This window comes from Chrysoperla carnea, chromosome 2 (genome assembly GCF_905475395.1).
Source record: "Chrysoperla carnea chromosome 2, inChrCarn1.1, whole genome shotgun sequence".
Taxonomy (NCBI): domain Eukaryota; kingdom Metazoa; phylum Arthropoda; class Insecta; order Neuroptera; family Chrysopidae; genus Chrysoperla; species Chrysoperla carnea.
In genome coordinates, this window is record NC_058338.1 from 92,642,287 (window position 1) to 92,930,644 (window position 288,358).

A 288,358-nucleotide genomic window follows, 5' to 3' on the forward strand; every position below is an offset into this window, starting at 1 on the left:
ACCTTCGTAAAAACAAAAAAAAAAAACAAATCTTCAACGATTAGAAATTATCGACCGGGATAAACTTATTGATCGTTAGAGAAAGACAAATATTTTAAACATAGTGCATTTCAATAAATCGTAAATAGTGTTCGTATAATGTAACAGTACCTAGATGATCGAGCTTTACTCGGCATTTTTTTAGTTAAAAAGGCACAAATTTCATCATACGAACCATTGAAAATGCCCTTCCACAAATACCAATTTGAATGCCTCGGTAATGTATTTTATTACGTCGCCCATAGATGACAGGGCGAGTCATATTTTGCAGTCAATGTTTCAGTTTTTCATGAAAACACGGATAAAACGACATTTTCTAATAATGAAACCTAACTAGATCGATTTTTCGCCGTAAAAACTCCCTGCATACTAATTTTCTTACATAAATAGATCTCCAAATACAGAACTATGTTCGTAAAACAATTTTTCCAAAAAGAAATGCTGAATAAATATTGCTGTCCTTATTTTATCTTTCCTTATTTGATATGGCCCTTAAAATAAAGAGAGCCTTAACGAACGATAATGATCTTAACTGTCGAAGGAATTTGATTTTTTTGTATAGATATGTGAAAAACATCTTTGATTTAAAATAATTTGCAAAATTTTTCGAAACAACAACCGGGAAAAACTTGTTGATCGTTAGAGTTGATGTAACATATCAACAAAAAGCTAAACTTTCTGAAGTACCGAATTATTGCGGTAAAATATCTTTCCCGAAAATACATGCAGAATGAATATTGCTCACCTTATTTTATCTTTTCCTTATTTTTGATATTTTGATATGGTCCTTAAGATGAAAAGACCTTTAACGAACGATAATGATCTAGATTGTCGAAGGAATTTGATTTTTTTGTGTCGATATGAAAACCATTGTTTTAAAGTGATTTGCAACATTTTTCGAAACTTTTATTTTATATTTAGAATAATACTTCTCTGCCGAGGAGGGGTCTTCTAAACTATTTTTTTGTTAGACAACAAATATTTTGTGAATTAAAAAAAGAAGACGATTTTTAATTAAAAACTGAAATTTTTCAACAGTTTATTGTAAACTTATTAAAAATAATTGCTAAATAGGGGCTTGGTGGTTGTTTTTTTTTTTTTTTGGTGGGGTGGCAATTAACTACAATAATTCAAAATATCAATATTTTATAAAACAGAATTATTATGCAAGTTTGTTTTTCTTTTTCTTGATGAGAATATAATAAGAAGTTTATTTAATCCAACTTAGATTATGGTTATATATCTAGGTTTGTTTTTTTTTTTTTTTGTTTCATCTAAATAATTAATTAATAATTATAATTAATATAGTCCAAAACTGCACTCGTTTAATAATAATATTTTTTGTTTTTTTTTATGTAGATTTAATATTTTTTGTATTTCATTAAATGTAAAGAAAAAAAAAGTAGTGAAATTAGAAACTGAAAAGTGCTGCTTAACTGAGCAGATTTTTGCATCAAAGAAAACTACTTTTTAAGGCAACATCTAATATGGTTAGCTCATAGATAGCTGACCAAGCGCTAATAACCTTTCCACAGCAGCATTTATATCACCAAATGTAGCAATTAATGCTGAAACAAAAAAATATTTATTAATTAAAGGATTTAGGCAAGAACATATATATTAAAGAAGTCCAATGGAGTAGATAGGGTAGCAGGCAAAAAGACGCCTATCTGGACGAGTCGGTCGTTGCGTAGTTTGTACTGTGCATCAGACTGTCTTTTATTTTCAATCAATTAAACAATTGTTTTGGATCTCTTAGGTAAGCCTGATGCGCAGTATAAAGTACACAACGTCCGATAAATAAATCCCGCCCATATAGGCGCCTTAAATTCAACCACGGATGCTTATAGCTCGGTACTTGACCAAGTACTCACTTGGCGACGAATTAGAAACTGGAGACATCGCAAGGACATTTTACTACAATTTTAGTTGGGTATAATTAATTTGGGGACTTACCTTGTAAATTAGCTTCTCGATTTACAAAACCCATCGCTGTGAGTTGTTCTAATTGTGCTCTATACCGTTCCTCAGGTGGTTGACTTGGATCAGCGTTTGTTGACATACTTCCAATCATTCTAGCCATAAACTGTGTAAATAAATCTTGTTGGTTAGCAGGTGTACTTGCTGTAGTTCCAGACGTTGGTGATGTTGTCGTATTAGTTGTAGATGTTGTTGTTCCTGTAGGAGTTGGAATTGTTGCAGGGACAGGACCAATACCTCCGAGATTCGGAACTAAACCTGGTGCTACTTGTCTTAACTGTTCCATACCTTGTTGAATTTGCAATAAAGCATTCAAAGCCTATAAAAAAAGCAAACAGAAAATAAACTGTCCAATTAGCATTCACCAGTCAGCAATAATACAAACCTGTGGATTTGTCATCATATTATGGACTTCCGGATTTTGTAGCTGCTGCAAAAATTGTGGCATCATATTCCGCATTTGTTCTTGCATCGTTGGATTTCCAGCGAGGAGTGGATTCTGGTTAATGATCTGGTTCGCCATGTTCGGGTCCGCTGATAAAGCCTGCAACATCTGCTGGGTATACGGAGCTGACATCATGTTCTGCATCAATTGGGGATTCTCTGACATCTATAAGTAAAAAATTGAAATTAAAAATAACGTTAAACAAAAGAAAAATTGAAATTTGTACCTGTTGCAGTAAACTCTGCATGGCTGGTGAATTGAGTACCCCAGTCCCTGGCCGCGGCTGTTGTCGAGCTGCTCCTCCGCTGCTACCACCTCCAGGAGCCCATGGATTCGGCAATGGATCACGATTTTCCGTTCCCTGTTGTGGATTACTACCATCAGTATTTTCAACTAGCCCAGAAAATGGATTACGAGAGAACTGCTCAGTGGCAGCACTTAGCATAGGTTCTTGTATATCACGGTACATGCGTTGTAATGCATTATAACCACCAGGAATACTTTCCAGATTAGATATAGCTCGATCATGACTGCGCATCAACTCTTGTAACATTGATGGATTCCGCGCCAACTCCATGGTCTGCCTCAGCAACTCTGGATTATTCAGCATATGACTGATCTCTGGATTCCGCTAAATAAAATGTTTAAAATGTTCATTATTTACAGTAATCATAATTCACTCCTATATTTCTATACCTCCATTAAATCACGCATTTGTGGATTCGATGTAATTAATGTACGCATATTCTCTGGATCATTCATTAAAGCGCGAACCAATGGATTCTCTAGTACTTGTCTCATTGTATCAGGATTACTTAATAGTTCTGTTTGTAAACGATTTTGTAACTCCATAAAATTTGGTGCACCCATTCCTAATCCTTCTAGACCGGCAAGACCGCCCAATGAGCCCAAACCGAATGGCGTAGCACTTATATCAGCTATAGGAATAAAATTAAACAAATAAAATCATTAGAATTTTTTGTAAATAAAACAATAAATTTAGAATTTGCTCTCCCTTAAAGTAAGTAATCTTTAATTTATGGTCAAAATTGATGACTCTAAAAAGAAAATCAATAAGGAAATGACGTGGAAAAGTAAAGAAGGATGTTAATGTATCGCCTCCTCCACGAGGCCGGAGTCCTACCTTACATAAAACATGAAACTTCTATGAAAATGACTCAAAGTTTTTTGTTTTCTTCTTTAAATTTACTTTTCCTTTGTTAAATTTACCTTTTCAAGTTTCAATATTTCTGGAGGCTAACTTTCTCCACCAAAAAAACCTTGAAAGTTTTCAGTGGAAAATTTTGTATTAACGCTTATTCGAATATATTAAAAAAGAACAAATTAAATAGTTAATAATAAACGAGTCGACCCTTTTATGTTAAAAATAAGCCATTACACTTTTTTCAAGCCAGTTTTTAACATCAATCATCTCCTGCGTTTTTATACCCTGTATATATGAAATATACCAGAGTATATTAAGTTTAGTCCCAAGTTTGTAATACAAGTGTTCATAAAACCACCTAATTAGTTGATTTTCGTACTCAGGACGTAAAGAGATTTTAAATTCGTAAATGGGCAACATAGGCCCATCGGGTCTTGGATCCGTGCGATTTATAAGAGAACTTGTTAGATCCATCTTATAAGTCGTAAAAGAGAACAAAATTTTGCAAAACTTAAGTTTCCTTTTTCTCAAAAACTGTAAAAGACAGAGAATTGAAAATTTGTAGGTAGCTTCAAATATTGAATCTATTTATTAAACCCATGCGATAATAGTAAGGGGGTTAAAAAATCAATTTTCAGACAAAAAATTGTTTATTTATAAATTCGTTTCAGAGCATGTATTTTTCAAAAAATGATGAATCTCTTTTTCTTTTTGGACTTTTTTTATTTATAAAAATTATACACGAACTGATATTTTAACAACTAACTCAGTCAATTGTTTATTTTCACTTAGTGTCTTAGTTACTGATTAAGAGAGCGGCATTTTTAAAAACGTAATTTTTTTAACATTTAACATACTTTTCACAGATATTTTTCTTTTTCGGTTTATTCCTATACAGCAAGATTTCTTCCATAAACAAACGATTATAATGATTACTCAGAAAAAAATGAAATGATAAAATAAAGTCTGCATTTTGAATAACCAAAATAGACAGTTTCTAATCCGTAATTCGAAATTTTATGTGGTCGTAGGTGTTACATAACAGTAGGTGTAGCATATGACGCGTAATTTTAAATACTTTCAATGACTAGGCGATTAGGCCATTAGCCGCGCTTGAATGTTGTGACTGTTAAATAGAACTGATATTTTTTGTCGTTTCATGCAACCATTAAACGTTTTACTTGCATCATCCTTTAATTCTGTGTTTGTACCAGAAATGTCTAGAATAAACTTAGATTGCGTGCTATTGTGTAATTTGTACGTATTTTGTAATTGACGCAAGCTTATGACGGATTTTTGAAAATGCAAAAGAAAATCGCAATGTGTAGTAATTCGAGCGTGTCAGGTTCGTATACTGGAGATCAACTTAATGCCCTGGTCATGCTGAGCCTTAATCGGACAGAAATCTTTCTGTGTTTTCCTAATCTGACGGTTTGATTTTCTTTTTACTCTTCCTACATTATTTTAGTGAAGTTCCGATTACTCGGTCATTTTCGTTTTCGAGTTTCTTAATTAGACAAACACGTTATTATTATTTGATTATAAACAGATCAAAAACACAAGCTGTGCTAGTCGAAATATAGCGTATTTACTTAACAACATGTCTGCTTCTATATTGTACATTCTGTGTCACAAAAATCGCACGAATTTACATAAAGTATATATACTTTTGTACGCTTTTTGTGACTTTGCATAGTGTCAAAGCCTGTAATTGAGTAGCCTGTTTCAAAGTCTATACCCTAGAAAAACGTATCCGTATCCGCGGATATACATTAAAGAAAAACTGTTAATTTTTCACCAGTTCCGACAACAAATACGTAATCTACGTAAAAAAAATGCGTTAATTTGGTTTTTTTACTGTTGTTCTAGGAGCATTTTTAAGAAGGGTCGTTAAAGTGCAAATTTAATCCCTAAACCCCCTCTTGGACTCGCCTACTAATTGAATATTGTATTGTTAAATAAGCATCTACAATCCCCTGGATTTCAGCAATAAATTATTTCCGAAAGTATGATTATATTTACTTTTTTAAAGCTACAGAAAACGCACCTAAAATAGTGCCGTGTAATTATAAACCCTTTATATGTTCATATATGTTTTTACATTTTTATTCAGTCAAAACCTTATTAATTCGTCGTAATAACCGATTAATCGTTTTAAGTGATATCGCTATAACCGATTTTAACTTACGAACTTTAAAAAATGATGCTTAGCAGCATTAATTCACAAATGTAATCAAAACAATAAAATTATTTAAATAAAATTTCGCAATATATCATATTTAAATTAAATACATAAACGTATATAGTTTAATTAACATGAATATTAAATAATTTGATCACAAAATAGAGTTAAATTAAACCATTATGATAAGCCGGTAAACAGAACCTCTATCTCAATTATTGTATCATCAAATATTGCAAATACAACAAAATTATAATATTAAAATATATTATTGAATTCCCATTCACCTGGTGGTCTTTGTGGTCCAGCATCGGCTGGTCGTGGCGCTGTTTTAATCACCAAGTGTACAGTTAAACCATCCTTAATGTTATGTGTTTGTAATGTATCACTATCTTTCATTATTTTCCCAGCAAAAATTAAACATAATTGGTCGGGTTCAGCACCAAATTTTTCAGCAATCACATCTTTAAACTACAAATAAACATACATTTTATTAAAATAACGCAATAATATGTAAAAAAAAACTTAAATAAATACGTCATTATAATTCTATGTACAAAGTTTAAGGTTAGAATATAATTATGTATGAAAATAGTTACATCTTTAATGGACGCATCATCTTCAACTTCGATGGTTTGCTTTTCTTTAGGTGTTTTCACCACTACGCTAATTTTTTTCGAGTTTTCCTGCCCTTCTGCCATTTTCACTATTAATATGACTCGTAATTTTGGATGCTTTCAATGACTAGGCGACTAGGCCACGAGTGCGCTTGTATTTTGTGACTGTTGAACAGAACTGATATTTTTTGACGTTTCATGCAACCATTAAACGTTTTACTTGCATCATTCTTTCATTTTGTACTGTGTTTGTGTTTGTATCAGAAATTTCTAGAACAAACTTAGATTGCTTACTATTGCATGTTATTGTGTAATTTGAATGCGATTTTTTATTCAGAGGATGTATACAATAAACAGAATTAAGAATTTATACAGAAGTTTTAATCACATTTCTCAATTTTATTTTACCTTTAACAATCTTCAAAAAAAATTTTTGGTTGGAACGCATGGACAAAACACCGTTTAGAAATTCTGGAATAGCGTAATTTTTTCTTAATGTTTTATATTAATAGGAAATTCGGGAGATGAGCGACAATACAATGTTTTTGTATTTAATTTCTGTCGAATGTATTAAGCTTATGGAAAAATGTTTCGAACGGAAGTTGTTTGTTCTCTATCTGTTACTAGCTACGAACATGAACTATTTTTAATATCTTTCAGAGCCTAAGTAGCCGGGCAGTCTAAAGCGATAGACTTGAACCGTTGGTCTATTTAGACGTAGGTTGTGGGTTTGAATCCAGGCAGCGGCAGTGTGAGCAAATATCATTTATGAGCAATTATCACCCACATCATCAATGTAATTGTATATATGAATGTAGTTTAATATATAAAGATTAACAATTAATGATGTGGATGGCCTCTGTTATAGGCGTATATGTCATTAATATCTTCCACTTAATAGCACGGGTGGGAATTAGAAATTAGTAACAATCATCACCTTTTAATATAACTAAATGCTCCCATCAATTTCATATATTAGTTTCTGAGATAATCTAAATCTTTTTAATTGCCGAATCATATTTATTATTAATTCAGAAGACGAGTACTTTCAATATCGATTCAGCAATCTAATTCGAAGACTAACGTTAATACATTGTATTTATAGTTTTAATCATAGGCAGTAGATAGCAGCACAATTTGAGCGTTCTTAAACAATTCGAAATGAACAATTTTCAAAAGAAAATTTTTTATCACTTTTAGTTTTGATATCAATAGACGATATTGAGGAAACAAGTAAAATTAAATAATAAAATATTAGAATAAATATTTTATAAAAAAACGATTTTTGATATATAGTACCCCCATCTTTTCAATCACATAAACATTATTCTTTACTTCTTCAGTATCTTAAATATTTTCATTCAATTTCATTTCTATTTGTTTCGTAAAAAAATAGTTTTTGTACTTAAATAACTTTTCCTACTTTTAAAATTATGTAGACTATTTTGAACAACGTAATACATTTTTCAAAAATAATTTTGACATTTCAAAAACTTATGTAATACTTTTGTACACTTACACTACAATGACAACAGTCTAATTTTATAAATAAAATATTCTTTGTATATAAATAATAAATTTATAAAATCGTATAATAATGTCTGCGAATAAAATTAAAAATTTTATTATAAATAATAGTGTTGCCATTGTAATGATTCCTACAGTAATTGGTTTACATTGGGGTTGGAATGAAATACAACATAATGATAAATTTGTTAAACCTAGCGAACGAAAAGAATTACCAATTATGATCGTAAGTGATGATCGTTCTTCAAGTATATTTTTTTATATATTCAACAAAGTATTTTGGGTTTTTAGATTCTGCAACGAACGAAGCAAAATATCAAAGATTATTTCGTTAAAGATGATCCGGTAGATAAATAGCCTTAGTAGTATTTATGTGGATGAATGTTGGCATCAAATAATTTCCGTTATTGAAGTATGTAAATAAATAAAGTGTTATGTATTTATTATTTTGTATTCGATGGATACCCCACGAACGCGTAGAGTCTTAATTATATCCTTTTCAAATTGTAAATGATTTAAGGAATGTGTGTAGGAATGTGTACAATTTTATTAATTAATAAAAAAATTTTAATTTGATTGTTTTAAAATTATTATCGATGCTTAAAATATCCTGTGTTACAAAATTTTCGGAAAGTTCTCAGTACTTTAGTAAGAACATAATAAATGAATCTAAACGATCGACCTCTCAGGAGCAGGCTTAACTCCCTTTTTTTTTAGGAGTAGTTGAGGGATTTAAAGAGTTTGGAGAATGGCGTATTGCCTTAATGAAGGGATTAACAAACTTACGTTTCTTTTACAAATATAATTATATCATGTGTATATAAAAAATTTATCAAGTTTGTAACGCTTAAAAATATTGATGCTAAAATTTTGGTATAGGTGTTCATAAAGTTCATTTTCGGATAACTCAAATTATTATATAGTATATGTATTATATACTGTCTATACATATTATGTTAACAATTAACTCAGTCAATTGTTTGTTTTTTGTTATACCATGTATATGAAATATACATGGTATATTAAGTTTAGTCCCAAGTTTGTAACGCCTAAAAATATTGATGCTACGAAAAAAATTTTGGTTTAGGTGTTTAAAACATCACCTAATTAGTCCATTTCCGCGTATGTCTGTCTGTCTGTCGTCTGTCCGTTTGTCATCACGATTACTCAAAAACGAAAAGAGATATCAAGCTGAAATTTGTATAGTGTGTAAAAAGTGAGGTCGAGTTCGTAAATGAGCAACATAGGGTCTTGGGTCCGTAGGACCCATCTTGTAAACCGTTAGAGATAGATCAAATGTTAAAAGTAAAAAATGTTCCTTATAAAAAAATAAACAACTTTTGTTTGAAACATTTTCTTGTAAACATCACTGTTTACCCACGAGGGCGCTAATTATAGGTGAATATTTTGTAGTATGTATTAATTTGGGAATATCAGTTATGTGTGTGTGGCTATTTAAGAGTGGAAATCTTTCTTTATTTAGGTGACGTCAAAACCCAACGATTGCGTCATCAAAACTGTCTATACATGGTATTTCAACAATTAACTCAGTCAATTGTTTGTTTTCACTTATTTTTTTCTTATATCTTCTTCTTTTTTAAGGATGTATAAGCACCAAGACAATTTTTAAAAAAAAGCTTGTGTTTTATACCATGCATATATGTAATATGCAAGGTATACTAAGTTTAGTCCCAAGTTTGTAACGCTTAAAAATATTATTGCTATGAACAAAATTTTGGTATAGGTGTTTAAAACATCACCTAATTAGTCCATTTTCGGTTGTCTGTCCGTCTGTCTGTCAACACGATAACTCAAAGACGAAAAAGGATATCAAGCTAAAATTTTTAAAGCGTACTCAGGGCGTAAAAAGTGAGGTCAAGTTCGTAAATGAGCAACATAGGTCAATGGGATCTTGTAAACCGTTAGAGATAGAAAAAAAATTTGAATGTAAAAAATCTTCCTTATCAAAAAATAATGACTTTTGTTTGAAACATTTTTTCGTAAACATCACTGTTTACCCGTGATGGCGCAAATTAGGCGTAAATTGTATAGTATGTATTATATGGGAATATTAGTTATATGTGTGTGACATGTTTGTATGTGTAATGTGATAGAGTAGTCAACATTGTCTATACATGGTATTTCAACAATTAACTCAGTCAATTGTTTGTTTTCACTTGTTTTTTTCTTATATCTTCTTCTTTTTTAAGGATGTATAAGCACCAAGACAATTTAAAAAAAAAGCTTGTGTTTTATACCATGCATATCTATATATATATAGGAGACTTTCTATAGATCTATATAGATAGTCACTCATCACGATATCTCTGGAACTATAAGACCTAGAGACTTGAAATTTGGCGGGAATATTCCTTTTGCCAAGTAGAGGTCAGCTAAGAACGGATTTTACGAAATTCCACCCACAAGGGGGGTTGCGGGGGTGTTCATGAATAAAAAATTCATATTTTTAAATTATGGCTTTTAATAGTTCAAAACTTGGTTAGAATGTTTTAAATTACATTTAGAAATTTTTTTAACCTTCGGAGGGTAGAAAGGTGTAGCGAGAAAGTGGGAAGGAAATATCGAATATTTACAAATATACCTAAGTGGGGTATCAAATAAAAGAGCATGACGTGTACATTACAAAAATGTTATCCAACGCGAGGAAATGTGGAGGGAGGGGTGCAAGTGGGGATGTTGCCCAGCAAAGCGGGTATATTTTACGCCACGCAAAGCGGGCGGATAACAGCTAGTATGTAATATGCAAGGTATACTAAGTATTTAGTTCCAAGTTTGTTACGCTTAAAAATATTGATGCTACGAACAAAATTTTAGTATAAGTGTTCATAAAATCACCTAATTAGTCCATTTCCGATTGTCCGTCCGTCTATGGGCACGATAACTCAAAAACGAAAAAAGATATCAAGCTGAAATTTTACAGCGTACTCAGGACGTAAAAAGTGAGGTCGAGTTCGAGCAAAAGGTCGTCTCAGGTCGTAAATGAGCAACATAGGTCAATTGGATCTTGACCTATGGGATCTTGATCCATCCTTTAAACCGTTAGAGATAGAATAAAAGTTTAAATGTATAAATGTTCCTTATCAAAAAATAAACAACTTTTGTTTGAAACATTTTTTTCGTAAACATCACTGTTTAACCGTGAGGGTGCAAATTAGGCGTAAATTATATGTCTTATACAAATTTTATGTTTGTGCAATGTGATAGAGTAATCAACACTATTTATGCATAATATTTCAACAATTAACTCAGTCAATTGTTTGTTTTCACTTGTTTTTTATATGAATTTGGACTAAGTGAATGTTAAATATGCTACTTTTGAATTCAAAAGTAGGCATATTTAATATTGGTCTTATGGGAAAACGGCAGATGCATGATATGTTTTCATAGACTTCTCAAAACTAGTCGATGGAAATTCAAAAAAAAAAAATATTTAACTAAATTTAAAATCTTAATAAATTATTGAAAAAAAAAACCGGTTGTGTTCGACTAATTAAGGGTGTATGAGCACGGTAGTGGGGACACAAATTTAAAAAATTATATTTTTTCAGTTTTGATGGTGATCGAATTAAGAATCGATATTTCGAAAACCAAGGCAGATATCGAAAAATTGTATTCTCAATTTTCGTCTACATTCATGAAGTTATAACAAAATTCATCATTAAAGTTGAAAACAAGGTACATCAAATAATTTCAACCCAAATCTAAAACTGCCTTGGTGCTCGTACTACCTTAATACAAAATAAATATCATAAAAACATTATAAAATTAGTTTATAGGTGAAGACAATTAATTAATATTTGCATTAAAAAATATAGATAAAGGAATAAAAATATGTAGTTGTAATTATCTACGCAGTAGCTGCATCACCCGCAGTGTACTTCGTTTCACCTAAAATTTATTTTATCATAGCTTTTGATCGGTGATTATTAATCTTAATTATCTTACATGCAGCTGTAATTTATTAATTTTTATATTACACTTGGCCCCATTGGCACCCGCACGCTAAACATGAACTTTACTTCCATCTTTTGTCAATTAAACGGTGTTTGGTCAATTAAAATTTTAGTAAATGTAATAATTGTAATAAAAAGGCAACAGCACACAGCGCGAGCGGTCATCCATCCAAATACTGAATGTGGCAAATTGTTGCTTAAGTATGAATGCATTTGGCCTATTTTTTTCACAGACTCATAATAATGTTTGTTCTGAGATCAGGAAGTTCCCGAATTTTTGGTCATTTAGATCGTGAAATAATCAGCTGCAAGGTTTGCGATTTACCGATTCAAAGCATGTAAAACTCACTGTCCTATCAGCTATTTTTTACGATATTAAAAAATTATCTCGACAGAATTGAAAAAAAAAGCAGGAGATAAGAATTAAGATATTTAGATATTAATTTTCGTTTTCGGGGCATTAATTTTGACATAAATTGGTCAAAATTTGGAACGTGGGCAAAATTAGCCCGTGTTTTAAACGGTCAAAATTTCTGAAATTTTGGTATTTAATAGTTAGCCCTAGGTTAGGTTAAGTTAGAGTGTCTGTCCTGGGGTGGGACACACTTAGAGAGAGTTATCCCTAGTAAGTTCTTAAATTTAATTTCTCGTTAAATTCTGTCGAAAGCAAATTTTACCATAGCTAGTTTAGCATAGGAACTGCAAATACCATGCTGGAAATATCTTAACTTCAATGGACGGACGTAAAGTTGATTATTTCGTTTTTTCAACTGTTCTTTTGAGTTTTTTTTAAATATTTTCTTTTATACAATCCTTCTCTTGACAATAATAAAACCATAACCAAAAAAGAATTATCGAATTTAGTACAGTCGTTCCAAAGTTATGTGCTTACATGCATATACAACGTGTTCTGTTATTGACTGCAGAAACCCAGCTTCGGAAAATAAGCTCATCAAAAGCAACAAAAATACTCTTTTCCAAATTTGGATCTGAGGCCTAATTGGGTAGATACGGATATGGCAAAAATTGATAAATTTGTTCATTCACTGACTATCATTCGATAACCAATAGCCAATAATAATCAGTAGTTATTAGTAAATTTCACTTAATAATGGAGGGGATTTAAAAAAAATATACAATTATTTAATTGGTTTTGGTCAAATCTCAACTTTTTATATTTTTATTATATTTTTGCAAGAAAACATTACATTATTAGTAAACAAACAAATTACGTCAGAATGAGCGTAGTTTGTTTGTTTACGTCTAATAATATAATTTTAATTGAGTTGTTATTGTTTTCTCACAAAAATATAATAAAAATATAAAAAGTGGGATATTTTGACCAGATCCGATTAAATAATTTTGTTCTTTTTAAAAAATCCCTTCCATTATTAAGTGAAATTTACTAATTTCTACTGATTATCATTGGCTATTGGTTATCGAATGATAGTCAGTGAATGAACAAATTCATCAATTTTTGCCATACCCGTATCCCCAAATTAGGACTCAAATCCAAATTTGGAAAAGAGTTTTTTTGTTGCTCTTGATGAGCTTATTTTGGTAAGCCGAGTTTCTGCAGACAATAACAGAACACGGTGTACTTTGCACTTTGTAGCAACTCATTTTTATTTAATGTAGATTAGAATATTAGGCAACAAAATGTCTGCCGAACACTATTATATTATTTATTGTAGTTGGTTTGTTTTTTAAAATATCTAATAAGTAATCAATATTTATAATACTAATTACTTATCATTAAATAGTAATTGTTTTCCTATACAAATAGATATTATAATAAATTATGAATATATGCTGAAAACTTACTCGAATAAAAAATATATAAACTGCGAATAAATACAGACAAATTATGGATTTAAAAAAAAATTAAATAAGACAAGCCGTGCAGGATAGGGTCTGGTGCGACCTTTGAGGTCCTCACAAAAACTTCCCACCATAATAAATAATTTAAAAAAATAAAAACTCCGACCGAATCGAAACAAATCGACCGAATATTATACAATTCGTTTCGGATCATATTTCTATTAATAAGCTTCGTTCAACACCTCAACGAATTCGATATCATTTTTGTTCGCGCGATATTGACGACGAAAAAAATGTCTACGGATGTAGGCACGTGTACGTACACGCATATATATGCACGTACGTACACACACACATACTTTTTCATAAAATTTGTGTTTAAGCCTTGTCCTAAACATGAAACGTAAAGATATGATATATTCCCTCCTAGCCCCTGGGTTGCGACAGGCCTGGTCAAAACTATAGCTTTCAACATTAATTACTTATTACTTCAATAGAAACGCGCTTAAATTATTTCTATCAGCTTTTGGAAGTATTTAGTTTAAAAACTTTATTTAGTATTTTATATATAATAAATAGTTTTACCAGAATAATAATTCTAACAAAACTTTACTTGACCTAGAATATAATTTTTTTTTTTAGAATAAATTCAGTGTCTGAATTTTAAATAAAAGTTTTTTGTTTATTATTTCTTTATTAATACCTTTCTCTAAATAATGAATTCTCTAAATATGGTGGGAAGAAATTGTCTGTCATGCTTGTTAAAGTAGTCCGGCCGTCATGTGACTAGTCAACCAGACAACAGGCATTTTGTATGACGTAAATGTAATAAAATGTATTTTTTATGTTTTCTTTTTGGAAAGCGCTGTAAGGCCAAGTTTTTTTTTTTGCATAAACAGAATGTGTGATAAATTTTCTTCATGATGAAAACTTTTTTGAAGCTCAATCACCGATTAATTTTTGTACAATTATCATTATTGTAATGTTCTTCCATAAGGTACTGTTTTAAAAAATCTCAATTTTAAAATGAAATAATTTAAAATTTTGCTCCGCAAGAAGCCCCAAAACTGTGTTTATTGTGATCAAAGGACTTTGAACTATCATCTACCGCAAAAAAAAAATGAACATACACCGTACTTGCACAAACAGCCGGACTACCTTAATATAGGTACTACCTATACACATAGAGACATTTTAATAATTAACTTTATAAAAAGAGGTAAAAGAAAAAAAAAAAAGTTTGTTAAAGGAGGTGGTATTTAATGTTGGAATAAATATAAAAAGTATGTAAATGATGATGATTATTATTATCATACATAGATTGTACAGATCGTTGAAATTAATTTCCTACATTCAGTATTTGTGAGACTTTCAATCAAAATAGAGTCTTTCACATCACTATTACATTTTGTTAATATTATTAGTAATCACAATAACTATGGCCTGTAAAATTAATATTGATCTTGGCAATGGAAAACAAATGCCGGCATTAGGCTTTGGTACATGGCAAGTGAGTTTACAATTTTATACCTCTTTTATTTCAAAGAAATCAAAATAAATACATAATAAAAAATATATATCAATAAACAATTTAATTATATTTTTATTGCATTAATATGAGATCGATATTTCGTGATATGAGGTATTTCGATACCAAAAAATGAAAATGATCTAAAAAATTTTGAAATTTTATTTATAAATTAATCATCCCTCTAGGCTCTATACGTCTTTTATGAAAAATTCATATCGATTCTCTGTACGAATTTAAGAGAAATTAACTATCAAAGTCAGTGTTTTTACCAAAAAAAATTTTTATGCACTTAGTTTTTAATTTTGGTATAATTTTAAAGCTAAAACTTGAGGAATAATGATACAAGTTTTTTATGTAAATGGTAAAACATTTTTAAAAGCACTTATTGACTAAAAAGTCCACATTTATTATGACTTCTTCAAATAACATGTAAAAAAGGCGGTTTTTTTATAATTAATTTATCGTAAACTGTACACAGAATCGGGTTGTTTATACAGAAGACGTATTATGTATATATTCATTAATTGGCACACTAGATTTCCCTGTTTTTTGGTTACACTTTCGTTTTGGTATCGAAATACCTTAAATTCTTCTACAATAAAATAAAAACAATGCAGTTGATTTTTTGTGAAAGTTTGTAGCGGCGAAAAGTTTATTACTGTTTATCTGAATGTTCTATTTATATCCATAATATTTAAACTAATTGTAAGTGTAAGTAGAAAAAGATAGCCTAATGTTATTCGCATCGTGCGCGAGTTTTATAGGAGGCGTTTCCATGGTAACGATACACAATCTTAATTATATAATTATATGGATGCATATATAATTGTATGGATTGCATTTATGACTTACATTGAAAATTTAATATTATTTTCCCGAAAATTTACTTAAATAATTATGATAATTTACATTTGAAAAATAATATTTGTGCAATTTTATTTCTTATTTTCACAATTTTTAATGCATTAAGTTTAATTAATTAATGTTTTTCAATAATTTTAATTTAACATTTTTTATAACATTAACATGTAAATAACTACAAACTAGTCATAACAGCCTCCTTTATAGCCAGCCAAAATTTTTCACTGGAAGCGCTGGCATCGTTTTTATTGTCCCTACCATGAGTACGCACTTAACGAATAGCGAACTGCTTTATAGCTGCTTCTTACATTTAGTGTACCACACTGGGACAAAAAGAACAATTGTAATTTGTATTTTTTTTTTTATTATCAACTTTTACTTTGATAATAAGCCGGATATCTTTTGGTTTGTTTTGAAAATGTCATTCATCTTTTTAAGTAGTGTCTCCGTTGTCGCGTCCAACCACTTTATTTGCAAAAAAAAATCAAAATCTCCTAAATATTATTGAGTCGATAAATAAATAAATTATTTTATTTTTTTGTCATATTATTTACACCAAACAAGTTAAAACAAACAATTGAGTTAATTGTTGAAATACTCTGTATATAGAAAGTGTTGAATGTCAGTACTTGTATTATTATACCATGTATATATGAAATATACATAGTATATTAAGTTTAGTCCAAAGTTTGTAACGCTTAAAAATAATGATGCTAGGAAAAAAGTTTTGTCATAGGTGTTCATAAAATCACCTAATTAGTCCATTTCAGGTTGTCCGTCTGTGGACACGATAACTCAAAAACGAAAAAAGATATCGAGCTGAAATTTTTACAGCGTACTCAGGACGTAAAAAGTGAGGTCAAGTTCGTAAATGAGCATCATATGTCAATTGGGTCTTGGGTCCGTAGGACCCATCTTGTAAACCGTTAGAGATAGAACAAAAGTTTAAATGTAAAAAATGTTCCTTATCAAAAGTTAAACAACTTTTGTTTGAAACATTTTTTTGTAAACATCACTGTTTACCCGTGAGGGCGCCAATTAGGCGGAAATTTTATAATGGGTACTATACTTGATTATCAGTTATGTATGTGTCACATGTTTGTATGTGTTATGTGATAAAGAAATCAACACTGACTATACATGGTATTTCAACAATTAACTCAGTCAATTGCTTGTTTTCACTTGTTTTTAATGAATTAGAAGAGTTTAAAATTCAACAAAATTATGGAGGCCATACATTTATTTGGTTTTGGAAAATTTTCGAAAGTATTTTCGATAATTTTTCACAATATTACTACTTGAAGCCACCTGCAAATTTTCAACTCCGTATCTATTACAGTTTTCGATAAAATGGACACCAAAGTTTTGTCCTAATTTGCGCCCTCACGGGTAAAAAATGATATGTATAAAAACGTTTCAAATTAAAAGTTATTTTTTTTTAAAATAATATTACGTAAATTTAAACTTTTGTTCTTTACGGTTTACAAAATGAGTCCTGCGGACCCAAGACCCAGTTGGTCTGTGTTGCTCATTTAAGGACTCAAACTCACTTTTTAAGTCCTGAGGAGGCTATAAAATTTCCAGCTTGATATCTCTTTCCTTCTTTTAAGTTACCGTATCGACGGGCAAACGGATAGACAAATAGAAATGGACTAATTAAGTGATTTTATGAACACCTATACCAAATTTTTTTTCGTATCATCAATATTTACGCGTTTATATATATTTATATATTTACTAAGCGTTACAAAATTGGGACTAAAATTAGTATACCTTGATATATATTTCATATATACAGAATATAAAAATAAGATTCTTTATTACAATCAAACTTTTTCAAACCGGTTAAAATTTGTGAAGAGTAATTTCAAAGATAAAATATTGATTTTTCCGGTATTATTTTAACCGCATAACTGCTTATTTTAACTGACATATGACCTTGTATTATTTACCCATTATTTTTTAATATTATATTAATTATAAATAATGTGCAGTCAACTATAAACATGAACAATTAGATTGTTTCACAACCATTGATTTTACATAACCCTGGATAACGTGCGTGATCGATTATTTCCTGGGACATTTTTTTTATTATGTCTACTATATTCATAAAATAATTCCTCTTCGATCCCCGCCTCGCCCTCTCTTCGATCGGGGTTTACCATTGATTTGATTAGCTATAAGTATGTGATTAGGGAGGGTTCATTCATTAATTACGTATCAGCATGATTTTGACGATTTTTTAACCCCCCCCCCACGTAAGCATACATAAGTTTTCGCAAACCGAAACCCCCTTCTTACGTAAGATTCAATCTCGTTTTCCGTAGTCGTCATCGGGACTGCACATTATTTCTAATATTAAATTTCTACTCATAAAATCCAAAACGCTTACGTTATTAATAAATAGCCCCTTACGCCTATATACTGTTGATTTTATTAAATTTTTTGTACACAAATTTTTAATATTTGTCCTTATCTAGACCAATATGCCTGTTTTGCCCCCGATTACCTCCGATTTTGCCAAAACTTTCTACCGGATTTTTCAACATGAAAACCAGCCCATTACAACTATTAATTAAATTAATTTTGTTGCGACGGCGAGAATCGTACCCGCTATCCTAAGCGTACCGCGGACGGAAGTGGTTACGCCTTAATCAACTGAGCTAATAGGGCGACATAATCGCTCTTAAAATAGTATATTACACATCTAAGGAGCAAAAGTATAGAATGTCTCAGATCTCAGAGGCATTCTTTACTTGCTCCCTTGCTGTGTTTACTAATTTTCTCCCCGACGGAAGCAGAAAGCACCAACTTCGTTTTGCACAGTGGGACGAAAGTTGACACTTTCAGCACGGAGATGAGAAAAATTATTTATTTTATTCCAGGCAACAGATGCAGAGTTAGAAAATGCGTTAGAGAGTGCACTTGAAGCTGGATATCGACATATTGATACAGCTTATGTCTATGAAAATGAAGCTGTTATTGGAAGAGTTTTAACTAAATGGATAAAGGACGGTCGTCTTAAGAGAGAAGATCTTTTTATTGTCACCAAGTTACCACCGACTGGAAACAAGTAATATGATTTTATTATCTCGAAATTTAGATTTATTTCTAAATTTATTAATTTTTAGACCATCAGGAGTTGAGAAATTTCTAACAAGATCATTAAAGAACTTAAATGTGGATTATCTCGATTTATATTTAGTTCACACACCATTTACATTTGCTGAAAGAGGTGAAGACATTCATCCATTTAATGAAAACGGGGAAATTTTAATTGATACTTCGACAGATCATGTTGCAGTTTGGAAGGTAAATAAAAACAGGTTTCATCATTTTTATGTAATATCACGACCTTGCTTTTGAAGTATATTTATTACCTATCAAAAATAAAATGTACGCTTTATTGAATTTTTTGTATGGCGTCAGTTATCTTAATATTTTTACTGTAAAACCAAACGTAAATTTGTAAAAATTTGAGTACTAATCTAATTTGCGCCCTCGCGAGCACAGTTGTTGATTTTTTATAAGGAACATTTTTTACATTTAAACTTTTGTTCTATCTCTAACGGTTTACAAGATGGCTCCTACAGACCTCACTTTTACGTCCTGGGCACGGTATAAAAATTTCAACTTGATAAATCTTTTCGTTTTTTAGTTATCGTGTTGCCAGACAGACAGCCGAAAATGGATTATTTAGGTGATTTTATGAACACCTATACCAAAATTTTGTTCGTAGCATCAATATTTTTAAGCGTTACAAACTTGGAACTAAACAATTAGTATACCTTGATATATTTCATATATACATGATATAAAAAAGTAGGAAAACTATCGCAATTATAAAAGACAAGGATAGTAAATATGGCACGGCACATTAAAATGTGTAATGAAGTAGCTATCTTTTGCCTTTTTATTCAATGACAAAATCAGCTGAGTCTAGTAGGTATGATTTACATTTCTTTACTTGTGGCGCTGACATCTTGGCGTTAAAATCCAATAAGAACGACACTACACTTTAATGAATTAACCATAGAGCTACCGTAACTCTATGTATTATATTATGACGTCGCTATGATACAGTAACTCAGCAGCATTCTCTTTCATACCTGCGAACACTTACTGTTCTTTCGTGCCCTCTAAATAGGTAATATCTCTACGGGATAAACGCACATTAAGTATTATCGTTTGAAGTTTAAACAAATAGAAATAACACTATGAAGTTGGAAATTGAACTGGAGTTCTCTAGAAATTTTTTCTAGGACGTTGCCTTTTGTGTTATTTTTCTTAATTTCCCTTGCTGGTCAAATTCCGAAACACTAATGTCCCATCAATTTGGATAAAAAATGAAATAACAAAATTTATTATAATAAACTATTTATTTATTTTATTGTACAATTTTAATGTCACATTTATTTAATTAAATGTTTATTATTTTAAACTTTTTTTTTAAATTTGAATTTAGGAAATGGAAAAACAATTAAAGGCGGGTAAAACAAAATCAATAGGAATATCAAATTTTAATAAAAAACAAATTGAACGAATTCTATCAAATTGTGAAATAAAACCATCAAATTTACAAATTGAATTGCATTTATATTTTCAACAAAATGAATTGGTCAATTACTGTAAAGGGAAAGGAATTACAATTACTGCGTATTCACCATTAGGGGCACCTGGTATTGGAGTTCTACTCAAGAAATTAAATGCTGCGTGAGTATTCATTTATTTAAAATTTTCTTCAGACATTCAAACGAAATAATTTGTTCAAATTTTTTCGTGTAATGAAAAGCAGGAGGAAAAGTGAAATAAAGATTTTACGGAACGAACGAACTAGAATTAGTCCAGTAAGATAATGTTTACGGACAAACTAAAGATTCATTTCATGTCTTAAGAAAAAGATAATTTATAAATGAAGAAGTCATAGGAAAATAGACATTAAAACAAATAGAATCAATCTTAAATCTTTCGTTGGTGGTTTCGTTCTTTTCTTTAATGGAACTCCTTTAGCAACTAAAAAATTTTTTTACAAAATTACAAACCTTAAGGTAATACGAGCACCAAGGCAATTTTAGATTTAGTGCTAAAATTATTTCTGCTTTATTTTCAACTTTGATGATGAATTTTCATATAGCTTGTAGACAAAATATAAATAAAATAAGAATAAAATTTTGCGGTATCTGCCTTGAATTTCGAAATATTGAAAGCTAAATAATTAAACAAAATTTTCAATTTTCGATATTTTGAAAATTACTCCAGATATCAAAAAATTTTATTCTCACTTTTCGTCTTATATTGCCAAGTTGTAACATAATTTACAATCAACATTGAAAAATATACATTTTTTTTAAATTTATGTCCCCCACTAACGTTCTTATACATCCTTAATTAGTCGGACACAACGGGTTTTTTATGTTTTCAATAATTTATTAAGGTTTTAACTTTAAATAGTTTTTCTTTTCTGATTTTCACCTACTAGTTTTGGAGAAATGTATGAAAACATATCATCCATTCATCGTTTTACCATAAGACTAATACTTTTGAAGTCATTTATTTACTTAAATAATCGGACAACCCCCTTACACTTTTTAGAATTCATATAAAAAAATCAAGCCTTTTATCCAAAATTTACCTGGCGCTCGTACATCCTTAATTATGAAAAAATGATCGTTTTTTATTAAATATATTTTTTGTAAAAAAAACTGAGACAAATATATTAATTAATATGGTTCGATTTTTTACCACCATTGGCGTAATAAAATATTATATGTTTTAAAATTTGATTTTTTCTTAAACAATTTTATAAATGTTTTGTGCAATTAAATTTTACGAAGAGTAAATATATTTATTTAAGTGGTTAAGGCAGATTCAGATGCTACGATTATAGCAAAGACAAATATTTAGAAATTTAAATGCGTTGATCCCTATTACATTACTGAATTAAATCAAAATATTTAGATCTAATTATTTCTCTAAAAATAGAATTTTATAAATTATCTTTATACATTCATAGATTTAACCATTTTCGAAAATATAAATCTCTTTTAAAATACAAACTTTCGTGTATTTTCGATTCGAAATCTCAAAAAAATTAAACCTATTTAAAAGAAAATATATTTTTAAAGGCTTCGATTATTAATTCGATGGCCCATACTCAAATTTAATAAAAATATCAATATTATCTATACAATCTCATAAGACAAAAGGCATGGTTATTTCCCAATAAATCGGTGCAATTTTTTTGATCAATACAAATCGTACAAATCGTGGTCGTTATATATTAATAATAAAATCCTTTTTTTATTTTTAATTACATTTATTATTTAGCAAAGAAATACCAGACGAACTGGCAAATGAAACTGTAAAGAAAATCGCTGAAAAATATAACGTTACTCCTGCTCAGGTAATGCTAACAATGTTTGGGTATCTACAGCATGAGACATTTTAATCTATACACCTAAATATCGCGTTTTGTAGCTAACCAATCAAAAAATAACAAACAAAATTTCAGAGTTTGGTAGGAGACATCATATTCTGGCATCAGATTGGACCTAGTTCTTCGGGTTTCTTTTATAGCCAATTTAGATCGGTAAGAGATAGAATGAAACTTTAAATTAGAAAGTTGATCCTAATAAATAAACTAACAATTTTTGTTTAAAACATTTTTCGTAAAACGTTAGCTTTCGGAGGAAATGCGACTTAAAAATATGTCCTTATTACATTTAATCGAAAGAAAATACGCTTAAAGTTTATCGATAATTGTAGGTTAAAGTCATTGACACAGGCGAATGTCCTCTATTGCTCTTGTCAACTTTTGGATAAAGCATTTTCCGCAGTTAATGTGTTTTCTTTCGATTAAATGCAATAATGACATATAAGTCGCATTTCCTCCGAAAGCTTATGTTTTTCGAAAAAATGTTTCAAATAAAAATTGTTAGTTTTTTTGAGGAACAACTTTCTAATTTAATGTGTTATTCTATCTCTTACCGTTTACAATCTAAGTTAGCTATTAAAGAAACCCGAAGAACTAGATACAATCTGATGTCAGAACCTAATGTCCCGCATCAAACTCTACAACTATTGTTTGAGTTATTTTTTGATTGGTTAACTACAAAACGAGATATTTAGGTGTATAGATTAAAATGGCCCACCATGTAGATGAATAACCAATTATGTAAAATGATTTTTAGATTCTTTTACGTTATACTGTTCAACGAGGCATTGCAGCAATTCCAAAAAGCATAAATCCAACTCGTATTAAAGCTAATATTAGCATTTTTCACTTTGAATTGGATAACGGAGATATTACCGAACTAAAAGCTTTAGATCAAGGATCATCTGGACGTGTTTGTGATTTTAAATTTTTCAAAGGGTAAATTTATTCATACAAAAAAAAAAAAAAAAAAAAACTAACTATTAAATGCATTTTTTTTTTTAATTTATAGGATTGATAAACATCCAGAATATCCATTTCCGGAATGCCTTTGATTTATTTGAAAAAATTTTTATTAGTTAATTAGATCGAGCATAAATGAGCACACAATTTTAAAATAAAATAATAGACTTAAAAATTAGAAGACATGTAATTGCTAAATATTCTAGCTAATATTTTGCTTTGGCAGAGGTTATTGGCAAGAGCAATATAAATTTAAAATAAGCGCGCTTTTTAATTCACATCAGTGGAATGTTAAAGGTGTGATTTCATGGTGACACTTGACGCTAGCTTCTAGCATCAAATTTGATCACATGGTATAATTTCGATCAAAGTGCCATCTAGATAAATAGCAGCGATAGCTGAAAATATTTGATCTTCAATTAATTAACACTGGTATCATTTACTTGACGCTAAAAATTTTATCTCGAACTGAATTACAATCGATATTAAGAAACATGTTTAAAAATACTTCAGACAGACAGTTGCGCTTCTTAGATATTATTTAATAATTAAAAGTAAAGAAAGTCTCATATCTCATGTCCATTGACGCCCGAGGGAAAATCGAGGGTGACAAACATTAGATCTAAGAATTTCTTTACTTGCTCCCGTGGTGTGTATATTATTTTTCTCCCCGATTGAGGCGGGAAGTGGCAACTTCGTTTTGCACAGCTGGCAGAAAGTTGACACTTTCTGCACGGAGGTGAGAAAACTTATTATTTTAAAATATATAACTATGTTTTGTTGTTGATACAAATAGGTTAGAGAATAACATAGATCGATAAGTCAATGTAACGCTTTCGCTACATTTTGACGCTCAGATTTAACGCTGCTTTTTATCTAGATGGCATCGAAATCATACTATGTGATCAAATTTGACGCTAGAATGATAGAAGCTAGCGTCACCATGAAATCACACCTTAATTGTAAAGGTTCCACCTACCTAGGTTTACTTCTAAAAGTGCTCATCACGCTTTAACATGATTCATTGAAAATAAAATTGAAATCGAATTAAGAAAAAACAAATTTCGAGAACTAGACAACGAAATTATGCATTTCTTCTTTCTCCATCACCAACGCGTCCTCACAGTTGTGATAAAAATAAATTTTCGGAATATAAATTAATAATTTGTAACATTAATTCATGTTTTTAATTTAAATTGTTAGAATATAATTTCTTTTAGATATTTCTACATTTATGTATTTTCTTTAAATTTAACTCTTTTTTTTTCTTTAAATTGTTATTTTTAACGTGCTTTTTAATTTTTATTAAATATGGATTCAATAAAGTATATATATTTTTATGTATAATATAATTTGTATAAATCGAAAAAAATATTTTTTTTAGATCACTCTATAATATATAATTGTTTTATTTTTAAAGCGTATTGTGGATTTTATTTGAAATTTAAATATTATTATTTCTTTTATGAATTTAGCTATCGTCAACTATTTACACGATAATTACCATTCTTACGAGAAGCATAAAACTAATATTTATAACGAGTGCAAGGGCTACATATCTCAGGGAGTGATTTCTTGACCGTTTCCCTTATTATCTGTTCAAAATGGTCTACATTCCTAAACGACCATTAACATTTCTATCGAACTTTTTCAATTTGTAGACACTCTGTACATTCAATGTCAAAAGTGAATAACTGAATGTTAATATTTTCGAAAGCAAAGATTTTTATAAAGAATAACTTTTTTTCGTAAACCTTATAATAAAAAAGTTTTTCATATGTAGCCAACTTAAATAGCACCCTGTATATTTGATTTACATTCCATCATTTTTATCCGAAAATATTTTTAAGGGAGAAAATTCTAAAAGTTAGAAGGTGCCCCTACAAAACAAATGAAAAAGGGAGGCTAAATTAGACCCTAAGGGCCATTGGCCATGGTTATTTAAATATTAGATTTATACTTTACGAAAGTACGGTAGTATATTTTTTGAATCTTGTTCTTAAAATTATTTTGAATTTATTTATTAAACTGGACAAAAGCTTATTTACAAAATAAAAATTTAGTATACAATATTTAAAATATATTGCGTCTACTCAACATACGCTGGTCTAGTTAAATAGTTAAAAGTTTATCTTTAGAATTATTTCTATATACGTAGAAAGATAAGATTTTTAAATAAAAAAATCTTATCTTTGTGTATTAACTTTAACTAAAATTAAGTTCAGTGAAGTGTTATAAGAACGGTTAAGAATTAAAGTACAAAAAAATTTTAAAATTCCAATTGGATTCGATTTATTGTTTTCCTATCTGGAACTACTTATTTTCCTATTCTTAATAAACTATTTACGTTAGTTACGGCTAGGAACTTTGAGTTTTATGATATAAATATTAAACAAATAGAAGAAAATTGATGAAGAAACCAGGGCTGGATTAACCATTAGGCAGAGTAGGCAATCGCCTAGGGGTCAAAAAATTAATTGAAAATGTTTCGTAGAGCGAAAATTTAATTGGAAAATCCGTGCTGTCAGTTGATGAAATACTTCATACTTACAGAACAGAGTCATCTATTATCGAGTAGTAGTATTAATAGACCTTTTTCACATTTTTTTTTAATCAAATTAAATGTCTTGATAAATGGGCTAATTTTTTTCTCCGATTTTTTTGAAGCCAAATGACCGAGAAAACAGGCAATGAAAATCATTAAAATTCAAATTGGCGAAAACGATTCGGAAACACACGAAGTTGAATGAAGGTTGGTTTGACGTCATTTAAAGTTGATAATAATGATATATTAACACGACTGTTGACACTGTTTTATTGTGATTGCTTGTCGGATTGACATCACAGATAACGTGTGCGGTGGAGCCAAAAAAATCGTTTTAAAATATTTCAAATATTGTGACTTTTAGACAATTTTTTTCATAGTGTTTTTATTGTTAAAAATGCGTAATTTTTGAGTTACAGGTTCTACTCGACCTATATTTTCATAAAAAATTATCAAAAAGCATTTCTGTTTTTCATGAAAAAAGTCTATTGGTAATATGGATGCTTTGCGCTACGTCTTCGTTCAAGACGTAACGTAACACTCATTCTAAAGTTCTTTTAAAAAGAATTCAGTGAGATTGATCATTGTTTTCATCGTTGGACTAAAAGTAGATGCCTTCTACGTGACGATTTAAAATGAAACAGGAAATGTAAAGAATTCACGATGTTCACCAAGTTTGAAATAAGTCTAAAGATTAATTTAAAAAAAAATTTTTGTATAAATTTTTTTAAATAATTTACACTCGACTTTCACGAATATTTTCATCGAATTGTATACGACTACTAGTTATAGTTGAGCGTTGTTCATCAGAATTATTCTGTTCTGATTCATTTGTTCTACTAGAATTACTATTTTCTACATTGATTGTAAAATGTGCGTTATTATTTATTTGTGCAGTCTCATTATTACTACTTGAATTGATCGTTTGTTGTTGTTGTTGAGACATCGAAATATCTCGAACAATAAACGGTTCTAAATTAACAATTGGATTCGATCTAAATACTATACGATTTGAAACGTCTTGATTATTACGATTTAATAATATATTCGTGCTATCGATAATATCACCTTCACTTTGCTGTTTGACATTTAATGTTGTTGAGATGATCGTTGATGTTCCATTATTTCGTTCGGTTTCATTATGATTTTCCAATAAATCAGCACTACGATAACGCCGTCCGTCGGTATTTTGTGCACGAGATAAATTCGTTTCACTTGTGTAAAAGGTTCGTTGACGTTGGCCGTTACTTAAACTACTAAATTCTCTACTAATTGCATTATTTAATTGTTGTAATTGAAAATTTATTTCACTGTATGATGGTGGAAGATCGTACAGAACTGATTCTAAAGCCTGGAACATAAAAACAAAAGATAGGGAGGGATATACAGGATGTCTTTTTTAAGTTCATATATGGTGGAAACTCGAAAAATAACTTTTATCGATAAAAATGCTTCAGAAAAATGTTAGTGTGTAGGCTGGCATCTTACGCATACATTAAACTTAACCTAGATTTCCAAGCTCAATGAAAAGCTCCACCCTACTCCATAAGTGATAATCGATCGATGAAAACTTTAAATTGGAAAGTTGTTATTGATTAAAAACGTAACATTTTTTGTTAACATTTTTCCGCAAACCGTATACATTAGGCAAAAACGCACTGAAAAATTTTACCCAAGATTGTTTTTTCGTATCAAAATTATTATTTCGTATACTTGTTTCTGCGATATCTAGGCACTCTTCGAACATTATTTTCCAATAAATCCAATCAAAGTGGTTTGTTTTTATATAAAGACCGTTTTTGGTCTGTCTAAACTATTCGGTTTACAAAAAAATGTTTCAAACAAAGAATGTTTACCAAGACTGTATTTATAAAGACCAAATTTCTAATTTAAAGCGTTCATCTAATAATGTTTGTTAGTTATGAATCAGAGGTTTTAATTGATCCTGAAGACTGAGATCGAATTCGATGCCGGTATAAAATGTGTGCCTTTGAAACTAACATTCTTTTGAAGCATTTTCCCCAATTAAATTTATTTTTCCAGTTTCACGTATATATGTCAAGTTAAAAAAGCACCCTGTATATTCTTTAAAAAAACTCTTACTGAGTAATATTTGTTAGCTTAGTGAAAGTTTCGTCATCGATTTTTGGTATAGAGACAACTGGCTAAATACTTTGGCGTTAAACTGCTTGTTTTGAGAAACCGAAAACAGGAGGGTTATTGTAGTTGTCTTGCCTGGAAAAATTGATGCTTTGGAAAAAGTGATCGCACAGGTCCAAAAGGACCTTTAAATTTAACTAAGCTCAAATTCACATTGAACAAGCTGAGGCTTCTTGTTTCTCGGTTACGAGAAATAAGATTTTCGGATAAAGCACACAACCGAAGAAGTAATTCCCCACGTAGTTCCTGTATTTCAAATTGGGGTGGTTACTTTTACACTACTTTTTTTAATAAAATGATACTTACCGCTTGATTTCCAAATAAACTCTCATACGACGGAGGTGAAAATCGTGTTAATGGTATAATTTGATTTAAACCATCCTTTGAATCAGTTGTTCCTGATGATAAAATACTTGGTGTACTTTGATGACGTTGCCATGCAATACTTTGACCTAATTCCATTAGATCAACACCTTGTGTGTCTGCACGAAATTGTGCAATAATTGATCCATCCACAACCAACATTCGACCTTGTGGTAATAGAATAATAGTTGGTGCGCCACGATATGCTCTTGAATTATTTACACCACCTGTACTGGAATATGTGCGTGGTGTGACAGAGCCAGATGATATTGTCATATCATCGGGGGCATAAAAACATGGGAATAATCGACGGCGACAAAAATATCTGTAGGATTAATTGGTATTAGCGATTGCAATTATAGTAAAATTCCAGATATAGTTGGATAAATCTACCGGATTTTGATAATAAATTCGAAAAATTTTTGCAAATGGCTAATTTTTCTTTTAATATGTTTTTTGTTGTTGTAAAAATTACAGAAAAAAAGTTTTCCGGTTCCGGAACGATCCGTACGACCTTATCTGCACTTGGTTTTTATCTCTACATTGTTTTCTTTGGTGACGTTTCCTTGAATATCTCTGCTTCTATTGATCGAATTGAAACGAATATAAAAAAATTTTTTTTGTACGAATTTTTGCATCAACTTTGCTTGCTATCGAACCCCAAACATAGCAAAATAACCTCAAAATTTGAAGAAAACCGTAGTAACCTAATATTTTCAACTTTCTCTGGTAAATTTTCGAAAAATGAATGCATTTTGAGTTGATTTCTTGAAAAAGATGTAACTTAAAATGATTGGATTTTAGCTTTTTTTTTTTTAAATTGCACTTGCAAATTCGATGATTCGCCTAAACTGTACAAGAAAAATCCGTTTTTCTCAAAATTAAAGTTATGTATCGGGCTAAAATATACCACCCTTTTTATACCATGTATATATGAAATATACATAGTATATTAAGTTTAGTCCCAAGTTTGTAACGCTTAAAAATAATGATGCTAGGAAAAAAATTTTGTCACAGGTGTTCATAAAATCACCTAATTAGTCCATTTCCGGTTGTCCGTCCGTCCGTCCGTCCATCCGTCTGTGGACACGATAACTCAAAAACGAAAAAAGACATCGAGCTGAAATTTTTACAGTGTACTCAGGACGTAAAAAGTGAGGTCAAGTTCGTAAATGAGCATCATAGGTCAATCTTGTAAACCGTTAGAGATGGAACAAAAGTTTAAGTGTAAAAAATGTTCCTTATCAAAAATTAAACAACTATTGTTTGAAACATTTTTTCGTAAACATCACTGTTTACCCGTGAGGGCGCCAATTAGGCGGAAATTTTATAATATGTACTATACTTGATTATTAGTTATGTATGTGTCACATGATTGTATGAGTAATGTGATAAAGAAATCAACACTGACTATACATGGTATTTCAACAATGAACTCAGTCAATTGTTTGTTTTCACTTGTTTATGATCATAAGTTACATCTTTTTCCAGAATTGCAACTCAATTCCTTCATTTTTCGAAAAGTTTATCAGGGAAAGTTCAAAATATGAAGTTACAGCGGTTTTCTTGAGACTTTAAGGTTATTTTGCTATGTTCAATGATGCAGAAATTCTTAACAAACATTTCTTTTTTTTATTCGTCTCAATCCATAAGAAAACTATGTATCACGCGGTTCGTTCTGGAACCGGAAAACTTCTTTTCTGTATTTTTTAGAACAAAAGAAACATATTTAAAAAAAAATTAAGGCATTTGCAAAAATTTTTCGAATTTATTATCAAAATCCGCTCAATTTATCCAAAGACAGTTTTTGAAACTTACCGACACCATGGTGTACCCCATAAACAGTATGTTAAAATAAATAAAAGAACTGCAATCATAATTAGTAGCACGATTAAACTTTGAGAAGTACTCTCCAGATAATCTTTTGTGGCTTTGCCAAATGATGCGGTCGCTTCATTTTCGTCTGAAGGCACTACATTAGAGGACGAAATCAGTCGACCTTAAATTAAAAATATTTCAATTTTATTCGTTTCATTATAATTAACGAAGCTAGCTCCAAATTTGTTCCTGGAAGGAGTGTTGTTTTTTCATATATAGTTAAATTTACGCAAAGCTAAGCTCAGATGAATAAAACTATATTTTGTACAAAATTAATAAAATCAGCACATTTATATATACAAATCCATAAAAAAAACTACTGTCATGAAGCGTTCTCAAGGCGATTTCGTGTTCGTCTTTCTTGCAGATGTGTCCGAGAAGATGCAACATCACAGTACGTTTATACAAAATGAAAATGTCAAGTTGTCTCACTAAAGCTAAGACTTCACTGCTCCGGTTAGTAGTAAACATCGACTCTATCGTTGAAGAAATTGCGTTGACTATACAATTTAACGACAAAATGTCATGCCTGGAATTAAGTTTTGAATAAGTATACAGGGTGGGCCATTTTAATCTATACACGTAAATATCATCTCGTTTTGTAGTTAACCAATCAAAACATAACTTAACATAACAGAAATTGTAGAGTTTGATGGAGGACATCATGTTCTGACATCAGATTGGATCTAATTCTTCGAGTTTCGTTAATACCCAATTTGAAACCTAAACGGTAAAAGATAGAGATACACTTTAAATTAGAAAGTTGATCCTCATAAAAGAAAAAACTAACAATTTTTGTTTGAAACAATTTTGTTTTGAGGAACTGCGAACTAAAAATATGTCATTATTTCATTTAATCGAAAAAAATGCAAAACTAAATTATATCGAAAATTGTAGATCAAAGTCTTGGACACAATGGAAAGTCCTATATTGCTCTTGATAACTTTTGGCTAAAGCATTTTTCGTAGTTAGCGTGTTTTTTTTTCGATTAAATGCAAGAATGACATTTTTTTTAAGTTGCCTTTCCTTCGAAAGCTAAAGTTTTTCGAATAAATGTTTTAAACAAAAATTGTTTGTTTTCTTTTGAGGATCATCTACAAAACGAAATATTTCGGTGTATATTATTAAAATGGCCCACCCTGTATATTAAAAAATTGTCTTTTACAAAAGCTACTGTAGCTAAAGCAGCACATAACCAGCTAAATTAAGCTCGTTATTCATCAACGCAAGCTTTAGCAGGCGTTCTTGGCAGCTTTCCGGAGCAATGGAGTCTTAAAAGACTGAGTCTCTAGTCGATGATTTTAGCATATAGTTAAATGATAATTTATTATTATACAATTTTTTTATTACATTAATTTAAGGTTAAGTTTTATACGGGCAAAAAAAAAATTAGCCCAGTCTAATTAGAGATGAACCTCGGGATGAACGATAATAAGCTGAATTTTCGAATATAGCTTCTTTTTGGCGTTCTAAAAGTTGTCTCAAACGTTTCTTAAAATCTCGTGTCTGCTTTGCAAGTTATTCAAATCAAGATCAAAGGTCAAAACAATCAGTTTTTCGTGATTATCTCGGTTTTTATTGCTCCAACGATGTTAACATCTGTTATAAAAATTGTAGAGCATAAAATTTGCGACTAATTTGAAACATTTTTTCATGCGCTCAACCGTTTTTGAGATTGAGGGCGATGAGAGCCACAACTGAAGCTTCGACTCACTGGCTGATCTACGACCCCCTCCAACCCCCACTCCTCTGGATAATCGAGGTTTTCCGATTTTTTGGAGGATCGCGATATCAGTAGAATTTGTATAGATCAGTCAGTGAGTCAGCTACAGTTATGGTGCTCATTGCCCTCTTAAGACGCACATACGAGATTTTATGAGACTTTTGAGACAACTTTTAGAATTCAGCTAATTATCTCTCACTCCGAGGTTAAACTCATTCTTATGCTAAAGTAACTGTATCAAATGGGGACTCCTGATAAGTATTGAATAAAGATTTTGACACAAAAATATAAATTAAAATTGAAATTAAATGCTTACATTGTAAACAAGAAGATTTTGTCATTTTGCATTTATTATTTTTTAACAAACGCAAAACAGTCGAATTTTTTAAATTTTAGAATTAAAATATTATTTTTTTGATATGTATTAAGCTAATTTTTGCAGTAATATTTGATATTAAAACTAGTATTTTTGGTATGTATCTTTTTCAACCGGCACCGATTTTTTCAATTTTCCGCTGCCATTTTTGGAAGGTTTTGATGGTTTCGGTGCATGGCATTCTTCCGAATTATTTTCCAATCATAGTGAAAAGTTGTCAGTCAGTCTGCAAGTGAAAAAAAAATTCAAAATAAATTAAGTTTTTTAATGTTAGTATTAAAAATGATGATGACATTACTACAGGTAAATTGTTACGATTTAGGGGTTAATTATTCAATTATTCCAAAACAGCTGAAGAAATTTGGATGGTATAGTAGATAGTTTTATTTTTTTTACTTTATTCGTTATAACAAATAAAGTATTTTTAGTCTTCATTTGAAATAGATCAAAAATTAAATATTAATGCCACTTTTTTATCCGTTAATTTAATGACGTTAACAAACCACTCTAATATAGTAGTTTGACTTCAAGATGGTAACTAAAGAAAAATTACTCAATTTTCAACAAATGTAATTCCTTTTTCTTTAAATAAATTTCCTTTTGGAAAAACTATAAAAAAAATTCATTTTTATTTTTTATTGTTGCTCATTGTTACAATTTATCTCTAGCACTTGTAAATAAAGTTACCGTCGAGCGTCATCATGATGCCTTATATGTTTAGGCTATGGAGGGTAGAGATAAGGAGAATAATCTCTGTAAATACAAATTTGTGGCGCTGCTGTAGCAAAAGAGTATTTTTTTAAAGAAAGTAATAAAAATAAGATAAAGATTTAATTAAATTGTTAGAGAAGGGTAGAGAAGTTCACATCAAACACAAAGTAAAAAGAGTAAGATAAATATCTAAACAGGTTATTAGAGAAGGACAGAGAAGTACACGTCAAACACCTTTTGCTATACAACCGCCATTCTGGTAAATTTTAGAACTGTTATTTGGACACTTTTTTACATTTGATTCTTATTTAAGATTGTTTTCCTTAGCTCTACCCTCCATAGTTTAGGTCTTAACTGCAGGTTAAATTTTTTTAATTAGTTACTTATTTTAAAATTTTAGAAGGTTTAACAAAAATTAAATTAATTTTTTATTCGCGAGTGGTTGGTTTATGGTCGTACGGATTGTAAATTTTTTTAATTTAATGAGGAATTCAATATCAAGACATATTTTATTCTTAATATTGAAAAAAAAAAAAATTTGTAAACTTGACGAATATAATTTTGTTTTTCGTATGTTTCGCATTACTCTGTTATAGATCGAAATAACTCGAGAACAACCAGTTTATACCGAATGAAAAATAGTAATAAATATTTATGACAAAGCGTATTTTGAATACTTTTAGTAAAATTTGAAAATAATGTTACATCACAAAAGGAATATAAAGAAGGCCAACTTGCCAAAACTTTTGAACTAATTTTACCATTTCCCCTTCTTCGAAAGTATTGTCCTGTCCATTGACATTATAGTACATAGACTAAGCATCGCCTATCTTTCCATGCAGCGAGAGGCGTGCCAACTTCTGAGGCAATTGCTTGGGTCAGCTAGAGACATTTATCACAAAAATACATTTATCAAAATAATATAGGGACATTTATCAACAAGTATACATTGAATGTCAAATTTTGATATCACAAAATGTACATCGTTATTTCAATGAACTTTTTCGATTTTTGACTTTAAAAAATACTTATCACGTACACAATTTCATAGAATCTACAATGGATTTAACCTAAGTAATTACCTCAGATGTTGGCACGCTTAAAGTGCCCCACACACATTCAACTTCGTTGACAACCATAGTTAACAACCAAGTTGAATTTGTTTGGCACACACGTACCAACCAAGTTGACAATTTTAATATCAAAATTATTTTTCCAAAGATTTCGTGATTATAACATAATGGAATGGAATCTCTCTATAGAGTTGAATATTTTAATTACTATATGTGGACTATTTTACTTGTTAAACTTCCATTTTCGAATGTTAAATGGAAGTTCATAGAATTATTATGAATCTTGTACAATGTTGAATATAATTTTTGATTTAAATCAACATAGTTGGCAACATGAAATTTCAACCATCAACATATCCACACACGTTCAACTTGATTGTCAATATTACGTATTGTCAACTAAGTTGAATGTGTGTGGAGCGCTTAAAATCATTTAACGCTCTGTTTATGTAACTATAATGTCAATGGTCCTGTCACAAGTATTTTTAAAGAAAAATTATACATTGTAAATCAAACATCCAAATTGGTCCAGCTTTTGTTATAAGGATCAACCAAAAAAAAAAACCACCACCAATAAAAATTTTATATTAAAATAAATAAATAATCGCTAATTTACTAAATCGAAATTAATTAATTAATTGATTATTAACTATAATTAAATTAATGTAAATATATTGATTTTAATTCGTTCCAAAAGAAAAAAAAACACAACAAAAAAAGGATAATTATTTATTTTATTAGTTTATATGTTGTTTGTTAGGTCAAGGACAAATAACAATAAGAATTTTCATGCATGCTAAAGAACAAAACATTAATAATTATTAAATATTAAAAATTATAATTAATTACCATTAGCATTTCTTTGATGAAGAGCTTCCATTATTAGCATTATCAGACACATGTATGTTTGTTCTTAAAAAAGCATTGCCTCCCTTAGTTATTTTAAACCAAAAATTTTCTTTTTTTTGTCATGGAAAATGACTCTCGATTATGTATCAAACATGTAATAGGGCATTGCGAAAACTGATTTGATTGAGAGACATCTCGTTATATTTTGTGTAAATATATGTTTAGAGAGGAGGCGAAGTGCAATTTTCCAACGTTTTCACATACTATATTAATCAATAATATTATTATTATTATACGGTTAAGGAGACTATATAGGATTTAACATATTCTGCAAGGAATTCTCAGGAAGCTAAGAAATCAATTTAAATAATAATAAAAATATTAATAAAAAAAAAATTTCTTACATTTGGAAAATGAAAAAGCTAGGGAATCATTTTTTATTTTCCTCTTTCTGAAAAATAAATATATATCATTATTCTAGAATGAAAATTCCCTTTTCAATTTTGTTTTTATATATCATGTATATATGAAATATATCAAGGTATACTAAGTTTAGTCCCAAGTTTATGACGCTTAAAAATATTGATGTTGGTGAACAAAATTTTGGTATAGGTGTTCATAAAATCCCATAGACATATATAACATATAGATAGAGGATCCCATGCATTGAATTTGAGATATATAGATATACACTAGAACTAAAAAATATATAGAGACCTCTATATGACGATTAAATTGATTGGTTTTATTTAGTTCCCAGGCACTCATTCTTAGGCGCTGTTTTACGCCATAAATTTTATTTTACGACATCTAGATCCTCTACACAGTTATATAGAGATCAGTATAAATCCATTTCCGGTTGTCTAAGCTTATTTTTAAAGCGCGTTCAGGACGTAAAAAATGAGGTTAGTTAGGTTGGTAAATGACCAACTTAGATTTTGACCCAACTTGTAAACCGTTAGAGATAGAACAAAAGTTTAAATATAAAAACTGTTTCTTATAAAAAATTAACAACTTTTGTTTGAAAAATTTTTTCGTAAACATCACTGATCCAATATGTTGGTATGTATTATATGGGAATATCAGTTACGAGTGACTATCTTTCTTTACTTACATGACTTAAAAAAAAACAAACAATTGCTATTAATAAAATTTCTTTTGAATTGAGTCTGCAGGGACATGTTAGAAACAAATTGATATAGTTTCATGCAGTAAGAGTGTTTCAAAAATTTGTTAATAATTTGATGAACGTAAAATGAGGGTAGATCACAAGCATTTCAGTGGGTATAATTTTAAATGATTGTGACTGTAATATTATGTAGTCTCCTTAAATGTTTCAAGTTTCAAGCATGTAAAAAAACGCTTAAAACATTTTTTACCTATTAGAATTACTTTTGAACGGAAGTTTGTTAACATGCAACCAGAAGTATATATGAAATATTTATGAAAGATCGATACAATTTGGATGTTTATGATGTCATACTGAAAGTCGATGACCGATTTTCTATAAATTTTTCATATCTCGCAATTTAATCACATTTCTGTGGGACCTTCGTTAATTATTAAGCTATAACCCTGTATTTATTTCTTCAAACTTGCATTTAAGTTGCAGATCATTTCAGATTCGTTTTAGAGAGAAAAAAAGAGTTTGTTGCATTTCCGATTTAACCGGAAATGGATAAAACATTGATTTTTTAAAAAGCACTTTTTTTTTTTTAAATTTTTATGGTGTTTTCTATCCATAGAGGTGAAGGGTGAAAATGTAGCCTTGGAAAATAGAATACAAGTCTTACAGTCATATCGTTATAAATTTTCGTGATGTACATAAATTTCCGTACGACCTAGGAGATTAAATTTTAAATAAAAACAAGTGAAAACAAACAATTGACTGAGTTAATTGTTGAAATACCATGTATAGGCAGTGTTGATAACTCTGTCACATTTCACATACATACATATCTGACATATTTAACTGATATTCTCATATAATGCGCAAGTGTTGATGCGCAATCGTTGGTTTTTTTTGACGTCATGTAAATAACAAAAGATATTCACTTTGATATTCCTATATTAATACATACTATAAAATTTGTACCTAATTAACGCCCTCGTGGGTAAACAGTGATGTTTACAAAAAAATGTTTCAAACAAAAGTTGTTTATTTTTTTGCAAGGAACATTTTTTACATTTAAACTTTTATTCTATCTCTAACGGTTTACAAGATGGGTACTACGGACCCATGACCCAATTGACCCATGTTGCTCATTTACGAACTTGACCTCACTTTTTACGTCCTTAGCACGCTGTAAAAATTTCAGCTTGATATCTCTTTTCGTTTTTGAGTAATCGTGACCACAGACGGACGGACGGACGGCCGGACGGACGGCCGGACGGCCGGACGGACGGACAACCGGAAATGGATTAATTAGGTGATTTTATGAACACCTATACCAATTTTTTTTTTGTAGCATCAATATTTTTAAGCGTTACAAACTTGGGACTAAACTTATAATACTATGTATATTTCATATATACATGGTATAAAAAGTAATAAATAGTGTGTATTAGAAAAAAATATTATACAAGTTAGATTCGAACCCACAACACCTTCTAAATCGATTCTCAAAAAATAGAAATACATTCATACACAATACAAAATGCTGAGAAAGATAAAAATATAATGGCCACGAAAATAGTAAAAACAAACTTTAAAAAGAGATCGATTACATGGTTATTGTATAATACTCTCTCTTTTTTACTCAAATAGTGCATTAATTGCAATTATTTGTTTTTCTTTTACATTTTAATTTAACATTAAACATGTGCGAAATGTAATCGAAAATAAATATAACCTTAAATATTTAATTTATAAAAAATAGTAATTAGTTTATTTTAAATTGTACGATTATTCTAAAATGAAAGTTAAAAACGAAGATATTGTAATACCGGGTGACATAATAAATGAAGATTGTTTAAAAATTGACAAAAAAATGAAAATAATCATCGGACCAGGTTTGAAGAAAGTTGGAAATGAAATATTCATAACAAATTCTGGTATACTTCGTAAAAAAAACCCAAATACATTTTGGGTAGATTTCTATCAAAGGCGTTATGTTCCTGCCAAAGGTGAATCCATACTTGGAGTCGTTACAAATAAATCATCAGAAGCATTAAAATTAGATATTGGTGCAAGTGAACAAGCAAGTTTATCCTTTCTAGCATTTGAAGGGGCTTCTAAAAAGTATAAACCTGAAGTTGCTGTTGGTGATGTAATTTATGGACGATTATTAGCCGCTGGTTCGGATGTAGAACCAGAATTAGTTTGTATTGATCATAATTTTAAATCGGATCGATTTGGTGTGTTGAAAGATGGATTTATATTTAATTGTAGTTTAAATGTTGTGTATAAGATTTTAAATTCAAGTTGTCCGTTGTTACAACTTTTGGGAAAGGAAATTAAACATGAAATTGTAGTTGGATTGAATGGAAAAGTTTGGGTGAAAGCGAATAATTGTGAGGATACGTTAGCAATTGCTAACGCTGTACTTAAATGTGAATTTCTGAGTAATTCTGAAATTCGGACGATGTGTAATGAAGTATTAAATTGTTTAAAAGGAATGTCATAAGTAAATTCTATTTGCTTTGAAATTTTAAGTGTATGGATTTTTTATTATTTAAAACTCAATAAAACTATTTCTGAAATTAAATCAATGAACATTTCTTTCTTTACCTCCTACTTTCAATTTGTTTCTAATTTTTTTGCCAAGAGTTTATTTTTTAAACCAAATATGTTTAATAGTTTCTGAGCTAACGAATATCTCTCTCAAAATTTGCTTAGCGAAATTCAACCAAAGGTAGTCAAAAATGTTGATTAACGTGAGAATCATTAAAATTGGCTCACGTGTTTGGCCGCTAGAGCTACTGCTGAAAATGAAAGTCAAGGCACTACGCATGGTAAATGGGGTATCATTGAATAGATATTTGAAAATAAAATAATAAATTTAAATAATCAAAAAACCCGATTGCGTTTAATAAAATCTGAAAAGAAAAAACAAATTTACGTAGCGAACAGTCGGGCCCATTAAAATCTAAACCGGCTTAACTCATATTTTCCCAATAATGGATCTTGACCACAGATTATAGTTTTTAATTTAAAAATTATAATCTCTGATCCCGACTGTTAAATTCGTTATGTAAACTGAACTTGTTTTTTTTTTCTTTTCAGTTTTTATTTAACGCAGTCGGGTTTTTTGATTTTTTAAATTTATTTTTTATTAGACATAGTAACAATTTTTTTACCTTTTAAGAATACCTCTTTCAACAAAAAAAATTAACAATTAAAAATTTTCAAGCTTATTATACCCTGTTTACAGTGGAACCTCGATAACTCGAACCTCGTTAAGTCGTAATTCTCCATAAGTCGAAAAAAAATGCCATTCGCTTCCGCTGAACCCCTAAATACTCGATATCTCGAATTATATTGTCTTTGAAACTCAAACAAAATGTTATTTCCCTGTGAGCTATTAATAGAACAAATTTGTACATACTCTGTAAAATATAATTACGTCTTTTAGCAATTAAATCCTCTGTATCTCGAACTATTTGTTTTAAGGCTCGAGTTATCGAAGTTCCACTGTATATGATATTTATGTCAAGATATACTAATTTCAGTCCAGGATTTGTAACACCTAGAATTATTGAATATACAATCAAAATTTTGGTATAGGAGTTCATAAAATCACCTAATTATTCCATAGCGTGCTTAAGACGTAAAAAATGAGTTCGTAAATGAGCAACATAGGTCAATTGGATCTTGTAAACCGTTAAATATAGAACAAAAGTTTAAAATTAAAAAATGTTCCTTATAAAAAAATTAAATAACATTTGTTTGTAACATGGCAAAAGTTTGTTGTCCATTTTCTGCAAAACTATAAACGATAGATAGTTGAAAATTTGCAGGTAAATTCAACTAGTGGTCTTGTGAAAGGTTTTCGATGACAGTCAGCACCTTTTATACAGGGTATTCAACAATTAACCTAGTCAATTGTTTTTTTACTTATTTTTCCAAGGAAATGTTTTTGAGAATATTTTTTCGAGTGATCTATAAGTATAAGCAGTAAGAGGAAAAGGTAAAATAGAAAAAAATAAAAACCAGAAATAAATTGCTTTATATTTTTATTAAAAGGAAATTGTATTACATTTTTTTGTATGTACTTTTATTAAAATTTTATATATTAATAGGTACGTAAGTTAAATTTAATGGCATCATATGAAATGAATTAATTCAAAATAGATAACAATTATTAATAATTAATTATTGTATGGTAAAAATTAAATTTACAATGAGATATTAATACCATATCTTTTTTTTTTTTTTTATTTACCAATAAAATAAAAACAATAATAATATTTAATATGATCCAATTATTTACTTTATTTGGTTAATTAATTGTTTTTATAATTTTTGTTAAATAAATTGAATGGATATTTATGTACATAATTACAATATCAATGAAAAAATGTCCATAATATCGCGTTGATCGTATAAATTTAATCGGTATCGAATATCCAATTAGTTTCTAGAAAAAAATTAGAAGATAGTCATAAAAAATTCGATACTTTCTATATAATTTATTCCAAATCCTGTTAGAAATACAATAAATAATCTAATTAGGAATGTACTCTCCTTACAATGGCTCTTTGTCCTAAAATTATTTTATTGCTTCTAAACACGTTCGTTATCGAACCAAAACATCGTATGAAATGAATTTTTGGATAACATCAATAACTACGAAAATATGAACGATTTAAATGTACAAATAAAAAGAAAGGAAAATAATACGCGGTGACGTCATAACTTGCAATTGTCATAGAGACTACAAATTAAAAGTTGTTTTGCAAGAATAAGATAGAAAAAAATAATATAATTGCTTATATATTTTATATTAATCAATCGATTTTAATTTTGATTTCAGATTTTGTCATATATTCTCGCACATTGAAATCGACATCAGGAAAAAGGCCTATTATGTCATCTGCACGAAATAACTTTTAAAATTACTTAATGATTTTCCGGTATTCCGATTTTTTTTAGAAATAGATAGAAATTAGAATAGATAGAAAGCCGCACGCACAAAAAGTTATCGTCATTAACGTAACTAATATCTCAAACAAAACTCTAATTAGATCTTGAATTGGATTACTATTCAGATTTGATCAAAATTGTATAGAATGTATCGTGAATCTTATTCTTTTTTTTTCTAACATTTTTCCTAAAAGCTAAAAATTATGCAATGTCGGTTGAATACATATGGTCAACACTTGGACTATAATAATTATAATCGGCGAATATTTACAATTCACAAAAGAAACAACATTGAGTTCAGAAAAATATTACAAATGAAAGTATATAATAGGGGATAAGAAAAGGATTAAATAATTACATCTCATTTATCGATCGATTCGAATTATTATAAATTATTTATAAAACATAGAAAAAAAAAGAAAAAATAAAATAAAAACGTCGTAAAAAAAGTGAAATTTGTTCAACTTTAATGTTATCAGATTCGAGTTCGCGAAATTTTCGAATGAAATGCAATATAAAAGTCGAAGAATTATTATAAGTTTGTGATTTTAGAATAATTTTTTGTTTCTAAATAATATTTACTAAGGCTAATTTTATACGCAATTTAGGCACAAATTTCTAAAGCAAAAAAATATAGACAAACGATATGTTTTTTTTTTCATCTAAATTTCTTTTTAAATCGAATACCCGTGAGCGGTTTGTTTTTGTTTTTTTTAATAAACAAGAATATATTTTTTATTATATAAATCTAAAATCACATACTTAATTTCGAGTTAGAAATAAAAATAGATAAATTTAAATCTTTGGTACTATACACAATTAGTGTACAATACTTATACACTATAGAATCAGCCTCATTCACAATATTAATTCGATATAAAATTCGCAGAACTTGTGCTTTCTATCCAAAATTGATTTCCTAGTTTGAAAGTCTAGGTTATTTTAAGTTAGTAGCTTGCTCTTTAATCCAGTTTACAGCATCGGTTGCAAAAAGGGATTCAAATTATGTTTTTAGAACGGAATATCATGTCAAATGTTGGAAAAGGGTTGAGGTGAATCAGTTTTATCGAAATTTCGGGCTTCTAGTCCAGTACCTTTATACATTAGAGATTGCGTCGTTATGATGGTGATCCAATGAATAATCCAAGTTTTTAAGCTCGAGCGCCGAACACAACTTTGTCAATAAAAAAAAACTCCGTAAAGAATTCGGCATTTTTCGAGATTTACGAGGAGTTAGGAAGAATCAGGGTCAAAATTTATTCAGAACCACAGAATATTGCAAAAAATGGTTAGAAAAAACGATAAACTTTGAAAAGGTTTATCTCGGAAATTTTTGGGTCTACAGAGACAATTCTAGTCTTATATTGTAGAAAATTTAGTCTACTAAAATTCTGAAAAAAATACTATCAAAAAATAAGTAAAATCTGGAAAAAAACTAAATTTCCCCGGTTTTCGAATTATTACTAAGTTACGCTCGGCGTAAATCTCGCTCGGCGAGGTCACAAATTACACAAAATAAACAAGTCTGCAAAAAATCAGAACTACCGAATTTAACGCAAGCTCTAATGTATAAAGTTAAGTTGATAAATTTTGAATGGTTTTATCTCGGAAATTATTAGGTCTACAGAGACAATTCTAGTCTCATATGGTAGCAAATTTAGTTTACTTTAAAAGCGTCCTAAAAAAAGTATTATCAAAAACTAGTTCCTTAAGATTATAATCGCCAAAATTTGACAAAAAAAGAGGAAATTTTTACGTTTTTTTTTTTTCATTTTATTGGATTATTTATTGGACCAACATCATATACAAGTCTGCCAAAAATCAAAACTGGATTTGAACAAAAAAAACCATTGTATGCATCAGATATCTCTAAACCTACTTTCTTTTGTTTCGGGAACCACAAAGCACATGACGTGGAAGATGGTACCCGTTTTTATAAATCAACCAACTCCATAAAACAAAATTTGTTTCAGATTCTAAAGGCTATACCGAGAAGCCTCTATACTTCGACGGGTGGGATAAAATCTGACGTAAGCACTTAAAATCCACCCTCTCCCATTTAATGCAAAAAACGAGTGTTTAATTTAATTCTCAGTATTTTCAACCAAGGTACTAAACAAATTTTCTGATATAAATTACTCCACTATTGTATTTATTTTTCCGTTTGTTGAAAATAAATATTGTATTCTAAGCTGACCTACAAATTTTATATCCAATTAAAAATGTGGAAGAGGCTAATTATTTTTAATAATACTGAATAAAAGTTAATTAATTGTATTAATTAATGTGACATCATTAATTTATTAAATTTGTAGATAGGTTTTTTGTTTTTGAACAACCTAAAATGCCATTTACAGAAAAAAATAATATCAAAATAGCCTAACTTTTAACCTGGAGTTTTAATAAGAGGTTGATGCTTCAGGCTACTATCATTTTTTTTCAGTTTAAACATAATATTAAATGTAAGTAGGAGTTAAAATACATGTTATAAACATAATATCTTGTTTAAAGTGAGTTAAGTTAGTCATATTTGACTTAAAAAATATTGGCGTAATTTGCTTTTAAATAATTATACAGTGCTTTTATTTAAAAAATAATTATACAATTAAAATTAATGATACCTACTTATAAAATAACAGAAAATCTACAAGATCTTGGTGGAAAAAATATTTGAAGAAAGAATGAGTCTTAAGAAGTATTAGAAACTCTGAAAAAGGCTTAGGACATTAGACAGTCAAAAAACGTTGAGAAATTCAGAGTTGTTCAGAGTTCCTAAGGCTTTTTCAGAATATTCTTTCCTAAATTCCTAAGACTTATTTTTTCTTCAAATATTTTTTCCATCAAGAGAGTTTAATATCCTTTTAGAAGTCTATGAATGATATTTTTTTTGAAACTATCTCTTTTTTTTTATTTGTGTTGTTTATCACAGACATACTTGAGGAATAAAAAAAAAATTATGAAACCAACGATTTTTTAAAAATAACAAAAAATACTTACAATTTTTATTTTAAAATTTCAAAAATTCTTCATAAATAAAAAAATTTCCCTCATTTTTATTACACTGTCTACAAAAAAATGTTTATTGTAAGCACAAATGTCTATATTCAATCCAAATTGCTAAAAATTCCCCTATTTCTTTTACGGTATTAAGGATCGCGTATATATTTTATTGGCGACAAAATAAGTTAACCTATTTTCATTGGGTTGTTGAAAAGAAGGATTCTCTCATTTTGATTTGAAGAAGGATTTATACAATTTTGATTGGCATGAAATCATTCTTTGATTGGCGTGAAATCCTTGTTATGAATGGCCTACAACTTCTCTACAGCCGATAACATCGAAAAATTATACTGAATATAGTAGCCACCTAGCATATCCATAAAATCTTATGAGACATATAATCTCGAAATAGTTAACAATCTAGCGTAAGTATAGACATCTGTGATTGTAAAAAAATCGCAATAATAAGTAAACTTACAATATATATTTAAGCTTGTTTTTGTTTAAGATTTTATAAGTGATTAAAAAGCGAACAGATATTTGTTTTTAAACTTAATTGTTTATTTATTTATAATTTATATGCGGGTAGGATAATATTAGAAATCTAAGCAACAATCAAATATACGATGATTAAATGGGGAAATATTAAAATTTAGTTATTGGCGGCCTCGAAAACTTTACTCATATAACGACACAAGCACCACACTGTGGTCAGAAATGAAAATTATGACGCCATTTTGATTTCATATAAAATGGATTCTCTTGGCCGTAAAATTATTAATTCCCCAAACAAAAGAATAGATTTATATCATCATGAATTTCAAATCAAAATAAATTTAAATTTCCTGAGATAGATACACATTTTTTTTTTAATTAAAAAAATTGAACCTCATTTTTTCTCTTATTGTCACTTTTGTACGATAGAAAAATACGTACACGAATAAATCAATTCCAATTATATATATTTTCGGATGATATAAATCTGAATGATTTTTTCCCAATAAAAGTTGACAAATTTAATGGATTAATGAGATATTTTGACTACGAAATATATTCACTTAAAAAGTAAAAATCACAACATTCAAAAATTTGTAGTTGTGAAGCGAAAACACAACACAAGACAGTAGCAATATTTTTTTTGTAATTAAGATTTGATTGAGACATTAGCCCGCTGCTCTAAGCCCTTTTTACAAGCTTTCTTTTTTTTGTACCTATACAATCGCATTGCTATTTATTAAACTGCTCTCCCCTTTATGATTTAAAAAAAATTGAATATTCATTTTGGCCAAAATTGTTTTTAATTCAAAAATTGATTTTATTTACAATATTTTTCAACTATGGCACAATTTTTTTAGTTATAATGGCTTTAGAATCATAGACAAAACTTATGTAGGTAAATCTTTTTATTTAAATTAAAGAAGGAATGTATTTTATTTAATAATAGGCTGCCCCAATTTTTAAATCTACATTATTTCTATCAAAATTAAAAAGTCGTTTAACAACTTACCAACTCAAAGGTATCACAGGACTGTCGTACATTAAATGAGCTAGCGGAACAAATGAATGTTAATATGGTATGTGTACCGGGACAAAGAGATATTCCAGGAAATTGTGAAGCCGACGAGTTTGCTAGAAATGGCACAATGCTGCTACTTAAAGAGGATATCTTAAAAAGGGCCAATCTTAAGTGGAGAGAGGAACGTACTTGTGATATTACAAGACATCTATGGTCTGAATAAAATCGTAAACGCTTCGAAGATATTATATCGCTTCCAAAGGCCTCTATTAGCAAAATTGTTGCGACTATTACAGGACACTGTCTAAGCGGCAGGCATGCTGAACGTCTGGGCTTGACAGTGTATCACGACTATTGCAGGAGCTGTCACAGTGGTGAGGAGGAAGAGATAATGTCCCATCTTCTGTGTCACTATCCAGCTCTTGCAATGAGAAGATGGACTTACCCTAGCCAGCCTCTCTTTGACGACCTCTCCGACCTAAAGTCCGTTGACGTCAAAGCACTCCGACTGTTCTTAAACAGCTCCAAATGAGTCATGGAATAGTGGCCAGGAATTGGCAAACCCTTTTTCGGTATCAATACGAACCCTATGGTCTAAGTGTGTCCCACTCCTCGGCCGCTATTCTAACCTAACCTAATCACGATATCGCATTTCCCTTCAAAAACTCTGTGATACAAAACATGGATTTATAAAATGGGGCAGCTTAATACTAAATATTAACATATAGATTTTATTATAGATTTGTCTACGACCTTGGTGATGTAAAAAGAAAATATATTCAAATCAGGGGACGAAACTCTTTCTTTCCAATTAGGGAAAATTAATTTCCAGAAAAAAAACTTAAATGAAAATCATTTCAGAAAAATTAATTTATAAACATATTAAAAGTCGTTTCATCAAAATATTCAATTCCTGTTCATATAAAGACTTTATTTTTCGATTTTAAATAAATAATATTTGGTATATGATAAAATAAAACAGATTTTTCTCGGAAATTGCACAGCATCAAAGTAACACAAATATTATGTTTTTCAAAATCATATAATTGCCATGACTAGATTATTTATATTTATTTTAATGACTGATATTTTCAGGTCCGATTCCACCAACTTTATTCAAGATGGTGAAACTGGGCCTTAAGTATTCTTTAAAGAAGATAGTTCTAAAATCTTTTACTCATATCAGATTCTAATATTAAAACAGCTGATCTAGGTACTAACCCTTTTTGTGTCCCACGACAACATAACAACCATTTATCATCAACTTCTAACATAACAGTCAATTTCTCCCCTTCATTAAATGAGAGATGTCCGTTGTCCGCTTGTAAACGATGTGTTAACGTTCTGACAACCCTATAAAAAATAACAGTTAACGTGTAGGGGAAGGCTTTTTTAGGGTAAAAATTCTCTACACATCCAATATAAAAACTACAAAGGTATTTGGGGAGGGGAAAGTAATCGAAATTCTTACTTTGGAGTAGCTTTGATAGGAGTTTTATTCACACGATGTAATGAACTTGAAACCGCTCTTCGTGGTGGAGTTAGTTTAGAGGATTTTGTCAGTTGTTGGTTATATGGCAAACTAGTGGGTCTTGTAGGATGTCTTAATGAATTTCCTGCTGTTTCATGTTGATCCATTCTGCTTGATCTGGAAATTATCAAAATAATTTTTTTACATATATTTAAATAAAATACGGGTAACTCGTAATGGTCTGAAAGACAGAGCCGAATTTTGCTATTTATCTGTAGTCCTTCGAATGTAGTTGTCATTATGTAAAGGGGTGTGGGGGAACCTTTTTCGATAATGACGGACAAAATCTCTGATGCGGGGGTGGAGGATGTGAGGATGAAAGTGAAAATCTGCTTGTGATATGTAACATTTCCGCTTCTTTTCCAATATAATTTACGTCATCTATGAAGTGAAAACTGAACTGGGCGAATGACTAGGTCTTGCTAAGAAATGAAAAAAAAATTATATTTATTGTTTTGACATTTCATAAAACAGGGTGAATGAGATACAATTTATGGACATCTGTTAATAAAAACTCCAAATTTAAAGAATATTACTTAGACTTGGTTTATTTTATTATGTTGGACCTTACAAACAAAGAGAGTAAATAATATTACGTATGTATATAATATTATTGATTCCCTTTGTTTTTAAGGTCCAACATAAAATAAACCAACTCTACATTATTATTACAGTAGAACCTCGATAAATTAAAGTCCAAGGGAAACACAAAATATTTTAAGTTATAGAGGTTTTAAGTTATCAAGGGTCTATGTTAGGTAAAGGTTAATATAGAGGTATGTACATGTTTCTATGTACCCTAGTTAATATAGAGGTATGTACATGTTTCTATGTAGTTACTGATATTTAAGTTATAGAGGTTGCGTATTTTAAGTTATAGAGGTTTTGGGCTCTGATGGGAAGGGAACATAGTATTTTTTGAAGTAACAGAGGTTTTTATGTTACCGAGGTTTAAGTTATCGAGGTTCTACTGTATTAGTTGGCCAAAAATTGTATCTCCTTCACCGTGTTTTATAGAATGTCAAAACAATAAATATAATTTAAAAAAAATTTTTTCCACTCCTTAGGCAAGATCTAGTTATACGCCCACTTTAATTTTCACTTCTTAGGAGACTTGAATTATGTTGGAAAAAGGGTGAACATATTACATATCACGAGCATATTTTTACTTTCACCAACGTACTTTCCACCCTCGCATCAGATATTTTGACCGCCATTTCCGAAGAAGGTTATCCTCACACCCTCTTTACGTGATGACAACTACATTAGAAAGACTACAGAATCACGAGCAAAACACACCCTCTTTACGTGATAACAACTACATTAGAAAGACTACAGAATCAAGAGCAAAACTCAGCTCTGTCTCTTCGTCTATAACACTCCTGAATCTTACTTACCTAGTTGGTGTAGTTTGTTGCTCAGCTTTTTTTGGACGTGTTCGAACAATATTTGATTCCGTATTCTGACGTTTTATAACTCCACTTCCAGGCAACGGAATACCAGACATTTTCTTAACTGGTATATTTGTTTTTTGTAACGATGCGTTTGTTAACGTTGAATTTGCACGCACCGGTGATGGAATTAAACGAGGTATTTTTGATTTTTTGGATGAAGGCGTATGTGCAGGTGATTCTGGTGTTTTTGATTCTTTTTGTGTTGGCGATTCCGGTGATTTTGATCGTCCACTGCTACTAATATTTGATGTACGACTTGATGAATCAGTTTGTGAACTGGGTCGATTTGTAATTTCATTTGATAACATTTCCCATTTCATTTGTAAACGACGGAATTTTGCACCTTGTGGAGGTTCCGCTACTTTCTTTGGTGATCCAGTTGCGTTTTTATTTGTTTTATTATTGATTTCAGGTTCTAAACTATCAGTATACTCTTCATCGGAATCTTCAGCGACTAGTCGATCGAATGCTTGATGTAATTTTGATCCAGGATGTACATCGGACCAACGTTTTTTCTCCGAATTTGTGACATCCGAGACAACATTATGATCGATAAATGAACGTGGTCTTGGTTTAACAGCTTTTTCTCTTAAAGTTTGTGCTATTTCTGGTGATAATAATTGTTCAATATGTTCGGTACAAATTTCTTCATTTGAATTTGATTGCGTAAGACTATTTTGTATTGACTGTACAATCTTAAACAATGCCCATTGTTTTGATGAAATTTGTGATTTTGTGGGTGAAATCTAATGGAAGTTAAATATCATGAAATTTATGTCGAATTTACATCATCCCTGGTGGAAAAATATTTGAAGAAAGAATAAGTCTTAATAAGTCTTGAAAATTCTGCCAGCCTTAGGAACTCTGAATTTTTCAACGTTTTTGGGCTCTCTAATTCAGAATTATCCAGACTTATTCAGTCTGAATTAGACAGCTCAAAAACGTTGAGAAATTCAGAGTTTCTAAGACATCTTCAGAGTTTCTCTTCTTAAGACTTATTAAAACTTATTATTTCTTCAAATATTTTTTCCACCAGAGATAGAAGAATAACTTACCTTTAAATGTATAGGACTAGAAGCTTGAAATGATCCCATCCGCTTCATACTTATTTGTAACTGTCGATACTCAAACATTAAATCAATTTGGAATGGAAGCATATTTAGAGGTTGAAGTGATGTAATTAATAAGTCAATTAACCGTCGGATATCACTGCCGCCAGTGTGTGCCATTAAGAGCAAGGAATCTGAGTGATAATGTTTTCTTAAAATTGATTCACGCATTCGTAAATAACTTAACCATACATCCAATGACTGAACACTATAATAAAAGGACATTTCATTATACTCTGAAAGTAAGGGTTGTTAAGGTAGTACGAGCACCTAAAGGCAATTTTAGATTTAGGGTTGAAATTATTTGTACCTTATTTTCAACTTTGATGATGAATTTTGTTATAACTTTTAGAATGTAGAGGAAAAATAAAATTTTTCGATATCTGCCTTGATTTTCGAAATATTGAAAGCTAAATAATTAAACAAAATTTTCAATTTTCGCTATTTTGAAAATTATTCCAGATATAGACTAGTTTTGGAGAAATCAATGAAAACACATCAATTGTTTTACCATAAATATGTTAAATATGCCTACTTTTGGAGTCATTTATTTATTTAAATAATCGGGCAACCCCTCTTCCCCTCCCAAAAATTTTAATTGAAATTTTACTTACTTTAAAAGTCCAAAAATAAACGCATTAAACTTAATTAATCCTTCCGTAATAACATCTTCTGTATTGATTCGCATTACAAGTTCATTTAAAGATTTCGTTAAGGGTCCATCATGAGAAGATCCTTCAATCACTTGCCAAACGGAATTACTGATAGCACCAAATGTTGTATCAATACTTGGTTTTAATCCATCACTAAGAATAGCATATAATGCTGGACATAAAGTGGCTAAGAGTAATTTTCCACATGCTGGTGTTTCCATAGTATTTCCAAGATTGTTCAATTCTTCATGATCTTTTGCTAAGGCGAAGTGATCTATTATTTGATCGACAGCATCTTTTACAGCGGTTATCAGTACTGTAAGAAAAACAAGTTATTTAAGAGAAGGTCGCAAGCAGTTCGAGATTGTTCGAAGTAAAAAAAGAAGATCATTAATCTTTTTTTTTTTGGGGGATGGATTTTCAAAATCCGGTAGATTAACAAATAATCTTGGAAACGGTTCCAACGATTTTCATGAAATTTAGTATGCAGGGGGTTTTTGGGTCCAAAAATCGATCTAGCTAGGTTTTATTTAAAAAAAAACGTCTTTTTATCCGTGTTTTCAGGAAATAGTAAAAGATAAACTGCAAAATATGACTCTTCCTGACATCTATTGGAGTATATCGTAGTTAACGAAATAACGTACATTACCGAGACATTCAAATTGGTATTGGTGTCTTTTTAATTCAAAAAATACCGAACAAAGCTCGGTCATCCAGCTACTATTAATTAAATATATAATTATTTTTTAATTACCTGCTTTATTTTCAACGAAATCATTTGTTGCTCTAGACGTAGTAATATTTCGTACAGGAGAATTTTTCGGACTACGTTCCTCCGAACTAGTTTCACCCTCTTCATGTATTGGTAATTCGACTAAACCTTTATTTGGACAATGTCGAACAGCAGGCACTGGTGTACATTTCGATAATACATCATTATTCTCATCGAAATTTAAGTGATGTGAAAACGTAACGTTTTTTCGACCATATCGGTTTTGATTGATTTTTAACGATAAGAATTTATTGACGCATGATCGTAATTTTAACACATCGTTGTCATCCCATTCATCGTTATCACTACACGAAAATCCACTTTGTTTAAGGAAATCTTCGAGTTGTTGTAATTCATCTTGGCTTGCCGACGAGACAGAAGATGTTTCAATTGTTTTTGGTAAGGGAGGTGTTGGTGGTCTTGCAATCGCACAATCGTTATTTTCTATACTGCTATCGTTACCCGCATCTACCCCTTCATCTGCATACGAATCGTCTGTATTATATTCGTAAAGTTTCTTCTCCAATTTACGATTCTTTTTATAATTTTCCACTGATTTGCGTAATATACCCTTTGGAAGCATTTTATTTTCACCGTTTGGTAATGAAGTTGAACGTTTTGGAAGTGGTGGAGCCCCGGGTAATTTTTTCTCATTCATAAGTACACTTGCTTCGGAACTTGTAACACTATCGTAACGATAGATAAACAATGGATTAAAGTTATTTCCTCCAGATGATGTAACAGGAGCTTGAGTTGCGTTTTGTACAGAATCTGTGAGTAACATCGTCGATGATCCTCTATACCCTGAAGATGGTTGGGTTGCAGTGCTAGAACTAGACGAGACATTTGTTCGATCGATAAATCCTGTTAAGTCACAGCTCTGTGGTCGTACTTTATGTCGCATTGGTGGCGTGACACAAAATAGTGGTCTTTCTTTCTGTCGCAACAATTCGTCTGGTTTTACGTTGATTTGTTCAATAACCTCGGGAACTTCAGCTAGAATTTGTCGATATTCCGTGGGTAATAAGAATGTTAATGAATCCCAATCTTTGACATGACCAAAACCACGCTTCTTAAGTGTTTCCACATCGTTACACGAAAATGGTCGCGTCTTATTTGTTTTCTCTTTGCTAGGTGCAACTGTGTCCGATTGACATGGCACAAATTTTTGTGGCATTAAAAATATTTTTGTCAAATCATTTGTATTATCTTTAAGGAAATCCAAACTAGGTAAGGTATATTCTGGGTACAAAACATAAACAGGCTTTTCTTTATTATCCGATTTCAATTTGTTCAAGAAAGAAGGCTCGATAACTTTCACGTAATCATCACATTTTTCTTTATCGTCAATATTTGATAACAACGATGTTTGTATACTTCGATCGATTACATCGAGAGGAGTTTGAATGATTCGTGGTAATCGGAATCGATTACTACGCGGAGAGTATCTTTGGAATTTTGTTGTTTCAGTTGCTTCCGAAGAACTGCACATTGAAATACTGGCACTTTCTGCGGATGATGCAATTTCTGCATCTTTCTTAATTTCTAATCGTTCTGAATCGCCACGATTTGATGATGTATCTGAATGATCAAAGCTATTATTGTTGTTTACGTTAAATAATTTCGGGAAATTTCGTATCCGTTTTGTATCTTTTTGATTATCCGTTTTCTCTGTATCCGATTCGATACGTAACCAATTATTAAACTGATTTTCTAATCGATTATAATGTCGATTATCACAATTATCGTTATCATTGACCGACGTTGACATTTTATCCTTTAATCGATTATCAAGTGATCCAGCACTAGTTGTACCCGAATGACAATTATATTCACTTGCCGATGATTTATCCATATCTAATGTCATTCCTTCAGCACTGATACTCTTTTGTTTGATGAAACGTTTCACTAAATTTAAATTTGGTGTTACAATTTTGCCAGTACTTTGTCGATTATTATCACTGCAACTACTGTCAAAACCATCCATTGAGCTGGCAATGTCCGAGAATAAGCTGCCGCTATTTGTTTGATGTTGTATATCGAATACTTTTATGCAACCAGATGGGAAACGTTGCATACCGGAATATGATTCGATCTGAAAGAGGTTAGAAATAGACATGAAATTAAAAATTTTCTTTTTTAACTATTGTTTTGATTTTATAAGCTTATGAGCACTACATTCGCAAAAAAGCAGGGTATGATTATGGACAGGGTATGATTATGGGGTAGGATTATTAAAGTTAAGTGTTTAAAATGAATGAGATTCGTATGCGATTCGCGAAGGCATATCTTCAGGACTGCTGGAAAACAGAAACTGATCCATACACCAGAGCAATATCAAAAATAGTTTACGGATACCCCGCTTTGATTTATTTACTACGGATCGATTTCTCTTTGCCACGAGACAATAAAATTTGTTGTAATTTCTACCGAACTAATTTTGAGGAAACAAAACAAAAGAGTTACTGTTCGTAAAGTAAAATAAAATAGACATTTTACCACAGACGATATTCTTTCATAACCGTTTTAGTCTGATGATTAAAAGTATGCGATCTTTACGACGTTTGTCGGTCGTTTAAGAAATAAATCTGACCATGAACTTCTTTAACTGTTAAATAATTCAGCAAATACAGTATGGGTGTGTTTAATGAAAGGTAAGGTTCATATTTGGAAAATATTGACAAAGAACAACGTTTGTGAAGACAGCTACTTGGGTTCCAATAGATCAAAAAGTTTGATTTATAAAAAGATATAATGCATATCGCTATACAAAATTTATACTTCCTATTTTAGGAAAAAAATTACCTTGGTAGGAAATTAATACATATGAAAATTTTTTCTGTTTTTCTCGGAAGAAATGACAGGCGAATAATATTATTTTAAGTTATAGTGGTTATATTGGCGACTCCAAGAAACTATAGGTGGCACTGTAATGGCGGTTGAAGAGGATATAAACCAGTATAAACATCTACCTTCATGGTATAAATCAGAGGCACCCAAACTTTTTTGTTTCGTGGACCATTCGATTTTGTATGGACCCGCTCCGCTGGTTAGCTAATATGTTACATTTTTGAAAATTCATTGACTTTTCATTTTTTATTCATTTTTAACTGTAGTGAGGTGTAAAATTTGTTTTTGTAAATCAAAATAAAATTAAGTACTTTTTTTTTTTTAAGTATGAGATCGACTATCGTGGATCCCTGTTTACATCTCAAAGACCCCAAATTCTGTTTTCATTCGCATGGGCCCCTTGTAAATCATCGTGGACCACTGATCACCGGAGAATCACTGGTATAAATACCATTCTCTCTCTACCTCGAAAATTAATTAGTAGAAATTCCCTTTTTATACCATTTAATTATATGTTCTAAGTTACCCTGGTGGAAAAAATATTTGAAGAAAGAATTAGAAGTTCTGAAAAAGTCTTAGGAACTTTGAATTTCTCAACGTTTTCGGACTAGTCTAATTCAGAGTTATTCAGAGTTCTTAATACTTTTTTAAAGTTTCTAAGACTTTTTCAGAGTTTCCTAAGACTTGTTAAGACTTATTATTTTTTCAAATATTTTTTCCACCAGGGTAATGTTTACACCACTCTCCATTTCATATTTAAATCAGTAGAGGCCAGCTTAGTATTTTGGAATCGCGAATAGTAATTATTTCATACTAGTCAATATCATAAATTAAATAAATAGTTCAATTATTTATCACAAGTGGCGTGCGTATCAAATAATTTAAAAAACATGCATTAAGGACATTCATGTGCCATTTCAGTTTCCTATGTGGGTTCATAGAGAGATAATATGTAAATTTAAAATAATTTTAAATTAGTAGAACTTTAGATAATAATTATTAAAAGTTTCAACAAGTATAGTTGTTGAAATTATTTTTGGGAAATATCGATTTATATTGTTCGTTTAGTATCATGTGTAATTTTGGTTTTTGTCACTTTTTATACTTAAAATTCAACGAAATTAATTCAATAACAGTATATTTTTTCTTTCTTAAATCATTCAAAATCATTTAAACCTTTGTATCATCATTTTTTTTTCTACTAATATAGTTGACGCATGTACACTCACTGTCAGAAAAAGTGCCACAGTTAAAACATTCTAAGCGTACGCATCATATGTTATGTTATAATAGTAACACTTAGAATGTTTTAAAACGAGCATTTTTTGTGACATTGAGTATACGTCCTTAAGAATACCAACAGTTAATTTCTTTTTGAAATTAATAGACTTTAATTTCAATGAAAATAAATAAATCTATATATAATTTCAGTTTTGCTTTATTTGCTTTTTGTGACATGTTTCGGATTAGGAATCCATTTTCAAACTCACAAAAAAAAAAATCTCAAACTTCACAGTTTGAAAATGGATCATAATCCGAAATTGGATTTCCACAAACTAAAGCTCTCTACAATAAATTACATCTACAACTATTTTTAATTTAATTGTTGCGTTATTTAGTAGAATAAAATCAAACTTATTTTTTGTCTACTTGGAAATGTTTCACTTTCCACGTTCCCCTGATAAAAATGTCCGATTCATGAGTTAGAAGCCGAAGCCGATTAATCGGCTATCGCCACAACCTTCGGCCGAAGCCGAGCCGAAGCCGAAGGTTTAAAAACATGATTTTAAAACTTTAATATTAAAGTTGATCTAGAGGTTATGATCTTTAGAAGTTGATCTAGAAGTCAATTTAAAGATGATTAAGAAAATTACCTTGAAATTTATTTCAAAATAATAACATTTAGAACAATTCGTTCAATTCCGACGTTTGCCAAGAACCTTCGACCAAAGCTTCGGCTTCGGCCTGAATTCAGGCCGAAGCCGAATGTTTGACCGAAGGTGGTTTTTTTGGCCGAGGTGGCCGAAGCCGAAGCTTCGGTCGGACACTAGAAATTTCCGACCAATCGGAATGAATAAGATTTAATTGGAAAAATTTTCGATTCAATCTAATTAAATGCAATAGAAACTAATCGAAAATTTCCAATTAGTTAAAATTCATGAATGAAATCGAAATGAAAATTTCATATTGGATTCAATTAGTTCCAATTCATGAATGGTATCGACTTAGAAATTTCATATTGGATTCTGTTGGATTGAATAGGAATTGAGTCAGGCTTTTTTATCAGGGTTAACCCCAATTTCAAAAAGAAACCAACTCTTGGCCCATTTTATACAAACACACACACACACTCAAATACATTAAAGTTTTGCAAAATAAAAAAGCTGTGATCTGGATTCAAATTCTACAATTTCATAGCATTTAAATATTATGGATAGCAAAAAAATAAATGGTACGGGTCAAATCATGATAATTTTGAACAAAGCGAAATATATTTTTTTGTTTTTGTAATAATTATACATACCGATGAACTGTTCATTGCATTTTTATTTTTATTATTCATTTCAATATTAAAATGTGATGATAGCAAACGATTCTTTTGTTTATATAAATTAGGCATACTTTGACTTTTCAATGGATTCGTCGAATGCATAATACTACCGCCATATTGTGTACTATCATTTGTTGTATGATTATTATTGTTGCCAGATGGATGACGGCGTAATTTTAATTCACATGAACGTTTTTTATTTAATTTACTCCATGTTGTTAAACCTAAATCTGATTTGATCATTGAATTATTATCAAGTGGTAATTTTTTATTATTTATGTCTTCGGTGTTATCTATTGAATTTGATTCTGATGTTTTATCTGAAACGGTTTAAAACAGAACAAAAAAACGTTTAAACAAAATTCAATTTTGTGTGAGTGAAAATTTTAAATTAGTAAAAATAATAAATTTTTCAAAACAGTGACATTTTTGAAATTAATGAAGATCGAGACCACGATTACTAGGAATCCGCACCAGTACCGGTTTCGATACCAAGCTAACACCATGACATTTAGTTACGCATCGTTATGCATTGTCAATTCGTTTTTTTTTTTTTTTTAACTACAATACGTTTCTTTTAACTTACAACTAATAAGCCGGGATGCATAGGAAAAGTTGGAAAACAGCATCGATTTTAATGAAAATTTTTGTAACGTGTTTATACTACCCCAAGGAACATTAAACCAGCTTAGCCTAGTCATAAGGGGGTATAGGGCTCCAACAGGGGTCATATTACATGAATTATATCAAATATTCCGAAAATCATGCCATTTTTTGCCAAGAATTTCACTTTTTTGGCACAAAAACTCCAAATTAAATATTTATCGTCTAAATTGTGCTGTCGGAGGTATTTTTGAATGCTGATTCCGAATCCGATGTCAGATTACATGGAATCTACCATGTCCATGTACAAATTTCCACAAAAACGGTAAACTAACTTTTTTTTTTATATTTTTTTTTTTTAAAACTGTTTTTCTAACAACTATGGTCATTTACATAGTGTAAGATGAGGCCATGACATCACGTGATGTGAAGTCTTGACCCCATGAACTAGTATTAATTGTAGTATGATAATATAATAAACTAACTATTTGTCGTTCAAACTTTGCCAAGGGTTATTTTTATTCGCTGAATAAAATCACTTAAAAAAGTGAAAATCTTGGCTAAAAAAATCACGATTTTCGGAATACGTGACAGAATCCGTAAATCTGAAATCGGGTTCGTAATCAGCAACCAAAAATACTTCCTAGATATTAGTTTGGACAAAAAGTACTCAGTTTTCCGTTTTTGTGCCATTTTTGGAACCCGTGACAGAATTTGTACAATTGTACCCGTGCCATCGGATTGTATTCACCGACCAAAATACCTACTGGATGACAATTTTAAGTCAAAAACTGCATATGCCCTCGCTGGGACCGTATGCCTCCTTATGACTATATTAAGTTAGTTGAATGTTCCTTGAGGTCCTATAAACACGTTACAAAAAGTTTCATTTAAATCGGTGCTGTTTCCTCACTTTTCCACTTTTGACACTTTTTTCCGGCTAATTCATTGTATTATAAACGCCTCTAATATTAAAAACAAAAATGTAAAAAGTGTACCAAAATAAAAATGTGTTATGTAACAGATATTTTTATAAAACGATTACCTATATCATGATCATCGCTTGCTTCAGAATACATAGTAACACTACCTTCAAATGCAATTGTATAATTATTTTTATTCGCTTGGCATGTGAGCATTATATCTTGTTCATTCGGCAATTCACAATCCAATGAATCCACACTGTAGTTATGACCAGGCATGGGGACTTCTCTCACAGGTGAAAATAATAATTCCGATTTACATATTGACATAGTGTCAATTAATCCCGTTGAATCTTCACCCTAATTTTGTTTTCAAACAAAAGACAACACAAATTTTTTTTTAGAAACATGAATATTTATTTTATGTGCAATGAACAGTATGAGAAATGGTTATACAGGTGTAAAAGGAACCTGTATTTTATTTGGACCCTCCTACTAAAATTAAATTTTAAAGAAATACGGACAGATATAAAACCGCGGAGATTATCTCCGATGGACAACTGAGAAAATGACTGATTTTCTCAGTAATTTGTATCAAAATAAGTGGGTTCATTTTTTAATTGAAAACAATTTTTAGATCTGTACTCATTTTGATACAAAGATCAAAAATATATATATAAGAAGTTAGTTAAACACAACTTTTGTTATACAAAACTAAACTAGATTTCCATATCAAAACCATAAAATAAAAAGAATTTGTACCTGTGAACTTGTATGTTGACTGAGAGATGATTCCATTTCAAATTTTTCCATTAATGAACCAGACATACTTGCATACATTTCCCCTTCCCGGTTATTCTAAAAAGAAAATATATTTATATTGAATAATTATTTTCATAATTTAAAAATAACCCTAATTAATGTTATTGTGAGATGCAAAAGTGACAATTTTTCGCTAACAGCTATGGTTGTTACGATGTAACCATTCATTAGTGTGAAGTTGTCTTCATATTCAACCTTCTTGCGGTTAGCACTAGCCTTCATTTTATCTATTGGTCTGTTAAACGTCAAAAATGTTAGGGTTTTTGTTTTTTTTTAATAATAAATGTAGTGGGGAGAAAATTCGTTAGATGGTTATAAAAATTAAATACGGCTTCCTCTTATGTGGTGGACCGTGATGGAAGACAGAACACTGACATTCGATGAGGATAACCAACATGGCTTACCAGATCACAATGTGGTTTAGTGGTTTTTAAAAAAATTAAAAAGAAGTAAAAAGTACGATAATTACGAATATACACGATGTCTCGAAGGTACTGTTAACTTTTGATTTTGTTTTGCTTGCATTTTTATCAATCAATCCACGCTATGTCGAGGTAAATTTTAATAATTTTAAATCGATACATACGTATCAATTGGTCCAAGGATGTTGCGTTATGGTTTTTTTTTTATATTCACGGCGTGAAAGGCGCTTAGGCTATTTATAATAGTTATATAAAACGTTTTCAAGAAAAATCTAACACGTGCCTTCTGAAGATGTTTTGTATGCTTATGTCGCGGTTTTTGCAACTACAAACGTTTTAATCGTTTCATGTCTACACATTCTAGATTTTGTTGATAAATTTTGGTCGGTATATACCGTTTTAAGTAAGTTTTAAAATTAATATATGGTTAAGATTGTTTTGTAAACTCGTGTTAGTAGCGCGGTTTATTATGGCGTTTTCATTTTAAGTATAGGTAAAAACGTATTAAAGTTTCATTATGGTACGCTCTGTTTTCGTTGGTAAAATTTAAGTCGATACATATATACATGTTTTAGTAGATTACTAGGTTTAATTTTAGTGAAGGTTGCGATTAATCTATAGTAGACGTAACGCGTCATGTCGAACGCACTTGTTAAGTTTTTCTTGATAGTTTCCGTAAATTAGTTTAATATTGTTGTTCATTATAACGTCGTTATTCTTATTTAAGTTGGTGTAAAACGTGTCGAACGTTTCACTATTATTCAAGTCTGATTTTGTGATAAAATTTATTTCGGTATGTATATGTATATGTATGAATATGTACTTTATTGCATTTTTGGTAATTTAAGTTCTTGCTAAAAATTGTCAAATACTATGTTTTTGATATTGTTAATTAAATAGTTATCTACCTTTAGGTTGTTTGAGTAATTCATTACATTTTTTTTTGGTAATTTAAGTCTTGTTTGAAAAATTGTAAATGCTATATTTTTGATATTGTTAAATAAATTCTTATCTACCATTAGGCTGTTTGTGTAATTGATTACATTTTTGGTAATTAAGTTCTTGTTAAAAAAATGTAAATGCTATATATTTGATATTGTTAAATAAATTGTTATTTGCCAAGATTTGTGGTGTTTTACACTAACTGTTTCAGACACTGGTGATATTAAGGTTGATCTATACTGATGCATATTGGGGTTCCTTGACAAGGAATTAGATCAGCGAATAAATCCTCTGGGAATGGTTTTGAGTTCTATTACTCGATACCCTGCTTTGGGCCCACTTTAACACCTGGTACTCGCTTACAGCGTAGCTCTCACTCCGATTAATTAATTAATTAATGATCATTTTCACCGTCTACGTAACTTCGTCAAATATGTTTGTATATCTTACAATATATCATACGTTAACGCACCCCATCTAAATATTTATTGTTACATTTGGTAGCAGAGCGTGGTTGCAACGTTTTCTCGTGTAGATTTTCCTTAATAATTTGCTATATATATGTATATGTATGTTTTGAGTTTATTTTGATTTTACTTAACGCTTTGTTTATTTTTTTTTATGAGAAAAAATTGCATGGATCGAGGATAGTACATAAAAAATTCGTTAGAAACAAATTGAATCGAGATGCCGGAATCAGCAAATGTTAGTATTGATGGAGAAACACGGAGATCTGTCACAGCTGCAACATTATTATTGGTTACTCAAAAGTTGGATACTCTAGTGGATTGCGTAAACCAGCTGACAGAAAATGTGTCACAACAAACCAGCAATGTTTCTAAGATGAGTATTAATCATAATTGTTCTTCTAACATTGAAAATTCGTTAATTCGTGACTTATCTACTCGCGTGCCGGTATTAAATATTCTTATTTCTACTTCCATAGTAGATTTCTGTATGGAAGTCGAAGATTTAATGACATTAAATGTTCTTAAACAAGATATGATTATAAAGTTTCTTACCTCAAAAATGTCGCCTGACTCTAGACAACTATGGGCTTCATTTATCATACAAGATTTGTCGTGGGTCGTTATTAAGCAGAGACTTTTGGCGTTGTTGTCATCATCTGAGCTTCACCAATTGGTGGACAAAAATATTCGTAGAAAACAGAATGTAAACGAAAAGTTTTTAACTTTCGCTTCCGATATTCGGAGGTATTCAAGGATTCTCTGTCCTAAGCTTAGTCCGGTTGAAGTTATTGAAATCATATTTTCTCATTTGAATCATTCAACCTTTGATCTCTTAAAGCTGTACCCTCAACCTAATAGCTATGATGAGTTAGAGAAACTCTGCGTTAAGGTTGAAGAAATTCAATCACGCGTCAGAGATTTGTCTCAATATTCTGAGCAGCCAAGTTTAAGTCCGTCCGTTTCTAATCCGTTAGGTCACACCCAGTTTGAATCGAATGGTGTGCCAAAGGTCGAAGCTTTATTACGATCGACTACAGATTCGTCTGCTTTACATGCCAAATAGGCTACGTGCAACCCTCATGGATGCACCCTTTTATAAATTTAAATTCATATACGTCGCATCAATTTTATATATACCTCAATTAATTTTAAGTTTGTCCGTCTCTAATCCGTTATGCCACGCTCAGTTTGATTTGAAGGGGTGCCAAGGGTGGAAAGCTAATATTACCGTCGATCTCAGTTTCGTCTGAGACCAAATCGACGACGGGCTGCCCACAGCGAGGCACCTCTACAAGTTTAAATTCGTATACCTCTCATAAATTTTATATATACGCCAATTAATTTTAAGTCAGTCCGTCTCTAATCCGTTGCGTGACGCCCAGTTTGATTTGAAGGGATGCCAAAGGTGGAAAGCTAATATTACCGTCGATCTCAGTTTCGTCTGAGACCAAATCGACGACGGGCGGCCCACAGAGAGGCACTTCTACAAGTTTAAATTCATATACGTCACCCAACAGGAATTCGTTTGATGACGGAAACGCCCCTCAGGCAATGTGTAGTTTTAAATGCTGCACTTTAAAGGGACATAATTGCCCAAATAGGGTTCCGAACATGGTTTCGGCCCATTCGTCGAACATAAATTCGTAACATTTTTACAATATTATGATGAATTAATCATCTATACTTCATCCTTGGACCAACATTTATTTCAAATCGTTAGTATTTTATTAAGATTTAAGGAATTAAACCGTTCGTTGAAAAGACAATTTTGTGAGTGACACTCTGTCACATTTATTTGATGTTAATGATAAGAATTATTTCAAATCGTTAGGATTTTATTAAAACATAAAGAATTAAACCGTTCGTCGAAAAGACAATGTTGTGAGTGACGCTCTGTCACGCTTGTTTGATGTTAATGATAAAAATGTTAAAGAGGAAAGTATTTCAGAATCTGACCCAGTGGCTTTATTAAATACATTAGTTCATTCTACTCCGCAAGGGTATTTATCTGTACGTGAAGCTCAAAGGCTTTCAGAATATTGTGGTTCCGTTTACGCTGACATAAAGTCAGGCAAAAATGTTAAAAACTTCTTTATTCGTGATGGTTTACTTTGTCGTTTCGTCGGAAAAAATCGTAACAAAAGGATCGTGTTACCGAATACCATGTTGAGTTTTGTTCTGGAATATTTTCACTCTACTATGCACCATGGTACGTTAAAAACCTACCGGGACATCGCTAAAAGATTTTGGTCCCCAGAATTGTTTAAAACTGTAAAAACTTTTGTGAGTGAGTGTAGGGTATGTGCGTCTTCGAAATCGTCGAACTTAAATAGTGCTCCAAATCTGGCCTTAATACCTCCAAACGAAGTGTGGTCTCATTTATATATAGACTATATTGGTCCCCTAATTACATCTACTGATTCTTCCCGTTTTATTTTAGTGGTTGTTGATGGATTTTCCAAGTATGTCGTAGCGAAAGCTACACGAAGATCAACTGCGGATGTTACTACCGCTGTCTTAAGAGAGATTTTCTTACAATATGGTTTTCCTAAATTACTTACATCGGACAACGGATCGGCTTTTAGAGCACAGAAGCTCGCAGATTTTTTAATGGCTCATGGTGTGAAAGCAATTTTTACATCTGGATATAACCCAAAAAGCAATATGAGTGAACGTAATAACCAAAATATTAAAACGAATTTAACAGCCATTATGAAGCAGTATGGTTTACAACATAAGATGTGGAGTAATATGCTTCCATATGTCGTATATAATTACAATAGATCGTTTCATCAAACGATTAAATGTACGCCGGCGGTTGTGTTTTTTGGCAGAGAATTGAACACTTCAATGGATCTCGCACTCAATATTGATTTATGTGACGAAAAGCCAGACTTAAGTTTTGTAAGGAAAAACCTTAAAGAGTATTTTGTTAAAAAATCTAAGCCAACTCTCGATTACGCATCCAAGTTTAAAATAAACCAATTAGTTATGTTGAAGAATCATGCCTTAATATCTACAACTGAACGGGATAAGAAATTCATGGATAAATACAGTGGTCCTTATAAAATCGTTAGATTCACAACACCAGTTTCTGTGGAACTTCAAGAAATCGGCTCGGAAAATGTTAAGAAGTCGCACATCCAATATATCAAGCCCTACGGAAGTGGTAGCTAACTAATTAAGTTATTTTACTAAGTAAGCTCCTTCAGAGACATTATCAGTTAATTTTCTTTACCTAATAAGTTTATATATAAATTTTCGTATTTTGATTCACAATGCAAGCAATAGCATATGCGTAAAGAGAAGTATACATATATGTATACAAAAAAAAAAATTTTTGTTCTCCCAAAAATTTTTTTTCCTTAGGCCGCTTGGGATGTTACGATGTAACCATTCATTAGTGTGAAGTTGTCTTCATATTCAACCTTCTTGCGGTTAGCACTAGCCTTCATTTTATCTATTGGTCTGTTAAACGTCAAAAATGTTAGGGTTTTTGTTTTTTTTTAATAATAAATGTAGTGGGGAGAAAATTCGTTAGATGGTTATAAAAATTAAATACGGCTTCCTCTTATGTGGTGGACCGTGATGGAAGACAGAACACTGACATTCGATGAGGATAACCAACATGGCTTACCAGATCACAATGTGGTTTAGTGGTTTTTAAAAAAATTAAAAAGAAGTAAAAAGTACGATAATTACGAATATACACGATGTCTCGAAGGTACTGTTAACTTTTGATTTTGTTTTGCTTGCATTTTTATCAATCAATCCACGCTATGTCGAGGTAAATTTTAATAATTTTAAATCGATACATACGTATCAATTGGTCCAAGGATGTTGCGTTATGGTTTTTTTTTTATATTCACGGCGTGAAAGGCGCTTAGGCTATTTATAATAGTTATATAAAACGTTTTCAAGAAAAATCTAACACGTGCCTTCTGAAGATGTTTTGTATGCTTATGTCGCGGTTTTTGCAACTACAAACGTTTTAATCGTTTCATGTCTACACATTCTAGATTTTGTTGATAAATTTTGGTCGGTATATACCGTTTTAAGTAAGTTTTAAAATTAATATATGGTTAAGATTGTTTTGTAAACTCGTGTTAGTAGCGCGGTTTATTATGGCGTTTTCATTTTAAGTATAGGTAAAAACGTATTAAAGTTTCATTATGGTACGCTCTGTTTTCGTTGGTAAAATTTAAGTCGATACATATATACATGTTTTAGTAGATTACTAGGTTTAATTTTAGTGAAGGTTGCGATTAATCTATAGTAGACGTAACGCGTCATGTCGAACGCACTTGTTAAGTTTTTCTTGATAGTTTCCGTAAATTAGTTTAATATTGTTGTTCATTATAACGTCGTTATTCTTATTTAAGTTGGTGTAAAACGTGTCGAACGTTTCACTATTATTCAAGTCTGATTTTGTGATAAAATTTATTTCGGTATGTATATGTATATGTATGAATATGTACTTTATTGCATTTTTGGTAATTTAAGTTCTTGCTAAAAATTGTCAAATACTATGTTTTTGATATTGTTAATTAAATAGTTATCTACCTTTAGGTTGTTTGAGTAATTCATTACATTTTTTTTTGGTAATTTAAGTCTTGTTTGAAAAATTGTAAATGCTATATTTTTGATATTGTTAAATAAATTCTTATCTACCATTAGGCTGTTTGTGTAATTGATTACATTTTTGGTAATTAAGTTCTTGTTAAAAAAATGTAAATGCTATATATTTGATATTGTTAAATAAATTGTTATTTGCCAAGATTTGTGGTGTTTTACACTAACTGTTTCAGACACTGGTGATATTAAGGTTGATCTATACTGATGCATATTGGGGTTCCTTGACAAGGAATTAGATCAGCGAATAAATCCTCTGGGAATGGTTTTGAGTTCTATTACTCGATACCCTGCTTTGGGCCCACTTTAACACCTGGTACTCGCTTACAGCGTAGCTCTCACTCCGATTAATTAATTAATTAATGATCATTTTCACCGTCTACGTAACTTCGTCAAATATGTTTGTATATCTTACAATATATCATACGTTAACGCACCCCATCTAAATATTTATTGTTACATGGTTTTTCCACTAGTTTCTCCACAATGGAATGGAGAATCCGAGGCAAGAAGAGGAACGAGCGAACTTTTGTATGACATCTCTGACTAGTAATATAGATTATTTTTCAAATTTCTTTTTCGGAATATTTTTTTTGAAGTATGATACTGAATGTAGTTAGCGGTAATGATGATTCGGTTCTTAAATTATTCGTAAAGGATTGTTTTACAAAATCAGGAATGATTTTGAAACAACATTTTTCTTCATATTTGTAAAAGTACCATACAATTAAAATTTGTACAATTATTGGCATTTTCGAAATCATTGAGATCAATTTAATATTTTTATTTGACGTTATAAAGTGGTAAAAAACATTTTTTCTAGACCGTTTCTTTAGAGAAATAGCTGATTTAAAAGAATACCTTTTTTCAAAAAAATCGCTATAAAAAAAACGTAATTTACAATTTTTTAAACATTTTGTGTTAATTACAAATGATTATAATAAAGATTGAACCGTTCACAGCGAAACCAAAAAGGGTGATTTTCGATGAATTTTCGCGAATTCCTCGGGGAATAACCAACAAAATCGTATCCAAGTTACTTATTTTTTGTAGATTCTTTTGTTTTTTTTTTTTTGTTTTTTTCTTAAAAGTTGGAAAAATGCAAAAATGCGCTCACTTTCTTCGAATTTTTTCTTCAACAAGACCAAAAGTTTTGCTTTTGAATAGCATGCTGTAGGGCTTAATTATTGGGTCATGCCTAGACTCCCTGGACTATTAATGTTTGGCTTTTGTCTAGTATTTCATAGCTAATTCAGATGAAATTTTACATAAAGCTAACTGTGCGTGCGATAGGTTTTTCCATCAGCGCAACATCTGAGAATTTCATCATTATCAAACAGTCATTTTTGAAGCTTTTTCTAGAAAAAGTTTGGTAATAAAGTTCTAAGAAATATTGCTATCCACAAATTTCGCAATGTTTATATTCTCATATAAATTTTCAGGTGCGTTCTTAGTACTCGCCTACTTTATATGAGGAGCTCATGTGCAAAGTTTTTTGATTGCAGATCAACCGATTTGGGCTGTGTGTTGTCTATCAGTGTGAATCAGTGTTTTATTAAGTAGAATATTTTGAACTTTATCAATTTATCAGTTCAAAATGGGTGCGGTGTTTCATGAATTCTTTTGAGCAATTTTTTCTCACTAGAGAAAATCATTAAAAAAAAATTTTTCCATTACCTCTTGTACAATCTGCATATCCGTACACATTGTTGGTAAGGTGGTTAATAATGAATGGATGTCTTCAGTACGAAAACTTTCCATATCGGCTTCAGCTAAATTTGCATCTAAATTTTTCGACATAGCATCATAGAATCCCAAATCATCACCCGTATACGATGTACACAATGATGATAACACACTAACATGTTGTAGATTACTGCTACTATCTCGATAACTGAAAAATAAAAAAATATATCAATGTTATTTCTTTATTTGTTAATCAATTGATCGATGCACAATTAAATTTAATCAATACACATACAAAATAAATTATCAATTATCCATAAAATAGTTTTATTGATATAAATAGAGTGATAGGCTAAAATAAATTATTTTGGAATTGAAATTAGTGTACTTATTTATCGTATTTATGACATCACACATTATTAAATAGAATTATTTTATATGTTATGTTACGTTCGTAATGTGACTCATTTAATTTAGTTTACAGAAATATTATATGGTTTTTATTATGTAGAATGTAGATAACAGATGGGATTTTTGTTGTTGATGTTGTAATGAGAGTATATAATTTTTCATGTAGGAATGTATGTTCTAATTACAACAGTCTTAGTCGTCTTAAAAATGCTGAAGTTTCATTCTCAGTTGAATAAATACCGTGTTGACATATCATATGAATATCTTGAAGATGTAGTAACTATGCAAAAATGAGTATCGTGACAGGAGAAATTCGAATCATTCGAGGTAGGTTAGGTTATGTTAGAGTGGCTGTCTTAGAGTGAGACACACTTAGACCAAAGGGTCCGTTGTGCTTCCGAAAAAGGTTTGGCCCATTCCCAACCAATACTCCATAAACTATTTGGAGTTGTTTAAGAACAGCAGGAGTGCATTGACACTAACGGACTTCTAAGATCAGAGAGGTCTTAATGAAAGGCTGGCTGAAGTAAGTCTATCTCTTCATGATAAGAGCTAGGCAGTGACAAAGAAGTTGATATATAGTTCTTCAGGGTGTCTATTGCCTAGCAGGTGTCCTGCAATAGCCGCAACAAATTTTCTTATAAAGGTTCTTCACAAGTGCGTTCCTTCATCTATCTAAGATTGGCCTTACCATTTGAGGTGAAAGGATGCGATTCTACTTGTGCATTTTCTCAAAATCTCTTGAATTTTCTATGTACATGAATAAGAATAAAGAAGAAAAATAAAGGAGGTGAATTCTCGTGCCATTAAAAGATAAAACGAGGGACATTATTAGTATTACTTCTCATAGATGGCCTGTTGTGAAAAGTATTTTTTAGAGGATCGGAAATTTTGATTAAGGATTAACTTTGATCATTTAAATACAAGCAACGTCTTAGGATAGGATTGGTTAGGAAGTTGTCAGAAATTAATGTTATTGACTCTGTAGACATAGTCAAAAAAGAGACTAACAAGATCTTGAAGGATTTAATAAACTCTGAAGGTAAATGAGATATTGCATAATTTCCTAAAATTCAAACAGTAGCGGATTTAACAAGTGGACAAAGGAGCAGTTGCCCACTGGTCTTTTTAAATAGAGCACCACAATGGGGCCCGAAGTGCATTTACGAAGATTAAAAAAAAAAGGGGAGACAAATTTGTATAAAAGGACACCAAGTTCATGAACGAGGACTAAAAAAAAATAAGAAGGGGGGCACCCTTTTTTGAATAGCGAAAAGTTAGTTAGTAGTTTTTCGCCATTTATTTTCTCTGCTTACATGACTCGCAGGAAATTCCTCGCCCGAGGCTTAAATTATAGCTTTTAAAAATAGGTGCTTAAAAACTGTGCGCGATCAGTAACAAAAAATCTTATGACAATAAAAAAAAAAAATTTTCTCCATTAAGATTTGGCCTAAGACCTCTGGATAATAATTAGTCTTGTAGATACATAATGAAACCGTGAAAGCGCAAAGAAAAACGGGAATTTAATTTGTTTAAATATCAAAATCATGTTGAGCACGCTGGAATAATCTTTGGAAAAGTTCAGTGACCTGACACACAAGAGAACAAGAAACGTTGTTGTTTCAGAGGTTTAAACTGTGCCCTACTCAGTAATTTCAATGAGCAAAGTACTAAGCGAGCGATTTGAGTTTAATTGTCTGATTTTTGAACATGATACATTACTTATTATTTTGAAAATAATAATTTTAATTTGAGCTCTATAAAAGATAACTTAATGCGTTTTTGAAATGTTTAATGACAGTCATATTAATTAACAATTATTTTTGTTCACAGATAAAATTGATTTAATTAAATGTAATACAAATTTAGGTGTTGAATTTAATTCGTGGAAGTTCACGTGATAATATTATGTTTTATTATTGCAATAATTATTACATATATGCAAACATGTTAACTTTACGTGCGTGGGCCGATGAGAACACGGTAAGGAAGAGGAAAAATTTATGAATTGAATTAAGATATACTAAACTCTTTGAAACAATTTTTTTAAAAGAAGTAATAAAACGCCTCTTTGTTATTTAAGGTAGTAATTAAAATAGATCGTGAGCTTATAATGAAGCGAAATTTCCATGATTCTTTTTGTCTACCTTTTGAAGTTTGATAAAAAGTTTAGTAATAAAGAAATTTGACGTTTTATTATTGTGGTTTATCTGCCATATATAGTATACTACTAATATTATAAATGCGAAAGTTTGTTACTAATTTACGCAAAAACTACTGTACGGATTTTGATGTAATTTGGAACACACATAGTTTATAAGCTGGATTAATTCATATCATACTTTTTATCCCGATAGTATGTTCTCATGGGACAAATAGTGCTGACCATTTTTTTTTGTGCTTCATAATACTTAACAGCTACTTACAATAATTCGATACGACAGCTTAAAATTATTTTACTTACAGAGAGTATCATGGGGTAACTTTTATTTTCAAAAAGATCAGGGTTCCGCGCCAAAAAGTAAAAAATTTATAAAATTTTGAGTAAAAGGGACAATAAGTGAGGTCAAAGAAAGGGAGAGCTATAATACGGTAGTCTTTTTCACGAAGTTTGCAACTCGACTTCAAGAAAAAACCATTTTTCATCCTTTTCGATAGTGTCAAACTACTAGCCATTATCTCTTACATATCCTGATTTCAATTACTTTTTTTAACATATACGACAGACAAAAATTTTTTTTTCGAAAAACACACAAATTGAAAAATTTGATTTCTCTAAAATCATGGAAAATTTCATTTCATTATGGGCTTACGATCTAAAAATGACCGATCTACATTTAAAAAAATAACCTTGGTTGATTTCTATTGCATAAAAATTGATTAAATTAGTAACACATTGATAAAATGACATAATACAACCTTGTTTTTCACCAAAAAAAAATCGATCATGTGAAAATTGTACTTGTTCAATTAGTATTCCGTACTGTTAGTTGCAGCCCATTAAAGCACATGAACAGAAAGCATAATATAGTTGTTTTATAGACAACTTGTCGATCCAAGAAATCTTTGTTTTGATTGCTTTTTCTGAACTTTTCCAATTAAATAATAAGATAAAGAAGATATCCATCAAATTTCAAAGGAATCGTTTGACTAAATATTGAGATATCATGTCAACCACCTCGAAAAATGTAATGTCAAGAAAAACACGTTTTAAGTTTGAGATACAATTCCGACAGAGCAACTCGGATAATAATATTCCTCTTGGATTAATCGGCGATTCCAGATCTCGATTTTTGGTCCTTCTTCTACTTCATCTTGCAAAGTTATTTCTGCTAACCGAGCTGTTTTGCCTTTTGTTGAAGCAGCAGAAGCTCGCAGTATAGAGCGGTCAGTTTGAACTTAAAATAATAATTTGAAAATAATTCGAATTTTGAAAAATCCGTTTAAGGACATATTCTTAAGAGCCTAACCTTCGATTTAAAAACTTATAAAAAAATCGATTTCTTCAAATTTCTAGATCAGAATATGCCTTAATTAATAACTTTATATTCTCTATGCTATTTTTTAAGGAAATTAATAAAGTTGCCAAAAAAATTCGGCAACGGTAAAATTATATTGAAAAGGAAAAAAATAGGGAGAATATATACATACCCATAATCTATAAACCATTGATAATCGGAATTATCTTGTACAAATTCTGCATCTTGGGACGTTGTACTAACACAACTTGATACAAAATGATCTTGTGTGTTTGCTAGCTCGCCGGTAGGATTACTATTACAGTCTGAATCAGGACTATGTGGACTGTATGTGTCCCCACACACTACTTCCGTCATTTCCTTCCCTCCTCTACCGTCGTTTAATCCTGCAAATAAATAAAATAGATAGTTTAATTGAAAATTAACTAACTCTCTTATATTAACTAAACTACACTCATTAAATTGTTTATATCAACTCTAACAAATGTATTATTAGATACAGTGTGTGTATTGGATCATTAGGTAAATTGATTGTATTTCTATAGTGGTTTTGATCACAGTCATACAATATATTCAAGTCATTTAACTTCTGACAAAACTATGGGTTTCCTAATGAAACGGTTTTAGTCACATTATTAAACACTAGACAGCGCCACATATTTCAAAAGAAAATAGCTGTATTAGTAGAAAATTTTAAAGTTATAATTTTGTATAAATTATATTTATTTTCATTAAATTAATAAATAATTTTAATTAATTGATAATAATAATACTAATGTATTTTATATACCAAGTGTTTTGTACCATCTAGGCATATACATGTCTGTAGTATGACTGAATACATCCGTTTAGTAATGCATCTAAGCGAGAGGTATTATATACATATATTGTAAGGCTACAGATACGATACACAAGACTTTTGTTGTATGCATGCAGAGAGTGGGAGTTTTGTTGCATACAAATATTATTAATTAACTAAAAAACTTCCAAGCTCTTCAAGCGTCTCCCAACTAATGTTAAATATATGTATATAATACCTCTCGCTTAGATGCATTACTAAACGGATGTATACTGTCATACTACAGATATGTATATGCCTAGATGGTACAAAAACACTTGGTATAGTTAACAGACTAGTGTATATATACATGACTGTAGTTTTAATATACCGATATGTCCCAAAGATTTAAAATACACTCTGTACTGTAATTGGCTTAGATGATTTCACATAGGTCACTATTAGAATTAGTTGAATAAAATATATATGTTTATTTTTATTTACAGTGAAACTTTATATAGTTCAAAGATCATTTCTTTAATTGCGCCAAGTTTAAGATTTTTATACTCTGTGTATATGAAATATATATCAAGGTATACTAATTTTAGTCCCATTTTGTAACGCATAGAATTATTGATGCTACAAATAAAATTTTGGTATAAGTGTTCATAAAATCACCTAATTAGTCCATTTCCATTTGTCCGCCCGTTTACTCGATAACTCAAAAACGAAAAAAGATATCGAGCTGAAATTTTTATAGTGTGCTTAGGGTGTAAAAAGTAAATTTGAGTTCGAAAATGAGCAACATAGGTCAATTGATTATTCAAATCGTCAGAGATAGAAGAAAAGTTTATATATTCAAAAAATGTTAATAAAAAAATAAACAACTTTTGTTTGAAACATTTTTTCGTAAATATCATTGTTTTCCCGTGAAGAAACAAATTAGGACAAAATTTTGGTGTCCATTTTCTTCAAAATGATAAAAGATAGACAGTTGAAAATTTGTAGGTACTTTCAACTAATAAGTTTTGTGAAACATATTCGAAAAAAAAATCTTCTAGAAAATACTTCGAAAAATTTTTCAAAACCAGAACAAATGAAGGCTAGAAGGCCGTCATAAATGTGTTTGCTTTTTAAACTTCTCTAATTTATTAAAAATAAGTCAAACACAGATATTCAACATTGCCTCTACAGGGTATTTCAACAATTAACTCAGCTAAATTCTTTCTCTGCTTAGAATTTTTCTTCAGTTACTGTAGTCAGTTAATGAATTAACTCCGAATGATAACCAGGTCCTCGTCCTTCTTAACAAAAGCCTAGATATCTAATCTTTGCTTAAACCTGAGAGTAAGTTAAAAAAAATTGCTTTTTATCGTGGTATATTCATTTCAATAACTATGTCTGAACTCGAATCAACAAAAATTCATTCTTATATGAGCTTCCGTTATCAGCTATGAACTTGAGTTACCCTTTAAGTGATTTTGAAGTTCAAAGACACCAAAAACTTATGTTCGAAATTAAGACAACTTTTCTTTAAGACAACTATTTTTCAAGTTACTGCTTGTGTCTCGTTTTTGAGCATCAAACAGAGGTATTACTGTATTCTACTGAATGAATATAATTTTACCAATTTTACCATAAATGGTATCATAATATTAAAAAAAAAAAATCAAAACAACTTTTGAAATAATGTGCTAAAATCACTCTCAAAGTTATTGCCATCGTGATCAATCTTAAATTGGTATTAAATATTTTTTATTTGATTTTTCCAATTTTGAATTGAAATCAAATAAATTTAAAATTGATTAAGATATGTTTATTTTATTCCTAATAGGTGGTAAATAATTATTATGTTTATTTAGTTAGGTGTGCCATTTTTCTTGCAAATTTAAATTTTTAATTTTTGCTCCCACTTAAAAAAAATCTTGTAGAATTTATTTTTTTTCTAAAAAACTTATTGTAAAATAAACCTACATAGATTATTATAAAAATTTATTATATAATAAACATTTTTTCCAGAGTAATAGCCGAAAACAAATACTAGTGTTCATGCTAGACCCTGAAATATGTTTTCGTCTAAAAGATTTAATAATTATTACATCTTTTTTGAGTGGGTATTATCAATCAGATTATATATACTTATACTGTACTTTATATCGTTAACTAAGTTATACGTACATATCACAACAGCTATATGTTAACCAAAACTGACAAAGCCACACGGACTTCACACTATACAATACATACGAAGCGAACCACGTACTCGCCAATCGATATCGGGAAGAGTCATATTTTGCATTTTATGTTTCAGTTTTTGCTGAAAACACGGATAAAACTACGTTTTCTAAAAATGCAACCTAGCTAGATCGATTTCTCGCCCCCCGAAACCTCTTAGTTGTATAATAAATTTCATGAAAATCGTTAATTACGATATTTACTTATCAAAAATTAGTTTGGAGCAGTCTTTAAGATATTTATTTTTGTAACTATTCATTGCCAGTATCAAGGTGAAGCAATGGCGACAGTCATCCTCCTACTGCAAAATTGAGTAAGAACATAACACATAATATAAATATGTATTACTTCTAAAAAAAAACAAATTTTCAATCGTCTACACTTAATCGTCTTTTTGAAATTGTGCCATATGACAAATACAAGCTAAGTAGTCCATGCGTTAGTTGTTAATATAAATTACATTGCTATGAAATTTTACAAAATTTATTGAATTATCAATAACCATTCAAGTTTCATGTTCCAAAAAATTCTTCAAGATGCACTGTTAAAAAAGTTATAGTTTGAAAAAGTTAATAAATATTTTCTTGCTTCAAGAAAAGTTAAAATTGCATTTTTAATCACTCCGACAATTGTCATTCACGCTTATTTCGAGAAATACAACAATTTTTGATAATTGTTTACTTTTTGGGATTCGTAAATTGAATTTGATCGCCGTTTATACCAACGATATAAAGAATACAAATTTGAATGGATTGATTAAAGATGCCTGGATTTTTGCATATTTTAGGGCGAAACAGATAAAGAAAAGTCTTTAGAGACGAAAATTCCGGCTCTTTTAAAAGCTTTTACTTAACTTCACTTGTATGTCTTGTAAATTTTGCAATCAATATTTTACCCATTTTAACTGAAGTATTGGGGGCTGAAATTTGGTACACACGCTTGATCTGATTGTTTGAACTGATTTTCCTATTGCTTCCACCATATTTGATATACATACGTTTTTTCTATTTTTAATTAAGAATTTAAATAAAATATACTTTTTTAGGGACAAGCTTTTCTTGTACTAAAAAATAGAAAATAATTTTTTTTTTAAGGTCATTCTTAATATATTAAAATGAGCGCGTCCAGCTTTTACTATTAGTTATGTATGAGTGAATTTCTAATTTTTAGTACAATAAAAACTTTTTCATATGGATCATTTTACATTTGAAATGAATGAGCATACTTTTTAAAATTGCTATATCTTGGTCAATTTTGAAGCTAGAAAGTTGAAAAAGAACAAAAATGTGCACAATTAAATCAGCTAGAACTTTTATTTGAACTTTTTTTTATTTGGTGTATAATTTTTTGTGTAATTTGTAAAAAACTGCTTAAAACCTCGAACTACCCCAAAAGGGGGTTAAGCACCCCGTGGAGTGGCCGATTTTTTGGTACAAAGATATTCAGTTTCATTGCACTAGCGTATGGACTAATGATACTTAAGATGAGTGTTTAGATCTGTAGGTGTGATATATACATATATAGAAAATTTTATAATGTTTAAAATAATAATATATTAATTATTAAAAAATTTATCTTATGATGAAAGTGTAAAAATATTCGTGGTTTGTAAAAGAGATAAATGGATAATATGATATTCTCCATCTCTTTAAAACTAATCATACAGATATCATAATGAAAGAGTTTCATTGAGAGATGTTCTCAATAAAAAATATAATCATCTGCGTTTTTTTTAACAGAGTTCATCAATATATTATAATTATTTATATAATAAAATATACAATGCAATGCCCTTGGTGTTTATTTTATTAATTCTATGACTAGGCTTTATCCGAGTCATAGAATTGTGTTAAATAGGTAGCATTCGTGCTCATTTTAAAGAGCATAAAATTCTCTCTTTAACCATGATAAAGAAATGAAATCGACCGATTGGTTCCTAAGAACTACCCAGAATATTCAATTCATATCTTCCATCTGTGTAGTCTATCTTAAGAACCAATCGATCGATTTCACTTTTTTATCATGGTTAAAAAGAGAATTTTATGCCCTTTAAAATGAGATATTACAAAGTAGGAAGTGCCATTTAAAATTTTCTAGTTAACATTTTTGAACTTTTCCGTCGATACCTAAAACGACGTGTTTTCACTCAAAACAACAATCACATCAAACCAAGAGTTATTAAGGGTGGATACTTTTGAAATGATCACACTGTGAGTAAAATAAAAAAAAAATTGCAATTGGAATGGTTACTTTCATTGACATTCGTCAAGTTAAAGATAAAATTGCACAATTTCTAATCAAAGATCAATGAACTCGAACGGTTTTAATCTTATAATTGACAAAACCTATCGTAGGTACTGTTATGTTCAATAAAAATGAACACAAATAAGATTAAACACGAAGTCAATTATATTGTATAAGAGTATGCTAAAGGATCCTTTGCAAATACTTTACAACACCTTACAAGTCCTAATGCACCCAATTTGGTTCTTAAAGATTCAGTTTACTATTTACCATGTCGATAAGCTTGGTATTTGTGTTTTTAACCCCCGAATCAAAAAAGGGGTGTAATAAGTTTGACCGCTATGTGGGTGTGTTCTGTCTGCCTGTGGCATCGTAGCGCCTAAACGGATGAACTGATTTTTTTTTTTTTGTTTCGTTTGAAAGATAATTTAATGGAGTGTTCTTAGGTAAGTTTCAAGTGCGAGTTTAGAGTTCCCTACCCAAAACAACTAAAAAATAGGCGATGATCTTCAAAATCGGTTCAGTTTGGAGAAGGCTTTAAGGAAAAAGGTAATTTAATAGAAAGTGTTCTTAGATATGTTTCAAGTGCGACCTTAAGGTTCCGTACCCAAAAAATTTGTCGGAGGTTATGCATAAATTTCCAAGTGATACCTTGAAATCTGTGGGTTAAGTTTTCAAATAGATTAAATTTAGGTATTTTGTAAGTTTTAATTAGCCTTATATATACTTGCGGACTTTAAAAATGCGACAAAGCTGTATATCAGATATATTTGGTGTTTGAAAAATACACATTTATTAATATGTGTTTTATTGCCATCAAATATATCTGATATACAGCTTTGTCACATTTTTAAAGTCCGCAAGTATACATAAGAGACAACATTTTTGAGAGTTTTTTTTTGGTATCAGGCATCTTGTGATTAAATTAATAAACTTTTTTTCTCAATATTTTGTTATTTTCTTAAGGTGCTTTTTGAAAAATCGAAAAAACCACAAACAACTTTTTGTTATCCAAGTCCGGATAAAGTTCCTAATATATAGCGTGTCTACTTCAGTTGGCTCCATTTGGAAAACTTTTTTATTATAAGATTTACGAAAAAAAGTTATTCTTTATAAAAATACATGCTTTCGTAAATATTAACATTCAGCTTTTCACTTTTGAAATCGAATGTACAGGGTTCCACAAATTGAAAAACTTCCATAGAAATGTTAATGGTCGTTTAGAAATGTAAACCATGTAGAACAGATAATAAGGGAAACCGTTCAAGAAATCACTTCCGAGGTATGCAGGAGTGTATTTAAGGAATTTTGTAAAAAACAATTACATGTATCGAACGCGAAGATGGATACGTTGAGGTGTTTGCCTAAGTAAACCAGATCTGCCATAGTTAACCGATATCTTAAATTACAAGTTGAATCATTTAATTCTTAAATCTAGTGTACATAAAAATATCTAATAAAATAAATTCATATCTTTGCATTTTTCAATAAGATTTCTAATTTTTTTTTCTCAAATAATAAATATACAAAATAAATAAATAATTGCAATAGAATTATAATTAAATAAAATATCAACCTTGGTTGATGTTGCGCACAAAATATTAAAAATAAATGACACTTGCCATCATTTATACATTACAAAGGACAATAAATAATAGACAATTGTGCATCATATAAATAATATGATTAAAAAAAATGTAGCGTAAAAATACTCACACGACCTTCTTACACAATATTATATTACAACTTTCATTTGAAATTCTAGTTAATTAAATAGATGATAAGCAGATAGTCTGTAATCTTTCTGCATGCAAAAGTTTGATTATACAATAGAAATTGAAATTTTTGAAATTAAGTCATTGGGTCACATTACACTTTCCATAAATTTACAGAGATTTTGGAATATATTTAATCACTATTTTACTAGTCGCGGAAACGAAACACTAAAAACAGTCAAAAATTTGAGCAGTAAGACAGATTTGAATGCGGTTTTCTGCATACGATTCGTTAAAGCGTCAGGAAATTTTGTGACCTAAATTGATTTATAAGAAATTAAAAATATGCAATTTGCATAAATTATATTTGCATTTTATAATTGACCGTAAATATACTAAATTACAATTCGGTTAATAGTGATGAAAATGATTTCAAACTTGTTGCCCGGGAGGTTTTTGGGGTCCCTGAACACGAACATTGTGAAACAATCGTTCATCAGTTACCTGGTGCCAAAATATTTTAAATATATATAACGTCGAAATATTTTTGGTTTCTTTATTCAAGTGTTGCAAAATTGCATCACAATTTCTTTTTATTTATTCAAATTTTTAGAACTATTCAATATTTCTCAAAAGGGATAGTTTTACTGACCTTGTAAACTTGGGCAACGGGTACCTCGGAGACCAATTCTGTCGTGATATTCATGTTTAGCGACCCACAAAACCTCTGAGTAACAAGTTTGGAATCATTTTCATCAATATTAACCGAATTGTAAATTTAGTATATTTACGGTCAATTTCAAATGCATATTAAAATTTAAGCAAATTGAATATTTTTAAATTCTTATAAATCAATTTAGGTCTTACTGTTCAAATTTTCGAACTTCAGTGCTTCGTTTCTGCGATTATCTATACTGGTTTTATGTACATATTCGGTTTTAATTCGCTCTTCAATAGTGATCCAATGTAGAAGATTTATAAATTAAAAGTAAAAGAACTTTTTTTAATCAAGCTTTTTTAAATGTGCTAAAAATAATAAAACAAACTTTTCCTTTAAAAAATCTTTTACTATCAACTTATAATGTCATTACACAATTTATATGATAAAAAAGCTTCCCGTGAGATTTACCCAACTAAGTAAATACGAGAACTTAAATCTCTCGGCAAGCTTTTATTTAATAATACATAATTAACAAACAATATCAGTTATTAGTGTTTTCTACATGGTACTTTGGGTAGTTTGCGAGGGGTACTAAATGGTGTTTCATTTGAAATATAACAAATTTCATAGAGATAAGAAACTAGGTAATTTTGAATCCCAAACCACTAATATTATAGATGAAAGTGTTTGGTAATTACTAATAATCAATATTAAATCAATAGAGCTCGGTACATATTGATAAATATGATAGTACAAAGATAAATATAGTTTAAATAGAGCATAAACTTATTCCCCAATAACATATAAATCAGTCGATTGTTTCCCACATCGATATAACGATTTTGATACTTGACATTCAATATGAAACAAATCACTATAATAAAATCGATATTAAATCAATACAGTTTACTTTAAATACCTAACAACGAAATATAAAAAATTCAAATCAGGTCGCTTTACGAATTACAATCTTTTCATGTTAAAATGTGCGATTCATTTGAGAACTTGCATTTTTTAAATATCATTGCTTACATTACATCAATAAGTTGACATATGCTTGAAACTCGAAAAATAAATTTAATCGATAAAAATGCTTTAAGCAGAAAATGTTGGGTGTAGGCGCAAATCTTACGCAGGTATATTAAACTTGACCTAGGTTTTCAAGCTCAATGAAAAGCTCACTCTACTCTACCTCTTTAAATTAGAAAGCCGTACAGTTTAAGCAAAAACGGACTGAAAATAAAAAGCTAAATTTTTGCTACCAATTACTGTGTAAACTATTCAGTTCACAAATAAATGTTTCAAATAAAAATTGTTTGCGTATTTATAAAGAACAACTTTGTAATTTAACAAGTGAAAACAAATAATTGACTGAGCTAATTGTTAAAATGCCATGTATAAACAAGGTTGATTACTCTGTCACATTACACATACACCATACATGTCACACATATATATCTGATATTTCCATATAATACATTGCGCTCTCACGGGTAAACAGTGATGTTTACGAAAAAATGTTTCAAACAAAAGTTGTTTATTTTTTTATATGGGACAGTTTTTATACTTAAACTTTTGTTCTATCTCTAACGGTTTACAAAATGGGTCCTACGAACCCAAGCCCCAATTGACCTATGTTGCTCATTTACGAACTTGACCTCATTTTTTACGTCCTAAGCACGCTATAAAATTTCAGCTTGATATCTCTTTAGACAGACAACAGACAGACAACCGAAAATGGATTAATTGGGTGATTTTATGAACACCTATACCAAAATTTTGTTCATAGTATTAATATTTTTAAGCGTTACAAACTTGGGACTAAACTTAGTATACCTTGGTATATTTCATATACATGGTATAAAAATCTCATCTGGGGTTTTAATTGAACCTGAAACCTTAGATCGAATTCGATGCCGGTATAAGATGTGTGCCTTTGAAACTAACATTTTATTTTTGATGCATTTTCCTCGATGAAATTTCTTTATCGACTTTCAAGCGTATGTCAACTTAAAAAAGACATCCTGTTGAGCGTATTATAAAAATTTGCCACGTCTTCTTTCATTAATATGGAAGAATTAACTCTGCATATACCTCTCACATTTTTGTTGTGATAAAAACGCCGGATATTAAAATTAGCAGTGGCAATTTTCAAAATAGTAACAATAAAATATTTTTTTCATATTTTTCATCGCAAATCGAAAAAAATACAATAAATATTGTCATACATTCTATTAAGGTTTATTGAATGAAATATAATACACATTTTGCGTGTCTCTTTGCTACGAAGGTACGTACATCTAAAAATATGTGTTGAGAATACATTATTATGAAAGCAAAATACAATTAGAGAAAGTATAAGTATAGCAGCTTGATTAGTTTGTTCATCATGTATTTTGAAGGCAAAAGAAAAAAAACTAGATTAGATATAAATTAAAAGAAAAATAAGTGTCTCTGTTTATTATTTTTATAAATTTGTTTAATCTTCTTAAAGCGAATAGAAGATGAATGACGATTAGATTAAAATTAATCTTTATTTATTGTGTTGACTAAAAAAATAAAATGTAAATTAAACAATTATTACATCTCTTGTCTTCTCAAACAGATGGGTCTCGAGGATTTGAACGAAGTCAATTATACCCCAAGCAAATAATAATGCAGGAAATTTTTATAAGTTTACTATTCCAAAATTAATGGTTTTCAAAAAAAAAAAAACCATTAAGATCGGATCAAATTTGATTACCTTATCAAAAAAATCGTTTTTTTTTAATTGAATGACGTCATCAAAATACAAAAAATTTAATTTTGCTCTATCATATCCAAATTTTATCCAATTTTGATAAACCACATATAGAATACTACTAAATTTGGGCCATTCTTTTTAAATTTGTGGTCAAAATTAACCTAGCAATAATAGGTTTTAAGAATGTGGAGTCCTGGTCCGTGTATTTGACACATACGTGATAGCTATCGAAAAACTAACAAGATAGATGCAAATTTTTGCCCAAAATTAGCGGATTTAAACAAAAATTCTATTAAGATCGATCGGATCAAACGTGCTTGCGTTATCAAAAAAATCTATTTTTTTTACTTAAGGTAGTACTATCGGTAATAGACTTTGCATTCAGAATTTAATGAAACTTGGCATAGTTGTCCATTATTATATCATAATTAACCAGTTAAATTTTTAGGGACCTTCAGAGAACTGAAAAAAAGATATTTTAGCATTGATCCTTATGGGAAATCACAGATTTTATTTTATTTCACAAAACGTTCAGATTTTCAGTTCTCTGAAGGCCCCTAAAAATTTATCTGGTTAATTATGATATAATAATGGACAACTATGCCAAATTTCATTAAATTCTGAATGCAAAGTTTATTACTGATAGTACTACCTTAAGAACGTCATCCTGGTCCCGGTATTTAGCACGTAGGTGATTAGTAGCGAAAAACTAACATCTCAGATGAAAAGTTTGGACCAAAATTAGTGAATTTCAAAAAAAGTTCCATTAATATCAAATTTGCTTGCGTTATCAAACAATCTTAAGACTTTGGAAGATAAATTAGAACCAAAAAGTTTTTCCCATAATATTTTCTTAGATTGAGGTGATAACAAGTGAAATATACCTTCTCTAACACGTCCTTGTAATCTTAATTTACAAGGCTTAATGGTTTATAAGCCTGTAGCAATTTTATGTGTCCTTTAAAACTTTCTAAATATTTTCAATATTAATTGCATTTATAATTAAATATTTCAAGGATTAAAATTTTAAGATTTTACCTTTTGATATATTTTAATAATAATATTATTGAATTTAGTTACGGAATCTTTCGATAGAGAATATAAAAGCGATTCAGTAAAACATATTGTCACGTTTTGTTCAATGCAATAAAGGAAATCATACAACAATTACTGATGATTATGGGTATATGGCATAGAAATTATAACTAGTAAAGGATATATTCATACATATTATTAAAAGTTAACCCAACATGGTCTTAACATATTCTATAAAAATATTTTATCAAAACAACGCGCGCGATAGATAGATAGTTGCATATTTTATAAAACAGCTCCTCACCATTTATGCAATAGTAATGATGTATCTCGTAACAATCGAGTACCTACCACGTAGAAAAAGGAGATGTTAGAGTCCCCTTGAGAGAAGCGTTTTCTAGTGCAAAATAGTATTAACTAGCGACCCGCCCCGGCTTCGCACGGGAGCAATGCTGATACTAAATACACTACAGAAAAACTGTGAACGTTGTATATAAAAACATAGCGGCCCGCTCTGGCTTCGCACGGGTATAAAATATATAGCCTATGTGATTAAAATCGATCCATTAGTTTTGATTTATTCATTACCGCCCGTGGCCCGCACGCGTTAAATTTGGAGTAAAACAATCCCCCTTTCCCTATACCATGAAGATTTCCTGCTATCTTTGGAATATCTAAATTCATACACTACATTTTTACTTATTTACTTTTTACATTTTTAACTATTTATTTTATTTTTACAACATATTACAGAATGTCTTTATAAACAACGTTCACAGCTTTCTTGATGGTAAGTATAGATGAGCGGGTCGCTCATTTATACTTACCTCAAAAATAGCTGTACTTCTCCACTATTTAATGGATGTTATTATACATATAAACCTTCCTCTTGAATCACTCTATCTATTAAAAAAAACCGCATCAAAATCCGTTGCGTAGTTTCAAAGATTTAAGCATACAAAGGGGCATAGGGACAGAGAAAGCGACTTTGTTTTATACTATGTAGTGATGATAGTGAAGATAAATGAAACTGCACAATTCAAGCAAAATCAAATGGATTTCACTACAGACGAATAGATACAAATATTCGGTTATAAACTTGTTATGTCTCCTTCAAAGTCTCTCGAGTAGTACGAATTCCGGAGTGGAAGGAAATTTCGAGGGGACTCTTGTGTCTCGCCTTCCTCGACTCGACTCGCCTTCTCCTACTTGGCTATAAAAAAAGTGTTTTTTTGTAGCCGAGGCAAAGGCAACACGAGGCATTGTCTCGAGTAGAGGCGAGTTTCATTTCCATATTCTCGTACTTACTCGTGTAGTTTATTAGCTCTATAGTGTATTGTATAACTACGATATTTTTGTTCAAATAAATTTCGTCACTCATAGAAATAAGATACTCGCGAAGTAAGACGAGCGAAAGTGCGATGAGTGTTTCACTTTGTCTAACTTTAGCGAGTATTTTATACGAGAAACTTCGCGATACTGTATATGTGGGGTATTTTGGTCCAAAAGCCTCAATTGTTGGCACTTTCAAAATAAGATTAAAAGAAAATGAAAAGCTTTTATGCAGCCATTTCTTCGTATGATATTTATTGACATTTTAAAAATTCAAAATGAAAATTTTAAAGTAAAAAAATTCAAAATTTCTTCTAATTACAGGCCGTTGAAGTGGAGGTTACAAAAAAAAAAACTCGGCACCCTTGTTGACACGATTGCAACCCTTTTCGTGATCTGAATCCAAAAAAATTGAAATGTTCTTAATTATTACAGATGTCCCCTTTTTTGACTTTTTTGACAAAGAAACCGGCTGAGTATAGAACTTCAGATATCATGTCAACTACTTCCAAAAATCTAGTTTAAGGTAACACGCGTTAAAAGTTTGAGAAACAATTCCTGCAGAGCAACTCGGATAATAATATTAATCACTTTGGACTAATCGGCGATCTCATATTCATACATTGGGCTTTTTTCTACTTCATATACAATGAATTGCAAAGTTATTTCTGCTAACCGAGCTGTTTTGCCCTTTTTTGAAGCAGCAGAAGCTCGCAGTAATGAGCGATCAATTTGAATTTCCTTATCAGAAAATTCACTGTATCTCCGAAAATAATACAAATTTTGATAAATCCACTTAAGGTCATATTCTTAAGGATCTAACCTTTAAAAATATGCACACACAAAAAATTGATTTCTTAAAATTTCTAGACCAGAAAACTGCCTTAAATGTATCTTCACTAACAAAGGATTAAAATTATTTCTTTATATGCTCCTTTGCGGTTAATTAATATGCCTTTATAGTTTATAACAAACAAAATGGTCATAGTTAAGTTGTTTTTCTTTACAGTTTCTTAACTTTTATAAATTGCTAATAGAGTTGTTTTTCTTACAAAATTATTCTAATTACTACATATTTACCAAACATTATAAAATTAACATACTTCAAAAAATGTAAATTACATTGCAATCTTGCGTAAATCACAAACATTATAAATTTTTCATCTTAAATAACAAATAGTCCAATAGCCAGCGTAGATTTTCAGGAATTATATAGAGCTGGTTGAACATTTGTGTAGCCCACTGGTCCATCGAGCTAATTTGAGAATTAAGGCATGGGCTGAGAAAGGTGGGAGGTCTCAATGTGATGTTACTCTAAGGGAAATAATTAGTCGCAGAAACGAAGCACTGAAGTTCGAAAATTTAAATAGAAAGACGTATTTGAAAGCGGTTTTCTGAATTCGATTCGTTAGAGAGTCAGAAAATTTTGTGATCTAAATTGATTTATAAGATATATAAAAAAGATGCAATTTGCATAAATAATATGCAAATTACATCTTTTTAAATTTCTTATAAATTAATTTAGATCACAAAGTTCCTGACGCTCTAGCGAATCGAATGCAGAAAACCAAATTCAAATTCGTCTTACTGTTCAAATTTTTCGAGCTTCGACTGTTTTCAGTGTTTTGTGTCCGCTACTATCAACAATTGACTAAATTAAATACAATTGCAAATATTTCTAAAAAAATATACGCTAGCTTTATGTCTAAGACAAGAGTGTTAAACTAAATACAGTGCAACCTTAATATAACGAACCTCAATATAACGAATTCCTCGATTTAACAAATTTTTCGCAATCCCCTTGAATTGTCCATAAGAGTCAATATAAAATATACCTCTACATTACGAATATTTTTTGCGAACAGTCTCTTTATAACGAATTTTCAACTACATAAAAAATTTAAATACCTCTAAATAACGAAATTCGTCAATTCAAAACCTTTATATAACGTATAAAGTCCCACCAATATATGACAGTTAGTATGCTCCATAGTATGTAATTCATGTCGCGAGAGGTTCCGACACTTTTTTCCTCTTTATAACGAATTTTAGACCAACTTAACCTCAATATAACAAACCTCAGTTTAATGAATTACTTGATATAACGAATATTTACTGGTTCCCTTCAGATTTGTTATATCGAGGTTGCACTGTAAATATATTTTTTTAAGATTAGAAATCCATACATATTATGTTAATAATCTGAACCCACCATCAAAGCAGTGACTATTTATGGAAATTAGCATTTGATTGATTGAACTCTCTTTTTGACTTAAGACATCATTAGCATTCTAAAGAAATAAAAAATGATAATAAAAAAACAATAATAATATCCATTCATACATACATAAACTTCCTTTAAGTGGTCAATAACTTGTATACTTACAAGCTATAAAAGTGATTTTTTTTATATTAATCTCCAAATGTCACCTTTAGGCTCTATATATAAAATAAGTACTAATTTATTAATACACTAATTTATTAAATCTTTACAAATAAATCAATTATCCGTATTTGTTCAACAAGTCGTTAAATCCGCCTTGTTATAAAATTAAGATGATAAAACCTGTTGAATAGTCTGAATTCTATCCTATTTTTGATCCAAACTTTCTACACTCTTATGAAGGAATGCAAACTATGCAACAAACAACAAAGAATGCGAAATTTAAAAAGTAAAGATACCTATTTAGATTCTGGAAAATCTATCATTGTACATAATTAATTTTCGCATGGAAAATTTTTGTAGGCACCGTTTAAATCATGCTCCTGAAAGTAAAACTGCAGGTTGCCGGTGGGTCCCACAAAAATGTTTGTCCAAAAAATCACCCAATAATAGTGATTTTCTGTTTTATACATGCATGCTATAAAGATCGGATTTTCACCAACCGACTCGAAAAAAAGTCTAATTAACAGAAAAGTTCGAAAGTTAACATTTTTCACTAGCAACCTCCTCGTAAAATCGGAAAAACAGTTTTTCCACCTTTCCGGGGAGTTGCGTTCAATTAAGCACATAAAATGTAATTAGGCCAGAAATTTCGGGGCACTCACCGGTAACCTGCATTTTTAAGTTCAGGAATATGTTTTAAAGAAGATCTTCATTGACGGATTTTGTCGGATCTAATTTGTAGCAACATGAAGAATTCCATATTTAAATATCTTGCCCGTACTGAGTTAGAAATCAATACTTTAAGTACAGTAGAAATTGCAAAACTGTTGGCTTTACGAGATATCCCGTTCGGACAGATCTTTTCCTATTTCTACCATTGATTCTATCGCTGGTGAGGGGTGTACTCCTTTCTGCTTAATTAATATTAATGGATGATAAAGAAATACAAATTGCATTGAGTGGTAAAACATTTATACATCTCTATTTTACTCCTATCAATATCGAATTATTGTATATTAAAAAATAGCTTTCAAAAAAGCTATTGGATGCGAGCCAGTCTAAGTAATAAAAGGCTTCAAGACAGACCACGCACCTGCTGTATAGATGAAGCGGATACAGGCAAAACCAGAATTCGATTTCGCGGATCATTTGAAAGGAGGTTACACAAAATGGTAATTTGCGACTTATATCATTTAAATGTATTAGTCGATTTTTCGTATAACTTCATTAAAGTTGCCTAGGTATTCGTTGTAGAAAAGTCTCAAACACCTCTTTTCAGACATAAGATGCAACATTTCTGCTTCTCAGTTCTTTTGGGAAGTGGAAATCTCTCTTTTAAAGTATTTTTGGATATCTGACGTGGGATAATCAAGACAGTTAAAAAAGATAATAATAAAAAAACATCTTTTTTCTCTGATTGTCAAATAAAATACGATTGTGTTAAACCACACCTTAAATACACGAAGAAGTGAAATTTTATGGACAAAAAAAATCTTATTCTTTGTTATAAAAAAAAAGGTATTTTTAAACAGTCACTATTTTTCGTAGAATTGAATGATTCTATATAATTATATTCTTAAATCAAAAATCATTTGCTCTGCCTGAGTGAAGAATTTGAAAATACTTTAGATTTATGCACCAAGAAAAGTTCGTTACATTCATTGTTGAAAATCTATGTTAAAAAAATTATTCTAGATGTTTTAATTCACTGAAGATTTTAACAAGAATTACATAATCAAATTCTTCTGTTGATTACTCATGAAACAACAATTATCTCTTTTATTATAATAACTTTCAAATTATCTTTAACAAAAAATTAAGGTTAGATTTAATTGTCGACTTGGAAAAAAATACCCAAATTCTTTTTAGTAAAGCCTTAAAACAATCCTTAAAATTTAAATTATGATTTGTTTATATTATTTCTTAAGAATTAACAAAAATAAATAAAATCATTACTAATTCTAACCTCATTTAATTGTGATCATCATATTTGTAATTTTAATCCAATTGAAAAAGGAACATCGATTTTAAACTACATGATATTATAAATTAAATTAACATTTTTTAAGCAAAACACTTAAAAATTGAAATTAATATATTTGAAATATTATTTAAAAAGTATCGTCACTGAAATTATGAACACCCAAACATTAAAAACCACACATTAACCATGGAGACATGAAAACGTATACTAAAAGATTACTAAGAAGACACTAAGACAGTTTGTTTCGTATCTACACTCCCCACATATTATTAATTAAATGAAATCAGTATTTGTATTTTGTAAATGTACAGCTGTAAACATGTTTATTTTTTTACTGTTGAGATTAAATATTGTTTAATTCATTTGCATATTAATAGAAAAAAAATGGAATTGGATTAAAAATTTGTTCATCTTCAAATCTGGTAATTATATTACTTTAAATATCTCAATTGATCTATTTAGATATCTCTTATTTTATTTCGTAGCTGTTTAAATTTTTATAATTTTCTGTTTAAAAAGAAACTAAAATTTTAATCTCAAAATTTAGGAAAAACGAATGAATAAATTGCAGTCTGATTGGTTCAAATTTTGATCTCAGATGTTAACATTTGACAACTACCTTTAAAGATCAACTTTAGTTCTTACCAAAGAGTATTGGATATAGGAGAACCAGAAATATACTTGTACGTGACACCTGGAGCCTAGGGCGATCAACTATTAAGTTAGTAGTCCTTTGCGGGGACTTCTATTAATTTTTACTACCTTGAGGGGGCGACTATTAACTATTAGTTTGAAAGCCTTCTTCGGTAGAGGCGCTGAAACTAGTATACTACGATTTTAAATTAGCTATTATGGGCGGCCTAATTAGCTACTCTATTCTATACTCTTTGGTCCTAACGTTAGATACATAGACATACCTGAAAAAACCTTTCAATCATCTGAATGAATGGAAATAAGCGACACTAGCGTATCTCTTGAGAGTTACATGAACTATTTAGAACATTGGCTTCTTTTTCTACAGATAGGTGGTTCAAATCTTAGTTAATCCGCCAAAATTTTTAAAATAACATCATCAAAATTTTGACTTTATATACATATAATGTAATGTCAATGGTTATTTCCAATAATTTTATACATTTACCTATTGCACTATATTTTAAGGTTTGTCTAAGTTTGTATAAAAATTCTGAAAAGCAAGTGAGACAGTTTTACTTGTAATTAAATAGGTCTTAAAGTAAATTATCTGATTTGAGTGACTTTCTGTGATCGTGATGTCATTTAATGAAGCTTAAAATTATAACTGAAATATTATAAAGAAATTAAAAAACTTAGTATCCTGACAATTTTTATATCAGTATGTCTGATAAGTCTCGTGGTCATACTGCCTAAAAAATTTTAAAAACCCTTAAGCTATTATCACCCTTTTCAACTTTTGGTAATTAAAATCTTAATAAAAATATTGATGCAGAATGAAACCAAACAAGCATTTATGAATGATAGTTTGTTTCAATTTCATCTTAATTTAAAATGACATCAGATTAACAGATTTAATGATAGAATTCGAATAAATAAAGAACAATTGAATCAAACCATTGTCTAGACATTTAGTAGAGGATCCGTATTAAGATCGTCCTTCACCGAACTCCTTACCAGACAAAAATGATGTTTTAGAGAACAAGATAATTTTTTAAATATGTTTAAATTAGGCAACCCCTTTGGAAATTGTCATTATTATTTTTAATTAAATTTATAAAAAATTAATTTTTTTTTTAATTTCACTGGCGTGTCTACTAAATAAAATTAACTCCGATGGAAAGTATATAATGTATACAATATGCTACACCTCAGTTGCAGACCTTTTTTTTGTCCCTATTACCTGGTTGCCGTGTTTAAACAGGTAAATTGATATTAGTAATTGCGCTTTATTGTTTACCAATTGAGACCAGTCTTAAAATGTAAGCAATTTAATTAGAAATAACGTAGTATAAAGTTGCTTGAGAAAATTCAGTCGTAAATGCGGGTTGCAAGGGTTTAAAGTTAAAAAATTCGGGGCGAGCAAAATTGTTAGACAGAGAGGCATTGAGTGTATAATTCTCTGTTATAGAAAAGGATACACTACTACAGCTGCGCGCACAGGCGTCGTAAACTGTGAGAGAGTGCGCATGTTCCATACTCCATGGTAAAGACATGGATAAATTAAAGTACTATAGTGTAGTGTTTTGGAGTGGATAAAATGATTTTTTTATTAAATTCAATAAAATGATTTTTGAAAAGCTTGGCATATATGAAACTAGTAGAGAAGCACGTTTTTGAAACAAATCAAAGAACAATATTCTTAAAAAAAATATTAATACATGTTTAATAGGAAAATAGGAAATTTTTTTATTGAGTATTCTCAAAACAAATCAAAAAACAATATTTAAAAAAAAATTATTAAGTAACACATGTTTAGTAGGAAAATAGAAAATTTTTTATTGAGTAATCAATACATTACAAGAAGTAATCACACAAAATATAAAATTAAATGATTATTATTCCGGATCAGAATCGCCGGAAGTTGTATCGTTTTCTAAGTCAGAGGAAACTTCTTCATTGTCTTTTTCTGTCATTTGTAAAATATCCTCTATTTTTAAAGGTGTTTGGTCTCCATCAAATCCTTTTGGTTTTAAATAACCATCAAGGTACCAACCACAATTTTCAGGGTTTAATTTTACGCAATTAGATTCAGTTGCATGTAGCCACATTGAATTTACATAAATAGTGCGTAAAATTTTTTGTTTTAGTGATTCCCAGCATGGTGGTATCGTGTTTGAGTCAAAACTTCTAACTTTTTTTAGAAAATTTTCATTATCTTCTTTCGCAGAAAATTTTTTTACGAATATTTCATATCGAGCGTCGTTTACTTTGTTACAGTTTTTAATACCATACATTGCTACGGTGAATTCTTGGACTACATTCATTTTTTCATCAATAAAAATGTCAGTATCATCAGTCAATGAAGCGAAATACTGTTGATACTTTTGGTTTTTTGAAAATAACTTGAAAGGTCTTATCTTTCCTTTATTATAGAAAGCAGCGGTGTAATCAGAACCAGTGTATGCATGGAAAGCAGGTAAACCTAGACACAGATCGGATCCCAATTTTGATGCCAATTCTGTGCAATTTATGCAATTAAGATCATTGCCACTTTTTTTTTTCATCAATGAACTTGCAAGTCAAATTTGAGAATCTTTAATTTTATGCATGTTACCGAGTAAAATTATCAAAACATCTGTGTCTGCCGATTTAATTAAAATTCTTGATCCTGCTGTTGCTTTGTAAGCATGAAAATCCATTCTTGTATCCGCTTCTTCGTGAAAACATTCGTAATCATTTTCTTTATTTTTTATCACGCGATTTTGTTGAGTTTTATAAGAATAGCAATGTTCTTTCACTGTCAAAAATATTTTTTTGTCATTAATTAAATTTTTTAAGTAGTCATTCTCCCAATAGTTACTCAAAAACTCTATCAAAGCCTCTTTGAAACGATAATTTTTCAGACTTTTCAAAAAATCTGTAAGTCTAGTTTGTTGAGGACCTGAAATTTTTTTGCATAAAAAACACTTTTTCTTTGTCATTTTTGTACTTTTTTACAGCACACAACACGTTTTTACTAACAAAATACGCATTCAAAACACTGCACTATAGTACTTTGATTTATTCTTGTCTTTACCATGGAGTATGGAACATGCGCACTCTCTCACAGTTTACGACGCTTGTGCGCGCAGCTGTAGTAGTGTATCCTTTTCTATAACAGAGAATTATACACTCAATGCCTCTCTGTCTAACAATTTTGCTCGCCCCGAATTTTTTAACTTTAAACCCTTGCAACCCGCATTTACGACTGAATTTTCTCAAGCAACTTTATACTACGTTATTTCTAATTAAATTGCTTACATTTTAAGACTGGTCTCAATTGGTAAACAATAAAGCGCAATTACTAATATCAATTTACCTGTTTAAACACGGCAACCAGGTAATAGGGACAAAAAAAAGGTCTGCAACTGAGGTGTAGCATATTGTATACATTATATACTTTCCATCGGAGTTAATTTTATTTAGTAGACACGCCAGTGAAATTAAAAAAAAAATTAATTTTTTATAAATTTAATTAAAAATAATAATGACAATTTCCAAAGGGGTTGCCTAATTTAAACATATTTAAAAAATTATCTTGTTCTCTAAAACATCATTTTTGTCTGGTAAGGAGTTCGGTGAAGGACGATCTTAATACGGATCTTAGACTAATTGTCCGTTTGGCTAAAAATATTTATACTGCTATTATGAAGATTTTTTGAAGATCTAATCATGTTTTAATAATCATTGAATGGATATCAGTTGTAATCAATTGTAAAACGTAATTAAGACTACTTTTGAATAGTTTCTTTTCACAAATAACTAAATTATTAGAATTTTTTATTCAAAATTTGGTAAGTTCGGGGCAAGAGGAATGGTACTATGACCCCATATGACGATTAAGAGCAGTTAATTCGTACTTGATTAAATTTTTGCATCACCTTACTACATTTACATATATATTTAGACACAAATGATATTACATATGTGAAATCACAGTTGCCGATACTTAAAATAAAATTATATATTTTTCGAAATAACGTTTTATTTTCATTTCAATCGCCTCAAAAGCAACCGTATCTTCATAAATATGACGATATTAGTAAAAAAAAGAAAAATTCATGGCACACATTTTATTAAACTAATACAAATCTTCAAGACATTTTATATAACTCCTCTTACAACGTACTTTTTTTTGCGTGAAAAATATTTAAAAAATATATATATACAATTTGCCATTATTTCAAATTATTATAAATAAAGTATTCGTAAACATAGTAAAGCAACCATAAATCCATTTATTCTTGCTTTACTATATTCAGCTCCACTCGTTGCACTTCTAAATTTAATTTTTGTCCCATTAGAATGTTCGACACTTTTAAGGCGTATCGCCGCATGCGGATCGCTGGAGGCTCTTCTATGTTTCTAAAATTAATTGTTTAAGGTAAATATCACTTTTGTTTTTATCACATTTTTTTGTAAACTTTTTAACAAAGGAATTTGTTTATTTAAAAACATTACATTGACAAAAATTATGAACTGAATTTTTAGTCTCAATTTTGTAACGCTTAAGGATATTGATGTTACTAATAAAATTTTGGTATAGGTTTTCATAAAATCACCTAATTAGTTCATTTCCGGTTGTTCAGGTCGAGTTCGTAAATGAGCAACATAGGTCAATTGGGTCCTGCGGACTCATTTTGTAAACCGTTAGAGATGCAACAAAAGTTTAAATGTAATAAATGTTCCTTATAAAAAAAATAAACGACTTTTGTCTGAAATATTTTTTCGTTAACGTCACTATTTATCTGTGAGGGAGCAAATTAGGGATGTATTTATGAGAAAATCTGTGGCTATCTAAAAGTGACTATCTTTCTTTACTTAAATGACGTAAAAAAATTACGTAATCAACACTGTTTATTTATGGTATTTCAACAACTAACTCAGTCATTTGTTTGTTTTCACATGGAGATAATTTCTTTAAAATGTATGTAAAACATGCTTTTCAGCACCGATCAGAATTGCGGCAAACACATGTTGGAACATGTTGGTAGACATTAGGAATCGGATTTTCATTGCAAATATCGAGTGCTTCGAGTGAATTTTTGACGTGATGCATTTTCGCTATAGTCGCATTTCGTCTACCCAGATGTGACGGAAATCATCGAGCAAAAAAATCATCGAATCGAATCATGGTACATTTCGCTCACGGTTTTAAAAATTTTCTGGAACTCTTCTCCAGCGTTTCCTCTCCCTTCAATCATAATCTTTATCTTAGGATCAGCCAGTTCGATTACCTTGCCTAACAGTCTCAAGATCAATATCAATAAATATCAACAAATGCCGAAACAGTTTGAACAGTTAACTAGTTAATGGAAATCCGTTTCATAAATAGCTGCATTTACACGACTGTATTGTTAACTCAAATTTATGTGATTCAATTCTCAATGGGAGGAGAGTTTTTGATCCGAAAACCCATCTCCACCCATTTTGTAATTGGGAATAACAATCGGCCGGCGAAGACATTAATTAGAATGGATTAAATTCTTATTTGATTAATAGCAAGCATCTCTAACTTCTACTATAACATAATGAAATAAATTTTCATCTCAAACCTGTGCACATAGTCCTATCAATACATCATCTTTGCCTGATTTAGCTGGGCATGCAGATGCTGGAGCGCCTTTTTTATAGACAGGTTCCCCAAACACATTACCCGCTGGCATATAGTTGCATATAAGGTTGATTGTATCTAATTTATATTTATCGTCATGATATACAACCTTCCCGCAACCAAGATACTTTGTATTTGCCCATGCAATTTGTGTAAAATGTCCACTAGTTTTTTCTCCACCATCATACAAATCAGTCCAGGTATAATTATTACCTTCTTTAAACCAATATGTAATTAAACTTTCAATACTAACATCCTCAATATATGGAGCTTCCATACCCATATTTTGTCCGACTTTATAACCATCGATATCACGACATCCATAATCATGTGTCATTACACAAGCATTTGCCCAACATTGTGCTATATCAGCAACTTCATTATCCCATTGTAATTTATACATATTCGAAGCGGTGGGTAAATTTTTTATCTTGCCTAATGCTAATGAATTACGTAAATCGTTATGTAAATTTAATATTGAAACTTTTTCTTCTTCTTTTAGTCCAATCCAGTTTTTGGGACTATTTTTACATGGTCCATTTAATCGACAATCGGGTCGTAAACATTTGATATGAAATATGGAATCGTTTTTTTGTGCATCAATACATTTGATATTGCAATAATCTATTGCATTTATTGTTATCGATAAGATATTAATTAAAAAGTATATATGAAATAAAGTAGAATAGTTTTTAATTAACATTTTTTCGTCTTCAATAATATAATCAAGTATTTTGTATTAAAATCAACAATTCCGTAAAATAAAAAAATTAAAAATCTTGGGATAATATATCATATTTTTTGTGACAATAACTTTATAATTTAAAGGTTAAAATTCTTTTATGTTTTGTGAAAATAATTTTCGAATTTTCTAGGTTGATTAAAAGTTTTGTGAATGTCAAATAATAAAAAAAACTTTGTTTCTATGACAGAAAATTTTCAACAGAAGTTTGTATCAAGACATCCTCGAAAATTAGAGTAATATCCTCGTGACATAAGTACCTACACTTCAATTACAATAAAATCCTGACCAATTCAGCAAATTTAATCACAGAGAAGTTACTGAAAACAGGGACTGAGTCTTCTGTTTTGTCTCTAAGTGGCCTTTATTAATTTTTTTCTGTTATATAACATTTGTTATTCTTTAATCGTTGGTACTTGAGCAAATTTTGTTTGAATTTCATTTTTCACAATCAGTTTTCATTTCAGTAATCATTTTGGCGCTTATTGTTTTGTCATTTCGTTTAAGTCAAGAAGTTTTCAGAAGAGTATACTTACGCTATGTATACTCAAATTTATCAGACCGACAATTTCTTAGAGTAGCCTAAGGAATCTGTTAGTCCGGTAAATTCGGATGAAGTATGCTTTTTTTAAACACGTTTATTTGTTTACTAGCAGATACCCGCTCGCTTTGCTAGGAAATTTCAACTTAAAAAAAAAGACTACCGTGTCATTTTTTTTTTATGAGGAACAATATTTTTTTGAGAATAAAATTTCGGTTAAATATTTTATTCAAAAATGACGAATATCAACTTCGATGCAAATCACCCCCAAAATAATTTTCTACTCCTTTTTAACCCCGTTACTCGATGACTTTCAATAAAATACGAAGCATGTTTTCCATCAATGAATGTTTATGGAAAATTTGAAGTAGATTGGACCAATGGATCACGTTGCCCTATACAAAATATTTACCCTCTTAGGGGTAGAATTTTGGAAAACCCTTTCTTATCATTTGCCTACGTAATACAAAGAACACACCCTCCAAGTTTCAGGTCTCAACGATCAGGAGTTTAGGCTGTGCGTTGGTGCATCAGTCAGTCAATCGTTCATGTACAAAGAATATTATATGTATATATTCGTTGTGTGCGTAGTCATGGTAGGGATAATAAAATCGATGCCAGCGCTTTAAGTGAAAAATTTTGGAGATAAAGTGGGCTGTTATGACTAATTTGCAATTCTTTACATGTTAATGATATAGAAACTGTCAAATTAAAATGATTGAAAAACACTAATTAATTAAACTTAATGCATTAAAAATTGTGAAAATAAGAAATCAAATTGTACAAATATTATTTTTCAAATGTTAATTATCGTAATTATTTATTTAAATTTGTGAAACAAGAATATTAAATTTTAAATGTAAGTTTTCAATGCAATCCACACAATTATATATGCATCCATTAATTCTATAATTAAAGTAGTGTATCGTTGTCATGGAAACGAAATTCACGCTCGGAGCGAATATATAGAAGATTGATGTTCTTATAACAAGTATATTTCTTGAGTCAATGATCTTAATACTTAATTCAATAAAATATTTGACTTCTTAAAAATTAAAGTATAGAAAGTAAATTTTTTTGTGAATCCAGACAATATATTTGTTTACTACCATGTTAAGAATATATTTTCTTGTAGCTAGTACTTTTTCAGTGTATTATTGAGAAAAGGTTTTTTCGAATAGATTGTTCCTTTGTTAAAAAGTTTTAAAATAATAATAAAATTTTTTTATATTAACTTAAAGCTAAGAACTCATACTTAAGTTTAGTTCGATCATGAACTATACATAATATTTATATTACTTATTATTGTTGTTCACATTTAATCATGCACACAATATTTACATCATGGTCTGTTCGACTAATTTTGATATATAATATGTTACATACATTCGTAAACTAATTATTGACAAATACTTGTCTAGTAATTTTTAATTAAAGAGAGAATTGAAAAAAAATTAATATTTATAGTTGAATTAATCAGTGATTTGGTTTTTCGGTACCGCACCGGTTAACCAACAACCTATTTGAGAAGATGGTTAATCTTTTATTTCTGTTTGTTTTATCTTGCCTCTTAAAGTAATTCAGTTGTATGAATATCCATAAGGTCTTATATTCTAGGATATGGCGCGTAAAAAAAATCCATGAATCCTAACTTTCTGCCACGTAGTAAATAAGCTTCTGAGTCGGTATGGGGAGGGTAACGGCAAGTCAAAGCATCCATTTTTTATAAATCGAGAAAAAAGTGGCAGTGACTTTATGGTTGTTTCGGAGGCGGGACGGGTTGAAGTAAACCCCAAATGTCTCCCAGTATCGTGTAATGTTTGTGCGGTCGTTCTAGAAGTTATTTGGCAAGAGGCAGAAATTTTTTCCGGTTTTACTTTATAATGTTTTACAGCAGTTATAGGGAATTTATCACGATTGATTTTAAATTACCGTCATACTGCCAGTTTGCGGTGTCTGTCACTATTTTTCCCGGCTTATAAAAAATTGTCGCTTTGACTTACCGTTGTTTTTAGAGTCCAATTTTTCTCCAGATTTCTACACCCCCTCTGTCTCGAAAATTGTCGTTCTGCCATACATATGTCCTATGAGAGAAAATGCTCCACATTGACTCCGGAATAGCCCAATTTATTAGAGCGCTCATGAAAGTCTCTCCAAATAATTAATAATTTTGTTGGCATTCATTTCTACGCTACACATCACAAAAGGGAGGGAGGGTTTTTCCCTCCCCCTTTTTTTATAATTTCTATATAATAATCAAAATAATCAAACCTGGACAAGAGAGTCAAAGTCCATTCTATTTGATTTTACAGCACACAATCCTTTATACTCCAAATCTGGTTCAGAATCATCTGGACAATTTGTTGTAGCTTTTCCTTTTTTATAAATACGCAATCCATTGATTTTTCCACCTGGTAAATAACTACAGACAACAAAAATCATTTTCGATGCATGTGGACCACTAAAATATATAATTTTACCGCATCCAATATACTGTGTTTCAGCCCAAATTAATTGTGGAAAACTTGTTTCATAATAATTTGAATATATATTTTTAAAATTGTATTGTTCGCGAAACCATGTGGATACCCAATTCTCCATACGATTACTAAATGGTACATTGGCTTCATTTGTACCAATTTTAGCACCATGTAAATCTAGACAAACATTTAATTTATATTTTTGTGGACATGCATTTACATAGCATTGTGTTACGTCCGCCAATTCTTGATGCCATACTAGTTTGCGCATGTTTGATGAAGCCGGTAATGCAGGTTTCTTTAAACCCAAAGCGATTTGATTACGTAGATCGTTATGTAAATGTAAGATTTGATCTTTTTCATTTTTATCGAAACCTAAACTGTTTTTTATATAGTTTGAGCATCGGTCAGCGATAATACCACAATTATTTTCACGTAAACACATTATATGTTTACGTTCTGTAATTCCTCCACCGGGATCAATACATCGATAATTGCAATTGTCGTCCCCGTCGTAGCCATTGACTTTGTAAATCAATATAATTAATGTTATATATAGTTTAAGAAACCAAAATTTTTTTTCTATTAACATTTTTTTAATTTACATTTAAGTATATACATTGTTTCGTCCAAATTCTTTGAAAATCCAAAAATATAAATATACTGTCAAAAGTTTTTTTGTATGTGTGCCAATGGTGTCTTTAATTTTTTTTTTTTTTTTGATAAACGGTGATCTATTACTGTGGTAACGACATTAATTTATTCGTGGAATGGGTAAACGATAAACCAAAATTAAAGATGTATGAGCATGGCCACAATGTTTGATTTATGAAGGCTCAACATTTTTTTATAGGTAGGTATAATTTTACTCAAAGAATATGTGGTTAAAATTTAAGTTTGTTCATCCATGCAAATTTTTAATAAAACAAGTAAAAACAAACAATTGACTGAGTTAATTGTTGAAATACCATGTATAGACAGTGTTGATTACTCAGTCACATTACACATACATGTCACACATATAAAACTGATATTCCCATATAATATATACTATCTAATTTGCGCATAATTTGTGCTCTCACAGGTAAACAGTGATGTTTACGAAAAAATGTTTCAAACAAAAGTTGTTTATTTTTTTGTAAGGAAAATTTTTACATTTAAACTTTTCTATATCTAACGGTTTACAAGATGGGTCCTACGGACCCAAGCCCCAATTGACTTATGTTGCTCATTTACGAACTCGACCTCACTTTTTACGTCCTTATAAAAATTTCAACTTGAGCTATCTTTTTGTTTTTGAGTAATCGAGATGACAGACGTACAGACAAACGACAGACATACAGACAGACAGACAACCGGAAATGGACTAATTAGGTGATTTTATGAACAACAATACCAAAATTTTGTTCATAGTATCAATATTTTTAAGCGTTACAAACTTGGGACTAAACTTATTATACCTTGGTATACTAAGATAAATTTATATACATGGTATACAAATCATTGACCAGTAAAATTAAAAAAATTCCCGACAAATTTTTCGGGTACGGTAAACTGAAACATATATCTCTCCACAATTACTCTCCACAGGGCAACACTCTCCATTAAATTACCTTTTTCCTTAGAGCCGTTCCCAAACTTAATCTGTTTTGAAGATCATTGCCTATTTTTAACCCCCGAACCAAAAAAAAGGGGGTTATAAGTTTGACCGTTATTTGTGTGTGTCTGTCTGTGGCATCGTAACACCTAAACGGATGAACCGATTTTTATTTTTGTTGTTTCGTTTGAAAGATCATTTAATGGAGAGTGTCATTTTTGTGCTAGTTTAGTTAAGGTTTCGGGTACGAAACCTTAAACTCACACTTGAAACATAGCTAAGAATACTCTCCATTAAATGACCTTTCAAACGAAACATCAAAAATCAAATGAGATTCATCCGTTTCTTATGAGGGTTACATGAACTATTTTGAACTTAATAATGAGTCTTTTTTAATTGTTCCATGTATTTCTTACATAGCCGAGCTCTTACAACATCGGCTTTTTATTCGGAAGATAGCTGGTTCAGAGGATAGCTAACATAATTTTTCAAAATGACATTATAAAGTTTTTAATTCGTGTAACTCTCAATAGTGTCGCTAGCGTACAGTTATTTCCAATAATTTAATTCACATTGCACTGTCTTTAAGGGTTTGTCTATATTTATACAATATTTTATCCTTTTTGTAACTTCCACAAGTACTGTTATAATTATATTATACCATGTATATATGAAATACACATAGTATATTAAGTTTAATCTCAAGTTTGCAACGCTTAAAAATATTGATGCTACGAAAAAATTTTTGGTATAGGTGTTCATAAAATCACCTAATTAGCCCATTTCCGTTTGTCTGTCTGTGCGTCTGTCCGTCTGTCATCACGATATCTTAAAAACGAAAAGAGATATCAACCTGAAGCGTGCTGAGGACGTAAAAAGTGAGGTCAAGTTGGTAAATGAGCAACATAGGTCACTTGGGTCTTGGGTCCGTAGGACCCATCTTGTAAATGGCCAGATATAGAACAAAAGTTTAAATGTAAAAAATGTTCCTTATAAAAAAATAAACAACTTTTGTTTCAAACATTTTTTCGTAAACATTACTGTTTACCTGTGGGAGCGCAAATTGTATAGTATGTATGTTATGGCTACATCAGTTATATATGTATAACTATATATGTATGTGTAATGTGACAGAGTAATCAACACTGTCTATACATGGTATTTCAACAATTAACTCAGTCAATTGTTTGTTTTCACTTGTTTTTATACAATATTTCATCGATAATAATCTTACCTATACGCCTTTTATTATATAATTGTTGTCGATTTTTAGCTCGACGGCCTGAAGTCATTTCTACAATTTTCATCATACAGCATAAAACAACAACCAACATTTCCAACTAACATAAAACTGTTCATTTAATTATTGTCTACATTTACTGTTAACACATAAAACATAAAAAACAACGATTTACGTAGAACAGATATCGCGTAGACAGTTTAAAAATAGTTCATTAAAAAAATAAGTGTAAAGAGCCAAAATTTTTAAATAAATTTCATCAAAGTAATATAAAAACTAAGCTTGGTCGAATGAAAAATTTGAGATATTTATTGAAAAAAATAAGTAAACTGAGAATCCCTCAGGCCAACCACGTTAAGTTCGAATTACTGAAAGTTTGGCATTGTATTCTAGATTAACAATACTTATTTATCAAATTAAACCAGCATGCGATTGATTGGATCAAAAATTCGTCAAACTAAACAATACAATATTGTGATGCATCTAACAAATCCTTTTCAAGAGATTTTCTTTGATTTCCCCATACTAGAGGGTTTGGGATATTATAGTTGTGGTAATAACTTTCATCTGTATAGGTACTACCCTGGTAGAAAAAATATTTGAAGAAATAATAAGTCTTAATAAGAAGAAGTCTCAGAAACTCTAAAAAAGTCTTAGGAACTCTGAATAATGACTTAATAAGTCTGTATAACTCTGAATTAGACAGACCAAAACGTTGATAAATTCAGAGTTATTTAGAGTTCCGATAACTTTTTCAGAGTTCTTAAGACTTTTTCAGAATTTCTAAGACTTATTAAGACTGATTTTTAAATATTGTTTCCAGCAGATTTAATTTTTAATGAAAAAACATTTTTGACATACTTTGAAGTAAATTTGTGATACTTAAACGGCCAAGCTGTTATAGCATAGGATTGACTCTTCGGGCTAAAGCAATTAAGAGTTTAGCGATAAGAAATCTGTTTTGGGTTCTAAAATTATAAAATTAAAATTAAAGAGTATTTCTTATATAGAAGAGTGCAAGGCGAAGAATGTATCGATTAGTACTAGGGTTGCCATCTCTCCAGATTTGATCGGGAGACTTCCAAAATTGTGTAGTCTCCCGATATCAATGTAAATTTTCCAGAGTTCAGTAAAAAAAAGATGTGTTTTGGTTATTTGTATAATTTGGTGGTATAATTAGATTAATTTCACTATCTTCCGACTTTCCGGAACTTTTATGTGGCAACCCAAATCAGTACAGGGAAAATAAGGAAAAAGGTTTCAGCTTGTAATTAGCAAAACTACTGACATCTCTTGGTTTTTCGAAATGATTTTTACATCTAAAATAAACTTTGCGATTTACATAAAAGCGGCATTAAATTTATTGCAAAAGGATGCTGACAGTAAATTCTAAATAGTAATGAGTCTGGAGCAGCGCAAGATTTGAGGAGGAGTGTATGGTTGTTTACAATTTCCTTCCCTCCTCCTTTGTGTACTATCAAAAACCTATCCAACCGGTTCTATGTGTTCTGCCGCTCTTGTGGCAAAAGTGCATGCAAATCATGAATTGCCGAGGTGACCACTTTTTGTCGAGGATAACACTGATAGAAAAGATAACTAATTCCAAGAAGATGGATTTTAAAATTATTTAAGCGTTTTTAACAGCATTATCCTGAAGAGATGTGAGATTGATGTATTCTGGAAGCTGAAGAAGACAAAAACATTATGCCTACATTGTGTTTTGCAAAAATTTGCGCCTTAAGCCTTGTTCCTTTCACCAAGAACAGCGTAAAACTGATGAGTGATAATTAATTGCATGTAAACACTGACGATATTTACAAAGCACAAGCAAAAATTGGTTATACACTTTATGGGTAAATATAGTCTTTGGAAAAACTCGGGCGTAGTTAGTTTTAATGAACTATTTTTAAAGCAAAACGAAACAGTTTTTTCATTTCAGAAAAATAAACACATATCAATTATAAAAACAAATTAAGAATATAAAAAAAACTAAATACACAATGTCATTTCAATAAACAGCAATAACCACGCCATTTTATAAAATTCAATTCAAAATGTCCGCCACACTGCCGCCACAAATGTATACAAAAACAACACACAGTTTATTTATAACAATCAGTCTCTTTTATGTATTGTTCACATTATTCTCATTTAAAAGTAAACACATTGTAAACAACACTTAATATTATCAATTTGATTAATTGTTAATCATGATTTTTAATTGATTTTTAACAAATTAATCGATTTTTTTAACGAAAAAAACTACTATACTTTAATGTAAATATGAACTGAACAAAGGCATTAACGCGACTATCCTGTGGGCACATTGATGAGGGAATTAAATTGTGCACACGACACTACACATCTCTTCTAAAATGTTAACTTTTAAATTAACTGATTCAATGCGTCGTATTAGATCTCGGAATCTTATGAATCATATTTAAGATAAAACAAGTGAAAACAAACAATTGACTGAGTTAATTGTTGAAATACCATGTATAGACAGTGTTGATTACGCATTCGTTTGTTTTTTTACGTCATGTAAGAAATTAAACATAAACAAACAAACACGTACATAATATATGTAACGAATAAATTTAAAATATAAACAATAGGTAATGTTTCTAAGCTAATTTGCGCCCTCACGGGTTAACAGTGATGTTTAAGAAAAAATGTTTTAAATAAAAGTTGTTAATTATTTTATAATGAATATTTTTCACATATAAGTTTTTGTTCTATCTTTACAAGATGAGTCCTACAAACCCAAGACCTTAACCTATCTTGCTCATTTACGAACTCGACCTCATTTTTTACGTTTTGAGCACGCTATAAAAATTTGAGCTTGATAAATCTTTTCGCTTTGAGTTACCGTGTTATCAGATGTACAGGTAGACAGACAACGGAAAATGGACTAATTAGGTGATTTTATGAATACCTTTACCAAAATTTTGTTCGTAGCATCAATATTTTTAATCGTTACAAACTTGGGACTAAATTTAGTATAGCTTGATATATTTCGTATATACATGGTATAAAAATGTGTTTAAATGTAGGGGAAGGTGGTCTATAATGACCACAAAAGAAAAAAGGTAATTTATAGCCAAACTATTCGACATATGTACAACGTCGAAATACTTTTTGGTTTCTTTATTCAAGTGTTACAATTGTATTAATACTGGCATGTCAATTTCTTTTGACCTGTACAAATTTTTAGAACTATTCAATATTTCTTAAAAGGAATCGTTTTGAACAATCTTGTAAGAATGGTGGGTAAAATAATCCCATTGAATTTTTTTACGAAACAGTTAAAACACATAAAATAATAATTGTTCTTTTACATCATACAACGATTAGTATGAAAACAAAAATCACTGGTAAAATCATCTAAATTATCACATTCAAGACCCGTCACATGATGGGAAATCATCCTATCTATTATAATTTTATACACAAAATAGGGATCAATTTAACGTATATAAATGGGATCATTTTACTCGTAGCGAAATATTCGAATATCGTAAAAAAAATTGACCTTAAATTTTATTATGCGCTTATCAAAATGTGTTATAATATTATTAAAAGTCAACAGAAGCCAAGAGTAAAACAAACAACCGACAAAAAATAACACAAAAAAATATATTTTACGTTGAAATTTGCCTTACCATAGATCACAGTAAAATTAGTAGTCGGAATAATAACTTGATGTCTGGTTTTCAGAGCAAATCTCGCGGCTCGTGTTCCACCATAAGATTGAACACATCACTATAAGATTTAAAAGTAATTTGGTAGGTTTGCCAAAGACTGCAAGGCTCCTGAGTAGGTTCTAATACTTTAAATTTACAATCAGCCACTTTTGTAAGTCAATTCTGAAAGGTATAAATAAAAATATGCCTGGCTATAAATAGTATTTAAGAGTTAAATTAGACATTTTAAAAGTTAACGGATTTCATAAACTGTATCAACGACATATATTCTAACGTGAATCAGAAAATCGATTGTAAAACCACAGCTTCCTGTCTAACAATAAATAAAACTCTATACTGACACTGACTGAAATTAATTAATAAAATCAAAGCGATTATGTAAAGGTACTTATATTTTACTAGCACAGTACAATTCTTGTTATAAAAAAATGCAATATTTAAAAAATTAAGGAGCTATATCCAGTTAGAATTTTCAAAGAAGCGATTTTTTATAATTTCTGGAATGTTCATATATTTAAGTATGTACTCTGATAATTGCAAGTTGATCGAGAAATATTCACGAAGATAAACTCACCAAAAAATTTTAACTGAATGTATACGTTTTTTGAAACTTTAAACGCGTTTTTCTCGAAACAGCGTTTTCAAAATCGATGAGACATTTCAATATTTTCTTTCTTTTCTTCTTAGATATTTTCTCCAGATATTAATCGAAGGAATAAGATTTTTGAAAATTATTTCGATATCACTTTGAAATTGGAAATTTTTCGAATAATTTTGAAATTTTTGTTTGGAAGCCGCTATTTTGTCAAAAATTATAATTTTGACTATTACTTCGATTAATACCTGTATTTTCCAATCGACTAAATAAATCTTCTGGATTTTTTCATTTTAGATAACCAAATCAGAGACATGAGGCTCACCGCCGGACACTTTTTTTTGGAGACCCTCCAAGAGATTGCCTACAGGAGCAGTAGGGGAGCGGAGGCTAATACCGTACAGCGGCTAATTCCGTACATCACTGTTTATCCTGAAGGAATTGAGCTGCGTGCGTTTGCTTGGTGTCAATCATTAGCGCAGTAGTGTTAGTGTAGCCTCTTAAGTTACTGTGCTATTAAGGGTAATAATTTTGGTATAAATAGATGTTATGTGATTTGGCGCTCGTTTTTACAACTTTTAAACATCAAAAAATAAGTGTAAGTACCTATTTTTATTAAATTTTGTAATGAAATTATTATATTTCGGACTATTAATATCTTTATAATAAGATTTTGATCAAAGAATCCCTTTATTGAATTTTTTTTTAGGTAAATACTCATTCTTGAAATTTGAATTCGGTTTCGGGAATTTCCGTACACTGTACGGTATTACCCGAAATGAAGCATTGCATGAAATTATTTCTCCAGAAGCAGCAGAAAATGCAGAATCAGAGATATCACATGAACTTATTTCACCAATAGAAGCAGTAAATTTAGAATCAGAAATATGAGGAGTCATGAATTGTGTGTAATATGTAATGAATTTGGTAAGGATATAGAATTATGGTACAGATGTGTGTCATGTGACAAATGGGCACATGCTTTGTGTAGTGGCGCAAATTCTGCGGACGATTATATCTGTGTATTTTGTGAATAAATAAAAGATTACCCACAGTTAATTAAAATTATTTTTTTTTATTTGAGAAAAAATACCTTTTTTCAGGCTTTTTAGGTTCTTAAAATTATGTACGGAATTAGACGCAAGTCTCGGGTAATTCCGTACAAATAACTTTATAGAATAATTTGATTTTGACACTGTCATATTGGACACTGTCAATTATGGATTATTTATATAAAACTAGACTAAATTTATGATAGCTTGATACATAAAGCATTCTATTCTATTAAGTAGGTTCGAAGAAATACACGTTTAAAGTTAGGTGTACGGTATTACCCTCCGCTCCCCTACTATATCAAATTTTTGAAATTGGATAACGGGATCTTAAAATTAAAGAAATTTCCTATATGTTTACGTTTTTTATATTTATATAAAATAAATAGTTTTCCCAAAAGATACTCATAAAAAACCGTGTTTTTTTACGCTCGCAATGCGATATAACCCCTTAAGAAAATATCGAATTTTGAGACATGATCGTATCCAATTATAAAATGAGTAGATAATAATTCGTGAGGACGATAAAGTCAAAATAAATTAACGAAACGTCGAAAAATCGAAAAATATCCTTAAACAACGGGTAATGATATTCCTTCCTTCATCGAAGATTTGTTCCTATCTCTTTCTAGCAAAACAGAATTCAGCATGGAGTTCTTATAGCAAACATAGTAGGTGTATGACGTAAGATACTATGTTCGATCTCTCTGTCTGTCTAATAACTAATTTCAGGGCCGAATTTAGGACGGGACCAGCGTGGTCATGGCCTCAAAGCCCCCACCAATTCGACTAAAATAGAAAATTATTGGTATGTTTTTTAATTGATCCCAAATACGATAGAAACTAAGAAAGGTTTTTTAGAATAGTTGTTAGCGGAAAAAAAAGGGACCAACAAAATTTTACGACTAAAAACACCAATAAATTCATAAAATTCCGTTCTCTATTAGTAAAATTAATTTATTTTGTATATAAATATAAATAGTAAATTGAGAGTGAGTGTTCCTAACAAATACATCCATGAAATCACCATATGTTTTATTTTATAATATATATACATATATATTTCTTTTTTGTTGATTTTTTATTTTATTATTTTTTATTTTGTGAACGCTACAATACGAACGCCTTACAATACGAATAACACGCTCGCGTTCGTTGGTACGCTCAATACATTGTACGTGCAATGCTTCATAACTAGTCGCAGAAACAAAACACTAAAAAAAGTCAAAGTTCGAAAAATTTAAACAATAACACGGAGTTGAATACGGTTTTCTGTATTCGATCCGTTAGAGCGTCAGGATTTTGAGAAAAGAAATTAGAAATATGCATTTTGTATAAAAGATATGCATTTCATAATAGCATTTTTAATTAACCGTAGGTAAATATTAATATTTAAATAAACCGGAGGTTTTTGTTGTTGCTGAACACGAATATCGAGTCAAAATTGCCCGGGGTACTCAAGGTACCCGAAATACTCTAGATACCCGGTACCTCAGAGACCAATCCTGTCACGATATTCGTGTTTAGCGACCCCAAAAAACCCCGATTAACGAGTTTGGACTGATTATATACCGAATTTCCCTAAAACTCCAAGAGACGACCGGGATACCGTTCACCCTGGGCATCAGGTACCTCGGAGATCAATTTCTTCGATACATTAATGTCCAGCGACCCTAAAAACCTCCGAGTAACAAGTTTGGAATCATTTTTATCATTATTAACCGAATTGTAAATCTCTATCTTCTCTTCTTCTCTATCTCTATATATTATAAATGCGAAAGTAAGCATGTTTGTTTGTTTGTTTGTTACGCTTTCATGCTAAAACTAGCGAATGGTTTTTAATGAAACTGTACAGCAATATAGCTCATAATTCAGAATAACATATGAAATATAATTTATAAAGATATGTTAATAAAAAATAAATAAATAAATAAATAAATAATTTAATTTGACATTACCATAAATAACAGATTTCTGTAAAAGTAGTCATTTGACATTACCATAAATTACAGATATCTTTAAAAATAGTCAATATAAAATATTTCACGGCCATCTTTTCTGATATACTCAATGAATAATTACTATTATACATTTAAAAAAATAGAAAACCATACATATATTTTACCTGTGTAAAACAATCCTTACCATTATTTCGAGTGTTATAGAAAGGTCTTTACTTTTAAACCCAGCGAAGCGGGTGGGCATAACTCTAGTGCAATTATTAAAAATGCATATTATTTATGCAAATTGCATATTTTTAATTTCTTATAAATCAATTTTGTTCACAAAATTTTCTGACGCTCCAACGAATCGAATGCAGCAAACCGCATTCAAATCCGTCTTACTATTCAAATTTACGAAATTCAGTGCTTCGTTATCGCGAGTAAACACGATATAAACGTTCGTATTCGATTCGGGTAAATTCATATAGAAGCTTTTTTTAAATTTAGAATATCTTAAAATAAATATTCGACCAATGCATGTTATTAAGTATTATTATATTAGCATACACGAAGTTACGTGTAAATAACTTTACCGTTTCCCTGTGTGTATCAGAAAAGTTTATTAAAAACTTAAAAAACAAACTCTCTCCTGTGAGAATGAAATAGAAAAGAGTTGGAAGAGAAAATAAAAACTTTAAACACAATTTTTTAGTCATCATTGAAATATTCGATTAAAGATTCATGTTTACGATGAGTGTTGATCTATTTTAATAGATTTTTTTATTTCGAGACCAAGTAGGTTTTCTAAATAAAATCGAATACCGCCAAATTTTATGAAATGTTTAAATGTTTAATGATTCGAAGTTCCCCTAAAATTTCTAATTAGGTATTTAAAAACACTGTGTTTCTTTCGTAATATTATTTGTAGGTATATTATTTGTATCTTTATTTGAAATTTTTGTGATTAAGAAGTATTGCAAAACAGTATATTATTAAAAAATCAACCCATAGAATTTTTTTAGAAAATATTTCAATTCTAGAGAAGACAATATTTATTAATATCAAACAATACCTTTTTTTAATTAAATTTAGAGTATAGGTATACTACTGTGCCCAAAAAATAAGGTGACATTGTATTTATTTTGAAAATTCTATATTTATTCTTCCAAATCAATTTCATCCCCTTCAAAGTAACCCCTCCCGATGCAATGCAATTATGTCAACGGATTTTCCAATCTTCGAAACACTGTTTGTAGTCACTTTCCGGGATTGCCTTCAGTTCCGTCTTCGCTGCGGCTTGAATCTCCTCTATCGTATCAAAACGGTGTCCCTGGAGCGGTCTTTTGAGCTTGCTGAACAGCCAGACGTCGCACGGCGCCAGATCACGAATTATGAGTGTAATATGGGATGGTGCATTATCGTGATGTAAAAACCATGAATTGTCTTTCCACAATTCCGACCTTTTTAGGCGGATAGCGTTACGCAAATGACGTATAACGTTCAAATAATATTCATTGTTTACTGTTTGGCCGGGCTGAAGGAATTCATAATGCACAACAAACGCGCGCAGTTTAAATTCAAATGTTACCTTATTTTTGGACACAGTATGTATAAAACTCCGAAAATGAAAGTATATTCAAGAAAAGTAAAACAATTTCAAGAAAAAAAATTTTACAACTTTTCTATATCTCCACCGTTTATTTCCGAATTCTAGATTATTCGAACTTGTTCCGTCTTTTTTCAATACTATGAACTCTAGAAGTTAAATTATATCAGTTGCTTTTTCATTTTACGACTTTATCATTTTCAAAAGCTTTAAAGTGTTTCATTTAATTTATATTTGTTATATTTAGGGTTAAATCCGGTCACAAGAAACGAGAATTATTTCTAAACTTTTTTATTGTCTTTTTTATGATATTGATAATAAGCTTACTAATGATAAGCAAGCAGGTTTGCTTAGTAAAAAGTGAAAAAAAAAATTTATACTATTCAATTTTTCCTTGGACGTAAAATTTCTGTTTTACGAACTTGCAAAAAATCAGGAATGGATGCAGAAATAACGCCTACGTTATAATATCACGCAGAGACGATGGAAATCAATAGAATCAACGAATTTAAACTTTTCACACGTAAACCGAGAACAATTAAAGAGAAAAATTCTTTTAGGTATTTCGATATCGAAAAAATGAAAATGAGTTAAAAAATTGGAAATTTAATTCATCAATTAATCATTTTTTATACATCTTTTGAGAAAAATTCATATCGATTCTCTGAACGATTTAGGACTAAAAAAAGGGCACAGAGAATCGATATGAATTATTTATTCCACAAAAGACGTATAAAAGGATGATTATTTGATAAATAACATTTTTAATTTTTTTTCTTTTACATTTCAACTCTTTAAGGTATTTCGATATCGTAAATTAAAAATGATATCAAAGATTTGAAATTTTATTTATCAATTAATCATTCTTTTATACGTCTTTTGAGAAAAATTCATATCGATTCTCTGTACAGTTTATAAGAAATTAACTATTATAGTCAGTGTTTTTACCAAAAAAAGTTTTTCAACTTATGCACAGTTCTTAATTTTGATATGATTTTAAAGTTTATAATTTGAGGAATATTGATAAAAGTTTTTTATGTAAATGATAAAACATTTTTAAAAACATTTATTGACTAAAAAACCAACATCATGTAAAAAGGGCTGTTTTTAATCATTAATTTCTCGTAGATCGTACAGAGAATCAACTTGAACCTTATACAGAAGGCATATTAAATAGTCTAAGAGCTGGTCGCCACCTTGGCTAAGGTCCTCACCACAAAGCTATATTTTTTTTATGATTGATTTAATTATAGTTAAGTATCAAAACGTACTTTCTGCCTGGGGTAGCGCGGTTGCAAGAATACCCCGTCTATATTTATAATTGAAAATTTAAAAAAAATTTTAATTTATACTACCTGGAATTCATAAAATAATTGGCAGAAGATTTTCTCGGCTGTAAATGCTTGTAAAATTAATCTGAAGAGGATGCATTCATGTTCGAACTCGACTAAAGAGCTGGTCTCCACCTTGACTAAGGTACTCGCCACAAAGCTACAATTTCTCGCGGTTACGTCAGAAGTACCTGTCAGGTGTGTTTCAAATTGTGAAAAACGGGCGTATTATATTATATACTTTAACAAGTCTGCCGATTACGTATGTTTTAATTCATGCTATTGTTGCATGTAAAAAATTGGCAGAAGATTCTCTCGGTTGTAGTAGTCCCGACTGTTTGAGCAAGTACGGTGAATGTTCATTTTTCTTTGCGGTAAATAATAAATTTAAGTCCCTTGGTCACAATAAACACAGTTTTGGGGCCTCTTGCGGCGCAAAATTTTATATTATTGCATTTTAATCGGTGATTAAGCTTCAAAAAAGTTTACATCATGAAGAAAATTTATCACAAATTCTGTTTATGAAAAGAAACATTACCCTACGGCACTTTCCAAAAAGAAATAATAAAAAAGACTTCGGTTTTTGACGCTTTTACGATATTTTTAGAGCACTTTATAACATTTACGTTATACAAATTGCCTAGTTTACGAAATTTTTAGAGAATTTTATTTTATTTACGTCATACAAATTGCCTAGTTTAAATAACATTTAGTTTAATCATATTTCAATTTCATTAAATTCTTAAACAGTTGCAGCAACCTTTTGATTTGATTCACCTTTCTTCAATCAAATAGTAATTAATAGTAAAATTAACTATATAACTCAAAACAATTGTGACATCCGGTACATATTTATTTGTCTTTATCATTTTAATTCTTTAATTGTGTATGATCACTTATTTGTAATGAATCACTTAAGTGTACTCATTATTTTTTTATTTAAATTCATTATATTCATAGTCACAACACAGGAGTAGGTATCTCTATATACATTCATACCCTTGAAATTATCAACTAATTACTTACTATAGTTTTGTAAATAAACTTTTTCCTGTACTTAACAGATTTTTATATGAGAAAAAAAATGACTACTATACTCTCCAGGAAACAAATGAAAAATCAAAATAAGGAAGATAAGTTGTATGTAAAAAAAAGTAATTATAACTTTAACGGTATAAACAAAACTTTCGTTTTTATTTTTATTTAGGAATTTGTTATTCTTTTTGAAAAAAAAAACAGTACATTTTCTGATTAAATTTCTGTCAAATCTATTCGGGTTTTCATAAAAATATTGGTGTTTTTACAAGGAATAGCTTTCTAATTTAAAGTGATATTTTGTCTCTCACTAGTTTAAAACATTTTACTCGAAAAAGTACCTATACTTGTATTGGAAAAATTGTCAAGTTAATTAAATAAAATTCTGGATATATTCCTTCGAAGAGCAAGGAAAAGAATTGATAAGTTGATAACACTGGTTATAATACAGTAAGTAACCTCGACCTCGAGCGACAAACACAACTTTGTCAAAAATCAAAAAACCCGTGAAAATTTCGGCTTTTTTTTGATTTTGGGTATTACAACCCTAAATGGGTAGTTTTTTAAGTATGCTTTTAAATTTTCTACAATATGAGACTACAATCGTCTATGTAGACCTAATAGTTTCCGAGATACATCCTTTCAAAGTTTATCATTTTTTCGAACTTCGCAATTCTTTACAATATTATGTCGTTTTGAATGAATTGTGACCATGAACAACACTAGCACACTCCGTCGGAGGTAAGTAGAACTCGCTAGAGTAGTTCGAGTGACGTCTGAAATATTGGGAAAAAATTGCGAAGTTAGAAAAAATGGTGAATTTTGAATAGCTTTCCTCGGAAACTATTGAGTCTTCAGTAACGATTCTAGTCTCATATTGTAGAAAATTTAGTCTACTTTAAAAAAATCTTGAAAAAGCACTTCAAAAACTACCCCATTAGAGCTATAAGCGTCAAAATCTGAAAAAAAGCTGAAATTTTCACGGGTTTTTTCGATTTTTCACAATGTTGCGTTCGTCGCTCGAGGTCACAAACATGGGTTATTTATTGGAATTAAATCATAAACAAGTACAGTAGAATCTCGATAACTTAAACCTCGGTAACATAAAAACCTCTCTTACTTCAAAAAATACTATGTTACCTTCCCATCAGAGCCCAAAACCTCTATAACTTAAAATACGCAACCTCTATAACTTAAATAAATAATCTCTGTATAGTCCCTCAGTAACTACATAGAAACATGTACATACCTCTATATTAACTAGGGTACATAGAAACATGTACATACCTCTATATTAACCTTTACCTAACATAGACACTTGATAACTTAAAACCTCTATAACTTAAAATATTTTGTGTTTCCCTTGGACTTTAACTTATCGAGATTCTACTGTATACGAAAAATCCAAACTACCGGATTTGCTGCAGACTGTAACAAAATTGGTTTTTTTTTATACTCTTGATGCGATAGGTTTTGTAAAGTTTTTGAAGTGCTGAATTCGAATTCGGCTTCATGATTTTTCTAAGACATAAGATTTTGAAATATTTTTACCTAACCACTATGTAATTCTTTTCTCGTATGGAAATTGAGAGCCATCCTTTTTCCTCTCTCTTCCTTTAAAATACTTTTTAAATCTTTCCGATATCCCTTTTGCTCTACGAGAAATCATATAATATTTATTATAATTAAAATAATGTATTACTACTAATATAAATATATAGGTATAATTAATTAATTCCACTTAGATATTATCCATTTATTCTATTTCCTGGGAAAAAATTTTGAAAAATTTCAAAATGGCTTTTGAAGGGAAATGAATGGTATTTTCTGACGGCGTAAATTTTTTGTGAATAAATATTATTTAACGGTGAAACATCTTCGATTTTAATGGAAAAACAAGTTTTTTTCCATATTAAGGGGCGAAAAAGTGACGTGCTGAAGCAATTTTACGACAAAAACCTTTCAAAAAGTATACTCTTGTTTCGGGTATAAAATATGTGTCGACCAGTGTTATCATATTATAAAAATGGTTAAAGCGTAGGGCACATTAAGTTTTGTGATAATCAGTGGCGGATTTAGAGATTTGCCGCCCGTAGGCTATTCAATTTTTGCCGCCTCTAAATTTTGATATCTTAGTTCACAATCATATCAATTATCTATCAATAAAATTGCAACTTTATGATTTGTGCTCCATTATCCTCATTACATCAACTTTTCCCGTATGGTTAGTATCATCGAGAACTATGGTACCGTGTTAGATCCTTGATTATTTTTACAGCAAAGAATTATCAAAAAACAATATTTTATGCAAAAAATATCTCAAACATGTACCAATTTTAAAGTAAGTTAAGGTATGTGTTAAAACTATACAATACTTATGTAATAGGAATAAAGCTTACACAAAAAATCTAGATTTGGCGAACGTTGATAAATATTTATTATCACACTTACAGTTACAAAACAACACAATAAATATATCCTTTCTTAATTATTTGTTAGTATTATAATTCAAGTCAAATTATAAAAGCATTACAATACTATTTTGCGACACTTTGAATTCGCAAAATCATTTATTATATCGTCGTACGAAATCTTGTTTATTAGCTCTGACTCTATGCACAAGAGAGCTAAAGCGTTTAGCTTTTCTTGACTTAAAGTCGATCGGAGGTAGTTCTTTACTCTCTTCAAGCAAGAGAAGCTTCTTTCCCCTGAACAATTTGTCGCTGGTGTACAAAGAGCCATACGAAGTACTATATCCAAGTTTGGATAAATGCTTCCTAGATTCTGATCTCGCAGGAATAAAGACAGACTTTTTAATGATCCAGAAATTTATTATTTAGCACTGTATATAGGACTATATTTCGGTTTTTGTTGAATATTTTAATTCCTCTATAATTTTTGAAATTCGTATTTTGTGTGTGTATTATAATTTTTTCTAAATTTTGTCAATCGAAATAAAAAATTTATGAACTAAATTTGCCGCCCCTTAAAATTTGCCGCCCTAGGCTCCAGCCTACTCAGCCTGCTGGTAAATCCGCCACTGGTGATAATATAAATATTTTCAAAGCACTTATTTGCGCTTCTTCCAACCAAAACCCATTATACAATACAACTATTGGCAGAGAGCATAATACAAGTAAGGGACACAGCTGAATCGATCGCAGCGCTATCGTCTTAAAAAATTTATAAAAAATCATGTGTTTTATTTAAAATATGACTACTTTAATGTAAATGGTATAGCAAATGTCAAATTATAATTATTGAAAATAACAATTAATTAAACTTGTTGCATTAGAATTTGTAAAAATAAGAGACGAAATTGTATAAACAATATTTTTAATGACCTCGAAGTTAAAAAACGACTTTAAATAAATAAATTAAAAAAAAAAAAAAAAAAATATTTTTAAATGTAAATTAACATAAATTATTTAAATTTGTTAAAACTTATTTAAATTTATTTGAATAATAGTGCTCTATTAATTCAAAATGAAAATGTATAAAAAATAGTTTTCAATAATTTAAATAATTTTCAGATACAGCGAACCCTAATTATTTAGATGAGAATAACAACCACCGTTAATTTAACATCATTTAGAAAACACATGCTTGCTAGCATATTAAATGAACCATTAAATTAATAACATACAGAGAAATAATATTTAACAAAAAAAAAAAAACAAACTTACCTAAATAAGATTTTATACATCCCTTCGAATCTACCATTCCCTGAAAATAATTATTTTACTAATGAGATTATATGTCAGGAATAACATTTATAAAAAACAAGTGAAAACAAATAATTGACTGAGTTAATGGTTAAAATACCATGTATAGACTGTGTTGATTATCACATTACACATATACCTATACATGTCACACATACATAACTGATAATCCCATATTAATACATAGTATAAAAGCATCTAATGTGTGCCCTCGTGAGTATACAGTGATGTTTACAAAAAAATGTTTCAAACAAAAGTTGTTTATTTTTTTATAAGGAATATTTTTTACATTTAAACTTTTGTTCTATCTCTAACGGTTTACAAGATGGATCCTACAGACCCAAGACCCAATTGACCTTTGTTGCTCATTTACGAACTCGATCTCACTTTTTACGTCCTGAGTACACTTTAATTTCAGTTTCATATCTTTTTTTGTTTTTGAGTTATCATGTTGACGGACGGACGGACGGACAACTGGAAATGGACTAATTAGGTGATACACCTATACCAAAATTTTGTTCATAGTATCAATATTTTATGCGTTACAAACTTGGGACTGAACTTAATATACTATGATATATTTCATATATACATGGTATAAAAATATCTGATTTGTTTAGTGAAGAGATATTTTATAGTATACGTGGGTATACTTGTAGTGATTCAAGTATTCGAGTTAATAATGCTCGTTTTGAGTCTATTTGAGACGAAATTTTTTTTCTATGTTTATGCTCAAACATTATTCGTTCGTTTCTTTCTATTTGTTCAAATAAAAAAGCGTAATGTGGGTTTTTCCGTTGAAGTGTACAGTCTCACTCTCATATGTTAAGTGGTATAATAATAATTTGAAATAAATGTAAAAAGTTTAGTTCCATAATAAAAATATGATTTGAAAATTTGGTCGCAAACGTTTCATAAAGTCAACAATTTTCGAAAATCAATTTTCAAAAATTCTGGTTATAACCATTCTTTTATTTAGTTTCACGTGTCTCGTTGTCTGTCTGTAATCAAATCTTGCAAGTCAAATATGATCCACTTCCCGGTTTCCGATTGAGCTAAAATTTTGCATGCACAGTTAGTTTGTTTCCCAACACTTCCACCATATTTGATATATATACATTTTTTTTACTCTTAAATTAATAATTTTAATTAAATAACTTTTTAAGGGACAAGCTTTTATTTTATTAAAAAGTAGAAAAAATTTTATCTATGAGTCACTCATACCCGACTATTGCTAAAAGCTTGAGGGCGCCTAATATCAAGAATGAATCGAAAAATAATTAGGCATGTGAAGTGGATTAGGCGTTTTTGATATTTTAAATTGAGCACCTCAACTTTTACAAGTAGTCAGGTATGAGTGACTCATAGATAAAATGATTTTCTACTTTTTAGTACAATAAAAGCTTGTCCCGTAAACGTAGTACAATACACGTAGATACAATTTTTAGTACAATAAACGTAAATACAATTGAAGACAAAAGAAACGAGATATTAACAAAAAACTGATTTTTTGCGATTTTTGTCCTTGAATATCTAAGGACGCTGACACTTGGCTATATGTGACTTTTGAGACAATGTTTGTACTATCAAAATAAAGATTTGTACAAATATTTCAGCTTATTCAGTTAGATTCCAAGGTGAAATCCTAAAATGATTGGATTAATAGTGGATATAATAATTTTATTTTTAATGTAAAATTATTATCCACTTTTTAGTACAATAAAGAGTGTAATTTATGAATGATCTAATTGTTTCATAGACATCTGTTACTTTTATTAAAGATTTAAGCCTGTTTATGACTGCTATTATTGACTATTTGTAAGTACAGTAATAGTACTACAAAAATCAGCTATTAAAGGAAAATGAAAGAAACGGCTAGCATTTCGCTAAAATCTCATGAAATGGGTTTTTTAGTTGTCAAATATCATTAGTAAGGAAGGCGTGAGTTTGTGGTGAAAATGTTTCTATTTGTTAATAAACAATAATTTTTTTATTCAATAAAACAATCAATGTTAAAATTCACTTAAAAAATTACTAAATAGGCAACTTATACGACGTAAATGTTAAATGTTTGTCAATTAATCGAAAACTATTACACATATATGTAATTCAAGTTGCCTATTTATTAATTTTGTAAGCCAACTTTAACATTGATCGTTTCATTGAATTAACAATTTATTATTTATTAACAAATAGAAACATTTGTACCACTAACTCATACCATACTAATGATATTTGACGCCTAAGAAACACATTCCATGAGGTTTTAGCAAAATGTGGGTGGTTTCTTTCATTTTCCTTTATTTGTACCATCTTTAACTGTACGAATAGTTAAACTCCGAGTAGAGATGATCATATAGAATTGTTTTTTTCATAAAAGGAATGTAAGATATTAGAACATATTTATTAATAGGTATAGACACCTAAATAATATGGGCATCTGTTTTTCCAGACATAAACAAATCAATGATTAAGGGGTTCCTTAAAAATATTCTTCTAAAATTTACATAGATATATACAAACAATAATAAACCCAATTTACCTACAAAGTAATTTTTTTAAGTAAAAGAACAGACTAATTTAGAATCCTTGAATATATTTATTATTCAAAGTAAGTATAAAACTGCAGTCAGTCGCACGCAATTCTATAATTATATAGAAATTTTATGACAACTTATATGGGGGTTAGTTATTCGAATAGGTAGGTATACTTAACACATATAGGTTCATTTTATGAATAACATCTTATTATGTAATAATATTAGAAAATCAATGAATTAGTGACGCTAATATTTGGTTCATTTACTAATTTAAATATATCAATGGCTTAATTAGAGGTTGAAGCGTTAAATTTTCAAGAAAATGATTATAAGATAACGTATTTCTTTTAAGAAGTTCACAAATTAAAATAGAACAAAGAATTAAAAAAAACTTTTAACAAAAAAAACCGACTTCAAAAAAACATTCCAAAACAAATTAATATGCACTATAAAAAGTAAAAAAACAACGATAATATAATGTAGTTCAAATTATTGTTATTTTTGAAGTCGGTGTCAGCCAAGGAAACAACTCTGACAGAACAGTTTGCTACATTAGCTTGGCTGACACCGACTCCAAAAATAACAATAATTACTACATTATATTATCGTTATTTTTTTACTTTTTAGTGCATATTAATTTGTTTTGGAAAAGTCTTTCTTTTGAAGTCGATTTTCTTTTTGTTGAAAGTTTTTTTTATTTTGTGATTTTTAGTGAATCTGAAGTACACTCACTTACTTTACTTGTCACTAAAAAAAGAATCACCGAAATCGGTTGGCGTGATATTGAGTTATTTGGCATTTACCGCGCACATACTTAATACGACTTTTATAGTTTTCTCATGGATGTCGTTGACAGAACTGGGCCAAAATGAAATGGGACCACACGGGAAGCACCAGCTTTCAAACAGATAGAGAATCATCAAAGTCGGTTCACCCAGTCGAAAGTTCTGAGGTAACACACATAAAAAGAAATAAATGCAGTCGAATTGATAACCTCCTCCGTTTTTGTTTGAAGTCGGTTAAAAATAGAACAAAGAAAAATATTTTTAATATCAGGGAGACTGACTGTATTGGAATAATAATTTTATACAATTAATTTTTGAAAATGCTTTTAATCATATGGTAAATGGCACAATCTGGATATTCGATTTTCACACACTTTTCGCTATAATTACGGTCGTATTTCACCAATAATTTGTCGAATGTTTTATTCAAAATGTTCAACCCATTCTGGTTTTTTGTCGTAGACAAATGACTTTCATATGTGAAATTAATACAAAAATTTCATAAATTTTCATTAAAATATTTTATAAAGATAGAAAATTTCAACAAGTTGCAAGCGTTGCTCTAATGTGTATCTGTTCATTATGAAATGGCAGTCCAAACTAAATACAAAGCAACTGTTTGCTTTCAACAGAGGGGGATTAACGAATTTTGCGCCTTTAGGGAGTCTTAAAAATTAGCGCCTTCTTAATACAAATTTATGAATAGAGACTTTTTTTTGGTTATTTTTTAGAACCAGTAAAATCGCTTTGGTTGTCCTAGGCAGTTACTCGGCTCGATCTATCTTTGTTAAATAAGAACGTAGATGGATACATTCTTCAAAAAACCACCTTTCATCAGATCAGAAATCATCAGAATCTTTACGAACAAACTTGCTATATTTTGAACTTCTTTAGTTCAGATTGATCAAATTGCTTGAAAACGAAAATTTACTGTAAAAATTGCTGTATAATTCTCGCCTCTATTGAAGTTCAACCACAAGTCCTGTCTATAATTTTTAGATATATTGTCACTCTGAATGTTTCTCGCACAGATAAGGAAGAAATAATGTATTTGGCAGATTCATCTTCTGTGATCTTTATCTTCCGTGCACTCATTTGTGTCCTTTCCATATTTTTTAACTATGAGTGTTGTCAACTCAAAGGTGTAAGCCTCTAACAAAACACCCTTACATATTGGGCTACGGTCTGTGTATGGCCTAAAAAAATTCGAGATTAAGTAAGATTAATAAGAATATATGAGTAACTCAATTAATTTGTCCTCAGTCTAATTTGGTCATTTACACAATACTTTTTCACGATATTAGCTTTCATACAAGCTAAAAAAAAAGTACTAGTTGCAAGAAAATATGTTCTTAATATGAGGGCAAGAAAATATTTTCTTAGTTCGAGAAGATGTTTACTTGCTATTTTTAAGCAGTCAAAAACTTATTTTCTTCAATTAAGTATTAAGATTATTGACTCAAGAAATATTTACTAGTTATAAGAAAATCAGCAGCTTACGTAATTAAAAATGAGCAGTGAGAATGTAATCCTTTGGTTTTGAGCCATTTGTCGTCAATTATTCAATTCTATTGAGCACCAATTCGGCGAGTTATTGGCGAAATTCCATTTGACCAAAATCATACTCAATCATGAATAGTATAAAATCTTTCCAATAAAGCCAGTTTCATTGATATTAAAAATATTTTCCTTTCTTTTACTTTAATTTAAAGTAGTGGACTTCTAAAAAAATACCCGTTATAAAAGATAATCAAAAGCCTTACTAATTGGCTTTTGCCCGATTTGAGTCTAAGTGCAAACGATCATTTATCTTATTACTTTTGTTTTTGTTTACTTTTAATCATGTATACGATATTTATTTACATCATGGTCTCTCGATTATAATTGATGATTTTTAGTATGATACATACAGCGTAAACTAAATATTGATAAATATCTTGTCTGGTAATCTTAATTAAAGAGAATTGAAAAAAATACATTCGAACCAGTTCTCGAACTCGGACTTCTTGGATTCATGTCTAGCGCCCTACCAAATAGGCCATTCGAGTTCTAGACGTAGAGTGCATGGCAACCCATCTAGTGCTCTCTGTGTCTAGAACACACAGAGTGCAGTAGACACAGAGTGCAATCTAGTACAGTCTGTGTCTTAGATTCGAACCGGGTTCGAGACCCGGTTCGAATGTATTTTTTTCAATTCCTTTTAATTAAGATCATTTATCTATTTAGGTATATTTTAAAAACAAATTTTTGAATATTTTACTTATTTCAAATTAAAAAATAAGTTTATACCAAATCGAGTAACGTCCTTGACAATGTAAGTAACTACTTTATATGCAAATTAAATCGACAAAACACTATTATTACCTAGATTTTTTTAGTTGAATATATCGAATAAATGCTATATTATATACATAGGGGTTGCTAAATTGACTGACAGATTACTAATTTACTATTTGAAGGTCATTGTTTAACCCTATAAATTGCACTTCTCAAATTTATGCTCACAAATTTATTCTGATATGTATCCTATGATTGAAGAAATAAAAAATATTAAAAAATTATTTCAAACGTATCAAATTGTAAAGAAAAGTACGAAAATATTACAAAAAAACTGTGAATTGTTTTATCTTAACTTTCCTGGTCAATGAAAAGCCGGAAATAAACACTCATCCAACCCTTATACTTTATAGAAACGGAGGAAGAACCAATTATAGTATATATATTTCTTTAATCCTCTAAACAATCTTTCTAGTAAATGATTTTCAAAAAATTAAAATATTTTAGAATAATAGTAAGAAAAAAAAAATTGTGACGTAATTGTTTATTGACCCAACAATATAATGTCATCAATATTGTGCAAATGTGATAAAAAACCTCCCCTTTCCATGCTAAACCAACCCTCTTTTGTATACCTATATTAAAAATAATTCACAAAATATTTTGATATTTAGGATACACAAAATATTTTGATTTGACAGAAAATCATAAAAAAAATAAATAAAATTTTCAATATATTTTTATTAATCATACCTTTTTAAGTGCGCAAGTCTTTTACAATTATTTAAGGGTTTCATTAACAAAATGAAACATTTCACTACATTGTACACAAAATTTAATAATATTTCATCCATTTTCGTTTTTACATTTTTGATAATTTTAAAAATATCACTTTAACAAATTAATTAAAAAATATTTTTTGATTTTATTATATCACAAACATGAGGAAAAATCTATAATATTGATATTAAACTGTATAACACTGTACCTATAACACACACCCACCAAAAGAAAACTGTGTGTGATTGCAGCGCCATAACGTGTAGGGTGCATGTACTATAAACTATAGTAAGTATACATATAATGAATTTCAACCCCCCTTACGTTTTATGTGTATACAACAAGCATTGTCACCACCACCTCTGATGTACAATGTTTGTGGAAATGCAAGAGTATTATATGATGCAGTGTGTTAAAAAATGCTTATTTGCATTTTTCTTTAAATATATATATATACAATATAGAACTTTCTATGAATGTAGATGAAAAACAAAAGAAAAATAGCCTCTGGTGACGTATAATCTAACTAAAGATCTTAAGTAGTTTTTTTTAATTCAAGAATAGTTATTTACATATAATCATTAAATGTAATCCTCGGGCTGTAAGAAGTTTTGAGAAATGTCTTCTAACCAGCTTAGTGTAGGCGCTGAGTGGGTTTCGTATTTACACTGACGGATCTAAGTTAGAGAAGAGGGTGGGTTATGGGATCTTCTCTGAAAATCTCGATCTGCGTCTATCATTTCCGCTGTATACACGCTACAGTGATGGCTTTTCATGAGGTATGTGAATGTATAAGACTGAACACCCTTTGGTGCAGGGACATTACAATTTTCACCGACAGCCAAGCAGCTCTTAAATTCTTCAGCTCAGTCTATCTAACGTCAAAGGTAGCACAGGACTGCCGTATGTCCTTAAATGAGTAAATGAGCTAAACACATGAATGTAAACCTGGTATGGGTAACGGGACACAGGGACATTCCAGGATGTTGTGAAGCTTCGGGCTCTAAGAAGTTTTGAGAAATGTCTTCTAACCAGCTTTGTGTAGGCGCTGAATGGGTTTCGTATGCATTTACAAGTCCCACCGAACAAGGAGTGTATTTAACGTATTTTGACCCGCTGAATCCTAATTTTCAACTTGCTCATCGATCAGAGTGGGGGGGGGGATTTGTTATAAACAAATTAATTTCTTATACGGCCATAGCTTTTAAACGATTGAAAATTTACCAAACAATTTTATACCATTCTATTCTACATGAGAAAACAAATGTTTCTTTTCTTTATTCCTGTTGATACGACCAATGGAATTGGAGATATGGTTAAAATTGTAAACAAAAATGATATTGCATAAGATCAGCACGCAACGCTTCGTTTCAAACGTCCGGGTCCGTAGATTGACCAATAAATAAAATTTTTGTACTTTAAGTTATTCATTGTCTATATTTTAATAATATGCACATAGAAAAATTTGGAAAATTTGCGTAAATATTTTCTTGATTTTTTTTTTCGAGAATCCTTTACAAGACCACTAGCTTAAGCTACCTGCAAATTCTTATCTTTTATAGTTTTGGATACCAAAGTTTTTTCTTAATTTGCGTCTTCACGGGTGAGCAGTGATGTTTACGAAAAAAGTATTGTAACAAAAGTGTCTATTTTTTAAAGGAAAAATTTACATTTAAACTTTTGTTTTAACTCTATCGGCTTACAAAATAGGGTCTACGGCCCAATATTTTTCATTTACGAATTCAACCTCACTTTTTAGGGGCCATTCGTTAATTACGTAATCAAAATTTTGAAGATTTTTTACCCACCTTCCCTCCCCTCACGTAAGCATACATAGAATTTCTCGAATTCCCCTCCCCCTTATTAGGTAAGATTCCAACTCGTTTTATGAACTTCTATACCAAATTTTTTTTTTGCAAAAAATGCAAAAGTACTTTCTTCTTAGAATTTGATTTTGGACAGTTGCTTTGTGCTTACTTTGGTTTGCTTTAATGAACAGACTCACGTCAGAGCAACGTTTGCAAATTGTTAGAATTTTTTACTTAGATGAAAATTCGTAAAATTTGTATTAATTTCTCTTGGACATGTCTCTAACTTCATTAGATCAAATCTAATTTCATTAGATTATTTTCATTGGCGAGATGTAAAGTGATTAAACCGGAGATCGAATTACCGAGAAAAGTGTGTGTAAATTGAACATACAGATGAATTACAACTTTATCTACGCGAAAGCTACGATGAAAAAACACTTATTACTTAGAACTTGCGAAAATGTTATTAAATAGTTTTTTATTTTGCATTATTTCGAATAAAGTTTTTACAAGAAGGTATATTAAAAAAATGACATTAGAAACTATTATATGGCTTTGGTGGTTGAAAATAATCTCTCGTATATTTTGTAAGAAATGGCCATGATTTTTTTAGTTTAGCTTTACGTGTCGAAACATATCGACCAGGTCCAGGTATTATTGGATCAAATGTATCTGGTCTAACATTGTAATTTGTTGAATTAAAAGGATACCAGTTGACTTTATCTTTATAAGATGACCTAAATTTAAACAAAACAAGTGAAAACAAAGAATTGACTGATTTAATTGTTGCAATACCATGTATAGGCAGTGTTGATAACTCTGTCACATTTCACATACATACATATCTGACATATTTAACTGATATTCTCATATAATGCGCAAGTGTTGATGCGCAATCGTTTGTTTTTTTGACGTCACGTAAATAACAAAAGATATTCACTTTGATATTAATTAACATACTATAAAATTTGCACATAATTAACCCCCTCGTGGGTTAACAGTGATGTTTACAAAAAAATGTTTCAAACAAAAGTTTTTTATTTTTTTATAAGCAACATTTTTTACATTTAAACTTTTGTTCTATCTCTAACGGTTTACAAGATGGGTCCTACGGACCCAAGACCCAATTGACCTATGATGCTCATTTACGAACTTGACCTCACTTTTTACGTCCTGAGTACGCTGTAAAAATTTCAGATCGATATCTTTTTTCGTTTTTGAGTTATCGTGTCCACAGACGGACGGACGGACGGACGGACAACCGGAAATGGACTAATTAGGTGATTCTATGAACACCTATACCAAAATTTTTTTCGTAGTATCAATATTTTTAAGCGTTACAAACTTGGGACGAAACTTAATATACTATGTATATTTCATATATACATGGTATAAAAATTGTTTAAGGTCTTTAGGTCTTTACTCCTTTAAAGTGGTTCGGCTGTCACGTGACTAGTCGAATAGGCAATTTGTATGACGTAAATGTAAGAAAATACTCTAAAAATATCGTTAACTAGGCAATTTGTATGACGTAAATGTAAAAAAATGCTCTAAAAATATCGAAAAAGCGTCAAAAACCAAAATTTTTTATGTTTTCTTTTTGGAAAGCGCCGTAAGGTAATGTTTTTTTTTTTTTTGCATAAACCGAATCTGTAATAAATTTTCTTCATAATGAAAATTTTTTTAAAGCTCAATCACTGATTAATTATTGTACAATTAACATTATTGTGTGTTCTTCCGTAAGGTACTACGTTAAAAATCACAATTTTAAAATGAAATAATTCAAAATTTTGCCCTGCAAAAGGCCCCAAAACTGTGTTTATTGTGATCAAGGGACTTTGAACTATCATTTACCGCAAAAAAATGCACATTCCCCGTACTTGCTCAAACAGCCGAACCCCTTTAAAGTTAAGTTTTCTCACTTTGGATGAACTGGATTATATGTTGTTGGTGTTGGAGATGGCTTTATCAAAAATTGATTATCTTCCAATGGATCAACTTCAAAAACATAATTTTTAAATCGTGAACTCTTGAAAAATTTTCCTTTATTCGCATTTTTTGGATCATTTAGAAGTTGATCCAAAGATGATTTTGTTGTTTCATAAAATATTTTGGAACAGTAAGATTTTGTTATAGTTGATTGTCCAAAATATGATTTATTGTTTTCATTTGTTCTTGGGCCTAAATATTGAAAAAAAAAATTAGATTTCAGTTTTGAATAAAACATCTGAAACAACCGATATTATCGCTTTGGCAATGTAGATGCCCTTACCATATTGGATTGAAACAGCTTACAATTTTATAAGTATAGCCAGACTCTGATATGAAATTGGAAATTGTCAAAGGTTTTTTTTTTTTTGATGAAATTGAGATGATTTCGAGATATTTTACTCAAATTTTTGCTTGCTTATTATAAGCATTAGAAATTTTGGAATGGAATATAAGAAGCTGAAATGAAAGAAACTTCTACAAGACAAAATAGAAACTTTCAACTTTAATAAATGGATAATGAGGCTGAGCCCCTCCAGCTACAATTTATATTTTCCTCTACTTTCAATCATTTTTTTTTTTAGTTCCGTTTTATTTTGACATTGCTCCTTTTTTACTAAACAAACACAATAAACAAATTCATTTGGTGATTGACCGACAAGTTTCTGCAGAACTATCAACTGAAATCAAACCGGGAAATTTCTCTACGTAGGGTAAAGTGCTACATAATGATCCCTCAGGGTAAAACGATTCCTCTTTGTTTTAAGTGAATCTTTGTTTTAAGTTACTCTTCGCCGGCTGGTTGTTTTAATCTCGGATTCTGCTGACTCTTAATAATTTTATGTTAAAAAACATTTTGTTAGGCGTATAATAAATTTTAAGGTCAGTTTTATGACGATATTCAAATATGTAGTTACGGGTCAAAAATGATCCCTTTTATATATGTTAAAATGATCCTTATTTTGTATGTAAAATTATAATAGGTAAAATGATCCCCCATCATAAAGTAACCAAAAGTATTCCTACGTTACACATATCTCGAATAGTTTGCTATAAATTATATTTTTTCTTAGGGGGATCATTTTAGGGTACGTTCCCCAATACGATTTTTTGCGGCATCTCGGGAACTTCACGTCAAATAATCAAAGGATCCGATTTTTAGGTTTTTAAGAATTAGAATTACTCTTGAAAATGAAAATTTAACAAAATTTTTCTAATTAATTTGATCCCACAGCTAGTGAATTTGATGAAATTTTGTATTTAAGGTAATTTTGACCTAACAAATACAAAAATCGGGTTCATTTAAAAAGTCTTTTGGGTCCCAGTTATCATTTTGAATCCCTAGAACGAAAATATGGTTGATTTTGTACTCTTATGCTAATAAATATTTACTTCAATTTTTTTCATATTTATACCTGTAAATAAATCATAAGGACCTCGTTTGCTAACATTTTTCGTAGGTAAACGAATTGAAACTGCTGTTTTATCAACCGGACAATATTGATTCGGTGCTAATAACGAAAGTATTTTACAAGGATTTCGTCCACATTGATATTTTTCAAATTCTGGTATATTTGAAAATGAGACAAATTGCCCTTTTTTCTCTTGATATAATTGATCAGGTATATGACCTTTGCCATAAGTTCCTAGGACATAAAACACATATTTGTTTAAACAACAAAAAAAAAAAAAAATTTTTAACATTGACGTTTACCTGGTCCTGGAGTTGTGCTTTTTACTTGAATTGTAGTTCTATCCTTGTAACCAAAAGTTGGTTTATTTAGTTGATTGCTTTTCAAACTTCCAGGAAGGTAATCAACATCCCCCGGACATCCAAGCTCGACTTTTAATGTTTCTCGTTCTTTTATAGTTGGATTAATTAATTTTAAATTTTCTTTGAATATTTCATCTTCAAGGCTTCTTTTCCATCTAGAAATTACGGTTTCTTATTAAATTATTTGGGCAGTATTTTCTATTGGGCCTAAGAGACAGGTCAAAAAAAATTATCTGAATTTACTAAAGCTGATTATTTGGGGATTGGTTATAGTAGTTGTGTACGCACACATACTGCAGTTAGTCAAGTGAACGGTAGAACAGGGGTCAGAAATATGCCTTCAAAACGGTTGCGATTGCCGTGGTATTTAAATGAATTTACTAAATCTGAAAATTGTTATACAAATTATATATTGCATATAAATAAATAACAGTTATGACAGTCAATCAGTTAAATGTGAGAACAGAGCTGGTCAGTCAGCCCTAATGTATGTACAATACATAAAAATATGCAATTAATGTTTTTAATTTGTAATTTTTTTAGTGGTAGGTACCTACTTAATTGTATGTTAACCATAAATAAAATGGTCAACTAACCAAATTGTGGAACAACTCCCGTAGTCAAATTAAAATAAGGTTTAGTGTAACTTACGGTTCCATGGTAGATTTAGGGCATATTTCAGCCATTTTATACAGGCGTTGAATGTTATTCAATTTACCATATTGTTCAAAATCTTTACCATATTCAAATAATTCAAACGTTAATAAGTTTAAGTCATTTTGAAAATCATCCGAAATGATACCCATTTCTTCAAGATGTTTAATTTTTTTACAAAGTGGCATTTTCAATTTCTTTTCGAAATTCATTACAAAATAATTCTAGATTGAGGTTTGTTCGAATATTTTTAAAGTTACTGATATGCGTAAAATAATATTAGCATAAAAGTACCATCGCAGCAATCTGTAGAAATTCTTCGTATGAAAAATATATTGAATAATTCCTTACAAGAAAAATTTAAAAAACTAGCTCGACCCGTGAGGACCTCCAATCCCGTAGTTACAGTAATCCGTGGTGGCTATCCTGTACCCGTGGCTCAAAATAACAAACAACAAATGTCGTGGAAAAGTGGTGTATAAAATCAAAAGTTCTTGAATTAATATTAGGAGAACATGTATTAAAAATAGTAATTATATATCTAGAGTATTAGGAGAGCATCTGTATAAACTAAAATGAATTCCTAATAAACTTATTATTTAAATTTATAATATTTTTTCGTTCAAATTATTTGTCTAGCGTGTTTTTTCCTAAGTGGTACAGTTTTAGACCGTGAGTATATTTTTCGTCAAACCTAGACATAATAAGCTTGAAAATGAGGCATGAATCATGGAATTTGATAAAGAAATAAGGAAGATAAGAGTAGGACAGAAAAAAAACTTGCTAGAGTAATAATATATAAGATAAATAAATATAGTTTTATAGACACCCATTTTTTTGGTCTAAATAGGTTAGAATATCAACTATAAAAAAATATAACAATTTGAATACTTACCTGTTCAATAAATCGATAAAAAATATTAAATTCATTTCGATAATTCTCGAGTTTTTTTATACGGTTTACCCCAAAAGTTTTTAGTCATCCTTCCACCCTAAATATTTCAAAATCGGAGCGAAATTTTGAACATCGATACAGTTATCAAAATCTTATGAAAACTTTTTAACTCGAATTTAAATTATAATTTATATAATTTATATTGGCGTTAATATTACCACCAATCAAAACATGTTTAGATATATCTAATTTTCAATTAATAAAAAATCTTACTTGATTAATTGTTATATCGAATAATCGACTCATCGACTCATAAAAGTATTTTAAAATAAATTTTTTAAAGACTTTTCAAAACTTTTGAAATTACAATTTTTATTGATTGATCCATTAAAATATTTTTTGATTGATTCCATGGTAACCGTACTATTATATTCACGGTAATTAGAGTTCTATAATATATGGTCCGCTCAAAATAATGGTTTTACGTAAATTTATTCAAAGGCAAAAAAAAAAACTAAAAAAAAGGAATGTTTCGACATCTAATTATAAACCCATCTAACGCGCAGTCTCAAAAGTGCTAGGGTTGCGTTAATTAACGCTTTGTATACGATACGTATAAAAAAACGATTTTTTGCCTATATTTCGGAAACCATCAACTTGATGAAAAATAGTTTCAAACAAAAATTGTCGAAAATTTTATTCCCTAAAAATATGTAAAATCAAAAATTTTGATATCTTCAGCCATTTTTCCGAAAATTATGAAAAACGGCCAAATATGGACATTTGTAATACCTTGAAAGTAATTGATTTTATAAAAAAAATTATCAAACAAAAGTTGTTGGAAAATTTTTTTCCTTAAAAAAATGTACAGTGAACAATTCCATATCTTTAGCCGTTTTCAAAACGATCAATTTTATATATATATTTCGTTAATTATCCAATCATTATCCTCGAACTATGTGTAAAAGTTCTGATTTTTTGTTACTCAGGGGTATGTTTTAATTATAAATTTTAAATGAAAAAAAAAATGGTTTTGCATAAAATTTATTCCATAACTTTTCCAAAGTTATTGATGAAATATTTAAAACTGAGAGCAAAAAGAAATTTGGATAAATCAATAAACTTGATGATACAGCACATATGGGTACTATTGAAGGAGCCTAAATTTTAAACCTGCCAAAGATCGGGTAGTAATTTCTATAGACGACGTCGATACCAGCGCGCAACTACCTCCAGTTGTTTTATCGTCATATTCGCAATCAGGGACCGAAAAAAACCCCCTGCAACGAAATTCAGGATTTTTTACATATAATTCGAAAATGATTGGATAATTAACGAGAAATATATATAAAACTGATCGTTTTGAACACGGCTAAAGATATCGAAATTGTTCACCAACTTTCGTTTGAAAATTTTTTTTATAAAATAAATTAGTTTCAAGATATTGTTAATTAGCATAAAATTTTTTATTCTATATTTTTTTAGGAAAAAAAAATTCCGACAACTTGCGTTTGAAAAATTTTTTTGTAAAATCAATTAGTTTCAAGATATTGTTAACAAGCATAAAATCGTATATATTTATCCGTTTTGCATAATTTTCGGAAAAATGGCTGAAGATTCTAAATTTTTTTTAGGGAATGAAATTTTCGGCAATTTTTTTTTTTTGAAACTATTTTTCATAAAGTTGATGGTTTCTGAGATATTGGCCAAAAATCGTTTTTTTATGTATACAAAGCGTTTATTAACGCAACCCTATAGCACAAGAAGGGTTAGAAGGGTTTTAAACTAGATGCCAAAACCTTTTTTTTTTCTTTGAATAAATTCATAAAATCGGTTATTTCCAGCTACTTTGGGCGGCCTAATACATCATAAATTCAGTACCGTTTCTCAACCTTTTTAGTTGTGCGATCCCGTAAATCCTAAATGTTGTAAATTATTCATTAGCACCGTGACCGCATCAAAATCGTATTTTTATCAATATTAAAGCTTTACATTTCAAGCTACCTTCACTTCGAATTCTTACGAGGCAGAGCAAGGGCGAGAAGATATTTTAGCTATTTATAGTACAGTTAAAGATGTTCAAATAAAGGAAAATGCTCGCTTTGCTAAAACCACATGGAATGTGATTCTTAGGTGTCAAATATCATTAATAACGCATGAGTTAGTGGAGTAAATGTTCCTATTTGTTAATAAACAATAAATTCAATGTAACGGTTATTGTTAAAGTTGACTTACAATATTAATAAATAGGCAACTTGAATTACTTATACGTTATATATTATAATAATTTTCGATTATTTGACAAACACTTGACTTAAAAATTGATCGTTTCATTGAATTAAAAATTTATTGTTGATTAACAAATAGAAACATTTGTGCCATTAACTCTACCGTTATTCATGATATTTGACACCTAAGAAACACATTCCAAGAGATTTTAACAAAATGCGAGCTGTTATTTCATTTTCCTTTATTAGTCGATTTTTGTAACATCTTTTACTCGAAAATAGACGGGTAGTTTTACAAATTTTAAACCAATTTACGGTAGGGTAATCTGAAAATATTTTATATATAGGTATTATAATTATAATATTTTATCTAAATAAAGAAAGTTCTGGAAAAGAAATTTAAGGACTACATTTTAATAGTTAATTTAAAAGCGTCATGTATTTTAAAATTTTACATACATACAAATCATAAATATTTACAATTTTTTTTTATAAATTAATATAATTATTTTTTTATTGGATCATTGCAGTTTGGATCTATTTTGTTACCCTAAAAAAGAAAAAGGCAAATAATTCCGGTAAGTTACGTTTCGCGTTCATACATTCGCAAACTGGATTTATATGCGAACCCATTCTATAAATAAAGGTGTGTTTTTTTAAACTTACCATTTGCAAAAAAATTAAAAATAAGTCAAGTAATAAAAATGGTTCGAAACAAAAGCTTGATCACTTAAAAGTCTGGATGTATTTCAAATGCATGATTATTTTTAGGTCGATAGGTTCTAGGTTAAATGGGGCCCAAATTAATTTTTTCAAACGAAACCCTATATTTTTTGTAGATGATTCGTTTTTTATAAGAAAAAAAAGTTTTTTATCAATGTATATTTTTTGTGATTAAAGCAATAAATAACATATATTTTCATTGTAACTATTGTTATTTAAGTTAAATTCCTAGAATGTAAGAAATGTTTATTTAAACACAAAATCGTTGAAAATTTAAAAAAACATTCTGTATTTTTATGTTAAGCGGGCGAACTTGACTACCGAACATTCAGATACTTAACCGGTCTAGTAAAAACCTAGAGTTTTTAAATATTTTGAGCTGTTAAGACTGATATTTAAACCTCTCGGAGTAATCGCTTCAGGGCGATTCTTTTAACACCTACCACGAGAATATCTTAACAAAATAAACGTATATACTTACCCAATTACAAGCAAGCATTAAATGAGCTGCTTTTTTAATCGATGGCCCTTCTAATGGATTCAATTGAGCAAGAAAAGTTACCACCCAACTAAAAAAAAAAAAAAAGTTGTTTTCTTAAGTAAAATAATTTAATTTTAATGAATAAATGTTTCAGTACTTACAAAAGCCACGCACAGCAAGCTGTTAATATTAGGCAGGTTCTTATTACCCTAAAAATAAACAAAAACTTTGAGATATTTTTCGGTTATCCGAAGAGTATGAATGTTAATCTTATAAACATGACGAAAAAAATTTATACTTCTGAATTTCACAAACATATTCTCAACCAAACGTATAATTTTTAAATTCTGATTCATATACGCTTTCTGAAATAAATGACGAATTCATAAGCATACATCAACGATAAAAAATAATCTGAATCTGCGTGGAATTTTTCTCTTTAGTCCAAATTGTATATGTATTTTATTGGATCAAAACTAGCTGAAGAAACTTAGGGTGGCATTTTTTGCCATTGCCCAAGGACGGCGCCTTGTGTAAATTTGGCCAAGAAAATGTAATAAAGATATAGGTAAAAAAGTATATGATTAAGGTAATATGAGCACCAAAGCAATTTTAGATTTAGGGTTGAAATTGAAGTTTGATGATTAATTTTGTTATAACTTCATGAATGTAGACGAAAAATAACAATTAAAGTTTTTTATATTTGACTTGGTTTTCGAAAAATCGAAAGCTAAATTTCCACCGACTAGTTATGGAAAAATCTATGAAAACATATTATCCATCTACCGTTTTACCACAAAATTAATGTTAAATATTCCTACTTTTGAAGTCATTTATTTATTTAAATAATCGGACAACCCTACCCTAAAATTTTCAGAATTGATTTAGACTTAGTCTAACTTCATATAAAAAAAAATCAAGCTTTTTAATTTAAAATTGCCTTGGTTTTCGTATCTACTTAAATGCGTTCTGGTGAGTTGAAACAGCGCAAAAATCTCAATTACTACGTTATTGCGCCAATTGTTTGTTCGTGCATGGGGACTTTTAGTAAAATTTGCACCTTGAAACAAAATCGAAATACTAAATCTTGACGTCACATAATAACAGTAATACTATCTACAATAATTTATAAGAAGCTCATTTCGATCGCCATTTTAATAAGTTAGGTACTCCAATTTACATGTTTCTAATTTCATAAATATCAAATAATATACGTACCCAGTATTTGGACCTTTAGCAAAAAATGGACAAACAATACCAATAATACCCCAGAATGTTGAAATTGTAGCAAATGGTATCCACACACCTGCTTCTATAGTCACCATTTTTGATCCGGTCTTGCGTCAATTTGTCACATTAAAAATTTACACAAGCGTATGAGTAAATAACAATATTTCTTAGAATATTGGTATTTTTGAAATCAATCGACAAACACACTCACATACAAATTGTTTATCAATTAAAATAATCATTTTTTTACACTTACGCTAGCCTATAGCTTTTTTTTAACCGTCACATGATAAAAATGATAATAAAAGAGGCTCAGATAATTTCATTATGACTCAAGTATGTAATTATTTATTTAAAAAAAAAATAACAATATTTAATCGCGAGATAAATAATGCTATGTTTAGAAATATGAAACGTTTTTAAAAGTACCGAATATAAAACGCTCTGTTTACGCCCAGTTTCATACGATTAGACCGAATTTGGTTTTGGTTAATGAAAGAAAAAATCCTATTCAATTAGTAAAATTGTGTGAGAAAATTAATTTTTGAATTTTAATGACGTCACCAAGAACAATATATTGTTAGGCCCTCGGCGGCGTTTTCCTTAAAATCGTGGTTATAACACACTAAATTTTGTCTACATAAATTTTGAACTAACAATATAGTCCTGTAAATGAATCCATTTATGAGACGCATATCTACTGACGAACCAGGTATCCATGCATATTTTGAGCTCGGTACATTTTTTATTTTGTCTTTGAATCAAGTACTTCAAACAGAAACCTGGATCTTGGTTAGGCTATCGAACTAGCTGATGCTGTGAAATATATTTTGATTGAAAGAGTAGAAGAATTCAGGAAAATTTTCAAAAATTTGAACGATATCGGCGATAAATTCGACATAGAAGTTCGGAAGCCAAGGTTCATGTCACAACAGACTCAACGCTTGAATATACAGACTGATTCAGTTGAAGATTATAGATCGAATTTTGAACCGTCGCAATATTTTATCAAATTTAACTTGGCTCTTTCTCAATAAAATGAAAAATTTTGATCAAAACTCTTGCTCGACTTTTTGAACTAGAATATTTAATTTTGCACGATGATTCTCTTGACATCTGGGTCGACGAAGTTCAACTTTAGCGAAAACGCATTGCCGGACGGAGTGCCAAAAATTCATTCAAAGCACTCGATATTGGAAATAAAGATGCGTTTCCGAATGTCTGCTAAATGCTTCGCGTTCTGGCAGTTTTGTCTGCGGCAACAGCGACGAATGAACGCTTCTTTTCAACCTTGCGTCGTCCCAAAACATACCTTAGATAGACAATGTCTGAAGATCGGCTAAAAGGTTTAGTCCTCGCTCAATATATATCGGGTTGTAGAAGTCGATGCGCACAGAGTTTTGGAAAGATTTTTTCTGTATCTGTAGAATTAACTTAATATTAAATTTTAACTTAATCAAATGTTCTCTTACGCGAAAAAGACTCTTGTTTTATTGACTTTATGATCTAACACGGCGAACAAAAGCTTGAACCCCTCCCTTGGATAATTCCTGCACACGGGCCTGCATATTATTATTAAGTAATAATATTTTATGAATGTATAGATTTTCGATAAGTTAGCTAAATTTATTAAATATTACGCCATACGCCATACTGGTTTTTTGTGGACTCTTGATGACATTTTGGTAACATTTTTTTGAATATCTCTGCTTCTATTCATTCGATTGAGACGAATAAAAAAGAAAATCTCAAGAAAACTGCACTAACCTTACATTTTCAACTTTCTCTAATAACTTTTCGATAAGTGCAGGAATTGAGTGGAAATTCTGGAAAAAATATTACTTATGATCATAAAAAAGTAACACCTACAACACCTCAATTTTGAGAAAAAAAACGCTTTCTGTATTTTCTACAACAAAAGAAATGTATTTAAAAAAAAAAATTGCCTTCTCCCAAAATTCTTCAACATTGACTATCAAAATCCGGTAAATTTACCCAACTAATATATCTTTCTAAATTGTTCAAAACTAAAAGCGAAACAGGCCCCAAAAGAGCTTATACATTGACTTGCCTCTCAGATTGTGCCGACAATGTAAAATAAATTTTTTATTTCCAATCGAAATTTTAATCAAGCACTCGAATTATTGATAAGTAGATACTAGGTATAATATTTCAATATATTTTCAATAAAAACATAATTTACGTATACAGAATTCCTTATAATCGTTAATCTACCATAACATTTTTGGAAGTTCTAATATCTAAAATCTCTACAAATATAGTTCAGATTATTTACCCATTATTAGAAAGGGATGATTTTTCATTTTAGAGCCAAGATATGACTCTAGAAATAAGTATGAATGTCAATCAATCAAAATTCAAGGTTTTTTTATTGATATTAGAGGTGCATTAGATACAGACAACGCCCAATTGTGTACGGAATTTCTATACCTTGTTTTTTAACGATTAAATTGGTCTAAAAATTGTAAAATAGCTTATTTGGTAATTCAAATTTTAACCAAATATAAAGGTTTTTTTCGTGTGGCCTCCCAATAAAATCACTGACACCCATTGCGATATTATTTTTACAAATTTTCGAGTAAATATTATTTAATTTCACAAATTATGTTAATCAATAATTATAGTCCGGGTGGTAGACGCAAATATTAAGAAAATTAGACAAATAATTTTAATTTTACAGGCATTTAATTTGCATAAATAAATTGGAAACGATATATTATGTGCGTTTTGCACTAACATAAAAATTTAGCAATTTTCGAGCACAAAAAACTCGAAATGGCTGAAAGTACTTTTCTAAGGCGTTGTTTTGTGCACTGATCATGAATTTTTGGTTCATTTTGCTGTCCGAGGTGTGGAAAAAAAGAAATGACCATTTTAAGCGCGAAGTTTGTACTGAACATGGAAATTTTTGGTTTTCTTGACTCTAGCTTTGAACAGAGAAGTCAGATTAAAAAGTTTTCAGTGCATACGCACAATTTTCCGTCACGGATTTTCAAGATCCATTTAAAGGTCATGGGGTCCAGATATGGCTACTTATGCCCATTTTAACTGTTTTTTTAAATAAAAAATTAATATTGGATCTCATGGATATATTGCAGATAAAACTCAACAGCCTTGCATCCAGTTTTCCGGAGATAATAACAGCATGCTTTCTATTCTTGGCAGACTTTCCAGTTACAACCGCAACAGCTGAAAGAAGTTTTTCAAAATTAGAACTGATAAAAAATTAGGATTTCGATGAGACAGGAACGGCTATCAGACTTGTCACTATTGTATATAGAGGCAGAAATTATAGAAAAACGGAAATTGTCTTCAACTATAGATGATTTAATAAATCAATTTGCCGAAAAAAGGACAAGAAAAGTGTTTATTTAATTTGAATTGTTTGGCTAGCTTAATTTCTGGGAGGAAGTGATAACTTATAATCAATAAATATTTATTTTAATTTATTTATTTTAAGGTAAGCATTTTTGTTTCTTTTGCAAAAAATCAATACCCTTTATTTGGGCCCCCAACTAAATTTGATACAGGACCTCTTCAAAGCGAGCTACTTCACTGATCGGAGCTATTGGTCAAAATGCGTTTAAATCACGATACTTTTTGGAAAAACATCTTTTAAGAATGTAATTATTTGTTCTAGCGTTTGGACTAACTGCATGTTTTGTTTTTTTATCATTACAAATAATGAATAATTTGTGAATCATTTTAATAATATAAAGCAGAGCTGGACATTTATTAAATTTTGAGATATCAATATTTCTTGTAATTTATTATGAGTTTTATAAAAAGGATCCTCTTCTTGGGTTGAACTTTAACAATTAAATAATTCTCAATTCGACTGTATTTTTTTTTTATGTTTGTTACCTCAGAACTTTTGACTGGATGAACCGATTTTGATGGTTCTTTATCTATTTGAAAGCTAATGCTTCCCGTGTGGTCCCATTTCATTTTGGTCTAGTTCTGATAACCGCATCTATGAGAAAACCATAAAATATCACGCCAACCGATTTCGATGATTCTTTTTTAGTGACAAATAAGTGTACTTCAGATTCACTAAAAATCACAAAATAAAAATAAAAAGAAGAAAACCGATTTCAAAAGAAAAACTTTTCCAAAATAAATTAATATCCACTAAAAAGTAAAAAAATAACGAAAATATAATGTAGTTACAATTATTGTTATTTTTGGAGTCGGTGTCAGCCAAGTTAATGTAGCAATCTGTTCTGTCAGACTTGTTTCCTTGGCTGACACCAACTCCAAAAATAACAATAATTGTAACTATCATTATATTATCGTTATTTTTTTACTTTTTATAGTGCATATTAATTTGTTTTGGAATTTTTTTTTTTTTTATTTTTTGGCTTAGTTGTTATTCTTATTTGATTTCAATTATTTACAATAAATTTGTACGAAAAAATACGTCCTTGATTACTTAATAATTATATGCACATGTAATTACCAGATTCGTACTAATAGAACACAATAATGCAGTAAAATCTCTTTAAAATAACATTTTTAAGTAAATCATGAAACATTAAGATATAATGAATAAAAGGAACCTAAAGAATTAGGATGTTCAAATTTTCGTCCGGCTCGCTGAACCTCTTACATTAAAATATGAGGTCCACCGATAAATAAAGCGATATCTTCATGAAAGTACAGATCGTATGACCACCTAATGATTTCTTTAGGACATTCGCAGAAAAAATGAATGTACGGAAATATTTAAGACTAATGTTAAAAATTTTGTTGGTGGATTATGTTAGAGCTTGGGAAAATTAGACGAAAATTGAGTGTCAAATTTTTCGAAAATCACTTATAAAAAAAAAAAAAAAAAAAAAAAACACACTTTGAATGTATTTTACAGAAAAACGAGTGCCGTTTGTTATAATTTTCTTTATAGGAAAATATTTGTCATGCTTTTAACTAATGAATATTAGTTTTCCAAATTAAACTCAAGAAAATTATCCTTGTTACATAATAAAGCACACCTTCAATATAAGATTTATATGATAACAAGTGAAAACAAACAGTTGACTGAATTAATTGTTGAAATACCATGCATAGTCAGTGTTGATTTCTTTATCACATTAAACATACATACATGTGACACATACATAACTGATATTCAAGTATGGTACATACTATAAAATTTCCGCCTAATTGGTGCTCTCACGGGTAAACAGTGATGTTTACGAAAAAATGTTTCAAGCAAAAGTTGTTTATTTTTATAAGGAAAATTTTTTACATTTAAACTTTTATTCTATCTCTAACGGTTTACAAGATGGGTCTTACGGACCCAAGACCCAATTGACCTATGATGTCCATTTACGAACTCGACCTCACTTTTTACGTCCTGAGTACGCTGTAAAAATTTCAGCTTGATATATTTTTTCGTTTTTGAGTTATCGTGTCCACAGACGGACGGACAACCGGAAATGGACTAATTAGGTGATTTTATGAACACTTATACCAAAATTTTGTTGGTAGCATCATTATTTTTAAGCGTTACAAATTTGGGACTAAACTTAGTATACCTTTCATATTACATATATGCATGGTATAAAAACGCAAACCGTAAGGGGTATTAAATAATTTACCTGCTTATAAAGGGCTTTAAAGTAGTCCGGCGGTTGTGTGTCAACTGTGTAGTCAACAAGGCAATTTGTATGACGTAAATGTAATAAAATACTATAAAAATATCGTAAAAGTGTCAAAAACCAAAGTTTTTTATGTTTTCTTTTTGGAAAGAGTCGTAAAGTAAAGTTTTTTGCATAAACAGAATCAGTGAATATTATCCACCCAACGCATGAACAACCAGTGCTCCATCTTCACCTGTGAAATCTCAGCCATTATCTATACATTAAAAATCATCACAACAAAAAATTACAAAACCAAGAACGTCATCTACTCCGATTCCAACTCCGCACTGAAAGCCATCAGCAATCAGAATAGTACCCATTCACTAGTACATATAGCTCAGCAACTCATAGACGAAACAACAAATCAAGGTTCCAGTGTTGTACTAGCATGGATCTCAGCACACCAAGGAATACAAGGCAACGAATTAGCTGGCCAATCAGCTAAGGAAGCCACACGAAGTGAAGATATAACAAATACAACAGTAACACATTGTGAAGCTAAGAAACACATAAATAAATAAATAATAGTTTAAAAAAACTAAAAAAACACGCTTTTATAGCAAATCGAACTAAAAACTTAAAAATAATTTTTAATAACAAAGAGTTTATATTACCGTAGCAGAAGGTTATACAATCAATCATAATTAATTACTTAAAAATAAAAATATAATAAAATTTAAGTTACAAACAGAATTATTAAATTCAGAGTGAAAAGTCGTGGGGTGCTTGACATATTAAAGATTATACAATCATTCTATTGTCAACTATCTATGAGTGGAGAGTTATGGAAATGTAGTGAAATGCACCCCACGCTTTTCACTCTGAATTTAATAATTCTGTTTGTAACTTAAATTTTATTATATTTTCATTTTTAAGTAATTAATTATGATTGATTGTATAACCTTCTGCTACGGTAATATAAACTCTTTGTTATTAAAAATTATTTTTAAGTTTTTAGTTCGATTTGCTATAAAAGCGTGTTTTTTTAGTTTTCTTAAACTATTATTTATTTTATACTTTTTAGTACGATTTATCAATTAGTTTTTTGTGGATATATGGTATTAAAATGTATTACGAATCGTTTCGTAATCTATTCATCTCATTTAAAGCATCACTATTGCACGGGGTTTTTCCTGTTAACTTAGAGCAATCAAGTTCTTCAATGCGAATACCGTCTAAGGTTCTTACACGACTAAGTGCCACATAAGCTTGTCCAGCAGCAATAACAGTCGTGAGCCTAGATAAATGACTGCATGATCAACTGTACAACCTTGCATTTTGTGAACAGTCGAAGCCCAACTCAGGATTAGTGGCAACATTCGTCTTTCAGCAGTTCCATAGCTACGCCCTCGTGGGTAAACAGTGAAGTTTACAAAAAAAATTTTCAAACAAAAGTTGTTTATTTTTTTATAAAGAACATTTTTTACATTTGAACTTTTGTTCTATCTCTAACGGTTTACAAGATGGGTCCTACGGACCCAAGACCCAATTGACCCATATTGCTCATTTACGAACTTGACCTCAGTTTTTAGGTCCTGAGTACGCTATAAAAATTTCATCTTGATATCCTTTTTCGTTTTTGAGTTATCGTGTTCACTCTCATAGAGGATATATGAAAATAATATATTTATCCTGGCGGCCCTAACAAGGATAATGGGAAATTATTAACGAATTATTGCATTGTCACCGGTTCTTGAGATGTATGCAAAGTTTCAAGTTAATCAGATGTTTAGAAACCGGTGAAAATCGTGCTCAAAGATTCCGTTACATAGTTACATACATACATACAAACAAACAAACATACAGCCCAAGCTTATAAAAGCGTGTTAAAAATGTAATTATGCAACACTGGAAACAAAAATGGCTACAACTCTCACCGACAAAGCTCCATGCAATACGCGATAATATTTTCGACAAGCTACCAACCCTTGACCGCCAAAAATATTTTACAATCATTAGATTGCGGATTGGACACACAAACATGAGCCACATCCATCTCATAACCAAAAGTAACCCAAACCGATGCCAACACTGCAACGCAATAATATCGGTGAATCACGTTCTTTCACAATGTCAGGGATACCAGCATCAAAGAAACAAAAATGGATTACCCTCGAAAGCCAAGGATATCCTCAATGATCCCAAATATTTCCCGAGTCTCTTTTCAAGTTTATTAAGGACAATGACTTAATTATATGAACACATTTTGTATTAATAATGACACATGTAAATAATGTATAAGTCTCTGCGGTCGCTAATGACCTAGACGTTAAAAGCGACCTTAAATAATAAAAAAAAAAAGAAGCATAGCATAAGGTACTGAGTTAAAAGTTTTAAAAATAACAATTTTAAAATGAAATAATTTAAAATTTTGCTCCGCAAGAGGCCCCAAAATTATGTTTATTGTGATCAAAGACTTTGGACTGTCATTTACCGCAAAAACATTCACCATACTTGCTCAAACAGCCGGACTACTTTAATAAGAATGCACACATACACGATTTAAAGATGATCCTAAAAAAACGTGATTTTTTGGGAAAGTCCTTATTGTGAACGAAAGAGGTTTCACTATATATTATTTAAATACCTAATATCTAAATATTTTTACCTCAAAAAAAATTAAATTTCAAAATCAGGAAAAAACAAATTTATAGTAAATACACAATTACTATACTTCTTATCAAAACTAACGTGTTTTCACTTGTAATTATATTTTTAAGCCTACATTTAAAAAAAAAGTAAGTTTCGTGTCAAGTGCAATCCTGTAAATTTTACTAAAACATTCATAGAAAATTTCATATCTGTTTTTATATGAAATAGCCAAATTCTGATATTTAGCGCTACGTACATATTAAAAACTGATAAAGCCGTTTATTTGTTCTGCTATAAAAAGAAGATAACGTTAATAACTTATTTACAAGCATCATAAAACCAGTGTTGAATTGCTCATAGAATCAAAAACCATTTTTTTTAATTTTTTATTTTGTGTCAACAAATAACTCTTCAACAATAATGTCTGGTAAGAATAAACATTTTTTACCATATTTATTTTGATTACCTACATACATATTCGAAATGCATTTCTAATTCGGTTCGATCAAACTGCCATCGTTTATAATCCGAAAATTTTTATTAGGTTTTTGTTGCTGTGGAAGTTCACCGGATGAGGAACCACCTGTAACTGTAATTGACCAACCTTCTGGTATAACTTTTGGTTCTAGATTTGTGTATTAAAATGTCGTCTATTGTAAAATTAATAAAAAATATTTTAGTGGCTTCATTAATATTTTTTCTTGTGTTTTTTTGTAACATTTTTTAATTAATATTTTTCGTTTAAGCTTTGTGTTTTGAAGTTTTTTTTTTGGTTATTTTTGTGGACTATTCAAACCAATTTGAACTCAATTAGAAATGCAATTCTATTATATTTTTATATTTAATATTTTCTTTCTATTACTTTTTTTTTACTTTTCGAAAAATTGAAGTTTTTAATTATTTTTATCGAGATTTTATTTAAAAAGGAATTCTATAAAAAAAACTATGATACTTAAAAGTGGGAGGAATTTAGATTATATGTAAATATGTTTGATAAATTTCGAAAATAATATCAACCGCGTAGATTCCGAACTAAAAAAAGTTCGGTGTCTGTCTGTATGCCTGTCTGTGGCATCGTAGCGCTTAAACGGATGAACAAATTTGAATTTTATTTTTTTCATTTGGTAAAGTTAATTTAATGGGGAGTGTTCTTAGCCATGTTTCAAATGCGAGTTTAGGGTTCTGTCTTCTCAAAATCGGTTCAGTTTGGAGGAGACTCTTAGAAAAAACGTAATTTAATGGAGAGTGTTCTTAGATATGTTTCAAGTGCTAGTTTAGGGTTTCGTTCCCGAAACGGTTTTTTTTAAATTTTGTACATTTCACTTTCATTTTAAAAGTTGTAGAGGGTTCGGTTTTATACGATGGTAAGTTCTGTGGCCCGATTATATTATTTTAATCGCTTTAGAAATATAATAAAAACGTTTTTAGTTCGCTTTATTTTGATTTTGCGTTTTTCATCTTTTTTCTCTCTTCTTGCGGTTAAGACATTTAATAAAATTAGTCTCGTGATTTTCGAGTAGGCATTTCGCGCTTTTATAAAATTATTAAATCGTTAGTATTTGTAACCGATTTTCTGCGCTAGAAACAGAAATTATAAATCTATGTATTTATTTCTTGCTTTTAATTACCTAAATACGATTATCATCCAAATTTCCTAATTACAAATCTCGTTTTGATAAAAGCTATTTTTGGCTCTCATTTCCGCGTATTTAAATTAAACCTTTTTTGGGTTTCCATTATTTTATTGAAACTTATTCATTAATTAAAAGGTGCAATATTAACAACAGCAAATATTGTTGATATTATTCCCCTCTGCTTTATTTGACGAACGATAAAATATTACTTCTTATCGGCTTTTAACTCAAGTACCTACTTTATTTTTAATTTCCATGAATTTTTGCATCGTTTGAATTGTTTATTTCAACATTAAAAAAATAATTAATAACTTAAGTAATATTATTAATCTATGAAGGGAAAAGTCCACAATTGATAATCAATAGAAAAATAACAAAGTGGGATCGAATGATTTAGTTTAGGTAATCCAAATACTTTTACAGCGTTAATTAATGGTTGAGATAAGCCGATCTTATGAGAGCACTTGAGGCAAAATAGCGAACATTGCATACGCTGAGAAATGTCACTTAACTAGGTAGTGACGAGCTAGTTTTAAGCTTACCATTTTATTTTGCATTTGAGATAGTACGAGCGCCAAGGCAATTTTAGATATTTAGGGTTTAAATTATTTGTACCTTATTTTTAACTTTGATAATGAATTTTGTTATAACTTCATGAATGTAGACGAAAAATAATAATAGAATTTTTCGATATCTGACTTGGTTTTCGAAATATCGAAAGCTAAATAATTAAACAAAATTTTTAATTTTCGATACTTTGAAAATTACTACAGATATCGAAAAATTTTATTCTTACTTTTGATATATTGTCAATTTATAAACAATATCTGGATGACCGAGCTTTGCTCGGTTATTCGCCAATAGATGTCAGCAAGAGTCATATTTTTCACTTTAGACTACTCAAACGCCTCCTTTTTGTTATGTTATAATTTGCATTGTATTTCATTAACTACGTTATACACCAATAGATGTCTGATGAATTTTTTTCACTTTAGACTACTCAAACGCCTCCTTTTTGTTATGTTATAATTTGCATTGTATTTCATTAACTACGTTATACACCAATAGATGTCTGATGAATTTTTCATGAAAAGACGGATAAAAGGACATTTCTGATAAATGAAACCTAGCTAGATCGACTTATCGCCCCAAAAAACCCCTACATACTCATTTTCATGAAAATCGTTGGAGCCATTTCCAAGATCATTGATATATATATATATATATATATATATATATATATATATATATATATACAAGAATTGCTCGTTTAAATATATAAGATAATTCATCATCAAAATTGAAAATATACATTTTTTTGTGTGTGTCCCCTACCATGCTCATACGCCATTAATTAGTCGGGCACAACGAGTTTTTTTTTTTCAATAATTTATTAAGGTTTTAATTTTAACCTAAAGTTTTTTTAATTACCACCGACTAGTTTTGGAGAAATCCCATATTATCCATCTACCTTGGCACTTTTGGTACCCCCTACCCCTTATATTTTCAGAATTGATTTCAAGTTAGTTCAACTTCATATATAAAAAAATCAAGCTATTTAAAATTGCCTTGGTGCTTGAACATCCTTAATGCTTTTGTGGTTGAAAAAACTGAAACTTTTGAAACAGTAGCAAAAAAGGCCTTTTTTCCTCAGTGCAAAACTATCAATCCTAAATATATCTTTATGTTAGATAATAGAGTTGCCTTTCTAGTAAAATCTCGAAAAAAATTATATAAACTTCAAATTAAATGAGTTAATTTTTTTTTAAATAGTGTAACAAAAATGCTATATTTCTAATTGGCTTCAAACTTTTTATACAGCCTCTTTCTTTGTTTTTGTTATGAAAACACGAATGCCGTAGGTCGAAACAAATTTTAGATTACAGCGTTAAATTAGTATACCTAGTCTTTAAGATTAATAGGCGCATCCAAAATTCTGGGTATGTATTTGATCTATCCACGAAGGTGGCCAAAGTTATCTTACTTTGACATTTATCTTAGTATCTTTCAATCTTAGTATCTTTCAATCTTATATTAGGTTAATTAATATTATAATAATTTTTTAGCATAAATTTTCTCCTAAAAGAGAGTATGTATACAAAAATCTTAAAGCCGCATTCAACTAAATATAGCAAATACAAAACTCTTGCCCCAAAACAGTGTACCTACTTGCCTTTGGCAAAAAAAATTTGTAAATATTTTCTTATGATCTAAGTATAGACCCGTTTCATTTGTCTGATGAACTTCCTCCACATTTATTTGCCGTATGTCCGTCAGGGCCACCTATTCACGAGTGGGATAAGAAGCAAATAATAACACAAACCAAAGTAAAACTGTAAATATTAAATTGATTTAAACAAAATTTTGAAGTCTACGTTGCTAGGCCATTTATATTTATTGATATGACAACAGATGTATTTTGTCGTCACCGAAATCTCTCAACACTAAAAGGTATTGTCCTGTGATAGGACGAAAAAAATTCTCTAGAAACATCGATATTTTCAATGGAGACGCGTTTTCGAATGTCTATAAAATGCTTCAAGTTCTGGTAGTTTTGCCTGTGACAACAGCGACTAATGAACACTCCTTTTCATTTTCGTGTCATCTCAATAAAAATATCTTAGATCGGCAATGTTTGAACATTCGCTAAACTGTTTATCCCCACTCATACATCGCGGTGTAGATGTTCCTTTTTTACCTCTTTTCTTATTTTAATTTTATTTTGTACCAAAAATGTTACAAGATTTCTAATTGGCTTCAAATTATGTATACAGCCTCTTTCTTCGTTATTGTTGCGAAATGCGAAAACCATAGACCGAAACAGTTTTTTTAAGATTTCAGGTTAAATTAAGTCTTTGGGTATTTATTTGATCTATCCACGGAGGTGACCAAATTTATCTTACCTAGATATTTCAGAATTAATACCTCATGGTAAGAGATATACTCATTTGAGTGGGAATCGAGTTAATGGGGACTGTGTCCGTACACTTCTTCAAAGAGTGTATGTATAAAAAAATCTTCAAGTCCATTGGAATTAAATATAGCATTTTCAAAACTCTTGCCACAAAACTTTTTATATACAGCAAAAAAAAATTTTAAATATTTTCTTATAGACCCGTATCATTGGGGTAGTGGTCACCCACCACATTGCCCACCTCCACATTTATCATATCCCCCCGGGGTAGCCGTGTGTCCGCCAGCACCACCTTGTCACGGCCAGGGTAAGTGGCAAATAATAAGGCAAACCAAAGTTAAACTTACTTCATAGGTCAATACAGGAAATGACTGAAACCTCTTGCTAAAACCTCATGGAATGTGTTTCTTATGCGTCAAATATCATTAATAACGCATGAGTTAGTGGTGCAAATGTTTCTATTTGTTAATAAGCAATAAATTGTTAATTTAGTGGAACGATCAATGTTAAAGTTCACTTAAAAAATTAGAAGTTGAGCAACTTGTATAACGTAAATGTTAAGTGTTTTTGAAATAATCTAAAACTATTTATTATACATGTATAACGTATACGTAATTCAAGTTGCGTATTTATTAATTTTGTAATTCAACTTTAACATTAACAATTTATTGTTTATATTAACAAATAGAAACATTTTTGCCATTAACACATGCGTTACTAATGATATTGGACACCTAAGAAACATATTAAATAAGGTTTTAGCAAAATGCGAGCGGTTTATTTCATTTTCTTTTATTTGTAACATCTTAACTGTACTAAATAAGCTTTGTGCAAGACTATACAAGGGTGTATGTATAAAAAAAAATCTTCAAGCCCATCGGAATTAAATATAGCATTTTCAAAAACTCTTGCCCCAAAACTTTGTACATATAGCAAAATCAATTTGTAAATATTTTCTTATAGACCCGTATCGCTGGGGTAGTGGCCATCCACCATATTATCGTCCTCCAGATCAAACACATCAAATGCCTTATGAACAACATCCACCGCATTGTCCCCCACCACATTGCCCCCCACCTCATTTATCATATCCCCCTCAGCATGCCGTGTGTCCACCTTCAATGCCAATGCCACCTTGTGCGCCAACAGCGCCACCTTGCCATGGTCAGGGTAAGTGGCAAATAACAAGATAAACGTAGCCTCAAAGATAAAATTCTGGATGTAAACTTTTGACTTGCAAATTAATGCAAATATAAAATTTTAACCTATGCTATAGGCTTCGGGCAAGACTACAATTTTAAGTCTCCGTTGCTAGGCAATATATTTGTTTGTTGGTATGACCACAAATTTATTTTGTCGACACCGCGGAATATGATTTTAATTTAGGTACATACGAATATGCAAGTTTTTCAAATGAAAATTCTAGAAATTTAAAATATTAACAAATATTTACCTAATTAATAATAATAATAACATGATAAAAACGGAAATACCAACATTGATAAGATTACAAATTTTTATCAGTTTAATTATGAATTTTAGTATGAACAATTTTTTTCCACCTGTTATTTTTTTATATCCAGGGATGTACTTATATAAAAAATCTCTTCCAAAACTATCAACTTTCAAATTTCATTTAAAATTGAAGTGGTCAAAACATTAAACAAATTTAATTTAAAATTGAAGAGATCAAAAACATTCCCATCGTTAACAATTCATTCCTAAACAGTTATCTTCAGTTCGTTTTTGCCTCAACATGTAATTGTTCTTTTACAAAATTCAAACATGTTTTGGTCTATATCTCCGTAACCGTGCACTTTAGACAAAAAATGGTAATAACCTCTATTGTAAATTTCCTATCTTTTTATATAATAATGTTTTTTATACCACTTACTGTTTACGACTATACGACCATTGCGATTTATTTAGTGACTTTTGGCCGATAACTCTTCTCTTCTAATAATTGTTTAAACAATAAAACTTTTATTGAGGCGCAAGTTCTTATTTGCACAAGAGATATACACCGAAACGGTTTTTCTCAAAATGGCGACACTTCCGGCTTGTTTTTTTTTTTGTAAGAATTTTGTGTATTTATATTCAGAACGTGAAACTGAACCTATTTACAAAAAATAACTCCTGTAATTTAATGCAGGAAAAATTATCTGTAATCTGAATTAAATAATCTAATTAATATATTATGTTAAATATTTGCAATGGCCTTATTTAATAATGATAAATTGTGTACCTACTATATTTTTATAATAGTAAATGATTGTCAATTCGTATATTTGTGTTTTTTATCGTGACTCATTCTATCCAACAAAAATCAATATTTATAATATTTTTCGAACAAATTGCATAATAAATATAATCGCTTTGATTATCTCATTTGTGCAAGGTCAAAAATATTCCAAAATCGTTTAGTAGAACCGAAAAAATACTCCTGGAATGTTTCAATGCTAAAAAATACCAAGTTGTTCAAAAATTGTACTCTATTCGAACGATTATTATGAAAACTAATAGATTTCTATTTTAAAAGTTCACGAAACGATAGATTCGGGTTTTTGTCTGCCAAACCTTCTCTAATGAGGGTTGAAACTTTATACCAACTAACGAAAATTTAGTGAAAACCTTGATCAAGATCTTTCGAAAGAAATAGTTTTTATCTAATTAGATCACTCACTTGGCGAATTTTTAAAATCTAGGACATTATATTTTAAGATACTAAGTACAAATATGCCGTATTTTTTATGTTTTAATAAAACTTCTTTAAGATATTGAATTTTCTTCGGAAAATGTGACATTTTATATTGATTTAAATGGCATCATTGTGCAGTTTTCTATTCTGTCTATCTTCTTCTAATGGTGGAAAAAACAATAAGTTATGTATTCAAAGAATATTATTGAAAAATTTTCATAAAAAAAATTATCAATCTTCTTTTTGTTGTAGATTTAATGTGGGTACCATCATCTGCCGATAGTGTATTCCCAGCAAATGCTGTTAAAGGTGGTGTTGATTTAGATGGAGCCGATATTTTCGTTGGACGTGCCTATCACGATGGTGATCTTTTACCGGCCAAAGTAATTCCTGCAAATAATGTTGCCTATGTCTGTCACAGTGGTCGGGAAATTGCCAAACACAACTTTGAGGTAATAAAACAAATTATTTTAAGTTCAATCATTTAGAGGTTTTAACGAAATTATCAAATTTAGGTACTTTGCCATAGACAATTAGTATGGCAATATTCATCCGGTGGAGCCGTTCCCCACGGCGCAGTACCTGCTGGTCAGACTGCTGACGGTGAAACCCTCTATATTGGTCGTGTAATGCATGAAGGAACTCAAACTGTGGGCAAGGTAGCTTCACGATTATTCATTACAGTCTTAAATAGGTATTTAAATTCAACTTTTAAAATTTTTAGGTTCATCCAGCCCATGGAAACTGTTACATTCCATATAATGGGGAAGAAATCCCACATTCAGATTACGAAGTTTTAGTTTTACAATAAAAAGTTTTTTTTAAGAATTATTATAGTCTCGTCTAATTGTTTTTTAAGTCTATCAATAAAACTATTTACATTAGCAATTTATATTTTGTGATTTCATTTTAATATATTAATAATTTGACATATATTTTTTAAAATTTTTTATTTAATTTCGCAAGGTTCTATCTTTTAAGAAATCCAGAATTTTATCTTTGAAAGTCGTATTATATTTTTGTATATAGAACTAGTATGATTAAGGTATGACTAGAATTAATTAATATGAATCTGCTATTACTCAGTTAAACCGGCATATTCGTTGATTTTTCTTAAAAAAGAACTTTTTTTTACGAAAAATCAGTGGTTTCCGGTATATTGGGAATTACAAAGCATTCTTTTTATGTCACAAATCAATTAGGTTCCATTCACACTCCTTCTATCAGTTATATTTAATTAGGAAGCGTTCTTACTCATTCATTCTCATTACATAAGCCAACTTTGTAAAATGGATAAAATATATCTTCTTGAAGAGTCTAAGTCAAGAACCCTATAATCAGACCAGTTCTATATCTTTTTATATTAGATTCTAAGAAAATGGGATGCTTTAGCTTTTTTTATGTTTTAATTTTCTATTTGTTTTACAATTTCTATTACTTCACAGATTGAAGAAGCTGTATAAGGTATATACTTGTAATTTTTATATTTAGTGCTTCTTTTAGCTTTTAAATAACTCGAAACAAATTAGGTAAAGAAAAAAAGTATTAATTATTATGAAAACCTTTTCATTGTATTTTCTAATTTTAAGTGTTCTATCAATTATTTCTTGTCCGCCGCGTTTTAAATGACCCTGATGGTCAAATTCACCATCGTGCCATTAGACTTCCCAGTTTGAAACATATTTCCCGGGTAAAACTTGTTTTCGAGTTATTTTTTATATTAAGTTAAAAGAAACACCCAATAAATCGCTTTATATGTTTTTCCCGAAAAGAGGCTAAATTAGAGATTTTAATTCAACATTTAACTTTAAAGTTGTTCAATGGGTTCCAACAAGCGCACATGCTCCATTTCCACCATATGCAGTAAGAGGTGGTGTAGATAGAGATGGAACTGATATTTTTGTTGGAAGAGCTTTCCACGAAGGTGATTTAATACCCGCTAAAGTGATACCAGCAAAACAAATTGCATATGTTGCATACGATGGTCGGGAAATCATGAAACATAGCTTTGAAGTAATGTGTACATCGATGTACGATCAAGGTCGTGTAACATGGAGAGCTAGTCACGGATCTAGTATTCCTTATGGAGCAATTCCTGGTGGACACACAGCACAAGGAGAAACGCTATACATTGGACGTGTATTCCATGATGGCGCTCAGACTGTTGGAAAGGTAATTATTTTTATCTCCCATGTAAATCTTTCTGACGTAAAGAGAGGAAAAATAAATTTATATCAATATTTTTACTTTTTGTTATTGTTTACTTTTAATCATGCATACGATATTTATTCCAAGAAGTCCGGGTACGAGTCCTGGTTCGAGTGTATTTTTTTAAATTCTCTTTAATTTATATCAATATTTATTTATTTATTTATTTATTTTTTTTTGCTTCAGGTTCATCCAAGTCATGGAAAATGTTATATACCTTATGACGGTCATGAACACCATCATCACAGCTACGAAGTATTAGTTCAAATTTAAATTTCTTTTTGTAATTTGTAAAAAATTATTAAAATTTTTTATTCGTATGTTATTAAATATATATCTTTTCATTTTACAAAATCTTTAATATAATGTAAATTTCCACGTTTTGGGAGACGTTGACAAATATAATTGAGAATAGTATTGTTCATAAAAAGCTTTTTAATTTTCTTATTATCGATATATTATCGATTTTTGCTTTAATAAAAGCATATTAATGTAGAGAAAAATTATTTTTCGAATTACTATAAAAACAACAAAAAAAAACCATCAAAGATTTATTTGTATCTCTTTTATGCAAAACAAAATTGCGTGGAGTTCTTATGGCAAACATAGTATATGACGTCAAATTTTAGTATTTAAAATATTTATTCTCTGGTGGAAATATTTTCTACCAATATAGTCTAATTTAAACCTGCAGTATCTTGGAAAATAATTCTAGAAGAATGAGTAAGTCTAAAAATTCAGAAACATTCTGAAAAAGTATGAAAAGGTTTATGTACTCTTTGTTTATGTAAAACTTTTAAGCAGTCTGAAATTTTAAGCAGACTGAATTTACACAAGCTTTTAGACTCTCCTAGAAGACTTTTCAGAATTAATTAGAGATTAAATTTGAAGTAATAAGTTAGAGTAATTCCAAGATTTCGAACTGTTCGCTCTTAAGAAAAACCAGATAATATATAGCGTGACGTAAACATGCAAACAAATAGACGAGTATCAAATTAATTTATAAAAGGAGCATCCAACCAATCAGCCAGTGACATATTGATCACAAATTAATGTCTACATAATCATTAATTTCCTCTGTACATTCAATATCAAGTTTGATTTTATGATTTTAAGTTAATATAAAAGTACATAAAATACAACAACAGAATGAATTACTAGAAATTTTTTATTTTAAATTTAATTTTTATTGTTTTATAATATTTTTTACATTATCTTACTAATAGCTTTGTATAAAAATACTTAAACGTCGTTAGGACGCAACGTAATTTATAAATATATTTTAACGCACAAATAAATGATTAGTTGCATCAAATAACTTACTCAAAGTCATGTTAAAAGTTAAATTCGAATCAACTTTCTCAATTTTTGGATCAATCATTCGCTCATAGGCCGTTATAATACTGAAATAGAAAAAATAAAAATAACATTTAAATAAACTTAAAATTTTAAAATACTTAACAATAATAAGCACCATTTTCACATTCCAAACCGTATTGTTCGGTTAACTAAAATTTTTAAATATTCGAAAAAATGTAAACCAAGAATTTCTCAAAACTCAGAATATAAAATATTTAATTCATAATACACTTGCTGTTAAAATTAGAAGATGATTTACCATGCCATACATGAGATATTAGCAATTAAAAGTGACGCAATTTGTACGTGTACATGGGAGAAGTGTATAAAAATACACAAATTTACAAATATTATATTTATTTACCAATGAATGACGTCCACCATCTCTATGAAAAACTAATATAATGTAGAATACTATATTTAGAAAATATATAAATAAAAATAAAAATTATTTACCATATAGTTTCGATAAAAAACTTAAATAAATAACTCGTTTTAGCGATAATTTTTGTGGAAAGCATATAAAAACTAATGGTAAAGGTATATGTCAAAGTATGTGTGTGTATACGTATAGAATTTATAATAGTGAGTAACTACAGTCTTTTGAAAATAATATATGGTATATGTATAATAGTCATAGCACAGTCAATGCACTGAATGATAGTATTAGTCCAAAACTTTTTGACTGGACGGTCGCGGAGGAACTACCTTAAAACAACTCAACTGATTTTTTCGTTGAATCAAAAGGCAAAACGTACCTACTTTATTATACATTTTAATGTGCTGTACTTTTTTATATGTGTATGGTTTGTGCGTATGGTTAACAGGATTGTAAACACACATTTCCGTTAAATATTATGTATCTATGGACGTTATAAACTAAAGTTCTTTTTTCTATCGCTATCGCTATTTAAAAACAATATATAATGTAGGATGGTACTTGGTGATGCCTCTAAGAACGATTGTGAAAAAGTGAGAACAAGTCAACTATGTTTACTTTTTACGAAAGTCTGCATTCGTTTTGATCAAAGATTCTTGATCGGTACAAGTTGGACGTCTTGATATTCTTTCTAAACGATTTTCTTCATTTACATCCAAGTATATAACCAGATCAGGTTTAAGTAAATCAGTTGGCCACTTATAAATCTCATCTTCGATTGGGGGCAATTCCATTTCTTTTCTATGCACTGCTTCTGCTAAAAAATAAGCTCCAGTAGAATGCCAATATCTAGATAGAAAAATATTTTTAAAAAATGCAAAAAATTTAAACTTTTATTTTATTACCTATCCAATATAACAGGAGATCGAGTTGTCATTACACGAATGTCTTCGGCAGCAATGTAATTTCCCAATGAATAAAATGCAGTACGGAGAATTGTATCTTCGAGTGAAGATCGTAAATGACCAATGGATTTGGGTGGTGTACATATTAATTCAGCTCCACGTTTTTTCGATAAAGCTCTTGATAGAGTAGTTTTTCCTATTTTTAACATAGTATTAGTTAAATAAGAATGCAAAATATTAAAATTAATTATACTAACCGCACCCATCTAAACCTTCGAAGACAATTAATGGAAATTTTTTTGATTCAGCAGCATTTCCTAGCTCCTTTTTTGATTGATATATGTTTAACAACTCAACAACATTTGAATTATCCTATATAAATAGCTTTTCAATGACTAGAAACTTTATTCCTCAAGATAAAATAAAAGGGTCGAAATTTTATAACTTACTTTGTGACAATTTAACACCTTCATTATGGATTCGAGCGATTTAAACAATATTGGATTATTTCCTTCCATAATGGTATTATAACAAAATGATCTTGCAAATAAATATTTTATTTTTGTTGTCTTGAGCATTTCTTATTTCACTTTTTGATAACTCTGCATTATTGTAATTACAAGTCGGTTGGGTTGAATTTGTCGTCATAGAGGACTTCATTGGGTTCTCAAGTTTCTAGCCCTTGCCTTAAAAAATGGGACACTATTACAGAACCCGGAGATATTTAATATTAAATTTAAAGTAAAATTAAATAACATTAAAATTTGTATCTAATAACAGCTAGTATAATTGGTTAGCAGCAGAGAATATTGTAGTCTCTGGTTAGCAATCACAAGATGATACTGTCGTGAGACGCTCGTCACACTCTAAAAAAAAGCTTTTTTGACATTCGCGGTCTAATTTATAATAATATTTTGAAATTGATTAAAACCAAAGAAATTAGTAAGTAAGTTTTCCATTGAAAATTGTTAGTAAGTTTTCCATTAAACAGTAGTTTGATGTGTCATATTTAGTTTGTTAATTTTTGCAAACTTTCCACAAATAAGTTAACCCTGCTTTAAAAGCGAAAATGTTTGTATTACATGCTCTTTATTTAAGTTTTAAAAATTTATAAATTCTGATGACTAAAATATAAAATAGCGCAAAATAAATTAGCCTTTAAATTAAATGTCTAAATAATTAAGCTTGAATGATCAAAACTTATATGAATCGTGATGGAACAAACCAATTTATACATACAAAATCCATAGTAGACCATGACGAAAGGTAGATTTTTGAAACAATCTTTTATGTTTTTTGTTTAAAAAAAAACTTGATTATTATTTTTATAATTAAGTTTATGAAAAATTGAAATTTTATATAGATATTTTGATGTTTGTTTAGTTTCCACCATATTAATTTTCATTTGTCATTTCATTTTAATCACTCGTGATAAGTAAAGATTAAAAGTAGCATAAGTACCTACACTCTCCTATATAGTTTTTCTATGCACTCTACGATTATAAACGACATTTTATATCCCAAATTACACATGATTGATATTAATTTTTGAGCTGATATCTGCGTATAGACCTACAATTTTTATACCATGCATATATGTAATATACAAGGTATACTAAGTTTAGTCCCAAGTTTGTAACGCTTAAAAATATTGATGCTACCAACAAAATTTTGGTATAGGTGTTCATAGAATCACCTAATTAGTCCATTTCCGGCTGTCCGTCCGTCTGTGGGCACGATAACTCAAAAACGAAAAAAGATATCAAGCTGAAATTTTTACAGCGTATACTCAGGACGTAAAAAGTGAGGTCGAGTTCGTAAATGAGCATCATAGGACAATTGGGTCTTGACCGATGGGTCCGTAGGACCCATCTTGTAAACCGTTAAAGATAGAACAAAAGTTTAAATGTAAAAAATATTCCTTATAAAAAAAACAACCAACTTTTTTTTGAAATATTTTTTCGTAAACATCACTGTTTACCCGTGAGGGCGCAAATTAGGCGTAAATTGTATAGTATGTAATATATAAATTGTATATGTATGTGCAATGTGATAAAGTAATCAACACTATTTATGCATGGTATTTCAACAATTAGCTCAGTCAGTTGTTTGTTTTTACTTGTTTTTCAATAAAATCAATCAACAAAAAATTACTTGTTTCTTGGTTTTCGTATAAAAGAAACAGTTAAATTCACTCAATTTTTCTGTAAAATATTTCTTTCCAGCTTATATTTCTAAGCTCATTTTTACAATATGACGCTTGATATATCACTTTGTTTTCTGCTTCAAAACACATAAACATGCAAAACAATAGACGAGTTTCAAATTAATTTATAAAAGTATCAAGTTTGATTTCCTGACTTTAAGTTAATATAAAGGTACAAAATACAACAACATAATGAAATACTAGAAATATTTTATTTTGAAATTAATGTTTTATAATATTTTTTTACATTATCTTACTAATAGCTTTGTATAAAAATATTTAAACGTCGTTAGGACGCAACGTAATTTATAAATATATTTTAACGCACAAATAAATGATTAGTTGCATCAAATAACTTACTCAAAGTCATATTAAAAGTTAAATTCGAATCAACTTTCTCAATTTTTGGATCAATCATTCGCTCATAGGCCGTTATAATACTGAAATTGAAAAAATTAAAATAACAATTAAATAAACTTAAAATTTTAAAATATTAAACAATAATAATGCCCTTTTTCACATTCTCAGTTAGATTGCAAACCGTATTCACCTGCAGTTTAATATTTATATATATAATATCTATCGTATGGACATAGCTTTAGGCTGGTAATCAAAGGTGATGCGTCTAATAGCGATTGTAAAAAACTGAGAAAGTGAGAACAAGTCAACTATGTTTACTTTTTACGAAAGTCTGCATTCGTTTTGATCAAAGATTCTTGATCGGTACAAGTTGGACGTCTTGATATTCTTTCTAAACGATTTTCTTCACTTACATCCAAGTATATAACCAGATCAGGTTTAAGTAAATCAGTTGGCCACTTATAAACCTCATCATCGATTGGGGGCAATTCAATTTCTTTGTTATGTACTGCTTGAGCTAATGCAAAAGCTCCAGTAGAATGCCAATATCTAGATAGAAAAATATTTAAAAAAATGCAAAAAAATTAAACTCTTATTTTCACCTATCCAACATAACAGGAGATCGAGCTGTAATTACACGAATCTCTTCGGCAGCAATGTAATTCCCCAATGAATAAAATGCAGTACGAAGAGTTGCATCATCGAATGAAGATCGTAAATGATCAATAGATTTGGGTGGAGTACACATTAATTCAGCTCCACGTTTTTTCGATAAAGCTCTTGATAGAGTAGTTTTTCCTATTTTTAACATAGTATTTGTTAAATAAGAATGTAGAATTGCGAAATTAATTATACTAACCGCACCCATCCAAGCCTTCGAGGACAATAAATGGGAATTTTTTGGATTCAGCAGCATTGCCTAGCTCCTTTTTTGATTGATATATGTTTAACAACTCGACAACATTTGAATTGTCCTGTAAAAATAGCTTTTCAATGACTAGAAATTCATTCTCCAAATAAAATAAAATGAAGTGTCCAAATTTTATCACTTACTTTGTGGCAATTTAACACATTCATTATGGATTCGAGCGATTTAAACAATATTGGATTATTTCCTTCCATAATGGTATTATAACAAAATGGCCTTGCAAATACTGAAACTAAAACAAAAATTTTTTTAGTAACCATAAAAATTAAACAAATTAAAAGGAAAATTTTGTAAGAAAGGAAATTTACAGAATTGTATGAAACACCGTCACTAACCTTCGCTCAAATAATCTGGACTAATGAAATTTCATTCTTTCAACGTGATGTCATTTTTTTTTAAGTCATCTAAGCATAAATAGTTCTGATACAATATTCCCCCTTTTATAAAATTTGTAAATATGTAAATGATCCAAAATTATAACATAAAAATAAATAAAATCCCTACAGTATTCGTGAAGATAACGAAAGTCGCTAGAATGTTTCAAACGCAAACTCTAGCTCAGCTGATTATAAAATAATAGGTTTGTTCTTATTGAAAAAAAAAAAAGTTTGTTTCACATTCGCGGTGTAATTTATAAATAATGTTTGAAATTTATTAAAACCAGAGAAATAAGTTCGTAAGTTTTCGATTAAAATTTATTCAAACAATAGTTTGATGTATCTTTATATTTACTTTGTTAATTTTTGCAAACTTTCCATAAATAACTTGACCCTGCTTTAAGAGCGAGAATGTTTATTCGACATGCTATGCTCTTTAATAAAGTTTTAAAAATGTACTAATGATGATGACTTCGCAAAATAAATTAGCCTGCATTAATTAAATGTTAAAATAATTAAGCTTGGATGATTAAAACTTATATGAATCGTGATGGAACAAACCAATTTATACATACAAAATCCATAGTAAACCATGATGAAATGTAGATTTTTTTAGAACAATCTTTTATGTTTTTTTGTTAAAAAAATAAGAAAAAAGTCCTAATTGTTATTTTTATAGTTTAGTGTTATGAAAAATCAAAAATATATTTAGATATCTTGATTTTTGTTTAGATTCCACCATATTAATTTTCATGTCAATTTCATTTTAATCACTCGTGATAAGTAAAGATCAAAAGTAACGTAAATACACTCCCCTACATAGTTTCCCTATGCAATCTACGATTTAAAAACGACATTTTATATCAAAAGTCACAAATAATTGATATTAATTATTTGCGATATCTGCATATTGACCTACAATCTTGGTTCAAGGTTTTCGTATAAAGGAAACAATTGAATTGACTCAATTTCAGTTTCTTATCTTATTTAAATTATTGAGACTCACTGGCTGCGTTTATAATGCGAAAACTAGTAACGCAAAATAAAATCATGTTATTTACGATTACCAAGGAGGAAAACTAAATATCATACTTTTTTCAGATTTTAATCACATTTTTCTTAGTTTTTCAGTTATAAATAACATTATCTGCTATGGATTCATTGACATTATATTACATAGATTGAGCATATCGCCTATCTTTCCGTACAGTGAGAGATGTGCTAACATGTGAGGTAATTGCTTGGGTCAGCTAGGGACATTTATCGGATGTGTTCCGTAATATACACCAGTATACTGGCCGGTGCTCATAACGTCAGAAATCGACGCCATATTGTACTGGTATACTACGCCATATTGTACGGGTAAAACGGGCATGATAGTGCACATGTGTTCACCGAGTGTCTGTGCAAGAAATTTATTTATTTATTGTTCATTAAGAAGGAATAATGGCCTCTGAAAAAGACTTACTCGTAAATGACGAACACAATAAGAATATATATTTAAGAATATATATACACGCACTGATTAGTATATTTCGAAACGATTCACCAGTATGGCGTCGGTTTATGGCATCGTTAGCACTGGCCAGTATACTGGTGAACATTAAGGAACATACCCGAAAGAATATAGGGACATTTATCAAAACAATACTACAATGACAAGTATGGCAACAACACTTTGTTTTGACATTTCTAGACGGCCGCCATGATGGATTTGACCTAAGCAATTACCTCATATGTTGGCACGCTTAAAATCGTTTGACGCTCATTCTTTGTAACTTACCACGCCATAGTCTAAAATTCTGTAAATCAAATTTAAAAAAAAAATAAATAAATAAATAAAACTTAAAAATAAACTTTATTGAGGAATTTTCTTATTTCAGTACATTGAATTTCTTGTAAAAATCATTTTATTTCATCAGGTAACACTTTATAAGGATTTAAGATTTTATTTGGATCCATTAAATTCTTCAATTGTTTCATTAACAAAAGTGCACTACGACTTTTCGAGTAATGTATCACATGTGCCTTCTTAAATCCTATACCATGCTCAGAACTTACACTACCCTTTAATTTGGATACGTACTCAAATACGTATGGCTCAACTAGTTCCATCACTTCATGTGAATATTGTTTTGTTGAAATATTTAAATGTAAATTTCCATCACCTAGATAATATAAGAAAACGTTGTAAAACTTTTTGAATATGCTGTTTTGAAAACAATGTGAATCGATAAAAATTAAACACAATCCAAATGTAAACAAGCCGATATTAGTTTTATCAAATATTAACTATATTAGCTTTTAAAATTTGTCCATGTCCTTGAGAATCAATATTTTTGGCAACAGCAAACGCCGACGCTTAACTAATCAAAGCGAGTTTTCAACATTTCATTTGGTAGAAGTGAATCCAGCTGATATATTCATGAAGCATGCATGTCTATCTAATCTAAAACTTAGTTTAGTATAAAAAAAATAAATAAGGCAAAATGAAACGTTGACGGATGTCGGACGCAAGTGCAATAAAAATTGTATACGACTTTAATTTTAGAAAAGCTTTGTTTCGCATGTTTTCGACATCTGACAGTATGACATATAGGCTTCATAAGATCATCCCTGGTTTAAATATTTTCTGCCAATAGTGTAATTTTATCTTGCAGTGTTCTGAAAAACAATTCTAGAAGAATGAGTAAGTATAAAAATTTCTAAGCAGTTTGAATTTAGCTAAAGTATAAGAGTTAAACTTTTTCAAGATTAAATTAGACTATTGCCGAAATTATTTCCACCAGGGATCGTTTCTGGAAACTCTTCCACTGATAAGTAAAAAAATTCATAATCCTACCTATATGGCCATATCCAATAACTCGAATAGCGAGACTGCCTAAACGTTTAGTCACATCAGGCACAATTGAATAGAAATGCTCTAAAGGTAAAGTAACATCGTATTTAAGTGTATAGCCATCTTTTAATATTCCATCGGTTATTCGTTCACGCAATTGCCATATCGTCTAAAAACATAAAAATTTTATGTTTAATCGACGTATTAATATTTTGGTTACAAACTCAGCCAGTCAAGGAAATATAAATTTATCGAATAACTAAAGGGAAATAGAAGTGCCACAGTCCCTGGATAACAACGAAAGCTGATGCAAAGGAGATTCTATACGCTTAAAAATACTTCGCCAGCTTAAAAATTACATTGGATTGAGGTATATTCCTGTCCTCGTAATCGTTCTGTATTTACAGGCCTAGCCATTGATATAAAGCTTGAATAGGAATAAAAATAGAAAGCATGCAAGTTTCTAATTTTTAAACAGTTTGATAAATGACAAAATGAGACATCCAATTCGAAAGTAAATAACGAGAAATGTATGACTTAGTAAATTAATTTTACGGAGACAAAATTATGTGTATCGATTACCAGTTATGGAGTAGAGTGAGCATTTCATTGAGCTTGAAAAACTAAGTCAAGTTTATTGTATGCGTAAGATGTGCGCAAATAAAAGTTATTTCTTGAGTTTCAAGCATGCTTCAAGCGAAAAATATTGAGTGTGTAAGCGCACATCTTACGCAGACAATAAACTTGACTTTGTTTTTTTTATTTATTTATTATATATTTACGCTCTTGAAGTAAAAGCAATTTTGAAATCGTTTTTTCATTTTTTCTTCATAACTTTCAACGGAAAGCGCAATTTGGCGTAGAGAAACTGTTTTTCAACAACTCATATCAACCTTATAAGTAATATTAATTTCATGGGTTTTTGGTAACTAAAATCCCCCAAATTTTCACGTCCATGGAGGTAAAGGATTTTAGCTAGGGAATTTAGGTTAACTGTTTAGTACATAAAATTTGCTCTTCATAAACATCGATTATTCTCACGGTTTACTCAAAATTTACGATTTTAATCTTTTGTGCCAGAATTTCGAAAAATTATTTACTTATTTTATTCAGTTTTTTTTTAGAGAAAAAAAGACTTAAATAACAGTAATTATTCACATCGGCGCTTTTTTTATGTTTTTGTGTGCGTGCAAAAAACAAACTCATCACATTCAATCAATATCGCGCTATCCGCTCTAAAGTTATGGAAGAAAAACGATTTCAAAATTGCAACTTAACTTCAAAATCGTATAGCGCCAAAAGGGAGCAAATTTTACTATGGCATGTACGGTAGAGCGTTTTAAAGACCTTTTAGAGATACCCTATAGAAATCACTGGAGAAAAATAAACACCAATTGATTAAGCTAAGACTCGCAAAAAAAAAAGTAATTCATAGCATGTTTACATTTAGATTGTTTAAATTTTTGTAATTTTTCAATATTTTGATGCAGTATACCTAAATGACCAAATCCAGAAACACGGGCATGTTTTCCAACATAATCACTAAGATCAGTCACCATTTCGTAGAATTTCGATAATGGCAATGAAAAATCATATGTGTACATGTACCCATCTTTTAACAAAGCTTCTGCAATTCTTTCTCTAATTTCCCACATTGCCTACATTAAGATGGTATATTAATAATATATCTTTCGCATTTAATTTGAATTTTCGAAAAATCGAAATACATAATTTATTTTTTTTTTATAATAGATGATTCTATCAAAACTCAACGAAAATTTTTATAAAAATCAAAATTTATAACTTTTTAGCTAATGTAAAACTTGCGATATCACCAATGTGAAATTAAAAAATTTTCAATTTTACCAACATCGCCGAGTTCTAATGTCTCCATAGTTGGGTAATTCCACCGGATTTTGATAATCAATTCGGAATATTTTGGAAGGAGGCTAATTTTTTTTATAGTTTTTTTTCGTTGTAAAAATACAGGAAAGGAGTTTTCCGGTTTCAGAACGATCTGCATGTCCTTCTGCCCGCGGTTTTGGGACAATTTGTCTGTACGTTGTTTTCTTTGGTGATGTTATCTTAAATATCTCTGCTTCTATTAATCGGATTCAGATGAATAAAAAAAAATTGTTTGTTATGAATTTTTGCATTGGCCTTGTTTGCTATTGAAACAAAAGAAACATATTTTAAAAAAATAGTTTTATCCCAAAATTTTCCGAATTGATTATCAAAATCCGGTAGATTTACCCAACTATCTAGATAAAATTTGAATTTTTAAAATTCGACCATAAATAAAAATTTTAGTAATAAAAAAAAATGATTTTGATGGTAATTTGGATAATAATTTTATTTTAGGAAATTATGGATAGAAAACAGTAATACTTAAGATGTGTACCTTTGAAGATGAATTTGTAATAACATAAAAACAAACACAATTGCCCAAATTATTTCCACAAGCAAACAAATTCGAAGACAACCAACATTTTTTTTGTTTTGTTTAAAAGGCTAACAACAGAGGGCTATACGAATAGTAAATTTAACATATTTCTATCGTTCCGATAACTATTTTGTAAGCCTTCCAAATATCCAACTCACACTTTTCCATCGATTAGTTATTGTCATTTTATGGAGTCCAATTATAAGTAAGTTTTAGATTTCTGTAGGAAAATTTTAAGTTTTAATGTTTTTAAAATAGCAAAATAAAAAATGTATAATTTTAATTCGTTTTGAAACATAATTATCTTTACAAAGCCATACAATACTCGAAAGTTAACTTTCAGGGTCGTATTTTTTTTCCAATGTTAAATTTTAGTAAATTTTATTAATCGAAGCATGCATTATTATTTTATGAAATCAATATATGTGAATATTAGTTTATGGAAGTTAGTACGAAGTTAAAAATTTACACATTAATAATCTTTTTCATCCTAGATAAAATGCAAAAACACAGATCGGAACAATATGTGATCCAGGTTTATATCCGGTGAATATCAAGCATCATCCAGCGGAAGGGCGGAGGATTCAAACTTTTGTTCATCATGTTATAAAGTCAATAAAAATAAGACACGCTCTTTTCGAGTAAAAGGGCATGTCAAAATGTGATTCCTAGTCACTATTTTTCAATAAGTTAACTCTTTGAAGTACAGAAAAAACTTTTCTAAAACTCTGTACGAATCGACCTCTTCAAAGCGATATATATTGAGACATTGTCGATCTAACGTATGTTTTGAGACGACGTAAAGTTGGAAAGGGCATCCATTCGTCGCTGAATGCTTCGAGTGCATTTTTGTCAACCTATCCGGCAATGCGTTTTCGCCAAAGTTTAATTTTTAATCCAAATATCGGAAATCATAGTGCAAAATTGAAGGAGTCAATCAAAATTTGATGAGTCGTATTCATCGCAGATTTCGCTCACAGTTTTGAATTTTTTTCTGAATTCGTTGACTCAGATAAAAAGTGTATAGAATAGTCCAAAATATAAAGTTTTCACATGAAATTTTTGACCGACACCACAAAATAATCTTGTGGTGTCGGCCAAATGTAATTATTTTCGGCAAAAACGAGTTTTCGGCGAAAATTCACATTTTTGTTTTCCAAATGCTTATATCTCGAAAACGATGACGTTAGGTAAAAAATGTCAGGAATAAAGAAATGCTGAGAATTGTCCAAAATATGAAATCTAATGGTTTTTATTAATGTTAAATAAAGAGAATGTGATGTCCGGAAGTAGGGTACTTCTGCCCCACCGTATGGAGGTAAATCGAAACCTGACGAGGAGTTAATTTCTTGGTTAGACTGTTTTTTCGATTTTATTTCCTCGAATAACTAAGAAATTTGTTCTAGAACATCGACTGTAGAAGTCTTTCACTGTTGAGAGAAATTTTATCAGTGATAAGTTATACAAAAATTCAGAAACTTACATGAACTTTTCCAGGTTCATTTGTAACTATTCCATTAGTAATATTACCCTTTTCCAAAGCTGTTTCAATAAATTTATTTAATTTCTCCTCATCATGATTCATATTACTGCCTGATGTTTCAATTAGCATATAGAATGGTGAACTTTCATTTAATGGATTACGTAATTTTAGATTTTCTTCCACCACGGCTAATGATTGTTGATCCATCATTTCACATGACGATAAAATTTCACCTAAGTCTTGTTTAGCTTGTTTAAAAGTTTTCAATATATCTTCAAATGAATTCAATGCTAAACGAATAAATTTCGGTCAAAATTTTAAAATTAGGAAGAATTTTTGTTAAAAAAGGAATTGACCGCTTACATAAAAATGCCACATTTATTGCCCGAGGTTTAATTGGACAATTTATTGCTACTTTCGTAACAAGACCTAATGTTCCTTCGGATCCAATAAATAAATGTTTTAAATGATATCCAGTGTTATCTTTTTTTAAAGTACTTAAACAATCTACAATTTCTCCATTGGCCAAAACCTAAAATTTTATAAAGTTTTATCAAAGGTTCGAATTGTACAATCCAGAGGCGGATTATCCATACAGGCGCGATAATACAAAGGGGTTCGCGCGCGGTAGGTTTGAAACAAGTATAAAACTAATTGTGTAGGTATGGAAGTCTAATTCAAATAAGTGACAGGCTTTTGTCCTAAATTTAAAAATTGATTTATACGTTACATTAGAATCTTTTTTACGCTTAAAAAGTATTATTTAAAAAAAAAAAAAAAAAAACACTATTTACATTTTCAAAAATCAATTCAAATTTACTTCGAAAACAATGTTTAATGTCATGGCGTCTTGAATGACATCACGACTTGGCATAAAAACATTTTCGTATATGGAAGTTTAAGCAGTTGTAATCAACTAACCTGCTTCGTTCTATTAAAATATAATCTTGTTTACATAGCGTTTCTTATGGCGTGACGTAATACTTTCAATACTTTCTGATTTCTCTTCTTCAAAAGAGGCGAGAATGGTACAGCAATTTTTACAGAAAATTTTCGTTTCTAAGCAATTTGAGGAATTTGAACACTAAAGAAGTTCTAAATAGAGCAACTATGTTAGTAACGAAATATTCTGGTGATTTATAAAATTGCTTTTTTGGAAAATGTATTATTCTACATTCTTATTTAACAACGATATCTCGGGCTGGAGAACTGTCCCGAACAACCAACACGATTTTACAGGTTCTAAGAAATAAAGAACTTGAAACTAAAGAACTAAAAAAAGGTCTTTTTATTACGGGAGGCGCCAATTTTTTAAACTGTCTACGAAGGCAAAACATTTTTTAATCCGCCTCTGGTGTAATCATATTGAATACATACTGCTTCAACTCCCAAAACAGTACCATGAAGATTTCCATATCGTAACAATCGTAAGCCCCCTGCATTTGTCGACACATTACCACCAATATTACATGAACCTTTTGCACCCAAATCAATTGGCATCATAAAGCCTTTCTCATTTAAATATGAATCTAACACTTCTAATATGCATCCCGCTTGACAGACCAGAATACCTATTAAACGTTTTTCTTAGTACAGTCAATAAAAGCACATCACTTCACCTAGCCTCACGGAAGTAAGACCTCTTTAGCCCATTTGGCTGTTTGATTAAATAAATCAATATGATAATAAAAATTTTTGGACCAAAAGTCACGAAAAGATTTCGTTCATTTAACTAATACAGCCCCGTAAACTTTTTCGAGTAAGAGAACATTTTATAATGTCAAAATGTGATATCCAGTCACTATTTTTCAATGAGTTAACTTGCGAAGTACAGAAAAAAACTTTTTAAGCGATCTTCAGACATTGTCGATCTCTCTCTGTAAACGTATCAAAAAAAATCGATGTACGATAGATTGTGATCCGAAAATAATATTCAACTGAATCAGTCTGTAAATTCGAACGTTGAGTTTGTTTTGGCGCGAGCCTTGGCTTGCGTAATTCTATGTCGTATTCAACGCAGATATCACTCACAGTTTTGAAATTTTTTCTTAACTCTTCTCTAGCCTTTCCTCTTCTTTCAATCATTTCAATCAAAATCTGTTTCACATCAGTCAATTCGATAGACAAGATTCTGGTTTTCTGTTTGAATTTTTCGACTCAAAGACAAAGTCAAAGAATGTACAAGTAAAAATGGCATACAGAAAAAATCGAAAAAAAATTCCAAACGTCTTTTTGTTTCGAAGTTTAATAAAACTCAGTATTAAGTGTAATTTTGATCCAGAGAATAAAAAAAAAAAAAAAAGATTCATTTCAAGATTAATCAATAATTTTCTATGGTATCGCGCGAAATCCTATATTTTGGAAAGATTTTCGACGATATCTCAAAAACTATTCAAGGTTATCGAGTCATTTTTCCCATAATGAGAAATAAAACTTCAAACAGACACGTCCCTAAAGAAGTTTCACATCAGATATCAGAAGAGAAATTCAATTTTACCTGAGTTTTCATCAAAACTAATAATATTATTCATTAACGTTGTAGAAATAACAATTTCATCATGCACAGGTACGGATCCACCTACAAGACCAGTATTTCCACCTTGAGGGCATACTGCAAGACGTTCTTTATTACAAAATTCTAAAATCTTAGATACTTCTTCAGTTGTTCGAACTTTTAACACTAATTTGCTATAACCTATAATTGAAAATCAATTAAAAAATATATTTTAAAATAATACGATATCGGTTGGTTACCTCTGCAGTTTTTGATCCAATCGACATTGTAACTTTGTACTTCATCTTCGTCAGTTAACACACGAGTTTCTCCTAATAACTGTGTAAAATATTTTATATGATCATCATTTAATTGACTGTAATCGCCTCTTTTCACCCCATATCTATCCTGAAACCAATAAAGGATTTTTCAAATTGAAAATTAGTCGCATCAATTAATGTTTTTATTTGAAAGTCCTCAATAGTAGCTACAATTTTGATGATTTAAAAAAAAAAATGTTTCTTTTTGTATATTATTTAAAATCAGAAACCTTTCGGAGAGGGGGGAAAGGCAATGTCTCGACTGAAAGGCTAATGACAGAAGATTGAAATTTCGAGAGGATGATTGATTTTATACTGTAGGTGCCATTTAAGAAAGGATTTTTCGAAATTCATCCCCTAAAGATGTGAAATAGAGGATGAAAATTCGTATGAAAATATATACATATCGTCATTTTTGAGTTCACTAGTTAACCGATTATAAAAATTCCTTCACTTAAAGAATGCTACATCATCGCCAATGAACATGGGTATATTATTCTCAAAAAAGTTAGGGCTCGCACCAAAAGTTAATCAGACATCAGTTTGGATGATAAATACTTAGTTTTCCGATTTTGTGCCAAAAAGTGGAATTTCGGGACAAAAATGGCTCGATTTTTGGAATACGGGACATAATTCATGTAATCTGATATCGGATTCATATTCAGCGAACAAAAATGCCTACCAGATGACAAATTTAAGCCAAAATAAGCCTTTCAAAAAAATTTGGACTACATATGCCTTCAAGCTGTGGCCCTATGCTTCTTTATGACTAGGCTAAGTTTGCTGATTGTTCCTTGGGGTCCTATAAACACTTTACAAAAAGTTTCATTAAAATCGGAGCTGTTTCCCCACCTATCCACTTTCAACACTTCTTTCCGGCTTATTCATTGTATGTTAAATTCTCTAATCGAACTAAATTTATTTTTTTTAAATACCTTCGTTAATTCTGGTAACGATGGATCGCTAGAATAAAATGCTTTTTGTTTATATTGTGGAAGATAAGTTGTTGGCGCTGTTAGTAAAACAATCGATGGTGATGAAACAGTTGAAAAATTTGAAGTACATCCGGTGGAAGAAAGAAAATTGACAGGTGCTTGATAAGCCAAACGTCGATTAGAATGTATACTTCGAAACATTTTGTAGATCCTAAAATTGAAATGAAAGTTGGATTTCATTTACGTTACCTAATGAATACAAAAAAATTTTGGAAACTTACATAAAGGAAAAGTACGAAATCTCGATAAAATTAAAATCTCATATCTTATAAATTTTAAAACGGGATTATAAAATGAAAATACTTAACATTTATTTACATATTTTGCTAATCTATCAAATTAAATTATCATTAGTAGTTAGTACCTACGATATTTAAATCGCAAACATATTTTGATTGCTTGCAAATTTTTGGAGAGTAAATAAATGGTTATTAATAATTAAACAAAGTTAATAAAAAAATATCTTTGTAAAGGAAGGATTATCCCGAATTTTCAAAATATTGACGTTACTACTTGTTTAAAATACGCTAAACATTTTTAACCTTAAATTGTAAGTTAAATGTCAAAAAATTGTTCCGCTTCCAAATCATCTTATGAAAGATAATATACGGAAAATTTGAGAAAAAGAAAGGTTTTTATTTTTAAATTATAACATATTTCAATTTTGAGTGTTTAGATCAAAGATAATCTGTCTAAAATATTCATAATTGGATGGCTTAATAATTTTTCGGAGAATTATAAATCGTTGAGTTATTTATTGAGTAGGTATGAAACTACGAGATTCAATTCATTGATATTTTTTTAAAGGAAAATATTTCTGATAAATTAAAGAAATTTTCCCTATATGTCTGTCTAGAGTATCAAAATTTAAAGATTTACTATTACGAATAATTTACTTACTTATTATTACTGTAAAAAGTAACGTCTACATAAATGAATATTTATATCGTTTTTATTGTACGGAGCAACGAAATTTTGAAAAACTATTTTAATAGAATTCAATCAAAATTATATTATAGAAAAATATACACACAAAAAGTGGAACTATGAATCCTCCCCTCAGCTTTTCTAAACAATTACTGTTCATGAATTATAATTTGTATCTTGGAATTTTACTTTGAAAAGCGATAACAACTCAAATTCAAATACAAAAATTTTTATTATCTTATTATTTACATTTTTTAATTAAGGGAGTTCTGATTATTTACAAACTCAACTTAAGGAATTTTTTGCCTTTTCTTTCAATGTAGCGATGATAAAAATAAAATTATATAATTTGTATTTTGACAAATTCTTATCGAAAAGATTATTTGTGATTTTCAAGGTATTTTTTGTACAAATATAGATAGACAGTGTCCCTAATTATTATATAAACTAATGTAAATTCACCACAATCCCACAAGAGAAAGAGAAGTTATCGAATAGTTCAAAAGTTTAAAAACTATTTCCTTGAAAATCTGCTTGACAAGCGGCTTTTTCTCTGTGGGAATGTGTCAAGCACAATGCTTATGAGACATTGAAACCGAATATGCCTAAATATCAATTAAAATGATTAGGAAATTTTATATATATTTAAGTCAGGCCAAGATCGAACTTAGAGAAAGTAGAGGTAAAGGGGCACAATCTCTTATGGCTCAAAAGTATTCAAAAATAAAGTGGTTAGAATGGCGCTAATGTAGCAAAAGGTGTTTGATGTGAAATTCTCTACCCTTCTCTAACAACTTGTGTAGATATTTATTTATCTGACTCTTATTATTTTGAGCACTTCTTTTAAAACCTACACTTTTGCTACAGCAGCGCCATCCTTATTTGCTGCTTTTTCGATGGACACTTAAAAACAACATGGCCGACTTTTTTTTTTGGTATGTTCCGTAATATTCACCAGTATACTGGCCAGTGCTAATGACGGCATAAACCGACGCCATACTGGTGAATCGATCCGAAATATACTGGCCAGTGCGTATATATATATTCTTATTGTATTTGTCAATTACGAGTAAGTATTTTTCAGACGCCATTATTCCTTCTTAATGAACAATAAATAAATAAATTTCTTACACAAGCACTCGGTGAACACGTGTACACTATCATGCCCGTTTTACCAGTACAATATCACGCAGTATACTAGTACAATATGGCGTCGATTTTTGACGTCATGAGCACTAGCCAGTATACTGGTGAATATTACACACCCTTTATATGTATACAATGGAGGGTAGAGTTAAGGAGACTCATCTTATATGGAGAAAAATTGAAAAAGTGATCAGTGGTAAGGAGAAACTATAACAAACTGTAACTCGAAAAACCTATTCAAACATAGTAGAATACCCTATTACTTAATTTTATAATTATTTATGAAAACTGTGGAATTAAAATTTCGACCATGTACCGGAAAAATGATAATAATTAGAACAAAAAACCACAATCTTCTATGACGGAATCACCCTCACAGTCTCACAAATTAAATAAATTTTATGAGTTTGTGTACGTCTTGGTCCATATGACGTCTTGATGATCTTTTTAATGATAGGCATATTTTGATATTAGTCTAATCTTTAGACTAAGACTAAACTAAATGCAAATTGAAAATAGAAATTTAAAACTTTATATAACTCCTTCATTTTAATAAATAAATATTTAAAAGATACATAAAGTTAGGCTTAAATAATATGAATTTAAAATAGGCAGTAATTCAAATTAAATAATACAGTTCAACCTCGTTCCGTCTTGACCAATAAGGTATGTGGCGCTCCGAATCATGACAGATTTGAAAATAAGAGTTTGAGCCACTTTTACAAATTCTTTTGTCTGATGTAGGTATGTCTTTTATAAATAAACAATTAGCCAAGTATAATACTAATAATAATTATTTTTTAGGTCAAAACTACGTGAAATTTTAATAATTTTTACAAGGGATTTATTAATACAATTTTTGAACCTCATAAACGGCAAAATAAGTTATTTAGGTTCCTTTTTCAACATTTTCAGTCAATAGGATACTTTCGGTAGTTAAATTTCATAAAAATTAAAATTTATGTAGAATTATATTTAAATATTCTGATTTTGAGTCATAAAAGCACATTATTGTTTTGTTTTATATTAAAATTAAAAGTCGTATTTTTTAATCTATATCACGTAACCTCAAACACGAGCTTTCATAGTAATTGTAAGTTATGTCATTTACTTAATCATCACTACATAGTATAAAACAAAGTCGCTTTCTCTGTCCCTATGTCCCAATGTCCCTTTGTATGCTTAAATCTTTGAAACTACGCAACGGATTTTGATGCGGTTTTTTTTAATAGATAGAGTGATTCAAGAGGAAGGTTTATATGTATAATAACATCCATTAAATAGTAAAGAAGTACTGCTATTTTTGAGGGTAATAGTTAAAAATGTAAAAAGTAAATAAGTAAAAATGTAGTGTATGAATTTAGATATTCCAAAGATAGCAGGAAATCTTCATGGTATAGAGAAAGAGGATTGTTTTACTCCAAATTTAACGCGCGTGGGCCACGGGCAGTAATGAATAAATCAAAACTACTGGATCGATTTTAATCACATAGGCTATATATTTTATACCCGTGCGAAGCCAGAGCGGGTCGCTAGTTTATACATATAATAATTACATACACGACTGTTGGCTTTTTATTAGGAAAATCAACATTTTGAATTAAGCTATTTCAAACACAGTAGAATACCCTATTGCAAAGCAGTTTTGTATATGGACTGGAATAAATATAATGAAAACAAACAATTGACTGAGTTAATTGTTGAAATACCATGTATAGACAGTGTTGATTACTCTATCACATTACACATATACCTATACATGTCAAACATACATAACTAGCAATCCCACATTAATACATGCTATAAAATTTGCATCTAATGTGTGCTCTCGTGAGTAAACAGTGATGTGAGTAAAGTGTTTCAAACAAAAGTTTAGTGTTTATTTTTATATAAGGAACATTTTTTACATTTAAACTTTTGTTCTATCTCTAACCGTTTACAAGATGGGTTCTACGGACCCAAGACCCAATTGACCTATGTTGCTCATTTACGAACTCGACCACTCCTTTTATGTCCTGAGTGTGCTGTAAAAATTTCAACTTGATATATTTTTTCGTTTTTGAGTTATCGTGTTCACAGACGTATGGACGGACGGCAACCGAAAATGGACTAATTAAATGATTCTATGAACACCTATACCAAAATTTTGTACGTAGCATCAATATTTTTAAGCGTTACAAACTTGGAACTAAAGTATATATGCTATGTATATTTTATATATAACATGGTATAAAAATAGGAGTCGAATAATTTGATATATTTTCAGAGGTTTTACTGTAGAATAATAAATTATATTGCACACTCAAAACTAGACAATTATTCAGTTGAATATATTTTAGTTGTTTAAAATAATTTTATAATTTAAAATTTTAATTTATACTTTCAAATATTCGCCCGGAAAACAATTTATCATTTAATTTTATGAATAAAATTGTAAAATTTTAAACGAGTAGGTAGTGGTTTGGAATTAGGCATTTATATCACCTGGAAGAAAAAATAAACTTAATATAATAGGTGGTTTAAAAGTTTCTAAAATGATTAGAAATATGTAAGCAATTAAAAGCATGCTAAGCCAAATTTTTTATGAATAACTTAATTTATTTATCGTGTCTATCAGGGCCAGGCCTCCTTGTCAACACAATTCTCGAGGCTTCTTTAAAGCCGTTTGCAGATCATCAACTTTTTTCAAGTAATTCCGATATATATCCTCAATTTTGAGAAGAAACGAATTTTTCTGAGAAATTTCCGCAGCTGGTACAGTTCAGGCAAATCATCGGATTTTCATTTTTTTTACTTACAACTTTTTTTATGTATTTTCGGATAGTGCCAATGGATTTTTTTTCAAAACCTTATTATGATCCGAACAAAGATATTGTAATAGTACTATTATTTAATCTATGGATCCGAAATATTATTTTTATGTTTAGACAAATTAGTTTAAACAATATCCTACCGGGCACCCACTGGCAACCTGAATATTTACGTTCAGGAGCATGTTTTAAACGGGGTCCTGCAAAAATTTTCCATTCGAACATTATTTATGCTCAATGACGGTTTTTTTACGAGTCTAGTAAAGAAAATCTTTATTCACGAATGTTTGAATTAATTTTTTTTTTAAATTCAAGGTAAATGTCTTAAAATTCATGAAACTTGATCTAGTCATGTGATTAATTACTTGTAAATTAATTAGGCATTCAATCAAATCAATATGCAAGCAAGAGACACATAAAAAAATTCACTGTAAATCAAGTTTAACCTGCATATATATCCATCAAATCAATACTTTGGATCTATAATTATTTTATGCTATAATAAAAACTATAATTGAATTTTAAATCGGAAATGTTTTTATATAACTCACCGGTGCGGTATATAAACATACATATATTGTTATGTTATAGGTATTCCGATTCCGTGTATTAATAACATAGTGGTGGGAATTCTTATGAAACAGTTTGATAATTTTATAAATAAAATTTATAAAAAAAAGTATGTACATGCTATAATAGGAGTTAAATTTTTACCATTAAAATAAAATTTTTAACAACGTAATAAAATTCGTGGAAAAAGGTTAATTGCATCTATCTATGTGTTCTGAATTATTTATTATGCTTGTAAAGAAAAAAAGCATTCCTTCTTAAAATCTAGAATGAATTACTAATAACTATAATAGTGGTAAAGAATAAGAAGGGTATCACTAGATCTCCTGGGTCTTCCTTATAAAAGCAATCCCTCTCTAGTGGAAAGGAGGGTCCTAGAGTGGACTCCGCAAGAAGTCGCAAGAAAAGGAAGATCCCGAGAAACATGGAATAGGACAATTAAGAGAGAAGCGAAGGAAGTGAACAAGACATGGGACGGCTGGCGAGCTCTTCTAAGTGTCCTATGCTGCTCTAACTGGAGATAAAGGAAATAAGTCAAGTAAGGCAATTCCTCACTTAAAAACAGGAAAATCTACCGGTCACAGATTAAATTTGTAGCTAGAGTGTTCTTTCGAGGTGACAGCACCATAAACGCAAAAGCATTTCTATCTTGACTTGTAAGGAAGGACGGATACCTCCCTGTATTTCTATATAGGCGGAAATAATAAAAAATGACATTTAGTCTGTGCCTCTGTTATTTTAGACCTACCATCCTTCAACAGAGTGTACATGCTCGGACTATCGTTTCTCCGTAGGTAGAATTTGCAATTAAGGTCGATCGGTTAATTGATTTTGAGTTCCCTTGCTGCAGATGATTTATAATTTTCTACTAAATCGTAGTTATTTTGCAATTTTTACTTTTGTTCTGATATTTATAAGTTAATTCCGAGAATATAGTCAAAAAGACTTTCTTTTGTCGCTGAACTTGTTTATACACTCTTTCTATGTCCCTCGTAGAATAGAGCTCTTAGAGAAGGACTTAGAATTTGGGAGGTTGTTCCCATTACTTTTCATCATCATTTTTTCACTTATTCACTTATGTCCTTTCCCATATATCCTAGAACTCAATGGAGATTAACTTTTTCATATTCTTTTCTTCTCTTAATTCCTTTTTTGCCTCATTCCTCTTTGTTTACCGTCTATTTGGAATTCAAGTGTGTCGGTTAACTATAGTTACTTATTCCGGTATTTCAGCTTAGTTTGAACTTTTCAAGCGAGATATTTGGCTTCTGTTTTCATTTCATCATTCTGGCGATTGCTTGGCGATTTTCACTTTTTATTCTAGCTTAGGCCGATTACTTTTTGAATATGATCTGATTGATCGATTAACTTTATCTGAAGGGCTGTTTAGTTTTCGACAAAAATCACGATGTAGTCATTTAGATACTTTCTATTTAAGTTAGCCAGTTCCTCCCTCAATTCCCTAACTAGTTAAGATGTATTGATGAATCAGGATTTTCAGATCGAAAAGTATAGTATACATTCCTGCTTCAGGAATAAGCCTATTCAGGAATTATTACAGGAAACTGCTCTATCCTAATCAATCTTAAAAAATAGAGAACGAATTTAAGGCTCAGTACTAGATACTAGTGATAAAACTCTTCAGTCTTACTCAACCTACAACTTTTAAACCTGTACGGTAGTTAAATATTTTTTATCCCCCGAAATTATTCTTAGATATATTTGAAATGCAATTTTAGGGTTAAGTACGCGAAAAATTTGTGGGGGGTTTTTAAAATTTTGTTAATTTCATTTGTATATTCTCTTAGTTGCTTGCTGTTTTAGTATTGTTATGTTTACAGATCTTAACTTTCCTTTTGTATGAATGAAATAAAAAGTAAATGGTAAGTAAAATGAAATATAAAACAATGTTGTAACACTGACTTTAGAATCACATTTTTAAAACGTCATAATAAGACACTTGACGTAACATAAGTACTGAAGTCCATCGGTTTCATAGTTTATTATAATTTTTATTTATATGTGTGTATAGCATACTCAGTTTTGTACATTAGTCAAGGTGATTTTTAAGAATGAGTATAATTCATATTTTTTAGTTGTTTATGTTTGATGAGTATTGAGTTTATTTTATTATCAGTGAAGTTGTGTAGTGTGTTTGTTACATGACACTCGTAAACAATGTGTTTATAACAACAATGTGCGATTAACATCGAACATAAAAATAAGTGATGCATTCAGTTTTATAAAAATTATTTGTAGCTTTTTATTTTGGATTTTTTTTTTAATTAATCCAAATAGTCAAATTTTGTTGTTGTTTTGTTTTAAATAATTTGTTACAAGGTAAAACATAATTTGTTTTTTCTTCATTTAAACCTGTTTTATTGCCGTTTTTGTATATATTCATTTAAAAGTAAATTTCATCGAATTTTATTTATTCAAATAAGTCGCTTTCACTTTTACTTATTTTGTATAAAAAAGAAAATAATGGCATGCGAACGCACGCATAAAATGTGGTTAAAAAGAATTGTTATCAATTAAAAAACTGTTGAAGTTTTTAATCTTGATACCGGTTGTTTAGGAGTTGGTGATTTTTTTATCTATGATTAATAAAAAAGTTCCATTAAATTTTTTGTTGATTTAGCCCTCGTTTGTTAGTTCTAAGAAACCGGTGTAAATGACCAATCGCGGGAATTCCAATTTGCTATCTTCCTTTCCAATCTTTCTTCTACGATGAATTTTGTTAGCGCTTGTGTTTCTTAAGGAAAGTTACTTTAATGGTTTCATTTTTTTTGTTTTTTACAATATTGCCTACAAAGTTTCATGGAAGTTTCTCTTAATTTAGTCCTCTGGTGTTAGTTCTACCCTGGTGGAAAAAATATTTGAAGAAAGAATAAGTCTTAAAAACTCTTAGAAACTCTGAAATAGTCTTAGGAACTCTGAATTTCTGAATGTTTTTTGACTGTTAATCCAGACTGAATAAGTCTGAATAGCTCTGAATTAGACAGTCCAAAAATGTTTAGAAATTCAGCGTTATTTAGAGTTTCTAAGACTTATAAGTTTATAACTTTTATCATTTCTTCAAATTATTTTTTCCACCAGGATAAATCAAATTGTGTTGCTCGAGGTTAGATTGTATCGGCTGTATTGGTGGAGCAGCTTGACTTAGGCTGTAAGGCTCATTGTGATATTCGACTAAGACTTTTGTTGAAGAACACCAGAAGAGGTTTGACGTATATACAGATTTTAACTCCCAGAGGGCGTCAAGAAAGCCAGACTCAAGTGTTTTTGTCTTCTGTCTGAGTCGTAGATGCTTCTTTCTCCTCTCTTTGAAAGCTCCTTGAATAGATTTGGTGCAATTCTGCACGCGAGCTTTTCTTTACTTAGATTATACAATGTAAGGGTCATATAATTATATCTCGAAGTGATACTGTTTTCGTACTTTTTTCTTGAAGCTACTTAACATACTGTAAACCGCTGTAAAAAATTACAAAGCTTACAACTCCAGCGTCTTAATATTTTGTGAAATGAGTAACATTCAGATATGCTTCACTAGTACTCTATCGATACCGGCCAAATTATTAAGCCTCTTATTTTGGTGTAACAAAAATAATATTATAATAATCTAAAAATGGAAAATTTTATAATTGAATTTTTTTTAATTTTTAATTATTTTTGATAAAAATGGAAAAGTTTATCAATGCACATATTTTTATTTAAAGGCAAATTTATGTTTTGAATAATCATTGGAAAATATAATTGATTTTTAAATTGAATTTCTTTATTAATTTTTGAAAAATTGCATAATATAACTTTGATAAATTTGTCTAGAAACCAAAACAACAAAATAACATTGTTTCTCTTCATATGATGCCAAAGCTCTACTAACTAACTCAAACTTTGAGGATAATTTTTCGAACTATATAGAAAACATTAGGAAAATGCTATAATCTCTACAATTTTTAGAAATGAGCCATCGCTTCGTCTTTGTCCTTACCGTGACTGCTCTTGAAGTAGTATTTGTCTCCCAGACGGTGTCCTCCAGTAGCCGCTACTATATTTTCGGAACGCTTGCAATAAGGTACTTTTGGTAGTGAAAAATAAATTAGAAATTTGAAAAAAATTAAAATTTATGTAGAAATATACTTAAATATTCTGATTTTGAGTCATAAAAGCTCATTATTGTTTTTATTATATTAAAATTAAAGTCGTGATTTTTAATCTGTATATCATGTGACCTAAAACACGAGTCGCCATGATGTGATATCATATAGGCAAAAATAATATGCATTAATTACTAATTTGTTGATTGGTTTCATAGAAATTGTTCATTATGTTACCATCAACTTTATTTATACATATAATAATTACATACACGACTGTTGTTTTTACCAATATTACGTCAGCAAAACGACTGGCAGCGTTTTTGCGAGAATAAAAAGGTTTAAGTTTAATTTAATTTTATGCCAAGAAAGCGTGTTTATTTTTCCGAAATATATATTTTTGTGGCTTTTTATTAGGAAAATCAACATTTTGAAGTACTTTTTCAATCAAAGTAGTATACCCTATTGTACTTTGGCCACAACTGTTTTGCTACATGTAGTACCACCAGAATGTTCTTCCTTCGACGCTTTATCTAATATTTGTCTCTCTTAAGATGATTTGTTTCATTCAGGAGTAGTTTACAATTGGCAAATGGTATACCTGGATGTTTAGTGATGCTCCTAGCATAAAATATTTCAAGTATAAAAGTAATCATTATTTTACTAAAAAAAAAACTCAAGAATGTAAAGTAACGAGAACTGGAAGAATTTTATAAAAAAGTATTGTATTAAAACTACCTTCAAAGTATTATTGCATGACTAATTGAGAGTCACATGAATAAGTTTTTTAATTTCAATATTTAAAACAATTATTGTTTCAAATAATAATAAAAAAAAAACTTTCTTATTCAAGGAAATGAAATGTCAACTTAATTGAACATAAAAACGTTTATTTCTATGAAAAATTAATTATTTTGCGTTTTACTAATTTTTGCCGCTGGACATGCTAGAAGCAAAAAACGAAAACACAAATGGTCTCTTAAAATCACAACCGTATAGTATAATCTAAATGTCTAGGACTATTAACCTCCGTACTAAAAAAAGGGGTGTTAGAAGTTTGATCGCTATGTGTATGTGTCTAACTGTCTGCCTATCTGTCTATGGCATCGTAGAGCCTAAACGGATGAACCGATTTTAATTTTTTTGTTTCGTTTGAAAGGTAATTAAATGGAGAGGATTCTTAGCTACGTTTCAAGTGTGAGTTTAGGGTTCCGTAGCCAAAAATACTAAAAAAATGGCGATGATCTTCAAAATCAGTTCAGTTTGGAAAAGGCTTTAAGGAAAAATATAATTTAATGGAGACAGTTCTTAAATATGCTTCAAGTGTGAGTTAAGGGTTCCGTTCCCGAAAACTTTGTCGGGGGTTTTTTAAATTTTATAAAAATGTTGTGTACTATATTAATAGCCGCTCATGCTTAGTATACATACATAGTCAAATAATATTATTATATTCTTAACTAGCTCGACTTATAGGGAATTCCACTTCCGTAGTTTAACCTGTGGCTACCCTGTACCCGTGGCTTAAAACACAACAACCAACTTTTGTAGAAAAGTGGTGAAAAAATTAAAAGTTCTTAAATTAATATAAGGGAACATGTATTAAAAATAGTAATTATATGTCTAGAAGATTAGGAGAACATCTGTAAAAACTAACATGTTTGCCTAATAAACTTATTATTAAAATTTATTTAAATTTATGATGTTTTTTTGTTTAAATTATTTTTGTCGAGCGTTTTTTGCTAAGCGGTACATTTTAAGACCGTGAGAATATTTTTCGTCAATCCAAGGCATAATTAACTTGAAAATGAGGGGTGCAACATGGAATTTCATAAAGGAATAAGTAAGATAAGGGCAGGGCAGAAAAAAACTTGCTAGAGTAATAATAATAATAATAATAATAATAATACATAAGATTCTTAATTAGAATAAAAAAAATTTAGATTTTTCTGTCGATATTCCCATATAGTGAGACAATAGCCTTTTCTTTGAGAAAAAGGTTGACACGTTTTTGACAAAAGCCTATGAACTTCCAGCTATTTTTAAATGCCTGTAAAATATTACGCCAAGCCCTAGGTCGGTAATTAGCTATTTTGTATAGTGTTTTCATCATTTCCAAAGTTATAAGAATGGTGTCTTAGAACCACAGTCGTGTAATCTAAATGTCAAGGATTATTTTAAGCTTGTCGAGAAATTAAATATTTTTTAGGCAACTTTAAATAGATAAAATGAAATAATAAAAAAAATAAAAAATCCAAATGCGTTAGATAAAATTTGAAAAGAAGAAACAAGTTCAATAGTTTACATAGCGCTTTAGCAGTCGGCGCCCATTATTGGGAACATTTAAGTCGGTCTAAATGGTCGGGTTTCTTATTTTTTTAATTATTTTAGACTTTTTAGTGTCCCAGTACTACAAAACCCTCTTATTATACTATATTAAAACTTTTAAACCAATTTATTTTTATTCCAAATTAAATTTAAATATATAACTTATATATATTTTTGAAAACCCCTTTTAATTTCCTTTATTTTGATACCCTACTCGAAAGGTTTTGTTTTTATTAATTTATTACTATTTCGCCAAAAAATCCGCCATTTTGCTTTGTTTTTTCAAAAAGCTATCTAAAATCAGAAATAGGTTCTTGTGACAAATTTAATCATAACTTAAATGTTGAAATCCATTGAGTCGTTTAAAAGATACGAAGTAATATAGAAATTTACAAACAAATATACAAGATCTACAAGATACGCGCGAAAAACATAACCACTTCTTGACAATCGGGTATAAAGCTAATTTTGACAAGAACCTATGAAACATCCAGTTATTCTGAAATGCCTATAAAATATGAACGCCAAGCTCTAGGTCTGTAATTAGCTATCTTGTATAGTGTTTTCATCATTTCCAAAGTTATTATGGTAATAAAAGATTAAGTGTTAACGGATTTTATGATCTTTGATACTCAATGCATAATTAAAAAAACAAAATATTTATAAATGTGTGTAATAATATTTGTAATTAGATGTTTTGTTTTCCTAATTTTGAACTTTGTATGACATTTATATAAAATGGATATACTCACTCGTAGGAGACCTTTATCATGTATGAGCTCCGTGCTATTCAGTGCATCGTTGCAACGCACGCACTGTGGAGTATTTATATCAAACTTGTCGAAATATAATGAAGGCATGAAGGAAGTTGATTCAAAAGATTATTTAGATGAAAAAGTACCTTTTATTTGGCAAAAATTAATAAAAAAATTTTGTAGCCAAATCCGTCTTTAACGCATTCGTCTTCAAACCCAATTACTACTTCTGTTTCCGAGCCACTTTTCGTCTTATCTATGCTTGATTTTGTTTTCACGTTGCATAATTTGACTAGAAAACGGCTTCTTTTACTTTTGACGGTAGCTATCTTAATCTGTTCTTATGTCTTCGTCTTAAAAGAAAAGGTTCGAGTTCGCGCAAAATTTGTTTTCATAAACATATTATATAATACTCAAACTTTGCCTTCCTACAAAACATTTTTCCCGACAAAATCTGACACATAAACAAGAAGCTTTGAGTATTATTCATGAAAAAAATTATATTTTTTAACATCAAATATGAATCACAAATATTTAATTATTTTAATAGAAACATTAAAATTAATTACTAATATAAATAAAGCACAAACCTTCTTCTTCAATATCCAATAATATTTTCTTAATTGTACTAACAAATACAGAAAACATTAATTGAATGATACGGTAAATCGAGATCGCCAACAATTGAAACATGCATTCGTAAGAGCAGGTAGATTGCGACTGAAGAAACAGACTTTGTGTTTGTGATGGATTAGTTATCTAACTATTCGTTGTGTGCGTAGTCATGGTAGAGACAATAAAATCGATGCCAGCGCTTCCAGTGAAAAATTCTGACGTTAAAGGAGGCTGTTATGAGTACTTTGCAATTCTTTACATGTTAATGTTATAGTGAATGTCAAATTAATATTATTGAAAAACACTAATTAATTAAACTTAATGCATAAAAAATTGTGAAAATAAGAAATAAAAATACATAAATATTATTTTTTAAATGTAAATTATCATAATTATTTATTTAAATTTTGGAGACAATAATATTAAATTTTCAATATAAGTCATAAATGCAATCCATACAATTATATATGCATCCATACAATTCTATAACTAAAGTAGTATATCGTTACCATGGAAACGCTTCTAATAAAACTCACACACGGTGAAAAAACAACTTTTAATGCAAAACAAAATAGTTGGTTTTTCTGACTTTTGACCAGAAATTTGATATAAATACTCCACTGTACAGCCTGACTAGTGACAAAACGATTAGTTCCACACAGTTACCTTCAAAATGGAGAAATTCTGTTCTAAAATGGAATAGAGATTATTGAATATTTATGTTCCAGCACTAAAGGATTTTGAGTCCATAAATAAGTAAAATTGCATATTGTATCATTGAGATGATACTGGATGGGAAGCAAGCAAACTGAGCGCTTGGATCCAGAATTGCACGGATTTCATTCAAGAAGCTGTCACAGTGAGGAGAAAGAAGAATCTAAGAGAAGATTCAGACAAAAAACTGAAATATAAAACAAACGCAGATTAGCGTATTTGGTCACATACTGCACTTCGATTAGACTTTCAAACACTCCCACACACGTGCAGACCTCGAAAATTGATGACGAAGTTAGTGTAAAGTTCAGGAGTTTCAAATTAAACTACGTTAACGAAATTTATTCTAATAATAAAAACATACATACAGAGTGTTTTATTTTTGTAAGTTGTCATATGCATGAAACTAGAAAATAATTTTTATCGGTAAAAGAAATACAATGCAAGCGAAAAATATTGGATGTGTAGGCACACATCTTACGCAGACATTAAACTAGACATAGGTTTTCAAGCTCAATGAAAAGCTCACACTACTCCATAACTGGTTATCGATCGATGAACATTTTAAATTAAAAGTTGTTATTGATTAAAAAATAATATTTTTTATTCGAAACAATTTTCCGCAAACCGTACAGTTTAGGCAAAAACGGGCTGAAAACTTTTACCCAAAATTGGTTTTTCGTATCAAAATTGTTATTTCGTATAATTGTTTCAGCGAAATCTAGGCACTCTTCTATAAAGACCTTGTTCAAATTTAATGAACAAACGCACAAAAAGGTAGATTTTTGCTATGAATTACTGTCTTAAACTATTCAAACAAAAAATTTGCGTATTTATAAAGAACAACTTTCTAATTTAAAGCGTTCATCTAATGTTTGTCAATTATGAATCAGGGTGAGATTTTAATTGAAACTGAAAATTTAGATCGAATTGGATGCCGGTATAAGATGTGAATCTTTAAAACTAATATTTTTCGTTTGAAGCATCTTTCTCGATTAAATTTATTTATTGAGTTTCAAGAACATATAAGAACATACTTCATAAGACATCCTGTATATTTTCGGAATGTTTTGAAAGCACGTTGGGGGTGTAGATATATTTATTAATTTAGAAAGAAAACAACGTGACATACAAGGTCTTATTGATGCCAAATCAAATTCCGTTATCTCTTTGTGAAATGTAAACAAACAGTTTGGCAAATAAGATTTTATCAGGGCATAGAAGGTCGACGTTCGGATAAATTAAAATATACATTACTCACGCGTGCTTAAAATTTATTTTTAAACTTCCCGGCGCTATGACTTTTTAAAACTCATTGTAAATAAAAAGACGTCACTTGGATGCACAAGATAAAGACTTTCAAAGAGTGATTTTGCTTTTTGTTACTCCTTTTTCTTCTAGACATTTGTTAGAGAATCAAGTATAGAAATATAGAAATTAATTCAGATTGAGAAAAAAAAAACCGACGGGGCAGCCATTCGCAAACTGCTTGGCCTCAAATGTCGGCGAAGGCTTATGGGTTTTAGTTTAGAACAATTTATTTACTTTCGTCACGATTAAAGATAATTAAAGAACCGCAGATGCGGTTCTATTTCAATGAAGTATGATTTCCTAATTATCTTTTTAAAATTACCGAGAAACTGAATAATTTCAGAAACTTTCCAGTATACCTGGCTAAAATTCTGAGACTACTTTATGGATGTTGTCTATTAGGACCGATGACGCCTGCCATTTGTTCGTATAAAAATCCTAAAGTAAGGAAAGAAAGATCGTTTACTGATTTCCAATGATGAAGCTTTTCACATGGTTGATGATTAAGTTCTTTTGGAAATATGCAGCCACAGCTGCGATGTTGCTGAACGAATTCCTTTAAATCAACCATAGCCGTTACCAAACTAAATAACTTGAGTTGATTTTCTCGAGACATGCTATTAAAAACTGTAGTCGAAATTATTTTTCTTACCGGATTTTTTTAATTTCAGAACAGATATAATCAGTCAACTGGTAAAAATCAGTGCCGCATTTACCATCTAGGCAACCTAAATAAAAAATTTTGTTCCAAAGGGCTGCTCTGTTAGACTCTAGAAAGATTGTGGAACGAACTAGGCAAAATTTTGACCAAAGAGTTCCAGGTAACTTTGATGATGATGATAGTGTCATGTTTGGTTGCACCAAACGTTGACTGACATGCTATTCCATAAGCTTCAATCGTATGCCGTGTGGATTGTAGGGGGTTTTAATTTGATTTATTTGTTTATCATTTTTTATAGCATGTTTTCCCTGGAGAATAACCAGTGGTGGTTTGCTATTGCTATTCACTGGGAGTTCCATATTTATAACTGAATCATACTCTTTTTCATTCCTTGCCCTTGTACTATTTGTTTCGACCTTCTCTTGTTTTATTATGAGATTTTTGAAGATTGTGAATAATGGCTACAATTTGTTAAGTCTTTTTCGTATGACCCATTTATCTTTTTGCTAATAATAGTCGATCGAATTGCGTTTTTTTCCATGGGTTTGAGTTTTCATTTTCTGAACTTTGCCTTTCGGTTATATGCGCTATGTGCAAGGGGGAGGGTCTTAGGTTTGGCAATACACGTGGCGCACCGACGGAAAAATGCCGAACTATTTACACGCCAGCCGCCGACAATGTACATTGAAAATACATTGACAACTACTTTTAATATAGAGTACAAAATGTAGTATATATTGTATAGTGTATTTATATTATACTAGTATTGTACTTTGGTAAATATTTCGAATTCTACCTATTTAATCTCAGTTTAAATATTAAAATTATTAATGTTATTTTCTCAATAAATTTTTATAATCAAAATAAGGACACAAAATATAACGATGTTAATATATGTGTCTTTGTTTAATAATTAACGTTATACTTTATAATATTCAATCGACTTCAATCTTTAAGTGTAAAATAAAGATTTTTAGTGCATTTTGTGTATAATATTATCTTTATTTAGTTGTTATCTCTCTTTAATATATAGTGTTTAATATTTGTGTATTTGGTATCCTTGTTACACTTCTGTTTAAATATGATACCAATTCCACATGGTGGTTGTAAAATATCGTGTACTCTTTTTAACACACATCTAAATACTATAATGCTATTTCATTTTTCTACATTTAATACACATATTACTACATTTAATACTCATTTTTATTGAGAACGAGTTGAAATAGCTAACGAATGTTTATTTAATAATTACAATACCTTTTTTGGCGTTAGTATATAATAATTATAACAAGTGTTGCAAAAAACTTTCTGCTCTTTTTACATGCAGTTCAATGTATACAAAGAAAAACAATGGCCGCATGACGGGTGAATAGTTCTACACTTTCCACTAGTTGGCGCCACTTGGCTTCATGCACATAGCGCATAGCATTATATTGTATAAGGATATCTATCATCAGACTGTGTGTCATCTTCACTACTAGCTTGTCTCTTGTTTTCCAAGTTGGACTTGGATGGTTCCTCTTTGTCTATTGCTGGTATATTCCAAGTAAATTTTCGAAGGCTAAGAGAGAAAAGATAGTTTCAACCTAAGAGGGCATCTATCAAAAATCCGCTTACGGACTAGAACAGTTGTAAATTCGACATTAGTAAAAATAACCGTTTCTTTCGATAGGGTGATTACTTTTGCACTACCTTGTACAAAAGCGGTTCTTACTAAACGAAAGATTCCCTAAAAAGATAAATAATTTCATAAATGCATTTAAAAACATGATAAAAAATGCCTCTTATGTTTACAACCAGGATTTAAATAAATTGTATAAAGTACAATCATAATTTATTTTTTTTCAAATAATATTTTGTTCATACTTCCGTCTTATCATACTTTTTGATAAAAATTCTATTGTTTATTACAATAAAAATAAAAAAAATGTTGCAAAGGTTAAAATTGAAATACTACAACTTTGAAGTTTGACAATTTCACACATACTTATTTATATATTGATTATTAAGTTATTAAGTATGATTTATCGTAAATATTTATTCAATTTATTAAACACTTATTTTAGGGTTAGTTATTTTTATTGATAAATGTATTATTATCATGAGTCATTATCATACAACCAAATGTGGGGCATTTATCATGGGAAAAACCATTTTTTAACTTTATACATATGAATAATAAATATAATTTGCAAATTTAAAGAAAATCTTCACTTTAAAAAACGCCAAATATCTTGTAGCGTTGAAAATCATTAATATATTTTTATTAAATGAAGCGAAATTATGGTTACTAACTCTTCCAATTTGATATGGAATTTTCAGTTTTCGTGGTCTACCTACGTACTTTCGACACAAATTTAATCAAACTGAAAACTCTTTTGTTTTTGACGAATTTTGGATATGGGCTCATTTAATAATTATCATAAGTGAAATTTACCAAACCTCTAAAACCCTCGACAAATTTTTTGGGTGCAGAACCCTAAACTTGCACTTGACACGTATCTAACAACACTTTCCATTAAATTACGTTTTTCTTTAAAGCCTTTTCCAAGATGAGCTGATTTTGAAGATCGCCATTTTTTTAGTTTTTTCGGTACGGAACCGTAAACTAGCACTTGAAACATAACTAAGAACACTTTCCATCAAATTACCTTTTAAACGAAACAAAAAAATCAAAATCGGTTCATCCGTTTATTCGTTACGATGCCACAGACAGACAGACAGACAAAATAGCGACCAAACTTATAACACCCTTTTTTTTTAGTTCGGGCGTTAAAAAGTCAAAAGCCTTTAAACGGCTGATCAGAGTTTCATCAAACATAGTTTAAACCACAAAACCGTCCCGTTTAAACTAGACTACACTTTCCATGTAAGAAATTAGGTTGACAACCCAGGATAACACACATGCCGCTTTAACCTAAAAACCGTATATACCTTTCTATAATACTACACTCCCGCAAACAGAACAATCTTGGCGCATTTTTTTCCTGGATGGGTCCTAGATTGAAACTAAAGAATTATGATTTTTACTGGTAGAAATAACATCAATTGAAATTTCTTCGTTTTCTATGCACGCCCTGTAATTAGGACTTCCCTATTATTAGCTATACTATATGCTTAAATTTGTATATATTTTGCTAAGGAAATTACAATCAAGAAAGAAAAAATAATGACATCAAACCAGCGATAAAGGCACATGAATGTATATAGATGATGCTTGAGTGTTTTCATAACTTTTCTATTGCTATTTTGGCATAAAAATTACATTTTTTTTAGTTGTAGGTATTCCAAAATAACACAACAGTTCAAGGATATGTAATTCGTTGCCAAAATAAAAAGATAAAGTTTCATAAAGCTAGCAAAACTATAATAATTAAAATATCTTTAACTCCAGATATGTAATGGAAGTTTAAAGTAAAAAATTATAACCTACATTTTTACTGCTATGGTATGATCGGATGTAAAAAAGGATAGTCGAGTCACCAAAAGCATTACCTTTACATTCTCGACCCGACTTCGTGCTACTTCGCGAGACTGAAGAGGAGGCCTTACGCTTAGAATTAATTGCCCCGATTTGAAGTTCCATAGTGCTTAAGATTTGAGTTAGTAATATACAGAATGTTCGATTTATATCTAGGCATATAAATATCACGAGTATGACAGAGTACATGCGTTAAGCAATGCATCTAAGTAAGAGGTCTTATAGAAGTTATATGAAATAGCAAAAGTGACTTGTATCGTGGTTTATCTGTTTTAGTTCATCTATTCAACTAAGAAACTCCCACTCTCCAAACGTCTTACAACTATCTCAACGCATATCGAAGCTTCGACACATGTATATAATACCTTTCACTTAGATTCATTGCTTAACGCATGTATTCTGTCATACTCATGATATTTATATGCCTAGATGTAAATCGAACATTCTGTATACAAACAATTTTACTTGAAAAACCAAATAATAATGTATACCAATGAACTTGACGCAAATGAATTTATTTAAAAAAATTTCTTGTATTTATTATACGCGTATATAAAAAGGTTATTGAGTTCAAAATTATAAAATAGTGTTAGTACATATATTCATTATTTATACAGGGTGATTCAAATTATCAGAACAGAATTTCATCAAATGTTAATATATAACGTTAATAAATAATGACAATTTCTCAATGCACTCCGCTATTGATTCAACTTCCATTATGGTGACTTAAATGTCTCCTTCAGACAGTCATTAGAAATGCAGCCAATGAAATTTAAATTAATTATTTAATAATCGTTTTATTGCCTCTTATTTAATACTTAAGAAAGCAATTAAAGTTATTCGCGAATCCAGAACCGGCTTAAACAGCGTAGGTATATAATTAACATTATAGAGACGTAATTAATCCAAACTTGAGAATAAAAAAGTCAGCCATGAACATATTTCTTAAAAATACTTAAACTTTGTCTTGCTAGAAAAAATTTTGATCGATAAAACCTGACACATAAACAAAAAGCTTTGAATATGATAAATTTAATGAAAAAATATCTCTTTTAATATCAAATATGAATCATAAATATTTAATTATATGAATAGAAACATTACACAAATTAAATACTAGTAAATAAAGCACAAACCTTCTTCTTCAATATACAAAAAAAAATCCTTACTTAATTGCACTAAAAAACACAGTGAACATAAATTGAATGATAAGGTAAATCGAGAGCGACAACAATAATAATAACATGCATCCGTATTGAAGCCTGATTGTGATGGAGTGGTTATCTAACTACACCAAAAAACAACTTTGAAAAGAGTTGAGTTTTCTGATTTTTGTCCAGAAATTTTATATAAATACTCCACTGTAGCAGCCTTTACGTCATAGTTCTAGCAGTAAAATATTGAATAGGAATGACGGCCCTGCATAAATCGGTGAATATATTAAACGTATTTAATAAGAATTCGAACAAAATTGATTTTAGTCAACTATTTATCATATACCCTATGTAATTGTCTAGCGCGTCCTTTCGATCCCAACTGTTAAACTTCACGGATGTTTGATCACATATCTAACTATAACATTGTAAAAGTATGTTTTTTGTTTGTATCGATTATTTTAAAAAGGTATATTCATGGAATACCAAATGTAAAAAACCTCCAGGCAATGAAGATAACACACGTTCGCCGGTGTTATATACCCCATTTGATGTTAATGAATTCGTGGAAGAATCTGCTACAGAATTTCTCTGGGAGAACAACTGCTAAAGTTGTAAATGTGGCTGTAAGATATAAGACATTGCAAAAAATAATGTGTGTCAGATAATTTTCATTAGCTTTTTTAATTCTCATTAGCTAGAGTCACTGTGATGTATTCAACATCGCAACATTTCTTTAACGCAACTCACAGGACAGCTCAGGACTTAAGAAGAAGACAGTTAATTTTGTTAGTATATACACAGGGTATAATAAAATTTAATATTAGTTTTAAATTGGATAAATTTAAAGGTTATTTAATAATTAAGTTATTTTTTTATTTAATTAACTATTGATTTGCCGGTCTATAATTTTAAATTAAAGACAAAAAATTCCCGTTGACAAATCAATATGTATGTTCTTCTTGTTCTTGAATATTTTAAGATGAATTCTTCATTTTCATTAAGAAAAATCAAAATTTAAAATCTTCCTTTTTGACAAGGGTTTACAAAATTTAAAAAACCCGCGACAAATTTTTCGGCTACGGAACCCTAAACTCTATTTGGAATCCTAAAAATTAAATTACCTTTCAAAAAAACCAAAAAAATCAAAATCGGTTCATCCGTTTAGCCGCTACGATGCCACAGGCAGACACACACACATAGCGGTCAAACTTATAACATGCCCTTTTTTTAGTTCGGGGGTTAAAAAATTATTTCCGATTCGTGGGTATTATATTTGAGAAACCCGTCACTTAGAAGAGGCTTGATAAAATTTCTTATATGAATCAGAGAGAATAATCAACCTCGATAATTCGAACCTCGTTAAGTCGTAATCCTTAGTAAATCAAAAAAAATTTCATTCGCTTATACTGAACCTCTAAATACGCGGTATCTAGAATTATTTAGACTTTATACCTCGAAAGAACTGTTATTTACTTCCGAAGTTTTGATAGTACATATTTATACTCTGTAACTCGAATTTCAAAAGGCAGACTCAGTAAGTCGTAGTTTGTAAAATAAATACAATGACGTCGTAGTTAGTAAAATATAATCGCGCCTTTCTAAGCCGAAATTAAATCCTCTGTATCTCGAACTACTTGTTAAGTCGAAAACTCGAAATTTTTTACATTTACCGTGAGATTCGAGTTTACTAACGCTAAGGAAAAATTTCATATTTTTTTTGTACATTTAAGTCGATAGTTTATAATAATTTTTTTTTTTTTAAATTTTAATTTTTAAATTTGCTTCTCCCGTTCTAAAATCATCTTGAGGGATGGATATAGTAATCAAATTTCGCACAAGATATTCAGATTTGAATCTTGTAGATAATTTTTATCTTTAAGAAGGTAACAACGTACATTGTACATTCAACAAAATTATATAATATATGATAAACAAGACTTATTATTGATTTTCTAACAATAATAAACTTTGTGTTTTAATTTCAAATCAACCGTTAACATAAATTCTTTTTTTCTCTTGTTACAGATGAATTCAAAAATATTTTTATTAATAATTAATATTTGTATTTTATTAAAATTATCGCAATGCGAAGATTTATCAACATTTGTGGAATTAATTGAATATGATTATGAAGATCAATGTGCAAATACAGCATCTATATCAAAACATTTTTTAACAGATGATCTTTCAGATCTATATAATTTATATTCATTATTAAGTGATAAGGTAAAGTAATAAGTATTTTTATTTTATTATAAAACAATTAATTTTATTGTATTATAAATATTTTTAATTATCATTAATTTTATCGATTATGATTAATTTAAATTTTTATAAAATTAATGAGTAAGCATACTCAAAAAATACAAATTAAAATGACCGCTTTTAAAGAAGATTTATTCACATTAGTGATGTTCCGGATTAGCAAAAATTTAGCAGCATCTTTGTTTTAGATCTACAAATTTTGTTTGGTGCTAAAAAAGGACTTACATATAATGGAAGAGTCAGGTCAAAAAACCCTCTGAATTTACTAAAGCTGATCATTTGAGGATTTGTTATAGTAGTTGTGTACACACACATACTGCAGTCAGTTAAGCGAACGGTACAACAGGGGTCAGAGAAAACGGCTATGATTTCCGTGGTATTGAAATGAATTTACTAAAGCTGAAAATTGTTATACAGATTGTATATTGCATATAAATAACAATTATGACAGTCAGTCAGTTTAATGTGAGAACAAAGCTGGTCAGTCAGCCCTAATGTATGTGCAATCAATAAATGAGATGCAATTAATTTTTTTAACTTGAAAATTTTTTTAGAGGTAGGTACTTGATTGTATATTATGACCATAAATAAAATGGTCAGCCAACCATATTGTGGAACAACTTTCGCAATCAAATGAAAACCAAAAAAAAATTTTTATTTAAATTCTTCGTATATTTTTTAATAGTTTTTGACTGACTGGCGGGAGTTGTTCCACAATATGGTTGGCTGGCCATTTTATTTATAGTGAATATACAATTAAGTACCTATAAAACAAGTCCAAAAAATGAATTACATCTTATTTATTGATTGTACATACATTAGGGCTGACTGACCAGTTCTGTTCTCACATTTAACTGACTGACTGTCATAATTGTTATTTATATGCAATATACAATCTGTATAACAATTTTCAGCTTTAGTAAATTCATTTAAATACCACGGCAATCATAACTTTTTTGGTAGCATACATCTGACCCTTGTTCTACCGTTCGCTTGACTGACCGCAGTATGTGTGTGCACACAACTACTATAACCAATCCTCAAATCATCAGCTTTAGTAAATTCAGAGAATTTTTTTGGTCTGGCTGTATTCAATCGTAAATTGAATTCAAATGGATGGCTTCAAATAGTTTCCAACTTTGATTTTCACAAGGGGTGTCATGTCTTTCATATAATTTTATTTGTCTAAAATGTTGATGATAAATTAATTTTTAAAATTTTATTTTTTATAGACTGAAGCAGATGCATCATTTGCTAAATTCCAGCGAGAGCAAGCAATACAATTAAGTTCAAAAGAGAATGATAATGAAAGCTTAAATAGAAAAGTACAGTTATTAACAAAAATTGGTGATAATTTATTATCTGATAGTGAAATATCAAAGGTAATTGTTAAATAAATATCTATATGATAGAATACTCCAATCCTCATTTTTGGTTATCTAAACTCATAAAGATCAGAACAACAAAACCTGTGTCAAATTTACCTGTTGTAATTATAGCTTTTTTAATCTTTTTTTTTTTTTTTTATAGATAATCGACTTAAAAGAGGATACCGAAAAAATGAAATTAACTTCCAGCATAGCTTGCTTAAATGATACAAATTGCAGCTTATATTATAATGGTAAGAACTATGTCATACTAGCTGAAGTCTTGGGAAAATTTATGGCTAGGAAAGCGTCACTTACACTCCTTATCTCACACTTTATTTCACCCTCCCTCCTGGATCATATATTGATACTAGAATAAAGGACTCGATTCCTCTTATCGCATTCCAATATGCGACGGCTTTTCAATTGGAAATCTTCTCTCGCCTTGCAGAGAGGTGCCCCGATCTGTAACTCGAAAGGTTACTGTGGAGCACATATCAGCATCTTCTCAGGTAGTCAGGATGCTCTTCAGGGTGCTTCGAGAAGCTGAATCACCTGAACATTACAATCAGGCTGATCTGGAAACCGAGTCACTCTGCCCTCAAACGCTCCTTTCACCTGAGCTTGTCATTCCCATAGCAAGATGCTCCGTAATTTACCCATCTAGATTACTAGGACGTTGCGCAGGATGTGATAACCTTCAATCATTTGCTGAAAATTATGTTTGAGGAGAGAGAGGAATTTCGAAGCAGGAAAATTTATTGTGTAAAAGAGGAAAAAGTGTAACAAATACGTCATACTAGTACATGGAATAATTATTAAAAATTTTCTTACAGATGTACTACATACTCTTGCCACTTCCAAAGATGTCGATGAATTAGAATACGTATGGTCAGCATGGAATACAAAGTTTCAAAAACATGAAAATCAATTAATTGAAGTTGTAAAATTATTAAAAAACGCTGCAGAAGCCAACGGTAAGATTTTTTATATAAATATAGCAGTACAGTCAAAGAAATAAACCGCTTCCTGATAGCTAAAATGTGGTGGAATGTTTCTTAAGTGTCAAATATAATTCGTAAACCATGAGTTCGTTAAGAACAATATTTGACACTTTAGAAACATATTCATATGTTTTAGTAAAAAGTAAGCGGTTTATTTCATCTTTTACTGTACTATAATTAAAACTTTTAAATAATTTTTTCCTCTTAAAATTTTTAGGAATGTATGATGTTGAATCATATTGGGATCTATTAACAGAATATACAAATAGTTTTCGACGTGTGAAAACAATGTGGCTAGAAATTGAACCATTATATTTAAAATTACATAAATTTGTTAAAGATCGATTAATTTTTAATAAATTTATGGTTGAAGATGGTACCGAAGAAATACCTATTTATTTATTAGGTAAGATAAAACAAATAAAATATAGGTTTAGGTTCTCATATCGTCCCCGTAACATATTCAATTTTTTTGAAATTTTAATGGTACTCTCTGTATATATAAAATCTATTATGGAGTTGCTGACTCATTTTTTAAAATAATTTAATTATTTTATTATTAAATTTTTATAGGTTCACCTCATGCGAATGATTGGTTAAAAGTAGCTGATAAAATATTACCTCACCCACAAATATACGATAAAATTGTTAATACTATTAAAGAAAAGGTAAGAATTCATTTTTCAAAAATCGCTTTTATATCATGGGAAACTTTTAGGGAAAAATAAAAATTTAGATATTCTATCTTTGGCTACTTACAAGGGAACAAAATGAAATACTTCATGTGAACAGATTTTCAGCCATTCTTGGCCGCTGTCCTATAAGCTGCTAAACTTTTCAGATTTTCCAGGTTAAGAAAAATCATTTGAATTCATTCAATCATTTTTCAATCTAAAAATCACAAAAATCATATCGTCCGCAATCTAATTATTCTGAAATTAGTTTCCTAATGAGACAGAATCGATATATTTAGCATTGCGGACTATCTACACCTCCCTCCCTCATTACCATTGCGGGCGATCTAATTTCGACTATATTTTTTGGAATATCCGTCGATTAAATTCCTCGCTTTAAATTTGATAAGTTCAAAATTGAGACAGACGCTACATCTTTGGCACTCTATTGGAGCCAAAGCTATCCGCTTCGAGAGTGCGGCATAGCCTTATGATTGAGGACGCGCAGCTTTTATGTAAAGACTCTCAAAAGCTACGCTTGGCATGCCGATTTTGTGTACATAAAACGTTTGCACTTTGATTGAGCATCGTTTGGAAGAACGTGCTCGCTCTGCGGAATGAATTCAGAGCGAACTCGTTTCTTTGATTTTTGGCGGAACGTTCGTGTTGATTCCACCGAATTTTCTTATATGTAGTTTATTATCGTCTTTGAATAATTTATCAATGTATTTATAATTATTAACAAAAGTGTTTTCCTTAATAGATTATTGGAGGAAAAGCCGCATATGAATGCGCCCAAATATTAACAAATAATATGGGATTAATGAATTACAATGAACAATTTTGGAAAAATTCTAGATTTAATTCAAGATGTCCAACTAGTATATTGAATTTCTGTCAAAGTGGAAACATTGAGTAAGTTATTTCCAAATACAAAGTAACTTGATACTATTTGAGCTTTTTTACCAAGTCTTCAAACTTTAAAAACTTTTGTATTTCTATAAAGCATTTTTTTATTAATTTTAAATTTTTTTGTAGAGTGGTTACATGTAATGAAACTTCTTTATCGAAATTTATTGAAGCCAATGGAATTGGCTTGCATATTTCACACTCTCAATTGACGGGGGAGGATGAAAACAACCTAAGTTATAGTATACGTAATCCAAATAGATATTCAGGTAAATAAAATGTCAATATTTTATATTTTAGTTCTGATCCCAAATTGTTGATTATGTATTAACGGACTTGTTTTTCAAAGTAAATAAAATTTAGGTCTTTCTTAATAGATTCATATTTATTTAGTTAAAGACGCCGTTATTTAGTTAAATAGCACATATCTACGAAATAAGATATTCACTTGTCTAATTATTTGGGTAAATCTACCGGATTTTGATAACCAATTCGAAAGATTTTGGGAGAATGCTTTTAAATAGGTTTCTTTCGTTGTAAAAAATACAGAAAAAGAGTTTTCCGGTTCCAAAACACGACTGGATTTTTTCGAGTTTTATGCATTTTTGTTTTGTAATGTTTCGGCTCATAATCATTTTTTGAAAAAACAAAACGTTCGCACTATCTGAAAGTACACAAAACACCTGCAATTTAAACAAAAATAGTTAAAATCCGATGATTTGCCTAAACGGTACGAAAACTGTTGAAATTTTTCAGAAAAATTAATTTTTTTCAAAATTGAAGTTATGTACCGGGCTAAATTTACCATTCTTTTTTATGATCATAAGTTACATCTTTTTCCAGAATTTCAACTCAATTCCTTTATTTTAGGAAAAGTTGTCAGAGAAATATTTTCTTAAGATTTTGAGGTTATTTTGCTATGTTCAGCAGGGCTGCCAGTAGAGCCAATTTATTTTATACCGCTTGGTCACTGAAATTATACAGAATCAAATCTCACTATACAAAGCGACAAAATTGTTAAAAAATAGTCTGTAAACAGTTCCAGTAGCAAGTGGCGCTGGGTTAAAAAGTCACTTTTACGTTTACTTTTAATGCTAACGAATATTACTCAGAGAGCGCCAATTTCGATTAGAATAGTTTTCGAAAGAGCGACAAGCTCATCACGCCATCTACGAATAAGAAATGTTCGATCTCTCGTTATCTCAAATAATCGGTATTTTAATTCTCACGGAAATTACCTCACGTTTGAATTTTTTTTTTTGTATCCAATTATACGAGGCAATCTGCTATACAAACTGGATACATAAAATAACCATATTATACACTTTTTGTATCCGATTATACAATCTGGCAGCCCTGATGTTCAGGGCTCGAAGCAAGGTCAATTCAAAATTAATTCGAAATTCGTAACAAACAAATCTTTTTTTAATTTGGCTCAATCTGATCAATAGAAGCAGAGATATTTAAGAAAACGTTACCAAAGAAAACAGTGTAGAGATAAATTATCCCAAAACGGCGTGCAGAAGGTCGTGATATTTAAAAAAATCAGTCTTAAAAAAAAAATCCAATCCTATTTTAGATTAACCCAACTAAATGGTTTTAAACTTACTTTTTATTATTCTAAAAACAGATTCACACATTGGTATTTAACAACCTAAAGACAGATTCACACATTGATATTTATTAATTCATGTCAATCACTTACACAATACATACGTAGTATACATAATTATATAAATTCGACAAAAGAGTCTGAGGTTCGAGTTCCGATTTTCATCAATTGATAAAATAATTTGAATATTCTAAAATGATATTCTAACGTTTATTTTTAATTTGTTCCACTTTAGCTCTTACCGAAGGTATAAAAGAAATCGGCCATTTATTATCAATACATCCGTCAAATTTACATACACAAGAAATAGTTTATTTACATGAATTTGATATCTATTCTGAAAAATACCATGCAAACGAGACTTTACTATTATTACATGCGTTAAGAATCCTACCACGATTAGCATACTATATCAGTGCGGATGAGTGGAGATTACAAGTATTAGAAAATGATACGAATGATATTGATTGGTGGAATTTAAGGCAACAATATCAACGTGTAACTGGTAATGGAAATACCAGCGATTATTTATACGATTTAAATTTACTACACAATTCACCGTATATTAGGTAAGTTTGGTAGTCTTAGCTAGTCACAAACGAACATTCTAGGCTGTAAAAAATATGGCAAAAAATTTCTTTGAATATAGTCCATGAGTGCTAGTTGTTATTAAACTGTTGCCTTAAAGGTGGCAAAATTGTAATTTATTGAAAATCTTCTTTAGTCTCTTGTTTTTAATAATACAATGAATAAGCCGGAAAGAAGTGTCAAAAGTGGAAAAATGGGGAAACAGCATTCCAAGAAATATGACCCCAAGGAATGCACAGCCAACTTAAAAACTGTTGCCTTAGAGGTGGAAAAATTGTAGTTTCTTGAAAATTTCCTTTAGTCTCTTTATAATAATAATATATTGTATAGACCGGAAAGAAATTTCGAAAGTGAAAAAATAGGGAAACAGCACCCCAAGGAATATGACTCCAAGGAATACACAGCCAAAATAACCCAATCAGAAGGGGGCATAGGGTCCCAGCTGTGGGCATATGTAGCCCAAATTTTTTTGAAATGCGTATTTTGGCTTAAAATTTTCATCTAGTAGGTATTTTTGGGGGCTGAATATGAATCTTATATCAAATTACACTTATTCTATCACGTATTCTAAAAATCATGCCATTTTTAACACGAAATTCCACTTTTTGGCACAAAAACTTATCCAGGAAGTATTTGTTGTCCCTGATTACGAATGCGATGTTCAATTACACGGATAGATTACATTACGGAATATAAGAATTACACGTAGCTCGTGACCGTGACAGATTTTGATCAGATCGATCTGAAGAACATTTTGGGGGCGGTTTGAAAAACTTTCATAGAAAGCCATTTTCCTACTCATATACTAATACTATATTATACTAGCGGACCCGACAGACGTTGTCCTGTGGAAACGTAACTACAATTCATTAATACCTATACTACGTTTAGCCTGTCTGCTACACTCATCCCGCTAAACCCCAATTTAACTCCCATTTATTGGACCGGCCTGAGCTTCGACCTTTGGCCTGGCCTTCGGCAGTGGAGCTCGCTGCGCTCGCATATGGCTCTAATAAATGCCTATTGACAATAAAAAATACATAGTACACATAGTAAGTTGTAATATAATGTGATATGATTTATATGCGCTCCCACCATTTAATGAGATTGAGATTGTAGTGGACCGAATGGTAAATCTAAACCATTCTCCAATCCCCTTGAACTCACACAAAAAATTTCATCGAAATCGGTCCAGCCGTCTAGGAGGAGTTCAGTCACATACACACGCACACAAGAAATATATATATTAAGATTCGTAACTTTGATCGTCCGTAGCTCGAAAACTACTCGTTAAAAATTTGTGTGGCCGAGGGAGCATTTAGGGACCGTTAGAAAAAGTTTCACAGAAAGCCATTTTCCTATCTAATATTGCGGCGTCCTTTACAGAATAGGTCTACAAAATCCAAGTCATATAAATATATTTCAATATTCTTTTCCAGCAAATTTTTGGGAGTCATTCTGCAATTCCAAATCCTAGATTATTTCCAAACAGAAAATGAAGATGAAAAATCAGATATCATAGAAAAATTAAAAGAAAATTCCAATTTCAAGTAAATAAAATATATATATTTAATATTTCAAAAATTAGAAATTTTCAATTTACAAATTTTTCCACAGGGATTTATTAAAAGCTGGATATACCGAAGAATGGCCATTTTTAACAGACAGATACTTAAGAATTGAAGAAGTTGATACCAGTGCTTTGTTAACATTCTTTCAACCGCTCGAAGATTATTTAGATAATGCACCATTAAAGCGAGATACTGTGGCTCCAATAGAAATTACAACAACTTCAACTACACCAATACCGACAACTGTAGTTATAGAAAAAGTCGTATCAACTGGGAAAAATGGTTTAGAAACATCATCTAACAGCGCCGAACACTTAAATAGTTCTTTAGTAGCCACGTCCAGTGAGAATCCAGATAGTATGTTATTGAGTGCATCGAACCTGTATATAATTATCGGTTGCACCATTTTAATAGTATGTGCGATTATTGGTGGAATTGCAATTGTGCGTTTACGAACAAAGAAAGATACAAAAGAAGTGAGAAATAATAATCGGCGATTTGATGCTTAATAATTGTGTGAATTATTTTAGTGTTATTAGCAAATGAAAACTTAAAATATGGATAATGGAGTTATGTCATAATTTTGAAAATGTACAGGGTATATTGATCTTTATACGACTCTTATCTCCTTGTATTGTAAGTGGTTGTCTAAAATCTTTCGCAGAGTCAAATGCGGATATTTTTAATCCCTGGTGGGAAAAATATTTGAAGAAAGAATAAATCTTTATAAAAGTCTTAGAAACTCTGAAAAAGTCTTGGGAACTCTGAATAATTGAATTTCTAAACGCTTTTGGACTATCTAATTCAGAGTTATCCAGGAGTCCGAATTAGACAATCCAAAAACGTTCTGAAATTCAGAGTTTTTATGACTTATTCTTTCTTCAAATATTTTTTCCACCAAGGATGTCACAAGTTATCATCTGTGAGTGTTTTCCCCTACCTTTATATACTGCCAGTGTTCGGAGAATATTTATAGAGTTAAGGTATTATGGTTACGTTTACACGAACACATGATCATTAGAGCCGTATTACTCAAATATTTTTGGGTAATACGGTCGAAGAAACACGGCAAATACCTGTATATTTTGAGCTCCAATTATTAATATAATCGAAACCGTTTATTACCAAAATTGACCATAAATTAGGTGATATTTTTAGTATTGTTAAAATGGTTACCTTCTCTAGTATATGTACCAAGATTTTCAAACCTTTTTGAAGACGTATTCCAGCGACAGAAAGAAATAGTATGTAGTAAATACCTAAGTTAACATCTATGCTCAGCAGACAAAATGTGCGGTCGAATCTCAAATTTGACCCCCTTATTTTCTTCTGTGGTAAGAAAGAGATAAATAATGAGTCATTTCAGAAAGGCTGAAAATTTCATTGGTGTTTCGCGTTCTAAATCGTAAGAATCAATCGTAATGATCCCAAGTCCCAAAGATGTAGCGACTGTCTCAAGTTTGAACTAATTCCAGAAAGGATAGAACCGGTTTTAATCGACTTGGGGTAACATTTCCAAAAAAATATTGTTTATGTGAGATCGTCCGAAATGGTAGTGGGAAAATTTATCTAGTCCGAAACGCTGAATATATCGGTTCTGTCTCATCAGGAAACTGATTTCAAGCAGATCGGTTCCATCCTTTCTGGAATCAGATCAAACTTGAGACAGACGCTACATCTTTGGCACTCTCAAAGTCTCCCCTCCCTCTCTGAGAATGCGAAATAAGCTTACGATTGGGGACGAAATTCTGGCTAACATCTACAAATTTTCAAATGTCTCACTAAACCTAAGCTTGGTCGCAGACCTAATATCAATGTAGCGCGTTTTTGCTAAATACAGCAGCTACTGATACTACAAAAATTATGTAAATTATAAAGAATCAAGCACACATGCAATTTTATTTTGTCTAGTTGTTTAAAACTATACTATTAAACTTCGACGAGTTTCACGAACAAAATGGTTGAAGATATTCGCCGAAGGACAAAATAAACAATAAATTTGAAACGCAATCTGTCGCTGATTTTAAGTTTAATGTATATAATTGAATACGCTTTCTCCTCCTTCTTTGAAGATCATAAATATACGGAACTGGATTTTTTGTTTGTTTTATTTTTATTTTATATTTTTTATCGAACCAATTATTTTAATTTTGATGATCTTTTTACTCAACACTTTGTACACTTTTTCACTATAGTAATTAGTAATGGAATTAATCTAGTTTTTAGTGTACACTTTAAATAAAAGTGTAGGTAAGAAGGAACATAATTCGTATCGTTAATAAGCATCATCGAATTGAGAGGATCATTCCAAAATATATTAAATTTTAAAATGATCATTAGATATTAATACCGTTTTTTTAAATTAATTTATTTTATGTTTGTAAATAAATTGTAGATATTTTAATTATTTTATTTTATTTTTTTTTAATTTTCAAAATTGTTTTTCATTTTATAAAAAACTGTTTGTATTTTATTAAAAAAATCAAGAGATATATTTATTAATCTTTATTATGTGAATTTTTATTATTATAAACCTGATTTAAAGTGGTTCGGCTATCACGTAACTAGTCAACTAGTCAATTTTTATGACGTAAATGAAAGAAAATGCTATAAATATATCGTAAGCTAGACAATTTGTATGACTGAAATGTAAAAAAATGCTTTAAAAATATCGAAAAAGCGTCAAATACTAAAGTTTTTTATGTTTTCTTTTTGGAAAGCGCCGTAAGGTAATGTTTTTTTTTTTTTTGATAAACAGAATCTGGGTTAAATTTTCTTCATGATGAAAACTTTTTTGAAGTTCAATCACCGATTAATTTTTGTACAATTAACATTATTGTGAGTTCCTACATTAATGTACTGTGTTAAAAATCACAATTTTAAAATGAAATAATTCAAAATTTTGTCCTGCAAGAGGCCCCCAAAACTGTGTTTATTGTGATCACTGGACTTTGAACTATAATTTACCGCAAGAAAATGAACATTCACCGTACTTACTCAAGCAACCGAATCACTTTAACCTCATTACCCCTGTAAGACTTTTGATACGTTTCTTTTTTACTGGTACTGTACCTTTTTCAGACATACTGAATGACATGATGACATACTGAGCACAAAATGTTATTAGGTAAATACTTATTAATTTGTTTTTGTTTGACAATAATCGAGAATCGCGGCAATTCGAGGTAAAGTACTTTTTAATTGAACAAAATATTAATTTTAAAAAAAATTTCAACGGGTAGCCGTTGTTTTTTGCAGGTAAGAATGCAAATTATTTATTTCTAATCACTATATCATTAATATTTTTCAAATAGGGTAGGTCCAGCAGAATTGGACTATGTTTCTTTAAAGTTATTTTTCTGAAACTTTACAATGTCTGGAAATTGGTATATATTTCTATGTACATACATTGTCGCATGTAAGATGAAGACACCCTCATATTTTCGTTATTTATAGAAATATCGATTTGAAGTTTTTTACTATTGTGCCAGTTTAGCCAAATATTCGACTAGTCCGTCTATACCGATTGTCCATCAATCCCGGACTTACCCTATGCATACCTCGTAATTATTTATTACCTTACATCCAGTAGTATAACATTGAATGCATTCTAACTATAAAAATATTAATTTTAGAAAAAAAAATTAACGTAAAATTTAGGAAATTTGTTGATTTAAAAGTTGGGGTATTAGCATTTTATTAATTAAACAATTATAAGAAGAGATGTCGGTTAAAAAGTCAATAAAAATCGTAATATAGTCGTAAGCGGTAAGTGATAAAAAAAATTATTTAACAAAAAAGATAGGTAATTATCTACAATAAAAGTTATTAGCATTTTTGTCTAAAGTGCACGGTTACGGAGATTTGGCAAAAACGGTTTTTCTCAGAATTCCAACCACCAAACTTGTAAGATTTTTGTGAATTAACATTCAGAAACAAGTGGAAACAAGCAATTGACTAAGTTAATTTTTTAAATACCATGTATAGACTGTGTTGATTACGTAATCGTTTTTCGTTACGTTATTTAAGTAAAGAACGATAGTCACCCTTAGTCACAGTCGTTTACCGATGGGTCAAGTGATTTTGCAATCCGCTCCCGGACCACCACTTTTGACCTTAAGATTGCAGCTACGGAGCACCACTTAAGTGATACTGAACCTATTTAAAAAAAATAACTTCTGCATTATAGACAAGAGAAATGGGTTTCTCTATTACCTGTATTAATTAAGTTAAACTAAGCTCAAGTACCGTTGATCGACCTTCACTCTTTCTTTTTCATGATTAGAACCAGTTTTTTTTAGAACCTGATTACTTTTTAATTTTTATTTCTCTTTAAAAATAGATTTTTTTTGGCTCAAAGACAGCTAAAAGATATATATTACAACCTTGGTATAGGTAAGTTTTATTGCAAAGGCAGTGTTTGATTTTACGTTGAATTCTTGAGTGTAAAATAATTAATTGGTTGTTTACTCAACTGTTATAAATAAATTATAAAAGACTGCACTTTTTATTGATCAGTATATTGGGAACGAATCATTTTTTACTACAAAATCTAGTGCTTCAAATTTAGACTATACCTAAGTAATTAGATTACCACCAAATATTTATCCAAAATTGGATAAAAATAAAAATAAACTTGGATTTCAATGATTTTTCGAAGTATAAAAATTAATTTTGTTTTAAATAAATTAGTCTAAGATTCAATATAACAAAAAGTTAAAAAAATATGGTCAAGATTTAGTAGAATTGATCATCATAGTTGATATTAAAATTAAATAATAGGTAAGTATGATCACATACAAACCTTAAAAGAATTGGCACCCAACTTTAAACCTTTTGATTTGTTGTAGTTCTAAGCATTCTGAATAAATATCTCAATGGTCACAACGAAAAATAACGAACAGTTTTCGAGTTATTTAGCATTTTATTGTTTAAACAATTATTAGAGAAGAGATATCGGTCAAAAAGTCAATGAATAAATCATAATAGTCGTATAAGTAAACGGTAAGTGATAAAAAATAGTATGTTACACTACAAGAGCAGAAAGTTTGAGAATCCTGTAATGTGTTCACCTCGCGCATAAATATGGCGCAAAGTTCAGGGCTCTTAAACTTTCTGCTCGTATGATGGATGTATGCTATTTTTTTTTTATTCTCAGCCGAAAGTTCGTATTTTCTGCTTCTATTGGGAGACCGAAAGTACGTACTTTTGGCCGTGGATAAAGAAAACATTAATGTATAAATAAATAATAATTATAAATATTAATAATTATAAATAAATAAATAATTATTTTTAAGTAATAGTTATTACCATTTTTGACCTAAAGTACATGTTTAAACGGTTTTTCTCAGAATAATGGCAATTTTGCATTTAGGTTACTCCCCAACACTATGATAAAACACATCCTCTGTTTAAGTAGTGTTTTATTGGATGAATTTGATTTTAAGGAATGTATTTTTTATTAATTGATTATAATAAGAGTAGGATAATTATCTGGTAAATTAGGCCTCAGATCCAAATTTGGTAAATACCATTTTCTTCTTTTTTCTCAGCTTATTCAGGAAGCGAAAGTTCTGCAGTCAATAATAGAAGATCCTGTGTATACAATAAATGTATACTTGATACAATACAATATATGTATAATATTCTCACCTAATTCACGGGTAAACAGTGATGTTTACGAAAAAATGTTTCAAAAAAAGTTGTTTATTTTTTTTATAAGGAAAATTATTTACATTTCAATTTTTGTTCTATCTCTAACGGTTTACAAGATGGGTCCTACAGACCCAGGATCCAATTGATCCATGTTGCCCATTTACAAACTCAAACTCACGTTTTAGGTCCTAATCACTCTATAAAAATTTCAGCTTAATCACTCCGACAATTTAGTGAATTTTGGGACAAGAGTAACGGGCTTAGGGGATAATCCTAATGCCGAATTGGCCATATTACCCATAAAAATGAAAAACTAGACTTGATAATTAAAATTGATTAAAAAACCACGAAGTTATAACAATCAAAGATTGCATTCAAAGGTTGTCCATCTCCTATTAGCAAAACAAAGTTTTATATATAATGTCTATGGCGATATACAAGTATGACGTCACTAATGGGTATCTTCCTCTTTGTTTAATTAGGAATTTTAAACGTTCATATCTTGCATACTAGTCAAGATTTTTTAAAACCAACTTCATTTTTTTATCCGTGAAGAATTCTACATCTGAAGTGGTTAAAAAAAATTAAGTCCAATCCCCTATTTGGAAATTTTAGAACACTGCCTAGATTAAATAATATTCACTACCATAGTTACTATTCCGTAAAAAATAAATTTTTATAAACAATTCATATTTGAGTATGAAATACTCGGCACGAATGATTTCTCAAATACTACAAGATTATTTAAAAAAAATTTTTTTAAACATATTTCAGGCGTAATTTTTGTAGTATGTGATGAAATTCATTCTTTTGAATGAAAATTTGGTGAAAAATACACTTTTGGGATGTTATTTAATTTTTAAATATAAATAACTATTTTAAATAAAAAACTACATGTTATGATTTATAAAACATGGCTTATAAACCGAAAGCAAAAAAGTTGCCACAAATGGTGGCAGCATTAACAGGTATGTAATCATTTAGATATTAAGGATTTGCCCCGCTTGATGAATATTGAGAAAAAAACCGGGTGTATCAGAATATTCGGTTTAAAAGTGATAGCATGCATGCGAAGACTATTATGGAGAAAATTGTCGAAAAAACCATAGCCTAATATGCGATTTGATATACCTGCGATTTTTGTATGTTTATGAAGGATCTCCGGATCGGGAAAAATTTTTCGTCTGCAATTTCGATAAAACTCATACATAAGATAACTTTTACCCAAAAAATACAATAATAGTGTTTTTTTACGATGGCGTCCATAATTTCTGAAATATCACAAAAGCCCATGATGCGAAGACTATTTTCTCGGAGCGATTTTGTGTGATAAAATTTTGAATATTCAACCAATCATCAAATCAATCTGAATTTGTAATTTTTGGGCTAAAATTATCCTATATACCATGTTTTATCAAATTCTGAGACAAAAATATGTGTTCGATTTTTTCGAATTGTTCTAAAGGTTACCCTCTTAAGAATTGGGTTTTTTTTACGATTGGGTCCCTAGTTTCTGAAATATCACAAAAGCTTATTCGAAGACTATTTTTTCGGAGAGATTTCGTGTGATAAAATTGAGAATATTCTATCGATCGTCGTTAACCCCTTAAGAAAAATGCAAAAAATCGAGAACAATTTTTCGTCTTCAATTTCGATAAAACTCGTTACATAAGGTAATTTCGACCCAAAAAATACAAAAATTGCTTTTTTTTACGATATATGACAAAAGTCCATGCAAAGAGAAATTTCTTGGAGCGATTTCATGTGATAAAATATATACTATTTTTACAATCGTCAAATCTACCCGATTTTTGTAATTTTTGGGTCAAAATCTGATATTAGATGACACGATTTCTTTCACATATTCCAAAAATCGAACCTTTTTTGACCCGAAGTTCCACCTTTGGCACAAAGCGGAAAACTAACTATTTTTCGTTGCCTAGGAGGTATTTTTGGTCGCTACTACTTATCAGTTAAGACCTCTAGTTGACTTTCGAACGTATTTAAGGATATAGTTGTCACCCTATTAGCTCAGTTGGTTAAGTAGCGGGTTCGATTCCCGCCGTCACAGCAAAATTAATTTAATTAATAGTTGTGATGGGCTGGTGTAGTGCATGGTATATGCATGAAGGAGGTGCACTCAGCCTCTAAAATTGAGGAGCTGATAAATGAAATTATCAGCGGAAAGGTGGTAAAACACATATACGGTAATCACAATGGGATAAGTTACTCGTCTAGCAGGTAACGCTTTGATTTGACAAATGTTAAAATTTTTGTAAATTTACAGGTTGTATTGGAGGATTCTGCTTGGGTACGGTAATTGGGTGGTCATCACCAGCTGGTAAACCACTTAAAAAATTAGATCTAAACGGAAAACAAGTATCATGGATTGGATGTATAAATTGTCTTGGTTCTGCATTCTCAGTTTTACCATTACCATTTATAATGGATAGAATTGGACGAAGACTTTCTATGATGATAATTGCTGTTTTTTTATGCCTCTCTTGGATTATGCTTGCTTTCGTAGAAACATTTTGGCTTTTAATAATAGCTAGATTCCTTTGTGGCTTCTTTAGTGGATCATTTTGTGTTGTGTCTCCCGTATATACAGGAGAAGTTGTCGAACCTCGAATAAGAGGTGCTTTAGGATCATGTTTTCAATTGTTTATCGTATTCGGAATATTTGTTTTATTCGCTATTGGTTTGACTGAAAATCTCTTAGTATTAAGTCTGTTTTCCGCTGTATGTCCAGTAGTAATGATTGTTATTCTAATATTTCTACCCGATTCACCATTGTTCTTAATCGATTCGGGAAAAGACGAGGAACGGATTGATAAAGCATTTATATTTTTACGTGGGAAAGATTATGATTTCACAGAAGAAAAAGTTGAATTAGCCAAAGAATTAATTGAAGCGGATGAAAGAAAAGCTGGAAACTTAATGGATAAATTTAAAACTAAAGCGACTAAAAAAGGATTTATTATTGGTTTGGGCTTAAATATCGCTCAACAGCTCTCTGGTATTAATGTTTTAATGTATTACGCTACGAAAATATTCGCAGATTCTGGAACCGCAATAACACCAGAAGTTTGTAGTGTAATACTTGGTGTAGGACAAATTGTTGGGACATTGTTAGCTGTTGCTATATCAGATCGTGCTGGAAGAAAGATTTTACTAATAATATCGTTTGCAGTGATGGCCGTATGTTTATTAATAATGGGATGTTATAGTTTTTTTACAAGGAACGAAGATTTAGACGACATATCATCGGGAATCCGTTTAATTCCAGTTTTCGTTACGACCATCTACGTTATAGCATTTTCAATCGGTGCTGGGCCTTTAGTGTGGGCTTTAATTGGTGAAATGTTTGCACCAGAAGTGAAAGGTGTTGTATCTTCGATATGCGCATTTTCGAATTGGATGTTTGCATTTATAATAACGTCCACATATACGTACATGGAAGATGTTTTCAAACCATACGGTGCATATTGGTTTTATTCAGCTGCTGGTTTCCTTTGCGTTGTATTTATTATATTTATGGTGATTGAAACGAAGAACAAGACTTTGAGAGAAATTCAAATTGCATTAGGAGGTGATGACACCACTAAAGAGTCAATACAATACAATTAATATTTTGTTTGTAAAAAATGTTAATAATAAAATCATAAATTGTTTGTTTGGTAAATCAAATTTTTCAAAGTTAAAATTTATCTTTACATATATACAAGTGAAATTGCCAAAATTAAAAAAAAAAAAAAACCGAGAAATTTTTACGGAACCCTAAAATTGCATTTGAAATGTATCTAAGAACACTCTCCAGTATATTACATTTTTCTTTAGAGCCTTCTCTAAACGGAACCCTAAACTCAAACTTGAAACATAGTTACGCACTCCTCATTAAATTACCTTTCAAACGAGAGATGAAACAAAAAGAATTTAAATCAGTTCATCGGTTTAGGAGCTACGATGCTACAGACAGACACACATAGCACCCGTTGTTTAGATTCGAGGGGAATGACTTGACTGACTGACGAATCAACAGCCTAAACTGTTGATCGTAGAGGCCTGAAACTTGGAGTGTTCTTTCTATTAAGTAGGCATTCGATAAGAAAGGCTTTTTCCGAAATTTTACCCCTGAGAGGGTGTAAAATGGGAACAAAGTTTGTATGGAACAACATAATTCCTTGGTCCTGCAATCTACTTCAAAATTTGCATAAACATTCTTTAACAGAATTGATGGAGACGTTTTATTTCGTGTTTTATTGAAACTCATCGCCTAACGAGGTTAACAAGGGGTTGAAAGAACTTTATCATTTTTTAAGTTAGAAATGTAAAAATTGTTAATGAGCTGATATTTTGAGACAAAAGAATACTGTATCATTTTTTTATGAATCTATACATATCAAACAATTTGTCATGAATGATTGGAATGATTCACGAATGTCAGGAATGATTCACTGGCTGACTGACGGATCAAAAAACAGCCTAAACCATTGATCGTAGAGAAAAACGAAATTGCGAAGTTGTAGCTACCTACATCGCGTTGCAGACCTAAAAAAAATAGCTCCGACCTTAGTTCGAAATAAAGCTTTTTGGGCAGGAAAAGGCCCAACTTTTGTTATGCTATTCCCAAATGCATAGCAAAATTGGTAATGCTTTGATTATATAGTAGATTTATTTTTATATATAAATTGCATGTATTATTAAATCATATAAAGAACGAAGCTTATATTTACATATTGATATTAGAGAAAAAAGATATCGCTAGATAGTACAATCATATCGTGACTATTTCAAATTGATGTCTAAAATATTGTGCTTGGTTCTACCATTTGCATGTACGTTCTATTTAAACGTTGCAAAAGACTTACTAAAGCGTTCATTATTTTCTTTTCACGTATATACATTACCTGCAGTTACCACATTATATTTACAGTAATAAAATTTTGGTGTGCTCAAGGAAAAAGTATAAAAGAAATGAACAGGATGATGCGAAAACTGAGCCGAGAATCACTATAAAAAACATTTCTAGCCTACTCCGCAAAAATTCATTCATGTTATACCTACTTTAAAATATATAACGATGTAAAATTTTTTTTCTCAAATTTAAGCGCCATGTCAATACAAAATTGAAAGGAATAATTTGCTGTAAATTCAAATGAGTTACAATTATTTAACTTAAATTTAAAACAGATTAGGAACATCAAGCCTACAAAAATTGCAATTTTTAAAACATGATTAAAATATTACAATTTAGATTACAATGACTCATTATTTAATTAAAATTTGTAATCCTTATATATTATAAATGTGAAAGTAAGGATGTTTGTTTGTGTCGCTTTCAAGTAAAAACTACTGAATGGATTTAATTGAAACTATAATAATATAGCTCATACGTCATACTAACACATGAGCTATATCTATTATTAAATTAAATTAAGTCTAGCAATCTAGCATTTCAATGCGCCATCTATAACCATCATTTTGAACCATACAATTCATGGCCATCTGTTCTGATATACTCAATAAATTATGACTATTTTACATTTAATAAAAAAAAAATTGAAAACTGTGTAAAACAATTCCTATACTTATTTCGAGTGTTATGGAAGAGGATAAGTGAGAGCAAGGGAGATGAAAGCTATAACACGGTGGTCTTTACTTTTAAATTCAGCGAAGCAGGCGGGTATCAACTAGTATAATAATAAACCAAAATTTATATATACACTTATACCAGGTAAGAAATATTACTGTGAAACTTTTTATTTTACTATTTCTTAATAAAAACTTCCTCACAGCTATAGTTATTTCAATTCGTAAAATATCCTATAATAAAAAGAAATAACCGTTTAAAGTACCGCGATGTGAAGTAACACGAAAATAGTATAAATAAATATTTAAACAAGTGAAAAAACAATTGACTAAGTTAATTATTGAAATACCATGTATAGACAGTGTTGATGACGCAATCGTTTGTTTTTTGACGTCACGTAAATAAAGAAAGATATCCACTCTTGAATAGCCACACATACATAACTGATATTCCCAATTTAATAAATACTACAAAATTTGCACCTACTTAGCGTCCTCGAGGGTAAACAGTGATGTTTACAAAAAAAATGTTGTAAAACAAAAGTTGTAAATTTTTTTAAAGAAATATTTTTTTATATTTAAACATTAAACTTTTGTTCTATCTCTAACGGTTTACAAGAAGGGTGTTGTGGACCCAAGACCTAATTAACCTATGTTGCTGATTTACGAACTCGATCTCATTTTTTACGTCCTAAGCACGCTATAAAAATTTAAGCTTGATATTTCTTTTTGTTTTTGAGTTATCGTTATAGTTATATTTGGTGATTCTATGAAAACCTATACCAAAATTTTTTTCGTAGCATCCATATTTTTAAGCGTTACAAACTTGGGACTAAACTTATATACATGGTATAATAAAAAATGCCTTTTTAAATTACCACGTTTTCAAAACGAACTAAAAATTATATAATAATTTAATTATGTATTATAATTGTAATGTAAAATTTTATGCAAAAAAGCGTGGGGTACTCTTCTTGCATTCTTATTGTGAAGTCTGGCACTCCACGCTTTTGGGTCCATTCATTAGTAACGTAAGGATTATTTTGGCGATGTTTGATCCCCTACCCCTCACGTAAAGATACATAAGATTTCTCAAGGCCTACACCCCCCCCCCTTACGCAGAATTCTATGTCGTTTTTCAGAATTATAAAATGTTGTGAGAAAAGCATCATTTACACAACACTAAAACTCACAGTTTGACGTAAATCAAAGATTTATTTTTTTAACAGATAATTTAGGTTTATAATGTAATTGCAAGTATACATTATAGGATGAAGAAAATCATTCGATATGCGAAATGGAACTAGATTTCTATTATTAAATTTTGACTTATAAAATATTACGTTAGAATTTTTTTAACATCCCCACCCCCTGGATCCCTCACGAAATAATGAATGGTCCCTTTTAACATAAAATTTTACATTAAAATTATAATAATTTATTTTCGATTGATACTTTGCATGTCTTTCTAGCAAGAGGTGGGAATGCACAAGTGGGACATAATCGGGGTTCTCATTTACAAACTTTGAGTTGTGTGCACGCACCCCGCCCCTATTAAGGATTTTCTAGATAAATTTTGAAAAATCAACACCACCAATTAAATTATCTTATTAGCGAAAAAATTAAATAGACATTATCATAAGTTATAGTTTTATTTATGTTTCAATTTGCTTGCCAATCGCTGTCAAAGCACACATAGAGAAAAATTAGGTGAGATGCCATATCTTTTGGCAGGCAGAAGTAACTACAGAACGAACTTATTTTTTGTTACAATTTTCTTGTCGATCAGTATACCTACCTTAAAATGAAAAACCACATGCATGATGAATCTTCAGGTAAATTTTCCATCGCGTTTATTCTAAACGAACTAATTTTTATGTCTGTTCGTAATGAAAATTTAATCAATAAACAAATGTTATAAATATGCCTACAATAGTAGTTTTTCATTTCATTTATGTATTGTAAGTCGATATGTATAGTTCGACTTTTCATAAAAGAAAATTATATCCAAGTACACCAATATTATCACGACCTAAATTAAGTTCAAATATGCGTTTTAAATCATCTGTACGTAATTATGGCATACATTCACCGACCAGTCCTGATAGTAAATTGAAGAAAAATAAAAGTCGGTAAGTAAAATAATTTTTTATAATTTCTACTTAAGGTAATACGAGCGCCAAGGCAAGTTTAGACTTATGGTTGAAATTATTTGTACTTTATTTTCAACTTTGGTGATGAATTCTGTTATAACTTTATCAATGTAGACGAAAAATAAGAATACAATTTTTAGATATTTGCCTTGGTTTTCGAAATATCGAAAGCTAAATAATTAAACAAAATATTCAATTTTCGATATTTTCAAAATTACTCCAGATATTGAAAAATTTGATTCTTACTTTTCGTCTTATATTGTCAAGTTATAACATAATTCACCATCAAAATTGAAAATATATATATATATTTTTTTTTGTATCCCCACTACCGTGCTCATACATCCTTAATTAGTCGGACACAACGGGTTTTTCTTGTTTTCAAGAATTTATTAAGGTTTTAACTTTAATTTAAATAGTATTTTTTTTATTTCCATTGACTAGTTTTGGAGATATCTATGAAAAAATATCATCCATCTACCGTTTTCCCATAAAACCAATGTTAAATATGCCTATTTTTGAAGTCGGGCACCCCCCCCCCTCTACTAAAATTTTCAGAATTGATTTAGACTTAGTCCAACTTCATATAAAAAAAATCAAGCCTTTTATTCAAAATTGCCCTAGCGCTCGAACATCCTTAAAATTAAAAATAAATTGAAAAGATACAAGTACCTGCTCATGAACATTGAATAGCCACAGTTTAAAAAAATTTGAAAGCCTTCGACTGCATAGTTAATAGTCATTCAAGATTTGTACAAAATTCGTTTTATCTTTTTAGTTCATTTTTTATACAACCGGGTATTTTTATGTTTTATTTTCCCAGTTTACTACTTTAGAATTTTTTGGATTAATTTATTATTTTTTCGAACAAACTTGCTTATCTTGCAACAATCAACATACATCAAAAGATTTTCTTACAAAATCAAATATCATAGAATATTTAATACAGACTACTAATAGTTACGGTTCTATAAAATATATCTACTAAATTTTTTTCTTTCCTCTCATGGGCACGCATGTTCTTCGAATTCATATTTTAAGTATCAAAATTGGTATCCAATTTCTGTTTATAAAAATAAATATATGTGACCAAAAAACGAAAATCAGTCACTCCAGTTATTTAAACACAATATCTGCACGTCCAGTGTAGTGGATGTGAAAATTTTATCATATTATATATACAGTGTGATCATTTCAAAAGTATCCACCCTTCATAACTCTTGATGTGATTATTGATTTGTGTGAAAAAACCTCGATTTAGATATCGAGGGGGAAGTTCAAAAATGGTACCTAGAAAATTTGAGATTTCATCCCTTGACCCCCAGCTACCCCAACTTTGAAATTTAAAATGTCACCCCCTATCTTGTTATACCTGATTTAAAAGAGCATACAATTCTCTATCCTTGATAACCTTTCTAACCTTGATAAAAAAATGAAATCGATCGATTGGTTCTTAAAATAGACTACGCAGAAGATGGAAGGTATGAATTCCATTTTCTATGTAGTCCTTAGATCATATATTTTAAAGAACCAATCGATCGATTTATTATTATTTTTTTTATCATGGTTAAGGTTGTAATGTTTCGTAAACAATTAATTTGCAGAAAGTATGCCACAATGCCATCATCGATAAAAATGGACACAAGACGAAAATTAGACAATTTTACTGATGCTGCCTATAATGAAGCTGTTTCCAGATTACGTGTCCTATTGCACGATAGTTACAGTCCCAAAATTACTACCCACTTATTCGATGATAGTGGTGATGAAACTGATGATAAGTCTGTATTTAGTAATTTTACAAGAGTATCTAAACATTATCATACACCAGTTCCATATAAAAGGTAAAAATCATTTTATGGTTGGATATTTTTTTGACTGAAAATGATTGGTCGATATATTAACTGAATTTTTCTTTTCAATTTTCTCAAAATAAATTGTTGTTTTCAATTTTGTAGAGATTTAGTTATTCCAAAACAATCTGTTACAAATCAACTATCAAAAGATCCGCCATCTACTGAGCTAATGTCATTTATTGAGCGCCAAGAAGATTATATTAATCAATTAGAAAAAGAATCGCAATATTGTCGGGTAAGTTTATTTACCAGTTACCTTATGTCAATTACGAAAATGTAAGGGTAAATTTGTAGGAGAGATTACGGTAGTCCGTCTGTTTCAGCAAGTACGGTGAATGTTCATTTTTGCGGTAGATGATAGTTCGAAGTCCCTTGATCAAAATAAACACAGGCCTCTTGCAGGGGAAAATTTTAAATTATTTCATTTTAACACAGTACCTTATGGAAGAACTCATAATAATGTTAATTATACAAAAATTAATCGATGATTGAGCTTCGAAGTTTTCATCATGAAGAAAATTTCTCACAGATTCTGTTTATGCAAAAAAACTTTACCTGAGGGCGCTTTCAAAAAAGAAAACTTAAAAAAAACTTTGGTTTTTGACGCTTTTTCGATATTTTCAGAGCAGTTTATTACATTTATATCATACAAATTGCCTAGTTTACGATATTTTTAGAGCATTTTATTACATTTACGTCACAAAAATTGACTGGTTGACTATTTGACTAGTGCGTGGCGGCCGGACTACTTTAACGTTCATATATCTCATAGTACAATTAACAAGGTATTTTCGTCACGAAGACGCGCTTTAAAACAGTTCACGTATCTCACCAGCCAGCGCCATGTTGAAAAAATCTAACCAATTAAGAAAAGAAGACGCGAATTGACAAATATAAATAAACAACTCCAACTAATATGGCAGAGACTGCTGAGAAAAGCACGAAAAAGATCAGCTACGAGTGAAAGTGTCAATCTACGCACAAACATACCTTGTTTAATTGTACTATGATGTATCTTAAAAGGACTTCTAAAGCTTCTTAAGAGAGAAATACACTATACTTTCGTTTTGGTATCGAAACACCTTAAAATTTTTGTTAATAAGCCTTAGGGGTCATTCATTAATTGGGTAAGCAAGCAGTTACACTAAAAATCACAGTTTGACCTAAATTAAAGACTTTTATTCTTTAGCGGAAAGACTATAGTTCGCGATGTACACACATTATTTCTAATATTACAGTTCAACTCATAAAATCTTCCATAAGGATGTGTTTAAAAAAATCTCCCCCACATAAGCACATGAATAGATTTTAACTCCCCCCCCCTCAAATACTTACGTAATTAATGAATGGCCCCTTCAACCGAACTCTATAAGCAATGGGAATTATCCACACCATCAGTGCAAAATGTCGATGTAATTCAATTTTTTGTTCCAGCATGAACTATCTGGTCTGTTAGATAAAGTAAAAGAAGTTATATCCGAAAACGAGCAACTTCATAAAAAACAAAAAATAGGAATTATGAAATCGGTTACAGACACATTCGACACTACGGAAACAGATGAAGATCCAACAGATATTGTAAATATAATCCCTTTAATGCATACAAATAAAACTTAATAATTTCCTTTAAAAAATTTAATCAATTTTAGACTTCCACAAAAAAATATACTACAACTTCTAAACGACCACTTGAAGGTCCCGCAATAGTATTTGAATCAAGAATATCCGAATTAGAAGCTCAATTAACACAGTATAAAATTGATTTAAAGAAAAAACAAGATGAAAATGAAATGTTGCAACGACAGTTATCAGAAAATGTACTTTGTGATTCACCAGCTTTTAAGAAACAACTTGAAATGTTACAGAGGTAATCAAAAATGGAATACAATGTTAAAGTTTATTTAACCGTCGGCATATTTTATGTTAACATTTTCAGAGAAAAGGAAAATTTACAAGATACAATTTCAAAATTACAAATGAATGCTGCATTAGACAATGATCATAATATGATAGATAAAAAACAAATGGAACAAACACGATGGGAGCGTGAAAGAACCGAAGCAAAATTACGACGATTGCAATCTGAATTACAGCGAGTTACTGATAATTCCGCTGAACAAGCTCGTCGATTTGCAAGTGAACGAGGTAACTGTCATAAATATACAAATTAAGCAACTATCATATACAGAGTAGGCCATTTTAATCTATGCATCTGAATATCTCGCCATCAGTTTTTTCATTTTTTCGAAAAACGTTAGCTTTCGTAGGAAATGCGGCTTAAAAATATGTCATTATAACATTTAATCGAAAAAAAATACGCTTAAAGTTTATCGTTAATTTCATGTCAAAGTCATAGACACAGGCGAATGTCCAGCGTGTTTTCTTTCGATTAAATGCAATAATGACATATTTATAAGTCGCATTTCCTCCGAAAGCTGGCTACTTTCAAAAAAATGGTTAAGATGAAAATTGTTAAATTTTTTATGATGTTTATGTTTATGATGTATGAATGTTTAGTATCTAAATTGGCTATTAAAGGACCCAAAGAACTAGATCAAATCTGATGTCAAAAAATGGTGTCCCTCATAAAACTCTACAATATTTGTTGAGGTCATTTTTTAATAGCGCCTCTGGCGAGATATGCAGACGCGTAGATTAAAATGGTTCACCCTGTATATTAATTAAATTATTCTCACGGGATAATTTTTCGGGTGCAGCCATTTAAATTACGGGCTTTTCAATTGGCTTTAGTAAAAATAAATTCTGCGCGATGAGACTTTGTTGTTGGTCTGTTTTTCGCTTTTACTTTGCAATATTTAGTATGGGTATCAAATGACAAAAACGTTATTCTATTTCGTCTGATCTATAATAAAAAAACCTCCTCGTCTCCTGATTTTCTAAGCAGTATGGGGAACGTAAATTTTTATGTTTTTAAGATTATATTTTATATTAGATATATCACTAAAAAAAGCCCGCGTTGTTAGCTCTTAAAATATCTTTCATGTATTTGTTGCCCGCACTTAAATGCGGCGTTCAATTAAGGCAAATAAATCATTTACTTCCCTTACCAACTTTTCACTTTTTCTTATACTCTCGTCCGGCGTCAATCGATTTCCAAGTTCGTGTCTAGACCTATCTACGTGGCCGTCATTTACAAAAATTATTACATATTATTAATATTTATTTAAGATGCTTTGGAACGACGGTATTCTCAACAAATTGATCAACTAAATACAGAATTATCGGTACAATGGGATACAGCAAGTAAATTACAATTAGAACTCGACAAACAGCGACGTGAAATAACAGATTTACGACGAGAATTATCTCAAAAGAATGCGTATATAGATGATCTAAAGAAAGAGTTGCAAAGCAAAACAGGTTAATCATTCAATTTTGTAACTTGCAATTTTATTTTTGTAATTGTAAATAGGGTAAATTTTAACTGGCTGAAAAGGATCAACTCGTTATATTTCACGATTGAGTAGATGGAACGAAATTAGACCCTAATCTTAGTACACTGACTTTTTTTTATTAGTAGTCAAAAATGTTTCTATGTGTATGGTATACTTTCATGGCTTTTATCTTCCAGTTTAATAGATCTAGTTCTCAGCATCATCATTTGATACCCATATTAAAATTTAATTTTAATAGTTTTCATATTCTCTTTTAGGATACTGGCTAGGTGGCAGGCACGCTGAACGCCTGGGCCTGACAGTGTACCATGACTACTGCAGGAGCTGTCACAGTGAGGAGAAGGAAGAAACGATGTCTAATCTTCTCTGTCACTGCTCAGCTCTTGCCATGAAGTGGTGGACTCACTTGAGCCAGCCTTTCTGTGACAATCTCTTCGACTTTAAGTACCTTGACGTCCCAGCACTCCTGCTGTTCCTAAACAGCTCCAAATGGATCATGGAGTAGTGGCCGGGGATGGGCTAACCCTATTTCCAGGACAACCACTCTAACCTAACCTAACCATATTCTCTTTTGAGTTTTCGATTTTGTTTCTGAAGCGACATACAAAAGTTTCACTTCTGCTTGTAATGGCCACTAACAGACATTACTAATGGCAGGAAATTTCCAAAAGAGGAACGAGTTCTGAGTTAATTTCCTTCAGCCAGTTGAATAAACCTTAAGTTATTTTTGATAAATTTATACAAAAATATTTTAATAATTTTATTTGCACTTGTGATGAACGAATTTTTGAATAAATGTATTTTTTAAAAACTTATGAAATCAACGTAGTTGAAACTATTTTAAGAACTGATTTACAGTAAATTATTATATTAAATACAGTAACCTTACAATCAGAGCAGTCACAATCAACAGCTGAAAAAAGTTCACTGGAGCAAGAATTAGCGAATGCAAAATTAAATGCCGATTGTACAGAGCGTGCGCATAAACAAGAATGCGGACGTTTACAATCGGAAATAACATCGTTGCGTCAAAGATTAGATCGAGCTGATGCTGATGCTTTACACATGCGACGTGAAAATATGCGATTAACTGAAAAACTGTCTTCTCTTGAAAAAGAAGTAATTTAAAATCTGACAAATATATTTCTATTTATAATTTTAGTAAATGAAATTCTTTTTTAATTCAGTTGAATTTAAATAAACTTTTAACGGAGAATCGAAATAACTCTTCTTATGGTGAACTACAGAAAGAATCCTTACCCATAATGGCTTTACCACCACCCAGGGAGTCGTCAGACTCAACTCGAGAGAAAGATCTTACCTCAATGGTAAAAAATATCGAAGCTAAACATGGTAAATAACATTAAATTTATATTATCGTTAGAATTAACTAAGCGTGTAACTTACAGATGTGGTGATAAAACAGCCCTGGATGGAAATATTTTCTGCCGATAGTCAAATTTAGTCTTACAATGTTTTGAAAAACAATTCTCACAGAATGAGTAAGTCTAAAAAATTCTGAAACATTCTGAAAAGATCTATGTAAAACTTATTAAGCAGTTTGAAGACTGCATTTTTTTAGACTCTCTCTTAGAAGACTTTTTCAGAATTAATCAAAGATTTATTTTGACGTAAAAAGTCAGAATAATTCCAAGATTTCGGACTCTTTGCTCTTGAGAAAAACCAGATAAGATATAGTTCATAAAATATATAAGCATGACTTCAACATACCTCATGTGCGAGGATAACAATCTTTAATATAAACTAATATTGATTACTTAAGGACCATAATTTCGAAAATGTACTCAATATTAGTTTACATTAAATACTAGCTTGATACCCACCCGCTTTGCTGGGTTTAAAAGTAAAGATTGGTAAAGATCACAGCGTTATAGCTTTCACCTCCCTTGCTCTCACTTATTCCCCTTCCACAACACTCGAAATAATGGTAGGGATTGAGTAAGTTTTTTAGAACACTGCAAAATTAAATTAGACCATCAGCAGAAAATATTTCCACCAGGGAGAATATAATTTGTTTTTCATTTTCACGAAAAGGTCTTTTTACTCTATTATTATGTATTCTTTGTCCTCTTCTTTAATTTTTCTTATTTAAATGTTATCAGTGTACGTTACAAACCCAGGGCACATATTCGGAAACTGTATTGAGAAAGATATCGGTACGGATTCGTGGCTCACGCAGAATTATTTTTCAAAATTTGATTCATGTCTGTAATTTACTTTCTCTGTTTTGCATATAATATATTTGAGTTATTATCCTCATAGAATAATATTTAGCTGCCCTTTATTTATCTCATCTTTGAAATTATATCAAAATTTATGTTTAAAAATCAGCTCTTCCATGAGTGTGTGAGAGAGACGAATTTAACAATTATTTTGTTGTAGAGGCCACGGTGGCTGAACTAGAGGAAATGATTCAATCTCAAAATGCACTCATGGAAAAGCTAACGGGCGAATGCCATACGTTAACAAAAAAACTTGAAGAGTCGTCTGTTAAGCACAAGTAAGTGTATCAGTGGAATACAAAACGAAACTGATATGCAATTTTTATTTTAAAAAGGGCTCACACTGAAAAACACAACCTAATTCATATTACTTTTCGATAGGGCAGCTCCAAACCGAAAATGGGGGAAAAGAGTCCGTTTCTCATTCAATACAAAGTCAAAACATGCCGATTAAAGTCGATATTAATGTTAAACTTGTGCCTAAAAAACGAAAGGTCAGTGTGAGCCCTATTTTCACCATTTTGAATTACAAGTAAAAAATTTATTGTTTTATCTTTCTAATAAAACTTCTACATTTTTCAGAAATGAAATTGCCAAATTACAAAACAGCCTAAAAACTTTGAGTTCTAAATTAGACGACACTCAAAAAAATACAGCAAATAATTTTAGAATGAAAGGTAACGTAATTATTTAACGCAATAGACCGTGGGACAGAAAGGGTGCTTTGTAAAATGATTAGTACAAAACTTCTCTCTACGACTTTTTTCGGAAATGCTGCGTTCACAAACGAGAATGATGACGTCATATTAAAACTATCGGCCTGAAAAGACTCAGAAAGGAGTTTGTCGAACACTATGACCACTTGATAATGTTAATAATTATCAAACAATGAAATATTTGGATCGAAAAAAATACTACACCGACGAGCTTGTCTACGACCTCGAACATGCCATACTCAAGTATTTTTGCTTTTCTATACATACGTAGTTCACTTTTTCTGAATTGCTGCGTTTTTTCAGACGATAGCTTAAATATGACGTCATCGTGCTCATTTAAGAACGCAGCGCTTTCGAAAAACAGTCGTAGAAAGAAGTTTGATAGACTCCCTAAAAGGAAGCCAATCACGAAATTTCAAGTATGTATTAATCATTTTACAAAGTATCATTTTTGCCCCACGGTCTACAAGTAAATTTTTTTTTTAAAACATAAATTCCTCTTATTTTTTTAGAAAAGCACAATACACCAATAAAATCAGATAATTACTCAAAACTCAGTCGACCTGAGGAGACTAAAATAAAAGACCAGTACCCTGAACAAAATGGTTATGATAAGAATTCAAATAATTATGCAAAAGAAATTGAAAAAACTAATGAAATTTCACCAACTCGAAATTATAACGATAAAAATTATTTAAACGTCGATGATCAAGATCAAAATGCAATTAGTTCTGCTGATGAAAAACAAGATTACGAGACAACTTATGAAGAAACATATCCAATTACTGAAGACAATGATTATATTACAAATACGGATAATACCAATTACACTGAACAATATAACGATAGAAACGCTAAAATACCTGAAAATACTAAAACCGAGTATGACGACACAAGTAATGTGACAAAATATGCTGAGGATTCGAGTCCATACAACCAAGGTATAACCAATGAAGATCAAGGATATGACAATACAGCAAATATACCCCAAGAACAGCAGCCATACGTTGATCCGAATCAGGATTACGATACTACAACAAATATTCCCCAAGAGCAGCAGCAATACATTGATCCAAATCAGGTTTATGATACTACGGCAAATATTCCCCAAGAGCAGGAGCAATATATTGATCCAAATCAGGTTTATGATACTACAGCAAATATTCCCCAAGAGCAACAGCAATACATTGATCCAAATCAGGGTTATGAATATCCTGATAATCAAAATTATATACCTGATCAACAATATTCCGAAAATATGGAATATCAAATGGATCCAAATTATTCTGCAGATCAGCAATATGATGAAACAGCACAAAATCAAAGTTATTCAGACCAGCCGTATGATGAATCAGTACAAAATCAAAATTATACGGAACAGGAGTATGCAGAACAACCGCAAGGGTTTATTGAAGAAGAATCTAGACCGCCAGAAACAAATAATGGTTAAAAATAAATTTTTTAGGAAATAAATATAGGTTAGAATAATTCAAATGTAAACTGAATAGTATTAATCAAATAATTTTAAGATTCCATGCTCTAAAAATTCGGCACATTGAATTACCTAGAAGCGGATTGTTTACATTGAAATCTCTGGGCCCATAACCTCTTACAATGTTTAATTTAAATAAATAAACTAAAAAGTATTATACCCAAGAACATATATATTAAGGGCATGAAACCTGCTATACCGAATCGTCATTGCGTACTTTGCACTGCGCATCAGGCTATCTAAGTGATTGTAAAACAACCTGGTGCGCAGTGTAAAATACGCAACGGTAATAAATACGCATAGTAAGCAGTCATGAGATGATACTGTCGTGAGACGCTCGTATTTGATATTATTATATCTTTTTCAGTAAGAAATTAACTTAAGACAAAAAATAATAAAGAAGGTGACTTTTTTGAAGCCTAAATTCTTTTATCAGAATTTGAAAATCCGTTAATGGGTAGGAATATAAACAATTTGAATTGCTCTTGAATTTAATATTGAAATATTTGAATTTCATTAAACTTAAAAACTGAAATATTGGGAAGATCATTTTGCTTTACGACAACCGGAAGATTAAAATAGAACTACGATAACTGGCTTAAACTGGGTTTCAGCAGGCGTAAAATAAATAGATGGATATTAAGCAACCATATAGTAACAAAAAAAACGACAAAACTGTTGCTTTGTTGCAACAAAACTGTTAAAAATACTTGAATGAACTTATATTTGCCATTGTCATTCATAGCCAACTCTTTGTCTAGTTATTCCATACATCACTGGTGCTTTTTTTAATTTATAACCCTGCTTATGACTATCATATTGACCAAAATAGTATTCTATGCCTATTGATGACTGTTCCTCGTCATCAATGATTTTTCCAATTCTTATTGCATAATTTCACAGATCTATTTTCTTTGCTTATGTGATATTTTGCCACGCATTGAGAATCAAATATCACCAAAGTTCAATACAGTCCAATTTTACCAATTTTGAATATTTGAATTTCTATCAAAATGTACTCACAGGTCCCCTAAATACAAAATTTGTAATTTGGTAATTTAATGAAATTTTTCAAAATTATTTAGAACAAATAAATAATAATATATAAAGCACTCAAATTTTAGTTAGCAAATTTAGATTAATTAAAAAATATGTTAAATTAACTTTTGATTTCTTCGTTTTGAACTGGTCACTATACTTTAACAGGTTTTTAATAAAAATGCTTTTTGGAGTGGTGGTGTATTGTTGCAGTCTATTAATTACTTTCTTTAAATTATTTTAATTAAAACATATTTAATTGTGAATAGAATAACTTTTTATCATTATTTTTTTAATTTTTAAATAAAGTATTGTCACTGTAACTTTTTCAAGTACTTACTAGTACATTCTTCATTTGACAATCCCAAAAAATCCCGCCAAAAATGAAATTCCCTGTTGACGTTATTATTTTTTGTGGAAATTTAAATTTAGTTAAGATTATGTGGGAAAAATAAAATTAATCCAATGAAGGCGAAGTTTTAGTGAACTTTTGTATAAAATTAAGAGGTTTAAGTGCCTATCTATATACAGTACATAACATTTTCATTTTCTAGTACGAAATTCCTACTCACTTTCCTTCTTTTGTCGCACTTTTTGTAAAGTTTTTCTTTAAAAATTTAGAAAGTTTACCGATTTTCTCAAATGATTACGATGATTCAATGCAGTTTAAATTGTCTTCTATATCTCATTAGATATTTTTTCGATAATAAAGAAGGAATATTCATGCGTAGATTCACCTTTGTGGACACAATAGGTATCCCCGCAACCTTATAATAGACTTGGGACGTCACACTTACGCAGTCTATTCGCGATCGCAAGATACGGTGGCGCCGCGCAGCGAGGATTAGTGAAACTATTATAGAGGATTTTGAGTTTTGACAGCTACACAAGTGCTGAATGTTTTTGTTGTTGAGATGGAAATTATCAAAAATGAAAAACGTTGTGGTGTTCCCCAGTGTGGGAAAACAAGATCTACAGGCGTCAGTTGTCGCACAATGTCGCAAAAACATGCTTGCACTTGCTTCCCGCGCCCGCTTTGCAAGAACAATAGCATTCGATTTTTTTTGTTGAAATTGGCTACAAACACTTTGATTTAGATCTCATGAGGTTTCTCGGTGATGTTCGACGTTTGCAAACATGAAGATTTGATTAATAAACAATTATTTTGCTTCGATTGGATACCACAGAAAAACAAGTTTTTGGAACGAGAAAGCGCCTCTCCTTCCATCAACGGCCTTACTGATCCACCAAGTAGATAAAATATATCACCAATATTAATATCCAGGGCTTTCTCCATGTTAAAAAAAACAAATAAACAAAAAAAAATGCAAAAATTTATTTTGACAACTTGAACGAAAATCCTCTATATCGGCCATATTGCATTCACACCAGAGCCATCTCTAGGTAATTTCGTTCGCCAATTGAGGTAAATAGACTGACGATATTATATCCAATGTCTTAATAAAATTAAAAAAACACAAAAATGAATCATGCGTGATTTGGAGCACTGCGAAGTACTTAATCATCACCATCGTAGACGATATGCTAGAACCTCTATAATTATTAATTTATTGCCTTCTTCTATAATCACCTTATTAATTCATTTTAGTTTGTCCGCCCGTGGAAAAGAGATATCAAGTTGAAATTTTTATAGTGCACTCAGGATCTAGAAAGCAAGTTCAGTTCGTAACTGACGAGTATACATCAATCGGATCTTGGGTCTGTAGGACCAATCTTGTAAACCGTTAAAATGTAAAAAATTTTTCTTATAAAAAATAAACAGCTTTTGCTTGAAACATTTTTTCGTAAACATCACTGTTTACCCGTGAAGGCACAAATTAGGACAAAACTTTGATGTCCATTTTCTCCAAAACTATGAAGGATAGAAAGTTGAATATTTCCAGGTAACTTCAACTAGTGGTCTTGGAAGCATTTTCGAAAAACGAAACAACATAAATTGTAAAAAACTGTAAAAACTGTAAAACAACAACATAATTGTCTTGATTTTTAAAACTCTTCTAATTTATAAAAAATAATGCTGACATTCAACACTTTCTATACAGGATATTTCATCACTTAACTCAGTCAATTGTTTGTTTTACTTGTTTTGCAATGATTTTAATTTAACATTTAACTAAAGCATTTACATATAAATAACTAGCAGATACTCGTCCGCTTTGCTGGGCAATTTCACATTTAAAAACAAAGACTATTACGTTATAGCTCTCACTTATCCTCTTTTTGTTCACAATTTTATATATTTTAATTTTTTGTTAGGGAACTTTTTTGAAAATGAAGTTTTGTCCATGATACTCGCTGACATTGCAACTTTCTATAGGTCCAATCATTAACTTAATCTGATTTTTATACTTTTTGGATCAAAATTACCCCATCCACTGAGTTTCATCAAATTCCAAAACAAAAATTTAATTTGCGATTTTCTCGATTTTTTCAAGAGGCTTTAAAAAAATTGCAAAAAATCGAGAATTTTTTTAAATCTCCAATTTCGATAAAACTCAGTATATAAGGTAATTTGGACCCAAAAGTACAAAAATCGGGTGCATATGCTGACTAGTCGAACAGTTTTTGAGATACGAACTAAAATCGATCCAAATATTGCGATATCTCAGAAACTGTGCATCCATTCATTAAATTTACCTGATTTTTATACTTTTTGGATCAAAACTACTCCTTCCACCGAGTTTCATCAATTTCAAAACAAAAATTTTTTTTTGCGTTTTTCTCAATTTTTTCAAAGGGGTACCACTAAAAAAATTGCAAGAAATCGAAAAAAAAATTTTTTTCAACTTCGAAAAAACTCCGTATATAAGGTAATTTTGACCCAAAAAGTACAAAAATCGTGTGCCTTCGCTGACCAGTCGAATAGTTTTTAAGATACGGGTTAAAATCGATCCAAATATTGCGATATCTCAGAAACTCTGCACCCAATTATTAAATTTACCTGATTTTTATACTTTTTAAATCAAATTTACCCCATTCATCGATTTTCATCAAATCCCAAAACAAAAATTTTTTTGTGTATGTCTCGATTTTTTCTTCCATTCTTATATATATAGATTGAAAATTACTCATAACAGCCTCCTTTATCGCCAAAATTATCCACTGGAAATGTTGGCGTCGATTTGATTCTCCCTGCCATTACTACACACAGAGTCAATACAGAAAAGATATAGCCGGAGTTGGGGAGGTGGTACGTAAGAAAACTTTGGTACAGTGAAGAACATGATATATCAGCTCCTAAAAATTACCCGGCCCCAAAAGTAAATATTTTAAATAAACTATTATTTTTGGAATATTAACAATAAAAAAACTCAAAAAAATTCAAAATAATCATTTTTAAATTAATTATATCAAAAATGTTACAAATCACAAACAATAATTTCTTTTAAAGAATTTGAATTTTAATTAAGAAAACAGAAAAAAAGAATATTTCAAACATACGGATATTAAATATAATTTTTATTAAAACGATAATGTCAATTTGTTTATTTTTATAAATTTCATTAAAACAAATACAAATATTTTTTTATAGTTTATAAATTATGATGCACCAGTCGACAAGAAGTTTTAAATTAATGACCATACCTGTAATTATAATTATTGTAAAAATTAATAGATTATAAACAATTCTAGAATTATTAGTAATTTTTTTATAAGATATAGATCGAGCGATTTTAACAGAATAACGAGATCTAAAAAGTAGCTCATGTACTCAGTTGACAGGTTGGAAAAAGTGGGATTGTTAGGCAGAAAAAGGTCGGATGATAATGAAATATGTCGAGGACACTGTGCAAAAAGAGCAGGAGAAGGAAAATTACAAAATAATATCTTCAGGTCGTTTTTGCCTCAACGTATCCACCTTCACGTTTCATACATGTAATTTTTTTTTTTAAATTCTTTAAACACTCCTACATATATCGGGAGTGATTTCTTGAACCGTTTTCCTTATTATTTGTTCAAAATGGTCTACATTTCTAAAAAACCATTAAAATTCCTATCGAACATTCTCAATTTGTGCACACCCTGTACAGGCGATGTAAAAATTAAATAGCTGAATGTTAATATGTTCGAAAGCGAGAAGCAGGCTCGAGTACGATTACTGTGGCGCCACGATTTGACAACAGAATATTGTCAAACATACTTAAATAAAGCGAAAATGAAGAATACCAATTTTCGAGTTTTGGCTTGGTTTTCGATATAATGAAGTTTAAAAAATGAAATTTTTATGTCATTAAATTCGCCATTTTTCTAATTTTATTCATAACCATTTTGCTAACTCGACCCCATTAAAGGCATGGCCAACCTATATAGTGTGATCAAATTAACTTTTTGAATAATTTAATTCTGAGTTCGGAGAAAAAAATTGAATTTAGTAGACCATTATGATACAAATTGAGGAAACTAAAATCTAACATTTTTTGATGGTCGGAAGGGGTCCAAAAAAAATGGTAAAGTGGCCTAATCCGGTCTTTCACGTCAGACACCGTCGGATTGAGTTAAAAATAAAAAAGTGTTTAATAAGCTTAGGCGCCGTAAAAAGGCGAAAAGAATGAGCTGCGAATGAACCCGATTGGTCCATCGATGTCCCTACAAATTGCAAAAAACCATCGATTTTGCTCGAAATTTCAAAACTTCATAGCTCTTGTTGTTTTAAAGATTCAAAGCTGAGATTTAAATGGATTGTAGCTTTTGTACCCATGAAGTATCACACACAATTTCAGCAAGATCGAATGTATACTTTTTGCAAACCGCAGCTGAATGCAAAAAACAGAACTTTTGTAAAATGGCCCTAAAAAAGTTGTGGTGCGGTAATGCGCTATTTTTTTTACGCGATCATATGCTTCAATAGTTAAAGTAATACCTACTAAAGTGTCAACCTCTCATCTTAAGTAAAGGTTACTAAAATATTAATTTTAAATTACTATTATTTTAAATTACAACATTAAAAATAGGATGGGAGTAATGGGAGCAATTATTAAGACTATAATGTCACATAACTTCTGTCTCTTAATAATTGCTCCCATTACTTCCATCCTATTTTTAATGTTATAATTTAAAATAATAGTAATTTAAAATTTATATTTTAGTAACTTTTACTAAAGATGAGAGGTTTCCACTTTAGTAGGTATTACTTTAACTATTGAAGCATATGCTCGCGTAAAAAAAATAGCGCATTACCGCACCACAACTTTTTTAGGGCCATTTTACAAAAGTCCTGTTTTTTGCATTCAGCTGCGGTTTGCAAAAAGTATACATTCGATCTTGCTGAAATTGTGTGTGATACTTCATGGGTACAAAAGCTACAATCCATTTAAATCTCAGCTTTGAATCTTTAAAACAACAAGAGCTACGAAGTTTTGAAATTTCGAGCAAAATCGATGGTTTTTTGCAATTTGTGGGGACATCGATGGACCAATCGGGTTCATTCGCAGCTCATTCTTTTCGCCTTTTTACGGCGCCTAAGCTTATTAAACACTTTTTTATTTTTAACTCAATCCGACGGTGTCTGACGTGAAAGACCGGATTAGGCCACTTTACCATTTTTTTTGGACCCCTTCCGACCATCAAAAAATGTTAGATTTTAGTTTCCTCAATTTGTATCATAATGATCTACTAAATTCAATTTTTTTCTCCGAACTCAGAATTATCTAAAAATTGACGCCATTTTTTTTTTATTTGATCACACTAATAGATCAGTGAATGAACGCAATCACAGGGTAAACGGAAGGGATAAAAACCCGCAGACCTGTGCTAACACGACCCCATTAAAGGACTGGCCAACCTGTAGATCAGTGAAGAAAAAAAATTAACGAATTTGTTCGACGTTTGTAATATTACAATTTAAAATCAACTAATGTGTAATTTTGTAATTTTTAAATCAACTAAAGTGGGTAGTATAGTGTTATAATTGAAAATCGATAATATTAAATCAAAATCGACATATTAAAAAAATATAGGTATGTTTTTCATAAATCTTAGATTTAAATTTTAGTGTCCATAGGAACTTGTCAAATTTAAACGATTCAACATACAAAAATGGTCATATGTGTTATTTCAAATGTAGACTTTAGGAGTCGATTACTCGAAAACTAAGCCGAAACTCGAAAATTAGCACTCAAATTTGGTACTCTTCATTTTCAATTTGTTTTACTTTGTTTAACCATATTCCATCGTCCAATCGTGACGCTACAGTTATCGTACTCTCCCCTTAAATAGTATTGATTCATATGTAAAATTTCGAAATCCGTGCAAGTGCAGTTTTATTGTCACGGGTTCCAGGGCTATCAGGCTCAGATATAAAATTAAAGAGACAGTCAGAAAGAACAATATGAATCGGACTTTCAGGGAAAAAAAAATAGTATTTAAAAAAAAAAGTATACATACTTTTGAAATTCCCATTCTCTATTATCCAATGGACATACTTGTCGTGTCTTTAACCAACGTGAAATACAATGGAAATGAAAGGCATGCTGTAACAAAATTACATTGAATTATTAAAAGACTAACTAGAGACTAAATAAAAACTTACATTACAAACTCCCCAAGCTACTGTACATTCTTCACTGGTGGCCGATGCCTGATTTGCTTGACATTCTATGCATAAATCCATAATATGATTACGGCAAATAGCACAATTATCTACTACAATATCTGAAATTTTAACATAACATTAGTTTTTGAGCTGTAAAAAACTTATTAAAAAATTTCTTTTGTCATTGACAAAGTTTGAGGTTATGATTAAGTTAAACAAAGAAGTGAATTATTTTTTAACAATCCGATACATACGGTGAAAAATCTAACAGATATCAAAATTTTTTATCGCCAATTACAAAGAAATCATTTAATAACTATAATTTTATTTGTTAATACTAACCCCAAGCCCATAACGCTACAGCATTCCACTATAACAAAAAAAAAAATGTATTCGATTAAAATAATTTTTATGTTTTTAAGTAAATGAATGAAATTCTACACACTTTTTTAACTTCAAAACGTTTTTTTTCACCCTTGGAACTGCTTGAGGTAGGTAATTCAACTTCTTCTTCATCAACATCCATTGCAGACGCCATATTTAAACTTATGCTAGGACTTGTAATAATTTCTGTTTGTAAATTGCTTGTCACGTCTTTAGTTTTCGTCATAGAACGTAGTTGGCGCTGCATTTTCATATAGTATTTAAAAACTTCTTTCTTCAACGAAGGAGGCATTAAAATTATTATTTTTATTTATTTTTTTAATATATTTTTATTACATAATTTTTTTAAATCAATATGTACTTTTTTTTCTATTACATACTTTTTATTTCGGATTTTTGCGATAAGAAATTATTATGTAATTTTATAATTGAACATATACCGCGACTTTTTCTACTGCAAATTTGAAAAATAAAGAAATTAAATTTCATTTGTTTTCATAACAAATACAATTGATTTTATGAAGTACTCGAAAAAGGAGAATTATGATTTATAAATTAAATGCTCAAATTTTAAGTAATTTGGGCAATAAACTGTTCGCATTCAACAATAAATTTTATTCTGAAATATTGAGGATATAATGAATTTCCAGAATGATTTTTTAGAATTTGATAATGACTATGAATGTACATACATATCTATATATTCGTTGTGTGTGTAGTTATGATAGGGACAATAAAATCGATGCCAGCGCTTCCAGTGAAATATTTTGGCGTTAAAGGAGGCTGTTATGACTAATTTGTCATTCTTTACATGTTTATGTTATAGAAAATGTTAAATTAAATTAATTGAAAAACACTAATTAATTCAACTTAATGTATTAAAAATTGTGAAAATAAGAAATCAAATTGCACAAATAATATTTTTCAAATGTTAATTATCATAATTATTTCCTTAAATTTGCATCAATTATATAATATGATGCAATTATATATGCATCCATACAATTCTATAATTAAAGTAGTGTATCGTTACCATGGAAACGCCTCGAAAAAAAAAAACGCACGGTGCGAATAGTTCAGTCCCTCAATTTGGAAAAAATCTTTTTTGAGGGCACACTTCGTGACAAGGGGGAGGGGGGTTTGAAATGTTACCAAAAACAAAAATCTAAAAAAGTTGCACAAAAATTTGTTCCGGAACGATTTTTTTGGTGAAAACTATTGATTTTCACTAATGACATTAAATGGCAAGTTGAAGATATTTCAAAAATACGTATTTTGAACTAAGACTCGACCCTGTATCTTTTTCTGTTCTCTATTTGTAAGCAATTGAAGTTTTGAATTGGACAAATTTTTCTCTCTCGGAAACGGCTCATAGGGGGGATAATAATAGTATGAATAGAAACGGACCTATACTTGTTTGTTTTTGAAAATAGATTGGCCGCCGGTGACAATTGAACGGGTCAGCGACCCAAATACACCCTCAGATCAAAGTATGACTAAATATCTAGTTACAAAATACAAAAAATCAAATTTTTTTATTAACTTGTCTTGCAGTAATTGCAGAATTAACATTTTGGATATTATTCAAAAATTAATTAAAATTAGTGGTTTACAAGAAAATGTTTCAAACAAAATTTGTTTGGTTTTTTATAAGAAATATTTTTTACATTTAAACTTTTGTTCTATCTCTAACGGTTTACAAGATGGGTCCTACGGACCCATAGAACCAATTGACCTATGTTGCTCATTTACGAACTCGACCTCACTTTTAACATTCTAGGCACGCTAAAATTTCAGCTTGATATCTCTTTTCGTTTTCGAGTTATCGTGCTTACGGACAGACAACCGGAAATGGACTAATTAGGTGATTCTATGAACACCTATACCAAAATTTTGTTCTTAGCATTTTTAAGCGTTATAAACTTGGGACTAAACTTAATATACTATGTATATTCCAAATATACATGGTATAAAAATGGCCAAAATGTTAATTCTACAATTACTGCCGGACAAGTTAATAAAAAAATTTGATTTTTTGTATTTTTTGTAGAAATCTGGAGAGGTGGCAACCATAAGATAAAAGTTTAGGCTCAACGAAAATGATTTTTCTGGTTAAGAAAAGATTGGATTAACAGAGATTGGATTGAAGCAACTTACTTCAACTTGTTGTTGATAATCTCATTAAAAGATGCTCTCGAGTCGAAATGAGGTCAAAAGTTGAAATATACAGCTCAAAATTCTAACAACCGACTTCTGAATCACTGGACCTGATCTTTACCTAAACAACTAATTTACCAATAAAATCCATACATGGATATTGCTCAATGTTGACTGATTTGAAGGTTTGTTTTTCGTTGCACTTAACTAGTCACTTTCTAAATCACTTGTAATTCGTCTCTAAGATTTTATATTGAGGAAGCCGCATAAGCTTCCATTTATGATCAGTTTTCTTCACGTTTTAGTTTGTGGACTACTAAGCTTACCGGGTTGAGAACTTTTCCTATGGTCCCTTCGGTACTGGTTCTATAGTGTTTTCAATGTTGGTATACGAAGAACGTGTGCTCAGCGTCGTCGATTTGGTAGGGGCAGTACTTGTACATGAGGGTGTGTTGGAGACCCAATTTATGAAGGTAAGCCTTGAATTGCCCATGGTCCGTCAACATCTTGTTCAAGAAAAAGTTTGCCTCCCCGTGATTCCGGATAAGTGGATAAGTCAAACTTTGATGTTCGGGATCAGCCGTTCTTACACTAAAGACTTAAAACATTATCCATTTCTCTCTAGCGAAGAAAATAAAGCTGAAAAGGGCTTAAGGTATAGAAAATAACAAGAAAAAAAATTTAATATCGCAGTATGATATATTTATAAATAAATTTAAAAAGTGGATAAAAGAAAAATTTACAATATTTTTGATTTTATGAACATTATTTGAACTGAATTTTGAAATTTTGAGACAGAGAAAATCTACTGAGAAAAAAGCTTTGAATGCTCTTAATTAACAAATTGATAACTCAAAAAAGTACCAACTGAAATGTTATTTCTTATTGTCTACAATAAAACATTTTTTGAAAGATTTTTTCTTCATTATTTTTAAAAACAATTTTCATCTTTTTTTTTTATTAATAATAATTTTCATCTTATTATATTTATTATTATATGCCAATAACAATTGTTTAACATATTTAGATAAGTTATCTGTACACATGACGTTTTTTCGTGATTTTCATCATCAATAAATCTGTTTTTTTTATATATAAAGAAACAACATTTTGTTTTGTGTAAGCGATAAATTGAAAAAAAAATTATTAATGGTGGTTTTTTTAACTATTTACAAAAATGTTTTTTTTTTTTAATGTGACTTGGAATCTAAGATTGGATATTATAATTGGAGCCGTCATCACAAATACTAACTATCAAGCGAAATATGGTCACAGACCATATCTGCATCTTTTTTTTAGTGAGAGGGTAGTAAGGGGCATATTACACCCAGCAATAACAATAAAACTATACATACATATAACAACACAACGTTATCTATCTAAAATTTTTTTAAATATATTTTTAATTAATCTTTCTAGTTTATTTCTAATTATTATTACAATTAGTGTATTTTCAAGCAATTAGATTCCTGAATCTAGAAGTTAAATGGGTTTTCACACAAAACTGAAATTAAAATGAATTCTAGCAGCACATTTATGAAAGCCAAAGTTTTTTTTTTGTTTTTTTTGGTGGCGGCCGCTGTTCTACTAGAAAATAAAAATGTCCTAAATAATTATTACTGACATATTGTATCAAATTTTCCGAATTTCTTAAATTAAATTAATAATTAAAAGACAATCTCATACACGCGTACATACATACAGTCATACATACAATTCTCACTTGATTAACGTCCAAATTTTTTTTGATTTTCCATCTAAATTTTTCTACTTATTTTCTAAAAAATATTTTTTTTTTTGAATTAAAAGGTCTATTTCTCATCTGAACTTATTTTTTTTTATACTCAAGCAGTATTTTTTTTTTATTCACATTATTTGATGCTGTTTCTCAAAATTTATTAATTTCTCTTTTGTTTTTTTGTTTTTTTTTTTTTAATAAATTAACATCAATAATTAGTAATTTTCTCTAATTAAATAATTTAATATATTTTTTATTTTTTCATCAAATTATGAAAACTTGTGAAACAGCATTTTTTTTTTGTAAAATGAAATTAAATATATTTTTATTAAAAAAATATAAGTTTCTTAATAATAGGTTTCTTGTTCCAACCATCCACCTGGATTTCTTCGTAAATAAAATCGACGAGTTTCATCGTAAATGAAGATGGCTAACATGAATGGAATGGCAGGTAACCACCAAACAAATCTACAAGAAAGATTAAATGTTATTAATAATAATTAAGGAATGGGAGAATAGCGGGTTCCTAACATCAAGGACTATAGATATTCTGTGCGAAAGTTACGATAGTTCCTCAATTGATTGGCGATTCTAGTTAAACGTATAAGATTTTTTCTCAATTTTGCTCTGTTAAAAGTAAACTTAACTCAGCTGATGGTTCTAACTATGGATAAGGTAGTACGAGCACCAATTTAAGATTTAGGGTTTAAATTATTTGTATCTTATTTTCAATTTTAATGATTAATTTTGTTATAACTTCATGAATGTAGACGAAAAAAAAAATTTTTTTTTCGATATCTGCCTTGGTATTTGAAGTTTCGAAAGCTATATATTGTCAGTTATAAACATAATTCATCATCAAAATTTAAAAAAAATATTTTTTTAAATTTGTGTTCCCACTACCGTGCTTAGACATCCTTAATTAGTCGGGCACAACGGGTTTTCTTGTTTTCAATAATTTATTAAGGTTTTAACTTTAATTTAAATCGTTATTAAAAAAAATAATTTCCATCTGTTAGTTTTTCAGAAATGTATGAAAAGATACCATCGATCTACCGTTTTACCATAAAACCAATGTTAAATATGCCTACTATTGAAGTCATTTATTTATTTAAATAATCAGGCAACCCCCTTAAAATTTTCAGAATTGATTTAGACTTAGTCCAACTTCATATAAAAAAAGCTTTTCATTTAAAATTGCCTTGGTGCTCGCAAATTCTTACTCGCACAGGTTTCAAAGAGGGGGACGTTTGCATAATTCTGCTTCACGTCAAAATAACTCGATAGCAACTTCAAATTTCTCGATTTGAAGCCACAAAGGTCTGATCTGCAGTTCATAATCGAAGTCATATCTCAGCAGAGTGAGGATTTTCGCTTCAGGATGATCTTATTTTCTTGTCCGATTTTCACCGATCAACACTTAGTTCAGAAGATGTATTTCCAAATAGATGCTATCTCCTGTTTGATACTTACTTAAGTGGGAACATTCGAAGACCCTTGTCCATTCCTGGTGTGTAGGACAAGAAGGCAGCAAGTGCGGTTTCGAACACTAATCCAAAGTTTAAGGCCCAGTTTCTGTAAATTATAATACATTAGTAAAACTTTGCAACTAGTGAAAAACGAATATAGTTATTATGGTGGGGGGTAATTACCTCATTCCTTGATGTACGATTGAGTTACGTCGAGTTTTACATACAATTAAATCAGCCCATTGTACAACGACAATTGATACGAAGAAAGCAGTGTGACATGTATATTCCAAAGTTTTTCTGTCTCGGTATGTCTGGAAATAAAATTTATTACTTTAGATTACGAATTTTACTGTTGCATTACGAATTTTATTGTTGTATTGTAAAATTATTGTATAAATAAGGATTTCGACTACGGTGTAGTCATCAAGTATGAGTAAAAAAAAGGTTATTATTCTTCGAGAGTAATGTTATTTGTCGTTAATTTGTTGACCACTTCAAAATTGGGACGTCAACTCTAATCTGTGTTTTTATTATATTCTTGCCCTGGTGAAAATATTTTCTGCCAATGGTCTAATTTAGTCTTGCAGTTTTCTGAATATATCTGGTTTCTCTTCAGAGCGAATGAATAAGTCAAAAAAACTCTAAATAATCTCCAGGCAAGTTTTTATATTCCTTACGAGAAGTATTAAATATGATAAAATTTACAGTTATTAATTTTTCGAAAATCTGAAATGTTTTAAATTTAAAAGAATCCAATAACTTGTAAAAATGCAGTTTTCAAACTGCTTAATAAGTTTTACATAGATCTTTCATACTTTTTTAGAATTTTTTAGACTTACTTATTCTTCTAGAATTGTTTTTCAGAAGACTGCAGGACTAAATTAGACTATCGGTAGAAAATATTTCCACTTAGGTGATCTTATCTACGTTTTAATTTTAGTCTATATCTTGACAGTCAGTGCCAGATTTTAGTATTAGGCAAGTGAGACTAATTCCCATAGCGTCACAATTTGAAGAGTGGCATAATAAGACAATCAAAATTTTTTTTAAACATAAACATGTAACTTACCCATTCTTGTCCGTATGAATCAGTTAAATCATTGACAGCCTTTGAATCCCAATGTTTACGAATACCAAATAATGTTAATGGTAAGAAACCATTTTCAGCCATAATCACAAAGTATACAAAGAATCCAGCAGCAGCCTGAATCATACCAATTTGTCCGTATGCCATAGAGATTAACCTAAATAATTAATTTAAAATTGTAATATAATTTTTAAAACATTTTAAATATTATATTATTATTTATATTCAATAAATATTGTATTATGTGTTAAATAAAATAAGTATAATAAGTGTCATGTACTCACAGTATTTTTCCACATTTATCAACAAAAAATATTTAAAGCATGCTTAGAAATAGTATGTTTATTGTATAGAAAAGTAGAGAAAAAAGTAAGTAAGTAAATTTCAACCCAAAACAATGTTAATTTACTGCCGGCGTTAGAATTACTTAACAAATCTACTCAATTCGTTTTGAAAAGATGAAGTTTTAAGAAAGTTTTATTTTAGGACCTTTTTTCTGGTCTAAATTGAGTAAATTTGTTATAATTTAAAGCACAAAAATAGCTTTTCAAATTTAATTAAAAGTTATCTTATATTAGTATTCATAATCGAATTTTTGCGATACATAAAACCTTTCTTTATTCTACTTAGCAAAATATAGGACTTTTATTTTAAGTTGACATATGCTTGAAACTCGATAATAATAATTGTGGAAAATGCTTCAAACGCTTAAATGCTTAAATTAGAAAGTTGTTCTTTATAAAGATGCAAACCTTTATAGTTTAGACAGTAATTTGTTCATTCAATTTGAACAAAAATGGTCTTTATAGAAAAACAAACCACTTTTGAAAATTGGAAACATTGGAAAATTTTTTCGGAGAGTGTATAGATTTCGCAGAAACAATTATACGAAATAACAATTTTGGGTAAAAAATTGTTACTTTATTCATCAGTAACAACTTTCTAATTTAAAGTTATGGAATTGATTACCAATTATGGAATAGAATAAGCTTTTCATTGAGCCTACACATTCAACATTTTTTGCTTGAAGCATTTTTATCGACAAAAGTTATTTTTCGAGTTTCAAGAATATGACAACTTAAAAAAAGCAGTCTGTTTATTCTTTTCAAAATTAAAGATATGCGAAAATAATTTGTAAATTTGTAAATGACTAAAAGAAATCATCGGAGATATCCTGATCGAGTTTTTTCTGGGGTGCGATAACTGTAAGTTTCCACCAAATCAAGTGATTCAAAATGTTACAAAAAATAAGAGTTTTTTTTCTATTACCAGGCGAAAACGCGTCCAAGAAATTTTTTTTAAACAATGGTTAAGAAAGGAACGATTGAAAATGAGCGATATCTTTTATATTTTGTCTCTTTTACATTATGGCGTTAGATAAACAGCTAATCTTTTTCGTCAAAAAATTACTGCTAAAATAATAAGATTAATTTGTTTTGGAAAATTAGAAAAAGATTAAAAAAAATTTTTTTGTATTATTTTAGTTACAACCGATTATTTTTTCATGGAAAATTATATACTGAATATATTTCAACATCAAAGACTTCGATTTGATTCCGTTGATATTTTCAGCTCGATATTCTTTACGATTCTGAATTACTTTGTACAATAGTAATTAGAAAAACGTTGCATAATCCGCGAATAATTTTAAATCTTTTATTAAAATTTTTTAATTCTACAAAATTAGATGTGACAAATTATAATAATGGATCCTTTCTACTCGAATCGAAAACTATTCTAAATGAATACTAATATAGAAACTATTTGTTACAAATATTAAAATTCTTGAAGTTATTTCCATAAGCAAATTTTTTTTGTAATTACTAAGAAAAATTCCAAGTCATTATGTTGAAAAATTTATTATGAAAATAATTCAAAATAAAAGTTGTAGAAAAAATTGTATGATTTTTTTTATGTGACTGTCGTACATACCTCGAAATATTTAAAATAATGTATATTTTTTGAGAGAGAGAGATGGAGATGTTTCATTTTTTGTTTGATGTCTTTGTGTGTTAGAATGTAATGAGTATGTAAATATGGATACAGGTAGAATATAAATATTATGTATAACATGATATGTATTATATTTTGTGTTTAAAATTTTAATCGAGTATTTTTGAAATAAAAAAAGTATGTCAAATGTTTGTAAAATACAAAAGCTGAATTGTGTAAAAATTTGCGTACAAGATACATTCGCTACTACAATCATGTAATACATGGGGGCAGCGGGTGAAAGGTTTTAGTGAATTGAATTATTTATGGAAGCGTCTAAAATGTTTTTTCTTGAAAGCTTTTACATTTTCAATTATCAGTGAAAAATTGGTGAATTCAAGTCTCAGATTTTACATTAAAACAACTATTTTCTAGAAGTATACTGCTTCTTTTTCAAGATTGTGAAAAGCCAGCACTCCCTTTTAAGTTGAATAATCTTAGAACGATTCCGCGAGCTGCCATTCGCGGATTTTGTAAAAGAAATTTTTCATTCGATCAAAATTTGGCATTATTTAGCTTTTTTTAGTTCCAAATCGGTATCTAAAGTAAGCTGTATGCATTTTGGAAATGTTTCGATAAATTATGAGAGTTGATTGAAAGCAATGCATTTCTAAAATTTTTATTTATGTATTTAAAAAAAAAATATTGAATCAAACATATAAAACTAACGTAAAAGATCGCTATGTTATTGTCAAAAATCAGATCTATTTTTCTCCTTTTTAAAGTTTGAGAGCCAGCGAAAACGAAAATTTATTAAAAAGTATCCTCGTCGCCTTCTTGGTGTTTTCGGGAAATTTCTTATTTAATCAGTTCAAACTTGTTACTCGGAGGTTTTTTGAGTCACATGAACATGAATATCGCGACAGAATCGGTCTCCGAGATCTGCAAAATGAACGATGTCCTCGTTGTCCACACAAATTAATTTTATTATTACAACTTTTAAATTGATTTTGATAAAATCACGTAATAATAACATTAAGTCACGGGAACAACGAGGATACCATACACTTTGGGCACCAGTTACCTCGGAGACCGATTCTGTTGTGCGAAAAACCCTCCGAGTAATAAGTTTGGACTGATTATATAACAAATTTCACGAAAACTCCATGAGACGACGGGGTTAGCTTCGTATCCGCGACTATTTGATTAGTTTTATATTTGTAAAAAAAAGCATAGAGTGTAAAATATGACGCTGGATGTAAAAGATGCTTTCTGAAAAAGTTCCTGGACTTTAAATGAAAATTGTAATGTATATGAAATATCTATATGAAAATGCAAATTTTGTTTGAGATTTCTTAAGCTTGCGTCAGGGGATTACGTTCAAAACGTCATCAAAAAGCTTTTCGGGTTATTGGGCCTGTTGAGCATATCAAACTCGTGATAACACATTTAACATTCAACCGATAAAAAAGCGGTACTATACCGTCATTAATTCCAATCGTGGTTTAATCGTTTGGTGATCGTTAAATACGTTGACGCGATTTGTATTTGCTAAGCAAGCCCATTGTAAAATACAAGCTTGTGTAATTGACTACTTTTATTATTACCGCTATTATAATTTACGCCAAAGCGTCACATAACATGTTCTTAAAGGCTCTAAATTTGAACATTCGCTTATGGTTGGATAAATCAAACGGATTTTATTCGAAAATTTTGGGAGAAGCTTAATTTTTTTTTAAATACGCTTCCTTCGTTGTAAAAAATACAGAAAAGGAATTTTCCGGTTCCGGAACGATCCACACGATCTTCTTCAGGCGGTTTTGGAACAATTTATCTCTTCATTGTTTTTTTTTTAACATCTCTGCTTCTATTGATAGAATTGAGGCGAATAAAAATAAGAATTTTTTGTTATGTAATTCTGCATCGATCTTGTCTTCTATCGAACCCTGAACATAAGAAATCCACTGTAATCTCATATTTTCAACTTTCCCTAATAACTTTTTTAGAAATGAAGGAATTGAGTTGAAATTCTGGAAAAAGTTGTAACTTATGATCATAAAAAAGTGTGATAAATCATAAGTTACACCTTTTTCCAGAGTTTCAATTCAGTTCCTTCCTTTTTCTAAAAGTTATCAGAGAAAATTGAAAATATGACGCTACTGCGAGTTCTTGAGGTTTTGCTATGTTCAGGGTTCGATAGCAGGCAAGATCGATCAAAAAATTTATAAAAAACAATTCTTTTTTTAATTCGCCTCAATCCGATCAATAGAATCAAAGACATTCAAGAAAACTTCACCAAAGAAAACAATGTAGAGATAAACTGTCCCAAAACCGCCTGCAGAAGTTCGTGCGGATCGTTCCGGAACCGGAAAATTCTTTTTCTGTATTTTTTACTATAAAAAAACCTATTAAAAAAAATAGCGTTCTCCCACAATTTTCTGAACTTTTTATCAAAATCCGGTAGATTTACTCAACTATTAATACTTTTTAGTTAGAATTAACGACACAGTAGTCGCCACCATAGGGAATTTATTAATTAATAAGCTTTATCTATAATTTTCTAAGTCATGTTTACGTCTAAGTTAATACACGATTCATTTTCCCCAATAAATTCCATGAATTCATTTCACTACACATATCATTTTTAGAGGGATAGGAATGGAGAGTTTTTTTGGGGATATCATGCATGTTACAGGTAAAGATTCTTTTGGGAACATCTACAATTAAGTTTAATCATTGACATAGAAATTAATAGGTTAAAATTTGACACTAAAAAACACTAGTAATCTACTGGTGCTGCAATTTTGTCATCGTGCTAATCCACTAATGATGACTGACCGGCAATCTGTACCTTACACGGTAGATTGCAACGGTTATAGGTGACCCACCTTCGATTTACTAAGTTGTCTCTATACGGATCACGTGGCTGCCTTTTCATAATATCAGATTCTGGAGCTTCATAAGCCAGAGATATAGCAGGCACCTGTGATGTTCAGTGCCAACAAGATAATAGAAAATTAGTAAATCCATGCATTTGGAGACAATCGGGCCAATAAAATAAGAGCTAGCCAATAAAATAGTGAAGAAAAAGTAGAGGCTAGGATTAAGATACTCTTGAAAAAATTATTTATAAAAGGATTATTTATGAAAGGTTATTTTGGATGATGATAAAATTTTTTTACAGATGATATGATTTATGTGTTTATGTTAAATTTACTGTTTTTGTTTGTCTGAAAAAAAACTGCATGCAAAAGAGAAAAATGCAATGAAAAAAATGAAATGAAATTCTCCAACTCACCTGAGTAACTCAACAAGTTACTACAAAGGTTCAGAACATTGATGACGTAATATGATTTTAAACAAATAGCAAGAAAACTTTTAAAACGAAAGAAAACAAAAACCAATATAAAATAATCAAAATATAGGAAATAGCAAGAAGAATTTGGCACACTTTTGCAGTGTACAATCGCATTTTTGCAGTATATTGGAATGCGATGGCACACTTTAACTGTTTTTTTTATTTGGTTAAGAGAAACAGAGAAATACTGACACCGTAAAAAATTTTTTGGTTATTTCAATTTTTTAAAATTACCTTTCATTTACGAGTTTATCAGTGAAAGGATTTCTTGGTTGACGCTTCATTATATCAGACTCTGCTTCTTCATAGGCCAAGGAAATTGCGGGGACCTAACGAAATGGTGTAATTGCAATGATAAAAATAATTAACAAATATAACAAATATGTATTATGTAATAATAATTAACCTAATTAAATAAAATTAATTACTAGTAATTAAAATAAAAAATATGTATATCTATTTTTTAATGAATAATTTGTATTTTGAATCAAAAAATAAAAATATTATGATAATGCAAAAAAATTTTATTTTATTCAAATAAAAATTTGATGGATGATGGAATTTTTATAATGATTTTGTGAGGAAGGATTTTGTATTTTTTGTATAATATGGTAGGCATAAATTAATTCTAGGCAAATGAACATTTCAGTAGACATAAAATTTATGGCATTTTAATTATTGAGTTATGGAATCGGTTTCTGTAAATATTTTGAAAATTATTAATTTTTCGGGAAAAATTACCGTGTAATAAATTTTTTCTCGAAAAATTAATAGATTCAAAAATATTAACAAAAAAACTTGATTGACTCCCCTTTCGGTTCTAATTTAAATCACACTTTAGAAAAACTTCTGACTTTGGCGGAATTACTTTTTTTTTTTTTTTTTTGTTCGTTTTGAGTTCTACTTTTGAAATATCTCGGTGTGGAGGCTCAAAATTTGACCAAAATATCTGTCACACCAGTAAAAGCGGGCTCCAGTGCTATTTGGTGTGAGAACAGGATTTTTATTTTGGGATCAAACTCATGGCTTTCTACTTTCTGAGCCAGCCCTCTACCTACTTAGTCACAAAATACTTGCTGTTTAAAATGACAGATTTATGAATTTGTCTCCGACCAAGAACTGTAATTTCAAAAAACATTTATTCCAAAAATTAAATAATGTCTGAAGACAATAATTAAATTATGACTAGACTGCATGTTCATTTGCTAAAATTATTGTTTTACCTACGACATAATTTAGGGTAATTCATTTTAATTGTGCTAGACATTTTCCTTCTAAGAAGTGCATTTTTTAAAAATAAATCTTTCATCATTTGGAGGAAGAAATTAATTCTTGATATCAGGGTTTTTACGTGAACCGTTTCATAACCAAATAAAGGTAATTTTCATTTGTTAAATGGAAACCCATATGTTCTTACTGATACTTTCAAATTTTATATTTAGAATTAATCGCAAAAATGAATCACTAAAAACAGAATTTGTCTCCGAGGTACCTGGTGCCCAGGGCGAACGATATTTCCAGGAAACGGCGGGACCAATTCCGTTCGGTGACCAATTCTGTCGCTATCTTCGTTTTCAGCGAACCCAATAGCCCCGAGACGCTCGTAAGACGAATCGAATGCACAAAAGCGCATTCAAATTCTTCTTACTGTTCAAATATTTGGAGCTTCAGTGCTTCGTTCCGCGACTAAATGCTGATACTATTTGTTTTTTGTAAATTTTAGAGAAAATTTGTTGAAGTTGACATTCATTTGAATATGAAACATAAACACCCTGATTTCGAGAATGAATTCCCCTTCCAAATGAAGAAAAATTACGTAGGAATTAAAAAAAAAATGCACTTCTTGGTAGAAAAATGTCTGACTCGATTAGACTGAACACCCTGTATATATATATAGACAATAATATGTTAAACACAGCTAGCTCAAAATATCACAGATCATTAATTATAATTAAGATGAACTAAAAATTATTTGTCAGAAAGTTTTATAAGATTATATCATTTATGTAAATATGTAAAAATATTGGAATGTTTTGTTTTATTTGAATCAGTTTGTTTCATGAAATCATTCAAGAAATATTTTTGAATACATCTAAAGAGCCCTAAAAAAATATACTGAAAGACATAGAAAAATATTTATATTAGATTTTAAATTCGTATCTTTCTACTTTCTAAGTCACTACTTAAAAAATCTACGAAACCACTAGAAGAGATGTTCCATTAATTTCCGAAGAAAAAACACTAACACTTATTTCAATTTTTAGTCTTGACTTTGAAGGAAATTTTATATTGATGATATAAAAAGGATAGTTGAGAAAAAAAGGTTTGAAAATAATATGAGGTTAGAATTTTATATATTGAAATATTGTCGATTCTATAAAACGTACCTTCATGTTGATTTTCCAGCTTTTGATTTAAAACGCGACTTATTTTTTAAGTAAAATAAAAAGTAATTTCAAAAAGGTAGATATATTTAAGTAATATTAATTTGTAATCAAGCTAATTAAAATAAATAATATATATAGTACAGTGAAAATAATTATTTTACACGGGAAAATTAGTCTTGAGTCGATACCCAACGAAAAAGACATATTTACGGCAGTAAACAAATGCCAAATTGCACATATGCATAAAATCCCTCTAAATATACTCTCTTGAAGTTATTAATTTTCGAAAAGTAGGATCAAATTTAAACAATTTAATTATTAAAACTATTTAGCTATCAAAAGTCGCCTTCAGATTTCCAAGGAAAAGAAAGCAGCCCCCTAAGAGTTATTATATTAAATTTTATTAGATGATCAATTTTTGGTGTTAACTTTAAAGTCACAAAATTAATTTTGTATTTGGAAAAAACTAGCGAATTTTGAAAATTTGAATTCGGAAAATTTTGGGAGAAGACTAATTTTTTTAAAAATTAGGTTCGTTATGTTGTAAAAAGTACAGAAAAAGAGTTTTCCGCTACCGGAACGATCCACACGATCTATTACACGCGGTTTTGGGAAAATTTATCTCTACATTGTTTTCTTTGGTGACGTTTTCTTGAATATCTCTGCTTCTATTGATCGGATTGAGACGAATAAATATAGAATTGTTTTTTATGAATTTTTGCATCGATCTTGCCTGTTATCGAACATTGAGCATAGCAAAATAACCTCAAAAACTCAAGAAAACCACAGTAACCTCATATTTGTTTTAAAAGTTGAAAATATGAGGTGACTACGGTTTTCTTGAGTTTTTGAGGTTATTTTGCTATGTTCATGGTTCGATAGCAAGCAAAAATTCATTCTTTTATTTGGCTCAATCCGATCAATAGAAGCAGAGGTATTCAAGAAAACGTCACCAAACAAAATAATGTAGAGATAAATTTTCCCACAACCGCGTGCAGAAAGTCGGACGGGTCGTTGCGGAATCGGAGACTCTTTTTCTGTATATTGTACAACGAAAGAAACCTATTAAAAAAATTTGCCGCCCCTCAAAATTTTCCGAATTCGTTATCAAAATCCGGTAGTTGTAATGTTTTTATTTATATATAAACGAAACCTGCAGCAAAATGAGTGACGCAACACTTCGTATGACACAATATCCCCGAAAGAACCAGAATGATAAATCACATTTAATAAGGAGAAAATATTTAATTCCTTTGAGAAAATGACGATTTTTATGCGTGAGTGGTTAAATGTACGAGCGCGAAATGAGGCAAAATGTAATTTTTTAGCATTTGCTTGAAGCGGGGGAGTTACTGGTTCGAATGTTCGAATATAGGCACTTATAGAGAGGATATTAATACCCATCCTTCACCCAGAAAAGAATACACGGTTGAAAAAAATTATGATCCTGATAAAAAGTCCGGTTCAGGAAATCGAAGGTTGGTTTAATCCCAATTCATGAATGGGATCGAATTGGAAATTTAATATTGAATGGGAATTCGAAAAATAAATTACTATTCATTAATAGTTTACAATTAGATTTTTTTAGATTTCAATACTATTAAAAGACATCTTCTTGGCAAGGTTTCGGCTCTAGACTAATTTTTCTGTGTACAATCTTAAAATGGACTATTTTTACTGCATTAATATATATAATAATAATAATAATAATAATAATTGAATAATAATAAATATGTAACATTGAAAATATTGCCGATAATAATCTAACAAAGCATAGAAAGAACAAATTTTAGAAACTAGCTGGTGCATGTTTTTAATAAAATAATATAAAATTGAAAGAATTATAATTGGAGAAGTTCTGGATACTCTTTCCGTTACCTTTCATTAACTAATTTATCTGAATAGGGATTACGCGGTCTCCGCTTCATAATATCTGATTCAGATTCTTCATAGGCCAACGATATGGCTGGCACCTGACAGTATATCAAAGACAATTAACCATGAACAATTTATAAAAAAGGAGAAGGTTTTATGGATAAAGGAAATAATTTTATTAGTTTTGAATTTTTTTTTTCAGTAATTTTTTTCTTTTTTAAGGTTAAAAAATATTGCACTTGAATAAATTTAATAAGAAATAAAAATGAACTTACCATGTCTGTTCCTAAATCGATGCAAAGAATTGTAACTGTACCGAGAGGTAAGGGAATATCGCATAAGATGAAAGCCAAGAAAGGTGAGATTTCAGGAATGTTTGATGTTAATGTATAGGCAATGGATTTTTTCAAGTTATCGAAAATAAGACGACCCTCTTCAACACCGGTTACAATTGAAGCGAAATTATCATCAAGTAAAATCATGTCAGCGGCTTGTTTGGATACATCGGATCCAGCGATACCCATAGCAACACCAATATCAGCTTTTTTTAAGGCGGGAGAATCGTTGACACCATCACCAGTGACAGCTACAATAGCACCCATTCGTTGGCAACCTTCTACAATAATCAATTTTTGTTGTGGTGATGTACGAGCGAAAACAATTTCAGTGTGGTATCGAAGAATATCATCCAATTGATCGGAATCCAAATCACGTAATTCAGTTCCATGTACAACGGCAGCTTTAGCTTCACGTGGATTTACTTCTGAGACGGGGATATTTAATCTTTGTGCAATATCTTCAATTGTTTCATTTCCTTCGGAAATAATACCCACAGATTTGGCAATAGCCTTGGCAGTGATAGGGTGATCTCCAGTAACCATAATAACTTTGATACCAGCAGATCGACATTTAGCTACAGCATCAGGTACAGCGGCTCTTGGTGGATCAATCATAGACATTAAACCAACAAAACGAAGTCCATCCAATGGGAAGTTTGGATCATCACAATCGAATTTGTATCCCAATGGGAATTTGTCAGACGGTAATAGGAAATCACAGAATCCTGAAATCAAACCATTATCATTAAAATAGTTTCTTCACCCACATTTGGAACTCCCTCTTCCCCATCTTACGTAAGATGTCAATCTCGTTTTGCCGAATAATAAAACGTTGTTAGAAAAGGTTCAGTTACACTAAAACTCACAATTTGACGTAAATTAAAGTTTTTTATTCTTTAGCACAGACTTTAGTTCGCGATGTATTCCTCAGTGTCATAAAAATGTACGGATTACATATTGTATTATATGTAATACGTGCATTTTTTGTGCCACTGAGGAGTATACTCACATTATTTCTAATATTAAATTTCAACTCATAAAATTTTATGTAAGAACGGGTTTAAACCCCCCTCTCCTTACATAAACAAATTTTCAGATTTTTTATAAAACCCTTCCCTCCCAAAATGCTTACGTAATTAATGAATGAGGCCCCAAAGAGGCCTCAGAACGAGCGGGTTTGTGTGTTTTACTTAAAAATTGTCGTTATTTTTCGGACAGAACTGAACCTATAAAATGTTACTTACCAAGTACACGTTCTCCTAAACCTCCAAGTTCCAAGTATGCATTGTTGAAAGCTTCTTTCATTTCTTCATCTAAAACTTTTTCTTTGCCACCAATGAAAATGGTACTACATCTTTCCAAAATTCTTTCTGGGGCACCTTTCATGACCATTACATGTCGTGGATCGTTAGCATCTTCAGTTTCATGAATAGACACTTGGTATTTGTTTGTGGAGTTGAATGGAATTTCACATACTTTCTTGTTGCGTTTACGAATGCTCAACACATCTCCTAAGGCCAATTCCATACATTTAAGTAAGGCAGCTTCTGATGCATCACCACTAACTTCTTTCTTCAAAATTGGTACACCTTCTTGGCCACCTTTGAATTCGGCACGATTACATAGCGTAGCAATACGTGCTAAAGCTTTGAATCCAGGACTTGTTCTATCATATTGAACACCAGATTGATCTTCAGTGGTATCAGCTTCGATGATTTGATTGTCGAACCACATATGGGCAACAGTCATACGATTTTGTGTTAAAGTACCAGTTTTATCTGAGCAAATTGTGCTTGTTGAACCTAAAGTTTCTACAGCTTCCAAATTCTTGACAAGACAATTTTTGGATGCCATCCGTTTGGCGGTCAAAGTTAAACATACTGTTACAGTAGCTAATAAACCTTCTGGTACGTTGGCTACAATGATACCAATAAGGAAAATAACGGCATCTAACCAATGGTATCCTAAGATGAAAGCAATGACGAAGAATGTAACACCAAGAAATACAGCGACACCAGTAATTAAATGAATGAAATGGTGAATTTCTTTGGCAATTGGTGTTTCACCGGTTTCAAGACCTGAAGCTAAACCAGCAATACGACCCATAACAGTGTTGTCAGCACAACTGATAACGACTCCTTTGGCTGTACCTTCAACGGCATTTGTAGAGAAGAACGCTAAATTTTTGGTTTCCAATGGATTTTCATTTGTAAATTCAGCTCCTCGACTTTGTGGTTCAGATTCACCAGTTAAAGATGAATTGTCTACTTTAAAACCTCGTGATTCAATAATACGAATATCAGCGGGTATTCTGTCACCAAATTTCACTTCGACTACATCACCCAATACTAAATCTTCGGCACGTAATGTTAATTTTTCACCTTCACGTATCACAGTAGCGAATTGTGGCACCATGTTTTTGAACGATTCCATAATTTTGGAACTTTTACTTTCTTGATAATATGAGAAGATACCAGTAACTATAACGACAGCAGCTAATACAATACCAAGATATAAGTTATCATCGGCGGGTTCTTCAACGGTACTTGCTAAGATTGAATAAGCAATAAAACAGAGGATTGCACCAATCCACAGTAAAAGTGCAAAACCTCCGAATAAATTTTTACAAAACTTAACCCATTCTGGTGTTTGTTTTGGTGGTGTTAAAGCATTTGGTCCATCTCGTTCTAAATTTTCTTTTGCTTTTGCATGACTTAAACCCTAAAATTATAAAAATAAAATCTTAATTTGTTGAATTCATAGAAAGAATAAAATTAACTTACATTTTCTGGATGAGTACTAAATCGTTGATATAGTTCTTCTGGTGTGATCTTGTGGTAGTCAATATCCAATTCTTGTTTAAGGTCATCTAAATCATCTGCTTTCCTCTGTTTTGATCTATGGGGAGTTTTCCTTTTTGACTAAAATAATAAAAATTTTATTAAAAAACAGTTTTTGTAAATTTAAATATATGTGAAAAACTGTTAATTTTTTCATTTGATTTTTAAGGACATGCAATAATGCGTTGCCTCTCGAAAATTTTATGCATGGCTATAATTTAAAGGGGTTATATACAGTTAGAATTTTCGAAGAATCGATTTTTTTCGCATTTGCGGAATTTATACATATATTTAAGCATATTTTCTGAAAATTTCAAGTTGATTCGAGAAAAAAAGCATAAACAAATTTTTTTAACTGAATGTAAAAGTCATTTGAAACTTCAAACGCGTTTTCAGTCGGTGATCAAGGTTTCTCCGAAACGTCTTGGCCGATCGGTTTCGAATTTTTACACAATCTTCTAAGATACTTTCTCCAGGTATTAATCGAAGGAATAAGATTTCTGAAAATTATTTCGATATTTTAGACCACTTTAAAGTTGGAAATTTATTTGAAGAATTTTGTCCCTTTTTGAAGCCGCCATTTTGCCAAAAATCATAACTTTGACTATTTCTTCGATTAATGCATGTATTCATCTATCGACTAAAGAAATTTTTTGGATTTTGGCGCTGACCGCCGGACACCTTTTTTTGGAGTATCTCCAGGAGATCGCTTACTGGAGCAGTACCATATCAAATTTTTTAAATTGGACAATGGGACCTTATAATTAAAGAAATGTCCTAGGTTTTTTTATATGTATGTAAAATAAATGGTCTTTCCAAAAAAAACGTTTTTTCTGCTCGAAACTGGATATAACCCCTTAAAACTAGCGTTCCAATATCAATGTTGTATGGACAGGGAATATCCTTACTCTCCGCTCTGAAGTTTAGAACTGTCCCTCGCTTTTTTTTAAACGAGTAATGCAATATGATATTGGGTAGAGGTGCGAAGAACGAGCCATACATCGTTAAATCGGATCCAAGATAAATTTTAGATGTGGGATCATTGATAATTTTTCTTCTTCATTTTTCAATTGCTGGCAGTTTTTCGCATATATTTCATCATTTTTCGGCTCATAGGGGTTAAAGAAAATTTAATAATAAAAATTTTTTCAACTTACGCTATTGTTGTGAAAAGTGGTAAAAAATGTAATTTATTGTAAAACAAATTACATAAAGCCTCTCTTACCTTATATTGTCCATCAGCTGTTCTATTGTCATCGTTTACTGACGGAATAGTAGCAACGCGATATGAATCTGAGCGGCCGTGCTGTAACATTTACATTCAACAGAAATTTGCTAAACTACACAATCCAAAACAATACAATTAAACATAAAAAAACAAAATTAAACAAAAAAACAACACACTATGAGATGAGGTCATTTTATTGGTGCCAAGCTCTAGGTCTAAGTTTTTGTTTGGGGTACAAAAAATGACGTGATTGTGTGTGTGTGTTTGTTTTGAGTATTCCAAAACGAATCCAAATTCATTTTCTGACTTTAATCAATACTGCTGGCAGACTTTGACTTTGTTGTGCTCTGAGTGATTTTTAGCAAAACAGGTATGTTCCGAAGTGAGATGGATGATACTCCTTGAGAGTATTTGTTTCTACCTGCAGGGCTGAGTTAGTCTAAAGAATATCGATTTGAAATTTTACAAAGTCATACAGGGTAATGGGTCACATTTTTTAAGATACGTAACAGAAATCTGAACTTTAAAGCCTACTACAAATTGGCAAATGGGGTCGATTCTTAATATTTTGCTTAGTACCAGAAATGGTTAGAGATTTCGAAAAAAACAATTAGAAAAAGATGCTTAGAATATTTGACAAATTCGCATTTTAAATTTATTGGTCTTTACTCAAAAATTATTACAAGTTTATTTTTGAATTTTATAACTAGTGTAGTATGGAATGAAAAAACTGGACAAATTGATAATTTAATAGTGTTATGTATTCAAATATTTCAATAAACTTGTAATAATTATGAGTGTAGACCAAAATAATAAAAAAATTAAAAATGCGAATTTTGTCATGAAAATCGGTATATGGGTATAAAAAGATATTCCAAGCAACTTTTTCTTTTAATTTTTTTCGATAACTCTCTGACGTTAGACAAAATATTAAGACCGATATTTTGGTTAAAAAATGTGTCCCGTCAACTGTATGACTGTGGAAAATTTTAAAAACGATGTTCCTATAAATAACGAAAATATGAAGGTGTCTTTATCTTAAATGCGACACACTGTGTAGTAAAAAGAAGAGGCTTTTTTATGTAGCCGAAATGAATTTGAATTTGTTGTAAAAATATGATTTTCGATTAGATTACGTTTAAATTATTGACTTTTGAAGTATTTGATACACAACTTGGATAAGCATGGTCACAAACAGTTTGGGTAAAAAGTAATGAAAGAGAATCACTGGACAGTCAAGAAGAATAAAATTTTCAAAATGTAATGATAAATAATTATAGATTTTTTTGTAAAAATAATCATACTTTTCTTTGAATTTTTTAGAAATGCATGCAGATTGAAGCCACGCTGGAATTCAATGTGAAGGTAAATTTTTGTTATAATAAACTCGCCTTTTGATATAAAAAACATCAGAAAGGTTTTTGCATTATTTTAGAGTAATCAGAACCCAAAAATTACGAAAATTCAAATCATTTCACTATCAGATAAATATATTTTAAGAAATTGTCTGATATGGATTCGAGAAATCGTTCTTGGTTTGAGATTTTGGCCGATATCTCAGAAACTATGATTTAAATCATCAAATTAATGCGATTTATGTATTTTTATACATTTACATTTTTATGGGTAGTACCCCTTTGAAAAAATTGAATGCATAACTTTGGAAAAATCGACCAAAATCTGATTCGAAGAAGGATTTCTCTAATATAAGACAATTTCGGAGAAAATGTTTATCTAAAAGTAAAGAAACTTTTTTATTTTTTGGGTCATAATTGGGTAATTTTTTTTGTTAGCGATTAATTTACAAAAAAAAAAGGAATTTTTTATCTTGAACGGTAGAGATAAAATAATTGGTACACTCAGTGTCACAAAAAAACGCACGGATTACATATAGTACTATTTATAATCTGTGCAATTTTTGTGACACAAAGATAGATTAAATTTATAGTTCAGTTACATTATTGGGACATGTAACTATAAATCGTTTGAGCATTATTAAAAGCCGGAATCATTACACTTTGACCATTAATGTAAACAAATGACTAGACCAAGCCAATAATTCACATAACTTTTAAACAAGGACGTAGAAATTAAAACTTTTACGGGGGGCTTCCTGAAAAAAAAACTTTTTAAAATATATATTTTTGGCTGTGTGATTTAATTTAAACAATTTTTTCCATAATTTTTTGGATTGTCCTTTCATGTTTTTACCCAAATTTGAGCTAAAATTTTATTTAAACGTAATCGTAAAATATATGTAAATGAATATTTATCGATAATAACGATATATTTAACAAACTGTGAAATACGAATATTTTCATTGCAGGGGATTTAAATAGGACACTTGGTAATTTTTTTTTTTGGAAAAGATTAAAATTGATGACAATCTATTGAAGGCGGTATTTGCGACAGTAAAAAACTGATTTAAACTCCCAACTACTCTCCAAAAAAGAGGGTTAAGCACCCCATGAGTGATCGATTTTTTACAATCTAAAAAATAACTGTGATATTTTGTTTCAATGTACTATTTAGAAAACTACATTTTTCTCATTCTAAAATATCGCGTTTTCTATTACGCCGTTAGAAATACCTTAATTGAATATCGTCTCAATGGATAGACATTATTTTAAGCATGCCGCAGAATTAAAAATTTTACGAACCTAGTGGAAGAGATTACTCCGGCTTGGAGAATTTTCGTTGTTTAAAAATTGACCTTGATAACCGTCTCTAAAATTTTTGTCCTTAATAAAATAGGTTGCCAAAATGAACCGATGACCTAAGACATACAACCTGTCTAGAAAATTCATTTTGCAGTTTGTTAAGCATATCGGATGGTAAATCTTAATCTAATGTAATTTTGTGTTATGTTTTTTGATTCGAATGTGAAACTAATTTATTTTCAAACTATCGCAACGATTTTAAATATCTAAAATTCTCTAAAACTAGTAAATTAAATCAATAACTGGTATTAGGAAAGGCTTTAAATTTCAATACTATTTTATTATTCGATATTAAAATTATCAGTTAAAATCGCTCGTAAATCTTTTATCATGTTTTGAGTTGATATTCGTAAAGCAATTTTCTTTAACTTTTAATCATTTCTTAGGGCATTTTTACACATTCATAATAGAAACTTGCTATAATATTATTTTATGAGTAAAACTAAAGTCCTCAGAAGTATATTAAGTGCTAAAAATTCGGAGGGCCCATATATCAAGAGTGATTAAAATACAAACATGGATAATAATAGTCATATCTGGCGTAGTATTCACTGAGATTAAAGTTACTGGAAGAATATCCAAAATTTCCAAGCCATAAAGTTTTTATCAGCCGCTATTTTACTGCCATATATTTTTACGTATTCTGTTGTCAATGATTTTTTTGGTATACAGGGTGAGCCTTTTTTTGGTACACCTAAATATCTCGTTTTGTAGTAAACCAATCAAAAAATAACTTAAACTAAAGTTGCAGAATTTGATGGGGGACACCATGTTCTGATATCAGATTGGGCCTAGTTCTTCGGGCTTCTTTAATAGCCAATTTAAATCGTAAACGGTAAGAGATAGAATAACACTGTAACTTAGAAAGTTGATTAAAAAACTTACAATTTTTGTTTAAATTATTCTTTCGAAAAACGTTAGCTTTTGGAGGATATGCGACTAAAAATATGTCTTTATTGAATTGAATCCTCTATTGCCCTTGACAACTTTAGGCTAAAGCATTTTTCCGTAGTTAGCGTGTTTTCTTTCGATTAAATGGAATAATGACATATTTTTAAGTTGCATTTCCTCCGAATGCTAACGTTTTTCGAAAAGTTTTAAACAAAAATTGTTAGTTTTTTTATAAGGATCATTTTTCTAACTTAAAGTATTATTCTATCTCTTACCGTTTGGGATCCAAATTGGCTATTAAAAAAATCTGAAGAACTAGGTCTAATCTGATGTCAGAACATGATATCCCCCATCAAACTCTTCACCTTTTGTTTAAGTCGTTTTTTGATTGGTTAACTACGAAACGAGGTGTATAGATAAAAATGGCCCATCCTGTATATACGGCAGGTAAAATCAATCGTCGAATCAGAAGTGAAAAAATTGATTCCCATAAATACGAGCGACGATTTTACTCTTATTTATTACCAAACCCTTCAAATAGTAGAAAAAAGAATTAGAGACATTTCCGTAGAAGGATTATCCGGACATTTTTTGGTTTAAATACAATTCATGTACGATAAACGTTTTATTTTGAATTTCCATGAAATGTGTAAAATGAAAAATTATATATTTTTCATGGATAGATGATCGGAATATGATGAAATAAATAAATGTTTTTAATGTATGTATGCAAATAAAAAAATAAAAATATTTACTTGTACTTAGTTAAATTAAAACATTTATTACATAAATTTTTCAATGACATTGAATCTAGATACTGTCATGAAGGAACGAACAACTGATAATGAATAAAATATATAATACAATTACTAAAAGTAAATTGTTGCCAATTTTATTTTTTTTTTGCATGAAAATGTTTTAGATACGTGTATTGTAAATATTTAACTAGTATAGAGACGTCAACGGTTTTTTATCCTACAATAAAATATTTGTAGTTTTATAACTAAAAAAAATATTGGTGTTATCAAGTTAGAGATTGTTATATTGTACACTTGATAAACAGAAATTCTTTTGTATGGAAAGTTTTACTTCTCAATTAAGGTATTTCCAGCATGGTATCTGCAGTTCCTATGCTAAAGCTATGGTTAAAATTTTTTTCGACATAATTTAACGAAAAATTAAATTTAAGAATTTAATAATGCTTACTATTAATTCCCAAAGTTTCAGAAATTTTGACCGTTTAAAATGGGAAATAATTATGCCAACGTCCCAATTTCGATCAATTTACGTCAAAATTAATATCTCGAAAGTGAAAATTAATTTCTAAATTTTTTTTTTTAGAATTGTATTGTATAAACATTTTTTTCTACTTTTTCTTCAATATATAATAATATCATAAAAAATAGTTGGAGAGACCGGACATTTTACATGCTTTAAATGGGACATGACCCTCAAAATCGCGAACTTTGTCTTTAAATATCTCGCGATCTAAACGGTCAAAAATTATGAAATTTTAGGAATTCATAAATAAAGCTATTATAAACCCGAGAAAAAAAATTCGGCCAAATCTGTCGAAAAGTGATTTCATGCTGGAACTACCTTAATAGTTCAAATCAAACTAAATCATATTTTAAACTTTAATTCTTTGTACACACTGGGTTAATATCTCAAGTTGGCAAAACTTGGTATGTATGGACAAAATTGTATTGATTGTTAAGCCGGCAAGAAAACAAACCCTTAAATTAGCACGGTAGAACAAATTCTATTTTTACCCGGGTGACTGAGCTGATAAGGAATGGTATGTGTTTATCAGGCTAATTTGTGTATTTGTTCCTTTGCGGCTCACCAAACACTTGGGCCGATTTGGATGATTCTTACGTCAATACGCCAATCGATTTGTCTTACGAGTGTCAGTAATGAAAATTATATGTATATGGCGATAACCAGACGCCAAATTGTGAAAATATATCCTGAATAGGTATTAAATTGGCAAATCGATTAACGATAGAATCAATAAAATCAGTTCACGAGATTGATCTCTAAAGCGCCACAAAGGATCAAACATACCTACATAGATCATACCTAAATGAAGATCGGCGACCTATTATTGGGAAGATTTGACTCGGCCACGCCCGTGTCTATTAAATACAGCGGATTTCGTGAGACCTTAAATAAATTTGAATATCCGAAATTTTCACAGAAAATGTCCAAATATTTTGTTCATTACAGTATAAAGTCTTTTTTTGTTTGTTTCCAATTTCAATTTTTAATGCTCAATTTTAACTCAAGTGTTTGTGCAATTATTTTTAAGATACACATTTTTGAATGAAAAATAATATTATGATATAATAATCGATAAAATAATAATGGAATTAATTGACATAATAATTAACATTAATTTGAGTGTTTAATCTCTTTAGTCCGTACGATGTATCCATCAAAAATTTTCCATTTAAAGAATAATTAATCATAAGCCCGATGACAAATTTATTTAAATTTTTAATGATTACTAAAAATTTATCTAAAATTGTGAATTTACATCACTAATTAAATAACGTGTTTCAAATAATTACGGGGGATGCAAGGGTGTATTTTTTTTATCACACTTACGATTTCCAAGTAGGAAAAGCTGAGTTTGAATTTAAGTTTTAGTTAATTCTTAGGTGACCTAAGTTACATCTTTTTTGGTTTTACCTCCCAACCAGTAAGCAAATCAGAACGATAACGTGTGATAAGGAACATAGTTTCAAAAGCAGCCAGTAGTTGAAATGAAAACTTTTCTTTTAACTTTCACTCAAGCTGTAATCCAAGTTAATTGGTTGCAAAACTTATTTTCAAAGCTCAGCCATCTCCTATCAGACTTGAAGCTAGCTATACTTGTTAGAGAGATGCGATCAGTTTGATATTATTGTACTTTGTAAGGGATTTGATTAATATTGACTTAATAAAATATTTTTATTATATTTACCGCATGGACTATTACAAATAAATAATATTTTAAGATTATAAAATTTATGCTTTGTTTACAATAATTATAATTAAAAAAATTAATACCATCAATAAAAATTTATTGTTATAAAAAGATATTAAATTTTTAATTGATTATCAAATTTAATTTTGTTTATATTATTCTCAAATTAAGATTATTTCAATAAATAAGGTCATTTATGCAGCTGTTTTATGTGCATTAATGTGAGAGTATAGCTCAGGTTTTTTCATACTCTTTATGTTGTCTCGTGATCATCGTTTTTTTGGGGCAACCCGGATGAGAGTAAAAAATTTTCTTTCGATCAAATGCAATAATGAACATATTTTTATGTCACTTCTACTCTGAAAGCTAACGTTTCTCGAAAAAATGTTTTAAATAAAAAATATTAGTACCTTTTAGGATATAAATTGACTATTAAAGCAACCCGGGGAACTAAAGTCAATCTGATGTCAGAACATAATGCCCCCCATAAAACTCTGTAATTTTTTTAAAAGTTATTTTTTGATTGGTTAATTACAAAACGAGCTATTAGCCATAATGAATTAAAATTATACACCCCTGTATACTACAAAAATTGATTTAAGAAATTGAGACATTTTTTGAAATTTATTATCTTTGATAATAATTAATCGGTTCTCGTGGTTATTTGCTTTTATTTCATTTTGATGTTAAAAATTTAGAACAGCATTTGTATGATAGACAGGTCAGGCCCTTAAAGTAAATATTCATATTCTACAACTGCACCACAAGAAATTGCAGAATGCTAATTAGATTCACACTTGATCGTTTTCACGGTCAAAATTAATAGCCATAATAAATAGCTTACAAATAAGATGTTAACTAAACAAATTAAAGTGAAACAATTGAAATCTACCTTTATTATATAATATTGTATTTTTTTTAAACATCTTGAAAACATGGCTCATAAAATACAAAATTTAAAAATAAATAACATTTTTTACAAAAATAACATATATCATAAGTCAGTAGTCGTAACTATGAATTTTTATTTATATATTATTATATACAGGATGAGCCAGCCACTTTAATCTATAGATTTAAATATCACGTTTTGTAGTTAGCCATTCAAAAAATAACTTAAACAAAAGTTGCAGAGTTTGATGGGGGACATCGTATTCCGACATGAGATTGGAGTTACAAAACAAAAGAGGGGTACCGCAAGTGGGTCCCTGGCACCTAGACCAAAGAGTCCTCTGTGTCCTCACATTGGAGTTAGGTTCTTCGGGTTTCTTTAATAGCCAATTAAATCCTAAACGGTAAGAGATAGAATAACACTTTAAATTAGAAAGTTGATTCTCATGAAAAATATTTTTATTTAAAACATTTTTTGGAAAAATGTTATATTTCGTAGATGTAATTTTTTCATTTAATCGCAAGAAAATACGCTTAAAGTTTATCGGTAGTTGTAAGTAAAAATTATGGACACAGGCGAATGTCCTCAATAGGGAATATTCATGAAATTTAAATTTGGTTCAAATATTTTTTTTTCGTAAGTTTATTGGCTGGAAATTTCAACTAAATCATTATTTTAGTAATTAATATCTTTTTAATTACTTAAAATTAATTAATAACAAGTGAAAACAAACAATTGACTGAGTTAATTGTTGAAATACCATGCATAGTCAGTGTTGATTTCTTTCACATACAAACATGTGACACATACATTACTGATAATCAAGTATAGTACATATTATAAAATTTCCGCCTAATTGGCGCCCTCACGGGTAAACAGTGATGTTTACGAAAAAAATGTTTCAAACAAAAGCTGTTTAATTTTTGATAAGGAACATTTTTTACATTTAAACTTTTGTTCTATCTCTAACGGTTTACAAGACCCAATTGACCTATGATGCTCATTTACGAACTTGACCTCACTTTTTACGTCCTGAGTACGCTGTAAAAATTTCAGCTCGATATCTTTTTTCGTTTTTGAGTTATCGTGTCCACAGACGGATGGACGGACGGACAACCGGAAATGGACTAATTAGGTGATTTAGTGAACACCTATGACAAAATTGTTTTCCTAGCATCATTATTTTTAAGCGTTACAAACTTGGGACTAAACTTAATATACTATGTATATTTCATATATGCAAGGTATAAAAGTACAAATTCAGTGAGAGAAATTCAAATTTCTAAAACGGAAATCAAATTTTAAAACGGACGTGACGTCATAGTATGTGGAATGTCAAATTCGTTGACATACTTTATGGTATTAATTACTTATATTTTGTATGGTATTACATTGATTTATATTATTTTACGACTTTTTATTAGAAAACTTAATAATAACGTGTGTAAATTCATTTTTTTAAAGTGTAAATTATACATTAAACTGTCATGAATTGACAGGTCATATATTAATACGAAATATTAATTTTTTATGAGGATCAACTTTCTAATTTAATGTCTTATTCTGTTTATAATCTAAATTGGCTATTCAAGAAACCCAAAGAACTAGGTCCAATCTGATGTCAGAACTTGATGTCCCCATCAAACTCAAGTTTTGTTTAAGTTATTTTTTGATTGATTAATTACAAAACGAGATATCTAGGTGTATATATTAAAATGGCCCACCCTGTAGATGTCTGATGAAAATTTAGATCACTAACATTTACTGTAAATCACATAATATTCTGTGCTGAATAACTTTTCTATGAATTCATTTCTATAAAGTTTTAAAGCTGAACACTGATAGTTTTTTTGGACATGAAATTTAAAATAATTTTTCTAGAATGTCGAACGATTTTCATTATAGAAAGATTCTTCGGAAAATGCGTGTCACGGAATACTTTATTGTTTCACAATATAATTAAAAGTATATTAATTAAATGAAAAAAATATCCGAGCTACTAATAATACTGCTTTATCATGCTTCAGTATCTAAAAATTCTTTGTATAAATAAACGTAAGAGTGTTAATTAAATTAGTGTCCGATTTCAGATGTTTAACTTTTATGAATAAACAATTTCATTAATGTTTGTCAAAAATATTCCATTGCAACTAATATCCTTTTAATACATAAACAAACAATTTCCTGTTATAATAGCAATTTTTATACCCTGTATATGTGAAATATATATGAAAGTAAACTAAATTTTGTCTTAGGTCTCTTAAAAATATTGATGCTACGAACAAAATGTTGGTATAGGTGTTTATATAAAATCACTTATCAGTCTGCCCGTCTATCTGTGTCTGTGAACACGATAACTCAAAAACGAAAGGAGGTATCAAGCTAAAATGGTATAACGTGCTCAGGACGTAAAAAGTGAAATTGAGATCGTAAACAAGCAACAAAGGTCAAGATCCCACTTTGTAAACTGTTAGAGAAAGAGCAAAAGTTTAAATATCTAAAATGTTGTTAAATATTACTGTTTACCCGTAAGAGCGCAAATTAGGACAAAACTTTGGTGTCCATTGTCTCCAAAACTGTAAAAGATAGGGAGTTTAAAATTTGCAGGTAGCTTCAACTACTGGTCTTGTGAAACATTCTCGAAAAACGAATACAAATTCCAGAAAACATTTTCGAAAATTCGGCCGAAAGCCGCCAACTATGTGGGTTTTTTAAACTATTATAATTTATTTAAAAATAAAGCAAGGACTGACATTCAAAACTTTCTATGCGGGAGATTTTAACAATTAATTCAGTCAATTGTTTGTTTTTGTTTTTACTTGTTTTTATATGAAAAGCAAGATTATCCTATAGATAAGGGGGCTAGGTAATTTTATAGTCATTTCAGGGGGTTTCCCTTTCAGGAGAAAAATTTTTAATTTCGTGACAAACTCTCTTCACAGCTGTTTTGAAAAGATCCAGCGATTAGTGAACACGTTTTCCTTTTATCATCTAAAAGTGGTAACCGGTACAGGCTTGAACCCATCTCAATTTAAATTGTTTAAAATTCCAAAAAATATTAGAAATTGCTTCGAATTCTATTAACTTATGGCATTTTTTTTTAAATTTTAATTTGTAAATTTTTTTAATATCTATATTGATTCGGTTGTCAGATAGCTACCATTTTCAGGTGAATTATTATCAATGGGCTTTCCCTCGACATGGTTAGTAAATTCTTACTAATAAATATTCGTCCCAAAATATTCTGCTTGGCCCCAAATCTAGTTTTATAATCAAATTTCGAGGAAACCAGATATAACGAATTCAGAGTGAACATTCATATTTACAAAAATCGAAGAAAATCGAAAAAAAATAATTCAAAAGAAATAAGTTCGTACAAAATAAAAATCATTTCACCAATAAAATAGACAAAATCGATTCTGAATATTTTAAAAATAAAAAATTATAAAAAACAATTTTTTTATTACTCATCGAAAAAATTATGAATTAAAAAAAAAAAACTGTTTTTAAATTGAAATTTTATTTTTATAAAAATAGATTTGAAAATTTCACAAAAATTGTACAAAGTTTAAAATGGTTTATAAAAGATTTACGTCACGTAAATTGCAGTAGGCGTTTATCATTACGAAACCATCGACGCTGTGTGACGGTGGTAGCGTAGCGTTCGTGTTAGACGCTAATGGCGTCGTCAACGTCATGCCTACCAACCATAATTTTTGTGTTAACACAACAGAATAAGTTTCTATTTAACGTAAAATAAACAGTTTTGTGCGCATAAAAAAATCAATACGAACGTGTATCTTTGTTCCACACAGAAGTATAAAAAGAAATAAATTATTTATAGAAATGTATCAAAAATTATAATTAAAAAATTGTCATCATACTCTTTATATATTTAAAAATTTATCGTCGAATTAATTTTTAACCGACTTCAAACAAAAAAAGGAGGAAGTTATCAATTAGACTGTTTTTTTTTTTAATGTGTGTTACCTCAGAACTTTCGACTGGGTGAATCGATTTTGATAATTCTTTATCTATTTTTACCAATTTGGATTAAGTATGCACTACAAGAGGGCGAATAACTCAATATCACGCCAACCGATTTCGATGATTCTTTTTTTAATGACAAATAAGTTAGTGTACTTCAGATTCACTAAAAATCACAAAATAAAAAAAAAAAAAACTTTTAACAAAAAGAAAACCGACTTCAAAAGAAAAATTTTTCCAAAACAAATTAATATGTTCAATATTCATTCAAAATATTCAAAAGTTTTTCTTTTGAAGACGGTTTTCTTTTTGTTAAAAGTTTTTCTTTTGAAGACGGTTTTCTTTTTGTTAAAAGTTTTTTTTATTAGAGAAATTTCAGGTATATGCTTCATGGCCACCGCTGGTAACGGATATTATTTTGTAATATTATTAAAATAAGAGTTTTTTCGTCTCGTTCGGACTCCAGGCACTCTTCGAAAAAATTTTCCAATAAAAGTGAATTGTTTTTCTAAAGACCTTTTTTGTTCAAATTGAATCCAGAAACGCGCAAAAAGCTAAATTTTTCCTATTATTTACTGTCTCAACTATTCGATGTACAAAAAAATGTTCGTGTATTTATAAAGAACAACTCTCTTATTTAAAACGTTCATCTAATGTTTGTCAGTTATGAATCAGAGTGAGATTTTGATTGAACCTGAAAACTTAGATCGAATTCAATGCCGATATATAACATTTTTCGTTTGAAGCATTTTCTCGATTAAATTTATTTATCGAGTTTCAAGTATATTTCAACCTTTTTTAAGTTTAAATAATCCTGTATATTGCAGAAGCCGGTAAGGAAATCATTTCCTTAACCTTCACACTCAAGGTAGTATTCTCAATTTAAACATTCAGATATTACAATATGTAGATGGAATTAAAAAAATTATGCAATTCGATATTCAATTAATAAATTAAAAATTTGGCTGTAGCTATGAAATCAAGAGATACTAGAAATAAATTTGTTTTCATGATTAATTACTATTTATAATTACGGTCCGAGAATATCAAACATAAAGACAAAATAATATCGGATAGGTTAGGTTATATTGGCTGTCCACGAAGAACACACTTAGGCTATAGAGCCCATTGTGATGCCATATATGTGTTTTACCACCTTTCCCCTGATAATTTCATTTATCAGTTCCTTAATTTCAGAGTCCTAGTGCACCACCTCTTTCATGTACTACACCAGCCCATCGCAACTATTAATTAAATAAATTTTGTTGCGAAGGCAGGATTCGAACCCGCTACCCTAAGCATACCGCGGACGGAATTAACCAACTGAGCTAATAGGGCGACCGGATATATCACGATGTAATTTTATATTTTATGTAACAAAATGGCATAATTTTGACACTCATTTTAGTTACAAAGGTAGAGTATTTCGTAACTGAATTACAAAAAAATTTTTATATGCGAATCACCGTGCTTTTGCAAAGCATTAAACTTCACACCTAGAGCAAAAAGACTTAGTAATATAAATAGGTATCTATTTTCTAGCACAAAAATGTGTCAAATATATTTCGATTAAGCTATCTTTTAAAACAGATAATGCTTATAGAAATATTCCTAGTAAATGCTATTTTTGGCAAAACCTTATGACTCTTTCTACATGAACAAAATGTAATTTGAATACATGACCTTGGAGAAAAACTTTTAATCTTCACAATTTTTGTTTGATTTTCATATTTTGCTAAAAATATAATTTATTTGTAGATAAATTATGCCCAAGGTTTTTCATAATTTATTGGGTTCTATTGATTATACCTTTACAGTAGTTGTTCTAGTTGAAATATAAAATAGACTGACTACATGTTGTCGCATTTCGATCAGAGAATACATTAGATAAATTTTTATACTCTGTATGTAATACATATCAAGGTATACTAAGATTAGTTCCTAGTTTACATCGCTTAAAAATAATGATATTACGAACATTTTGGTAAGTGTTCATAAAATCACGAAAACAGATACTAAGCTGAAATTTTTATTTACGTAAAAAGTGAGGTTGAATTCGTAAATGAGCAATATAGGCCAAGGTTTTGGGTCCGTAGGACACATCTTGTAAACCGTTAAAGATACAACAAAAGTTTAAATGTAAAAGAGTGTTTCTTAAAAAAAAAAAATAAACAACTTTTGTTTGAAAAATTTTTTCGTAAACAAACAAGGACAAAACTTTGGTGTCCATTTTTCCCAAAACTATTAAAGAGAGAAAACACTATCTAAAAACGAAAAAAAAAAATTCGAAAAATTATAGAAATTTTCGTAATCTAAAAAGGGTTTTTACACCCTTCTAATTTATAACAAAATAATGCAAGCACTGACATTCAACACTTTCTATACAGTGTATTTCGACAACTAAATCAGTTAGTTGTTTGTTTTCACTAGTTTTTGAAAGCTATTTTCATCTTGGAAAGATGAACGACATTTTTGCGTCCTCATTCAAATTTGTAAGTTGATGTTTGTATTCGCTCCGTGCGTGAGTTTCGTTTCCATGGTAACGATACACTACTTTAATTATAGAATTGTATGGATGCATATATAATTGTATGGATTGCATTTAAGACTTGCATTTAAAATTTAATATTCTTGTCTCACAAATTTAAATAAATAATTATGATAATTTACATTTGAAAAATAATATTTGTTCAATTTAATTTCTTATTTTCACAATTTTTAATGCTTTAAGTTTAATTAATTCGTGTTTTTCAATAATTTTAATTTGACATTTCTATTACATTAACATGTAAAGAATTGCAAATTAGTCATAACAGCCCCCTTTAACTCCAAAATTTTTCACTTAAAGCGCTGGCATCGATTTTATTGTCCCTACCATGACTACGCACACAACGAATATTAAAGTGTCCGATATTGACCCTGTCGCCACTCTTTGAATCCAAAAAACAAACTTCGGCAGAGGTGTAAAAGCTGAAGTGAAGCTGAGAAGTGTAATATGTAGATAGCGTTAGGGATGTAAATACCATATTGCAATTTTAGGATTAAAAAACTTTCAATTGTCTTTACTTAGTCTATTTGTATTTTATTTTAATATTTTAATAATTTAAAATATGGCATGTTTCGTCCAATATAGACATTTTTAAACAAAATCTTAAAATTATGGAGTAAAGCTCTCCACAAAGTAAAGCTGTCTACAATTAACCATATTGCAAGTATAGCCAAGTTTGACCCCAAAGTATTTATATTTTATACTATATTTGTGAGCGGAGCGAATTTTGATGCCGAAGACCGAAGGTCGGTCGAAAGCGTATTTCGTATCTAAGAGAAGGAGATAAAAGAGACAGTGTCTCTAAGAGGGTAAAAGAGAATACTGTGTTTTGTTATTTGTTGCAATTGCCCTGCAAAAGCAAAAGGGTAACAATAATTATATTATAAATCTGCATATAGATGAAAATAATTAAATAAAAAAAAACAAACAAACAAACAAGCACAATTGTCGCTCTATTAGCTCATTTGGTTAAGACGTTACCAATTCCGCCTGCGGAATGGTTAGGGTAGCGGAATCGATTCCCAGCGTCGCAACAAATTAATTTAATTAATAGTTGTGATGCGCTGGTGTGGTGCATGATATATGCATGAAGGAGGTGCACTCTGCCTCTAATATTGAGGAGCTGATAAATAAAATTACCAGCGGAAAGGTGGTAAAACACATGCATGGTATCACAATGGGCTCTATAGTGTGTCCTTCGTGGACAGCTAATATAACCTAACCTAACCTAAGTAGCATAATTAATTGTTGAGATATCGCGTGATCGATGCTTGTATCGGTTAAGACGTAGGCAACAAAGTCAGTCCACTTTGCAACTCTAAAAATAGTTGATAGCTTTAAATTAATTATATTATTTAAGCTTTGATACAAAAAAAGAAAAAAAATCAAACACCTTTTCCATTTATGCATGACACTAAAATCAACTGTACATTCATTGATTACAATTAAAATTGCATTGTAATCTTATTATACATTAAACATTAATCACCAGATGTCGTGATTATAAAATGGTCAGTTACTGATTACGTCACAAGTTTACAATTCTCATGTAATGTGGTCTTGATACACACTCTATTTAAATATATTTGAGTCATTTAATGTAGGTTATTATATATTATGAATGAATGTTATAAAATACAATAATAATATTACAGAATAAGTATTATTATATTATTCACCGTTTGACAATGAAACTTACTATTTACTATTATCACTCACTGCACACTTGTAAATACCATACATACATAATATTTATTATTAATTCAATTCTAATTTATTTTTATTTTTGTGTTAAAACTCAAAACCAGATGTAACCAGATTCTTATTTTGTGTTTTGATGATCGCCATCAACTAATTTTCTAAGTTAATGAACTCGATAAGAATATATAAATATTTATTATAAGTTGAATCAATTAGATTATCATTTATTTTTAAACTAAGGTGTTTTTTTTTTTATGTAATAGGTAAATAGAATGCATTTTGTGCTTTTAGGATTCCGTTGTATATAGGAAGTACGAACCACGAAAAATGATCATAGCCCTGGGGAGCCCGTGACAGTAAAACTGCACTTACATGGATTTCGATATTTGGCATATGAATCAATACTATTTAGAGATAGGTACAATACAATATGGACTAGGTGTGCCAGTGTTTATCCTGGCAGAAATATTTTTTATATTTTTAATGATTACAAGTATTTTGCACTTTCATTGAATTTAAGTTGTAAGAGAAGAATATAAATTAATTTGTAAAAATATAAAAAATATTTCTGCCAGGACAAACCCTGGCACACCTCCATATTGTACCTATCGTTAGATAGTATTGATTCCGTGTAAGTTCTATTTTACTGTCGCGGGATCCCCGCTTATTATAATACTGGACAAATTACGAGTATACTGCTAGTATGTATTACTATATAGGATAGTATGTTTTATAAGGCAATCTGGTCTAGAAACTTAAAGAAATCGATTTTTTGCATATTTTTAAAAATATGTCCTTAAACGGATTTTTCTAAATTCGAATGATTTTGGGAGATACAGCGGATTTTCTGGTAAGGAAGTTTGAATTCGCTGTATGCTGCGAACTTCTGCTACTTCAAAAGAAGGTAAAACAGCTCGGTTAGCAGAAATAACTTTGCAAGACATTGCATATGAAGCAGAAGCAGATCGAATATATGGATCTGGGATCGCCGATTAATCCAAAGTAAGTAATATTATCATACGAGTTTCTCTTCCGGAATTGTTTATCAAACTTAAAACGCGTTTTTCTTGAAACTACATTTTTGGAGGTGGTTGATATGATATCTTAAGTTCTACTCGACCGATTTCTTTAAAAAGTGTCCCATTTGATTGGTCTAGCATTTTTTTACATAATTTTTATTAATAAAGTGAAAGGTTTTTGTCAAAGTTTTGAACTTCTCAATTGAAAATGTAAAACGCTTGAGGGAATTGGTAGTGGACGGAGGTCGAAAATATTACAAGCTGGAAAAATAATTGTCTTGAAAATTTTTTTTCATTGACATACATTGTCCTATAAATTTCAGAAAAATATATGATCCAATATAAAATTTGATTTGTCAGCGTTAACAAAAAAAAAAAAAAAGGTCCCAGTATGGTAAATAGAGTAAAATAGTCTAGAAGCTAGAACATCTTGTTTCTGTACACATTTAATATACTTTACAAGCTTCTCTGGTTAGGAAAAATTTAGATGCCTCTAAATATTTACCTAGAGCAACTCAAGCTGCTTAGTAATAATCTCTAAATAACCTCTAGTAATCATAGACAAAAAAGTTTTTAGTTTTTTAAATAAATTTTTACAGATTAAAAAAAATGTGTATTTTTTTGCGGTACAGAACCTTTGATGTTTTAAAGTACAACGCGCAATCAACAAATTTTGTAATTATATCAATTTTTCAATTATTTCCATCTAATCACCTTTTAATTAAATAAAAATATACCTTTATAAAACAATGGTTTTTTATTACGAGAGACCCGTTAAGTTCATTGGCAGCATAAAGAAATACTCATTATAAAAAGAAAACAGATATGTCTTGATTTTCATCCCACTTAATTCTTTTATCAAAATTCACGATTCACCCCTTATTATACCATGCATATATGAAATATACATAGTATATTAAGTTTAGTCCCAAGTTTGTAACGCTTAAAAATATTGTAGCTAGGAAAAAAATTTTGTTATAGCTGTTCATAAAATCACCTAATTAGTCCATTTCCGGTTGTCCGTCCGTCCGTCCGTCTGTGGACACGATAACTCAAAAACGAAAAAAGATATTGAGCTGAAGTTTTTACAGCGTACTCAGGACGTAAAAAGTGAGGTCAAGTTCGTAAATGAGCATCTTAGGTCAATTGGGTCTTGGGTCCGTAGGACCCATCTTGTAAACCGTTAGAGATAGAACAAAAGTTTAAATGTAAAAAATGTTCCTTATAAAAAAATAAAAAACTTTTGTTTGAAACATTTTTTTGTAAACATCACTGTTTACCCACGAGGGCGTTAATTAGGTGCAAATTTTATAGTATGTATTAATATAGGAATATCAGTTGTGTGTGTGTCTATTTAAAAGTGAATATCTTTTGTTATTTACGTGACGTCAAAAAAACAAACGATTGCGCATCAACACTGTCTATACATTTTTGTATGTGTTATGTGATAAAGAAATCAACACTGACTATGCATGGTATTTCAACAATTAACTCAGTCAATTGTTTCTTTTCACTTGTTTTTAAGTGCATTATGCCTAGCTTCGACGAAAAATATACTCACAGTTTAAAAATGTACCGCTTAAGAAAAAAACCACGCTAGCCAAATAATTTAAACGAAAAAATATCATAAATTTAAAAAAATTTAAATAATAAGTTTATTGGGCAAACATGTTAGTCTTTATAGATGTTCTCCTAATACAGAACATATCATTAAGCCGGAACAAGAGATATTTCACAACTATCAAGCTATTTTTATATAAAATATTTTTTAAAGGTGTTCTCCGAATACTAATTTAAACAATTAAGTTGTTGTTTTTAGCCACGGGTACCGGTAACATGGCAAGCGGAATTCCCACGGGTCGAGCTAGTCATTCTTTATTATCACCCTAGATATTCCTTTTTGTTTTGTAAAAAATTCGTTTTAATTTTCATTCACAAATTAATTTTATTTATTTTTCATAAAAAATTACGATTGTCATATTTAATATAATGAAAATTATCTGGCTCATATTTGAAGAATTTTAATTGCTGATTAACTTTGCACACGGTACATTTGTTGAAAATTTATTCTATTCTTATTAGAATAGAAAAGAAATTGAGTGAACTGTAATTTCTGTTTCATTTTTTTTGTAATTTGTAAAAAATTAGTTAAAAACACCAACTACCCCCCAAAAAAGGGTGTTGGGCCCGCCCCTGAGAGGTTGATTATTTGGTTCGAAGTTATTACAATCTAATAAGCAACTGTGAAAAATTTCATTGATATAACCCTTTTTTCCTTTTAGGAATTTAGTTTTATTGTACTTGTTGAAATTTTAACATTATTATTACTAAACTCTATAATGGTTACATATTTAACTTCCAAGAAATCACTGTTTATGAATATTTTTTCCTCTTTAAGTAAACGAAGGGTTAAATAAATATTATTATTAATAAATTTACAGTTAATTAATTTATTAATCACACGCAATTTTTATTTGAATTATTCATTCTCTGAGTCATGAGCAATTATGATATCGAAAAAAATATTTACAAGCTTTTTTTGTTTACTTTTTAGCGTAAAAACCTTGCGTGCTTTTCATTTCAAAGTCAAGCGGTTAAAGTATGAACCGAACCCATACTGGAAATCAATTACCCTGGAGATTAGAAGATGAATTGATAAATTAACATTATTTATTTCATAAGGATCCAAGCAAGAAAGACCAAGCTTGGAACTGGAATTCTTGTGGGACCAGCAGTCCTTTTTTAAGCCTCAACCAAACCTACAATGAAGTCTTGGGTCAGGCTAAATCAAGTTTGTTATTAATTTAAGGACGTTCCCGTTTCCTTAGGATCATCTTTTTTATACCATGTATATATGAAATATATTAAGGTATACTAAGTTTAGTCCCAAGTGTGTAACGCTCAAAAATATTGATGCTACGAACAAAATTTTGGTAAAGGTGTTCATAAAATCACCTAATTAGTCCAATACCGATTTCTATCAACTGAACTGAACTGAAGATTTCCAGCAGATTTCAAAGGAATCAGTCGAATAGAACTTGAGATATCATGTCAACCACCTCGAAAAATATAGTTTAAAGAAAAATGCGTTTTAAGTTTGTGTGACAATTCTGGCAGAGTAATTTGGATAATAATATTACTCACTTTGGATTAATCGGCGATCCCAGATTCATACAATGGGCCTTTCTCTACTTCATATGTAATATCTTGCAAAGTTATTTCTGCTAACCGACTTGTTTTGCCTTTTAATGAAACAACAGTAGCTCGCAGTATAGAGCGATAAATTCTAACTTCGTTACCAGAAAACCTGCTCTGTGTCCGAAAATTATTCGAATTTTGAAAAATCCGTTTAAGGGTCTTACCTTTAAAATTTCCAAATCGAATTCTTCAAATTGCTAGACTATAATTAGATCAGCAAATGGAAAAAAAATACATTTAAAGACAATATCTTCATTTTCATGAGTATTCATAGGGAATAGAAAACGAGAGTTGCAAATTTGATCTTTCTTTTTCTTCTTTGAATCATTATACTGTCCATATGCGAGCATTTCGTGGCACTCTGTATACCAACTATAAATAATAAATATTCTTACATAATTTTTAATTTCATTTGTTTTAGAATTGTACAAACAATTTTAAATAAACTGTAAATAATTGTAATAATATTAATTAATAACAATATTTATGGCATAAAATAGCACATACACGCATGGCTGCATCACATGTTATATAGATCACGTTTCGGAAATTCTTATCCGTCATGACATATCGCATAATATCTATATAACATATATGTTATAGAATAAATTTAACGTTTTGGCAATGAATTCATTTCTCCGTTTCGTATAGCATCGTTAAATACGCATCTGTAAGTTTAATCACAATTTTTATATAATTTTTATTAATATTAAGTTTGAAAGAAATTTAATAATAATTTTCAAATTTTGTAAAACTGTAAAAAATAAATACGACAGAATCACACGCCTGGAGGTCGTGAATAGCAAACTGCAGATAGATTCCACATGCATAGCTTTCGATCTCACCCTCACAAAGTTAAAACCTTAATAAATTATTGGGAAAAAACCGTTTTGCCCGATTAATTAAGGAAGTATGAGTACGGTAGTAGGGCTACAAAATTAAAAAAAGTATATTTTCAATTTTGATGGTGAATTAAGTTATAACTTGACAATATACGACGATAATTTTTCGATATCTGGAGTATTTTTCAAAATAACGAAAATGGAAAAGTTTATATGATTACTTAGCTTTCGATATTTCGAAAACCAAGGCAGATATCGAAAAATTATATTCTTACTTTTCGTCAAATTTCATGAAATGACAAAATTTATCATTAAAGTTGAGAATAATGTTCAAATAATTTCAACCAGAAGTCTAAATTTTCCTTGGCACTCGTACTACCTTAAATTAACTACAACAAGTGAAAACAAACAACTGACTGAGTTAATTGTTGAAATACCATGCATAGTCAGTGTTGATTTCTTTATCACATAACACATACATTCATGTGACACATACATAACTGATATTCAAGTATAGTACTATAAAATTCCCTAATTGGCGCCCTCACGGGTAAACAGTGATGTTTACGAAAAAATAATTCAAACAAAAGTTTATTTTTTTTATAAGGAACATTTTTTACATTTAAATTTTTGTTCTATCTCTAACGGTTTACAAGATGGGTCCTACAGACCCAAGACCCAATTGAACATTGACGCTCATTTACGTCCCAAGTACGCTGTAAAAATTTCAGCTCGCTATCTTTTTTCATTTTTGAGTTATCGTGCCCACAGACGGAAGGACGGACGGACAACCGGAAATGGACTAATAAGGTGATTCCATGAACACCTATAGCAAAATTTTGTGCGTAGCATCAATATTTTTAAGCGTTACAAACTTGGGACTAAACTTAGTATACCTTGCATATTAAATATATGCATGGTATAAAAGATAAATATACAAAAATGACGTCACAATGAGACATGAGACAGACAAATTTTGTGAATTCGTGCACTCATTTTAAAACGTGAGTTTGTGAATACATTTTCGTCTAAAATTAAGATAATAATTTTTTCCAGAAACATACAGTCTATTTTCAGAAAACAATGTGTTTAAATTTTTACCATTGTAAAATTATATATTTCTGTTTAGTTTAGTTAGAAATTATCTAATCAGTATTTTCAATTGATATCATTTGCTTGAGGATACATCACAACACACTTAAACTAGCTTTAAATTTTTCCAGTCATATGCTAAGGTAGTACAAGCGCCAAGGCAAGTTTGAACTTGTGGTTGAAATTATTTGTACCTTATTTTCAACTATGATGATTAATTTTATTATAACTTCATGAATGTAGACGAAAAATAATATTAAAATTTTTCGATATTTGCATTGGTTTTCGAAATATCAAAAGCTAAATAAGCAAAAAAAAAAATTCTATTTTGAAATTACTCCAAATATCGAAAAATTTGATTCTTACTTTTCGTCTTATATTGTCAAGTTATAACAAAATTCGCCATCAAAATTGAAAAAAATAAATATTTTTTAATTGCTCCTGCATTCTTAATCTGGCACAACGGATTTTTTTTTGTTTTCAATAATTTATTAAGGCTTTTACTTTAATTTAAATAGTTTTTTTTTTTTAATTTCCACCAGCTAGCTTTTAAGAAATCTATGAAAACACATCATCCATCTACAGTTTTACTATAAAACCAATATTAAATATTCTTACTTTTGAAATCATTTATTATACCTTGCATATATGTAATATGCAAGGTATACTAAGTTTAGTCCCAAGTTTGTAACGCTTAAAAATATTGATGCTACGCACAAAATTTTGCTATAGGTGTTCATAGAATCACCTAATTAATCCATTTCCGGTTGTCCGTCCGTGGACACGATAACTCAAAAACGAAAAAAGATATCGAGCTGATATTTTTACAGCGTACTCAGGACGTAAAAAGTGAGGTCGAGTTCGTAAATGAGCATCATAGGTCAATTGGGTCTTGGGTCCGTAGGACCCATCTTGTAAACCGTTAGAGATAGAACAAAAGTTTAAATGTAAAAAGTGTTCCTTATCAAAAATTAAACAACTTTTGTTTGAAACATTTTTTCGTAAACATCACTGTTTACCCGTGAGGGCGCCAATTAGGCGGAAATTTTATAATATGTACTATACTTGATTATCAGTTATGTATGTGTCACATGTTTGTATGTGTTATGTGATAAAGAAATCAACACTGACTATGCATGGTATTTCAACAATGAATTTAGCCAATTGTTTGTTTTCACTTGTTTATTTAAAAATCGGGCAACCTCCCTTAAAATTTTCAGAATAGATTTAGACTTAGTCCAACTTCATACAAATAAACAAGTGAAACCAAACAATTGACTGAGTTAATTGTTGAAATACCATGTATAGACAATGTCGATTACGGATTCGTTTGTTTTTTCACGTCATGTAAGTAACGAGTTCGAACCTAATTGGCTCCCTTCCGGGTAAACAGTGATGTTTTCGAAAAAAATTTTCAAACAAAAGTTGTTTATTTTTTTTTAAGGAACATTTCTTACATTTAAACTTTTGTTCTATCTCTAACAGTTTACAAGACCCAATTAACCTATGATGCTCATTTACGAACTCGACCTCACTTTTTATGTCCTGAGCACGCTGAAAAAATTTCAACTTGATATATTTTTTCGTCTTTGAGCTATCGTGTTGTCAGACGGACAGATAACCGAAAATGGACTAATGAATTGATTTTATGAACACATATATAAAAATTTTGTTCATAGCATCAATATTTTTAAGCGTTACAAACTTGGGACTAAACTTAGTATACCTTATGATATATTTCATATACATGGTATAAAAATCAAGCCTTTTATCCAAAATTACCCTGACGCTCGTACATCCTTAATTTAAGTAAAATTTATGAATATATTTCTCATCAGTTAGAGGAGACAGATTAGAACAATCATTTATGTAAATTTTTGTAATCAATGATTGTCTAAAATATAAGATTTATTATATTTTCATTTCAAATTATTATTTTTATTGAATGATTAATTCTACGACCTTCGAATATAATTTTCAACCTACATCAATATGGTGCCGCGGTGTCTATTTAAAAATCTATTTCCAACCATTTATAATTATAAATTGATTCCAAGATTTTTCCTAACCATTTTCAACTCCTTAGAATTATTTCCACAGAATTTGAAGACAAAAAATATATATCAGAGCAAAGATTAAACTACGTAAAACCTAAGTTAATGATCGAATCTTCTGTGACCTGGTCATCTACGACTCTCATATAAGACAATATCTTATAATCTTTACGGTAGTACGGGCGCCAAGGCAAGTTAAGACTTTTGGTTGAAATTATTAATACCTTATTTTCAACTTTGATGATGAATTTTGTTCTAAGTTCATGAATGTAAACGAAAAATAAGAATACAATTTTTCGATATCTGCCTTGGTTTTCGAAATATCGAAAGCTAAATAATTAAAAAAAAAATTTGCAATTTTCGATATTTTCAAAATTATTCCGATATCGAAAAATTTTATTCTTAATTTTTGTCTTATATTGTCAAGTTATAACATAATTCACCATCAAAATTGAAAGAATAATTTTTTTTAAATATGGGTCCTCACTACCGTGCTCATACATTCTTAATTAGTCGAGCACAACGGGTTTTTTCTTTTGTTTTTCAATACTTTATTAAGGATTTAATTTTAATTTAAATAGTTTTTTTTTTAAATTTCCACCGACTAGTTTTGGAGAAATCTATGAAAACATATCCATCTACCGTTTTACCATAAAACCATTCCCCCTTAAATTTTCAAAATTGATTTAGTCTTAGTCTAACTTCTATAAAAAAAAAATCAAGCTTTTGATTTAAAATTTCCTTGGTGCTCGAACATACAAAAGAATTTAAAAATTTTGCTAATAAAAAATTTTTTGTGAAAATGTATTTTTGGCTCTTATATATAGGTGGTTCAAGGCAATACCCGAAGTGGATCAGAACTTGCGAGAGCAGTTATTCTATGAAAACGGTGTGAAAAGATTGATTCCGAAGCAATAGTGTTCTGAAGATTATAAAGCGAAGATAGATCGGCGAAAGATCTTTGCAACTAGAGATAAAAGACAGCATTCCTGGCTTAAAAACTTCAGGCTCTGCTTAAAGTGTTCAGTGATAAACCGATTACAAGTTGCGACCTTACAGTGTGTAAAATCAGTCGACTTAATTAACGAAAGAAAAATTAAATCCTGAATTTACCATAAACAAATATTTTCTAATTTTGTTAAATATATCACGATCAACGTCGAACGTACTTGCAAAAAGCATCATACAAAAATATTTCATTTAATAATAAAAGAGAATAAAAATCAAATACTAACTCCGGGAGCAAGGAGCTTGAAATAATACAACAAATATCATTTTGGTAGATCTCCTGAGAATTTGTAATTCTTACCATATCTGTCCGTTTACATATACTTTAGCTTTGTGTATAGGAAGCAATCTGGGTTATATCACGTTTTATCTTCATGCAAAACCCAGAAGTTTAGGTACTGATGAATGTAGGTCAACATACTATCAATATGGTACAGTTAAAACCAATTGAAATGAACAAACTTAAACAATTTATTTTAAGAATAAGGTTTATTATATATTATAGGCACCGTTTCAATTGATGCAAGGACCACTTATACAACATCAAGCCTGTATAACTTAATTGTCGTGATTGGTTCAATAGTCGCAGCCCTAGTTTTTATCCCGACGGTGGTGATGGTTAAGTATTTGTACTGGCATGCATGTATTTTCATCTGTTTCCTCATAGCTTCTAAACCGTCCGCTGGTTAACAATAATTTTAAATGAAAATATTTTCTTGTTTTAGACTTTTTTGAGCGTGATTTGTAGTCGTCGGGGCTTTAGTGTTTGACTATTTTTACTGTAAATATATAACACTTTGCCAGCAATCAAAAAAGGCCAACTGATGAAGACACCATCCAATTGCATAACTAAGACAGTTAATAAGCAAATTTTCAACACCTATTGAAAACTGGAAGTTGCAACACGCTAACTGTCGATAATAATTCGTACTAATCAAACCAGGAAGCTGACCCGTTTTCGGTAGTTTCAATTTAGACAACCAGATGGCAGTACTTAACATTTTCAAGGCCAATCAAAATATTCAAATTCAAATAAGATAAAAGCCGTCATCTGGCGATAATAATTCATACTAATTAAAATAGAATGTGAACCCGTTTTCAGTAGTTCCGATTCAGACTAATAGGTTATTTACCATTTATCAATATTAATCGAAAACAGAAATAAGAGTTGTCTTGTCAATAAATAGTTTAACACGGTGCTGATCACAATCAAGTCGATTAGGATAAAGCTTATCAACATCTAAAAACAAATTTGTCCGGATTAAAGGTCAAATTCATGAATAAAATTATATTGTTATCAAAAACGAAAAATTATAAATATTTTTTTCAATAATTTTTTTATTTTTATACTTTGAAATTAAATTTTCCATAAAATAGGAAAACTTTTGGATTAAAATAGTATTAATAACATTTTTATTTGTCTATTTTTTCTATATATAAATGCCTACAAGTTATTATAGTTTAAGAATCCTTAGAAAAAATATTAACTAGATATTATCCAATCTACCTGTGGAAACTTAAATTATCCAGTTCAAATTAAATATTTCACCATGTGTAGATAATTTATACTAATGAAACTCAGTGTCGCATTTAAGATGAAGACACCCTCATATTTTCGTTATATTTAACCGAAATCTGATCTTTAACCTTAGCCTTCTACAAATTGACAAAAAGGGCTGCAAGTATCTTAAAAAATGTGACCCATCACATTGTATGACCGTGCAAAATTTCAAATCGATATCTAACGAAAATATGAGTGTCTTCATCTTAAAGGCGACACATTGTATATTGTATTATCTTCTCAACAAGAAATTTAAGCCAGATTTGCTTAAACTCGCTGCAAAATCAAATTTCATTATCGAAAATATTGTATAGTATAAACTTATAAGAAACAATGTGAAAAATTTTTTTAACGAAATTTTCTATCTATTAGTTTTTGGCATAATGCCAGGGTTTAAAAGTGCGTGACAAGCACTCAATTTGCGGGTAGTATTGTGTCAAGTAGCGCAAACTCATATATAAAAACGGTGATAAATCAGCAAAATATTTCAAACTAATAGAAAACGCCCATGATATTTTCTATTTCCTGGATTTCCCATGTGCTTTTTTAGATTTTTTGTAACAATGATACAAATTATTTTAACTTAAACAAACCGGTTGCTAAAAAAAATTTTATTTAAACCACTTCCGTTTTACAGGTTTTTCCGGATAGGAAACGATATAAGATATATAAATGTTTAACCGTTGAGTTTTAAAAAAATGCCATATACTAAAAACTTCATTGATCAATAGAGTGGAGACAGTCGAATTTATTCTTGAAACCGGCATTTTCATGTCAAACTGTAGGTGGATGATAATAAAATAAACATGGCGACGAATGACCTAATTTCAAAAAAGACATTTATTCGAGCTTTCACACACAACTTCCTCTTCTTGACGATAAAGAAACAACGTCATTAAGTTTAAAAAATTGTAACAACAGTTTTTGGAACTATTTTTTTTTTCCAAATTCTCGAGAATCAATTTCCTACTTTTAAGTCTAATTCAAAATAATCAAGTTTTACATTTCTGGCGAGATAAAATCGTTTGTTTAACTTTAAATAAACCATCAATAGAGTTTTTTAAATATTAAAATCAATAAATAAATACAAAAAAACCGGTCCTACCGGTTCCCTCAGTTGAATAAATATAATTATTCGCGCGATAATAAAGCGCCTTTTCAAACTAAAACTTATTCAAAATTAAAGCTTGTTTTTTATTCATATGCTAACTAAAAATTTCAAACTAGTATTCATTCTATAATATCATATTTAAAAAAATTTATTTATAGTTCAACATATAAAAAAGGGCGAATATCATGAGAAGCCGGTCGAAATAAAACGACCGAAGTTGAGCGAAGACGTTAATACTATCTAAAAAAAAAAATTCCTTAAAGCATTCAAAAACCTACAAATACTTCAAAAGAAAATCCAGAAGTAAGTCTTTTTAAAGATACTTGATTAAAGTTTGGATCATTAAATTATACAGGGGTTACCCATAAAAAGGTTGATTTTTTCAAATCAAAGTCTTTTAATTCTTGACAGTTAATAATACTAAATTCAAACTTCGTATCCATAAATTAAATTAAAAAAATTATTCATAATTCTCTAGATAAAATAAATTCCCTAAACAATAAAAATAATTAAAATTCAAGTGACTAACTCAAACATTAAACGTAAAGGGCGTTGCCTATACATATACACTTTTATTAACACATACAAATTTTTAGTATACAAACAAAATTAAATTAAGTGAATAAGAATAATTAACCAAAACTATTAACTTCCTATTAATTGTCCCTTTAAAAATAATAATAATAAATGGTATTTATTTCACCTATAATGGTGTAACCAAATCGAGAAAAGAGCTGTTGTTAAACAAACTTTTAAATGTTATGTAATCAAGTGTATCAACTGTATTGATTTTTTTTTAGTGTAGTTACCTTGATTTTAATCATCCAATAATAAAATAGTTTAAATAATTATTATTATGCTAAACTAGCCTATTATATTAACAACGTACAAATTATTCGAATAATGCAAATGGAATGCGATGAAATATGAAAACATTTTAAAAACCCAAGCTTAAAAATGCATTGAATTAACCGTTATAACAACACAAAATACATCATGCTAGGTGAAAAGGCCTTTTAAAAAAAGTTTTGCTTATTTTTGAAAAAAAAAAAAATCGATGCGATAACTTGCAATGCAATGGATTTTGAACGACAACTAAATGAACTAATTAAAACAAATTATTGTAAATGCAGCTAATTTTTTTTTTTGTAATTTTCACATTCAATTGTGGGCAGGGGTGGAAGCTGAATTAAAAAAAAGTACATTACTTCTTTTCGGTTTAAAACATAACTACAAAAAAAAATTCCTTCCGGAAATTTCACCTAATCTTACCTTGTAAGAAGAAACTTAAAACTAATTTTAAAAAAAAGTATATATAATTGTTTAGAAAAACACCTACCTCAGCCATGTCCAACTAGTTTTTAATTTCTATTCAAAAAAAGGTTAAAACTTCTATTCGGGATTGAATAAAAAAACACTAGTGTAATATGATTATATAACACCCAAATGCCCAAAGAATGTGTTATCTGTCAGATAATTCCTTAACCGATGTCATAGAATTGTCCTTTAAATTCCCCAAAACACACCAATTTAAAAATATTGTATCACACAAGCACACACACTAATCTTAAATAAGGTGCGTCCATCCAATATGGAGCCCAAGTATAGACTAACAAAATTACTGTGTACACGAACACAGTATCGAACACCGAGCACCGCAATACCTCTTTATTGAACCTAACGTATAGTCGTTGACGTCATACTGCGTCATTAGTAGTATGCGCCGCGCCGATTTTACTTCGTGTAATCGTGTATAGTTCGGTTATAGTGTGTTCGTGTATGTTCGGATTGGATTTATATTATAAAAGATTGGGGTTAGGAGATACATAATACATGTCAACCATCATTTATGAATTTATATTAAATAATATTTCTGAATTATTATTTTTTTCTCTCGTATGAATGTTCTAGTAATGTACAGGTGAATAGTTTTCAATATTGTGATGACAAGTTGGTACCTTTTAGTTAAATAGTTGTAATGAGTACCTATCATAAATTAAACACTTGACGGTCGATTTTTTGCAGCAGGTAGCTGATCTATTCACTTAATTCTTATCTTTGTTTAGTCCACTCAAGTGCATTAAAAGTATTTATTAATATTTGTATGTTAATAATAATAATAATAATAATAACTCAATTCCACTCCTCTCCTAAGATGAGGAATTCTTTGAAATGTTGAGAGGATAAAATTAATTTTTTAAAGAAATATTTGCTTAAATAATTAATATCTTTTAAAAATAAATGATTTTTAAATTTGCTACTATCTACATACCTAGTAAATGAGTTCTGTTCTTCACATTGAAATTTTTACTTCTAGAAATAACCTTTATTTTCAAATTTTTGGTCAAATTTAACATTACTGCAATATTTTTCCAAATTTAACTTTAATGATTTCCTTATTTGGCTCAAGGAGTGGTATAAGCGACTTACTATCACGAAAAATGCAAATACGACCCAGAGTTAGTATGTCTCAAAAAAACTTTCATTCAAAACGAACGAAATAGACTTTTTTTATGAAAAACAGATATGCTTTTTGTTAATTTTGTATGAAAATATAGGTCGAGTAGAGTCTGTAACTCGAAAATTACGCATTTTTAACAATAAAAAAACTATGAAATAAATTGTAAAAAAGTCACAATATGTTTTAAATAATTTAAAACGGTTTTTTTTTTTGGCTCCACCGCACACGTGATCTGTGACGTCAATTCGACAAGCAATGACAAGAAAACAGTGTCAACCGTCGTATTAATATATCATTAATATCAACTTTAAAGGGGTATTGTCTAGATTATATCATTTCTGAAATTGAAGAATAAAATGTCACCAAAAATCGATCCAGGATTTTCAAAAGCAGTTCTACCGGAAAAGGAAAGGAAATCTACCGAAAATAACTATTTTTATGATATGAGAGTTTTTAGTGCAAGATGACAGGTTCAATGCACCCGAAGTTCGTGAAGTCAAAACAACTTTGTGAGTACTAATTTTAATAAGAAAATTCGTAACATTCAAGAAAAAAAAATGTGATTAATAAAATTTCATAAAAAAATTGTTAGGTCTTCGGGGGAGAGCTATAGGGACTTTGGTAGCATGTTGAACTGTGGTAAACATGTATTTTAAAAGAAAATATTCATCATGACAATGATAATATTCGTACTGTACTTTCGACAAAATGATTTTCGCAACAATAATAATTAGATTTTCCAATCGGATCTTTGCGATGGATCCTTTGGAAACGGCTGTTTTGAAGTAGTATTTGGGCAAAGAGGCACGATATATTTTTATGCGCGATTTTGCATCGTCAATATTGACCGACCCAAAAAAATCGGGGAAAAAATTTAACCCATTTATCAAGACATTTACTTCCATTTAAAAAAAAAAAAAGAAAAAAAAATGTGAAAAAGGTCTATTTGACCAAGATATCCAAAAACTTGATTTTTTTATACTCTATGACGTCATTAAAATCCAAAAAATTCGATTTTGCTCTATCACACCCAAATTTTAACCTATTTTAATAAACCAAGTTTGTAATTCCACTAATTTTGGGCCATACTATTCAAATTTCTGGTCCGGTTAAATTTAATGTTAATGCATTATTTTTTAAAATTTAACTGGTTTCCAAATTATTTATTTCCGATTTTTTAAGCAATAGTTAATATGTTTCTAAACAAATTAACTTTTTTGTAAATAAGTATATCTGATAGCTTTGGTTGAACAGATGTCCATAAATTGTATCCCCTTCACCCTGTTCGTTTTATATTATTTTATTTACTTTTTAATGGTGTTTTATTTAAGGACAAAAACATAAGCGAATCCGCGAGTAAAAAGCTAGTCTAAATTAAATGTAATCTAAAATCAAATATTTTTTTGCCAAGATATAAAATAAAATAAAAATATAAAAACTAGGTCAACAGTTGTCGTCATTCCCGTTTGGTATATAATTTTTTTTTTTTTCATATTTTGAAAATGATCATTAGCTAAATGGAAAAAGATAATATTATCCATTATCGGATACTAAACACAGACTGGTATCGTTCTAGAACCTTATATCGAACAGCGTCAATAATGATTTTCTCCATTAAGAAAAAAATTATAAAATATCAGCGAAAAGAAAATATTATTTGTTCTCAGAGTGTAAGAAACGTATCATTAAAAATTTAAGGTTATACGAGCACCAAGACAATTTTAAATATGAAGCTTAAGTTTTTTTTATATAAAGTGGGACTGGGTCTAAATCAATTCTGAAAATTTTAGGTGGGGTTGCCCGATCATTTAAATATATAAATGACTTCAAAAGTAGATGGATAATATGTTTTCATACATTTCTCCAAAACTAGTCCGTGGGAATTGAAAAAAAAAACTACTTAAATTTCAGTTAAAACCTTAATAAATTATTGAAAACAAAAAACAACAAGTTTTGTCCGACTAATTAAGGATGTATGAGCACGGTAGTGAGGACACAAATTAAAAAATTATATTTTTCCAATTTTGATGGTGAATTATAATATAAGACGAAATTGAAAAATAAGACGTTATAACTTGATAATATAAGACGAAAACTAAGAATAAAAATTTTTCAATACCTGGAGTAATTTTCAAAATATGGATAATTGAAAATTTTGTTTAATTATTTAACTTTCGATGTTTCGATAACCAAGGCAGATATCGAAAAATTTTATGCACATTTATCGTCCAAAGTCATCATTAAAGTAGAAAATAAGGTACAAATAATTTCAACCCTAAATCTAAAATTGTCTTGGTGCTCGTACTCCCTTAAAAAAAATAAATATATATATCGTTAAATTAAAATAAATGTAATTGTGAAATATTTTCATGCCAAATTAAAATTTTAGAAAAGCTCAAAATATATACTTTTTCATTATTTTAATTTAACTGCCAAAAAAGAATTATACGTAAATGGCAATATGTCAATATGTCAACGTTTTCATGAATTCGTGATTTAATTTTTCATCTGACAGAACTTTAATCTCATGAATTGAAAATTCATACAACACAGGAAATGATAGTTATTAAGAGTCTGATACTTAATTTTTCAGACGATTATTGTCGGTCGAAGACGTCACTGTTAAATATGATTAATGGGAAAACGTCATTGCAGTATTGGAAAATGTATACGATTTAATTAAAGGAGTCGATTGTTTTGGACAATCATATTTTTTATAAATAATCTTTGCACTTGTTGTGACGATATAGACCGTGGGACAACACGGTTTAAAAAAAAATTATGATTACACACTTGAAACTTCTTGAGTGGCTTCCTTTTGACGAGTCTATCATACTTTCCTCTTCGAAAAGGCTGCATTTTCAAATGAGCATGATGACGTTATATTTGAGTAATCGTTTTGAAAAAAACGGAGCAGGGAACTTGTCGTACACTATGACCACTTGATTACATTAATAAATATTAAACAATTCAGCAAAAGTGAACCATGTATTCAACGTATTCAAAAACAAAAATACTTTAGTACGGCATGTTCTAGGTGGTATACAAGCTCATCGGAACAATAACTTAAATATGACTTCATAATGTTCAACTCGTCAAAAAGATGTTTATAATAAAAAAAAATTTTTTTTTTTAAATTTTTATCTTTATTTTTATTATTATTTTATTTTTTAGGGGAAATTAGGCTTCAGATCCTCTTGACTCGTGGGTGGTTTGTCGTACCGGTCAGGCTTGCGTATCGTAATGACTTATGGGGCTAGGCCAGCGGTAGATAGTATAACACTATTTACTAGTAGGGACTCCCATGCTGGAAAGGTTACAAATGAACGATCAGAGTAAGATGCGTGAGCCCCTTAATCCAGGGTGTTATGCAACCCGTTGCCTATTGGATGGTTTGCAGCCAGGTGGAATACTGGCTGTATTTGAACGGAGCCTGTCCGATACCTGTTCGACTTGGGCAGTGCCATTGGTGATTTAAGAACTTACCGCACTATGGAGCACTGGTGCGGCAGATCTTTATTTCTTCCACTTTTTAAGGGACCACCGAGTTTGCCTTTAGCCGACGGAGTGGTCCAACACTACATATGAATAAAAAAAAAACAAAAAAACATAACTAGCATGCCCGAGAAGGGAGTCATATCATTCCTCGAGGTTCCACAACGCAAAGGGTATTAAAGCCCACGCAAAGTGGACCAAAAGTGAAAAAAGTAGAAGTATCTTTGGCCTCCAAACCTGGACCTTCTACCCAAAAGCCAAGTAACTCCAAAGCAGAGGACAACAAACCAGCTGCTGGAGGCTAAATGGGTCTATCGATCGAAAAAAAAAGGAGCGAAGGGCAGCCTATCGACTTGTCGAGCGCCTAGAGTCCATTCCGGATGAAAGCCTCTCTGATCATCAGAGGGCCTCCAAGGAATGCACAAAAGGTGTTATCAGGGAAAGGGAAAAGGCAAAGCTAAATCCTGCTAAGCGACCACGCTCGCAGAAAGAAGCAGCCCTCCTACCAAGAAATCGAAAATGGGGCCTTCGCCTCACCAAGGGGGTCAACTAATGAGTGATCTTGTACCACTTTATCTGGGCAGTAATAGACCGTAGCAACCCCGACGGAACCATCTCTCCGGCCAATTGGAAGAAGGTCGAAATCGATTTTTAAGAGTTGACAAGGAGGCCCTAACGGAGAAAGCCGCCGAAGAGAAATCTCAAGACACGAGTGGCCTCTCATCCCCTAAAGGAGAGAGTTCCACTCAAAAGGCGTTGGCTCTTTTCTCTAAAATAAGAGTGGAAAGTGAAGATGAATCGCTCTCATCTGTGGACGAAAACATCGATTCAACAGTAATCGAGGTATTTGATCGAAAAACGGATGAGAGGGGTTCAACTTAATATCCATCACTCGAAAGCAGCAGCGGTTGAGCTCCTCCTCCGCTTCCATCAAAAGGAGGAGGACCTAATTCTAGTCCAGGAACCATGGGTTGTTGGAAATCGGGTTTGTGGACTAAACATCAAAGGTTACAATAGCATCTACATCCAAGATATAGGTAAGCCTAGGGCATGTATTCTTGCAAGGAAAGAGTACAATTCCTTTATTCTGAATAATTTCAGTGATCTGGACACCGTGAGCAAGGCAGTACAATTGAGAGCTCAGACTCTCTAGCTACTGTGTTCCTACATGCCCCACAGCGATTATCCTCCACCGGCGTGCTTGCAGAAAGCGGTAGCAGAAGCGGAGAGAAGAAGAATACCAATCATTATTGGGTCCGACGAAAACGCTCACCATTCGACGTGGGGAAGCACGGACACCAACGAACGAGGTGAGTTACTATTTGAATATATATTAAGTAACAATCTATATATTTGCAATAAGGGAAAACATCCAACCTCTATTACATCAATTCGGCGGAAAGTTCTGGACATCACTATAGTCAACAAATAGGCTGTCAGTATGATTGAGGCTTGGAAAGTCTCAAGCGAACAATCTTTTTCGGACCACCGATATATAGAATTCTCAATAGACGTACCAGAACCCAAAGTTAATACTTACACTAACAGTAAGGGTTCCGGTCCCTCCCAACTCAAAGGAAGAGCTAGACCAATTAGTGGAAACCCTCGCTACGGCATGCAATGAAGCTACTAGAGCATCATATCCAACTAGAATAACCAAGGGGAAATCAAAACTTCCATGGTGGTCTCCCGAAATTGGCATCCTAAGGAAAAATTGTCGACGCTTATTCAATCAGGCCAAAAGAACCAATCAATGGAACGCCTATATGGATAGCTTGAATACTTTCAGAAAGCATTAAGGCTCGCAAAAAGGATCACTTGGGCTGACTTCTGCGAGAAAATAGAGGCAACCTCGGAGGCGAGCCGACTAAGAAAAATTCTCTCTTCAAGTCCAATGGCTCCAGGATATCTGGAAGACCCTATTACTGGCTATTGGACGGAATCAAGCTTGGGCGCTCTGGAGCTTATAGTTATTCACCATTTCCCTGGCCAAGAGCAGCGGGAATATGATGGCTTAGAGGCTGCAGCTAATTCTTATAACTGTGCCCAAGCGCTGATCGATAAAGAAAGGATCAAATGGGCCATCTCTGAGTTTGAGCCATACAAATCGCCAGGATTAGATGGCATCATCCCAGCAGAAATGCAAGCGATCTCTAATAGAATGAATCCATGGCTGGAAGTCATCTACAAGGCCTGCATAGACTTGACTCTCATTCCCAAAAATTGGAGACAGGTCAAGGTTGTTTTTATACCCAAAGAGGGACGTGCCTCACAAAGTACCCCCAAGGTCTTTCGACCCATAAGCCTCTCATTATTTCTACTCAAGACAATGGAGAGGCTCTTGGATGTCCACATACACAAAAGCATGAGAACAGTAATTATATCCGATTCACAACATGCGTACTGTAAGGGCAAGTCTGTCGAGACAGCTCTGCATTCACTTTTGGGTATAATAGAAAAATCATTGACCCCTAAGGAATACACTTTGGTAGCCTTTCTAGACATTGAAGGTGCCTTCAATAACCTTCAGGCCTGAAACTATAATCAGAGGACTGTATGATCTGAATATCGAAGAACCTACAACTGAGTTTATTAATCTTTTGATTAGAAGCAGAGAAGTAACCTCCGAATTGGGCGACTCGGTCATAAATCGATATGTAGGGAGAGGTACACCTCAAAGTGGTTTACTTTCACCGCTTCTATGGAACATTGCGCTAAATGAGCTTCTCCTTAAACTGGAAGGATCAGGATGCAAGATAATTGCGTACGCGGACGATGTAGCGATAGCAGCATCAGGAAAATTTCCTGATACCTTTTCAAACATCTTACAATCTGCACTAAAAGTTCTAGCACACTGGTGCTACAACTCTGGCCTTGGGATGAACCCTGACAAAACAGAGTTGGTACTCTTTACAAAGAAATACAAAATTCCCTCCTTTATTATACCAAAGGTAAGGAGGGTAAACCTTAAATTATCGGAAAAAGCCAAATATCTAGGTATCATCCTAGACAAAAAGTTGCTATGGGGACCCAACGTCCTGGAAAGATCCCGGAAATCAACTGTGGCACTATAGACCTGCAAAAAGGCCATGGGGAAATATTGGGGCTTAAACCCGAAAATGGCTCATTGTCTATACATTGCGGTCATTAGACCCATACTATTCTATGGGTCGCTAGTATGGTAAACATCACTAGAAAAGGGAATCCACCAAAAGGTACTAGGTAAAGTCCAATGGTTACACTTCCTGCCAACTGACCTCTTTGGAGAGAAATGCGCAGCAGGCGCAGCTCTCAGGCTTAATCTGGTCTCACCCTGGACTGAGACTCATTATGGCCATGCACGGATATTACGAAGATACTCACTTCCAAGATCCGTTGACTACGTTTTATCTTCTCCTAATTTCGGGAACAGGTTCTCAGTAAAGATCCCCTCCAGACAGGATTGAGATGAGAACCTGGTTAAGCCAAAGGGCGTCGTTTTTTACACTGACGGATATAAGTTAGAGAAGAAGGTGGGTTGTGGGGTCTCAATCTGCGTCTATCATTTTGGTTGCCGGATCACTGTAGCGAGTATTAAGTGATGGCTATTCATGAGGTATGTGAATGTATAAGACTGAACACCCTTAGGTGTAGAGTGTTCAG

The 288,358-nt window shown here is 30.2% G+C and overlaps 18 protein-coding genes across 37 annotated transcripts; 7 read left to right on the top strand and 11 right to left on the bottom strand.

Annotated features, from left to right (window-relative positions):
• Window positions 1–1,384: 1,384 nt before the first annotated feature.
• LOC123291973 (ubiquilin-1) lies at window positions 1,385–6,605 on the bottom strand. 2 transcript variants are annotated; one of them, XM_044872464.1, is made up of 8 exons: window positions 6,411–6,604; window positions 6,099–6,282; window positions 3,161–3,402; window positions 2,970–3,095; window positions 2,691–2,825; window positions 2,405–2,629; window positions 1,996–2,338; window positions 1,386–1,607 (listed from the first exon to the last, which is right to left on the bottom strand). In XM_044872464.1, the coding sequence occupies exons 1-8, from the start codon at window positions 6,510–6,512 to the stop codon at window positions 1,531–1,533; spliced, it is 1,434 nt and encodes a 477-aa protein (XP_044728399.1). In that variant the 5' UTR covers window positions 6,513–6,604; the 3' UTR covers window positions 1,386–1,530. The 2 variants fall into 2 exon arrangements, with proteins under 2 accessions (XP_044728398.1, XP_044728399.1); XM_044872463.1 differs by having other exon boundaries at window positions 1,385–1,607; window positions 2,691–3,095; window positions 6,411–6,605.
• Window positions 6,606–7,931: 1,326 nt separating this feature from the next.
• Window positions 7,932–8,531, top strand: LOC123293760. The gene is made up of 2 exons (XM_044874665.1): window positions 7,932–8,181; window positions 8,247–8,531. The coding sequence occupies exons 1-2, from the start codon at window positions 8,026–8,028 to the stop codon at window positions 8,310–8,312; spliced, it is 222 nt and encodes a 73-aa protein (XP_044730600.1). The 5' UTR covers window positions 7,932–8,025; the 3' UTR covers window positions 8,313–8,531.
• A 6,547-nt stretch (window positions 8,532–15,078) lies between these two features.
• On the top strand, window positions 15,079–24,715 carry LOC123293846 (1,5-anhydro-D-fructose reductase). The gene is made up of 7 exons (XM_044874795.1): window positions 15,079–15,260; window positions 19,031–19,218; window positions 19,277–19,457; window positions 20,611–20,858; window positions 22,473–22,548; window positions 23,336–23,517; window positions 23,591–24,715. The coding sequence occupies exons 1-7, from the start codon at window positions 15,189–15,191 to the stop codon at window positions 23,631–23,633; spliced, it is 990 nt and encodes a 329-aa protein (XP_044730730.1). The 5' UTR covers window positions 15,079–15,188; the 3' UTR covers window positions 23,634–24,715.
• A 2,107-nt stretch (window positions 24,716–26,822) lies between these two features.
• Window positions 26,823–35,338, bottom strand: LOC123293052. Its single transcript, XM_044873768.1, has 5 exons — window positions 35,220–35,338; window positions 32,527–32,812; window positions 30,428–30,608; window positions 28,553–28,934; window positions 26,823–27,437 (listed from the first exon to the last, which is right to left on the bottom strand). The coding sequence occupies exons 2-5, from the start codon at window positions 32,549–32,551 to the stop codon at window positions 26,823–26,825; spliced, it is 1,203 nt and encodes a 400-aa protein (XP_044729703.1). The 5' UTR covers window positions 32,552–32,812; window positions 35,220–35,338.
• A 2,741-nt stretch (window positions 35,339–38,079) lies between these two features.
• On the top strand, window positions 38,080–38,873 carry LOC123293852 (exosome complex component RRP40). Its single transcript, XM_044874809.1, has one exon. It carries the CDS (start codon window positions 38,135–38,137, stop codon window positions 38,843–38,845), a length of 711 nt encoding a protein of 236 aa, XP_044730744.1. The 5' UTR covers window positions 38,080–38,134; the 3' UTR covers window positions 38,846–38,873.
• A 7,913-nt stretch (window positions 38,874–46,786) lies between these two features.
• LOC123293839 lies at window positions 46,787–122,506 on the bottom strand. Of its 5 annotated transcripts, none has more exons than XM_044874780.1 (13): window positions 122,479–122,506; window positions 116,085–116,124; window positions 71,303–71,516; window positions 67,232–67,448; window positions 59,029–59,124; window positions 58,389–58,626; window positions 56,714–57,060; window positions 51,322–53,434; window positions 50,529–50,883; window positions 49,861–50,122; window positions 48,749–49,551; window positions 47,292–47,468; window positions 46,787–47,173 (listed from the first exon to the last, which is right to left on the bottom strand). In XM_044874780.1, the coding sequence occupies exons 2-13, from the start codon at window positions 116,119–116,121 to the stop codon at window positions 46,984–46,986; spliced, it is 5,049 nt and encodes a 1,682-aa protein (XP_044730715.1). In that variant the 5' UTR covers window positions 116,122–116,124; window positions 122,479–122,506; the 3' UTR covers window positions 46,787–46,983. The 5 variants fall into 5 exon arrangements, with proteins under 5 accessions (XP_044730715.1, XP_044730714.1, XP_044730713.1 ...); XM_044874779.1 differs by lacking the exons at window positions 116,085–116,124; window positions 122,479–122,506 and adding exons at window positions 101,127–101,271; window positions 103,130–103,162 and having other exon boundaries at window positions 58,434–58,626; XM_044874778.1 differs by lacking the exons at window positions 116,085–116,124; window positions 122,479–122,506 and adding exons at window positions 101,127–101,271; window positions 103,130–103,162.
• On the bottom strand, window positions 92,977–98,887 carry LOC123293847 (venom allergen 5-like). The gene is made up of 2 exons (XM_044874797.1): window positions 98,087–98,887; window positions 92,977–93,283 (listed from the first exon to the last, which is right to left on the bottom strand). Exons 1-2 carry the CDS (start codon window positions 98,885–98,887, stop codon window positions 93,110–93,112), a joined length of 975 nt encoding a protein of 324 aa, XP_044730732.1. The 3' UTR covers window positions 92,977–93,109.
• A 5,176-nt stretch (window positions 122,507–127,682) lies between the features above and the next one.
• LOC123293053 lies at window positions 127,683–128,885 on the bottom strand. Its single transcript, XM_044873769.1, has 3 exons — window positions 128,731–128,885; window positions 128,020–128,234; window positions 127,683–127,951 (listed from the first exon to the last, which is right to left on the bottom strand). The coding sequence occupies exons 1-3, from the start codon at window positions 128,883–128,885 to the stop codon at window positions 127,683–127,685; spliced, it is 639 nt and encodes a 212-aa protein (XP_044729704.1).
• Window positions 128,886–132,286: 3,401 nt separating this feature from the next.
• LOC123293856 (V-type proton ATPase subunit e 2-like) lies at window positions 132,287–134,522 on the bottom strand. The gene is made up of 4 exons (XM_044874814.1): window positions 134,279–134,522; window positions 133,222–133,269; window positions 133,061–133,148; window positions 132,287–132,406 (listed from the first exon to the last, which is right to left on the bottom strand). Exons 1-4 carry the CDS (start codon window positions 134,383–134,385, stop codon window positions 132,362–132,364), a joined length of 288 nt encoding a protein of 95 aa, XP_044730749.1. The 5' UTR covers window positions 134,386–134,522; the 3' UTR covers window positions 132,287–132,361.
• An 8,296-nt stretch (window positions 134,523–142,818) lies between these two features.
• LOC123293054 lies at window positions 142,819–152,323 on the top strand. Its single transcript, XM_044873770.1, has 7 exons — window positions 142,819–142,972; window positions 147,293–147,400; window positions 150,044–150,243; window positions 150,307–150,450; window positions 150,516–150,600; window positions 151,605–151,963; window positions 152,186–152,323. Exons 1-7 carry the CDS (start codon window positions 142,966–142,968, stop codon window positions 152,270–152,272), a joined length of 990 nt encoding a protein of 329 aa, XP_044729705.1. The 5' UTR covers window positions 142,819–142,965; the 3' UTR covers window positions 152,273–152,323.
• A 907-nt stretch (window positions 152,324–153,230) lies between these two features.
• On the bottom strand, window positions 153,231–156,124 carry LOC123293851 (UMP-CMP kinase 2, mitochondrial-like). 3 transcript variants are annotated; one of them, XM_044874808.1, is made up of 6 exons: window positions 156,108–156,124; window positions 155,092–155,328; window positions 154,900–155,014; window positions 154,643–154,838; window positions 154,356–154,586; window positions 153,231–153,402 (listed from the first exon to the last, which is right to left on the bottom strand). In XM_044874808.1, exons 2-6 carry the CDS (start codon window positions 155,218–155,220, stop codon window positions 153,282–153,284), a joined length of 792 nt encoding a protein of 263 aa, XP_044730743.1. In that variant the 5' UTR covers window positions 155,221–155,328; window positions 156,108–156,124; the 3' UTR covers window positions 153,231–153,281. The 3 variants fall into 3 exon arrangements, with proteins under 3 accessions (XP_044730743.1, XP_044730742.1, XP_044730741.1); XM_044874807.1 differs by having other exon boundaries at window positions 156,104–156,120; XM_044874806.1 differs by lacking the exon at window positions 156,108–156,124 and adding an exon at window positions 155,882–155,976.
• Window positions 156,125–157,127: 1,003 nt separating this feature from the next.
• LOC123293849 (UMP-CMP kinase 2, mitochondrial-like) lies at window positions 157,128–159,140 on the bottom strand. Of its 7 annotated transcripts, none has more exons than XM_044874801.1 (6): window positions 159,089–159,140; window positions 158,262–158,368; window positions 158,068–158,182; window positions 157,811–158,006; window positions 157,527–157,757; window positions 157,128–157,288 (listed from the first exon to the last, which is right to left on the bottom strand). In XM_044874801.1, the coding sequence occupies exons 1-6, from the start codon at window positions 159,105–159,107 to the stop codon at window positions 157,168–157,170; spliced, it is 789 nt and encodes a 262-aa protein (XP_044730736.1). In that variant the 5' UTR covers window positions 159,108–159,140; the 3' UTR covers window positions 157,128–157,167. The 7 variants fall into 7 exon arrangements, with proteins under 7 accessions (XP_044730736.1, XP_044730734.1, XP_044730735.1 ...); XM_044874799.1 differs by having other exon boundaries at window positions 158,068–158,194; XM_044874800.1 differs by having other exon boundaries at window positions 158,068–158,194; window positions 158,262–158,362; window positions 159,089–159,137.
• A 1,212-nt stretch (window positions 159,141–160,352) lies between these two features.
• LOC123293843 (D-2-hydroxyglutarate dehydrogenase, mitochondrial) lies at window positions 160,353–170,171 on the bottom strand. Of its 3 annotated transcripts, none has more exons than XM_044874792.1 (9): window positions 169,988–170,171; window positions 169,028–169,238; window positions 168,033–168,180; window positions 167,776–167,973; window positions 166,656–166,849; window positions 165,642–165,810; window positions 165,279–165,568; window positions 161,356–161,521; window positions 160,353–160,681 (listed from the first exon to the last, which is right to left on the bottom strand). In XM_044874792.1, the coding sequence occupies exons 2-9, from the start codon at window positions 169,226–169,228 to the stop codon at window positions 160,419–160,421; spliced, it is 1,629 nt and encodes a 542-aa protein (XP_044730727.1). In that variant the 5' UTR covers window positions 169,229–169,238; window positions 169,988–170,171; the 3' UTR covers window positions 160,353–160,418. The 3 variants fall into 3 exon arrangements, with proteins under 3 accessions (XP_044730727.1, XP_044730726.1, XP_044730725.1); XM_044874791.1 differs by lacking the exon at window positions 169,988–170,171 and adding an exon at window positions 169,309–169,328; XM_044874790.1 differs by lacking the exons at window positions 161,356–161,521; window positions 169,988–170,171 and adding an exon at window positions 162,848–163,010 and having other exon boundaries at window positions 169,028–169,255.
• An 11,532-nt stretch (window positions 170,172–181,703) lies between these two features.
• Window positions 181,704–201,271, top strand: LOC123293056 (angiotensin-converting enzyme-like). Its single transcript, XM_044873771.1, has 12 exons — window positions 181,704–181,862; window positions 191,691–191,891; window positions 193,163–193,312; window positions 193,461–193,551; window positions 194,134–194,274; window positions 194,519–194,707; window positions 194,875–194,969; window positions 195,739–195,890; window positions 196,014–196,153; window positions 197,732–198,065; window positions 199,524–199,634; window positions 199,702–201,271. The coding sequence occupies exons 1-12, from the start codon at window positions 181,704–181,706 to the stop codon at window positions 200,162–200,164; spliced, it is 2,226 nt and encodes a 741-aa protein (XP_044729706.1). The 3' UTR covers window positions 200,165–201,271.
• A 3,044-nt stretch (window positions 201,272–204,315) lies between these two features.
• On the top strand, window positions 204,316–208,940 carry LOC123293057 (facilitated trehalose transporter Tret1-like). Its single transcript, XM_044873772.1, has 4 exons — window positions 204,316–204,437; window positions 204,506–204,659; window positions 206,085–206,278; window positions 207,598–208,940. Exons 3-4 carry the CDS (start codon window positions 206,224–206,226, stop codon window positions 208,938–208,940), a joined length of 1,398 nt encoding a protein of 465 aa, XP_044729707.1. The 5' UTR covers window positions 204,316–204,437; window positions 204,506–204,659; window positions 206,085–206,223.
• Window positions 208,941–212,908: 3,968 nt separating this feature from the next.
• On the top strand, window positions 212,909–223,158 carry LOC123293842 (serologically defined colon cancer antigen 8 homolog). 2 transcript variants are annotated; one of them, XM_044874788.1, is made up of 12 exons: window positions 212,909–213,034; window positions 214,660–214,899; window positions 215,014–215,146; window positions 216,346–216,489; window positions 216,561–216,778; window positions 216,848–217,056; window positions 218,101–218,292; window positions 219,208–219,446; window positions 219,515–219,680; window positions 220,731–220,848; window positions 221,153–221,247; window positions 221,799–223,158. In XM_044874788.1, the coding sequence occupies exons 1-12, from the start codon at window positions 212,952–212,954 to the stop codon at window positions 222,734–222,736; spliced, it is 2,775 nt and encodes a 924-aa protein (XP_044730723.1). In that variant the 5' UTR covers window positions 212,909–212,951; the 3' UTR covers window positions 222,737–223,158. The 2 variants fall into 2 exon arrangements, with proteins under 2 accessions (XP_044730723.1, XP_044730724.1); XM_044874789.1 differs by lacking the exon at window positions 218,101–218,292.
• A 4,219-nt stretch (window positions 223,159–227,377) lies between these two features.
• Window positions 227,378–230,975, bottom strand: LOC123293855 (RING-box protein 1A). The gene is made up of 5 exons (XM_044874813.1): window positions 230,815–230,975; window positions 230,712–230,739; window positions 230,367–230,488; window positions 230,222–230,307; window positions 227,378–227,422 (listed from the first exon to the last, which is right to left on the bottom strand). Exons 1-5 carry the CDS (start codon window positions 230,905–230,907, stop codon window positions 227,410–227,412), a joined length of 342 nt encoding a protein of 113 aa, XP_044730748.1. The 5' UTR covers window positions 230,908–230,975; the 3' UTR covers window positions 227,378–227,409.
• A 3,967-nt stretch (window positions 230,976–234,942) lies between these two features.
• LOC123293841 (sodium/potassium-transporting ATPase subunit alpha) lies at window positions 234,943–280,400 on the bottom strand. Of its 4 annotated transcripts, none has more exons than XM_044874784.1 (11): window positions 275,682–275,692; window positions 257,619–257,628; window positions 251,163–251,245; window positions 249,881–250,018; window positions 248,342–249,818; window positions 247,035–247,822; window positions 242,028–242,122; window positions 237,190–237,364; window positions 236,301–236,431; window positions 236,122–236,223; window positions 234,943–235,116 (listed from the first exon to the last, which is right to left on the bottom strand). In XM_044874784.1, the coding sequence occupies exons 2-11, from the start codon at window positions 257,623–257,625 to the stop codon at window positions 234,996–234,998; spliced, it is 3,117 nt and encodes a 1,038-aa protein (XP_044730719.1). In that variant the 5' UTR covers window positions 257,626–257,628; window positions 275,682–275,692; the 3' UTR covers window positions 234,943–234,995. The 4 variants fall into 4 exon arrangements, with proteins under 4 accessions (XP_044730719.1, XP_044730720.1, XP_044730721.1 ...); XM_044874785.1 differs by lacking the exon at window positions 242,028–242,122 and adding an exon at window positions 246,763–246,857; XM_044874786.1 differs by lacking the exons at window positions 242,028–242,122; window positions 257,619–257,628; window positions 275,682–275,692 and adding exons at window positions 242,732–242,826; window positions 280,100–280,400 and having other exon boundaries at window positions 251,163–251,243.
• Between the last annotated feature and the right edge of the window lie 7,958 nt (window positions 280,401–288,358).

Coding starts and splice junctions, on each gene's coding strand:
- LOC123293855 (XM_044874813.1), bottom strand. CDS start 230,907: ATGGCGTCTGCAATGGATGTTGATGAAGAAGAAGTTGAATTACCTACC. Junction 230,740..230,814: donor AACGTTTTGAAGTTAAAAAA/GTGTGTAGAATT, acceptor TTTTTGTTATAG/TGGAATGCTGTAGCGTTATG. Junction 230,308..230,366: donor TAGCTTGGGGAGTTTGTAAT/GTAAGTTTTTAT, acceptor ATTTTGTTACAG/CATGCCTTTCATTTCCATTG.
- LOC123293839 (XM_044874778.1), bottom strand. CDS start 101,226: ATGTTGGTTGTTGTTTTATGCTGTATGATGAAAATTGTAGAAATGACT. Junction 53,435..56,713: donor ATGCAATGAACAGTTCATCG/GTATGTATAATT, acceptor AACCTCTTTCAG/ATCGAATCATATTCCGGTAT. Junction 50,123..50,528: donor TTTATTTTTGGACTTTTAAA/GTAAGTAAAATT, acceptor CTTTTATTATAG/TGTTCAGTCATTGGATGTAT.
- LOC123293057 (XM_044873772.1), top strand. CDS start 206,224: ATGGCTTATAAACCGAAAGCAAAAAAGTTGCCACAAATGGTGGCAGCA. Junction 206,279..207,597: donor AATGGTGGCAGCATTAACAG/GTATGTAATCAT, acceptor GTAAATTTACAG/GTTGTATTGGAGGATTCTGC.
- LOC123291973 (XM_044872463.1), bottom strand. CDS start 6,512: ATGGCAGAAGGGCAGGAAAACTCGAAAAAAATTAGCGTAGTGGTGAAA. Junction 3,403..6,098: donor TGGACCACAAAGACCACCAG/GTGAATGGGAAT, acceptor TTATTCCTATAG/CTGATATAAGTGCTACGCCA. Junction 3,096..3,160: donor AAATGCGTGATTTAATGGAG/GTATAGAAATAT, acceptor CATTTTATTTAG/CGGAATCCAGAGATCAGTCA.
- LOC123293847 (XM_044874797.1), bottom strand. CDS start 98,887: ATGTTAATAGAAAAAAAATTTTGGTTTCTTAAACTATATATAACATTA. Junction 93,284..98,086: donor ACTTTGACTCTCTTGTCCAG/GTTTGATTATTT, acceptor AATTAATTTTAG/AAACATAGAAGAGCCTCCAG.
- LOC123293056 (XM_044873771.1), top strand. CDS start 181,704: ATGGATATACTCACTCGTAGGAGACCTTTATCATGTATGAGCTCCGTG. Junction 181,863..191,690: donor AAGATTATTTAGATGAAAAA/GTACCTTTTATT, acceptor CTCTTGTTACAG/ATGAATTCAAAAATATTTTT. Junction 195,891..196,013: donor TGTCAAAGTGGAAACATTGA/GTAAGTTATTTC, acceptor ATTTTTTTGTAG/AGTGGTTACATGTAATGAAA.
- LOC123293846 (XM_044874795.1), top strand. CDS start 15,189: ATGGCCTGTAAAATTAATATTGATCTTGGCAATGGAAAACAAATGCCG. Junction 15,261..19,030: donor TAGGCTTTGGTACATGGCAA/GTGAGTTTACAA, acceptor ATTTTATTCCAG/GCAACAGATGCAGAGTTAGA. Junction 22,549..23,335: donor ATAACGTTACTCCTGCTCAG/GTAATGCTAACA, acceptor AATGATTTTTAG/ATTCTTTTACGTTATACTGT.
- LOC123293841 (XM_044874786.1), bottom strand. Junction 236,224..236,300: donor ATCGTACATCAAGGAATGAG/GTAATTACCCCC, acceptor TATAATTTACAG/AAACTGGGCCTTAAACTTTG. Junction 235,117..236,121: donor CTTCGAATGTTCCCACTTAA/GTAAGTATCAAA, acceptor TCTTTCTTGTAG/ATTTGTTTGGTGGTTACCTG.
- LOC123293053 (XM_044873769.1), bottom strand. CDS start 128,885: ATGGGTATCATTTCGGATGATTTTCAAAATGACTTAAACTTATTAACG. Junction 128,235..128,730: donor CCTAAATCTACCATGGAACC/GTAAGTTACACT, acceptor CGTAATTTCTAG/ATGGAAAAGAAGCCTTGAAG. Junction 127,952..128,019: donor AAGCACAACTCCAGGACCAG/GTAAACGTCAAT, acceptor TTTATGTCCTAG/GAACTTATGGCAAAGGTCAT.
- LOC123293849 (XM_044874799.1), bottom strand. Junction 158,195..158,261: donor ATGTGTTAAATTGCCACAAA/GTAAGTGATAAA, acceptor GTCATTGAAAAG/CTATTTTTACAGGACAATTC. Junction 158,007..158,067: donor CGAAGGCTTGGATGGGTGCG/GTTAGTATAATT, acceptor TGTTAAAAATAG/GAAAAACTACTCTATCAAGA.
- LOC123293054 (XM_044873770.1), top strand. Junction 147,401..150,043: donor ACCACCTTGTCACGGCCAGG/GTAAGTGGCAAA, acceptor TTTTTGTTGTAG/ATTTAATGTGGGTACCATCA. Junction 151,964..152,185: donor GCGCTCAGACTGTTGGAAAG/GTAATTATTTTT, acceptor TTTTTGCTTCAG/GTTCATCCAAGTCATGGAAA.
- LOC123293856 (XM_044874814.1), bottom strand. CDS start 134,385: ATGGTGACTATAGAAGCAGGTGTGTGGATACCATTTGCTACAATTTCA. Junction 133,149..133,221: donor GCTTGCTGTGCGTGGCTTTT/GTAAGTACTGAA, acceptor TTTTTTTTTTAG/TTGGGTGGTAACTTTTCTTG. Junction 132,407..133,060: donor TAATGCTTGCTTGTAATTGG/GTAAGTATATAC, acceptor TTTCTTTTTTAG/GGTAACAAAATAGATCCAAA.
- LOC123293052 (XM_044873768.1), bottom strand. CDS start 32,551: ATGACAAAATCTTCTTGTTTACAAT. Junction 30,609..32,526: donor AAAATCTTCTTGTTTACAAT/GTAAGCATTTAA, acceptor TTTTAATTTAAG/GTCGACTGATTTCGTCCTCT. Junction 28,935..30,427: donor TGGGGTACACCATGGTGTCG/GTAAGTTTCAAA, acceptor TTAATCCTACAG/ATATTTTTGTCGCCGTCGAT.
- LOC123293842 (XM_044874788.1), top strand. CDS start 212,952: ATGCGTTTTAAATCATCTGTACGTAATTATGGCATACATTCACCGACC. Junction 213,035..214,659: donor TTGAAGAAAAATAAAAGTCG/GTAAGTAAAATA, acceptor ATTAATTTGCAG/AAAGTATGCCACAATGCCAT. Junction 216,490..216,560: donor ATGAAGATCCAACAGATATT/GTAAATATAATC, acceptor AATCAATTTTAG/ACTTCCACAAAAAAATATAC.
- LOC123293851 (XM_044874808.1), bottom strand. CDS start 155,220: ATGCTCAAGACAACAAAAATAAAATATTTATTTGCAAGATCATTTTGT. Junction 154,839..154,899: donor CGAAGGTTTAGATGGGTGCG/GTTAGTATAATT, acceptor TGTTAAAAATAG/GAAAAACTACTCTATCAAGA. Junction 153,403..154,355: donor AATGCAGACTTTCGTAAAAA/GTAAACATAGTT, acceptor TTTCTATTTCAG/TATTATAACGGCCTATGAGC.
- LOC123293852 (XM_044874809.1), top strand. CDS start 38,135: ATGAAAGTTAAAAACGAAGATATTGTAATACCGGGTGACATAATAAAT.
- LOC123293760 (XM_044874665.1), top strand. CDS start 8,026: ATGTCTGCGAATAAAATTAAAAATTTTATTATAAATAATAGTGTTGCC. Junction 8,182..8,246: donor AAGAATTACCAATTATGATC/GTAAGTGATGAT, acceptor TTGGGTTTTTAG/ATTCTGCAACGAACGAAGCA.
- LOC123293843 (XM_044874791.1), bottom strand. Junction 166,850..167,775: donor TAGTTTTGATGAAAACTCAG/GTAAAATTGAAT, acceptor AACGTTTAATAG/GTATTCTGGTCTGTCAAGCG. Junction 165,811..166,655: donor CTGTTTTGGGAGTTGAAGCA/GTATGTATTCAA, acceptor ATAAAATTTTAG/GTTTTGGCCAATGGAGAAAT.